This window comes from Podarcis filfolensis (genome assembly GCF_964270895.1).
Source record: "Podarcis filfolensis genome assembly, chromosome: 14".
Lineage (NCBI taxonomy): Eukaryota > Metazoa > Chordata > Lepidosauria > Squamata > Lacertidae > Podarcis > Podarcis filfolensis.
This window is the reverse complement of record NC_139616.1, coordinates 41376503-41664860: the sequence shown is the minus strand read 5'-3', so window position 1 is coordinate 41664860 and position 288358 is coordinate 41376503. Positions and strand designations below refer to the sequence as shown.

The 288358-nt window shown below is 44.9% G+C and overlaps 2 protein-coding genes and 1 long non-coding RNA gene across 7 annotated transcripts; 1 reads left to right on the top strand and 2 right to left on the bottom strand.

The window, feature by feature from the left end:
• Positions 1 to 51207: 51207 nt before the first annotated feature.
• On the bottom strand, positions 51208 to 68871 carry TMEM130 (transmembrane protein 130). Of its 3 annotated transcripts, none has more exons than XR_014541417.1 (9): positions 68583 to 68871; positions 64347 to 64646; positions 63246 to 63408; positions 61967 to 62139; positions 60451 to 60535; positions 58053 to 58255; positions 56505 to 56617; positions 54861 to 55139; positions 51208 to 51384 (listed from the first exon to the last, which is right to left on the bottom strand). XR_014541417.1 is itself a non-coding variant. In XM_083585299.1 (8 exons), exons 1-8 carry the CDS (start codon positions 68662 to 68664, stop codon positions 54957 to 54959), a joined length of 1302 nt encoding a protein of 433 aa, XP_083441425.1. In that variant the 5' UTR covers positions 68665 to 68871; the 3' UTR covers positions 54049 to 54956. The 3 variants fall into 3 exon arrangements, 1 of the variants encoding a protein (XP_083441425.1); XR_014541418.1 differs by having other exon boundaries at positions 51208 to 51367; XM_083585299.1 differs by lacking the exon at positions 51208 to 51384 and having other exon boundaries at positions 54049 to 55139.
• Positions 68872 to 74859: 5988 nt separating this feature from the next.
• On the top strand, positions 74860 to 228350 carry TRRAP (transformation/transcription domain associated protein). Of its 3 annotated transcripts, XM_083584839.1 has the most exons (72): positions 74860 to 74990; positions 75777 to 75826; positions 76754 to 76864; positions 77086 to 77190; positions 78424 to 78507; positions 80771 to 80827; positions 81589 to 81714; positions 82705 to 82782; positions 83013 to 83101; positions 83261 to 83357; positions 83993 to 84131; positions 85446 to 85524; positions 86847 to 87081; positions 87701 to 88028; positions 89526 to 89623; positions 89803 to 89997; positions 90510 to 90701; positions 93337 to 93502; positions 93605 to 93861; positions 95421 to 95621; positions 100183 to 100334; positions 102005 to 102204; positions 103317 to 103534; positions 103639 to 103836; positions 105545 to 105805; positions 107401 to 107562; positions 108625 to 108721; positions 109959 to 110080; positions 112154 to 112324; positions 113803 to 113871; positions 118811 to 118864; positions 119005 to 119025; positions 120425 to 120544; positions 121162 to 121281; positions 122693 to 122857; positions 123742 to 123923; positions 124839 to 125037; positions 125949 to 126077; positions 126462 to 126728; positions 128955 to 129161; positions 131624 to 131782; positions 131903 to 132037; positions 132215 to 132325; positions 133795 to 133941; positions 142718 to 142931; positions 143891 to 144016; positions 148266 to 148412; positions 148628 to 148830; positions 152046 to 152167; positions 153504 to 153717; positions 156460 to 156639; positions 157528 to 157674; positions 157941 to 158060; positions 158707 to 158994; positions 160187 to 160324; positions 161836 to 161948; positions 163636 to 163771; positions 171696 to 171887; positions 174460 to 174655; positions 176208 to 176473; positions 177865 to 177965; positions 181266 to 181467; positions 184309 to 184473; positions 188289 to 188379; positions 190303 to 190502; positions 192763 to 193024; positions 207901 to 208126; positions 214094 to 214311; positions 219402 to 219586; positions 223443 to 223646; positions 224688 to 224882; positions 227077 to 228350. In XM_083584839.1, exons 1-72 carry the CDS (start codon positions 74891 to 74893, stop codon positions 227359 to 227361), a joined length of 11589 nt encoding a protein of 3862 aa, XP_083440965.1. In that variant the 5' UTR covers positions 74860 to 74890; the 3' UTR covers positions 227362 to 228350. The 3 variants fall into 3 exon arrangements, with proteins under 3 accessions (XP_083440965.1, XP_083440966.1, XP_083440967.1); XM_083584840.1 differs by lacking the exon at positions 119005 to 119025; XM_083584841.1 differs by lacking the exons at positions 118811 to 118864; positions 119005 to 119025.
• Positions 171814 to 179604, bottom strand: LOC310749046. Its single transcript, XR_014541457.1, has 3 exons — positions 178951 to 179604; positions 173795 to 173915; positions 171814 to 171922 (listed from the first exon to the last, which is right to left on the bottom strand). It is a non-coding gene; the product is annotated as an uncharacterized lncRNA (long non-coding RNA).
• Positions 228351 to 288358: the final 60008 nt, after the last annotated feature.

Genomic DNA, 288358 nt, shown 5'->3' with positions numbered 1-288358 from the left:
TTCAGATGCAAAATCCTCTTATCATCCCCAAGTACACTTGTTTGGGTCTGCAGCCCTAAGACTGCAATAGCTGCCAGATTACAAGGGGAAAGAACCAGATAAAATGTGTCCACGTTTGGCATGCTACATAACCTGGTCAAATACTCAGGGCAATTCATTGCAATGAAACTATAATTGAATGAGGCTTTGTTTCCGTGAATGGAACAATGGTTTTGCAAATATTTAGAGCTGTTCGGCATCGTGAGCATTCACCGCATAGCAACCAGCTTCGGACCAGATACTTTTGTCTTGTAAATTGACCTGTTCTTTTTAGCTCAAGCGCTTTTGCAATAACCTTTTTCCAGGCTTAGTAACATGCATTAAACTAGGGAAGATAACTGCTGATTGGCATTGCTTGAGTTGTATGTGCGTAAGCCAAGCTCTAGGTGCTTTTAACCCGAGGCAGAGTGGATTTGCTGACACCATGAGAGCCAGCGCACAGTGTGGCATGTGAGTCAGCGAAATCCAATTGTTTGAGCCGAGTCACATATTCAAGGGCATCCCTTGATGTCTCATCACACACTGACTCATTGATGGATGTGTCAAGTGCCTTCAAGAAGCAGAAGCGTGGAAAGGAGCCACTGGTTTTAGAACTCATAATTTTGGGGCAGCAAGAATATTATTGGCACAAAAATGGAAGCAAGAAGAATCACCGACGAGAGAAGAATGGCAAATGAAATTAATGGACTACGCAGAATTAGGTAAATTAACAGGAAGGATTCAAAACCTGCGGGATCAGAGATTCTTAGGAGACTGGAGTAAATATTTGAACTATTTGAAAAGCAGTTGTGATAAACAGATTACGCTAGTAGGGTTACAAGAAGTTCTGTAAGGAGGACTTTGTTAAATATTGCAAGGAGGACTTTGAAAGGAATTATTAGTTAACAACAATTAAAAGTAATAGAGAAATTAAGAAATGCAGAATAAGTGATAAAGAATGGAAAATCTTCAGAGGTTGTTGACGGAAGTCTAAAATATTGTATAAGATAAGAAGTTATGTTAAACGATTGTTGGAAATTATATATATATATATATATATATATATATATATATAATCTCATAACTTTTGGTTCTCTGTGCCTTTGGTAGTGAGGAGTCAGGATTCTAGTTTGGAGCATCTTCCGGAGAGTGAAGAATTCTCTGCCTCTGGGAGGACTGCCCCCCCTTACCCAGGCTGGTCCCTGGTCACTGATAAACAGGAAGGGCTATAATAAACTTCCTGCCAGTGTGGTGTAGTGGTTAAGAGCGGTAGTCTCGTAATCTGGGGAACCGGGTTCATGTCTCCGCTCCTCCACATGCAGCTGCTGGGTGACCTTGGGCAAGTCACACTTCTTTGAAGTCTCTCAGCCCCACTCACCTCACAGAGTGTTTGTTGTGGGGGAGGAAGGGAAAGGAGAATGTTAGCCGCTTTGAGACTCCTTAAAGGGAGTGAAAGGTGGGATATCAAATCCAAACTCTTCTTCTTCTTCTTCTGTCTGGGGCGGGACTAGCCAATGATGGACAATTCAATGCAGTCCATATTTAACAAAGAACCCACCTAATTTGCACTTTCTGAAATAATATGCAGACTGAAACACAGTCATCCTTCAAAAATCACACTTCTCTGAATTTTGCAAGGCCATGTAATGTGCACAGCAAAGCACATACTAGGGCATGAGTAGGCAAACTAAGGCCTGGGGGCTGGATACGGCCCAATCACCTTCTAAATCCAGCCCGCGGACGGTTTGGGAATCAGTGTGTTTTTACATGAGTAGAATGTGTCCTTTTTATTTAAAATGTGTCTCTGGGTTATTTGTGGGGCATAAGAATTCGTTCATATTTTTTTTTTCAAAATATAGTCCGGCCCCCACAAGGTCTGAGGGACAGTGGACTGGACCCCTGCTGAAAAAGTTTGCTGACCCCTGTACTAGGGCAAAGCGTATTAGTGAAAACAACACAAAAAATGTATCGCAGAATCAGAAGCGTAGAGTTGGAAGGGAGCACGTCCAGATCTAAATTCCAGTCTTGTTACTATGTCTTTTTGTGGAAGGGTGGGGGGAAGCTAATGTTAAATGACAACTCTTGCCATTTCTATTGTTGTGAATCCACCTCCCAGGGCACAATCCAATAATGTGCATGCATGTGGATCCATCAATACACATACAAGAAAGAAGCGAATGTTCAGAAGCAGACAAGCTCCCCTCCCCCATTTTCTTTTGCCAAGGATGTGTCAGGAGAATTGCTGGATCTGTGTGCAGCTCCCCCATGTGGCAAATCACTGAATTGCAGAGGAAACTCAGGGAAGAACCTTCTGCACCGACTCCACCCATAAAGGATGGCTATGGGACGCCTCTTTTCAATTATACTTTTGGCTTTGTGGAAAATTCAGTTTTGGATATCAAAATGGTAGCCCACCTTCTGGCAGCTGTTCAGATGTTGGTTTTTCACAAATTGGAAGGAAACAAGAACTCCAGCTATGGAAGAATGGATGCAGTATATATGGTTAACTTAAGCAAAGTACTGTATTAAGGATTAGAGAGGGTAGGAGATAGAATAACTTGTTTATGCAAAAGTTGAGTAGGTTTGCTGTATGCTGGAGCAATGAAGTACAAGGAGATATACAGCCTTTTATGTTATTGGGCTTATTGTAATACAGTGGTACCTCGGGTTAAGAACTTAATTCGTTCTGGAGGTCTGTTCTTAACCTGAAACTGTTCTTAACCTGAGGTACCACTTTAGCTAATGGGGCCTCCCACTGCCACCGCACAATTTCTGTTCTCTTCCTGAGGTAAATTTCTTAACCTGAGGTACTATTTCTGGGTTAGCGGAGTCTGTAACCTGAAGTGCCTGTAACCTGAAGCATCTGTAACTCGAGGTACCACTGTATATATTACTTCAAACCAGGGCTTTTTCCCCCAGGGGGAACTCACCAGAACTCAGTTCCAGCACCTCTCAGGTGGGTGCCATTGCCATTCTAACAGAAAAAGGGAGGAGGTGTTCACGGAGAGTTCTGGCACCTCTTTCTCTAGAAAAACAGCTGTGCTTCAGACTCATGTATTTTATTGCTTCAGAACTTGTATGTTGTACAGTGGTACCTTGGTTTACAACCATAATCCGTTCTGAAGGTCCAGTTGTAAACCGAAACAGGTTGTAACCCAAAGCACGCTTTCGCCAGTGGGGCCTCAAAAAAAGAAAAGAAAAAAAGAGTTGTGGAAGGATTGTCTAAACAGGAGCGTCTTCACAAGCCGGCGGCATGCCAATACTGATGGGGCCCATTCTTATTTCAGCAAGGAGAATGTTCCTTTTATTGTTGCATTTCAGTTGTGGGTAAAATAAACACATTAACTGAAAATAAAAAGAAAAGAAAAGAAAAAAAGAGTTGTAACCCCCCCCCCCAAAATGGGTTGTAATCCAAAAAAAGGGACACGCACTTCCGGGTTTGACATGGCTGTAATCCAAAACAGTTGCAAACCAAGGTACCACTGTATATGTAAATGATGCTTAATCAACTTTTTTTTTTAAAAAAAAATCCATTCTGAACACACAGATGCCTACAAAGAAAAAGAAATCGGCTCAACTATTTTATTTATGAACTGCCAATTCAATTTTTAAAAATGACAGTATACAATGAAGCCACAAAAACATAAAATTGTAAGATCATAAAGTATAGAACAGATGATGAACACTATGTGTTTAGTAGCAGAGAGACAATGACTCTTCTGTCTAAATGTGAGTGGTGGATTTATGGAGGAAAAGGTCAAGTTATACCTCTGCGGTTGGAGGCGACCATACTTCTGAATACCAGGTGCTGGGAATTGCAAGGAGCTAGAATGTGCTTATGTTCTGCTTGCAGGCTTCCCGTGGGCGGGGTTGCCATATTCCCCAAAGTGGAAATCAGGACAAAGAAAACCCGGCCGTATGGCAGCCCTGTTAGGAGCTCGTCCCACACTCGAGTACGGCCCTGGCAGAGACACATGCCCAACTGGCATGTTCTCTCCCTCCTGGTCGATCGTTCAGGAGATTCAAAAACTTTCTTCTGCCTGAGCATCACAGCAACTGATGCCAACAGACATTGGCACACTTAGGGATCCGCAGTGTCTTCGCAGTTTGCGTAACAGAACTCAGCAACTCCGCATTTTGGCTAATCTACTTTATTTACATATAAACACACATGGAGCACTGCAACATGGCTCCCTCTCTCTCCAGCATCAGGCAGTAAACAGAAAGAACAAAGGACAATAGCCTCACTTCACGGAACAGAGTAACACAAACATCCTGTCTCTGTCACATCCCACGCTGTGGAGTCAAAATATACACCGTCGTGTGATAAACAAAAATCCCATGACTGCAATCATGGAGCAGGAATTCCCTACCTATGGGCAACTGGCTGGCTAATGTGAGAACAGGATGCTGGGCTGGAAGGGCTTTTGGGCCTGATCCAGCTGAACTCATGTTTTTAAAGGCAAAAAAAAGTGGTAGCTTCCACAAAATGGCCTTAACTATGGCCTGCCATATATCACACACCTATATGCCACTCTGGGGATTAGGACCCGAACCAATGGATTCAAATTGCAAGAAAGGAGATTCCAGCTAAACATCAGGAAGAACTTTCTGACGACAAAAGCTATTTAAGAGTGGAATAACCTCCCTCAGGAAGTGGTGGCCTCTCCCTCCTTGGAAGTTTTTTAAGCAGAACTGGATGGCCATCTGCCATGGATGCTTTAGTTGAGATTCCTGCATTCCAGGGGGTTGGACTAGATGACCCTTGGGGTCCCTTCTAATGGTACAAATCTATGATTCTATATATTGATGAGAAAGTTTTGCTTTCATCCATACCTAGCTCAGGAATAGGGAATCTGTTGACCCCCAGATATTGTTGGACTGCATCAACCATTATTATTATTTGGATGCCAACAGGTTCCCCATCCTTGCTTTGAATATATCAAGACCTTGAACACATATGGAGGAGGAGGAGGTGGAGGAGGAAGAGGAGAAGAAGAAGTTTGGATTTGAAATCCCGCTTTATCACTACCCAAAGGAGTCTCAAAGCGGCCAAGAATCTCCTTTCCCTTCCTCCCGCACAACAAACACTCTGTGAGGTGAGTGAGGCTGAGAGACTTCAAAGAAGTGTGACTAGCCCAGGGAAGTGAACCTGGTTCACCAGATTATGAGTCCACCGCTCTTAACCACTACACCACACTGGCTTTAGGAGATATCTCCTAAAGCAAACTTGCCTATCTTTTGAAAACCAGCCCTTCCTCAATATAGTGTTATGAAACAACATACTACAATGAGCAGCCCCCTGTTTCCCCCCCCCACCCTATTACAGGAGGCTAGTTGAATGCAGGAACTATTTGAAATATGCCTCTGTCAATTGAAGACTTGAACTTTAAAAGCTTCCTAAGTGGCCAGAGGGACAAGCCTGCATGCGGAGAGTTGAGATCAAAGCTTGCAGCTGGGAATCCACACAGGACCCAGCAGAAAGCCGAAGTTGGGGTTGGGCATGTGGTAAGCACGCATTCTGTGACATGGCCCAAACATAAGTAGCTTTAGAATGTGTCCTGCAAATGTGTCAGACACTCTGTCAAGAGTGAATTAGAAAAGAGGATGGTGATCAGGTCAAGAGATGTGACTGGGCTACACAGAGGAGAAAAGTAACACTTGAGGCCAAAGGCATATCAGGGAACAGGCTGCATGTATAGTGTGGTTCTGAAATGGTTTCTGTAGTTGTTTAAAATGAAAAAAAGAAAAAACACAACTGCATGCAGTCTCAGACTGCCAGGCATTCCATTTCCTTGCCAAGTATTTATTTGCCCATAGTGATTTCTCTCTAGTTGCTTTTTCATCTTCTGAAGAAACGATTCAAAGATGTTTGGGGAGAAAAGCATCTTGGAGGACACTTTTTTGAGATGACAAGTGTGAATCAGGAGAGGGATGCCAAATGGGCCTCAAAGATCCCATAGAAGTGAACCAAGCCAACTGACACTTCTTTACACTAATAACTTTCCTTGCATTCATTTTCATAAGTTCTTTCAAAAATCCTATTTCTGTATCAATTTTCTTTTTGTAAAAAAACAAAACTGCATGAAAATGCACATTGTATGTCTTTCCCCATAAAATATGCCTTTCCCTCTAAACTAATACTTGCTTGTACACATATGGGGTTATTTTTCTGAGCCAAGGAATTTCATCTCAGAGCTGGGAGAAGTGCAAAAACTGAAGGGTCACAGGTTTGCTTCATCTTCTGTGTGAAAGCCCTTCAAATATTTGAAGGTTGCTGCCTTGTCTTCTGTCCTTAATCTTCTGTCCACTGGGGGTGGAAATATCCAGCTCTTTTAACTGTTCCTCATAAGTTTTGGTTTCCAGACACCTCACTATTCTGGTCACTATTCTCTGGGCACACTCCAGTTTATCAATGCCTTTCTTAAAATGTTTCACTCATAACTCAGCACCGTGTTCCAGAGGCAGGCTTATACTTTTTTACTTTCCATGATTTGGACACTGTGATTATCTTCATGCAGTCTAAGAACAATTTCACCTTGCACTGCTGGCATATGTTAAACAACTTCAGGCTTGTTCAATACTTGGATGAGGCAGCACCTGGGAGACCCATTTCAGGGATGGACAAAAAGGACTCCAATATTTTTTAATGCACGCTTTCCCCATATATTTTCAGTTTCAGTTCCTTGCAGTTTCTAATCCCCCCCCCCCCCGTTCTTAAACTCAATTCACATCTCTGGAACAGTTTTTGATCTTTATTTTAAAGTCCTGAGGCAAGAGAACAGCATCACAATATGCGGAGAAGTGAAAATTCCGAAGGACAGCTGTGTTTCAGTTCACATGTTGTTTTGGGACGTGCAAATATAATATAACATTAAGTTTTGATCTGAACTGCTTCTCTATCTCTACCCCACGTATATCACCTTGACTGGGATTCTTCAGTTTCTCTCAGTATCTCTCATTATCTCTCAGTTTCTCTCATTATCCTGATCTTAAGCTCACCCTTTTCTGTATCAGTTTGTGATTTTTTAATTATTAAAAAGCCATCATGAAATTTCATACACACTTTTGTGGTTCACTTCTTCAAATATACGGTACACAGTTCCTGATGCAATATTACCTCATGAATACACATTTTGAAAGCGATTTCCCCCAATATTTTTTGTACAGTGGTATCTTGGGTTACATACGCTTCAGGTTACAGACTCTGCTAACCCAGAAATAGTACCTCGTGTTAAGAACTTTGCTTCAGGATGAGAACAGAAATCGTGCTCCGGCAGCGCGGCAGCAGCAGGAGGCCCCATTAGCTAAAGTGGTGCTTCAGGTTAAGAATGGACCTCCGGAACAAATTAAGTTCTTAACCCGAGGTACCACTGTACTCTGTTTTCACTACTATAAGAATATTTGTGTGCCCTATTCACTGACATACACATTTTGGGTTGGAGAACTAACAGCTTTCAGAGAAGTGCAACTTTTGAAGGACAGCTCAGTTCACATATATGCCCTTCCCAACTATCCAGCTAGGATAGTTTTGCATTAAAATGCAAACCAGGCGACGCTCTCTCACTCCCCATAAGCAAAGCTGGGGTGTAAATGTAATAAATAAATGCACATCTGTTCCATTCTCTCCTCTCTCCTCCACTTGGCCAGTGCCTTGTTTCCATAAAAAATCAGGCCAAGCTCTTCAGGTCCTCCCCGAAGGATGCTAACAGCTCTCTCTGCATCTCAAAGCTATCCTTGCATATCAGTGTCAAGGTTTGCTTTATGCTGGCTGTGCCATCTTAGCTGAGTACCGTGTGCCATTTTCTTGACAAATTCTCCCAGGCCGCCGCAACCGTGATCACTCCCCAGCCTCAAAAGCCGCCCCGGTCTTTCGCTCTTGCTCCCCAGCTGCAAATTCTCAGATCCTGAGGTTTTGTGAGATTGTTTCTGATCTCCCCGTAGGGAATTTGCGGCTGCTCTGTCTCTAGGCTCTTTCCCCCTCTACTTTGTTCCATATTCATGATGGGAACATGAGAAGGTTAAAAAAAATAATAAATCTGCTAGAGATTCTTCCTTTCTCTTTTCTTCTCTCCCTTCATCTTCATTTCTCCAATAAACTCATTATTATTTTGCCAGAGCAGTTTCTTTCCCTCCCCTAAAACTTCCTACTTTTCTATTGGCCTGGGAATAATAATAATAAAACCCCACACTTTTATCGAGAACAAAAGAAAGAGCATGTGTGTCATTCTGACAGTCCTTTCTTGAAATGTGTAAGAAGTTCTCTGTGGGGGGTGGGGAACGATCAACAAATTATTTGAGGCAATATGGAGAAGAAAGGAGGCCAAAGTTGCAGTTGCAGGTTGGGGAAATCTCATGCCATTACATAAGTTCTGGGGCTTATGCTTTTCCCAATACCATGTCTTCCAGTCTAAAAGCTCTTTCTTCCTAGTCATTGATGGGAGGAGAGGATTGTGGCTATTGCATGCCGAACAGCACCCTGCACACGATCCAGAGACACATCCTCAGAGGCATTCCTCTTTGCTCTGCCTATCTATGCTAAAAGGCACTCTGCACATGCTCCAAAGGAGATCCTCAGTGGCATTGTTGATGGCTTTCAGTTTATTTAACGAAATTTTTACACCACTTAACCGTACATTAAATATCTAACCAGTCTTACCAAAAAGATGCGCATTGAAATTCTCAGTGAAAAATCAACATTTAAAGCAGGTTTATATAAAAAAAGTAAAATCCATAAAACCAACAACTGAAGTATGTGTTAAAGCTAAAATTACAGATTTAAATGCACTGCAACTTCATCTGTATTGGTAAGGTTTGCCTAAACCAAAAAGCTTCAGGCAGATACCAAAAAGAATACATTGACTATCGTATGTACATCTTGCTTTTCCTCTGAGAAGGAAATAAATCATTTCATTCTCACAACAAACCTCTGCGGCGGGGCAGGCCAATGGCATGTTTCTCAAAAACACCCAGTAAAATTGAGCTCATTTTCTCCACCAGGCTCCATGATGTTGTGGTTATGACTGGGAAGGCTTGGGTTCAAATCCCCACTCAGCACAATCATTGCAGGTCTGCTTTTCCATTTTTGAGTATAAATTGTATATGGTTCCACTTGTGCAGTGTCCCCATGTGAACTCTACTTTGGAGCAGCGAAGGTGGGTCCATTAGGATGAATGGGGTGCTCCCCCACCAACCTCAACCTGCTCTCAGCCAGTCCCCATCTGCCTGTCTTCCTACCTACAACCTGTCCAGCGGTTGTCATTGCCAGTCAGCTTCTTCCTCCTTAAGCCTAATAATGCCTTCATAGAACCAAGTGAAGAGACATGGGTGGCGCTGTGGGTTAAACCACAGAGCCTAGGACTTGCCGATCCAAAGGTTGGCGGTTCGAATCCCCGCGACGGAGTGAGCTCCCCTTGCTCAGTCCCTGCTCCTGCCAACCTAGCAGTTCGAAAGCACGTCAAAGTGCAAGTAGATAAATAGGTACTGCTCCGGCGGGAAGGTAAACGGCGTTTCTGTGCGCTGCTCTGGTTTGCCAGAAGCGGCTTAGTCATGCTGGCCACATGACCTGGAAACTGTACACCGGCTCCCTCAGCCAATAAAGCGAGATGAGCGCTGCAGCCTCAGAGTCGGCCACGACTGGACCTAATGGTCAGGAGTCCCTTTACCTTTTAACACTGAGCTTGCTGCCTTCCGTCCTACCTGTCTCAGTGAGCACCAGCTCCCACTGCTTGTGAGGAAGAACAGTGACCATATAGGTTTGGTCTGCATCAGAGGCCCATTAGTATTCTACACACCTAGGCTGAGAGTTTCTTGGTTGGGGTCAGTGTGGTGTAGTGGTTAAGAGCGGTGGACTTATAATCTGGTGAACCGGGTTCGCTTCCCTGCTCCTCCACATGCAGCTGCTGGGTGACCTTGGGCCAGTCACACTCCTCTGAAGTCTCTCAGCCTCACTCACCTCACAGAGTGTTTGTTGTGGAGGAGGAAGGGAAAGGAGATTGTTAGCCACTTTGAGACTCCTTAAGGGGAGTGAAAGGTGGGATATCAAGTCCAAACTCCTCCTCCTCTTCTTCTTCTTCTTGGTTGGTGCCTGGAAGCTGCTGGTGCAACAGCTTGCTCTCAGTCAAGGTGCCTTCTGCCTCTTGTCAACCGCTCCTCAGCACTACGGTTATACCTCATGTTACGTTTGTTGGGATACTGCCAGGGAGACAAAGGCCATCACTGCCTCCACGTCGACTCGGGACGTCCACCGATCTCCCGTAGATACGCAGTTTCAGCTATTAGCGACACGAGCTCCAGAAAAATAGCTTCCCACATTCCTGGGCTCATGCACACTCTGTCAGCAGATAATGCACACAGCGAAAGATGCACAGCAGGAGAGCATATTTACAAGTTTAATTCAGCGTTGATCAGAACAAAAAAACATGACTGCCTGCTTCAGTGTCTTCGACACCAAGAGAGAAAACGAAAGCAACAGAAAACATAAACATCCTGTGAACAGTTACAGATAGGTAGCCGTGTTGGTCTGCCATAGTCAAAACAAAAAATTTTTTTTCCTTCCAGTAGCACCTTAAAGACCAACTAAGTTAGTTCTTGGTATGAGCTTTTTGTATCTGAAGAAGTGTGCATGCACACGAAAGCTCATACCAAGAACTAACTTAGTTGGTCTTTAAGGTGCTACTGGAAGGAAAAATTTTTTTTTGTTTATCCTGTGAACAGGAAATGCGCAGGCTGTGACACAAACATCCTGCTCCCTTTTAAGGTGGAACGGAAATATCCTAACAACGTTTGCTTCATGATACGTTTTTTCAGGTTGCGTCCTGCGGTGACCCAGAAGTGCCAGGAAGGGTTACTTCTGGGTTTTGCCGCTCGCGCATGCGCAGACGCGCAAAATGATGTCACGCACATGCACAGAAGCGGCGAATCGCAATCCGCACATGCGCAGACGCACCGCTACGGGTTGCGTTCTATTCATGTTGTGAACGCGCCTCTGGAATGGATCCCGTTCACAACCAGATGTACCACTGTATTTCCTGAGACTGCTGGCCTGCTGGACAGCTCCGCTGCTGGGCTTGGGAGACAGGAATACCTGCTGCTTTCTTAGCTCATCCTCTGGAGGTTTACTCTTAAAATATTGCTTGCATGTCAACGCTGGAGAGACCACCCGGTGACTCAGTGTGCTGGAGAGACTTACCTGCCTACAACTTCTGCCGCAAAATGTTTCCGGGGCCCACGAGGCATTATAATTAATTAGCTAGTGGGCTGTGCTACTTGCAAAGCCACCACGAGCCACAATCTGTTCCGTTTGGGATTGTCGGTAGCGGTTACATTTGCACAGACTTCCTCAGATCCGGCCATGTGGAGAAAGCATGGGTGCCGCTGAACTTTCGAGGGGAGAGGCGCATTTAAAAATGGAAGCTGAGGGAAGCATATTTCGCTCCGTGGCATCTTTAGATCCAGTAGGTAAGATAGCTGTGGGCTGAAGCACACTGCCTCCCTCAAGCATATGGCTGAGTGTGGGGTTTGCGCTCTCCAAAGGCAACATTGGGCATGAATACTCCTCCCTTCTCCACTCCAGAGCATGATGTGCATGGTTGTTCCAATTTAAAAATAACAATGACTCATGCCCACTCAAGGGATGACTAATTTGATGTAAAGTTTTCAATGTAACGAACAAGCCAAATTACAAGAGGTGCATGTGTGTGCAATCAGACAGGATGAGTGTTGGTTGGGGGTGTATGGTGGTCAGGGCTGGATTTAGGTTTGATGAGGCCCTAAGCTACTGAAGGTAATGGGGCCCTTTATATGTCCAGCTGTCCTTCGTCAACAGCAAATTGCCGCTGTTTTTGTGTGTTGAATATATGGTAATTTATGCACCTAATAGGTATCCAAAGCCATTTGCGCATAACAAAATATGTATTTTATCAAAGTAATTGTTTTTATCTTATATTTTGGAAATGTACATCCAGTTTTTTCCCCCTTTAATTTTTTTGGGGGGCCCCAAGAGAGTGGGGCCCTAAGCTATAGCTTGTTTAGCTTATACGTAAATCCGGCACTGATGGTGGGCCTTTCTGAGATACAGTGGTACCTTGGGTTAAGTACTTAATTCGTTCTGGAGGTCCGTTCTTAACCTGAAACTGTTCTTAACCTGAAGCACCACTTTAGCTAATGGGGCCTCCTGCTGCCGCCGCACCGCCACCACGTGATTTCTGTTCTCATCCTGAAGCAAAGTTCTTAACCTGAGGTAATATTTCTGGGTTAGCGGAGTCTGTAACCTGAAGCGTATGTAACCCGAGGTACCACTGTATCTGGTTCAGGCTTCCACAGTCAACGATTGATTAATCAGTCAATGGCCGATTGATTACTTAATTGCAATCCATTTCTTTTTGCCTGCCACCTCTGCACAAGATTTATGCCCCAGGTATAATCTGATTTCAACCGATCAGAAGAGAACGAAACAAGACAAGGCGAAGGAATCATAGCCAAGAAACTGAACCGCAACGTCTTATTTATTTAGACATTTCGAAAGTATAAAGCAAATGTTTCCTTAGCAATAATTCATCTCAATGATATTGCAGAACAGAGTGCTCAACAAGATGTCCCAAGTAGAGGCACTTACTTGAACACCAGGTGTAAAGCAGTAGGGACGGGGAGGGGGGACCTGTAGATAAATTGTAGATGTATCAAACCCTGCTATCACAGCAGCCATGAAGAAAGGAATCACCAAAATCTTCCCCCTGCCCCCCAGGTGGAATCTCAGGGTATTTACTCTGTCAGGGCTGGGCTGAGGGCAGCAGTCTGGAGTGAGTCAGGACTGAAGAGCAATTCGGATCACAGCCAGGCAGGAGCAAGGGCAGTGAAGAAGTCAGGACCAAAGAACATAGTCAGAGGCACAAGACGCATCAGGATTCAGGTAGACTTGAAAGACCCTTTGAGACAGGAAGCCCTCTTATAATCCTTCCTGCCCAGGGGTAGCCAATGGCTAGCCCTGGTAGGCAGAGCCAGGTGTTGTTGGACTACAACTCCCCTCATCCCTGACCACTGGTCCTGCTAGTTAGGGATGATGGGAGTTGTAGTCCAACAACAGCTGGAGACCCAGGTTTGAGAAACTCTGGAGAATGCTGAACTAGACGAACCAATAACATCTGGTTCTGTATAAAGACGCTTCCTAGGTTTACCTCCGTGGATTTTAGCTGCTAGTCCATTCCACATGCAGGGACAGGTGACTCAGTTCTGAGCTAGAAGACAACAACCCTTTTAGAGAAAGCACAAGGCTGTAGCTCTTAGACTCTCTCGCCGTTGGGTAAACAATGAAGTTAAAAGGTGGCAGTGTTGTTTCTGAAAGATCCCTCTAGCAGGTCGTCGGTGGAACGGATGACAAAGAAAGTGCCCGCTCGTGCTTAAAAAGAAGGCCAGGATTGACGTGCGTCACCCTGAACAACAGCAGCGGCTTCTTTCATGCTTCCAGCATCCTACTCTCCACTTTGCCGAGGTTTGGATAGCTAGGAATCAATGTCTGCACCACTCATCTAATAGCATGTATGGCCTTTTAATAAGAGAGTTGAAACAGAAGGCAGCGCAGTATGAGCTGCTGCTTGAGTCACGGTTATTGAATTTGTCCAGGGTACAAAGGTTCTGTTTGCGGCAAGATGCAGCAAAGTGATGAAAGGGATGCCTGCAAAGAACAAAGAGGTGGGAGAGTGGCGTTCATCTTGTCCTGCTCTCAGCCAGCTTTTACTGCTCTGTATACCTTGCCGACAAAGGTCTGTATAGTTAAAGCTATGGTTTTCCCAGTAGTGATGTATGGAAGTGAGAGCCGGACCATAAAGAAGGCTGATCGCCGAAGAATAGATGCTTTTGAATTATGGTGCTGGAGGAGACTCTTGAGAGTCCCATGGACTGCAAGAAGATCAAACGTATCCATTCTTAAGGAAATCAGCCCTGAGTGCTCACTGGAAGGACAGATCCTGAAGCTGAGGCTCCAATACTTTGGCCACCTCATGAGAAGAGAAGACTCCCTGGAAAAGACCCTGATGTTGGGAAAGATGGAGGGCACAAGGAGAAGGGGACGACAGAGGACGAGATGGTTGGACAGTGTTCTCGAAGCTACCAGCATGAGTTTGACCAAACTGCAGGAGGCAGTGGAAGACAGGAGTGCCTGGTTTGCTCTGGTCCATGGGGTCACGAAGAGTCGGAGATGATTAAACGACTAAACAACAACAACAACAACAACAACAACAACAACAACAACAACAACAACAAATAGTTTTACAGCTGCCCATCACTGCTTGACAGATGCAGGCTATGGGCAGGGCTAGTGGTGAGCACCCCAAAACTGCTCCAAGCATGGTGGCTACCCTTTGGCCCTCCTCTTGTTGGGCTACAGTTCCCACCATTCCTGACCACTGGCTATGCTGGCTGGGGCTGATGGGAGTTGGAGTCCAGCAACATCTGGCCACAAGTTCCCCATCCCTATTTTAACCTGCTGCTTGTCATGTGATGCAGGAGAACAGAAGTCAGTGGACTCTGTGAGAAATGGCAGAGCAATCCAATGGCATGGAAACCTGCCATTTGGCATGGCCATTGGCTATTCACTAGCAGGGAAAAATACTGCATCCAAACCTCATGTGGTAAGAACATAAGAAGAGCTTTCTGGGTTAGGGCAACGGCCAATCTAGCCCAACATCCTGCTCTCATCATGAACAGCACCTTCCAAGTGTCCTGATTTTCCTGGGACAGTCCTGGAATTCTGGAGCCAGTCTGGCTTTAATTTGATCCTAGAATGTCCCTGTTTCCCCTGCCAGTTCTGCCACCCCCAAGCTCAGGGAAGAGGATGAGCCAGCATGTGTTCTGAGCATCCCGTTGCTTCTTCAGGGCCGCTGTGCTGGTCCCGGGGGGAAGGTTACCGTTGGCGTGGTCAAAGTCCGGTCCTGGGTCATGAGTCTGGAAACAGTTCACAAAGAGCGAGGCGGGGTCTGAAGCAGGAAGCCGGGCGGGGACGGGAACTCTGGAAGGACAGGTCTGGGTCCGGGCAAAAGCAGGTATTCAACGACGTTGCTCCCGCAACCTGGGACCGGGCTGACTGGCATTTATCTTCTCTGAGGCCAGGGGCGGTCCCGGCCCCCAGGAGACCTGCCTCTCCTGGCCTTAAGGCAAGCACTCCTCCTGGGAGAAACCAGTTCCCTCCGCCTCTCTGCCCTGAGCCTCTGCAGCTCAGGAGAGGCTGGAGGGTTACTGGACCCAGGGGGAGACTCACCTTCCCCTGACAGGGCTGGGAGAGGCGCACCTGTAGGCACTGTGTCCTCAATCACCTCCGGAGCCAGAGTGGAATCACCTGGTGCCTGCTCCTGAGGATCCGGCACAGGTGCAGGCGCTTCAGATCCAAGGCCCTGCCCCAGCTCAGCCGGCCCTGGAGGCGGGGACTCCTGTGCAGGCTGGGGTTCCTCCGGTTCAGCCTCTGAATCGGATTCCCAGGCCATCACAGCCGCTGCTGTGTCAGGATGCTGTCAGTGGCTCCCGGCTGGTTGCCCAGGAAAGTATAAAGACAAGGAAAAGTTTCTTACCATCCTTTTTTATTTCAATATTTACAGAGAGAGGCTATAGAACCCAGCCTCTTGGGTGATGGCGTTGTCCCGTGTGACTCTCCACTCCCCGTCTATCCCACTTCCTCACTTCTACAGGTGCTGCTTACGTGCCCTCTGTCTTTGAGCTCTTTGCTCTCCTACTTTTAATGCTCGCTGGGTTCTGGGAGATGGAGGGTCTGGAATGCTTTCTAGTGACAACGTGTCAGCCAGGTGCTCTGCCTGCTCCTCCTCTCCCAGTGTGGTGTGGTGGTTAAGAGTGGTAGACTCATAATCTGGTGAACCGGGTTCGCTTTCCCGCTCCTCCACATCCAGCTGCTGGGTGACCTTGGGCCAGTCACACTTCTTTGAAGTCTCTCAGCCCCACTCACCTCACAGAGTGTTGGTTGTGGGGGAGGAAGGGAAAGGAGAATGTTAGCCGCTTTGAGACTCCTTAAAGGGAATGAAAGGCGGGATATCAAATCCAAACTCTTCTTCTTCTTCTTCCCATTATTTCCCAACTTTCCCCCTCATCTGCCTCTGAGCTGTGACCTCCCGCAAACCACTGTTGATAACCTATACTGTCTTCCTCTTCCTCTTCCCCAGGATGGGGAGGCGGTCTCCACCATTCCTCCTCTGCCCAGTCCCTGACATGCTGCCAGCTTTTTCCCTTGGACAGCTCATAGCGGCTGCTGGAGAGCAGGCAAGGAAGAGAGGCCACTGCCGCTGAGGTATTCCACAGATATCTGATTGGCCACTGTGACAACAGGATGCTGGACTAGCTGTGCCAATGGCCTGACCCAGCTCTCCTTCCATTCTCACCAGGTGTGTTGTCAATTCATTAGCTTCTCTGTGTGAGGAAGAGCTGGAATCTCTACTCAGCTGCTCCATGTGGTGAACGGCAGGGTGGTGTCCTTCTTAGGGAAGAACCTTCCAAACTGACTTTGCCTATCCAGGCTTGCTATTGGACCTTTCTTGGCAGGAAGGCATACAAAGAAGGTCTTGCTCCAGCTGAGCCCTTACTTGAGCTACAAAGTGTTCCTGAACTCTCCTGTCTTCCCATGTTCTGATTTGGTCTTTAGCCCTTTGTAAGTCCGGGTTGCATCCAAAGTTTGCCCCTATTCAGATAAGCATATTGAAATCAATGGGCATGATTAACAGGTCTATTAATTTCAACAGGTCTACTCTTGAGTAAAAATTAGTTGGAGGCAACCCCACTAAAAGGAAAGGCCAGGCAATGATTAAACTTCCTTAGGTCTCTCAACAGATCAATAAACCATCAGAAAGGAACGGTACCAACGAAGAGCAGAGATTAAGAACAATTACCTTTTTGTCTCTTGTAGAATCCCCCTTTGTGGCCAGAGTTGTCATCTCTCATTAAGGCACAGGTGGCTGCCTTGCTGCGCTTCCAGCCCTCTGTTGCCAAGGCTACATAATGGGATCCCATGCCTTTGAATGAAGGAAGGATAATATTTTTGTGGCCTGCTATTTAAGAGTCACTTTGGCTTATCGCTTCTCCCGTAGCTGCCAAATCCTATTTCCACCTTTGCTGTATTGTCTCTGATCACAAAAGCCCTCTCAGAAGTCCCAATCAGCTGGCCGTCAAATGGCGCTCAAGATTCATTCCATGAACAGAGAGTGACGGCAAGGATAGGAGGAGGGAGGTTCTGGGGATTAGCAGCAGGATCCTTGTAGGGATGTGGGCCCTGGCAGGTGCCTGGTGATGCCCAACCTGTAGCAGAATCCCTGGCAAGAACAGAACATGCACTGAATGCTTCAATTGATAGACCACTAAGAGAGAAAGAAAAATCCTCCAAGTGGAGAGTTCTTATTAGCAGAACTGCCCACTGTCTCTGGTTGGGTCCCTCAGCAGTTGCATATGGTGTGGTGAAAAGGTATACAGTGGTACCTCAGGTTAAGTACTTAATTCGTTCTGGAGGTCCGTACTTAACCTGAAACTGTTCTTAACCTGAAGCACCACTTTAGCTAACGGGGCCTCCTGCTGCTGTCATGCCGCCGGAGCCCAATTTCTGTTCTCATCCTGAAGCAAAGTTCTTAACCTGAAGCACTATTTCTGGGTTAGCGGAGTCTGTAACCTGAAGTGTATGCAACCTGAAGCGTCTGTAACCTGAAGCATATGTAACCTGAGATACCACTGTATTAACAAACACAATTAACCCTTGCACTGTGCTGGTAGCATCAGAGTTTCTTCCTGCATAGGATCATAGGAAGCTGTCGGTTTGTTTCTGGGTCCAATTCAAGTTTGCTCATGCCAAGATTTAAAGCCCTAAATGACTAAGACCCCAAATACCCGAGAGACTTCCTCCTTCCCTATAGACACTCCTGGGTGTTAATATAAGGAGAGGGGGCCGTCTGGGTAGTTGCTCCGACTTCAGAAGTTCAGAGTGCTGGTGACCCAGGAGAGGACATTGTCTGTGGCAACCCCTAAGTCATGAAATTCAATAAATTCAATAAATTTTCTTCATCAACATCTGACTTCCCATTCATTGTACAGCTTTCATTGTATTCTGAAGACATGTCTCTTTACCCTTCAAGAGACCCTCTATTCCCATGAATGTAATTTGTTTTAACTGGTTTTAATTTCTGGGTTTTATACTGTTGTAATCCATCCTGGGATCTGCTGGTGAAGGGAGGGAAGGAAATTATAAATGATGATAGCAAGCCAGACCAGTATCATCTACCCTGACTGGCAGTGGCAAGGGTCTCTTTCAGCCCCACCTGGAGATACCAGGGACTGGAACTGGGACTGTCTACATATACAGAGCCCTTCTTATGTCTCTGCATTGCCACACTAGTGCAAGAAGTCCCTGGGCGCATGTGAGGAGCTCTTCCCTACAGAGAAGGGTGACTAAGATAGGATGGGGGATCTGGAAACCAAGTCCTAGGAGGAATGCCTGAGGGAGCTGCATATGTTTAAGCCTGGAGTAGAGAAGATTAGGGGGAGGTATGCTAACGCTCATCAAATATCTGAAGGGCTGTCCTGCAGGCGACGGAGCAGACTAGTTCTCTGTTGCTCCAGAGGGCATGACTGGAACCAGTGGGTGGATGATGCAAGGAAGCAGATTTTGACTCAGCACGAGGAGGGACGTCTTAATGGAAAGAGCTGTTTAGCAATCAAAGGAGGTGGTCGCCATGAGCCCTGTATCCAGCATTGAGCTGGACACAAAGTCAGATGGAGAGCTGGGTCTGGGTTAGGCCTCAGATCTAACAACAGAAGATAGACAGACATTTGCACCTCAGGCAGTTGGACAAGAAGTCCTGGAGGAACCACCAGAGCCTATAGGGTTAGATGCTGGACCCTCATGGGCAACTGAGCCTGAAGAACCAGATGCCTCTCACCAAATATCACCAGCCCAGCAGTGCTGGGTATGCACCAAGAGGTTGGCTATGGAATGAAGGAGAAGCACTCATCCTCAGGCCAGAGGGTTAGCCTTTCCAGGTTCTGAAGTTCTGTCAAGGGGGAGTTATGCCTGGAGGAGGAAATCTGGAGGCACAAATGGCCTCAATCTGCTTCCAGCCTTTGTTGAAGCATGTTTCTCACTCGGAGCTGTCCATGGTCCTGCAACCTTTTACTAGCCTTGCTGTTTCCCACATGAGTTCTGGCATTGGACCAGAACACAGCAGTGGTGGGCACACATAGCTGTAATGGGCACTGGAGGTGCTTAAACAGAGATTCAGCAGCCATTTGTCAGCCATTTGCTGTAGATGCAAGGTTCATACACTGAGTCGCGGTTGGTTAGGATGACACCCAAGGTTCTCTTCCAGTGCTAAAGTTCTATGAGTCTAAATCAGTACAGTAAGCCTGCAACTTACATAGGGATTACAACCCAAGGACAGTGGCTAAAGCCAGTGTCGTTCCCCCCTCAGACACCCATCCCCTTTCTGCTCCCTTTTTAATTTATTTTATTTTTTGCCAATCACTTAAAGCTGAACGTGCACAAGTTAAATGCACGTAAATTTGTGAGTGTACTCTTTCATCCTTCTGGAAAGCAGGGTAATAATATTCCTGTGTAGGGGAAATGTAACACGAGACCCTTCACTGTGATCAGGGGCTTCTTTGTGCCACCCTGGTGACATGGAGAAATGTTGTGTTGCAATAGCTGATTAAACAAAGCCATTTGTGGATGTTGTTCATGTAGGATAGATGCCAGAAAGTTCCTTGCCCTCATTACTGAAAGCTAGTTGTTGGAATTGTAGTAGCTTGCAGTCACATTTTAATTCTTGTAAACTTAAGGCATTGAGCTGCTGTAAGAGCGCATAGAGGCAGAAGTGTGACATATATATTTTTTGGTTTAAATAATATATATATATTTTAAATGATGCTAGCATCCTTTGTGAAAGCAGGCTAAGATCCGGCATACTTCTGGGGAGTGCCCATAGCACAGCAGGAGATCCATGCATGGCGCATGGAGAAGGCAAGTCTCAATGGCTACCAGCCTCCACTTTCAGATGCAGTATATCTGTGAATGAAAGTTTCTGAGAATCACAAATAGGGAGATCGCTGTTGGCCTCTGTGAGAATAGGATACTGAACTAGATGGCCTGACCCAGCAGCCTTTTCTTATGTTCTTAATGCTCCCAGCCTGCTCAGTGGAAGAGCGCATGCTCTCCGTTTTAGCAGTCCTACTGAATGTTGAGCAAAGATCTAAAAATTAAGTGAATTCCCCCCACTCAAGACTGATGGCCGATCATTTATTTGGGGTTTTGAATGCCTTTGCTGTGAAATAGTTGGAGAGTGGGATTTTTTTTTTTTACAGCTGCATTAGGGAGTTAATAAGTCTATTACTCACGGAAGATTTAATTTGCCTCAATAATCCCATCTGTAACCATATTTATGTGCAGTTTCTACGTAATTGCTTCTCCCAGAGACTGATGTCGTCCTGAGCAACTTGTCTGGGCAGTGAACACTTGGTTAACACAATCGGAGGTGCCAGAGTGGGATTTCACGTTTACTCTTCTAAGTAATGATGGGTGAGCTTGCTCATGTGGGATTTGGAAGAGACTCAGTTGAAACAAGCTGAAACAGGATAGGATTGGCTTGCTTTAAATATTGCATTTTAAAACAAGGGGAAGGACTGCAACTCTTAAATGCAGGATGTCCCACATTCAAATGCCAGAACCTTCAAGTAGGATTTAGGAATGCCCTTAGTCTGAAATCCTGGAGTGCCCCTGCCAGGCAGTGTGGATAACACTGAGCCAGATGGTCCTGATTTGGGGAAAACTGCAGACAGTGAAGCAGATTAGATGACTTCAAAAGCATTTATAGTGAAAATAGTGCCCATCTGGCAGAACTGTGCCAAGTGGGTACCGGAGTTGTTAACAAACATATCCACTAATGGATGATTTGAGTTACGTAGTGTCAGGAGTGAGCTGGCAATACATCACGTGCAGTAAGTGAAGTAAACTCTTTATTAGAAGAAATAGAATCTGCTTGGGAGTGTCAGGTCTAATGAGCACAGCAGCTATTCTTTGGTTGGCCTTGCCCCTAGGTGACTAAAGGTGTGGAGACTGAAGGTCCCCACCTTCCCACAGCTGCCTATCTCCTCTCTGGGGGTTTTCCTAAGCAATCTGAGACTATGCTGCCGTGCCTGCCTTTGCTCCTCTCACTTCATGCCTCTCCTGGTCCTGGGAGACCAGATGGGAGGGGAAGCTTGTCATAGCAGGGGGATGAGACACCCACGCTTCTTCATTAACCTGACTCATCTCTGCTCCTTGGCTTCCCTCCTCTCCTGCTTTAGCTTCTGATTCTGGGCTTCTCTCTGCCACAGGCTCTCCCTGCTCACTAAACCCGGTTATTTCTTCCATTTCCAACATCTCCTCTTCCCAGTCTTCTCCTGCTGACCACTCATTGCCATTCCACCGCCATCCCCCAGGCTCTGAGCCTTCTTCCCTTGGGGGTTCCCCAGCTGCTTCCTCCCACCATTCCTCTGTTTCCAACCAGTCCATGACATATAGCTGAAGTGGTGCCACCTGAACATAGGAGGGAACTTAGCAGGAACCCCAATATTTGAAAATGCAGCCCTGCTTCTGCATTCGGAAGTGGTATACAGTGGAACCTCGGGTTAAGTACTTAATTCGTTCCGGAGGTCTGTTCTTAACCTGAAACTGTTCTGAACCTGAAGCACCACTTTAGCTAATGGGGCCTCCTGCTGCCGACGCACCTCCGGAGCCCGATTTCTGTTCTTATCCTGAAGCAAAGTTCTTAACCTGAAGCACTATTTCTGGGTTAGTGGAGTGTGTAACCTGAAGCGTACGTAACCCGAGGTACCACTGTACTACTACTACTAATAAATTTTTATTTATACCCCACCCTCCCCAGCCAGAGCCAGGCTCAGGGCGGCTAACACCAGTAAAATTACAATAAAAACATAATTGGGGGGGGGAACACCCCAATTTAAAATATGGGTTAAAATACGATTTAAAATGCGGCCTCGTTTTAATGGTAGCCCATAGATCAAAACCATAAGGGGAGGGAAACAAAAAGATCAGACTGTGTCCAAACCAAAGGCCAGGCAGAACAGCTCTGTCTTGCAGGCCCTGTGGAAAGATGTCAAGTCCCGCAGGGCCCTGGTCTCTTGTGACAGAGCGTTCCACCAAGTTGGGGCAAGTACTGAAAAGGCCCTGGGCCTAGTTGAGACCAATCTAACCACCTTGCGACTTGGGATCTCCAAAATGTTGTCATTTGTGACCTTAAGGTCCTCCGCGGGGCATACCAGGAGAGGCGGTCCCATAGGTCCTGTCAGTGGCGTAGCGTGGGGGGTGCAGGGGGGGCCGGCCGCACCGGGCGCAACACCTGGGGTTAGGGCAAATCCATGGGTTAGGGGGCGCAAATCCACGGGTTAGGGGGCGCAAATCCATGGGTTAGGGGGCGCAAATTACTTGCCTTGCCCCGGGTGCTGACAACCCATGCTACGCCACTGGGTCCTGTAGGTAGTCCTGTCTGGAGGACTGTGCCACACACTTCCCCTGGAAAACTTTGAACGGGTTCCTGGGGTGAGAGGCTAGAGTTCCTGCTCTGGAAAGAAACCCTGGTTTGAGGTCACATGGCTTGGATAGAAACTTTATCAAGAGCAATACAGCCGCACCGCTGTGTGTGTGGTTTCCTCTCATTACTATTCACAGGAGAATCTCACATTCCTCCTTCCATTGCCTCACGGCAGGTGTCTCCCTTCCATTTTTATCCAGGAGGATTTTCCATTCAAGATGAAAGCGTCTTTATCACTCGGTGCAATGTGTGGAGCCTGCCAACATTTTAATTAGAGCATTCATTGTAGTGTTAACCAGCTTTCCAAGGAGGCATTTAACAGCTTTAAAAAAGAGAAGAAGAAGAAAGAAAAGCTGCTCACTTTCGCCTTAATTGTATTAGCTGGGCCGGCTGATTAAAGTTAAATTAGCTCATATCTCCAGAGGCAAGTAACCCTTTTTGAAAGAATGATCCTGGAAGGTGCTTTTATTCCCTACTCACCCGCCCATAAGCTCAGTCGCCTTGGCAAGGCACAGGCAATCTCACACTGCCATCTCAGATAGTTAATATTGCATAGAGGCGGGAAAGCAAGTTCACAAAAAGCTGGCTTCCGAGGTTCTGAGCCAGTTTGGTGTAGGGGTTAGAGTGTTGGACTAGGACCTGGGAGACCAGGGTTCAAATCCCCGCTCAGCCATGAAGCTCACTGGGTGATATTGGGTAGGACACTGCCTCTTAGCCTAATCTACCTCACAGGGTTATTGTGGGGATTAATTGAGGAAGGGGAGAACTATGTATACTACCTTGAGCTCCTAAAAAGGTGGGGTAGAAATGGGATAACTAAATAAATAGCACTGCTGAGCACACAAAGGGTAGGACGCAGGAAATAGCGTACAGTAGGTCTGTCCCCTTGCTGATGTTTTTGTCACCTGACTTGGAAGGTGACTTTGTCTCCTTCTGGGGAGCCTCCTATTTTAGAACCCTGGAAAATCAAGGTTCTAGGATGTGGGTGGAGCCTTGAGGACGCTCCCCATACATTCTTGGGGCACAGGTGGCACTGTGGTCTAAACCATTGAGCCTCTTGGGCTTGCCAGTCACAAGGTCGGCAGTTTGAATCCCCACAACGGGGTGAGCTGCCGTTGCTTTGTCCCAGCTCCTGCCAACCTAGCATCTGCAAAGCATACTAGTGCAAGTAGATAAATAGGTACCACTGTGGCGGGAAGGTAAATGGCGTTTCCGTGCATTCTGGCAGTCGCCATGGTCCTCTGTGGGCCAGTAGTGGTTTAGTCATGCTGGCCACATGACCCGGGAAGCTGTCTGCGCACAAATGGCGGTTCCCTTGACCTGAAAGTAGAAATGAACACCTCACCCAATAGTCGAATTCGACTGGACTTAACTGTCTAGAGGTCCTTTACCTTTATCCACACATTCTAGAACTCTGGTATTTCCAGGGTTCTAGAATGTGGGCACAACCTTGGCAAGTAACAGGAGGCTCCCACACCTTCTAGAACTCTGATCCTTGAGGGTTCTGGAATGTGGATGGAGCAATGCATATACTGTGAATGTTACCTTTACACAGTAGGCTAGCTTTACAAATGCACTCTCTCTCTCTCTCCTCCATCTAGGCAAGTCCCATGGGCCACAACAGAGAGTATTCGGCTTTGCTTGGCTTCTGGAATTTGCTGAAGGATATTTTCCTACGTGCATATTTTCAGGGCATTGAACCACTTGAAAAGAACTTCCAGATTTATTGCATTGTATCAACATTGATGTGGTTTTTATTATAATGGGTGGTATCCAACGCACACATTGCATTATCACAAGGACTTTGGACTATTCAACAGGACTTCTTCCCCTCCCTCTTCTTCCCCTGCATGCTCCTATAACCTCTGTGTGAGTTCCCCTAATTCTCCATAGCAGATTTGGGGAGGGCATGTGGTGTGCATGCGGAAAGGAAAGGGGAGAGTTTTGTTGTGCAAACTGAAATTCTTGCAGCAATGGAACGAGTGCATTGGACACATCCCCATGTATTTTATAAATATTATTATCATTTATTAAATTTGCATATCATCTGCATATCTCAGGGCAGCTCACAACACATTTTACTCATCCTTATGTTCTTCAACATGTTGCAAGTCAGCTAGAGATCCTTTTGAGTAACAAGTGGCCAACCAAATCATGACGATAGAAGAATGTGTTTCAGAATTGTTGGATGCTGGCATACAGAAGACCACTTCTCTTTTTCCTTTTCTCCACCCTTGAGGTGCCCCCTGACACACATGCCCTTTTCTACAGAGAAACTAAATTAGAAGCAGAGATGTTACAAAACTCCAGCAACTGGATGATTTATTTGACCCTGAATTTCTCTCTCTGTGTGTGTTTGTTTTGAAAAACATTGTCTCTGTTTGAACTCAAGATGCTAGACTTTGTATAGATTGGAGTATGTTGCCCTCCTTTTTCCCCAAGGGGAGGCAAAAGCATTGCCAGGAAAGAGAAAACCCAATTTGTTGATCTCTGCTGCAGGGAGAGGAATGTGAATTGGTTCCTTCGCCACTTTTCCCTGTGTCCTGGAATTAAATGCACTGCTCTCACTGCCAGCTGAGAAAGACCCCCTGATTCAAAATTTCTGCAAACAGGGATGTGTTCTTCTGTGTGGAGAACAACTTGCTGGATCTCTGCTGCAGAAGTGACGCACTTGTTCGGGGGGGGTGTAATAGATCCCTCCTTTTTCTCCAATAACTTCAAGGCGGCATATATGAACCATACCCTCCTCATTTAATCCCCGTAACAATCCTGTGAGGTAGGCTAGGGTGCCAATTTTTGGCCTTGCACAAGGTGCTGCTGAAATTTCAAAGACCAAAGTCCACCTTGATCCTGTTTCATGGGTCGGTGGGATGGGGGCAGATTGAGTTAGGTTACATTTTGCAGGTAAGATTGCAGCCCTAAACACATTTATTAGGTTGGTAGCCACATCGAAGACAGTAGGAGTTACTGCTGAGTAAACTTGCCTAAGATTACTACTGTAAATGCATTTATATGTTTTAAATTATTTTCTTTCCCCTTGTTGTGAGGTGCAGACTTGTTCCTTTTCCTTGAGCCTGGCAGGCTAGAACAGGTCATAAATAATAAGAATAATAAAAAGGAGCTATAAATAGATATTCTGCTCTGAATATTTGGCCCAGTATGCAAACACCTGTCTATGCAAAAACTGCCACAATGGCTGTTCCAGCCGGAAGCAATAAAAGTTTGGGAGGATCAAAATACATCTTTATTTCAGCAATGAAATGTGCTGCATTGCCCCTGGTCTCTTTCATCTGAAAAAGTCCAAACTACTTGCTGTAAAAACACTAATTAAATGCTGTAACATCCTTGCAGTGATTCATAAATATGGTCAACAGATGGCCACACTGAAATACCGCAGGCCAAAAAATTATTCGGCTGGGTTTCACCAAAATCACATCAGGGCCATTCAAATGTTACATTCAGTGAATGTACAAGCTGTGTATGCAAATATACCTGGGCTGTACACTCATTCAGTTCTTCACATGCGGTGTTCAATGAGCGCACAATTCCTGAGCTGTACCAATCGATGAGTGCAACCTCTTTCACACAAACACACTTGTGCGTGTGCAGAGACTGCTTGTATCTGTATTCGGTGTAATGCGTGAAGAAGCATATTGCATGTTGCAAGGGGGCTGCTGCTAGATATTTAAAAGCCTGTAACGCAAATTTGCATACGGTAATTGATATGAATGTATTGATTAATTAATTCATTCCTAAAATGCATATAGCGCTTGACTGTTAAAAAACCCCAAAACTGCTTAAAGCAGTTTTTTGTTTTCAGGGCTTACTCTGTGCTATGTGCGCCAGCAGGATTTTACACTCTGGGTTGTATCCAATGTTAGTTACATTCAGGAGTAGACCCATTGAAATTAATGGGCATGGCTTACTTTGGTTCATTAATTTCAGTTGGATCTGCATGGAGTAAAACAAAGTTGGTGGCAACCCTGAGAGTGGATTGGGCCCTCTGCCCCACCTGCCAGCTGCTGGCAGGAGCTGCAGCTTATGCACATTTTAAAACTAGCACAAGTCTTGCCCAACATCTGGAATGGCCTCTCCCTCCCTCTCTTTAGTATAGTATATTTTAAAATGGGGTTTTAGAGTTTTTAGGGGTTTTTGAATGTTTTATGTAGTTTTGTAGTAGTTTTATGCCGTTTTTATGTAGTTTTATGTAGTTTTGTGGTAGTTTTATGTAGTTTTTCAATTTCATTGTTCTGCAAGGGACAATGACAATAAAGATATCGTAATCGTAATCGTAATCGTAATCGTATCTTTCTCCTATACACAAACATGTCCTTCCTCACACAATAACATTTACCTCTAAGCATATTAAAGATAGCAGCTGGGTGGCTTTCACTGCACTGTGTGTGTGTGTATATTTTTTTTATTTATTTTCCATTTAATATTATGCATTCACAACATCATTATCCACTTTACCATTTTGGCTCCTTAGAGCCTATCGACTTCCTCCCCGTCCCCCGCCGCCTGCCTCATGGCTTTCAAAATTAACCTTTATATCATTGCATTGTGTACGCTTTCCAATTCTACTTACACTCATTACAAAATAGCTCAAAATTTAAATAAATATAGAAATATAGAAAATTTCTCATCACAAGTCTTCAGACAACCCTGCCAGTGATGTTAATTGCTTACAATAATCTTTCAGATATCGTATAAATTTACTCCAGTCCTTTTGGAATGCTTGATCTTGCTGGTTTCAGATTTTTCCTGTCAGCTTCGCCAATTCTGCAAAGTCCATCATCTTCATCTGCCACTCTTCTTTCATTGGTACTTCTTGTTGTTTCCATTTTGGGGCTAAAAGAGTTCTTGCTGCTGTTGTTGCATACATGAACAGGCTTTTATCTTCCCTTGGTATCTCTTCACCCACTACACCCAGTAAAAAGGCTTCTGGTTTTTGTGTTTTTAAGTTTTAAAACAGGGAGCAGGATGGTCCCGGTGTGAAAGACTTGTGGTTCAGTCCCCACAGCCCCACCCGCTTAAAAACACTCCTTTGTTTGGGAACTGTTATAAGAATTTTAAGGTCAAAGTGGGAAACCTCCCCATTGTTTCCTTCCTCACAAATCCTGTCTTAAGGGCACATTCAAGATATGAACAGGGTGTGAGCCTGTGACCTAGATTCAGGAATTAAGTAGTTATAATAACAAAAGAGTGGCCAAAACCCAGATAATGCAATCAGGTAACTTGCTGGACCAGGAGATAAACAACACACTCAGATTTCTGTTGTAGACCACCTCTTCTGTGATGTAGGCATGATTTATTGGGGGAGGTGGTCCTGGGCTACTACACCCCTTCTGTGATGTATGTATGATGTTTCTGGGGGGTGGTCTGGAGTTTGAGTGTGGGCAATTCCAAAAGTCTATATAAGAGTGGGCACCCCTTTGTTTTGGGCCCTCCTCCTCTCTCCTGCGGGTGAGGGGAGCACCCTGTTGCAACAGTTAATAAAGATTAGGCTTACTAGCTGCTTTGCTTCTCAATACAGTGGTACCTCAGGATCCGTTCCAGAGCCCCATTCGCATCCTGAAGGGAATGTAACCTACGACTGCGCGTCTGCGCATGGCGCTATTCACCGCTTCCGCGCATGCACGTGACGTCATTTTGAGCATCTGCACAAGTGGCAAAACCTGGAAGTAATGCACTTCATTACTTCCAGGTCGCCACGGGGCGCAACCCGAAAAGGCTTAACTTGAAGCGACTTCAACCCGAGGTATGACTGTATTCTCTGATTGGTCTCTGTTATTTCCTCCAACTGATAGAGAACCTAAAAAGAAGACTCTATCTGGGCTCTTGGCTATCTCCATAAGGGAAAAATAGCAGTTCCCCCCCCTTATATCAGAAACTAGAAACTACAATGTCCTCCTTTGCTAAAGCGTTCAGTCACTGACCTCTGCGTGACCTTGCGTAGCTCTTTGGTTCTCCTCCTTTTGGTCCTCTACATCAGTGTTTTTCAACCTTTTTTGGGCAAAGGCACACTTGTTTCATGAAAAAAATCACGAGGCACACCACCATTAGAAAATGTTAAAAAAATTAACTCTGTGCCTATATTGACTATATATAAAGTAATTCTCTTGAATAGGAATCAAATAAACACAAAGAAAGTATTTTATAATTACTTTATTATGAAATAGTAAGTAAACAGAAATATGAAAAATTATAAAATACTTTATTCAGTGCGCAACCTGGGCCTGTTTGACTGAACACAAAGCTGATATTCTGGCTGGAATCGAAGAAAGACACACACGTAGCTCTTCGTCAACAGCTCTCAGTCTCTCTCTGTATTTAGTTTTTATAGCAATCATGATTGAAAAGCTCATCTCACACAGATATGTAGTGGAAAATGGGAGCAATGTCAAAATAGCTTTGTTTGCCAGAAGGAGGAACTCCTTGGCAGTATCCAACCAAAAACTGTCCAAAGGTAGATCAGCAAATCTTAGCTTGAAACCACGATTTTGTCTCAGTTCAGTTAGTTCCCCCTGCTCCTGTAAAGTCATGTCCTTTCCACCAACTGATGCTGAGCTATAAGGGTCCCTAACCCAGTCAAGGCATTCAGTGGAGACTAAAGAGAAATAAAATGACAACTTCTCCGGTCCTCCTGGTGACTCGAGTCGCGACGACTTCTTCTCTCCGCTGCTGCGCACACTGTGCTCGGGCGGGAAGGAAGTCGGAAGATGATGTCCTACTGTGATAGGTCCAGGCTGGAGTCTGGACCAATCACAGCCCGGACATCAGAAAAGTGGAGGGTGTCCCCCTGAGGAGCGCCAATCGGCGCCCCTGCTGGCCGAGGGTGGGGTCAAAACCCCCCCCATACCCAGGACACAGTCTGGCGCCCACCTAGTGGGCGAAAATCTATTTTTAAAAAAAAAAAAAATCTTTCAAATTTTCCAATTTTTCCCACGGCACACCAGGCAACATCTCGCGGCACACTAGTGTGCCACGGAACAGTGGTTGAAAAACACTGCTCTACATTACACCCCACGTCAAAGCAGCCTTTCTGGATCAGACAAAAGACTGGTTTTAATGCTACCTTGCTGTTTGGAGCTCCCAGGTGAATTAGGGAACAGGGGAGACGGGTAAAGGTTAGCGGCAGAGACCCCAATGTGGATGAGAGCTACAATATTGGTTTGGGCAGACGGTCTTTCCCCCATGCTGCAACAGAGTAAGGGCTATAATTCAGTGGCACAGAATCTGATTTGCATGCAGGAGGCCCCAGCTTCAATCGACAGCATATCCAGGGAACTTCTGCCAGTGTAAATACGGAGCGAAATGGCCCAACGGTCTGGCTAAGGTAGCTTCCTACGTCCTGTGTCTTCATGCATTCATCCTCCGGGCTTGAGATTCCTCATCCCTGCCTTAAATGCAGCTTCCAATCCCCTCCTTCGCCCCCCAAAATCCAGGGCTTTAAATAGCTGCTACACTACAGTTCGGCCCACTATCGCTGGCATCTTGACAGTTGCTGCTGTACAAACAACAACAGGAAATTAAAAGGAGGAGGAGATGACATTGAGCAAAACTGGCAAGAGGGGCAGAATCCAGCATAAAAAGCCCTCCAAAATGCCTCGTTTTCTGTTTTTCTGAGCAGCGTCGAAAGTTGCCAGCAGCTCTCTCTGTGCTCCCTGTTTCAGCCAAGGCTGAAATGGCAACTCCAGGCGCAGGGAAGTCTCCCTGGGACTCATTAACGTGGTGCGGCTGTTGCTGTAGCTAACGGTGGTGTCAGCCACCGGGGTGAGGAAGTGTCACCTGTGTGCAGCTAGCGACAATATCCATGCAGCAGCAGACCCTTGAAACAAACAAACAAACAAAAACCTGCAGCTTTGTATATGTATATGTGTGTGTAGGGGGGGTCTAATCAGCAGCAAATGAGCCTTGTGAAGCCAAAGAACCCAATTTGGGTGCTGAGCGGTGGTTTCTTATAAAACGCCATTCAAACGCCCCTCGGGGAGTGTTATGATATTGAAGAGCAGTTGAAGAGGTGGAGGTTGGTCACATTTTCTAATAACCCTTAATGTCATTACAAGGCAGAGCGTTTCAAGGCAATTACATCTCTAATCCCTGGAATAAATGGATTAGGCAGAAGCTGTCTGCATGCAGGATTTGTCTGTTGCCAGAAATGCAAGTAATGTTCTTGGTTGTGTATATACACACACACACACACACACACACAGAGAGAGAGAGAGAGAGAGACAGACAGACAGACAGACAGACAGACAGACAGACATGTGTTCCCTTCTTAAGCATTATCGACATTTCTTACAGCTGTCTTACCCAATCTGGAGGTCTGGGGTTTCCTTTGCTTTCTATTTGATTACAGTTTAATTGTCGTTTATTATACTTCAGCACATTTGTATTCTTAGCTGCTTTTGTGCACCGTTTAGTGAAGAGAGGTGATTTTATTTATTTGGAGAATTTTATCCTTCCTTTTGCGCCCCCTGCCCCCTGTCTCCCAGAGTGGCTTATTTACATTCAAATCAGCCTCAGACAGCAGGTGAACAACCAAGAAGACATGACGAAAAGATTCCTGCATTGCAGGGGGTTGGACTAGATAACCCTCGTGTGTCTACAATTCTGTGATTCTATGGCACAAAAGGAAAAAGGGATGAGGAGAGGAGAGAAGCTTACCCAGTGTTATGTACTGAAGTTCTCACCCTGGGCCAGCAGGGGGATACTGTAGATAGTTATGCAAATAAGGGATAGAAAGTGACGTTCAGTGATTGGATAGTTTTAGAAAATTGTTACAGTTGCGTTGTAGTGGAGCTCTATATAAGCAGGCTGACTGAACTCTTCAGTTCAGTTCTGTTCTGGCCTCTGAATAAATAAGAGCTGTTTGAAGAATCGCTGTGTCGTCTGATATGTTCACCCACAACTTAACACCCAGGTGTCCCTCCTCAAAGTTAAAGGATAGTTCTTACAATGACCAGCATGAATGATGAGAGGAGAAGCCTGATGGAGCTGGCCTTTCACCACTGGTGAGGGGCTGATTCGAACCTCCTTTCCCTCCACAGCAGCAGTGGGAGGAGAAGGAACCAGCCACTGGAGCCACCATGTGCTCAGCTCCTTGCTTTACCTTTGTGGACATTGGGGGGGCACACCTACCCCAAAATATTCAGGGCCCCCAAAAGGGCTTTGGCCCCAGGAGCTAGTGCCCTGGTCTCATGAGATTCTTCGCCACTCCTTGAGTTCCTGCTATGCTGGGCAACATGTACCCTGCCCAGAGGGAGCTCAGAGCTGGGCTTGAGCTAGATAAGTTATAGTGACTTTTTAGTATTGGATCAGATTGTTGCTATTAATGTTAAATGTTTTATTATGTTTTTATATGTGTTGGAAGCTGCCCAGAGAGGCTGGGGCAACCCAGCCAGATGGGCAGAGTATAAATAAAAAAGTATTATCATTATTATTAGAGTCGTACCTTGGATCCCAAATGCCTTGGTACTCGGACGTTTTGGCTCCCGAACACCGCAAATCCGGTTTCGTGACCATTCTTTGGAATCTGAATGTCTGATGGGGTTCCGTTTGACTTCCAAGGTAAAGGTAAAGGGACCCCTGACCATTAGGTCCAGTCGCGGACAACTCTGGGGTTGCGGTGCTCATCTCGCTTTATTGGCTGAGGGAGCCGGCATACAGCTTCCGGGTCATGTGGCCAGCATGACTAAGCCGCTTCTGGCGAACCAGAGCAGCACATGGAAACACTGTTTACCTTCCCACCGGAGTGGTACCTATTTATCTACTTGCACTGGTGTGCTTTCTAACTGCTAGGTGGGCAGGAGCTGGGACAGAGCAACGGGAGCTCACCCCGTTGTGGGGATTCGATCAGCAAGCCCTAGGCTCTGTGGTTTAATCCACAGTGCCACCCGAGTCGCTAGGTACAACTGTATTATTATTAGCCCTGCACCCTATGCTAACAACTATTTATGCTAGGCCCTCTTTTCCTGTCAATGGGGGTGTGTCTCAGGGTATGTGGACATATTCTAGCAAGGATTGTGCTTACAGAAAAAATGGAACTGCCAGCTCTTCAGATGTCGAATTCACTTGACAGTCAAGTCTTGGTGCTGGCAGTGATTACATTTTCTTTTGATCACATACACACATCTTCTTTGTGCTTGAGTGTCATCGAGGGTCAGACTCAGACTCTTGTAACTAATGTGAGTTTTTCTAGCTAATAAGCAAAATGTTAGATGTCTTCTCTGGGTTTTTTCTTGGTGCTCTTTGAAGTATTCCCTCCCCACCCCTGAGTCTGACTTGCTTTCTAATGGCTTGGGAACTTAGGAGCTGCCCCCACCCCATCAATAAATTGGTCTGCAAATCCATCCCTGGGGGGCACTGGACCCACCCACAGCTGGCCTTGACACCAGACTTCTGGGTCGGGTGGGGAGGTTAAATGGGAAAAATTGTTGATTCAATGTGAATGACTTTTGGACTAAGGGGCGGTTGAGGTTTTGTTTATTTTGATCAATTAGTGGTTCAGAGCATTGCTTCGTTTATTACTTGAGTATTGTTCATGATGTTACATTATATGAAATATTAATGTATTATATAAGTATATTTGAGTACAGTCGTACCTTGGAAGTCGAACGAAATCCGTTCCAGAACAGCCAATCAGAAGCTGCGGAAGCACCGTCAGACGTTCAGGTTCCAACAATAGTTTGCAGGCCGGAACAGTTTGCAGCGTTCGGGAGCCAAAACGTTTGAGAACTAGGCTGTTCAAAAACCAAGGTACAGTGGTACCTTGGGTTAAGAACTTAATTCGTTCTGGAGGTCCGTTCTTAACCCGAAACTGTTCTTAATCTGAGGTACTAGTTTAGTTAATGGGGCCTCCTGCTGCCACCGCGTGAATTCTGTTCTCATCCTGAAGCAAAGTTCTTAACCTGAGGTACTATTTCTGGGTTAGCGGAGTCTGTAACCTGAAGCGTCTGTAACCTGAAGCATCTGTAACCCGAGGTACCACTGAATATGGCTGGTATGTTCCTTTCCTCCCCCACCCCAAGGGTTTTATGTCTTGCATATTTTCCTTTGCTGTAAGTCACCTGGAGACCTTAGATGAGACAAGCAACTAAGAAGTTAAATATATAAATACTAAACAATAAACCAGTCTTCACTTTGGAAAGCACCGAAGCAGCTCAACATCCCCAGCTTTCATGGGGATGCTACCAAACGCAGATACTCTACCACTCTCCATCTCCAGTACAGTGGTACCTTGGTTGTCAAACTTAATCCGTTCAACTTCCAGAATGGTTCAAAAACCAAGACGCAGCTTCCGATTGGCTGCAGGAGCTTCCTGCACTCAATCGGAAGCCACCTCGGACTTTAGCTTCCCCAAAAACATTCGCAAAGAGGAACACTCAATTCTGGTTTTGCGGCCTTTGGGAGCTGATTTGTTTGGGAGCCAAGCTGTTCGACAACCAAGGTACCACTGTACAGTGGTACCTCGGGTTACAAACTCCGCTAACCCAGAAATAGTACCTCGGGTTAAGAACTTTGCTTCAGGATGAGAACAGAAATCGTGTGGCGGTGGCAGCGGCTGCAGCAGGAGACCCCATTAGCTAAAGTGTGCTTCAGGTTAAGAACATTTCAGGTTAAGAACGAACCTCCGGAACGAATTAAGTACGTAACCAGAGGTACCACTGTATATGGGAGTTGTGGAGCAGGGACAAACGGAGAAAGAGATCAAGAGTTAAGCAAAGGACTATGGTTCAGTGGTAGAGTATCTGCCATTCAGATGCCCTTGGACTGCTACTTCCGTCCTCTCTCACCACTGGAGCTCATGGGAGATGGAGCCAAAAACATCTGAAGGGCTGCAAGTTCTGCCATCCCTCATATTACAGGCGCTGGCTTGGGCCCAAGATTGCAGGGAGGAGGCAATGTTGCATACCTGCGATGTCACATGTGCAATGCGTGTGCATCTTTGGGAAGAGTCCAGGCAAGGAGCCCAGCGCCACACTGCTTCAATGGCCACAGCTCTTGCACTCTGGAGGAGCGTGTGACTGATGCTGCACACAATCAGCTCTGCACTTGGCCACCCCCCCCCCCAATATTGGGTGAGCTGAGCCCCCTGCCAAAAGGTATTGAGGGAGCTAAAGACACATCTGCCCTGGCGGACTTTTAAAAGGGTAAAAGAATACAGTGGTACCTCTGGTTGCGAACAGGATCTGTTCTGGAGCCCCATTTGTATCATGAGCAGAACGCAACCCGCATCTGTGCATGTGTGGGTCACGATTTGCCGCTTCTGCGCATGCGCGTGACATCATTCTGAGCGTCTGTGCATGCATGAGCAGCGAAACCCAAAAGTAACCTGTTCCGTTACTTCCTGGTTGCTGGGGACACAACCTGAAAAGACGTAACCTGAACCGAATGTAACAAGAGGTATGACTGTATTGGAAAATGATCCACAATGAACAGGGGAAAAAAATGTTTAAAAGTACTTTCCCAAAAAACCCAGAGTCCTTTCTGTTGAGGATAATTAGACTGAAATTCCCAGGTGTCAAAAAAGGTTACTTATGTATGCCACTACTGCGGCCCATGTTTTGTTAGCCTGAAAATGGAAAACGAGTGAGGTCCCAACCAAAGAAGAATGGCAACTTAAGTTGACATAATATGCGCAGCTTGCAGACTTGGCATATAGAATGAGAGAACAATGAGAACATACGTTTAAAGAAGATTGGAAAACGTTTATTGAATATATGGGAAATAATTGTGTACAGCTGAAAACGCTGGCAGCATTAAGATAAATTCAACAGTGTAAATGAGTTTTGATGGATGCAATAGTCGAATGTTGAATGATATATGGTAGTTTTTTTTAAAAAATATGAAGGGATATATGATATGCAAAATGAACCATGGAAAGATAAGAAGGGAAGTCATTGATATCTTAAGGATGTAAAAATGAGTACCGTACTTTAAACTGTAAAACAGAAAATTTAATAAACATTATATACAAAGAGAGAGAGAGAGAGACCTCTGCCCCAGGAGTTGGCGCCTATGCCTCATCTATGGTATTAGGTCTTTAAAAGTGGATTTAATGTTCTCTATTGGAAAACCAAACACCCTGAGCTACCCTTCTCCCCAAATGTCTGCTGATTATACAAATTTGGGGGCTCCAATATGTGTAGGAGATACACACACACACAGAGTGATCTATTATTGATTGCAATCCTGATCCGTTCTCTTCCCACACCCTGCAATGCGATTACCATCCCCCCTGCCTCGCCCCACTGTTCGCTCCCTGCTCTTTTAATAGAGTAGCATCTTAAAGTGTGCAAACACCCCATTAAACATGCATAAGATTGAATCAAATTGAAAACGCTTCCCTTCGAGCCGGGGCCTGCCTGATAAGCATAAAAACAGTGTTGCTCACCAGGCTTTGGCACATTAACACGACACATCATGAAAGATGCATTTTCTTCCCCCAAAATAAGGCTAAGCACTAATTAATGAACGTTTTTGAAACTTCCTTGCGTCTTCTTGCCGCTATTGCTGCCCTCAAAGCTGCTGTTGTCTGGAGTGACAGGCGAGGGGGATTCTCCTTCGGCAGCAGCAGGCTGCCATAGGCTGCCTCAAAGTCTGCAAACAGAGCCATTCCCTGTCTAGGGTGACATTTGCCAGCGAAGGAGAGTCTCTGGTTGGCCGTGGCTGGCTGCATTCAAAATGCCAGCCAGGCAGGGATGCATTTGTCAATTACATCTGCATGTGAAATGAGCACAGGAAAAGGACCTGTCGAAAGCGTATTTTAGCTAAATATCTCAGAGCTGACTAGGGGAAGCGCGCGATATGCACGCACAAGGTCCCAGAGGGAAATCTCCAGCTAAAAAGGATCAGATCAGGCCCCTGGGGAGAAGGGAGAAAGGGTTAAAGTGCCTTACCTCCCACAGGTAGGGGGTGTGCCAAATTTTAGTGTTGCACAGGGCACCCCTGAAATATGAGAGCCCAATGTCTACCACTGCAATACTGCTGGGCTGAAGCTTGCAAGCTGCACACCAAGTCTTGTTAACAACAACACCATGTTAGTTAGTTAGTTAGTTAGTTAGTTAGTTAGTTAGTTAGTTAGTTAGTTTGTACATACCCTGCCCATCTGGCTGGGTTTCCCCAGCCACTCTGGGTGGCTCCTAAGAGAAGATTAAAAACATGATAAAACAACAAACATTAGAAACTTCCCTAAACAGGGTTGCCTTCAGATGTCTTCTAAAAGTCAGATAGTTGTTTATTTCCTTGACATCTGATGGGAGGGCATTCCACAGGGCGGGCGCCACCACCAAGAAGGCCCTCTGCCTGGCTCCCTGTAAACCTACTTCTCGCAGGGAGGGAACTGCCAGAAGACCCTCGGAGCTGGACCTCAGTGTCCGGGCAGAATGATGGGGGTGGAGATGCTCCTTCAATTATACTGGGCCGAGGCGATTTAGGGCTTTAGAGGTCAATATCAACACTTTGAATTGTTCTTGGAAACGTACTGGGAGCCAATGTAGGTCTTTCAGGACCGGTGTTGTATGGTCCCAGTCACCAGTTTATCTGCCGCATTCTGGATTAATTGTAGTTTCAGATCACCTTCAAAGGTAGCCCCACGTACAGGGCATCTTAAAAATTAAAATTAAAGGGATTCTTGCCCACATTCAAGCCAACTTAGAGCCTTAAGGTCTGTCTTGGAGGTCTGGCTGCCCTAGGCCAAAGGATGAGGATCACAGTGGGGCACCAACCCTTTTGAGCCAATGGGCACATTCAGAATTTTGAGAGTACTGAGGGCACTGGCCACAAAATGGTGGCCATAGGTGTGCGGCCTAACCCAAAATGGCCGCTACCTATGTAAAAGAGACAGAACCATGGACAGAACCATGCCCCAAATTAACCTCCCATTTATGTGAGGGGAGACACCTACTGTGCTTGCTCACAGAGGGAAGATTATTGTGCCCCTCCTCAAAATAAAAGTGATAGGGGTGTCCATTCCTAACATCCCATGAAATGTGGGCATGTTGAAGGGGATCTGTTCAGTGTAGGAGAGGCTGAACCAGTGCAAACAGGAATGGAGCAGCAAGAATCGTAGAATCGTAGAATCGTAGAGCTGGAAGGGACAACGAGGATCATCTAGTCCAACCCCCTGTAAAGCAGGAATCTCTTGTCCAGTGTGGGACTTGAACCCACAACCCTGAGATTAAGATAGTCTCCTGATAGTAGAAGTTGATCAAGAAAACTCTCTGCATGAGCCCCTGGATTGCTGCTGCCAGTCAGAACAGGCACCACTGGGTTAAATAGATAAGCGATCTGTTTAGGTTTACGGCAGGTCTTTCTATTTCATATCCACCTGTCCCCTTTTGCTTTAAAGCATGGAGCTCTTTATACATAATTGGGTAAGATTCAGGCTTCAACAAATCAGGCTGATGCTGTTACATCTGCTTTCAGCCTTGCAGAAGTTGTTGATGGTTGCTATTTTCTAGACAGCATTTGTAAAATTCCTTGAAAAGCCGTTCATTCGCTCGGTGCGCGGAATCATTACTATGGTAACAAATGCAGAAATCTACTCAGAAGTGGCTGCCGTATGTGTAAGCCCGTGTGTGTGTTTGTGTCTCTCACATTACATCACGTGATGTTATCACAGGGAAAAAAGTGGGTCATACATGACAAGCGCATATCAGGTAGGCTTGCAAAAGAATAAACAATGCAATAAAACCTTGGCACGCTGACTGCAGCTGACTTAGCATAGAAGGAAAACAGAAGGCAGCAATTAATGGAGGGCAAACTCTTGCAAACAAAATGCAAAAGCTTTTCATTTCATAGTGGAATCCCCCCCCCCCGTTACTGGCAATGCCAGTCTAAGATTTGCCTGAAGACTGCAATCCTATGCCCCCTTACTTAGGAGTAGAGATGGGGGACAGATTCAACTTGGATTGCATTTGAAGATGAACCTCCTGAATTTAAACTTTCATGCTGTGAAAATGCTTTATATTAAAACATTTTGAAAAATAACATTGAATTTTGCATAGCTCACTATAGCCATCCAGCGTCACATTTCTTTATTGCACTTTACAGCACTTTTGAAATAGCTCAATCCCAAAACAAATGAGTCCTTTAAAATTCACACTTCTCTAAATTTTGCAATGCAGTTCTTCAGCTTAGTGATAGGTGCAAAAATGCAAAAAAATATATGCAAAAATGCAAATATTGGGATATAGTGAATACACATATTTGTGAAAATAACATAGAAAAATATTTTGGAAAGTTGTTTCTTTGCTACACACTTGAACACCTCTTAATATAATGTAACCAAATTCCACATGAAGGTTTTAATACATAACACAAATTAAATCACTATCACAAAAAAATTGAAATAAAGCAGTAATACATAAGCAGTAAGTAATACATAAGTGGCAGTGACAAGTCAGGAATACCCAAGAAATGGGGTGGGGGATCAAAGGCCCAGGAGATAGATGTGGCCCTTCAGACCTCACCACCTGGCCCTCAGATCTTCTTCATGCTGCACCCCTTACTGGCCCAGATTTCAGCCTAAGTATTTTGGCCTAGGGACGCGGGTGGCGCTGTGGGTTAAACCACAGAGCCTAGGACTTGCCAATCAGACGGTCAGCAGTTCGAATCCCCACGATGGGGTGAGCTCCCGTTCCTCGGTCCCTGCTCCTGCCAACCTAGCAGTTCGAAAGCACATCAAAGTGCAAGTAGATAAATAGGTACCGCTCCAGCGGGAAGGCAAACGGCGTTTCCATGCGCTGCTCTGGTTCGCCAGAAGCGGCTTACTTGCTGGCCACATGACCCGGGAGCTGTACGCCAGCTCCCTCGGCCAATAAAGCGAGATGAGTGCTGCAACCCCAGAGTCGGCCACGACTGGACCTAATGGTCAGGGGTCCCTTTACCTTTTTATTTTGGCCTGGCTGGAATGTGACCTTGAACTCTGATCATTCCTCTTTGCTTGGATGGATGGAGGATAGAGAGGGGTGTTGTTTGCATGTGGAAACTACCTTACTGGACAAAGCTAGATTTTGCACTTGTTCCTCTGTCCACTTCTGCCACTGGCTCCGCCCACCTCTGGCGTGTGGACCCTGAGAGACTGCTCAGAAGGGAATGCTACCCTCAGACCAGGCAATGTTCCCCACCCCTGAACCTTATGCTAGCTAGCTTCTCGGCAGGTAGGTCACTTTTGCTTATCAGGAGAGAGAGGGGAGAGGCAGCAGGGAGACTGGCCCAGATTTTGTTGGGCTTCAGGAAATGAACAGTTAATTCAAGTTAGTATATTACAGGGTTGTTGTTTTCAATGACCGCAGAGGTGAATAGTCAATACAACGGTACCTCGGGTCTCAAACATCTCCATTGATGAACGTTTCGGACCCTGAATGCCGAAAACCTGGAAGTAAATGCTTCCGTTTTTGAACACGCCTCAGGTGTCAAACAGCAGCTGCTGCATTTTTTTTCAATTTTCTCAATTGATTTTGCAGACAGCCCTTGCGTTCGAGAACCAAGGTACCACTGTAACTGTTTTGTTTATGAGCAGTTGGTTGTCTCTGTGAAGATTCAGATATACAGTGGTACCTCGGGTTACATGCGCTTCAGGTTACATACGCTTCAGGTTACAGACTCCACTAACCCAGAAATAGTACCTCAGGTTAAGAACTTTGCTTCAGGATGAGAACAGAAATCGTGCTCCAACGGCGCGGCGGCAGCGGGAGGCCCCATTAGCTAAAGTGGTGCTTCAGGTTAAGAACAGTTTCAGGTTAAGAACAGACCTCCGGAACGAATTAAGTTCTTAACCCGAGGTACCACTGTATATCTATACTAGGGGCTCGCCATCCCTGCCTATCCACTTACAGCTATCCCCAAGCGCCACCCCCTTTTAAAGGAGCCTGGGAGGAGCTTCAGAGGGCAGTTTGGTAAAACACTCTCCGAAGCACCTCTCCCCTCTATAAAACAGCTCACCAGGGTTGCCTGCCACTCACGCTGCTTGCCTGCTTGCCTGCCTCAAAGCCACCTGTTGGCAGCCACACAAACTGCAGCATGCCGACAACCTTACATTTTTATGTATATAGGAAGATGCACTAAAAATGTTGGCTCTGTAAGAATTTTACAAGAATAGGGGTTTTACAAGAATAGGCATATTATGGTATTTTCCATGGAGGCTTGTTGACAGATATGTAATATTTTTTTATTGAGATAAAATATACAACAATCTTTTTAAAAGACGTATTTCTGGTAATTTCAAGTGTTATTTCACATGGGGTTTTTTTTTAAGCACCAATAGCTATTTTGTGCTGGAAGCATTATCATTGCTTTAGTTATGTTTTGTCAATAGCTCCTGAAGGAGATTTCTCCAAAACGCATTGAGCCTAATAAGCTGTGAATTACTGGAAGCACTGAAGCCTGCCTACTTTTTGGTTCTGTTTCCTCTGCCTACCGTGGTGCAGATGATGATTTATATGTATTAGTCACTGTACTCATGAAAACGACTCAAAGTGACTTAGCAACAGATGTCACGACAGGAGCACCAGATTGGCTCTGCTGCTGTGTTTGCACCGCACCAACCATCGTGCTGCCCCCTCTCTTCTCCCTCCCAATAAGGAGCCACAATGCATCTGCTGGAAAGCTGGTGGGAGGTATCTGCCCCACCCAGATAGCTGCTTCTGCCTAAAATACACTTTCCTCCCTGAAGTTCTGAAAAAAGTATTGCATACCTATTCTCTTCTGGGTCCCCAAAGGAGACAGGAAGTGCTGAAATGACTCTTAAAATTCTCAGTCGGTTTTGCAGGCTCATGACAATGTTCTGATAGATCCCACAAGCACCGAGGCAGCACCTGAACTTTGAGCCTTGCTTTTTTCGCAGAAATTCTGAATCCTTTGTGTATTACCCATCAGGGTTTGATCTTTCGTAACTAGCCCCTGAAGGGGGAGGAGAGGAAGTTATAGATTTTATTCAGCAGGGGAATTCAGACAGAGTGGCAAACTTTTCTCTGCTGTAGTATTTTAGGATGCTCTTTTGTCTCTTTGACGTGCCCAAATGGCCTAATGTGAAGACTGAATCCTTTTGTCAGTGCTGGGCAGTGGGCAGCAGATGGAGGTGAATTGGGAACAAAGCCAGCAGCCAGGGCCAAAGACCAAGGGCTGTATCCAGGTAAGTTTGACTCAGAGTAAACACACTGAAATAAACAGACCAGATTTAGTCATGTCCATTCATTTCAATACTGGTACTCTGAGTAAAACTAATAAAACATTTCCAAGCACAATTCAAAGTGTTGGTGCTGACCTTTAAAGCCCTAAACAGCCTCAGTCCAGTGTACCTGAAGGAGCGTCTCCACCCCCATCGTTCTGCTCGGACACTGAGGTCCAGTGCCGAGGGCCTTCTGGCGGTTCCCTCATTGCGAGAAATGAGGTTACAGGGATCCAGGCAGAAGGCCTTCTCGGTAGTGGCACCCGCCTGTGGAATGCCCTCCCGTCTGATATCAAGGAAACAAACAAGTATCTGACTTTTAGAAGACATCTGAAGGCAGCCCTGTATAGAGAAGTTTTTAATGTTTGACATTTTATTGTGTTTTTAATCTTCTGTTGGGAGCCGTGCAGAGTGGCTGGGGAAACCCAGCCAGATGGACGGTGTGTGTGTGTGTGTGTGTGTGTGTGTGTTATGTGTGTGTGTGTGTGTTACTGGTTACAACTCTAGCGTACAAATCCATAAATAGCTTGGGACCCAAGTATCTAAAGGAGCAACTCCTCCAGTATCTACCAGCCTAGGCACTACAATCAGAAGTAGAGGCCCTGTTCTTGGTGCCACACCTGGCTGTTGCCCAGCTGGTGTTGACCTATGACAGGGCCTTCTCAGTGGTAGTCCCCTGTTTGTGGCATGCCCTCTCTGGTGAGGCGCCTCTATCTTCCTCACTATTGACTTGAAGGAGAAATGTACAGGCATTCCTCTTTACCCAGTTATTTGATTGCTGAGAAATACTGGCCACGGCAAAGTTGAAATTAGTAATGCTGTGGGTATGCTATTGCTTGAATATGTTTTTAGATATTGTTTTGTTGTTAAATATGTTTTTATTTTATTTTAAATTGTGTTGTTCTAAGATCTTGAAGTTTGCCCCCCTGGGCTCCTTTGGGAGAAAGGGCTGGTAACAAACTTAATAAATAACCCCAAGAATAGAGCTCAGAAAGACCACGTTGCTTCAGCAAGGCTCAACTGAAACAGGAAGACTGCCCCCACTTTTTCCCAATGCCTTTCTGCTCAGGAAGATCTAATGGCAAGTCTGTGTGGTTGGAGTCAGTCCAGGTCCTTAGGATTCTATACTGAGAGGCTGCTACCTGCAGTTCAGCAGATCAACACACGGGGCAGCAGTCCACATAACTGAGCAGCAGCATGGCACCTTTCTAGGAACACCACCAATTGGCCGCAGATCAGCTTCTGTTGGGCTAAACTAGATCATAGAATTGTGGTGTTGGAAGGGACCACGAGGGTCATCTTGTCCAACCCTCTGCAATGCAGGAATCTTTTGCCCAATGTGGGGTTCAAACCCATGAATCTGAGATTAAGAGCCTCATGCTCTAACCAGCGAGTTGTGAGACAATGACACTTCACAACTGAAGCTTCTAACATTGTAGGAAAATACAACAGGATATGGATTGGAGCTGTGGTACCAGGGAGGTGGAGTGTTGACTTCATCTGCATCAACAGACTGGGTTTTCAAGATCTAATCAGCTTTTAGGCGTGCATTTGGCAGCGAACTGCACACAATGCAAAACTACCGACAGAGTTGCACCTTGGAATGAGGTGGTGTCAAGCTTCAGGGACTCAGCTACCTCCCCCGCCCCCTTTGGTAGTAGATAAGCAGACCAAAGCAAAAGGAGTCTCTTACCAGTTAGAGATTTTAATGATCACAGAGAGACAACAAAGAATCCATTCCTCATGACATACAAACTGTGGGACAAGGACAACTGTGACTTCAAGGAAGAATGGGAGCTTTTTACAAATTATCTAAAAAGACAACAAAATGAACTGGACTCCTTGGCAGGTTTTGAATAAACATACACAAATTTATTGGTTGGTAACATGATAGATAGACAAGGCAAGGATATGAATAATTTTATAACATGCAGAGAATAATAAGTGCAGAGAAATCAGAGAGAGGAGCTGAGGGAAGTCCCGGGGGGGGGGGGGAGGATGGAAGGGGGTGAAATAATGTATGTGATTATATGGTTTGATAATTTGTTATGATGAAATTGTTTAATAACATTTTTTTTAAAAAAAGAATCCATTCCTCAGAATGAAGGTGCTCCCAGTTAAGGGTTCCACCCACTTCCTCCCTAGCCACCCACATTATTACTACATCTTGTAACCTGATCTCGCAATCACTGTGCTTTCTGTGCCGCCACCTTATCTGCCCTCCTTGACCTTGGGCTGATCCAGCGAAATCGAGTCTGTTAGCTCTCTCTCTCTCCTAGTTCTTCTCCTAACTGTTCACCCCCCAGTTCTTCCCAACTTCTGTCTTCTGAACTATGTCCCTCTGCAACCATTGTTCCAAATCTATGCTGCCCCACTGCTCCTGGGAAGATTCAGGATCCTGATTAGGAGCAGGGGGAGGCAGAGGCGGAGGCTCCCACCCTTCCTCCTCAGTGCTGCCCTCCCTCCGCACGGTCCCTGACAGGTGGACACAAACGCACACGCTTTGGTTCTGTGCAATAGTTTAGTTTGCTTGTCCCTGCCAATTGGAGTTGTGACCTTCTTCCCCACTGACAGTGCTGTGTGATGCTGCTTCAGCGCTTGGATTCCCGTTGTGCCCTTCCCTGCCTGTTAACTGGGATGCTTCTAAAGGAAGTGGCAGATGTTGTTTGGAGAGGGTTCCAAAGCCTCGTAATCCTTCAAGGCTCTCTGCTCCATTTCCCCAAAGAGATCCATCACGATTCTGCTTTTGGCAGCCTCTGCTTCTCATTATAGCCATCCTCTTTGATTATTTAAAGCTTTGTTTCTGAGCAGCTTCTCTTTCCGATAGTTCTTCCTGGGAAGATTTTGGCTGGGGTGTGGGGGGTGGAGAGATGTGAAACATCTCAAAGCAATTTCACAATAAAATAAGTACCGTGTGCACAACAATGGCACCTCTGTGTGTGTGTGTGTTGTTGTTGTTGTTTAAATTAAAAATAAATAAATATAGACACACACTGGGGTGGAAATCTGCATTTAGAAGGCAAGTTGAAAGAGAGACATCTTCAACAGGTGCCGAAAGGGCAGTAAAGGTGATGCATGTTTGATAGAGCTGGTGTAGCGGTTTGCGTGTCAGACCAGGACCCAGGAGACCAGAGTTCAAATCCCCACTTAGCCATGAAGCTCACTGGGTGACATTCAGTCAATCTAACCTACGTCACAGGGCTGTAAAGGTAAAGGCAAAGGGTAAAGGGACCCCTGACCATTAGGTCCAGTCGTGGCCGACTCTGGGGTTGCGGTGCTCATCTCGCTTTATTGGCCGAGGGAGCCAGCGTACAGCTTCCGGGTCATGTGGCCAGCATGACTAAGCCGCTTCTGGTGAACCAGAGCAGTGCACGGAAATGCCGTTTACCTTCCTGCTGGAGCGGTACCTATTTATCTACTTGCACTTTTGTGCTTTCGAACTGCTAGGTTGGCAGGAGCTGGGACCGAACAACGGGAGCTCATCCCGTCACCTGGGATTCGAACTACCAACCTTCTGATCGGCAAGTCCTAGGCTCTGTGGTTTAACCCACAGCGCCACCCGCGTCCCTGTAGTAGGGATTAAATGAGGCGGGGTTAAATAAGGAGGGGGGAGAACCATGTAATGCCACCTTGAGTTCTGGGGGGGGGGGATATTAATGCAATAAATTAAAAACAGGAGTGAGCCATCAGTCAGTCACACGAAGCAAGTGGAATCAACTCTTTATTGGGGGGGCAGGATCTGCACAGGTAACTCATCTTCAGTAGGTCTTGCCCCCTATGACACAGTTGCAGAGACTAAAAGCCCCTGCCTTCGCATAATTGCCTAAGTCCCCTCCTCTCCAGGGTTTTCTCCAAGCAATCTGAAACTGCACCTGTGTGGTGCTCATTCTTCCTGTGCCCACTTCATGCCTCTCCTGGTTCTGGGTGAGCGGGGCGGGGAGAGAAATTTGTTGCAGCAGGATGGAGAGACACCTGTACCTCTTCACTAGCTAGACTTAGATTTAGATAATTTATTACGGTCAAAGACCAGCTCGCATAACACAATAAAAACAGCGTTCATAAAGATAAAATATACAGTCAGAGCAGATTGCAGCAATAGCTCATGAGTTAAAATTGTGATATATATACATACACCTGTACAACTGAGATTTGGGCTACCATAAAAAGTGAACCTGAGGCACCCCAAAGGGCGACTTCAGCATTTCCCCAGTAAGCTATTTTATTCTAGAGGATGATCTGTGCCTACAAATCTGGGCGCAGAATCTGGCTACCAGCCAGGTTGTCTTGTGATCTTTGCCTAAGAGGAGAGAATTAAGTTTAGACTTGTCTGAAAGATTGGTGAGCCTCTTCAGCAAAGGATCAGTAGTGTCTCTACGAATCTCAACATAAAAAGGACATCTAAAAAATATATGTCCGGGGCTTCCTATTTCCCCTATGGACAGGCGCAAAGTCTCTGTGCGTATGGGACTCTTTTATAGGAGCCTTCCAGAACTGGTGAGGGCAAGGCTGAGCTTCTAGCAAGAGTGAAAGCCCTTCTTGCATAGGTAGACTTGTTTTTGTCTCTTGACTCCCCTCCTCTCCTGCCTTGGCTCCAGCTCCAGCTTCTGAACTTCCCTCTAGCACAGACTCTCCCTGCTCACAAAGCCCTGTTACCTCCTCAGCTTTCGCCACCTCCTCTTCCCAGTCTTCTCCCTCTGACCACTCATTGTCATTCTCCCCCCCCCCAATCCTACCAAAAAGGCTCCCTTTGCTGCTCTTAATACCATGGGTGGTTTGCAGGGAAGGAGATGGTCTTCCAGGTATTTGAGTTATTTGAGACTTTAAACTAACATGAGCACTTCGAACTGGGCCCAGAAACTAACTGGTAGCCAATGCAGCCATTTTAGAACAAGGCGTTACATGATTTCTGAAGGTAAGCCCCGCCAGCAATCTGACTGCTGCATTTTGCACCAGCTGAAGTTTCCAAGTTGTTTCCAAGGGCATTGCAATAATCCAATCTGGAAGTACAATGGGCAAGTCATCTCTCTCCAGTGACTGTTGAATCTAAGAGCACCCCCAAAGTACCCTGCAACTGACAGACATAACAGGACATTGAAGCAGCAGTGCATCAAAGCACACCTGTAATTAACATGTTGCAACATATGCTCAATAGACCTGCATAGCAGCTGGGGGAAAAACCCTACATAAGCTGGAAACCATGAAGTGAATGGGACCTATTTAATTTCTTGATTCATTTCAATGGATATACGCTGGGTAAGATTGAGGCTGGATATGGTCTATTGTGTATTCATGTGTTTTGATATTTCTTAAATAAATCACACCTATGAATGTTGATTTTATGTATTTGGATAGGATCCTGTTAAAAGCTTTTTTGAGATCTGTTGAATAGCAATGGACTGACTGACTGGATAATGTTCCCCCCAGAAGGCGGTCCAAAACACCGCTAGAAGCGTCCGTGGAGATGGAACCCCATCAAAAGGAAGGAAAAATGAAACACATACATCGTGTTCCTTAGCACAAGTGTCAAGGCAATGCAATGAATGGAGACAAATGGAGCTCCCATTCATTGAAAAGTGGGCCGTGTCTATCGCTGACTCATTCTGTGATGCATTCTTAAGCAAGGGAGACATCTAGTGCTCAAAGGGTAGAGCGCGCACACAAGAAGAATGGAAGAATGGAGCCCAAAGATGCATGGTGTGGCAGGGAAAACTTGTGAACAATTTCTCCTGTCATTCATGTTCTTTTGTGAATGTGTAAATATCTACCATTCTGTTCTCTTAGTCTGCCTTATGCTTGTTCATCTTTCCCATAGGCTCTGGCTTGGCAGGTCACATTGTTATCTGGCTCCACCCCACAGGCCAACTTTAACTGATTGCTGGGGCGACCCACTGCCTGTCAATCACCCAGTGTCCGGTGGGTAGGTAGTCCCACCCACTTGTCAAATCCCATCGCACAGCAATGCCCAAGCGCCTGGCAGCCAGCCGCTGAGATTGATGCATGCCCAGAGGTGTGTGCTTAGCTTGCATTGGAAACTGGGCTTTTAGTGTTGCGGCTCTGGCCCTCTGGAATAAGTTGCCAGCTCAAATGACCAGCCTACTGAAGTTTTTGTTAAGAAGGCTTTCCCAGAAATGTGACCCGGTCATATAGGGAATGTTAATTACACAAACTGTGCCCGCTAGCATATTGGCAGCCAATCCAGCTCTCTCAACAAAGGTGTCACATGGTGTTGATGTGATGTCCCAGTCAACAACTGTTGCATTCTGTGACAAGCTGCAGCTTCCCAGTTAAGCCCAAGGGAAGCACTACATATAGCACGTTGCAGTAGTCCAGCCTGTTAGAATTTCTGCTCCATGATTGCAGTCATGGGATTTTTGTCTATCACATGACGGTATATGTTTTGACTCCACAAAGTGATGGAGACAGGATATTTATGTTACTGTGTTCCGTGAAGTAGGACTATTGTCCTTTGTTCTTTTTCTCATTGCTGTCTGATGCTAGAGAGAGAGGGAGCCATGTTGCAGTGCTCCATGTGTGTTTATATGTAAATAAAGTAGATTAGCCAAAATGCTGAGTTCCTGAGGTCTGTTACGCATCTGCACAGACTCTGTGGATCCCTAAGTGTGCCAGTGTTGGTTGGCATCGGTTGCTGTGATGTTTGGGCTAAAGAAAGCTTTTGAGGCTCCCAAACAATTGACCAGGAGGGAGAGAACATGCCAGTCAGGCATGTGTTTCTACCAGGGTCCTACTCAAGTGTAGGCTGAGGTTTCCAACTGGCCCACAACGGCCCAAATAAATTTTTCCAGGACAGCAAAACCCACTGGTGACCCTCTGAGGCAAGCGAGAGGGGCTGAACAGCTGCAATTTACTCAGCCAGTGATGGCACATCTGGGAATTTATATATTTGCTCTGCATGCAAGATGTTTTGTGGAAGGATCAGGCCTATGACAGTCTTTTGTCTATCTGGTTCCCTTTGTGTAGGCCTGAAAAGAAGACTATCCACATTGAGAGACTTCCTAGCCAAGGATTGCAAAGATACGGCTTTCCTCTTATTTCATTAAACATTCCTCCTGGCAAGAGTGTTTGTTTGTTTCTGGGTTTGTTTCAGGGAAAGGCGGAAATTAAATGGGTAGCTGTCATCTGACATTTTGTCAACTGTACAAACAAGATCCAAATAGCTCCTTGTTGATTTGTGAGACTGATAACAAAGATGTTGTGGCCAGCTTCCAGCTTCGGGAGGCCTGATGTTGTTGACCTTGAAAGAACAGGAGCTGTTTTGACAGTTTCTTTTTATGCATTGTAAAGAGACCTTCACAGAGGCTAGATCGGCAGGGCTAAGTTTGCAAACTCCTGCAAACACCCCATCGTTCCCATGATGGTGGACCCGGGTTGCACAATGTGCCAATTAATTTAGAGATCAAATGGGGCAACCCCTAAAATATGGTTCTGACACATTCGTGGGACTCCGTAGCTATGCAGTCAACTATGTAAACGGAAAGAGAGAGACAGAGACAGAGACATGAGATCCTCAAAACATATTCTTACAAAGACCTGTGATCTTCCAAGCCCAAGCCCCTAATGGCCTTCAGAAAGCATCCTAGAAGGAGTTGGGGGCAGGGGAGATTCCTGACCCTTTAATATGCAGGGATATTCCCTGGAAGGGATTCACTGCAAAGTTTTGTAAAATTTCAGCTCAGTGATTTAATCTTAATGGTAAAGGTAAAGGGACCCCTGACCGTTAGGTCCAGTCGCGGATGACTCTGGGGTTGCGTGCTCATCTCGCTCTATAGGCCAAGGGAGCCGGCGTTGGTCCACAGACAGCTTCCGGGTCATGTGGCCAGCATGACTAAGCCACTTCTGGTGAACCAGAGCAGCGCACAGAAACGCCGTTTACCTTCCTGCCAGAGTGGTACCTATTTATCTACTTTGATATGCTTTCGAACTGCTAGGTTGGCAGGAGCTGGGACCGAGCAATGGGAGCTCACCCCGTCGCGGGGATTCGAACCGCCAACCTTCCAATCGGCAAGTCCTAGGCTCCGTGGTTTAGACCACAGCGCCACCCGTGTCCCTAATCTTAATGGTAAATACCTGCTAATTGTGATGAAGTATTTCAGCTATTTTTCTTAACAACCATTGTGCACTGCTCTGCTGTTTTTACGCCATGTCCTTGGAATATAGGCTTCCGTCCTAAGACTTGTTTCCTCATAACTTTGCTCAGAGAGTTGCATAATAAAGCACTTATCTTTATACTTGGTGCTTATTATTTTGACTGAATTGCTCTCTTGCCTGTACTCCTGCAACCCTTGGTTCCAAATCAGCAAGTTTCATCTTTTCTTTCTTTCTTTTTTAGCAGTGAATGTTCCTTTTTTCCAGGTCATTGATCTGTAAGGTTAAAAAAAAAACAGTTCTCTGAATGACTTTCTTCCTCCTTTATCTTTTCTGGGCACAACCACTGCTCGCTTTGCCTTGCCTCCTCTGTTGCTAGATTGTCCTTTGCTTTCAAAAGGTAGAATGTCAAGAGTCTTCAACTGCAAATTAATGAATCCACAGATTAATTCGTGGAGGGTTTTTTTTTTTAATGTCAGAGCAGGAAATAGCTACTTGGGCCACATTCAGAATGACACTCTTACATTTTCTTTGACGTCCATAAGGTGGATTTTCGAGGCAATCATTCCCTCTATATAATAGCTAACTAGGGCAGTTGAGTGCCTATCAAATTGGCAGCAAAATGAGGTTCTCAGGCCTTGTGAAATGAACAGATATATACAGATCTGAAATAGAAAACTGCCCTATGCAGTGTTGAGCACAGAAAGAGAACCAAACTCATGGTCATACAATGGAGATGAATGCTGGAAGAGTCAAGATAGATAAAAGATAGTACTTCTGCATTTAGTGTAAATCACATGGTCTACCATGGAGTGATGGTTCATCTCTAGATAGTTATCCAAAAATATGGCCCTCTTCCCCGATTGCATGGGCTTGTCTGGGAAACGAACCCTACATTCAGAGCCAGAATCCCCAACCTTTTAAGGCCATGGGCACATCTGGATTTTGAAGCAAGTCCCACTGCTTATCGCCACTTCTCACCGACTTCTCAAAATCAGCCCGCCCACCCCAAAAGAGAGAAAGAATACACACATAAACACACTTTGCTTATCCAAGGAATCCGGGTACAAGTCGGATTCAGTAAGCCGGACCTGGGCTTTGAAAAGAAGCAAAGAAGCCAAAATGGAAGTGGGAAAAGAACATCCTCCTAACTTCCTCTTTAGGCTCTATGGTTTCAGCTCAAGGGAGGAGAAGGTAACAGCCCCATCTACCACATGATGAAGGAGGTCCAAAGGCTTCAGAGGCATCAGGGTAGACCTCAAGGACATCAAGCCCTAAACTAAGAAGTTAAAAGTGGTATTCCCCCTTCTGGTATCCTCTTTCTGCCAAAAAGTAACTTGCACACAATTTTTTAAGGGCACCAGAACTTGCTTTATTGAGGCAGTGAGTGGTAAAACAGAGGTGGCAGAGCCTATTCTGTTTTTGTTTGTGACGGGCGTCAGAGGGAATCTCTGGTGGTTGCCTTCCTTGCTGGAAATGCACATCCCAGAATGCACTTCAAGGTCTTCTTTTGAAATGTGACATCTTTATGTTAAGTATAAACAACATTTCTACAGCTTGCAGGCTTGACAGCCATATAACATCCTCAACACAGCCCTTGTTTCCTGCTACAAGGAAGTAAGTTACCAGATGGCAGCTTTCCCCCTCGGCTCTGGTACCATTTCCTTTTCTTTCTTTCTTTCTTTCTTTCTTTCTTTCTTTCTTTCTTTCTTTCGCAATGGACCTCCTATCCCTATTCTGATTGCAGCAGTACAAACGGACGCCTGCCAATATGCCTGAGGAGAGGCGCAGTAGACCGGCAGAGCTGGTGGTAGAAGTTACCTCTTCATTGAAGTGCCTTCTGATTTTGTGCCATTATCAAAGCAGTGTCTGGAAGTGCCCTTCTTTTAAAGTGAGATCTACCAGTGAAATTGTAGTTGCTAGATGCCTTTTATGAATATAATTAATATAACTGAGGCAAAAGGCAAGTTAAGAAGCAGGATGTCTGGTTTGTTGGGAAGAGGAAAATGAGGCTATCACCTTGCTCAAGCTACGCAGGTCTGGGTCTGGTCAGTCCCTGGACAGCTGACCATCCAGGAACCAAGCCACCTTGGGTTCCATGACAGAAGGAAGGAGGGAAATAGAAGTTTCCTTCAGATACATAGCATATTGATTGGCAATCCAAAGGCACACATGTAGAAAGGCAGAGGGAGTGGACACGGTCCCCCTTTAAGATTTTGGCTGAAAATGGAAAAACCAAAACAAAACATGATGGTCAAGTATATCTCATGGGTTGCAGAGGAACACATGCAATAGGGATGGATGGATCTGTCAGTTTTTGTTTCCTTCTGTTTCTCAGTATTCCAGTCATACATTCAGTTCATATCTGCAGCCATTTGCTAACAACAACAACAAAAAAATCCTCATGAAAATTCAGCAGCATTTTACGTGCGATTTTACCCTAATAAACACATCCTTGTACGCAACTGTCAGAGCTACCCTAGGTCCCAGCTCACAAAGGACCAACGCTGCTTCGTTGTTAAGTATAAAAGTCTTTATTGAAGTTCAGTTTCACTTCCAGAGCCGCAGCGCGCAGCCCCACGTCCAAAGTCTCAGACCACTGATGCTCCGTCTGAGTCTCCTCCCCCTTGACACCAATTTAAGATTCTAGCCTTGCTCCACCTTCTCCGCTGCTCCTTCCTCCTCTGGGTCTGCCTGCCCGCCGGGGTTCCGCCCTTTCTAGCCTCTTCTCCCGCTGATTCCCCTGAGCCTTCTCCCTCCCTCCGGCGGGCTTTAGGAGCTGGTTCCCCATCCGGGTCTCCTGCTGTTCCGCGCGCCTGCACATTTGAACTTGGCGCGCGCGCCCAGCCAGCAGCTTTCCTCCTGACCGTTCCACTGCTGCTGTCACTGCTTCCCCCATCGGGGGGGCTAGCTGCAACTGACCTCCCCTCCGTTGGAGGCGTGGTCAGCCCTGACTCCCTCTCTGGAGGAGACACTGCTTCTGACACATGTGACTCCTCCCCCCCACTACGCTCTGGTGGGGAAACTGGTCCTGATCCTCCACTGCTGCTTTGGGGTTCCCCTCTGGCTCCTTGTTTCTGGTGCGTCCCCCCTGGGACCCCTCTTGCCCTGACCATCGGCGCCCCCTTCTGGGAATCTTCTGATTTGCTGGAGAAGCTCATGGAATCTCTCGGGCCACTGTCATACTCCCCTACGCTGCCCTCGGATTCTTCCCCTTCGCTCTCCCAATCCTCTCTCCCCAGTGCTCCTGCTCCTGATTCCCTGACAGCAACTTTGATTAAGCCGCACTTCTTCTTTTTTGCAAACAACTCCCTAACAGAATGCATTTCTGTATGCCGTTTTCACTGCTGTACACACTTCTTTGTTGCAGAACAGAGCTGCAAGATTTGGAGACACGCAAATTCCAAAGGGTAGCTGTGTTTTAGCTGGCTTCTCCATTCAAAAAAGTGCAAATTAAAATGCCAGCAAAATCACATTCCTCACCCCTCCCAATCCTACAAATAAAATCATTCAAAGTTCTGACTAAAGTGTGAAACTTACACAATATGAGTGCCATATATATGTGTGAGATAGATAGAGCGTACATTTATTTTCTTTAAAAACAAACAAAAACAAAACCTGCCATTTTAGACTACAATCCTGAAAGCACCTCCTGTGGAGTATGTCTTACTCAGCTCAGTTGAACTTGCTTCTCAGTAAGCCTGCATATTAGCAGTGGGTAGGACTGGGCGATATCCGGTTTTCAACATCGTGATATATTGCCAGCCAAACATCACAATGTATACCGATATATCATGAGGTCTGAAATAAGGATGGAGCTACATTGAGGCATTGGTTGGCTTCACAGTTTTCCCCACATTGTGATTTTTGCATAACACACACACACACACACATCATGTTTCGCGATAGATTGCCAACCCAAAAGTTATGAAACCGGTTTTGGACACTACAGTGGTACTTTGGTTCTCAAACGCCTTGGTACTCAAACAAATTGGAACCCAAACACTGCAAACCCGGAAGTAAGTGTTTTGGTTTGCGTACTCCGTTTTGAGTGTTACACTTCTGATCTGAGTGCCACACTTCTGTTTTGTGTGGCACACTTCTGTTTTGAGTGTTATGCTTCCATTTTCAGTGCTACACTGAGGTCTGTCTGTTTTTGCTATTTCTTTTGCGTTTTTGTTTGCCTCACCATCCCCACTACTGACTCCCTGTTGCTACTCAGCTTCAAAAAAAAAAAAAAAAAAAAGAAAAGAAAAGAAAAAGAAAGAAAGAAAGAAAGAAAGAAAGAAAAGAAAAATGTGTCCCCGGATTCATTGAAAAAAATCTGGTGACCATACGTTAGATAGCAAAATTCATGTTAAAGTGCTGTTTTAGGGGTTGTTTTTAAAAGTCTGGAACAGATTAATCCATTTTGCATTACTTTCTATAGGAAAGCGTGCCTTGGTTTTGGAACGCTTTGGTTTTGGAACGGACTTCCGGAATGGATTAAGTTTGAGAACCAAGGTACCACTGTATGTCGATACATCGCCCAGCCCTAGTGGGGAACCTTTTTCAGCTGCAGGGACACAGTCCCTGGGGACAGCCTTTCCAGAGTCTGCATGTCTGAGGTAGCTGTGGCCAGCGGCAAAAGTGGGCATGAGCAGAGGTGGAGCAGCACAATGGCTCTTACCATCTGGCAACAGGTGCATTTCAGGCATGCTTCACACACGCAAGCACATCTCTTCATCTAGGCAAGCAAGAGGCATTGTGGAAGTTCTAGGGCAAAATCCAGCAAGGCAAAAGCACTTAAGGAAGGTGCGGAGCAGTTCCAAGGGCCAGACAGAGGAGATACCTGCAGGGCCACATTTGGCCCAAAGGGCTGAGGCTCCCCCATCCCTGCTGCATAGGAATGCATTCATAGTGCAGATCCAAGTCTGCTCTTTTTGGGTGACCTGGTGAAATAATCTGCAACCCAGGGCCCTAGCACAGATGTCAACTTTTCATGCACCAGCAAAAGATACGGATTGTCCATGCAGCACCCCTGCATGGAGATGAGAGGAGGCGGACAGGAGAAGGCCAAGCCAGCAGCAGTATATGACAAACAAAGCTCCTGTTCTTCACATGGTGTACATTTTCACTGGCTCACGCAAAGGGCGCAGGAGGCGGTGATGCTCTCGGATCGTCTCGCAAGACTCCTGAGATGGCCAGAGGCAGCAGGTTTCACAACACATTTGACGGCAGTTCCACTTGGAGCCAGAAGGTGAGGTGTCGGACGTTGGGGAGAAGTCAAAATCGGCAACCTGTGCGTTTCAACAACGGGGAAGACAAAAGCTGGTTCCAATAATGTCTCAGGTGACAAACCAACCCTCCCCATAAAGGCTTAGAGAAGTTTAAGTATACTTGTAAGTTTGCATTTTTGGAAAACAGCCAGATGCATTCAGCAATGCATCTAATTCTGTGAAGAATTATGTAGGGTGGCGGCTACTGTGCTGGATTCGAAACCTGGGAGACCAGGGTTCAAATCCCAACTCGGCCATGAAGCTCACTGGTGACCTTGGTCCAGTCACTGCCTCTCAGCCTGGCCTGACTCACTGTTGGTGGGGAGCGTTAGGATTCTTGCTCTGTGTTTGCAGTCATGAGATTGTTGTCTATCACATGACGGTGTATGTTTTCATTCCACAGAGTGGGAAGTGACGGAGACAGGAAGTTTTGCACTACTGTGTTCTGGAATGTAGGACTATTGTCCTTTGTTCTTTCTCTCTTTGCTCTCTGATGAGAAAGAGGAAGGAGCTAAGTCAGAATGCTCCGAGTTTATTATATGTAAGTAAAAGTAGATTAGCCAAAATGCTGCGATGCTGAGTTCTGTTACGCAAACTGCCAATACTCTGCAGGATCGTAAGTGTGCCGATGTCTGTTGGCATTGGTTGCTGTGATGTTTGGGCTGAAGAAAGCTTTTGAAGCTCCCGAACGACTGACCAGGAGGGAGAGAATATGCCAGTCAGGCATGTGTCTCTGCCAGGGTCCTACATGAGAGTAGGACGATCCTAACAGGGGGAACATCCAGGAACATGGGGTGTCAGGACCACAGGATCTAGCAGCGATCAAGGGTCAGAGTCAGGGGCTGCAGAGTCTCCAGTTATGGAGTCATACCCAAGAGACCACTGAGCCTGGGACTGATAAACAGGAGCCCATGGGAGCAAGCTCTCATGCCTGAGCCAGGACCTTTGAGGGTGTGTTTCCCCAAGCTTGAGAAGCCACATGCCTCCCGGCGCACATCACCAGTCGGGTGGCGCAGCTGAGAGTGCACTAGAAGGCTATGGAGTGAAGGAGGAATGACCTGCCTTCAGGCCAGAGAGTTGGCCTCTTTAAGACACTAATGTCATGCACAAGAGGGTGGAGCCTAGAGGAGGTGGTTTGTGGGGCAGATGCTTTAAAAGGCTCAGTCTCCTCTCAGGTAGCCTAGGGTCATACAGAGTGTGACCTGGCTGCCTGCTCTGTGGGATCTGGCCTCGGACCCAAACATGATTTGAGGAATGGAACAGAGTGGCAGCTGTGCTCAACGAAGCAACATTTCATTGCAGGCCCTGCTTGTGATGCAAGTAAGATTAAATTTGGCTTGGGTTCCTCGGCCTCCAGTGTGAGCATAGCATCCTTTACGGAAGTACCTCCACAAGATCCTTTTGCTGTGCGCTGCTCCGGAACGTCACGTAGGCAGCTAATCCCAGCATGGCTGATAAGAGGGTGATGCAAGGCAGCGCTAAGAAAGCTGGGTGGATGCCTGGAGAAGAGAGAAGGAGGGTGCTTATAACAGGAAACATCTCAACGCCTTTGTTCGAATCTAAGGTGTATGACCACATTTGGGCTTCTATGTCCAGCTCCTGTTGCCACAACTCAAAAAGGAGCAGTGTGAATTCCCCCCCCCCCAGCCCGAGGGCCGCATTGCCTTCTGGGAACCTTCTGAGGGCCACGTGCCAGTGGTGGGGGGCGGGGCCAGATGCCAGAGTGGGTGGAGCAACCTATGCACATTTGACTTTGGTACAGCAGGGTGAGTTTCCACACACATTCACACGCCCTTCTCTAGCTGCCGTCCAGAGAAGTGTAATCAGAATTCAGTGAGGAATTCCAGGTAGACAAAAATGCTCAGGGTATGCAGCAGGGCTCGTGGGAAGAGTTCTGAGGGCTCATGTAGAGAGGCATGGAGGCCACATTGGCTCCTGGGCCAGAGGGTTCCTTGCACTCCTGTTGTAGATCTGGGAAAGGTGTAGGAAAGGGGAACCAAAATGGTTGGGCGGTTAGAGCAACTCCCTCCCTAGAGAAGCTTATGGAATTACAGTGGAACCTCGGGTTGTGGACATAATCCATGACGGAGGCACGTCCGCAACCCGCAGCTTTCGCATCCTAAAGCACCACGTCTGCGCAGGCGTGATTTGGCGCTTCTGCGCATGTGCGAGCAGCAAAACCCGGAAGTAGCCTGTTCCGGTACTTCCGGGTTTCCCGCAGTCCGCAACCCGCAAACATGTAACCTGAAGCGGCCGTAACATGAGGTATGACTGTAGTGGCTTTGCACTTGAGAAAAAAAGGGGAAAGTGTGTGTGAGAGAGAGAGGGGGGAGGGAGAGAGGGAGAGAGAGAGGTGTGTAGGATTACGCAAGGGGTGGAAGAAGTGGATAAACCTAAGCCCCTTTTCTCATAATATTGGAACCCAATGGGGTCACCTAATTACGCTGAACAATCCTGTGCAGGAGGAGAAAAGGTGAAGGAATGTAAAGGGCCCAGTCGAAATGGAGCAAGGAGCACTGGTGCACACACCAAAACTTATACAGCAGAAAATACTATTTATAATCTATCAGACTCCTTATCTAATGTAGCTCTTTGTTGGAGATGTAATATGGACAATGCTTCCTTGAAACACATGCTTTTAGTGTGTCCCACACTAAGTTTGGGGAGAAAGTGCTGGTCAACATAAACAAGACACTACAGGAAAATTTAAGATTTTCAGAAGTGAATAGGCTCTTGAACTATATACCGATTGTATGGAAATTGACAACAATTGACAGCGAAAACGGATTCTAGGCACCCTAATGGTGTCCAAGAGACTTTTTATAAATGACATTCTCCCCATATATATATATATATATATATATATATATATATATATATATATATATAGCACCTGCTTTCCAACTGTGGAGTAGCTTTTCTCCTAACTCTCACCTGACGGCCTCACTTGAATCTCCTGGTACGACTGCAACATGTTGACCCCATTCTCCACTCGCACGCTAAGGCAGTACTGCCCAGCGTCCCTGAAGACGTGGCTCAGATTGTAGTGCGTAGCATTCATCGCCACCAGGTGGCAGTGGTCCCTGTCGAGCGGAACGCATTCGGTCTTGATTAACCAGCACAAGTGGAGAGGCAGGCTGGGAAGAAAGAAGGACAAAAGCTCTATTCTGCTTTAGGTGGCTGGCGCTGCAATTTTCTGCGTGCCAACTCAGAATCAAGCTGAAATGGGACTTACTCCCAGGTAGGGATAAAGGATAAATTTGATTCCTCTCCCATTTCAAGACAAGGCTACCAAACGGGGAGTTTCCAAAACAATGTGTGCACCGAAACACTGGGATCTTTTGACATGTGCTGACTCAATTTTCCAATGCAGCTCTCCAGCCAAGTAAAATGTGTACAGAAAAGATCACAATATATAAAATCAAAATCAAAACAATAACCTAAATAACACCCCCCCCAAAAAAAGAGCCACATTTTAAAAGGGTAAAAGGTAAAGGTAAAGGTACCCCTGCCCGTACGGGCCAGTCGTGTCCGACTCTAGGGTTGCGCGCTCATCTCGCTCAAGAGGCCGGGAGCTGGCGCCGACCGAAGACACTTCCGGGTCACGTGGCCAGCGTGACGAAGCTGCTCTGGCGAGCCAGCACCAGCGCAGCACACGGAAACGCCGTTTACCTTCCCGCTATAAAGCGGTACCTATTTATCTACTTGCACTTAGGGGTGCTTTCGAACTGCTAGGTGGGCAGGAGCTGGGACCGAACAACAGGAGCTCACCCCGCCGCAGAGATTCGAACCGCTGACCATACAATCGGCAAGTCCTAGGCACTGAGGTTTTACCCACAGCGCCACCCGCGTGGGTAAAAGGGTATAGGATGTCAGTCAGGTCAACCAAAGGCCTGGTTAAAAAGGAACATTTTTGCCTGGCACCTAAAGGTGTACAATGAAGACGCCAGGTGAACTTCCCTGGGGAGAGCATTCCACAGATGGGGAGCCACTGCAGAGAAGGCCCCGTTCTCGCGTTGCCACCCTCCGGACCTCTCACGGAGGGGGCACACGAAGGAGGGAGTCAGAAGATGATCTCACCTGGTTGGCCACTGTGAGAACAGGATCCTGGACTAGATGGGCCATTGGCTTGATCCAGCAGAGCTCTTGTTATGTTCCCCTACGCACACATTCTACTACGTATTTTCTTGCCTCTGCCAAAGCAGAAGCGTAACAACCCGGCTGGCAGTGCAAATGGATAAGAGAGCCAAAAACAGCCGCCGCTCCAGATTCATTAGCTCAGCGACTGTTTTTAGAGTTGATGTGGCAGATTTTGGCCGGCAATGTGACTGTTGTGTCTTGAAGAAGAGTCAACAACAGACCTTTGTCCTGCTGCGTTTCGGGACAGATTCCTGCTCTTTGGACATCCGTACAGACAGCAAACACCAGCTATCTCATCCTTCAGAGGTTAGCTGCTTGCTTCCCGGGGCGTAGTCTACCCAGTGAAAGCAATGCACTTGGCCGTGTTTACTTCTGATCTAATAATCCCTTGATTTCATAGAGATGAAAGGGACCTCTGAGGGCCATCCAGTCCAACCCCCTTGCAATGCAAGAATCTCAGCTAAATCATCCATGACAAATGTCCATGCAACCTCTGCTTAATAACCTCCAAAGAAGGAGAGTCCACCACCTCTCGAGGGAGACTGTTCCACTGTTGGACAGCTCTAACTCTCAGAAAGTTCCTCCTGGCGTTTAGTCAGAACACCCATCGTTCTACCCGGACACTGAGGTCCAGCGCTGAGGGCCTTCTGGCAGTTCCCTCACTGCGAGAAGCCAAGTTACAGGGAACCAGGCAGAGGGCCTTCTCGGTGGTGGCGCCTGCCCTGTGGAATGCCCTCCCACCAGATGTCAAAGAGAACAACAACTACCAGACTTTTAGAAGACATCTGAAGGCAGCCCTGTTTAGGGAAGCTTTTAATGTTTGATGCATTACTGTATTTTAATATTTTGTTGGAAGCTGCCCAGAGTGGCTGGGGAAGCCCAGCCAGATGGGCGGGGTATAAATAATCAATTATTATTATTATAATCGGAAACTCCTTTCTTGTAACTTGAATCCTCGGGCCCAGGCACCAAATCCAGCCTCCCAAATCCAGCGCTTGGGATGCTCCTCAAACCACACACTCGCCAGACAATTCCTTAAGATGCAACTGATACACATTTCAGTTCCTGTTTCCTATGCCTTCAGGAGGTGCCTGTTGTCCTAGGAAACCCCAGAGGAGAATGCAAATAGCAGATCAGAAGGGAAAGCAGAATGATTGTTATAGGGTTTTTTGTTTTTTTGTTGGCTGCTTACCTGCCTTGGATATGCAGCGATAAATTTAAGTTTTCCATCACATGAGCCTCTGTGGATCCGACAATGTTAATACCTCTGACAGCATCTGAGGTAGAGAGGTTAAGAACCGTAAGTTTGTGCTTTGAAGGAAGAGCATTCGTTGCTGGTGTTAATGTAATTAATATTCTGGGCAAATCTGAGAGGGATAAGATTGGAAGCACAACAGCGGGGATCATTCGGCTGGCAACTTAAGGGTTAATTCTGTTGCCAACAGAATTTGGTTCAAGCTGTGCACAGCCACCTATGCACAACCTGTGTATCTGCAAACAAATGCAAATACTCCAAAATGTGCCATAGACCTCCTAACAAAGGGAACCCAACCTCCCCGCTCAGCAAAGTGAGCACAGTTAAGCATTTGCAAAGTGCTTTTCTCACATCTCAGCCAGATCCTCTCAGCTGAGATGAGGGGAAGAATGCCCAGGCTAAAGAATGCTTTTTTCCTTCCCGGTGGGCCTGAGCTTAGACACGCTTTATTTTAGCGATGGGCAGAGATAACTGGAATCCAGCAAGTGAGAACATCTGAGGCCAGTTTGGGAAGGACACACACAAACATTGTGTCTTTCGATCTCTGCCAAGCTAGACTGGTGACTGGGAGCAGCCGCCGAGACCATATAACACCGGTCCTGAAAGACCTACATTGGCTCCTGGTATGTTTCGAGCACAATTTAAAGTGTTGGTGCTGACCTTGAAAGCCCTAAACGGCCTCAGTCCAGTATACCTGAAGGAGTGTCTCCACCCCCATCGTTCACTGAGGTCCAGCGCCGAGGGCCTTCTGGGGGTTCCCTCACTGCAAGAAGTGAAGTTACAGGGAACCAGCGCAGAGGGCCTTTTCGGTAGTGGCTCCCGCCCTGTGGAATGCCCTCCCATCAGATGTCAAGGAAATAAACAACTATCTGACTTTTAGAAGACATCTGAAGGCAGCCCTGTTTAGGGAAGTTTTTAATCCTTGATCTTTTATCATGTTTTTATTGTTCTGTTGGGAGCTGCCCAGAGTGGCTGGGGAAACCCAGCCAGATGGGCGGGGTATAAATAAAAATATATGATGATGATGATTTCTGAACCAACCCGGCATTACACTGAATGCTGTGGACTATTCCTGTTCCATAGCCTACTCAAGAGTCTGTAGCTGCCCCACCAATTTCAGGCTGCCCTTGGCCAGCTCCTCTTGTCTGACCTCTTACAACAGTGGTCCTACCTGCCACCTTCCTCCTCTGCCTCAGTGTCGCCCTTGTAGAACTCCGCAGGGAGGAGGGGGATGGGGAGAAAAATAGAATTTGTTGGCTCTGGCTCTGCTCACTGTTGTTTTCCCTGCCTTTTGCCCTGCCAGTCCCAATAGGAGTCAGTGATCACTGATCTGTAGGAAAGGAGACCAAGCTGACTCGGGTGACGTTTTTGTGCGGATCAGATCTCCTGACCTTGTGTTCCTCACAGACCAAAAGGGATGCTGAGTATAGCACTAGCTTTTCCCTGCCATTACCCATCAATTCCAACGCAGCAGAAAAATGCCCTGTTTTCTGGACCATCTTCCTTCGTTGCTCCATCCTGGTCCCATCTTGTCTCCATTCTGCTGCCACCTCCAGGTGCACGGTGCAAACCCCAACAGTAGGGTAATTGTGGTAGACGGTGGGGTGTTCTGTTGTCATCTCGGTTCTGCAGGTGATGGGGAAACAGTAGAAATCATATTTTTGTCACACAGTGTGTGGGCATATTGTTTGATGGTTTCATTCATGAATTGCTTCCTATGCATCTTTAACATTTGAGTGAGAAGAGACTATGCGCCATCTGGACTGTTGCATGGATTCAGTGGTGGACTGGATCAGGGCCAATAAACTGTGTTTGAACCCTAAGGATACGAGATGAGCCTCCTGGATCAAGCCAATGGCTCATCTAGTCCAGCATCTTCTTCTCCCAGTGGCCAACCAGATGCCTGTGAGAAACCCTCAAGCAGGATCTGAGCATACAAGGACCCTCCCATCCTCTGGCCTCCAGCAGCTGGTATTCAGAAGCATTAGGGTCTCTAGCTGTGGAGGCTGAGCATAGCCAGCATGGCTAGTGGTCAGAGGCACTGTGGTTAAGTGGCTCTTACGTCAAATAAATTGGCCAGCTGTCTATTCTAGACATGTTCCAATCCCTCTGAAATGAAGATCTAGGGCTAGGGCTGGGAGATATATCGATATATCATCCAAAACTGTTTTGAAGTCCATATTGTGCTATCGGTTTCATAATTTTTGACCTGGCAATATATTGCGAATCATGATGTGTGTGTGTGTGCTATGCAAAAATCACGATACGGGAAAAACCGTGAAGCCAGCCAAAGCCTCTTCATAGCCATATTCTTATTTCAGATATCGTGATATATCAGTATAGCGTAATGTTTAGCTGGTGATATATCGCAATGTTGAAAACCATATATCACTCAGCCCACGGTGTGCCTGGATCCCTCTCTGTCACTGCAAGCTAAGGGCTTTGGAGTGCCTTTTAAAAGCTACGATTGGTACACCAGTTACGACTATTCTTGGATAGGGATAGTCTAGTCACAGTGATTCATGCCTGGTAATTTCAATTCTCAATAACTGCAATGCGCTCTATGTGTGGTTATCATTCAGTGTGATCTCAGAGGTCCACCTTGTGAGAAATGATGTTTGTGGTGGTGGTGGGGGTCTGTTGGTAAGGATATATTAGTGCAGGCATATAAATAATGGTCTCTGCTAAAATCTGTATAAATAAAGGGAGGGAAAGAAAAAATAGGGACATACCCATCTCCAAAATCCCATTTGTAAGTGAATGAAGCTGACTCGAAATAATTACTTGGGTCATGAAGTAAGAATGATACCCGGGTCAGGGCGCCTGTTGGAGATCGGGAGTCAAGTTTGTCATGGTCCTCTGTTTGGGTAATGGACAGATTCCCTACTATAAACTCTGTCGGGGGGGAAAATACAAAGAATATATTTAGTCATCTGAAGCTCTCTCAAAGACCTTCCCATCTAATGAGAAAATCTCTCATTTATTCTTTTTGAGGATAGGCAAATACTGGGATTTCCCCAGCTTTGATCAAGTTTAATTGGTACATGGTATCAACTAAAACTTTAAGTTGCTCATCAGGGGGAAGTACATTTTATAGGAGAAAAAAAAGATCTGAGTATTGGCTGAGACTAAAAAGTGGCAGAATGGAAGCCAACCGCAATAAGTAGCTGGACAGACCAATTCTATATCTCTGTCCACCCTTCCTCTTAGACAGGAAGGAATATAAGAGGACTTCCTGTTCCAGCTGAGCGTTGCTTATGCAACAGCGTCATCCTTAGCTCGGCTGTGTCTCCCAAACTTCACTATACAGTACTTTAGTCCTGACTTATGGCTTGCTGTTTCTTTGTTCACCCTGTGGTTCTTGTGTGGTCCTTACCACTGGTTGGTCCCATGGCTCACCCCAGCCAAGAACTGGCAATGGCAGAGGGCTCTCATCAATTATGTGGGTGAGCAACAGAGATGAGCTTTGGAGTTGTATTGAGAAAGTATTTTTTTTGAAAAGGCAATGGTCACAGGGGAAGGCTGTCCCAGAGTCAGGAAGGATTGAGAGGTGTCTGAGAAGTGATGCGCCTAGGAGAACCAGCATTGTAACGTTCTTGGACATAGTGGGAGTTCAACATGGCCAGTGGCTTCCCAGGTCCAGCTACTGCCATCAAGGAAACCCTAGTCAGGTGAGTCATGGACAGGTAGACAAGGTCACAGGCAAGGGTGGAGAGTCCACCACAGATACTGCCTCCCTTCAACCTAGACCTGGCCCTGTAGGACATCTTCAGAAGCACTGTATGAGACCCCCTTCTCTTACAGGAAAACATAATAAAATATGCACATTTTACCTGACACCTCTAACACCGTTAGGTTTCTTGCAATGGTCTGACAGAGCCAGCAGTCTGTGTGCGTCACCTGAACGGAAACAGGAAAGACTCCAGGAAATGGGCTGGTCACTATAACTGTGGAGTCCGCACCATGCCCGGAGCTCTCTACCAAAGTCAAAGGGGCATAAACCCAGTTGAAATGGTACTTCCGGTCACTAACGGGTGAGTTGCCTCCATCCTTCATACGCAACGTGGAATGAATCGTAGCCTGTGCTTCTGTCGTGATGGGGCCGTCACTGGTAATGTCCAAGTCATACAGGACTGAAGAAATAAAATCAATGTATACGATAATTCACAGTGCAATCCTAACCATACTGACTTCGACGTAAATTTAAGCCCTGTTGAATTCAGTGGAATCCAGGTAAGACTGCAGCCTTAGCTATGGCAATAACAAAGCAAGGACCACTATCTGTTTTCATTTCCTAGACACACCATAGAGGAGCTCATAGTTGCTGTTTGTGGTCCCCTGTGGCTCAGATGCACAGCTCATATCTACAAGGAGCTGTGAACACAGCATTGCAGGCCCAGTTTTGCAAAACTTCCGCCCTGCAGCAAACAAATAGGACCCCTCCCTGTTGAACTCCCAGGGCTTGGGGAAGACTTCATGATTTATTATTATTTCAGCAGGCATTTCAAGTTTTTATTTCTCCTAGTTTTACTTTTAAGTGAATTTTATGATGCATGCTTTATCCCTACTGAATGCTGCTTATGCAATATGACATTAAGCTGTGCATGTACTACAGTCATACCTTGGTTCTCGAATGCCTTGGTACTTGGACGCTTTGGCTCCCAAACACTGAAAACCAGGAAGTAAGCGTTCCAGTTTTCAAACGTTTTTCGGAAGCTGAACGTCCGACACGGCTTCCGCTCAAGTGCAGGAAGCTCCCACAGCCAATCAGAAGCTGCGCCTTGGTTTTCGAATGGTTTCAGGGAGTCGAACGGACTCCAGGAATGGATTAAGTTTGAGAACCAAGGTTCCGCTGTATTTAAATAAATGAATGGTAGATTTTTCTTCTGAACCCAAAATATTTTCTGGGCAGGCGACAACTTGAGAATGAGCAACACTGGTTAGACATTAGTTGGATGGATTCATCTTGCTTTAAAACTGCAAATGATAAATGCGACTTATACTTCAAGCCTGGTGTTAATTTTGTGTTGATACTGATCTGGACATCTGGAGGGCTTTTATTAACTTAGAGGTTAACCTTAAGACATATGTGCTGATGACTATTTTATCTGTAATGTGAATGAATGGTGGGGGGGTTTTTTTGGTTGCTATGGGTATTATTTATATATTATTTCTGTTTTTTATTGCCTTTAATTCTCCCCCCCCCTTCCTGCCTTCCTTTTCTTTGTTAAACGTTAATAATAAAAAATGATAAATGGGATCCTTGAGCTTACAAGACCTTCCACAAAATGTTCTTCTGGAGACCAGCAGGCCAGTTCTTTGACTCAGCAGAGTTTTCTCTCTCACCTAAGGATAAATACACTGTACCACATTGCCTGGATTCCTAATGTTCCTTTACCATGCCATAACTGATGACAAATATTAACACACCAGTGTGATGAACAAATCCAGGAGTGTGATAAATCGCAAGCTATTTAAAGCCAGCTCTTCAAGAAACTGTACTCTCTCCTGCCACTTGGTTCCAAACCTTGGAGGGTGAAAAATGGGCAGGGAACGTAACATATTGGTATATGGTATATGGATGCTGCTTTTTGCTGCTTTTATTATTACCGTATTTTTCTGTGTATAACACACCCCTGTATATAAGACACCCACTTTTTTGGGGGGGACTCCAAATTAAGAAAATGGGGGGGATACACTATCCATGTATAAGACGCCCCCAATTTTTAACATAACTTTAAAAAAATAATAATCCTAGTCTTATACACGGGAAAGTACGGTATATTTTTTATACTGCCTTGACATAATTTGAAGATGGGAATTATAATATCTACATGGTGCCTAGGGAACAACTTGCACCTTAATATCAGCAAGACAAAGGAGATGGTGTTGGGCTTTCGGAGGAAGAGAGGAGAACTAGCTCCACTGTACATCAGGGAGGGCTGTGTGGAGAGAGTCTCTTCCTTTAAATTCCTAGGAGTTTATCTCAGTGAAGACCTTACTTGGAGAATCAATACAACCCAGCTGGTTAGGAAAGCCCAACAGAGACTCCATCTCCTCAGAGTATTGTGGAAGAACGATGTCAATCAACATCTGATGATCTCCTTCTACCGGTCCACAATAGAAAGTGTCCTTTCATACTGCATCACGGTGTGGTACGCTGTTTTGACATCAACTGATAGGAAGTGCCTACAGAGGGTGGTGAATACAGCACAATATATTATGGGCTGTCCCGTGAATCCGCTGGATGAAATAGCGGAAGAATGTTGCCTCAGGAGAGTGAGGAAAATTCTCAGGGATGATTCACACCCTGGCCGGCACTTTCTGGATCTCCTGCCCTTGGGCAGAAGATATAGAAGCATGATTAGTCGCACCAACAGGGTAAAGAACAGCTTCTATCCATGGGCTGTTAGGCTGCTGAATGAAAAGATAACAGCAGAGAAATTGACTTTCGGGTTTGGTGGGTGTGCGTCAGTAAACGAGGGGAATTAAGACTAAGAGAGCTGAGTGGGGGGTGCTCGTGTAATCTCGCTGTATACAAGTTGTACAAGTGACAATAAAGTATTTCAATTTCAATAAACACATGAATAAATAAAATGAATATTGGACCACTATTTCCCCTGTCCTCTGTGCATCGGGGGCGGGGCACACATTTTCCAGCCTGAGGGCCACATTCCCCCATACATAACCATGTGGGGGCCACACGTCAATGGTGGACGGGGCCAGATGCCAACATGAGCAGAGCAAATTGATGTGATAGTCACCTTTGTACAATAGATTACATACCAGCCATGCAAAAGCCAGAGGTGTTTTCCCTCTCTCTCTCTCTCTCTCTCTCTCACACACACACACACACCACACACACACACAGCCTCTCTTTGGCTTCGTTCCAGGCAAGTGAGAGCCACCACAGTTCAACGGACACAGTCCAGCCAGGTGAAAACATTTAAGGGGTGTAGGGCCTGTTGGAGTGGGTGTAGCCCATGAAGAATTCCAAGGGCCACGGAGAGAGGCTTCAAGGGCCGTATTTGAGCCCAGAGCTTTATCAGAGCAATATCTTGCTGACCTTAATAGTGATGACTTTGGAAAAGAAAGGCGACATCTGCCCTCTGTACGTAAAGCAAATTTTGTAACTGTAGAGTTAAAGCCATTAGATCTGTTCAGCGTGTTAACAGAGTACGGACTCGGTGACCGGGCTGTTTCCAAATGTTTGCGTTAGCTTAAGAATGCTATTAACAATTCCAGCAGCAGCAGCAGCTTCTGGAAAGAGGTCATTTAACAAAAAGCAAGCTAATAAAGAGTTACAATCAGGAACATCTTGTGGATTTGGCCAGGCTACTGAACCAAACAAACATTGCCAGGACAATCAATTTTCACGTGGTGATTGGAATTTTTTTCCACAAAAAGGCCAGAAAAGCATTTTTAAAAAAGTGAATAGTAAGTTTATCTACCTTTCTAAAACTAATACTAATGTATTCTGATGGCCTGAACTGCATTGCAATATAAAATAATGTTTCAATGTGAATTCTTTCTCCTCATCTGTATTGCAGCGTAAACAAAGATGTTCAAATCAAACGTTCAAAATTCCTCTCAGAGGCCCTGTCCCTAGGATTAAAGTTTCTGATGTAGAACTGCTGTTTTCCGCTCTTTTCCCCCAATGGGGAAATGTCCTGGGTGAGAGAAGCTCCTGCCACGCCTTCTTCCATCTTGCACAGAAGCAGACCATAGAGCCATCAACCTCAGAGCTGTGAAAAGCCAGCTCTTCACACAGTCACTGTCCACCAACTCAGGTGCCATTTATTATCTTTTAACCCCACCGGACCCTGAGATGTAAGGCAATTCTTGCCTGCCCTTCTTCTAGAGGTCTGGAATATAATTGAAATGAACGGTGCAATGTGGAACGCTAGATTTTAATGCAGCCCCTTGAATGCCAGCCAAAACACCTTGATATTTATAGCCATGCTCTTGTGCTGGGATGCTGGCAGAATAAAATCTCCGGTGCATGTATGCATCTCAGAGTATACAAATCACATTGCTTCCCTTAGACATAAAGAGCTGACCAGTCTTACCTGATGCTGATCTGACATGACAAAGGAGCAGCACACTGCAAACTACCTTGAGGAGGCTCAGAGAGGCAAGTGTCTGAGCCATTTAGAAAACAGCTTCCAAAGGAAATGTCATCGGCTTGGCTCCGGCAATTGCTTAGCTCCGGCAATCAGGCTTCATCTTCAATTGTGCTAGCTCGCCTTAAGGAGGAGACGGCCAAGTATCAATGGCAAGTGCTGCCCCCTAAGGGCAAGCTGGTTGTACTGCACCTTGCACATTGTTCCTGCGCTGCAGATGCGGGTCGCATCCTATCCCTGCAGAAATGTTATTCCTAGGTTTGTTTGTTTTTGTTTTAGATTAAAAGCAAAACAAATATATTATACAGAAACGGCAACCCCAAGAATATTGTGGCTGGGGAAAACTGCTGTTCTTTCTTTCTTTTAAATAAATTATGTTTATTGAGTTTTAGAGGGACGCGGGTGGTGCTGTGGGTTAAACCACAGAGCCTGGGACTTGCCAATCAGAAGGTCGGCGGTTTGAATCCCTGCAACAGGGTGAGGTCCCGTTGCTCTGTCCCTGCTCCTGCCAACCTAGCAGTTCAAAAGCATGTCAAAGTGCAAGTAGATAAATAGGTACCGCTCCGGAACGACGTTTCCGTGCGCTGCTCTGGTTCGCCAGAAGTGGCTTAGTCATGCTGGCCACATGACTTGGAAGCTGTACGCTGGCTCCCTCGGCCAATAAAGCGGGATGAGCGCTGCAACCCCAGAGTAGGTCATGACTGGACCTAAAGTAAAGGACCTTTACCTTTACTTTATTGAGTTTTAGAGAACATACAGGAAGCACAGAATATAGGCAAAATCTGAAATCAACAGATTCACCTGTCCCTAAAATTAGGGGTAGGAAGGAGGAGGAATGACAAACTGGATGGCAAAGGCGATGGAATGGAAGAGGGCAGGGCTGACTGAGTAGAACATTGAACTGCTCCGCTACACTGCAACATTTTGTTGCAGGTCACATCTTTATTTCCAGTATGATGCAGAATGCAGGTTGCTAGCACTCCATCCTTAGGAAATGAACTAAATACCAAACATTCAAAAATAAAAAATTCACATTCCTATACATATTCCTTTTCTAATTGATTTTGGTTTTCTGTATTTTTTTCATTTATTCTGCCACACAAGGACCTTATTTGATACAATTATGAATGATGACTAAATATGAAAGTTAAATAATATTCTAATGCTTTAGGACAGATGTTTTGGATTACCCATCAGCCCCAGCCAGTCAGATTTGCAGTCCTGCTCTGGGTTGCTGAAAGTATCACATACAGTAGCTTTACAGTCATCCACACAACAACCCTGTAAGGCTTGTCAATATTAATATCTCCACATCACAGGTGTTAGATTGAGGGTGACTGAGCATGGCGTGCCTAAAATGATCTTATTCAAGGAAAGCAGTGAAATTAAAATTTATTGTACTGTAGAATTATAATCTCTACTCTTCCTTTCTCCATGTATCGCTAGTGTCATATACACATCTACTTAGAAGTATGGCATATTGAATTCAATGGGGCTTACTGCTCAGTACGAGATGTTAGGATCGCAGCCTTATTTTTCTTGAAAATTAAGGAACTAATAACACTATTGCTTGTGGCAGCTGGACAACTGATTGCACAAAACTGGAAAAATTGAGGGTACTTACAACTTTCCATACGGAGACAAAATGTATGGACAGTGACGGCATTAATGGAGAAATTTAGAAAATATATGTAAGCTCCAAATGGAACTCAAGACTCCCAACAATTGTATGGAATTATGGTTTCCTTTCATTACTTTCCTGTCTGACAATCTATAAAACTGGCATCTTTCATCTACGCATGGACCATAGTTATTTAATGTACTTCATTAAATTCACGGGTGAGAGGTGGGGGGGAGTTTTGTTGTTGTTGTTAAGTTTATTGATGTATAGGTATGATTTTGATGCTTAAAATTGAGGGGGAAAAGGAAGATAAGGTCTACACAACCACTTTGCACACCCTTATTACAGAGCACGCCCTACCGAACATAGAAGCACTTCCCAGTAAAGATATATACAGTATAGGATTGCCCTGCGCGCCCCACTGTTTGCATAGGATTGCCCTGCGCGCCAACGGAAGCGAGGGGGGGGGAGACAGCAGCGCGCTGATTGGTGGCAGAAGAGGGACGGACATAAATATAGGAAAAGGTGTAGAGTGACCTTGCAACCTAAACTTCCGGTGAACAATTGGAGGCTCCGAATCTCTATGGCGTGAAGCGGCGCCGCTCTGGCTCTCAGCCGCTCATGATGAACCCCGCCCCTTTTTCTGACATTCCTTTTGCCCTGAGAGAGCGGAAAGCCAGTTTTCGACGGGAGGCCGGAAGTGGTAGGAGCGCTTCGCTCTGTCCTTTCGTATCTCTATATCGAGGAGAGCGCACCGGAAGTGGCGCTTGGTGTGCTTCCGCCTTGGGGTGGGCAAGCAGCAGGGGGAGGCAGGCAGGCGGGCAGGCGAGGAGAGGCGCCCATGCGCCGCTGGTGCCGCCGTCGCTGCTCCGGCCTCAGCTGCTGCGCGGAGGCAACAAAGGAAGGCATGAAGGAGCCGGCGCGGCCTGGGCTGGTGAGGGGAAAGTGTGGGGGAAACGGAGAGGAAACGGGGCGAGGGGAAAGGGGAGGGGGGACAAGAAAGGAGGGCGAGGCGAGTCCCCCTCCCGTTCTGAGAGGAAAGTGGGCGTGGCTACGGAGGTTCTGAGGGAGGCCGGAGGAGGCGGGGTTTCTGTAGTGGAGGGAAGAAAGGGGCGGGGCCGAGCGCAGGGGGGTCGGGGATTGGTCCGCCGCTGCGCGCGTGGCCTGCGAGGGGGAGGAGTCAAAGGCGCTGAGGGGCCCCTGACGCCTCGTAGTGGTTAGAGCGGCTTTTCCCTCACCAGCGCTCCCGCCTGTTGGGTGGCTGCTGGACTACAGCTCCCATCATGCCTCGCCGCTGCTCACGCTGGCTGAGGCTGATGGGAGATTGAGTCCTCACGGCATCTGGAGGGGGGCAGGAAGTTGAGGGACTGAGCGCCGAGGATCTGCCAGTTCGAATCCCCACTTGCCCGTGACCCGCTGCCACTCGGCCTAACCTACCTCACAGGGGGGTTGTTGTGCAGATGACGTAGTACGTGCGTCTTATGTGAAAGGAGAACGGGGTGGGGGTAAGGATGGAAGGATCCGGCGTAGCAGACTTGGTGGCCCTCACTGCCTCCTGTGGGAGCCAGTTCAACTAAAATTGTGAAGATCTGGGTTCAGGTCTGCACTGGTTGACTTTTAGGCAAGCAGCTGCTGCTCTGCCTAACTTCCTTACAGGGTTGTTGTGAGGATAAATTGTGGGCTTGTGCGTGCGCATGGGTGGTGGTAGAACCATGCATACTCACTTGGGAGTTCAAGGAAGTCCAACCAGCTGTGTTTCCTTTTAAGACCGGGCACATTGTGGTTGCAAGATTCCGTAGGTATGATCTAGTTGAGATTCCTGCATTGCAGGGGGTTGGACTGGATGACCCTTGGGGTCCCAGATGGGTTGCTCCTTTAGAGAAGTGTAGTGAGAGCAGTTTAGGGGGACTAAGAACATAAGAAGTGCTCTGCTGGATCAGGCCAGGGGCTCATCTAGTCCAGCATCCTATTCGTATAGTGGGGCTGGTGGGAAGCCTGTAAGCCGAACCTGAGCTTGACAGCACTTTTATCATCCTGCCAGTTTCCAGCAACTGATACTTAGAGGCATACTGGCTCTGACAGCGGAGGTTTTGTAGATTGTATACGGGCAGAGGATCTGTTTGGGTGAGAGGCACGGCAAACAGTCCAAAACAGAGGCAAGCTTTCATGTGGAAGGGGTTTGTTTGTTTGTTTATATACCACCCTTCAACATAAGATCTCATATTGAATTGGAACGGAGCAGGAGAGAGGAAGCATTTATATCTTTACTTGTCAAAATTTGTATCCTGGTGAACAGGGGATGTGTCTTTCTCCATTTATCCTCCTTACAGCAGTAAGGTTTGCCTTAGACCAGACATGTTACTTTTTGAATTTCAGTGTGTAAATTTCAGTGGCAAAAAGTTGGCCCAGTGCTGAAACGTATTTGTTTAAATGGCAGGATTTCTCCTGCATTAACAACAGCGATTGCAGTCATGCTCCCATGCTACTGCATATTGTTTAAAACCCAGCTATTTTAATGCATGTGAATGGTTACCAATTGAAAACATCACGTTTGCCCAGGTTGTGTTGTGGCCAGTGACTGATATTGGGGAATTGAACCATTACAAGTTTTCCAGTAGTCTTTGAAGTTTTTAAGGTCTTCAAGGTTTTTAACAACAACAACAACAACTGGTTTAGCTCCAATAATATTTTGCATGATGGGTTGTACCCAACAAAGTTCTACTCAGTGTAGACACAACTGAAATTAATGGACTCAAGTTAGTCATCATGTCCATCAATTTCAGTGGATTGATTCTGAGTAGGACTAACATTGGCTACAGCCTTAATATATTTTAAATAGAACGATTACCCTGTCACCTAATTAAATAAACATTGATTGAGCAATTGCATGGAAATGTTTCTAAGTGTAATTAGTTTTCAAGTAAAGAATCCCACTGGCTTTAGTTCTAGAGATGATACACAAATGCACCATAGCAAGCACTTTAGAACAGAAGTGGGCATCCTTTGTGGCACTTGTGTGTTCCTGGGTCTAAGCCCGTGTGTTTTTAAAGCAGCCTTTCCCAACCTAGTGCCCTCCAGACATTACAACTGCCGTAATCCTTGACCACTAGCCATTACTTGGTCAAGGATGATGGGAATTGTAGTTCACAGCACCTGGAGGGCGTCATGTTGGCTGACCGTCTTGTCTGGCCAAACACTGTATCCCTAAGAATGATTAATGAAGGACTTCCAACTACTGCAGTGGAATGCCTACAAAATAAATATATGGCAAACTGAAGTCATTTCCTTGCAAACAAGCCTTTGCTTTTGTTGTTGCTTAATTTGATATGTTTATTATTAGTTTTGGCTTCTTGTGTCTTTATTCCTTTGCTGCTGCTTTTAGGCCGGTGATGGAGTTTTTAAATAATTGATCATTGCTATTTTTGTGCTTCTTTTTATCTCTCCAAAACTGCTTCAAGCAACTTCTTTTTGGAAGAGAGAACTGGGATAGGAGTTTTTGATATAAATAATAATTTATATAACAAATATTTTGAGAGGAAAATTAAAACATCTTATTCGGATGCACATATGCCCCACCCTCAAAACTTTTGTCAGTCGTATTTGACAACAGAGTGGGCAGAATTCATTTCAGTCCCCAAATAATTATTTCAATGTCACACATGCAAGGAAGGAAAACGTTAGCTCATTCTAAGGTAATTCTGTTTCCCCCGCCATAAGCCGAAGCGCAGGAAGTATAGTGCCATTATGTCAGTCTGTTCTGCAGTCACATTTTGGCTACTGCTTACTCTCAGAAAATTACAGAAAAGGCACTTTTACATCTGGATCCTAAGCATGTTAGCTTAGAAGTCAGTCCACTTTCTACAGTGGTTCTTACACCTAAGTCAGTGTTCATAGGCTTGAAGTACCTTCTTAGGAAATCTGACTATGGTTCAACATGCCATGGTCACATCCAGGTTAGATTACTGCAGTGTGTGGGGTTGGTTGTCTTTGAAAAGTGTTTGGACATTTCAGCTGGTTGCAAAATGTTGCAGTGGGAGCTTTGGGTCCTTATACGACAAAATTTGAGTTATTTAGATAGTGTGCCAGAGGCCTGCTCATGTTTGGACCTAGATGAGCAGTTCCTTATGCAAAGGTGAAATTCAATGCATGAAGGGCAATTGAAGCATCCTATGTGGATGGTTGAGGTGATCCTGGTATCCCACTATGTGTGTGTTGACACCAGGCTCCAGTATAGCAGAAGGAGCTTCTGTATACCTGATGAAGCGTCTCCACCCCCGTCTTAAAGCCTGCACACTGAGGTCCACCTCTTGAGGACCTTCTCGGCGGTAGCGCCCTCCCTGTGGAACACCCTCCCATCATATGCCAAGGAGATAAAGAATTACAAAACTTTTAGAAGACATCTGAAGGCAGCCATGTATCAGGAAGTTTTTAATGTTTGTGAAATTTTATTATTTTTTATATTTTGCTGGAAGCTGCCCAGAGTGGCTGGGGATACCCAGCCAGATGGGTGGGGTATAAATTATTATTGCTGTTTGATAAAGTAGCCTTGCATTTTGTTTTTAACAGGCTGACTGATCCTTGAGGTCTTTAACTCTTCTTTGTAAGTGATAACTTACATTCAAACGAGGGGAAAATGGCATTTGTTTCAACTCAAGGACCCACTGTGGTTGACCAAACCACTTTAATGAAAAAATACCTCCAGTTTGTGGCAGCTCTAACAGATGTCAATACACGTAAGTTTATTTTCAGGTTTTTTCTTCTATTTTTGCTTCATCTGCTAGACGAGTTATTCACACTGGCCTAGTGCAGGTGTATCACTGGCTCTTGCAAATTGCAGCCGGCAAATCGGAACCTAAATTTGGGAATGTGCTCAACCTTCATCTTTCCTGTCATATGTGAATTCTTATTGGCCTTAAGCATGATTTTGAATTTTATCTGTACCAATCCTGAGCATTCTTGATGCTAGCAGGAGTCCCCATCTTTACCGCAGTGTGAAATCTTAAGTTTGAAGTGGGTTTGCAAACCTTGGGTGAAGAGCGAACCTGGTTAGCATTCACTTTAGGTAGTAGCATTGCTGTAGAGTGAATGCTAGACTGTGATTAAGGTCCTCAGGGAGAAATGGAAATTGTTTTGGAGAGTGAAGGGAATATGGGCCTGAGGTTGGTTCCTGACCAAGAAATCAGGATTTGGAGTGAGCCAGAGTTGTGTCTGCACCGGGCCATGGTTCAGTAAACTCCGCCGTCACCTTAAGCTTTGCTTTAATGAAGAAGCAAAATGATGAAAAATAATTTCTTGAACCCTGAAAAAGTAACCTTGTGTGTGACTGCGTGGAGATGGACGAGTGCAGGTGTGTTTGAGTGAGAGTTGTGATTTGTGGAATTCACAATTTGGGTCATGAGAGCCAAACTGATAAGATCTGACTGCTTCTTGGCGCGCGGTCAAAGAGCATTTATTCAATATCTGTCAAACATGTAATTTAAATTTTTTCCCCTTTTTATTATTCCATTCTTGATTTGTAGCGGATGAAACAAAGCTGAAGATGATGCAAGAAGTCAGCGAAAACTTTGAGGTAACGAAAACCAGATGGCTGTCTTACTGATCTAAACATTGTAGACCTTTGTGGAGAGATTTCCAACAATAATTATGTAAGGTGGCTTCTCTACTAGAGACCCACCCAACTGAAATATGATCAGGACAGTTAAAATTGTCCCACGCCCCCAAATCTACTTAGGCTTGGTGCAGAGACACAAATCAAGCCATACTTGAGTATAACACGTTTGCTGTGAGCCATAGCCCACCAGGGGTTGGACTTGATGGCCCTTGTGGTCTCTTCCAACTCTATGATTCTATGATTCTAGGTATACCATACAGGTGAGTTTTGATCTGGTGGAGGAGGGACAGATTGTTCCATCTCTCCTTCAGCAGTCTGCTTGGTTTCTGTACTGGCCACAGAGGAAGGAAAATTTCTTCCTCCTTAACCAACCCAGAACCACAGTGAACTGGTGGAGCACGGCTGCTATACTGCTTGGTAGGTTTTGTTTTTGTTTTAAAAAACGATTCTGCTAAGAGGCCAGTAATCTGCATTTCCAAGCTGGCCACAGTGGTGGGGGCTTCTGTTTTTTTGCAGCCAGCATTGCAAGGCAAATCACAAGTATGCTAGTAAATTTTCTTTTGTAAGGGGAGCAGGCTACTAACTTTTGTGGGCTTGCTGAAACACACTGAAGTTCAAGTATTGGGAAGGAGGCAATGGGATTGCAAGTTAGTTGGCCGTTTGCACAGCCCTCTATTCTAGCTTGGCAATATGTATGCATTCTCCTCAAAATGAGCGAAATAGCAGCTTGAAGAATTTTTTGGCTTGTTTTGTTTTAGTAGCTGCAGCAGCTTGAAGTGGTTGGCTATGAAACCTTTGACTGCCATGCTTTCACTAAAATACTTAATTCCACATCGTGTACATGTTTGAAATAAGGATCCTTAAAACGTTGTTTTCTCCTACTAGAATGTGACGTCATCCCAGCAGTATTCCACGTTCCTGGAACACATCATTCCTCGCTTCCTTACTTTTCTCCAGGACGGAGAGGTTCAATTTCTGCAGGAAAAGCCAGCACAGGTATATTTTGAAACGAACTCTTCTCTTTCTCTCAGGCTTTGTCTTTCAGTGAGTCCTGTTGACAAACCAGAAGGAAGCTTTGTTATTTATGCATATTGGGATTTTATTTGTGTGTTTTTCTTTGACGTGTTCCTCAAGCTGTTAGGGCTTTACCATATGACTTTTCACTGAGTTATACATTTTGAGTTGATGACCCTCTTTCTTCTTTGATCCCTCGACAGCAACTGAGAAAATTAGTTCTGGAAATAATCCATAGAATACCAACAAATGAACATCTTCGACCACACACCAAAAATATCTTATCTGTCATGTTCAGATTTCTAGAGGTACTGTACTTTAAAAATACAATCTTAGCAACATTTTTTTTTAAAGAATTACTCCTGTTGTGGATTTACCTACCTTTGAAACTTCATAACTGGAAAGATAACTAGAAGTGATGGAATACTATTTAAAATGTCACGTGTTGTTCTGTTACTCCAATGTGCTTGTATATGAGAAACAATGCAGTGAATGAGAGCCCTTAGGGGCAAGTTAAAAATATACCGTTTTCATTTTATGTGGCATTAAAAAAAAAATCATTTGTCAACTGAGATGCAAAATGCACCAAACCTCCAATTTTCCAGGTTACTTGTGTGGAGAGGTTTTGTAGAAGATTAACCTACTTTCTTATTCCTCTCTATGATCGCTGTGTAAAGCTGCATTGCATGTTTTTGCTACATCCTGGTTTTCCCCTCCTCCTTTCCTAATTTATTATGCTTTATTGTTGTCCCCATTGTTGTGAAAAGTCTCTATGTTTTTTATAATTTTATTTATAGTTTTTGTTTATATACATTTCAATAGTTTAACAATAGTTCTAACATTTCAAACCTCGACTTCCTTCCTTCCTCTTTCTGCAGTTCCTTAAATTTATTTTATCATTTCCTGCATATTCTAAATTAACAACTTAATCTTTTATTCATCTATTTTGATTATATGTTCTTTTGAAACTGCAGGTTATTACAGTAATTCTGCCAGTGTCTTTATCTGTTTACAATTTGTTTGTAAATATTCAATAAACCATTTCCCATCTTTTATACATAAATAAATTTCTGTACTGTTTGGGTAGTTCTACACCTATAATTCCCAAGAGAAAAGCTTCTTCTTCTTCTTCTTCTTTATATTACAAATGTTACCTTGAACATCTTTTCCAGTTCATTATATATCATTTCCCAGTAAGCTTTAACTTTACTACAACACCACATATGATAAAAAGTACCTTCTTTTTCTTTGTATTTCCAACACTTATTCGATTTTGATTTATGCGTTTTTGGCAATCTTCTAGGTGTTAGATACCATCTATATAACATTTTCATGTAATTTGTGAAAAGTCTCTATGTACCTTGGGCTTCTTCTCTCATAACAAAATGACAATAAAGATTATTTTTAAGGAATTACTGTTTCACAGAAGCAAATACACTTTTCTGAATAATTCAGAAACTATGACAACTGTAACATTATTTTAAAAGTTCAGGAATTCAGTCATGAAATAATAAATCTGTTCTCTTTCCCCCTACACTTAGACTGAAAATGAAGAAAATGTACTTATTTGTTTGAGGATAATCATTGAATTGCACAAACAGTTCCGGCCACCAATCACACAAGAGGTAAATTACTTCCTCCTGTACTATTAAAGTTTTATTTTTGTATTACTGCTTTGATATATTTGATTTGTGACTCTTGCATTGCAGAGGGTTGGACTAGATGAACCTTGGTGTCCTTTCCATGTCTACAGTTCTATGATTCTGTGCTTTGTTATATTAGAAACATAATATAATAATATTTGAAAATACAATGGAAAAGAATTGGACCAGTGCTGCTGTCTCCTTATGAAATCTCTGGGAGGTTTCAGAAACCTTAGAATATTGTAATTAAGTACTTAGGCTTCAAGTTATGAGAAAAAGTGCATACAGTTGTGGATTTTATGGATAGATTTCATAAATTATTAGAATAGTTGTAAAGGAATCATTTGCTTTCTGTTTTACTGTTACAGTACACACTATCTTATTGGATGTGTAAACTTAGGCTGCAATCGTGTACTCAGTAAGAAGCCCTATTGAACTCATTGGGACTTCCTTCTCAGTAGATGTATATAGAATTGTGCTGTTAAGTTCACATAAGGAAGGGTCTTGTCCCCTCCTTTTGCCTATGCTCCCCTCTGCCTCTCTGGAGTGTTGGGTGTGTGTTATTCAGCAGGGGTGGCCAACTCCCAAGAGACTGCGATCTACTCGCAGAGTTAACAACTGGCAGTGATCTACCCCCTTTTGGGGGGTTCAGGTCAAAGTTGCTGAGCTTTTTTGGGGGGTGCAGGGCAAAAATGTTGAGCTTCTTTAAGAGGAGCTTAAGAGGAGCTTTAAGTTGAGCTCCTTTGGGGGGAGCCAGTGATCTACTGGTGATCTACAGCAGACGTCCAGTGATCTACCGGTAGATGATGATCTACCTGTTGGACGTGCCTGTGTTATTGGATGTATAATGGACCAGGTCCCTTAGGTGATGCTCTACATGGTGTCCAGGCTCTCTCCTAACTCAGTGGGGTGGGTGGGTGGTGGTGGGTGCTCCTGAACAATGCGGAATGGGGCATAGGGAGGGGCTACTTGGGGAGGAAATAAATATTCAAAAACTGGCTTCTTCCAACCATTTACAATTAAGGCTGTTATGAAGGTGATAACTCTGAATCTTAACTACCACTTGAGGCTGCAAGTGGGAGAACATATAGAATCACAGAATTGTTAAGTTGGAAGGGATCCTGAGAGCCTTCAAGTCCAACAGCCTGCTATGCAGGAGTCTCAACTAAAGCATCCATGACAGATGGCCATCTCAGCTCTGCTTAAAAACCTCCAATGAAGGAGAATCCACCACCTTCCAGGGAGTCTGTTCCACTGTCAAACAGCTCTTACTCTCAGAAAGTTCTTCCTTTCTTGTAATTTGAACCTATTGGATTGAGTCCTATCCTCCAGAGCAGGAGAAAGCAAGGTTGCTCCATCTTCCATGTGACAGCCCTTTAGATATTTGAAGATGGCTATCATATCTCCTCTTATCCACCCTTACTAGTGGTCTGTTGCTTTTGAGCAGGTTATGCCCCTCTAATTCTTTCTATTTATGAGTCTCCTCCTACCAGGTTTCAGTAATGCCTATTAGGTCATATTTGCCACCCTGCATTAAGGGCTCAAATTCATCTTGCTTGTTTCCCATACTGTGCATTAGTATGGAGGCAATTCAGATCACTAGTTGGAATTCTAAGTTCCCAAATTAAACTTAGGCATGGCGAATGCATAAAATAATTGAGCAATGGGTTCTGCATCCCCAAGGGACTTGGGTGTGGGTTTCTTAAACAGCTCCATCCTACATATCCAGGAATACTGTTGTATCCGTGTAAGTTGGCAAGAGAGTGGTAATCCTACTGGGCATGCTAAATCATTGGATGCCCTAAAACTAGTTACCGTATCTTTCACCCTATAGGGCGCACCGGCCCATAGGACGCACCTCGGTTTTTGGGGGGACACCTGCGCGAAGCACGGGGCGCCCTCCGGAGGGTGCCCTGTGCTTCGGGCTGCAGGCTGCTGCTCGCTAGGCTTGCGGATAGCTTCCTGAAGCCTGGAGAGCGAGAGGGGTCGGTGCGCACCGACGCCTCTCGCTCTCCAGGCTTCAGTGAAAGCCTGCATTCGCCCCATAGGACACACGCACATTTCCCCTTCATTTTTGGAGGGGAAAAAGTGTGTCCTATAGGGCGAAAAATACGGTACTTAGAACCTGCCCAGTTCACTTCCTTTGTTTCTAAAGTTGTTCAGTGTGAATACCTAGAAATAGAATGGCTTAAAAAAAAGTTTTTTAGAACATAGACTCATACTTTTTTTCTCTCCCTTTCCACAGATACATCATTTTTTGGATTTTGTGAAACAGATTTACAAGGAGCTTCCAAAAGTAGTGGTAGGTCTTAATTAATTTTTTTCAACTTCTGAAATCCACATTCTTGACCCATCATGGATAAAATACCCCAACCTGGTGTCTTTTCCTTTATGCCGTCTGGAACACTTTTGATTATTATTATTTTGCCTTGCAAAATTGGCAGGAGCTTGCAGGTCTGGTAATCGCCCACCCACCAGCTCCATAAGATCTCAATCTTGTCAGGATTCACTTGGAGATTCAAAGGCCGGGACAACAACAACAACCACCACCTTTACACCACCTTTTTGTATAGTGCTTTCAAGTGTTCAAAGTACCTTATGGTCCTTGCAAGGGGCTGTATTAGAAAGATGGGATTGTAATAGCCCTGAATGTATATTGAGAGGGATGTTGAAATGCTTGGTGTGGGCATTGTAAATGCCATATTATAAGAAAAGATGTTGGGAGCAAACATTTAATCATAGACGATCAGCAGTGCCCATTATTGCAGCAGTATAATCATGTGATAATTGTATCCAGAGATAGCTAATAGTTTATTGAACTATTCTTAGTACGATATTCACAGTTCTGTATTAATTATCAACGATGAGTTTTTCCAAAGTTGCCTGTTGTCAGAGCTTCCTCCTTTCCTCCCACCCCATCCCTCTGCAATCACGGAGTCTGGTAGAAGTGGCTTTCCCCTGCTTTATTCGTGCTTCACCTCCGTAAGCTTATCAGCGCTTGTGAAGTCGGCGAGATCTGCAGCTATGGTTAATGCTTCAAAATCTCTTTGCTTCTTGCCGTAGAATCGTTACTTTGAGAATCCTCAGGTTATCCCCGACAACACTGTTCCTACTCCAGAAATGGTGGGTATGATCACGACAATCGTAGTGAAAGTAAATCCAGAACGGGACGACAGCGAAACGAGAACGGTATGTATAATACATGACTCCAGCTCGTAATAGAACCCTGTGGTTTACGGTGCATCTGTGTTGGCATGAATTGAATATGAACCTTGGCAGTGCCAAGATGGGAGACAGTGGAGAGCCCCACCTGAGCAATACATCTATAAGCAATAAATATATGTCACCTCCTGTCTGCCACCTGGTGGAGGCTTCATTCCAAGAGTTTGGTTACCTCTTTTCATTACTGGACACCACTCCTTTTGTTTTTATTTAGCATTTCTGACCCATTCAGTCTCTCGCTCCCCTATACAGCATCGGTTTCTGTCCTTTCTGCCTCTCCTTTCTCTCTCACTGACTTCCCACGGGCGTTGTGAGTCCTCCTAGAATCATAGAGTTGGAAGGGACCCTGAGGATCATCTGGTCCAGCCCCCTGCAATGCAGGAATATTCAGCTGTCCCTTATGGGGATTGAACCTCCGACCTTGGCATTATCAGCACCATGCTCTAACTGACCAAGCTATCTCTGGTGCCTCGAATCCCTCCCCACTCTGCTGCCCTGGCCAGGCACGCTCTTTGTTGCAGCCCTACTTTCCTTCATAGTTTGTCCTATTCCCTTCTGTCTCTTCCTTTGTGCTGCTTCATGTCTCTCTGCTCTGTCTTTCCCCTTGTCTTCCTTCATTCTTGCTTCCCCCGCCCGCCTTCTGTTTCCCGTTGGGACTGACAGCCAACAGTCTGGTGCTGCTCTTTCATCTGAAGGACGTTCTCTGCATCCTCTGCTTGCCCAGCATCATTAAGCTGTTTGTCGGGTCTTCATGGGTCACGTGGACCAAGTTGGAGCTTGAGAAAGAAAAAAACATGTTGGTTAAAGCTTGCAAGCTATATTGAAACAAACAGATCCAAGAAAGCAGATGTTAAACTGTGTTTCATGCTAACAGCTTTAATTTTTTTTTTAAATCCCATTTTAAAAGAGACATTTGTGGAAATGTTTGCCCTTTGCTTCTGTTTTTTTTTTTTCCAGCATTCAATAATTCCTCGAGGCTCTCTCTCCTTGAAGGTGTTAGCTGAGCTGCCCATTATTGTTGTCCTTATGTATCAGGTTAGTACTGGAACGCTTCATATAAATAACTAGGTTGTGTGTAAATTTCTGCCCTGTATTCTAGCCAAACTTTAGTGCTTCCCCCTCCCCATATCTGGCATATGAATGAAGGGCCACTGTAACTTTTGGGGCATCGAGCTGCGAACTTACTTGGGTTGCAGTTTTGTTCAAAAACTGCCTTGTAAGCAACAATCATATGTCTCTCATCACAAACTCTTTTCTTTCTTTAGCTGTACAAACTGAACATCCATAACGTGGTGGCTGAATTTGTACCCTTGATCATGAATACAATTATTATTCAGGTGTCCACACAAGCAAGGTAAGGTTACATAACAAAATCTCCTGGCGAAGCCTTTTTACATTAGCCATGTATATGGTAACGTTTAAGCTTTAAAAAAAGAAGAAACACCATTCATGAGGTAATTTTTTTAAAAAAGGAAAGGCAAGACTAAATCACTGTTTGACGTTCAATTTTCAGGCAGCATAAACTTTACAACAAGGAACTGTATGCGGACTTCATTGCTGCACAGATAAAAACGTTGTCGTTCTTGGCCTACATAATAAGAATTTATCAGGTAAGTTACATTCAAGAGGTTTGAGCATTCTTGGACAGGTGGAGGCAGAGAGTCATGCATTCCACTAGTTAACAGAACTTTTTTCGATGGGTGCATAGGCTGTATCAAAAGAGAACAAAATAGGAAACCTTTAAACTCCATGTAAAAGGGAAATACTTTTGAAACCCCACCCAAAAAGTATGTGTAAAACAACGTTTTGTATAACACAGGGGGTGGGGAAAACTTTACTGAACTACAACTCCCATCAGCCCTAGTAAGCATGGCCAATGACCAGGGATTATGGGAGTTTTTGTTCAGCAGCACCTGGAGGACAAATGATTCCCCACAAAGCCATATAACTGAGGATTTCTGAGGATTCATAGGAGGTAGAAGAAAGCAGGAATTCCCTCTCCTTGCTTTCCTTCTCACCCACTCCCCAATTTTGGGTTTTGTTTGTGTTTTTGGTTGGATTCCTATCCCCTTCTCAGCTTAATACAAAACCACTCCACCACCTCTGTAGATGGGGCCTCTGTATACACAGTGGAAAGTAAGCCTTATTGATGCCTCTACCAGGGTGTGATTCAGTTGAGATTTTAAACCTATATATGCCATAAATATAGCTGGAATATATGCATCTATATTTTTACTTTTATCAGGAATTGGTGGCCAAGTATTCTCAGCAAATGGTAAAAGGCATGTTGCAGTTGCTGTCAAACTGTCCTGCAGAAACAGCTCACCTGAGAAAGGAGCTTCTCATCGCAGCCAAGCATATTCTGACCACGGACCTGAGGAGCCGTATGTCCTTTTTGCATATTTTAAATAGTTGGAATATGTTGGTGGGAAAATGGTGAGAGGTGGGTCACAAGGTATGGTTCTGTGTTCTCAGTGTTACGAGTCCTCTCTTGTTAAGGTTGCTTTATGATTGCTGCCAGAGTCAAGTGGGTGCAATTAGCACAGCAGTTTCAGAGCTAGTTTGAGTTCGCTTCACTTGGCGTGAAGTGGATAGAAAATCAGCCATGCCTATGAACTGGAACCGGTCAAACAGGTCAAATCAGACTGCTGGTACCTGGGAATTTAATATCTTACATTGGTAAATGTAAAATCAACTGGAATCTGCCAAGTTAAATGCAAAGTCCTCGCCCCCCATAAAGTGCTGGTGAGCCTATAGAGTGGAAAAACAAAATTTTTGAGTTTACACTACTCTTCCACAGCTACTTTGTACAGCAGAAATATGGGATTGTATACAATGAAGTCATTCTTTGTTCTCCACCCATTTTCTTATGGTGTGTGCTGGATGAAACTTGTTTTTGGATTGTCTAAATAGATCTATAAAATCGTGATTTGACAAAGGTATAGCTTAGCTTAATTCTGCACATGGGATCCAGCTCTACAGACCTCCTAATCTTGCACTTCCCTTTAAGGATTGCAGTCTTGATTGTAACTTAATTGCTAATTAAGTGTGTTTATCTCATTAACAAAAGCATAATGATATGGAAAGTAACATCTATGTTTGACTCTTGAAAGGGGCATGTTAATCTCCTTATGTTTCTTGCTTTCATGTTCTCAGTCAAATCTAGCCGACCTCACAAGGCTGTTGTGAAGCAAAATGACATAAAGTAAAATGGCATGTACACCACCCTCAGCTCTTTAAACCAATGAGAGAAATTAATGGTGTAGAAATACACAGTTTCAGAAGCACATCTTGGTCAGATCTTTCCATACTAGTGTTCCTTAATACATTTAACATAATTTCTTAGGGGAGTATTTCTGCTGATCTGCAGAGGAATGAGAAGGCTCTAAATGTTTGTATCACTCCAGTAAACTTGGGCAGGGAGCTCAGAATCAGTTTAAGGAAACAAATATTTGAAAGCTAAGTAAATACCTGCGACATTTTGTCTTCATTGAAGAGAGCAGCATGTTAAATTCACTTTTGGCAGAACTGCCACTTCCCGAGGATTAAAAGTCATGCTTGGTAGGCTAAATTTTGCAGGAAATGTTTGATTGGTGGCCCAGAGGTTGGACTGCCTTCTGCATTAATTAAAGCTGCTTAATAATTCTTGTTTTGTTGCCTCCATCATGACAGCGTTCTCTTGTCACTTTTCACTACAGAATTTATTCCGTGCATGGACAAATTGTTCGATGAATCCATACTAATAGGCTCTGGGTACACAGCCCGTGAAACCCTGAGGTACGTAATGAAGCTTGTTCTCTATCTGTTAACGCTGCCAGCGCATGGAATGTTTTAGTGGGTGCACAAGATCATAACCAGGTCTTTGTCCTATCTGCGCTCCCATTTATTGGCTGAAGAAGGAAAAAAGGCAAAAGGGCTGCTCACTCATTATCCCTCCGTGTGTACATTATACCCAAGGAGACTGTAGGAGGACCACACCTATAGACCCTACCCATGACAGGCTCCTGGCATCCCAGTCCCCTGGTGTCCATACATTAAGGGAACTGTTAGAAAGGAGAGTCTACAGCTCTGTGCATTTTGAGATCCCCAATCATGTCTGTGCTTATGCTCTACTTCTCAATTGTCCCTGAATGTGCAGATGGTTTGGCATTGCTGGCAGGTGCAGTCCCTCTCTTCTCTCCACTGTGTCTTCTCTACGGGTGGTCGGCTAATAAGTTAACGGTTGTACAAGGCATCTTTTCTTGCATGTGCCATGATGGCTGTTTTCTACTCTAATAAGTTTAGTCCCCAAGACGGTTGGATGGCGCCTTTTATGCCTTCTTCGGCAACTCCTGCAGCCAAGATGGTGCCAAACATATTGCTCTGCTTTCCTTTGGACGACATCAGTGGTGTCCAAACTTTTTTCAAATAGGGCCAGATTTGATGCAGTGAAGGGCCGTGGGGGCCGACCAAAGGGCCAACGAAAGTTGACTTTTTTTAGGATTGAAGTTTTTGATCTTTTTTTAAGGGTTGAAGGTGTTGAGGTTTTTTTTAGGATTTTACCTTAGGAAATAAACTACCACAGTTTATTAGGCCCCCGAAACGGACTTTGGGCATGTCTGGACTACATCAGTGAGGCCAGGAGTGGGGCCTTGCCATCTGGGCAGCCCAGGACCTCCATGCACACTGCCCGGGTTTGCTCCCTAGAGAGGTCACTTTGGTGCTTCTAACAGCGGTTTGACTCTATCTCCAGAGGTGTACTCCATTGTCTCTCTAGACAGATGGATGCCAACAACAACCTCCACCATTGGAGGCAGGATCCGTCTGAATACTAGTTGCTGAGAATCACATGAGTGGAGAGAGTTGCTCTTGCACTCAGGTCATGTGTGCATCCTTCTCCTAGGCTGGCCACCTTGAGAACAGGATCCTAGACTGGGTGGCCCATTGGCCTGTTTATTAATTGCAATAGGTCTTCTGTGAGTAGGACTAGCATTGGTTACCACCATTTCACTCCTCATCACTGTGTGTTGGACGTCTATGTTCACACATATCGGCTCAACACACAAACTGGAGATATTACACTAAAGTAACTAGTATATTTGTTCTTTGTGCGTTCCCAGGCCCCTTGCATACAGCACTTTAGCGGATCTGGTTCATCATGTCCGACAGCATTTGCCGCTCAACGACCTCTCCCTTGCTGTCCAGTTATTTGCTAAGAATATTGATGACGAATCATTGCCCAGCAGTATCCAGACCATGTCATGCAAACTTCTGCTAAATCTCGTGGACTGCATTCGATCCAAGAGCGAACAGGAAAATGGAAATGGCAGAGACATCCTCATGAGGATGTTGGAGGTACTGTGGCATTTAAAGTAGGGGTGCTGGAATGAAAATATTCATTAAAATCACATAGCTGCTCAGAAACGAGGCCTCTGTGCTGAGGAGGTGGGATTAAATATATAACTAAATGGAAAAGGTAGATTGACCTAATTGGGACCGGAGGTGCTATTCAACAAAGTTTTACTTGGAGCAGACCCATTGAAATGAATGAATGTTTAAGTTAGCTCCGTTCATTTTAATGGATCTACTCTGAATTAAAACCTGAGTTGAAAATCACCCTTGGGCTCCTGCATTCGCTGCTTCTATTTTGTGCTGCCTCCTGTTTAGGGGGAAACCACCAGTTATCACTGCATCTGAATGGACAAAACTATGGCTTACACTTGCCCTTCATACTGGGAATGGCAAAGCATAGTTCGAAGCTGCTTTGTGATCCCAGTTTGGAGGGCAAGTTCAAACCATAGTTTGTTTGTCCGGCTCTAATGGCAAGTGATGGTTTGCCTTCTAGCAGAGGGAGGTGTGTGTGTGTGAACGCCAGTATCATTCCGGCCTCTTTCACTGGTTGCTGGATTTGGCGTTACACCTAGATTCAGATGATGAGTCTTACTTTGTTGTGACAGTGCTTCTTGTCCTCCAGGTTTTCGTCCTTAAATTCCACACCATTGCCCGCTATCAGCTCTCCGTGATCTTTAAAAAGTGCAAGCCGCAGTCTGAACTTGGGGCAGGAGAAGCCGCTTTGCCCAGCGTGCCGGCTGGAGGAAATGCCGCTCCGGTTCCTGTTCCGTCCCCTGCTCCCACCACTCCCGTGGCCCCTGCCCCGGGGCCTGTCTTTGAGAAGCAAGGGGAGAAGGAGAAGGAAGACAAGCAAACATTCCAAGTCACGGATTGCCGAAGCTTGGTGAAAACCTTGGTCTGCGGTGTCAAGACAATTACCTGGGGTATCACTTCTTGCAAAGCTCCTGGTGGTAAGGCGGCATGATTCAAATTTTACCTGGGCTTCTTTCCTAGGGTGGTGCAACTTTTATTTTTAAAAAGCAATTTATCATACGGGTTTTAGTTACCCATTTATTTAAAATATGCATATGAGTATATCAGTTGCTGGAAACCTCAAGAGAGGAGAGTGTTCCTGTGCTTGGGTGGTGGTTGCAGGTTTTCCTGTAGGCATTAGGTTGGCCACTGTGAGACCAAGATGCTGGACTAGATGGGACACTGACCTAATCTAGCAGGACGTTCTGGGTTATTATTTCTGAAACAAGAAACACACATTGCGCTTTGGTGATGCATGCATGTGCTGTAGGTGAAATTCCTCCTCTAAGGCGATGTGGGAGAAGGGAGAATTGGCTAAGATTCTGTTTGCTGTCTGCAGTTTTTATTGCATTAGCCTTTCTTTGTGTACTGATGAAAGGTGTGAGAGATGTGTGCTGCCAAAGCCGGCATAGATAAAACTCCAGGCTCGCTGCCAGTTACAATCTTTTTGATTTATTTACAAAGTTCAAAAGAACGTTTCCAGAGCTTCAAAGCAATGTCCGACCCTGTCGGCAAAGATGCCTCGTCTGGTTTCTTTTTACGTTTTCTTGCCCAACATGCAAGTCGGCGGAAACCCCGTGTAATGGGAATTGGGGTTGCTTGTGCGTAAATTCCAAACTGCTCCCAGCTGTTGGGGTAGCTAAACCTTTCCCTGATTTGACAGCCCTTACAAGGCGACTGTCTCAGTCACTGGCAGAATCCATCAGTGGGCGTTCCCTGAACTTCTTCCAACATAAAAGCTGTTTGACGCCAAGTCTCCGCCTAGCCTCCCTGCGCGGAAGTCTCCTGCGCAGAGTGGGCGTGGCCAGTGGAGGTCCTGGGCTCTCCCCGCTGGACCCTGTGGAAGAGTCTTGGAGCCCTCTCTCCGAAGACCTTCCCTGCTCCCCTTCCTTCCTGGTGTCACGCCGATTTCCTTCCCCAAGGGAAGTGTTCTTCCTCTCCCTGCTGGTCCCTTCTCCTGCATCGTTGGAGAGCCCTACCTCCACTCTTGGCTCCGATGTCAGTTCCCTGACACCCCGCCTCTGATTTCCTCTGTTCAAAGAATAACTAGTTCCGGGCTCAGCCTCCCCCCTCCCTGCCCCCTCTTCGCTGTCAGACGACAGACTACTAATTATCTCTTTCGGCTCTCTATAAGTGCTGGTCTCTTCCCTTAGGTCTTTCGCCGTTTGCCTCTCCCTGACAAAAGGCCCCCAAAGCTGTGAACAGCGTATTAATACAGAAATACAAGCACCCATTTTAAAATTAATCATATGCATATTTAAATGTGATGTCTGATTAATTGGGGGTACCTTTTAGATTCAAAGTTTTGAAGCAGATTAAACTGTGGGATCGATTAATTGTTGTGAGCAGCTCTAGTTTTTCCCATTTTGTTGCACAGGTGCACACTTTTCAGTAGTAAAAAGTAATTTCTCTTTCAATTCCTTTTCTTTTTTCAGAAGCTCAGTTCATTCCCAATAAACAGCTGCAACCTAAAGAGACACAGATATACATCAAGCTGGTCAAATATGCAATGCAAGCTTTGGATATTTATCAGGCACGTATCCTAGCTGTTGTTTAATTGCTTTGTAATTTTAATCTCCGTGGCTTATTTCAAATCATTTTTAAATTTGCGGCTTTTCAATTGCTTTGGATATTTTGAGACGGAAAGCCAGTACAAATGATGGTGGGGAAGCATGTTGACTTGAATCCCGTCTCGTGTCTCCATTGCAAAAGGTTCAAATAGCTGGAAATGGGCAGACGTACATCCGAGTTGCAAATTGCCAGACCGTCAGGATGAAAGAGGAGAAGGAGGTCCTGGAGCATTTTGCCGGCGTCTTCACAATGATGAATGCTCTGACTTTTAAGGAAATCTTCCAGACGACAGTTCCGTACATGGTTGAAAGAATCTCTAAGAACTATGCCCTTCAGGTAGTATGTTTTGCGTACTTGATAGTAGTGTGAGCCCTGACAAACATGCCACTGTGTTGTCATTCTATCGCCTTTATGGCTGATCCAGCCTTTGCCAACCCGGTGCTCTCCAAATGTTTTGGACTTCAGTTCCCATCAGCCCCAGCCAGCATGGCTGGGCTTATTGGGGCTGATGGGAATTGTAGTCCAAATCATCTGGAGGGCAGCAGCTTGGCAAATGCTGGGTTAAGCAATAAACTACACTAAATTGAACTGACAATAGCTCTTGTCCTCATTGGAAATGGACAGTGGTTTGGAGGAGCTGTTATTTGATGCATAGCTTGCTACCCTTGTTTCCTTCTTGTGGAATCACAAGATGGGATGTCAGTGAAATGAAATCTGTAAAAAGACAAGCTACTTGAAAACAATTTGAAATCAACTCAGTGACTGATAATGTTAAGCAAATATTTTTTTAAAAAAATAAATCATTGCTGGTGGTTATTCCTAATTGTTTCATGCTCTCCTTTTGACAGATTGTTGCCAATTCTTTCTTGGCCAACCCAACTACCTCAGCTCTGTTTGCCACAATACTGGTGGAGTATCTCTTGGATCGGTTGCCTGAGATGGGCTCCAACGTGGAGCTCTCCAACCTGTATCTCAAACTTTTCAAGTTAGTCTTTGGCTCCGTTTCACTTTTTGCGGCGGAAAATGAACAGATGCTTAAGGTAAATGTTGCAAACAGGTAAAAATGTTGAGTTCTCTTAGTGCGCCCAGGCTTGACTTCTGAAATGTATGTGTGTAAGAGATTTTGAACGTTAGGCTGCAAGCCCATATACACTTAACTTGTAAGTCCTGCTGAATTCGGTGTGATGTATTTCTGAATAGATTTGTGGATTGCATTATAAAGGAGGTGCACTCTCTGTAAAACATGACATCTTAAGATTGCCATGGTGGCTTCTTTGTGCCTTCGAGGCTTCTTTCGTTCAGGCATCAGGCTATACAGCAAACCTCTTTTGAAACAGAGGGCCATTCTGAAAGCAGTTTTGAGTTCAATTTCATTGTTTTAGCCATTGTCTAACATACAGCGTAGCGCAAAGCGATGACCATGTGCCAGCCAGTTGCTGCTTTAAAAAGATTTTTAAAAAATACATCTCTGTAACCCAGTTTATGTCATGATAATGAGAAAACACTGCCTGAGAGTTCTTTAAAGCCAGAATAAGTAAAGCCACTGTCTAGGCTCTCGATGTTACTGTTAGTAGATTTTATATACAGTCAAACCTCTTCTTATGTCCGCCTCTGCTTGCATCCATTTCGCCCAACGTCCGCAGCAAACCCGGAACTAACCGGTGGGTTTGCTGCTGGTCGCGCATGCGCAGGAGCAGTGATCGCCGCCTGTGCACAACGGTGCCTCTTCCAGCGACCTGTTTTGACCTCTGGACGGACCTCCGGAATGGATTATGGTCGCAGGTAGAGGTTCCACTGTATACATATGTATGTGAATTAAGGGGTAAACCAATCAAAAGCAGTTTGTGACATGAGATAGGAAAGTTTGCTATTCAAAGTGGGGGGAATAGAATTCATCCAGACTTACATTTGGATGAATGTAAGTTGTTATTCGGTTCCTGAGCAATGTTTACAAAGCTGCTTTGCTTCCAGTGAGAGTTTATTGGCACTGTTCATTCCTTACTGGACTTTGACGGCTTGCTGTTTTAAATATATAGTGCACTATTTTGTTCCTCTGCCAGGAAGTCGTGATTATTCGCGGATTAATAATTGAACTCAAGCACTTCCTGTCTTGCAAAGGAGCCCCAAATGTGTAAGGCATCCTGCCTCTGATGCATTGTGTTCCCTTATTCTGCTGCCAGAACCAAGGTCACTTTCATTTTATAAACGGCAAATCCAATTTAAATGGTGTGATATACTGCCGTCGCCACTCCATGCCTGTTAAATTATTTGATTCTCAAGAATTGATGGTGTGGCCTTGAGTAGACAATTTAATTTGAGTGATGAAAGCTATTCGCAGCAATTGTGAAGCAAGGTCTAGGGCCTTTAGATGTTAATAAAACCCATAATTATTTCAGAGTTTGTACCTGGGCCGAGTCTTGTCGATCTGTCGTCTTCTTTTTTTTGTAATAGCTTGCACAAGGCTTTTAATTTCTTCTGTATTTCTAAGGGTGCATTAATCCAAATTGTACTGTGCTAATCATGTTGGTCCCTTTGTGCATTGTGTGTTCGCTTGGTGCAGCTCTGTGTGAGAGAATAAGGAAATATGATGACAAATGGTACGGCATGCTTCAGAAACTGGGGCAGAGCTCATTGGCTCAGTCCAATGATCCCCAGGACTTGGATTTTTTGGCTTCCCCTTCCTTTTATAATAAGCAGATCTCCACTTTCTTTCACACTCATACGCCTTCTGGAAGTCCACAAGTAGTAACAGCTCTCCTCCATTGTTTGTCCCCTAGGGAGTGGCATTCAGTGGCACTGTTGCCTCTGGTTCCATGTAGTCATTGATAGCCTTATCTGCCTCCATGGATGCATCCTTTGGTACCTTTTTATAGTTGGCCTTCCTTTCACGATAGAATTTTATGCCATGTCCCTACAGTTCGTAGGCTGCCTTCCATCCAGACACAGACCAAACACAAACTCACTTGCTTTCAGCCACGTTACTTCGCAAGCTTTCAGCGGAACTCTTCTTCACATTGGATATTAAGTAAAAAACAAAAATGGGGAGGGGGGGGAAATACCCAAAATCTGCTCACTTGATTTCCCAAAGTGCCATGGTGATGTGCGGGTATGCTTCCCGTTGCTTGCAGGAGAATCAAATGTCCTAGTTATGTATTTACTTTAACTTCCTTAAGCTTAGTAAGCTTAGTAAGAGTCAGTGTGGTGTAGTGGTTAAGAGCGGTGGACTCATAATCTGGGGAACCGGGTTCAAGTCTCCGCTCCTCCACCTGCAGCTGCTGGGTGACCTTGGGCTAGTCACACTTCTTTGAAGTCTCTCAGCCCCACTTACCTCACAGAGTGTTTGTTGTGGGGGAGGAAGGGAAAGGAGAATGTTAGCCGCTTTGAGACTCCTGAAGGGGAGTGGAAGGCGGGATATCAAATCCAAACTCTTCTTCTTCTTCTTCTTCATCCACCGCAGAATGATAGAGTTGGGAGGGATCCCGAGGGTCATTTCATCCAACCCCCTTCATCCAACTTCTGGTTAAAAACCGCAAATGAAGGATGTTCCAGTGACCCAGGAAAGAGCCTTCGTCCCTGGGAAATATTTTGCTGATTTCTTTTTAAACCGGCAGTGTGAGTGCACCTTAAGAAAAACCTCTGTTCTTCCGTTTTTCGATTTTTAAATTTTTTTTGCAGCCACACCTTCACAAGATTGTGAACAGCTCCATGGAACTTGCACAGACAGCCAAGGAGCCCTACAACTATTTCTTGCTGCTCAGAGCTCTCTTCCGATCGATTGGAGGAGGGAGCCACGATCTCCTGTATCAGGAATTCTTGCCCTTGCTACCAAACCTACTGCAAGGTCAGAGCAGATGCCCGGCGGGGGGGTATACATCTCCTTTTTATGTCCATGATTGTTGGTAGCAAATCTGGGATGTTATTGACGCCACCTGTCACATTTCAGGACTTAACATGCTACAAAGCGGCCTGCATAAGCAGCACATGAAGGATTTGTTTGTAGAGCTCTGCCTCACCGTGCCAGTCCGACTGAGTTCCCTCCTTCCTTATTTGCCAATGTTGATGGATCCCTTGGTGTCTGCCTTGAATGGATCCCAGACGCTGGTCAGCCAGGGCCTGCGGACTTTGGAGCTGTGTGTGGATAACCTACAGCCAGACTTCCTGTATGATCACATCCAACCTGTGCGGGCAGAGCTTATGCAGGTAAAGATGCAGTTATCAGAAGGGACCTTTAGAGGTCAGTGTTTGCTCAATTATCTGGGCTGCTTTGCTTTAGCCTTGGCCATCTCTTTGACAGTGATAGAACGCGGGAAGAAACTTTCCTATTAAATGGGGGTTGTGTCCTCTTTTCGACTTTTGTTTTATGTAATAGCAAAATGGCCAGCTAATGCAGGTATGTGTAAAATATAGGGGTTTTAATTCATCTCTTCGGCTAGCTGTGCTACTTTGTGAGGTCCTGAACCTACTGTGATACAGTCAAACCTCGGCTCCCAAACACCTCCGTTTTGGAGCATTTTGGCTCCCGAAAACCTGGAAGTAAATGTTCCAGTTTTCTAACGTTTTTCGGAAGCCAAACATCTTAGACGGCTTCTGCTAGAGTGCAGGAGGCTCTTGCAGCCAATCGGAAGACGCATCTCAGTAGTCAAACGTTTTGAATGCCAAATGGGCTTCCGGAACAGATTACGTTCGACAACCGAGGTTTGACTGTATTGAACTATGTCTTTGAGGTGGTTTGTCGGGAGTTTCACTTGTATTTTGAACTTTTCAAAGGCTTTCTGCACATTTTTCCTCTTACTATTTGTTGCTAAGTTCTGCCCCCCCCTTCAAAGAATGAAAATGTAGGTTGTTGTACCCTAGAAAAACGTTAACATGAAATACTAATATTTGTCTTTTGGCCAAGGGTGGGAGACTAGAGAAAATCCTGAATTGTTTAGTCATGTTGATGTATAACAGGGATTATCTTTCTCTGTTTTTGTGTGTCTTCCCTCACTTTGCTGTGAAACGGATTTGAAAGTGTTCATGTTTATTTTTATTTGTTTTAATTGGGACCATAAGAAGCTGCCTTGGGAAGTTTTAATTGGGACCATAAGAAGTCAGATTGTTGGTCCATCGAGCTCAGTATTCTCCATTCTGACTAGCCATGGATCTCCAGGGTTAAAGACTAGTGATATTCCCAGCGCAGCCTGGAAATGTTGAGAATTGAATCCTTTTTGCATGCAAAGCAGATGCTCTGCCACTCAGCTGCGGCTCTTCCCCAAATTAATTAACAGTTAATTTAAAATATTTTTGTACTTTTGAGCAAATCTGAGTCCAGGGTGGCTTACAAAACATGTATACATCACAATTTTCCATAGTTCAAGGTGGCTTACAACATGAAAAAGATTCATAATTGCAACATAATGAAAGTAATCAGAAGCAATGAATAAAGCGTGAAAAAGATACACAACCAAATTGAACAATTTCCACACAAAGTATAAACTAAAGATACAAAGAATTAATAACAGAAAATACCCCCCCCCCGGTCACCGCCACAAAGCCCCCTAAACAATATCCCAACTCTAGAGTCTGTTCAGCAGACGCAGCTTTTGCAGCTGATTCAGCCAGCCCCCCCCCCCCCCCCCGGCAGGTGGGGAAAGGCCTGCAAGGCAGGGAGTAGGTCTTCCAGGATTCACTGTCAAAATTAAAAAAGTACAGCATATGGCATTCTTTTGAACCAACATTGTTCTGAACTACACGTGGGTGTTTTAAAACTTTTTTCCAAGGCTTTGTGGCGGACACTGCGCAATCCAGCAGAGAACATTTCCCACGTTGCTTATCGGGTGCTTGGCAAGTTCGGTGGAAGCAACAGAAAAATGCTGAAGGAGTCTCAGAAGTTGCAGTATGTCGTGACGGAGATTCAAGGCCCCAGTATTACGGCGGAGTTCTCCGACTGCAAAGCATCGATCCAGCTCCCAATGGAGAAGGTAAGGTTTAATATTTATGCCAATAGCAAAATAATTTCCTTTCCACAAATATTCTAGAAGGGCTTCTGCTGCAGCCTTTTCCAAATTGGTGCTTTCCCAATGTTTTCCGGTTGCAATTCCTATCATCCCAGACCTTTGACCCTACTGGGAGCGGTATTCCAAAGCATCAGGAAGGCTCCATCTTGAGGAAGTCTGTTCCATCGGCTGCCGACAACAGACTACTTATGCTAGAGAAATTCCTTAAGATTCTGTTGATGTCTGTTGCAACTTTTGTGAAACATGAAGGTGTTAAATGGAGCTTGCTTCTTAGAAAGCATGTTTAGAATTGTTGTATTAAGTCTGTGTGGGCTGCATGATGATTCCATTATACTTGAGACCCATCTAAAATCCATTCTTGCACAGGTGTGGAGCTTGTGTCTGTAGCTCATCGCTTTCTGCCATCATAGTGAAAACTTGGTTCACAAATGATCATCTCAGAAGGGCATTGTCATGGCGGTGAGAGGAGAATCATGCTGTGGCCTATAAAATTTCTGAGTCTGTATTTAGGACATAGTAGACGTAAGGCATGGGTGGGACGTGGGTGGCGCTGTGGTCTAAACCACAGAGCTTAGGACTTGCCGATCAGAAGGTCGGCGGTTCGAATCCCCGCGACGGGGTGAGCTCCCGTTGCTCGGTCCCTGCTCCTGCCAACCTAGCAGCTCGATAGCACGTCAAAGTGCAAGTAGATAAATAGGTACCGCTCCGGCGGGAAGGTAAACAGCGTTTCCGTGCGCTGCTCTGGTTCACCAGAAGCGGTTTAGTCATGCTGGCCACATGACCCGGAAGCTGTACGCCCGCTCCCTCGGCCAGTAAAGCGAGATGAGCGCCGCAACCCCAGAGTTGGCCACGACTGGACCTAATGGTCAGGGGTCTCTTTACCTTAGACTAAGGCAAACAATTTCGTATTTGTGTGTGTAGTGTTAGTTGTTAAATACTTGGTTTGAGCTTTCTTGCAAATTAATCCAACAGAACCTGCCACTTACATGATGGCTATATTTTAGTTTGCATATTTTTGTTGTTGGGCTCGCATCCCGGCTGTGAACTCTTGAATCACTTAACAGCATTTGGCAGGTCACAATGTCTAAGCTTTAATCCAATTTGGCCTCTTCTCTTCCTCGCCATTAATGCTTTTTATAAATAGGACTAATTATCCTGTTGCGCCAAGACAGGATCTTTTCACCTCATTGTTGCCAGACAGTAAGTGAAACCTTTCTGGCTAATTTTTTCTCCCCCTTAGCATTACGTCTCTGCAGTTTCTGAATTCAACTACGCCATTATTTTACTTTGAATATAGACTAGAAATCTGTCTTTGCATAGACAGCCATAAAACAAAAAGTGCTGTAGATATGCCCATACTAAATAAAATTCCTGCCAGCTTTTTCGGGTTGAGTAGGAAGCAATCTCTGTTTACACTGTGCATTCACAGAGCTGGGAGTAAAAACAGTTGACCTCTCAAGAATTGGAATGAAGTGCCAACAGAAGAAATCCATCTTTCGTGTTAGCCTTGTATAGTGAGAGAAGTTCCACCTCAGTAGTCTGTGGAAAACTCATTGTGTTTTTTATTGAAAACTTGAGAAAGGTTGTGTAGGAGAGGCAAGCAACCAGTTTCATTCATGACTGGAAATACTATTTCCCCCCTGCAAACAAGAGTGGCTCTGTTGTTTGGGGGGGTGGTGAGTCCTTAGCATTCAAAGGTCACTTTTATCTACATAATTTTATCTCCAGCATTTAAGCATGGATGATTGGATTTCCTTTCACAATCAGTTAGGCAATGAAATTTCTTATTTCATGGCTCTCAGATGAATTTTTCAGCTGGATTACATTTGATCAATGTCCTATTCTGGGCGCCTGCTTGCTTCATCTTGGAGCAAAAACATACTTGTGTGTGCATGTGTATTAAATCAGAGAGTAAGTCGAGATGATAACTTTTATTGGGTTGCCTTGGGTCGGCAAAACCATGAGCCCTGGAGCTTCACAGAGTGGTTGCCGTGAAAAGACTCCTATAAATTGTCATTAAGTTGGTCTCAGACTCCAAGATGCCTTTCCTGAGTCTCATTTATAGAGTGCTTTTTTGCTGTCGCGCAAGGTTTTTTGTACGAAAGTTTGATTTTCCTTATGAGATGCTCAAAGTAGCATTTTGCCATTTACAGTGTGTGCAAAGTGCTTGGCTCCCTTTCTCTTTAACTCTTCTGAGAAGGCTTGTAAGGGAACCATTTTGGAGAGCAAACCTTTGCCACACCGCAAGGAAGAGCGTGAAGCAATTGCAGCTGAAGTCGGTGCAGAGCAGGAGGAAGGAGCAAATGTTCCTAAGCTTCTAGATTCCTTAGTGGACCTTTCTGTACCTAAATAGAGAAAACAGCATTGTACATTTTGTGTGTGTATCTCAGTGACTTCAGATTTCAGATTTATGTTTAGTATTGCTGGATCAGATCAAAGGTCCTTCCAGGTATTTATGGGACAGACAAAAGGAAGCAGAGCTCCCACAAAGTTGTGCTGTAACCCTGGATGCCTTTAAAAGAGGATTAGACAAATTCATAGATGATAAGGCTATCAGTAGCTACCAGCCTGAGGACCGGGACATTTGCAGGGAAACCAAAATGCTTGTTTACCAAGCTATTGTACTACCAACCTTACTATATGCTTGTGAAACATGGACCACTTATAAACGCCATCTCCAACTCCTTGAAAGATTCCATAAATGGTGTCTCCGAAAAATTTTACACATCACTTGGGAAGACAGGCGAACTAATATCAGTGCACTGGAAGAAGCAAAGATCACCAGTGTTGAAGCAATGATTCTTCAACATCAACTTCGTTGGACTGGTCATGTTGTGCAGATGCCTGATGATCGTCTTCCAAAGCAACTACTCTATTCCGAACTTAAAAATGGAAAGTGTAATGCTGGTGATCAACAAAAGAGGTTTAAAGACTGTCTCAAGGCAAATCTTTAAAAATGTAGTATAAACACTGACAACTGGGAAACACTGGCCTGTGAGCGCTCCAGTTGGAGAACAGCCTTTACCAAAGGTGTCATGGGCTTTGAAGACACTCAGACTCAGGACACAAGGGAGAAACGTGCTAAGAGGAAGGCACGCTTGGCAAATCCACACCGTGATCAACTCCCACCCGGAAACCAATGTCCCCACTGTGGAAGGATGTGTGGACCCAGAACTGGTCTCCACAGTCGCTTACGGACTCATTGTTAAAACTGTGTTTATGGAAGACAATCTTATTCGGCTAGGAGTGATCGCCAAAGAAGAAGAACCAGCCACCATGTTGATGCTCTTATCTCCACAGTCGGAGGCAGTAATGCTTCTGAATACCAGTTGCTGGAAACCGCAGGATTGGGAAGAGTGATCTTGCACTCAGGTCTTGCTTGAGGGTTTTCCATCATGCATCTGGTTGGTTACCGTGAGAGCAGGATGCTGGATGGGCCATTGGCCTGCATCAGCAGGGTTTTTGTTACACTCTTAGGCAATCTACACTCAAAGCATGAAGGTGATGCCCCTCATGCAATGTTGCTCTGTAGCAGCTGATATTCAAGCCATATATACATCTTCTAAACTTGGGAATTCCATTTGCTTGTCAAATCTGCTGATAGTCTTCTAATTTGTCTAATCCTCTTTTAAACAAACAAACAAACAAGCAAACAAACAAACAATGCTGAAGGGCATATGACTGTGACCAACAAGAAATTGATAATGAGAAGAGTTTACAATAAAGTAGACAAAATATCATTACACTTGCAAAATGTACGTCCCAGCAAGGCTTACAGCGAGCTCTACAGTACAAAACATACTTCATTATTACATTATAATTATTGGTGCTATTTTTATTATCGTTGTGCCAAAGAAAGCTCTAAGCAGCTGAAACGTCAGCTGCTTAGAACATTCTTCAGTGCAAGAATAATTCTTGTGCAGTACGGTTTGTCACTGTGAAATGTATACTTTGCAAGTGTAATTGTATTTGTCAGTTGCTTAGAGCATCCTTCAGTAATTTTTGTGCTTTGTGGTTCACTGTAAGCCTTGCAAATGTATTCATTATTTTGTCTATTTTATTGTGAACTCTTCTCATTATCAATACATTGTAGTTCATAGTGCTGTGCTCCTCACCATTTTTTGTGGTCGCTGCCTAGATGGGTGCCCTTGCATGTGACTTTGTAATGTAATCCCCTCTTAAAGATACTAAAGTCAGGGGTTCCCAGACTGTGGTCTGCAGACCCTTCAGAATTCAAATTGTAATACAATAAAATTCAATGTTCAAAACAAAGACGCAATAAAAATACAGTTAAAAATAATAAACACTGGCGCAGCACATTGTAGTTTCTAGAACTGGCAGGGGGGAAAGAAAAGACGGTCAGCAATTTTCAAATGGTCTGGGGGAGAAAATGTTTGGGGACCACTGATCTAAGCCAGCGGGCATCACAGAAGCTTGTGCAATTTTTTAGCTAGGCAGCTTCTAAAATGCATCACTTTTTTTTGTTCTTATGGTTTACTGAAGCAAATTCCTTCCATTGTTTTAGGCCATCGAGACTGCCTTGGACTGCTTGAAGAGTGCGAACACAGAGCCATACTACCGGAGGCAGGCCTGGGAGGTGATCAAATGCTTCTTGGTGGCCATGATGAGCCTGGATGATAACAAGCATGCCTTGTATCAGCTTCTTGCCCATCCGAAGTAAGATGATTTTATGATGGCTTGCAAAATTAAGCTTGGCAGGCTGCGCCTAGTTCTTGGGGGTTGCATTCTACAGAGGGTCGTCTCTTAAGTGAGTGTTACTTGGAGTAGACCCTTTGAAATTAATGGGCCAACATGCTCATTAATTTCAGTGAGTCTGTTCTGAGTTGGAATAACATTGTACACAACCAAACATTGTTTGGTGGTTTGGGTGATTTGTAGTGTAACTGCGCAGCGTTAAGAAAGAAGGAAATAAATAGATGACAAACCTGGATGCAGAAAGCACACGGGTTGCTGGTCAGACACACTGATCAGGGGGCAATACCCTGGTCCTTCTCAGGTTCATGGCTGGGTGTCGTGTGATGCTTGCCAGAGGGTGGTAAATGGATCCCTGGTATTTAGCTTGAATCACTGTTAAAAGGAAAGAATAGACCCCCTAATTCCCTGGAATTGATAACACTTGCCCATGGAGGACTTAAATGGCAGCCAGGGACAATGAACATCTTGCAGTACATAGGAATAATAATAATAATAATTTATTATTTACACCCCACTCATCTGGCTGGGCTTCCTAAGCCACTGGGCGGCTTCCCAAAAAATATTAAAATACTGTAATACATCAAACATTAAAAGCTTTCCTAAACAGGGCTGCCTTCAGCTGTCTTCTAAATGTTTTCTAAAAGTCTGGTAGTTGTTGTTCTCTTTGACATCTGGTGGGAGGGCATTCCACAGGGAGGGCGCCACTACCGAGAAGGCCCTCTGCCTGGTTCCCATACCTTGTACTGTCTTCACTGACTGGCAGCAGCATTCCAGGGATTCAGGAAGTCTTTTCTCCTAACCCTACCTGGAGATGCCAGGGAATGAACCTGAGGCCATCTGCATGCGAAACAGATGATCTCTAACTGAACTATGTTACTGAACGCTTTTCTTGCATTTTAGAACATTCAGAATGCTTCATATGCATTATTAGTTCAGTATTCCTTACAACAGCCTTATAGAAAGCTCAACAACGCTGTCCCGTTATTATTATAAATAAGGGACTGAGGCTGAGATCTATTCCTTTGCCCAAGGCCATTTGTTGAGTTTGTGGTGGAGGCAAGATTTGGATGGGGGATTTCCTGGTTCAAAGCTCATTCTGTTAGGCACTGAGCTTGCACTATTAGTAAACAGATTGATGTTTTTTATTGCAAAACTTGAGTTACTCAGGGAATTACTGTTCCTATTTAAAACCAGTTTCAGGCATTTAGATGATGCAGTAGACATTTTGATAGTAAATCCTCAGGATGAAATTAGCCTATCATGTAAGCTTGGTGCTCCCGTTAACCCTTTTGAGCTCTGGGTAAGTGAACACAAACTCTCTTGGCTGTATCCATACTATTTGGTTGTAAGCCTTGACACGTTTGCCATGGTTTTGAGAATCAGATTCAGATGGCTAGCATCAGCTGTGGCCTAATCCTGATCCTAAGCTACAGTTCTACAGTTCTCCTGATGCTGAGCTACAGTTCTACAATTCTGCGATTCTATGAGCTGCATTTCCTCAGTCCGACCTTGTGGCACAGGTCACATTGGATGCGGTTTCAGACGAACTGCTCATCCCTCGATCAGAACAAAATGTTCTCTCTCAGTTAAAGTAGATCTGTAAAACTGTTGATTTGTTTTGCTTTTTGCAGCTTTACTGAGAAGTCGATTCCCAGTGTAATCATTTCCCATCGGTACAAAGCCCAGGACACACCTGCCCGTAAGACGTTTGAGCAGGCGTTGACAGGGGCGTTCATGTCGGCGGTGATCAAAGACTTGCGTCCTAGTGCTCTTCCATTTGTAGCCAGCTTAATTCGGCATTACACCATGGTGGCAGTTGCCCAGCAGTGTGGTAAGTAAATGTTGGGCCAGCCATCACCAGCCTGGTGCCCACCCGGTTGTTGGTGGACTACAGTTCCCATCAGCCCTAGCCAGAACAACTTCTGGAGGGCAGCAGGTTGGTGACTCTTTAACAAGAAGCCAGGAGTAAAAGCACTGCAGTTTTGTTTTCAGGCGAAGATATCATTCTTTTTCAGGTTATTAAGTGCATGTTGTTGATACCCGGTTTTAATTAGTTTCTGTGAATGGTGCCATTCACACTATTGTATGCTGCCTGAAATTGTCATGATAAATGGCAGTTAAGAGGAATACAGTGGTACCTCCGGTTACGAGCAGGATCCGTTCTGGAGGCCCGGCCGTATCCCGAAAACTTCGTAACCAGAGGTGCCCTTCTGCGCATGCACGGGGTGCAATTGAGCGCTTCTGCACATGTGCGGGGCGCATTTGAGTGCTTCTGTGCATGCGCGGCACACAGAGCACTTTTGCACATGCACGTGTGGCAAAAACTGGAAGTATACACTTCTGGGTTTGCCGTGGCCGTAACCCGAAGATTCTGTAACCTGGAGGTTACACAACACAAAGTATCACTGTACATAATTTTTTGGGGTGGGTGGGGAGGTCTATGACAGTAACAGTTTATGATATTTAGGTATGGTGTGGAGGAAGTAGATGGAGCGGACTCCTTCCCCACTTCTTTGCCATCAAAGAACTTGGGCTCACGCAATGAAATGGACTGCAGATTTGGGATGGGCAAGAAAAAGGGCTTTTTTGCACCATGTGGGGTTGGTTTGTGGAATCCACTGCCACAAGATATGGCAGAGGCCAATGGCATCAATGGCTTTAAAAGGTATTTACCCAGCCTGGCAACAACTCTTGGCCACAATGGCTAAGTTGGGCCTCCATGGTCATATGCAGTATACCTCCGGGCAGCAGTCGCCAATGCCTTCACTCATTCCTTGTGGGCTTCCTGGAAGCATTTGGTTATACCCGTAGTCCGGGGAGATCAGGACACTGAACCAGGTGGACCTTTGTTCTGACCCAGCAGGGCTGCTCTTTCCTTCTCACCTAATTGAAGCCTCCTTGTTTTCTGCTTCCTCCTCTTCCCCGCCTTACTATAAATCCCAGGTCCATTCTTGCTTCAGTGTTACCAGGTTGGAAGCCAGCCCAGCACGGCCATGTTCCACAGTGAAGAAAACGGATCCAAAGGCATGGATCCCTTGGTGCTTATTGATGCCATCGCCATCTGCATGGCGTACGAGGAGAAAGAGCTCTGCAAAATTGGAGAGGTGGCGCTAGCCGTGATATTTGATGTTGCCAGCATCATCCTGGGATCGAAGGAAAGGGTAATGAAGCTCGCTTCCAACTTTGCAGATGCGATCTTGCTTTGAACAGCCCAGCCCCTTGCTGACTGATGCACATTTGCTTGGTTCTTTCCTTAACCCTCTAGGCTTGCCAGCTTCCCTTGTTCTCCTACATCGTGGAGCGGCTGTGCGCTTGTTGCTATGAACAAGCCTGGTACGCGAAGCTCGGGGGAGTGGTGTCCATCAAATTTCTCATGGAGCGGCTGCCTCTCATTTGGGTTCTCCAGAATCAACAGACTTTCCTCAAGGCGCTGCTGTTTGTCATGATGGACCTAACAGGAGAGGTATTTAAGACTCATATCAATTATAGGAAGCTGCTTGGTTCATCTAGTCCACTGTTGACTGCATTGACTGGTAGTAGCTCTCCATAGTATCTTTTCCCGGTTTATTTCCCGGTGGTGCTGGGGGTTGAGCCCTGGACCTTCAGCATGTAGAGCTCTATGACTGAGTTTTGGACCCTGTCCAGACAGCTTATCACCTGCTTTTTTTCACCATTGCATTGAGCTTCTGTAATGATACTTCTCACTGAAAACTGGTGGAGAACTTGGAGGTTCTTACACAGATGCTTAATAGTTGTATGATTTTTACCATGAAGGACAGGGTAGATTCATCTGGCTGATTCTCAGTAGGCATTCACCGTGAGTGAAGTCAGCATCATTCCTGTTTCACAGGTGTGTTGTTGGGCCTGAGATTGCTTGACCAGCACTAAGCAGGGATATGATACTAGCCCCCATTTAACCACAGTTAAGATATCAGACACGGGCACTTTCTTCTGTCTTGGGCTCACATTTCTGTCTCTTACCTTCACCATTGTTAAGGGGTTTATTGCATTATTGTTAACCATGCTTAAAGGCTAAAAAGGAGTTGAAGTCAGCCTTAACCCGTGCCTTCAAAATCTGGTTAAATGGAAAGGTTGGTCAGCCTTTCTGTCCCTCATCAGGGTTCAAAGAAGGCGAGAGGGAATGGTACTCCTGCGAGGAAAGAGATTTTAGGAATCCAGATTAAAACTGGAGCACAGAATCTGCTGCATGCGGACCTGCCTTTTTCTCTTTCAACTTTGTATGTGTAATTACTGTTTTTGGTTGCGTGGAAAACTAGGGAAGCATTCAGTTGCTAAATAGCAGTGTTTCAGTGTGACTAAACGTGGGGAAGAAAAACAGCATGGAATTGGATAAGCAAGACTTTTAAAGATAACTGAACTTCACTGAGTGAGGTTTTGTCATGTGCTCTGCATCCAGACACTTCCACTTTACTGATTAGGTGTGGTTTGACATCTCACCTTGGAAACATTAAACCACCAATTCATTCTGGCTTTGGAAATGTATCTGTGTAGCCAGCACAAGCTGCTATCATTGGCCGTCTGTCCAGCGCCAGTCTGATTCCCCTGCCTGGTGCTACTGCTGCCTGCCTGGCATGGCTGATTCCTGCTTCTTTTGTCACTGCCTCCTCCTCCTTATGTGTTTATCCAGCAGCAGTGGGCAGTGGTGCTTATTAGTGGAGCCAGATTGGTGCTTGGCTCCGTTCTGCAGGAGTGGCTGCCATGTTAAGATTTCCAAGACGTAGTGCAGATGTTGGGTATTGCATCTTGGTGAACTTAACATGGTAGTGTGGCATATAGCTGAGTACCAGCTTGGCTCCCGTAATAATAGCATCATGGACACAATCTCCCATCATGATACGATGCCCACAACAAATAGCAGATGCTGGGCAAACACAACTTCAGGCAGGAGGGGAACTGGGATTAATTGACTGGTGATGGCAGCAAACAGCTGCGCTGCACCTTGGCTCTGACAGAGTCAGGGATGGTGGTCCTGATGGCGATGGGCCCTTTGAGAAAGTGGGTGACCACACTGGCTCTCTGTGTAAAGTTTCCAATCCACGATCAAGCAGGAATGTTCTTGCAAGCTGGTCACTTCACTGTTGAATTTGGTACTCCAGCGTTGCTCATTAGTTTGTGTTGGCAACACACTGACACTTCTGCAACCTGTATAGGTTTCAAACGGAGCAGTTGCTATGGCCAAAACCACCCTGGAACAGCTCCTGATCAGGTGCGCGACTCCTCTGAAAGATGAAGAGAAAACAGAAGACATCCTCTCGGCCCAGGAAAAGTCTTTCCATCACGTGACCCATGACCTGGTGCGAGAGGTGACCTCTCCAAACTCCACTGTAAGGAAGCAAGCGATGCACTCCTTGCAGGTGCTTGCCCAAGTCACGGGGAAAAGCGTCACTGTGATCATGGAGCCGCATAAAGAGGTGAGACAGCCTGTTAATGTTTAATTGTCTGTGACCTGATTGACACATGCAGCAGGCTGAGATAGCAGTGTGAACTGTACCACCGCAATGTGCTGGTGAGGAGTCACATTTCACAACACTTACTTATTGAAGAAAAAAAGCTCTCTGGAAATAGAAAACTAGCACATTTATAATTTGTAAATAGTAAATCATGACCACCAGAGTGGGGGCGGGGATTGGCTTGGCTAGAATCTGTCTCTTGGATGTTCTCGGTGTTTTGCTTTCAGGGACTTTACACAAGAGAGAGCATTCAAACATGAAATCCCCACGTTGCAGCTTTAAGGGTTGCAGTCTACTCTTCCAGTTCAGAATGCTGCCGCCTCATTCTGCTGTATTTTATTAAATATATTTATTTTTTAACATTTACATACCACCTTTTCCTCCAAAGAGCTCATTTTGTCCTTTTAACAATCCTGGGAGGATTGTTGGGCTGAGAGGCTGTAATCGTTTCACATCACAGGTTGTACATATGCAATGTTAAAACCCTTTCATTACTGATCCTGTATTAATCTGTGTGATAACTCCCTGGAAAAGGTGATACGAGAACTCCAGCTGGGTAAGCATAGCTCCCGAGTTCCCCAGCAAGCCCTTGGCTGAGTCATGTTTTGCATTCAGGTTTCCCGAGTCCCATCTCCTTAGCCATGCTTGCCCATGAACTAAATATTCTCCATTGGGTGCTTATCTGAGCCTTGAATGAGCATTTGGCAGCACACATCATTTTTCCTTCCATATTTTATCCTCGCAACAACCTTGTGTGATAAGTAGGTTGAGAGATACCTATTGGCTCGATATTTCCAATTGAGCTCAATGTTTTAAATGGTTTTTAGATGTTTGTATTAGGTTTTATTTTTACTTGTGTTCTTTATATTCACTGATGTGTTTGCTGCCCTAGGTGCCCTAGGAAGGAAGAGGGATATAAATGTCCTAAGTGTCTGTAGGGGTTTGAATGGCTCATCCACGGACACCTCTGGATGTTGTTGGTCTCAAACTCCCATCTGCCCCAGCCAGCGTTGTTGGGGATGATGGAAGTTGTTAGTCAAACAGCACCTGGAGGTGTACAGGTTCTCTAGCCCTGCTCTAACCACTCTGGCTTATTTTATTTTCTTGAGGTTTACATGGAATTTCTCTTTGCACTGCACGTTCTGGGAATCCTCCCATGCGATTACTTTTCAGGCCTTGTTTTTCTTTGGACCAGTGTTCCATTCTGCATATACTTTGCTATATCCACTTTTGTGCTGTGTCTGATGATCTTGTGATAACAGGAATTTTAAAAGATTAAAATACTATGATTAGTGCACAAAGGATTAGTCATGATTTTGACCTTGTATGTCATGGAAGCAGCACAGAGGTTATCTAATGATAGCAACCAGTGAGAGACTTTGCGGGTTTAATTGTGGATGGTTGTATTGAGGGAGTGATGTTTACTGTGTGTCCTGAATTTGGGTTTGATAATCCTGCATATAAGAAGAGTATGCGATGATTGAGGGAAAGAGAAAGGTGGCATTTAGACCACACAAACTAAGACCCCTTTTCTGATGCTCTCTGCTATTTTCTAGGTCCTCCAAGACATGGTTCCTCCGAAAAAGCACTTACTTAGGCATCAACCTGCAAATGCCCAGATTGGTTTGATGGAGGGGAACACATTCTGCACCACACTTCAACCCAGACTTTTCACCATGGATCTAAATGTTGTAGAACACAAAGTGTTCTATACAGAGGTACTTCCCTTTGGTCTTTATGTTCACAAATTTTAAAACTAGTCTCCATGGGTTTATCCACGATGCAGTTTTGGGCTACCACCCTATATACATACACTTGAGAGTAGCAGGATTATTTTTTTGGGGGGGGGGAACCATAGTTCTTAAACAGTGCAAAACTGATAGAAGTGAGAAGTGTAAGTATGCTTAGTAAATCTGTCATTCACCAGCTGTAATTAATTAATGTTACTATATTTAGACATTCATAATGTGCCCTTGCAAGAATGCCTTGGCTTTTCTTCCTGATGCCGCTATACTTGTTTATTTTGCAAAGTTTAAGTTGGGTTTTTTAAAAAAATTCCTTTACGATAACCTCTTGTAAGGTGAAATGCATTTTTTAATGGGCAGACATTGTATATACCACATAGTTTTAAAAGAATTACGATGAGCAGCTCTGATCTGCTTTTTATATGGGTTAGATGCAGATAATTGAAATACCTTCACTGTGTTCTTTTTGATACCTGCTGAAGACATTCCTATTTAGACAAGGGCTACCCAGATGTTTAGAAAGGTTTTTTTTAGGAGTGTTGATTTGTTTTAGTCTATTTTATTGCGGTTTGAACCTCCCGTGTGTTTTAAATTATAGTTGTAGATGTTTTAGTGATAATTTTGTTTTATATTTTCTCTAAACTGCTTTGACATTTTGCTGCAATCAAGCAGTATATACATTTTATAAAATAATAAATAATTAAAATTGGGACTATCAGACTGATCCATTGTTCATAATGATGATTCAAAATGGACAAAAAGGTAATGGGATACAATATTTAAGTAAACAATTTGGAGCAGTTATGCAATTACAAGGCAGGGTGTATCAGTCTAGTCACATTAAAACAGTAAACAATGATGGGAAAAACCTTCCAAAATGCAACACCTGGTATTTTTTTGTTAATGAAATGTGAATGGTTGTGTTTGGCTTCAAAGTTCCTTGTTAAAATGACAGATAAACAATTTAAAGTGTGTTTAGAGCCCCACTCCCTGGCTCAAAACAAGAAGTCAACTCTTTTCCATCTCCACTTCCAGCTGTTGAATTTATGTGAGGCTGAAGACTGTGCTTTGATGAAATTGCCCTGCTACAAGAGTCTTCCGTCATTGGTACCTCTTCGGATTGCAGCACTGAGTAAGTTTAATAAGACTTTGAATATAGGTGCTATATGCTGCATTGTATAGAAAGCACTAGGGTTGATGCTGTAGTGGGAAAAGGATGGGGCCCTGTAGATATAAGGATGTCTGCAGTCTGCAGTAGCATCTGTAGCATAGTAGTAGGCTGAGCACCAACTTAACTATATAAACATACGTGGCTCCCTTAAACCGCGTCACACTGTTGGTTCACCTAGCTCAGAATTGTCTCCTCTGACTTTGTTTCTCGCTGATACACTTTTAAAAACTGGTGCCATGGAGCAAATCCAGGAACTTGTGCAGGAGTGGGGAGCCTTTGGCTTTCCAGTTGTTGCTGAACCACAATTCCCATCATCCTGGGTCATTGGCCATGCTTGCTAAGGCTGTTGGGACCTGTAGCTCGCTTTTGGAGAGTATTGGGAAACCTTAGTTGGTCCAGAATGCGGCATCAAGGATGTTGGTGGCTGCTCATTCAAGAAGACTATATTATACTTTTCCTGAAACAACAGCACTGGTTGGCAGTTTGTTTTTGGGCGCCTTTAAAAGTGCTGGTGATGGGCTTTTATGTCCTGGATAACTTGGGTCTAGGATATCTTGGGGATTGCCTCATCTTCCATCAAGCTGCTCACTGCTCAAAGTCTAGTAGAGAGACCCTTCTGTGCCATGACTATAGTGGAAGCGCAGTTGGGTGAGGCCTTTTCGGTGGCTGCACCCAATTGTGGAATACCTTTCCTGGTGATATTCATTGCATCTCCCTTGCCTTCTGCTGCTATTTGCTGAAGACTTCACTGTGCTAGCAAGCCTTTGTGTTGCAGGGCAGGTATTTTATTTATTTTTTTGTATCGAAGTTTGGCTAAGTAAATTAGCATGCAATACTAATTCCAGTTCATTGGCAGAGCCAGGGGCCATGTTCACCTGCCAGGAACGGGTCACAGCCTGTTTCTCTTCACCGCTTGTCATTCACGTTCTCTTCTCTTCTGGAACATTTTCCCTCTCTTCACACATGGTGAATGGTCCAGAATTCTAAATGTGCTTTGGAAATTGGCTACTTGTAAAACTACAAATGATTGCCACCACCCCCTCTTCTGAAGCCTGTTGCTGTTGGCAAAGCATGTTAAGCCGTCTGTAATTTGGGAAGAAATCAAAGAAGTGTTATAGAAATAAAAACAAAAGAGTTGTTTCTTAACCTTTTGAATTTCCAGTTAATAAGGAAGCTCAATTTCCTTTGATTTTTGCAGATGCCTTAGCTGCCTGCAATTATTTGCCGCAGTCGAGAGAGAAAATCATTGCTGCGCTTTTCAAGGCACTTAACTCAACAAACAATGAACTCCAGGAGGCAGGAGAGGCTTGCATGAGAAAGGTTTGTGGCACTGAAACAAAGCTGCTTTGTACTGACTTTTTTTCTCTGCTCAAGAGCTGAGTAACAAGGAAGCTGTTTTGCCATTGGGATTAATGGCTGCTCTGTTTATATCTCTGTTTGCATGATGCCAGTGTAATTGGGGCGCCATGAAGTAGGTTATTTTTTAAATGGCTTGATCTTGGGCATAGAAGTTCTTTGCTGCCTCTCAAATGTGTACAACCACTTTTCAAAGAAAGAACAACGTTGTTCTGGGGCACTTTATTGATGTCTTGCTGTTACGGGCCCCATAATCTTGGGAGTGGGCTGTTGATGTCATATCTATAATGCAACTGAGCGTTTTTAATTATGGTACCTAAATAGCTAATGTAGCTATTGATTGCTGCTTAAAACCTGCACCGTACTCGTATTGAACGGCAGGGCTGAAAATGCATTAAAACAGTAAGCAGGTGCTGGGTCCCTGCAGACTTTTATAGACAAAATATTGAAGCGGAAGTCTTTTCAAAAGATTTGGAAAATTGAGTTAACTGTCCTACATCTTGATGACAGGGTTTACGTGGCCCAAGAGGCCACTGTAACTAGTCTTGCCATTAACCAGATACATTGTGACACCCACCACCAAGGGGTGATAATGACCCATGCAAGATGGAGTCCAGTATGTCTAGGCTTCTGGAATAAACTGTAAATGCAGGCCAGGTAAGGGCCTTGGGCAAAGACTAAGGTGCTGGGTTGGGACCATAATGTGCAGTCCTGCATGTTGGGATACTGCCAGGGAGATAAAGCCCATCATGGCCCCCACGTCGCCTCCGGACGATCCATCGATCTCCCGTAGATACAGTATCAGCAATTAGCGACACGAGCTCCAGAAAATAGCTTGCCACATTCCAGAGCTGATGCACGCTCTATCAGCAGAATTCGCACAGCGAAAGATGCACGCAGGAGAGCATTATTTAGAAGTTTATTCAGCGTTGGTCAGAACAAAGGAAAAAACATGACTGCCTGCTTGCGTGTTCAGGCACAGGGAGAGAGAAACGAAAGCAAAGACACAACAGAAACATCCTGTGAACAGGAAATACGCAGGCTGTGACACAAACATCCTGCTCCCTTTTAAGGTGGAACGGAAATATCCTAACACTGCAGTTGTGGCACATTGTTTCAGCAGAACTCTATAGTCTGGGCATCTGACCTGGTGCCTATTTCTGCAGCTGTTGGCTTCTTCTAGGCAGTGAGGTTTCAGGATTTGGGGACTCTTTTGAATAGGTCTTTCCTGATCCTCCAAAAAGTTTGGCCCAGTCACCAGAGTCCAGATGGCACAGTTACCTTTCTGGGAAGGACTAGGGATTCCTGGGCTGGGACCACGGCAGACATGTAAATGGAGCAGGCTGGTTTGTTTTTGCGTATGTCCTATGTGGTTTTGTTTGTATTCTGCCTTCCTATTAAACTCAGGGTGGCACACACAAGATTTCCAGGTGGGCTTCTATCCAAGGACTGTCCACACCCAGACTTGCTTAGCTCCAACAAGCTCTGACACAAGTGCACAGCTCTGTGATATCAGAAGTTTGTCCTGTTGGAAATATGGGTCTCTAAAGTTGCTTATTGCTTTATTGGAGGAATCTTCCTTCCACGTGGAGAATGTAATTGCCAGTGTGAAACTTTTTCATCTGTGACCCAATCCAAATGTATCACAAGCCATGGTTTGCTTTTCTTAACCACAGATAAGTTTTTTTTAAAAAACCCAAACCTGAGGCTAACGGTTTGATTCCCCAGCCATTGCATTCTTTCTGCTTGCAGGTGGTTTCTCTGGTTATCTGCTGCTACATGCATTCTGGAATCAGCCTTTGTTTAACAATTTCAGTCATGGGGTTTCACTCTGTTTGGGATCTTTACTAACATTAAGGCAAGTTATGTCTGCACTGGGCCTGTGTACTTTATTTCTCAAAAGTCACAATTATTTCAGTGGGGGTTTTTTTCCTTTCCACTCTAAGGATGCTTTAAACTTGCAGTCAAACATAACAGCTCACGTAAATGCTTGCATGGAAATACTTTTATGATGTTGCTTCTGTTACTTCCTGTCAGTTTTTGGAAGGTGCTACAATTGAAGTTGACCAGATTCACACGCACATGAGGCCTCTGCTTATGATGTTGGGTGATTACCGAAGTTTGACGCTAAATGTGGTGAACCGCCTAACTTCAGTGACTCGACTGTTCCCTAACTCCTTTAATGACAAGTTCTGCGATCAAATGATGGTAAGAACATGGAACCGCTTGAATGATTTTTAAGCAAATGTCACTCTGAAATCGAAAGTTTCAAAGAGGAGGCTTAAAAGCTATTTAATAGATTTGTACAAAGAATCTTCTTCTCTCTTTAACTGTGGATTAATTGGGTGTCGGATGTGGGGTAGGAGGAGGAATCTGGAGTACGTGAATCTTCAGTTGGAAGCTGAATGTGAACTAGTTGGCTTTAAAAAAGTGCTGCTAAATTGAAATGAAAGCATGCCCCCCCCTTTAAAAACAACAAACCACAAAATGTCAGGCTACTTTGGCAAACATTCATAGACTTGGCAACTTTATTTCTAATGCTATAATAAACATCCAGTATGCATGAACAAGAACGTGTCTTTAACCATTAGAATCTGCTCCACCTTGTTATTTATGTTTGATGCTGTTGTCCAGTTGTGCCAAATAAAATAACATCCAAGGGTTTAACAGCCACTAGCAACCCAAAAACTGGAACTGGGAACTTGCAGCTAGGCTCCTAAAGAGAATCGACAAGCCAGTCTCTCTGACCTCACCCCCACCTCCAAATTTGGTCTGTTATGTGTAGGATGTTACCGCTGCCACCTCTTGCTCAATTTTTGCAGCTCAAATGACCTCTTCCAGCAGAGCTTGAATACTGGAATGTCAAGGGTAGCTGGAGGTGGATTAGTAGCAGAGGTAAAATCCTGGCCAGGGACTCTTCCAGTTGAGGTTCTAGTCATAGGGGCTAGAAGCACAAACAGAATATTCCAACTGGAACGGAATCCCTGTTCCTTGCTGTTCTGCTTAGGCGTCTGTCTTTCCCTTCAACCTTGGAAAAACTTTGCTGGCTTTAGATGTGTGTGTGTAAAATTACTGGTGTGAGCCTTTTGCAGTATTACAAGAACTTAATGCTAAGCTGAAGCTGATTGGTCTGAGATTTGTGGCCCCTAAGTAGTGGCATGGCCGGGTGGCAGGCACTGAACTGAATGCTTCCTCTCGCCTCCACCGCTGCTGCCCTTGCCACCCACCCTCATTCCTTCTTGCACCAGGCACAATGGGGAACTTAGATGTGACCTTGTTCACATGGCATGGCACAGCTGGAGACAACATGTGTTTGTCATCAAGCTGGGAGTTTCTTCATGGCTTTAGGATGTAGGTCTTGAGGTGAGCTAAGGCCACTTATTAGAATGAGTTCCTCATCAGGGAGCATGCAGCAATCTTCTCATAGATTCCGACTGGACAAAAGATCTCATTGACTTCTTCTACCTGGGCAAAAATGAAAAATGTCTTGGCTGCAAAGCCCTCAGTGTCTGTAGATAGCAGTCTTGCCTCCTCACTTAACCCCCCCCCCCCAATGAATACAATTTCAGCTTGCTCCAAAGTATTATGCAAAGTTTCTTTATTGTAAATAATTGCATGGGCCATGCTTAGCTAACAGAGGCTGTAAGAAAGCAGGGAATAACTCTCGATATTGGATTCCCCCACAGCAACACCTGCGTAAATGGATGGAAGTGGTAGTTATTACACACAAAGGAGGACAGAGGAGTGATGGAAATGTAAGTTGATTCCGTTCTTTTTCTGGGGCATGAAAAGCCAAAGCAAATGGGATGAAAGGTTGGGGAGACTGTAAACGCTAGCTGCTTCCTTTCAGCGAACTACATACCTGCTTAACGAATGTCTTCGTGTGTGTGTGTGAGATAGACAAATTCTTAATGCTTTTACAGAATTGTTATGGATGATGCTTGATGTTCACCTACTCTATGGTAGCCACGCTCAATCTTGTGGGATGCTAGCTGCTGAATTTTAAGTGTGGAGGAAGACCTTAAGAGTGCACCCTGTTGTAGGGTGAATTGAGGTTGTGCTTTATATGAAAACTGTTGGTTGCACCCCTAGTGATTTCACTGGCAATCCATCCCAGTTCATTGGATTCAGCAAGAAGCACAAACACTGTCATTAACAGAAATCCATCCTTAAGAAAAACACCTTGACCTGTTAAAGATTTCCCCCCGCTCCAAATCAATGTTACTGGATGTTCCACGTCTCTTGCAAATGAGCAGCATGTACCATTCTCCCATCCCTTTTTGCAGGCTAAATCTTTGGGGGTGTGTGTGTGTGTGTATATATATATATATATATATATATATATATATATATGCGCAATACATGAAATAATTGTTGGAAATGAAAGCAAGACTGCTATTGGAATGAGATTGTGAAGAAAGCTGGGGAAATAATGCTTAAAAGGCCGAGGCTTGTTCAGTGTTGTACCATCAGTTTTCTTAGGTATTATCAGCCTATTTGTGTTGGATGTTAGGGTTCCTCAGGTTACAATCCCTAGTAAGTACTAGCTTACTGGTACTTGAAAGTTTTCAGGCATTGTTAATTTCTTGATTTTTCGTGTGCATGTGTTTAATTCACCCAGGAGCTTCATTGGCACAAGACTCGGTGAATGAGAAGGAGTTGGGCCAACCCCCCCACCCCTAACCCCCCCACCCCTCTAATGGTGGACTTTTGCAGCCTCTTTTGACTAGTAGTAGTTGTGCAGTAGCAGCAACTCACTCTGAACTACGTGTGCTCTTTCATGTAAACAAAAAAGTTCTGTTGCAGACTCTTAATATTTGAATATACATATTTATCTATAATTCATTCTTTAAAAGGGGGGAAAGAGTGAAGAGGCTTGACAAGGCAGTGTCCGAATATGGTTTCAGTCTGAGTGTGAACATTTGGCTGTTGTTAAAAGCATTGTATGTGGTGATGTGGGAATACAGGCGTGGTAAAACACCATTAGTTAATAAACACTTAGAAAGGATGCACCACCTTTTGAAGCGTTGCCGCATTATGCGCTAGGCTTGGAATCTGCCCAGTCCCTTCGAGGCTCCTGTGCTTCAACTGCTAAGTATGGCACAGTCTATTAAGCACTGTTCCACTTTAGCAAATTCTGCCCACCCCTGCCCAAATATACCTGCAAGGCTTTAGGAAGACAGAAGCTTGGTAATTTGCCCCAACAGAGTCCAAAGGGTGCTGCTGGATGAGGCTAAAGGCCCATATATTCTAGCATCCTGTTTCTCATGGTGGCCAGCCAGTTGCTTCCAGAGAGCCCACAAAGAGGATACGAAGGCAGTAGCCCTCCTACATTATTCCTCCCTAGCAATTGATATTTCCAAATCTGTTTCCTCTGAACCTGGTATCCTGTATAGCTAGCATGGTTGATACCTGCTTTTCTGGTGGTGACACTTGCCTGCAAACCTGGCATGTTTTGATTTGGCTGTTCACTTTGTGCCAGGGGTGGCCCACATCGTCCTCTGCAGATGTTGCCAACTCACCATATGTGACCATTGCTAGATTTTGCTGGGGCTGATGGGAGTTGTAGTCCAAAACATCTAGTGTGCAACCACTTAAAAAACACACTCTTTCCATACATCGCAGTAGGTGCAACTGCTGCTAACAGCCAGGCATTAACAGATCCACTTGCCATGATGAGGGTGGCACAACACTCTGGGGAGCGTGACACGCAGCCAGCCGCCCAGGGTGGAACAGGAAGCACTCTTAACCAACCTTCTGACTCTGGAGCAGGAAAGGCAGAGGAGGGAAACTGGATGCTCCTTCTTGGTCCTCTGTCCAGTGGTGTCCAGGCAACCCTTCTCCTGCCAGATGTCCTGTTGGGAAAGGCCAATGGTGGGAAAGAAGAGTTGGGCAGTGCTGCTCAGGGCACTTCTTACCAGCGTTGCCCAGTCGGCTACTCTTCTAAACAGGAAAACCCAGCAGTGTGTGTAGTGTGTGTGTTTGTGTCAGGTGACATTACCTGGGGTGACTTTGAGAAGCTTTGCCCAACCTGGTGTGCTTCCCCCACATTTCTGTTTGGTAGGGGGAAAAGGGGATGCTGGTGCCTACAGCCTTGACCAGCAAGGCCACTCAGAAATTGCAGATCCCTGTTAACAGCTGGGGCTTTAATCCTGTAAGCACTTGCCACTGGAGTTAGTCTGGCCCAACAGCAGTCTCAACTACTGTTAAAATGTGGATCTAGGCATTATCATTTGCATCGCTCATGGTGAATTCCTGCCCTAACAGCTATTGGGAATCAACTGTGGCTATCATAGTAAGTTCCCCTTCCTTCTGCTGCCACTAGTGTTGACTCTGGGGAAGGAGTAACCATTCAGAGAGGGGGAGCGGGGGACTGGGCACTGGATATGGGGGTGCTCCCCTTGCTCCCCCCCCCATGAGGTGAAACGCAAGTATATTTTAAGTGCTGCTCCGCCGTGTCCCTCCTGTTTTTGTGTGCAAAATACGGCTCCATGCTGTGGACAGCGAAGATGTGACTTGGGGTTGCTTCATTGTCGTGAGAAGTCTAGCAGGTGCTTTCCCTAGCCTTTCCCTTTCAGCCTTTCCACTAGCTCTTCAAGTGGAGCATCCCTCTGGGAGTTCCCCCAAAGTCTCAACATCTGAAGCAAAGCCACCCTGTTTGCAAAGCAATAGAAATACTGCGCTTTCAGGAAAACGTAACTTGAAATTTTAAGAATGCTGTTCTCTCTCCCACCCCCACCCCCCGTGTGTGTGTTTTTGTGTGTTGGGGCAGACTTTACCCAAATCCTTAATCTCCTTTCATACCAATTAAAAACAACAACAACAAGGTTCTTTATTGCTTTAATATGTATCTGCCTGCAAGAGGTTTGCATTCCCCGTGCTAATTAAGCCGTGCTTCATGGCTTCATGGATTATAAAGCTGGCACTGCTGTATTGGATACTGTTGACAGCATGATCATATGCATGCAGCCATTGTATTTAGCTGCAGGCATGCATTAAGAGTGTCTCCTTCAAATCGGCTAAAAATGGATTGTTTTATTTGTCACTTTTTCTCCAAGGAGCTCAAGGCAGATCCCCATTCTCCCTATATTGTTCTCACAGCGATCCTCTGATGTAGGTTAGGCTTGTGGCTGTGCTTGAGCAATCACACCTGAGCTTCATAAGATGTGATGTGAACAAGCTTTGTTCTATGCTATGGCTTCCTTCCTTCCTTCCTTTGTGCAAGCCAGGGATTCACCACCTTACTAGAGTCTTCTGCTATACCGAAACCAAGAAACTATGGTTAATGGTTTCCAAACAGGACAAGGTATTTAGTGAATTGTACCATGACTTCATAGGGACGTGGGTGGCGCTGTGGTCTAAACCACAGAGCCTAGGGCTTGTCGATCAGAAGGTCGGCGGTTCGAATCCCCGCGACAGGGTGAGCTCCCATTGCTCAGTTCCTTCTTCTGCCAACCTAGCAGTTCGAAAGCACGTCAAGTGCAAGTAGATAAATAGGTACTGCTCCGGCGGGAAGGTAAACGGCGTTTCCGTGCGCTGCTCTGGTTCGCCAGAAGCGGCTTAGTCATGCTGGCCACATGACCTGGAAGCTGTATACTGGCTCCCTCGGCCAGTAAAGCGAGATGAGCGCCGCAACCCCAGAGTTCGCCACGACTGGACTTAATGGTCGGGGCTCCCTTTACCTTTACCTTTACCTTTACCTTTACCTTTACCATGGCTTCATATCTTGGCTTACTGGGAAGTCTTTAACTATGATTTCCTGGTTTGGATGTAACAAGAAACTAAAGTAAACTAAAGACTTCCTGGCTTATGCAAAGAGAAGAATGAAGCAACTGTATGTAGCAATCTTATCTTGTCTAATTCAGCCAATATAGCATCATCCAAACTTAGTCAGAGACTAATGTGCATTTTGAGAGTCCCCTCCTCTTCAGGCTGTTTGATAAGCTGCCTACAAATCTCAGAAGATCCTGCTTCCATCCTCTAACCATTCACAGGCATTTTATGACCTTGCCATGACTTCTGTTGAGTGGTGGTAAAAACGTGTGCCTGTTCTCTCCCCGGTGGAAATTCTACTAAGCGCTGTTGTTAATTATTATGACGCACATCAGTTTTACTAGGTTAGCCCCAAAACACCTCTTAAAGTTTCATTTTAATTTTCATTAAAATGGTTTGTGAGAGTAATCAAACAGCAAAATACAATAATACAGTATGATGTAAAACTGTGGTTCCACTCGCTCAGTTGCTCACACATTTTCCACCTGCTCAAACACACCCGTAGCTCAGTCAGTCTGCATGAACTCCCATTTGCTCACACTTCCACTCAAAACACACTTTTCCTCACTCTCAACAATTACCTTTCCTCAGCACTCCTCTGGGTACATACATTATATAGAAATGCCATACTACGACCTTTTTTGCCAAGGGTATTGTTTGTGATTCCGGTTTGTTCTGTTCTACTCTATTGAGCGTCGAAAGGTGGTTTGTTTTTCTGTTGTCTCTGTGGACATTGCCTGTCTCCCAAGATAATCTGAATGCCGCCTTCACTGTCCTGTTCATCCCTTAATATCCTTCCTCTTACTCCTTGTGTGCAAGCTTTAAATATATATATAGATATATATATGGGAAGTTGTATGTATTCAGTGTGTGTACAAACAGCCAAAACAAAAAAAAGATGCTTTTCCTCCCCATTCTCAGGAGAGTATTTCCGAGTGCGGGAGATGTTCCTTGTCTCCATTCTGTCAGTTTGAGGTGAGAATCTAACCCTACTAAAGTCAGTTTCTGACTCTGCTCTGAAGCATAGCATATACACTTTTCTTTTGCATTTACGTTTTTGTGGTTGTCGTTGTTGTTCACGCTGTGAATTTTTGTTTTGTTTTGTTTCGGTTCAGCCTGCCATGGAAGGGGTAGAGGTGAGAACTTTCAGTGGAGGTGCCAGGAGGTTCCTTGTTTGGGTTTCGTTCCGTTCCTTTGTCTCTTTCTTTCTCTCCTCCCTCTCTCTCTCTCTCTCTCTGTTTATGGTTTGTTTTGCTATGGTTTGTTAGCTGTATTTGTTATGTACTGGGCGGAGTGCATTGTGCCTTGAGTGCAGTGCTGTGACTTGTCCTCTGTTGTTTGTCTGTGGCGGAGTTGTATCAGTAGCATTTGCTGTGACCTGTGGAAGGACTTATAAAGCATGTTTTCTTTTTTTTAAATGAATAAATTAGGAAGTTTTTGGTGCAGTTTCCCTCCCTCCCTGTACATATGTTGAGCGGAAGCCTTCTTGAGTTGCTAACATCTAAAAGGAACAGATTTCAATGCAAAAACTGAGGCCCCACTCCTAATTCTAACGTCTGGCGGCTGTGCAGGCCTCTCTGTTCAAGTGGGGAGACTTTTGCTTCATTCAGTTCAGGAAATGCAACCACCTTGCTAGACCTAATGTACTGTGTGTATGCATGCACAATTTCTTGCCCCTTTTCCTTCTATGGTGTTTGTCATAACCCTACGTAAGAAACTACCCAAATGGTCAACAGGAGGTTTGCTGCGTTGGGGTCTGTGGAAGAGCTCGGAGGTCAGTGGCTGATGACCTTTGGGACTGGTGAGGCAGAATGCAGGGAGTCCGAACCGTAGGTGGAACAGAGCCAATGGGAAGTAGAGCCAGATCATTCTAGTTTTGTCCCCATCCTCCTCCCTGCTAACTTCAGCAAGGGCAACATGGAGGCTAAGGAAGAGGAAGCTGGCAGGATTTCCGTGATCTCCTGGACTGTTTGTAACTTAGAAGGCAGATAGGTCGAGGCTGGAGGAAGGCAAGCTGAGGTTTGTGTGGCAGTGCCCTGCTTGCCCCAATGGACCGGCCTCTGCTGTAGGAGGATAGAGTTGAATTTTGAAGTTGCTAGCCCATATGAATTGAACTCTGATGCAGGCCAAACAGAACTCTTCCTTTATAGTTTTGTACAAGCCAGCTTTTAGCAGCAGCTTTTGCCTTTGGGAGAGAGTCACGCAGTTAGTGTGCCCAACATTGGACATTCACAAACCTCCATACCGCTGTTGTCATACCATTTTTTTTAAAAAATAAAACCCCAAAGTTTTAAAGTTGCACTGTTGAAGCAAACTGAACCATGTAGCCACCCATTGCCCCCCTCCCCCCAAACAAAACAGCTATCTTACATGCCCTGGGTAAGTAGTTGTTGTTTTAACTCCTTGCTTTGGTTTGCCAGCCATGCTAACACCTAGAAAGGGGAATAGAGTTCCCATTAGGATCCGTTGTGTGTTGCATTCGAACGCTGCCTTAAAGTAAATGGATGCTTGCTAATGTTTCCATTTTGTCTGTAGGAAATGAAGATTTGCTCAGCAATTATAAACCTATTTCATCTGATCCCAGCTGCTCCTCAGACACTCGTTAAACCCTTACTGGAAGTTGTGATGAAAACAGAACGGGCTATGTTGATAGAGGTAAAATGGCACTTAATTTCCTTAATTGCTTCTGCTCTTCCATTTGTAATACTTGCTTTAATTGTGTTTTGAATTGTTTCAACTCCCCTGTGGAATCCATTTGATTTAAAACATTGATTTGTGGACACCCCTCTTGTACTCTACTCCATTCCATTTTTAAAAGAGTTTGGAACTAGTTCTAATGGATTTTCAAGGTCCAAATGAGAATTTAACTGTGTGTGTGTGTGTGTGTGTGTGTGGGCGCGCGCGCGCGCACACACACACACACACACACAGGTACATAACATACATACATACATAAAGTGGAGGGAGATCAAACTTGTGGTCCGATTAGAATTACATGTAGAAATACAATGTTCCGCTGTAGCTATATAGAAACGTTTTGCTTAGTTTGCCCTTGAGAGAAAGGGCCAGATAATGTGACATTTCAAACATTTCCCCACTGAAAACACTGAAGGTTCAGATGTGCTGGAGAGAAAACCATAATTCTAGGCTTGGGCGTTGCTGGCATGTTTGCAGTCCTTAGAAAAACATAACCCAAGAGTGCAACCCTAGCTGCCTTGAACTTGTCCACATGCTAAATGAAGCTTCTTTTTCTCTGGGATTTGTTTTCGCAGGCTGGCAGTCCGTTCAGGGAACCATTAATAAAGTTTCTGACGCGTCATCCATCACAGACGGTTGAGTTGTTCATGATGGAAGCAACCTTAAATGATCCACAGTGGAGCAGGATGTTCATGGTAACTCATGGTGTTTTGCTTTGTTTGATTGACTTTCAATGCTGGTGGATGATCAAGGTGCTTGCAAGTGTAAGATCTTTCTCCGCTGTCACCTAGCAGCAGCCATTGGGCTGCAGCAGAGGAAAAGAAGGGAGGTTTTTTGTTGGCATCCATCTGTCTTGAGAAACAATGGAGTGTACCTCTGGGGGTGAAGTCACACTGCTGAATTAGCAGCACCGAAGTGACCTTCTCAGGGAGCAAGCTTGGGCTGTGTGTATGGAGGTCCTGGGCTGCCCAGACCCCCCTCTTGGCCTCATTGATGTGGTCCAAAGGAAAGCAGAGCAATGTACCAGCTTGGCTGCAGGAGTTGCCGGAAGGAGGTGTACAAGGCACCAACCCAACCGTCTTAGGGCCTCCACTCCAGATATGTGCAGAGTTTACTCCTTAGGCTTTTATTCTCCTGAAGATATCCCGAAAGGCACTAGAGGTTTAGGATCGGAGTTTTCCTTCTCTTAGGCGCACAACCTTCCCAGGCTGTTGAGCCCCATGCAACAGCAGCCAAACTCCAGGAAAGTGCTTTGATTGGTCAGCTATTCCATCAACTCTGCTGATAGTCTATTTTGTTTTGTAGCTCACTTGGCCAAACTGTGCTCCTCACTTTACAGCGTTGCCAAAACACTGCCTATGCAAGCCACAGATGTCTGGGGCGTCTCCCCAGTAACCATTCTTTCCTACTTTGCCTTGTCTCCTCCTTGGCCTCCTACAGTGCTAAGGCAGAAACTTCATCATTGGCTGTCACGGTGCACCTCATATAAGAGCAAGACAGTTGCTGGGGAACTGTCTTGGCCTGGCTCTTCCTCTGCAGCTAGTCTGGACTGTCCACTTTCTCTCTTGCCTGCTGGGCAACAGTCTGTTGTTTTGTCACCACGCTGCCGTTCTCATGGCTGCCTATTGGAGGCTATGCAAACTGCAGTGTGAAAACATCCTTAAAATTTTATTATATAGTAAGAAATATAATTACCAGCTTGAAGAAAGGAGGGAGCTGCATAAAGGAGGAGACGTAGGGAAGGGAGTGTACAGGTGAAGAATTAGAACAGTTCTTTCATCTTTATTTGCTCCATTAGCGTAGCTCAGTCTTCATAATCTGGTGCCCTCTAGATATTGTTGGATTCTGGCATCCATCAGCCACAGCTGGCATGGCCAGTGTTTTAATGATGGCTGTTGTAGCCCATTGTTTTCTGAAGGGCACCAAGTTTGAGATGACTGATCTAAATAATGTATGATATTTAAGTAGGCAATTTTAAGCGTAAGATTGCTCAGATATAGCTGACACTGCACCCATGTGTAAAACTGCACAATGTATGTTGCTGGCAGACTTCTGAAACAATTCCTTGCCTTCATCAAGATTTTTCTTTTATCGTTTCAAAACCAGAGCTTTTTAAAACATAAAGATGCGAAGCCACTGCGTGATGTTCTGGCAGCTAATCCAAATCGCTTCATCACATTGTTGATACCCGTCGGTACTCAAGCAGCTGTTCGCCCTGGCTCTCCCAGCACCAGCACAATGCGCCTTGATCTCCAGTTTCAGGCTATCAAGGTATGGCATTCCACCTACCAAATTGCACTAAATAGTTCACACCTGCACCTTCTGTTTTGGTTTGAGATTTGTGGAATCTGTCCAAGAACACTTCTTGGTGTAATTCAATGGTAGTTCTCCCCCCACTCCTCTGTTTGTCCCATCAGTCTATTCCTAATCCTTTGTTGTTGTATTTACTAGCAAGGAGTGCCCGGTGCTGCCCAGGAACTTTTAGAAACCAGAAATTAATGTGATTTTTTTTAAAAAATAGATAATGTAATTTGTGCGTTTGGACCCGTCATGAAAAAAATTGAGTGAAGTCACAGGTATGCCATTTTTTTGGTCCACCATCTTGGTTCAAAATGACACCTGGCCCCCAAATGACTATGAAGACACCCTCCTCCAGAACTCTCATGCTGAGTTTGGTGATGATATATTGAGAGGGAGCTGAACATGTACCAGAAGCCACCAAAGTCACATTTTGGTCCACCATCTTGAATTAAAATTGTGCCTGGCATCCAGACATTGATGAAGTCCGCTGCTGCCTCCTCAGGAACCCTCATGCCGGGTTTGGCAATGATATCTCAAGAGGCATCTGAATACATAGAAAACAAATAGACAAACCGCTTTCCAAAGTATATAGTAGATTGGCAGCACTGTGTGTGTGTGTGTGTATCTGACCTCCTTTTGAAATTCTTCTAAACTGGATGCGCTCCTGTATTGCTCCCTCCCTCTCCCCCACCTTCCTGCTTTGATCCCATTTCCCTTATGGTTTGAAGAGATGAGAGCAGTTCTTAATGTCTTTCTCCAGAACTACTGGAAAGGAAACATTAAATGGACATAACTAATAACCCGCTTAGGGCTATTTAAGTACCGCGTACATGTCCTTGCTTTTGTTTTGACAGATCATAAGTATTATAGTGAAGAATGATGAGTGCTGGCTGGCGAACCAGCATTCCTTGGTGAGCCAGCTCAGGCGAGTGTGGGTCAGCGAAGCTTTTCAGGAAAGGCACCGCAAGGAGAACATGGCAGCCACAAACTGGAAGGAACCAAAGCTTCTGGCGTACTGCTTATTGAATTACTGCAAGTATGTCGATCTGCGAATGCTGCTGTGTAGGCCAGGGATGGAGAACCTTTCATGGCCAAGAGCGCTGCATCCCCTTCTGGACAACCTTCCAAAGGCCACATGGCAGTGGTGGGCGGGGCAGAGGCAAAAGTGGGTGGAACAATTGATGCAAATGTTACAAGCGGCTCATTTCTATAGATGCTCATCCTTCCCCTCTCTGTCCTCAACCGAGACAAGCAAGAAGCATTGCCAGAGTTCAAGGACACATTCCAATCAGGCAAAAACACTCAGGGCACGAAGCAGGGCTAGCAAAAGCTTCGAGAGAGAGTGCTGGAAGGCTGTGCTTGGCCCCCAGGCCTGCAGTTACTGATCTAGGCTAATAGCAATTCTCCAATTCTCCCAAGTGCCAGTCCTTATGCAGCCAAAATGGTGCCATCATTGTTCCCTGGACCACTGGCCAAGCTGTCTGGGGCCGATGAAGGTTGGAATCCAAAATCTGGAAGGCCGCAGGTTCCTCATCCTTCCCCTAATGTGTGCTCTGGTTAAACAGAGGCCTCTTGGGTAGTTGGGAAGCTAAGCTGACTTCACTTTAGCTCAGGTGTGGGGAAACCTTTTGTCCTTGAGAAGTTGTTGAGCTGCAGCTCCTATCAATTCTTGACCATTGACCATGCTTCCTGGATCTGATGGGAGTTGTAGTTCAGCAACAGCTTGAGAGCCAAGGTTCCCCACACCTGAGTTAACAAGTGATGGGAAAATATTTCTTGCTGGTGAGAAAGGAGAATGCTGGGTTAGCTGGGCAGCTGGTAGGAGCTAGCTTTCTTTGTAAGGTGTCCACTGGAAATTTGGGTGCTTCAGCGTTATACAGAGCACGTCTTTTTCAGAACTCCTTTCTTAGCTTGAAGTTGCTTAGCTTTGTATAATTTACTTTTTCCTTAGGCGGAATTATGGTGACATAGAGCTGCTCTTCCAGCTTCTCCGGGCCTTTACCGGCCGTTTCCTCTGCAACATGACTTTCTTAAAAGAATACATGGAAGAGGAGATTCCCAAAAATTACACCATTGCCCAAAAACGGGCACTCTTCTTCCGCTTTGTTGACTTCAGTGATCCCAACTTTGGAGATGAGCTTAAAGCCAAGGTAAAGCAAATCATTTAAATGAAAACGGGTTGGTATTTTTAGGTTCCATTTCCGTGGGCAATGCAAGTTGCTTGCTTAAATGTCAACAAGGGTTTGATAATTGGCAGAACTACTTCTGTGAAAATGCCAAGCCTAAAGAAGAGCAATAATGGGTGAAGTCAACAATTATTCAACTTCCGTTTGATTGCCCCGATTCTTGAATATTGACATACCTGTTTGCCTGCAGCCTTTCTCTTTTTGGCGGAAGAAGCTTAATTTCCAGAGGGATCCACAGTGACTCTTGGTCCTAATCAGTCATAGTCCTGCCTGCTAAGTTTGCAATTATCTGGCACTTTAGAAGAGGACATGCAAGCTTCCTGCTTGCATTGTTATGCATTAAAAAAAACCTTATCACTGAAATTTTAAGATAATTTAAAATTAATTGCCCTGGTTGTTAGTGTAGTATATCTTGCTGTAAGCATAGTTGCTGTGTTTCTGTATATTTACTCTGAAGCAGAGGCAACAGCTTGTTCAGTGCCAAAGACCACAATAAAAGCATAGAAAGCATAAGAGATCTGCAGCTGGTTTGCTAATTTGGTGGCACATAATTAACCTCTCTTGCACATAATTTGATCGAAGAAAGTGGATATCAAGGAGTTAAGCCTTAGTTGGCAGAAGCCTGATACACTTGGAGAGTTTTCTCCATAGTAGTTGAGGTTCTTAGTTATCGGTTAGCATCAGTCATCAATTGCTTTTAAAAGCACTATTGTAACTTAGAATTGTGGGGGGGGGGGGAGAGAAGAGACCTTGATTGTTACATTTTATTGATTTTTAAATTCCTTTTATTGTGAAGCACTTTAATCTTTTCAGGACAGAAATCATTCAAAATAAATAAATAAATAAATGATTTCTTTTTCCCCCCTGATCTGCAGGTTCTGCAACACATTCTGAATCCGGCTTTCTTGCACAGCTTTGAAAAGGGAGAAGGAGAACAGCTTCTGGGGCCCCCCAACCCAGAAGGAGATAACCCCGAAAGCATCACCAGTGTATTTATAACAAAGGTAGTTCAGCCTAAGGAGGGGAAAAAAGCAAACAAACCCAACCTGGGTGTTGGGGTGGTGGTCAAGTTGAGATCAGTAAGCACTGTTGTTTGTTTCCAAGTCAAGGTCCTAGCTTGAAGCCTTTGTGGCATTTCCTGGTGCGAAGATTCTCTATGGCCAGCCTTGGGTGGCTGGAGACATTCCATTACCTGGCAAACCTTTGCTGCCTTAAGAAATTCTCCAGCCCTTTGGGGTCTTAAGACATGGAACAGCCATGCACAAAGCTGCAGGTTCCCAGTTCTAGCCTTGGTAGCTCCTAGCAGTAGCTCCTGGTGAATTGAGCCCCTTGCGCTTTGTTTGGCGATGCATCCTGAAATTCCTTTCCTTTTCCTGTTTTGGGGTCAGGTACTTGATCCAGAAAAGCAAGCTGACATGCTCGATTCGCTCAGGATTTACCTCTTGCAGTTTGCCACTCTTCTCGTGGAACATGCGCCGCACCACATTCACGACAACAACAAGAACCGGAACAGCAAGCTGCGGCGCCTCATGACCTTTGCCTGGCCCTGCCTGCTCTCGAAGGCATGTGTGGACCCAGCCTGCAAATACAGCGGACACTTGCTCCTAGCGCACATCATCGCCAAGTTCGCCATTCACAAGAAGATAGTCTTACAGGTAATATGTGTGTGTAGATTCATATTTAAAACATGCCCCCCCCATATTCTTTGAAACTGGACATTGGTTAAGTAGCCATGTTAAGTGGATATCATAAGAGCCTGTGGTGTCAGGCCAAAGGTCCAGTTAGCCCAGCATCCTGTTCTTACAATGGCCACTCAGATGCCCGTGCGAAACCCTCAGGCAGGAGCTGAACACAAGAGCATCTCACCTCCTGTGGTTTCTAAAACTAGCATTCAGAAGCACTGCCACCTGCAACCATGGATTGTGGCCATGGATAACCTTGTCCTCCATGATTTTTTCCCACCCTGTTTTGAATTCATCCAAGTTGGGGCCGTATATATGGCTACATATGTACCAAATACATTATAACAATCATAATTTTTTTATGTGCCAGCCATCTGGCTGGGTTGCCCCAGCCACTCTAGGCGTCTCCCAACAAAATATTGAAAGCACAGTAAACACTCCAACATTAGAACTTCCCATTGCAAGGCAGCCTTCAGATGTCTTCTAAAATCATATAGTTGTTTATCTCTTTGACACCTGACGGGAGGGCGTTGCACAGGGCAGGGGCCACTACCGAGAAGGTCTTCTTCCTGGTTCCTTGTAACTTCACTTCTCGCAGTGGGGGAAGGCCCTCAGAGATAGACATTTTTTGAATGTTTCATTTATAGACCACCCTTCACCTAAGGTGGGGAAGAGTGTTAGCTACAAACATAAAGTTTGGTGGGGTTTGAGATATTCACGATGATGAGAATGGTGGTCAGGTTATACTGTTTGTGCAGCTTTCAAATGAGTGGGTCAAAGATAATGTTGTGATGATGACAACTCTGTGGACAAATCCATTCTTCCTATTGTCTAACCCTCCTGGACAAGTGTGTTTTGAAAATCATAGTACTTGTGGTTGGAGGAAGATTCCAGGGAGCTGGAAAGATCTTGGAGCAGACACTCCAATACATGGGAGGATAGAAATAAAATGACTGTTCCTCCATTATGTTGTCCACCTGGTGGTTTTACAAAAAGCGCCAAATTATCAATTATACGCAGTGATCTTTAACTGGTTTGGATCCAAAACCCATCTCTGACTTACAATCTACCACATGGGTTCCACTTTCAGATTTGCACTTTTTATTTATACTTAATAATACACATTGTTAACCATAAAATGTCAGTTCACAGAGCAGTGTAGCTTAGCATTACTACTAAATGAAAAGTGGTGGGTTTTTTTGTTTACACTTAACCTTAGCCGAAAGGCTGAGAAGCTATTGATTTTGCTTGCTGGGAGAAGTTTTTAGAAAGCTACAGAAATAGACTGGAAAGTGAACAGGATGTCCCCGCTACATACAGAGCTCTCTCAGGATAGATATAGGAAGGTGGCCATGTAATTGGCCAGAAATATGTATCTTATTAAAAAAATGGTATGTTGCAGCACTCATGTAAATTGATAAAACAAGTGTTTTTATTATTATTATTATTATTATTATTATTATTATTATTACCCTGTTCATCTGGCTGGGTTTCCACTCTGGGCGACTTACAACATATATAAAAAATAAGAGAGTCTGTGTACTGGTCCAGTAAACGCTTCTGCTGCGCCACCAGCAACAGTTCTCTTTGCAGAGCATTAATTAAGTCCAGTGCAGAGATTCTTGTTGCAGTACAAGCTTCAAAGTCTCAGCAGCAAAGAAATAATGACACAGGGAAGCCTGTCTTTCCAAAGACAGGTTTATTGCAGAAAGATAACAGAAACACCTCCGGAGCTTTCAGACATTTTTGCTTCACGCCCCACAGGCAGAGAAAACAAACACTCTTTCTATACTGAGCAACTTAACAACTTAACGAGCTTGACTACTTAAAGTCACATGACATTGCTAACTTGCCAGCATCTTAGGTTTCACACCTTAACAGAAAAAACATTTAAAACTTCCCTAAACAGGGTTGCCTTCAGATGTCTTCTAAAATTTATGTAATTCTTTATCTCCTTGACATCTGAAGGGAGGGCGTTGCACAGGGAGGGTGCCACTACTGAGAAGACCTTATTTGGTCTAGATAGGCTTAGTTGGAATCCAACATGGCAGCATCAACATTGGCGCACTTCACCTGGTGTAGCCTCTCGACTCAGCTGTGGGTCCAGACCCACTGGTTGAAAACCTATGGATTATAGTACCTTTATTTCCTTTTCTGGGTTTTATTTTATACAGTTGTTTGTGTTCTCCTCCTCTTCAGGTGTTTCACAGCCTCCTGAAGGCTCATGCGATGGAGGCGCGAGCCATTGTCCGGCAAGCCATGGCTATTCTGACGCCAGCAGTGCCTGCTCGGATGGAAGATGGCCACCAGATGCTGACCCACTGGACAAGGAAAATCATAGTGGAAGAAGGTCACACCGTTCCCCAGCTGGTCCATATTTTGCATTTAATAGTCCAGCACTTCAAGGTATTTATCTTTATTATTTATTAAAATTCTCTACAGCCCTCTCCATCTGAAGATCACAGGGCGGCTTACAGCATAGGAACACAAAAATACCTACGAAAACAATACCCCCCACCAGCACAGTTTAAAAGGCCATGGATGGTTTAATTAATCAAAGGCCCAGGAGAAGAGGAATGTTTTTTCCTGGTCCCTAAAGATATGAAAGGAAGGTGCCAGGGCGAGCCTCCCTGTGGAGAGCATTACACCAAAGAAATCCTGCTCACCAGGGGACAAGGTTGAAAATTGCACCTCTCCTGCCCCACCAGTTCTCTTTCCCCTCCATCTGCCATCACTGGGCTCCTCCCCTCTGAGGGTTATAAGGCATTGATTGACTGGGAGCTTGCACCCTTTCATCTGGTCTGATTACTGGTTGAGCTCCTTCTGAGCAAGTGGCCAGTCTAAAAGCTTCTTCCTCACACATTATTCCATAAAATGGATTAACAGTGTAATGAATGGATACGATGCCGGCCATAATGTTCTCTCTGTCTCTTACTAGGCATTAAGATGCGTGTCTCCCCACCCCCACCCCAATATGCCATAAAGTGGTCATGCAAAGGGTTGGCCTTGACCCAAATAACCTCATCAGTGGTGTTTGCATGGCATAAATTTTCAGTGCACACAGAAACCCTCTGAGATGTTCTTAAATGCCAGAGAACACAAATCAAATTTGGAGTGGCTTGTTTCAGCACAGAACACTTTGTAAGGGTACTTTGTGTTGATTTTCAGGCCGGATTGCCTCTGAGGGCCCAGGAGAGTAATTTTAGTGCAGGACGAGAACTGTTGTGCTCTTGGTCCAGTGAATACTCCCTCTCCCAACGTTTCTGGTCATTTGGAGCTACTGCGAGAGCACTTTTGCCACTTTAGAATAATACCCCAAAGATTTGCTCTCTTTGTGGGCTCAAGAGAGAATCGCAAACCTGAGATGAAAGTGGTCTGTAATCCATCGGCCAGAGGCACTTAAAATACAGTATACAAACTAGAAAGCTTGGCTTTTCTCTTCTGTGTAATGCTTTGACCCTGCTAGGTTTCAAAGGCACTGGCAGAATCAGTGTGTCCCTAGGCCTGCTTTGCACAGCTTGAATTGAGGAGGAAGAGTTAGATGGCTCCCAGCTTCATAACCTGTAAAGCATATTTATCAGCTCGGTTAGAAAAACCTGAGGCTCCTGGACTGAAAAACAACATTGCCCCACACCTGATGAATACCTAGCTGCCAATGCTGTTTAGCGCAGGAGTGGGGAACTTTGTACACTCCAAGCACAACTTTGCCTCCTGTGCAACCTACCTTCCAGGAGATACCAGGGCCAGAGGCAAAAGTGGGCAGAAGGATGGCTGTCTCTCTTACCTTTACACAGTATGCTACATTACAGCCATGCAAAATCCATGAACTCCTCCCCCTGCCTGCAAGCAAGAAGCATTATCAAATTTCAAGGGTACATTCCAGCCATTCAGAAGGTGTGGTGCAGGGTTATTCAGAGATTTGCTCGGATGGGCGTCCCAAGGCTTGGAAGTTACTGAAATGTGTTGTTGGTTTTTTGTAACTTGGAAAATATCTGGTATTATTTCTGAACGTATATTGGATTCCTGTATCTCCTGATGTCATTGGAAGCACGATGATGGGGTCCATTCCTAATTCCTTCACCCTCCCGGGAACATATAGATTACATCTTTTTCTCAGCCCCTGTACTTAACATTAATTTTGCTCCAGTGGCAGGAGAATGGAGGAAGGGAGAGAGAACTCTCTTCCTTCTTAATTCTGAAGGATAAGTCATATTTGCAGAAGGTGTGAACATTGTATAGGGAGATAACCATTGTGACATGCTCTGTGTGGGGCTGCCTTTGAAAAGTGTTTAGAAACTTGAATGGGCTCAAAGAGCCGCAGACAGATTGTGGACTAGGGCTGGTTCTAGGGAACGTACGACTCCCTTGTTACGGCATCTCTACTACTGGTCTGTTTCTGGGCACAATTCAAAGTGCTGGTTATGTCCTAGAAAGCCCTGTGCAAACTGTTTAGGTCCAAGCTGTCTGACTGGGTTCTGAGATCTTTGGTGGAGGCCTTTCTCTCGGTCCTGCCACCCTCACAGGCATGCTTGGTAGGATGCAGGAGAGGGCCTTCTCGGTGGCTGCTCCCTTTGGCACTCCCTACCTAGAGAAATTGGATTGGCTCCATCCTTGCGGTCCTTCCGCTGGCAGGTTAAGTCCTCCTTATTCTAGGAGGCATTTGCAAACTGACTGCTTTTAATGAAATGACTGGTGCCATGCTGTTTTCATTGTAATTATGTGTGTTTAATTGTGTTTAATGATTGGTTTTTTCCTATGTTTTTACCTGTTCTTAATTTATCTGCAAGCCGCTTTGAGTCCCTGTCAGGTAAAAGGCAGGGTATAAATATATATGTTTATATCAATAATTGTGGGGGAAATTTCCACAGGTTTACTATCCAGTGAGGCACCATTTAGTGCAGCACATGGTGAGCGCCATGCAGAGGCTGGGCTTCACTCCCAGTGTTACTATCGAGCAAAGGAAACTGGCTGTGGACCTGGCAGAAGTGGTCATCAAATGGGAATTGCAAAGAATCAAAGATCAGCAGGTAAGAGGACTTCAGCTGTTTCGTGGTCTGGTATGGAATCCTTGGCCTTTGTATAGAAATCCCATATTGAGTTCAATTTCTTTGGCTCTTCTTTCCCCTCTCTCTCCACCTCCCCAAAAGCCGGATTCCGATATGGATCAGGGTGCCAGTAGCGAAGGAGCCAGTTCCACCTCATCTGCTGTGAAGAGGGGGCTTTCGGTCGATTCAGGCCAAGAAGTGAAGCGGTTCAGGACTGCGACGGGCGCAATAAGTGCAGTAAGGATCACCCCCCCCCCATTTCCTTGCAGACAAAATTCAAATGTACCTGTACTTTTTTTCATACCTTCTTGGTGAACTGTGCATGTTTCAAGAAGGATGCAGCAAATTGCTGTCCCTTTTTCAAGTCAAATGTACTTTCAGATGTGCTGCTTTATTAATATTCTTCTTCTTCAGGTATTCGGACGCAGCCAGTCACTGCCTGGAGCTGATGCGCTCCTTTCAAAGCCAATTGACAAGCAACACACCGATACGGTCATCAACTTCCTCATTAGAATTGCTTGCCAGGTAGTGTGCACTTCTCTTCAGTATGATTTGCTTGATTGGTGTGAAAAAGACAGCATCACTGTTCCATTCAAGGGAGATCTTTAGTGTTCCATTTGCTCTTCTCCTTCCTTGGACTTTTCATGGGCAGTGTGGAGTACTTTGCGGGCTATGGAATGCATTGCTTCTCATCCCCACTGGGATGCCTAGCATAGGAAGGAGGTGATGAGAAGACTAGGCTGGGGAACTGTGTGTTAGCATTTCACTCCTCCGTTGCTGATGTGTGACTGTTACATCACATGTCTGTGTTTACTTTCTAGGCTTGGAAAGCCCGAGAACGGAAGCTAGCCTCATCACTTCCGCTCTGTTGTGTTTTTGTACTTTTTACTTTGTGTTCTCTCTCGGAGCTGAAGTGATTGGACGCCATGATCACTTCGTCCTGTATATACTGCTTTATAAAAGCTTAGAATGAGCACACCAATCTCTACTTTGTTTCTGCTAATCTCGTATTCCGACACTGTGCTCTGTAATTAAACTGTAACCAGAGCAGCTGCAATTAAAAGAGTGCTTTCTCCGGTACCAGCCATCTTGGACCGTACAGTGAGGCCTTCTTGGTGGTGGTGCCACTGGGGGCTGCCCTGTGGGAGACGATTTATCCAAAAGGAGGTCCAGGGAGCTATTTCCTTCTATGCATCATAGGGGTTGCTCCCTGGTCAGGAGAAAACACAAAATGCATAAGAAGCATCCCAGGGCCCAGAAATGGAGGATATTTCACAAACCTTGGAGTAGGTTTGGGAGATCTCCTTCCACCCCCACCTCTAAGAGATCTTCTCCTACTTTGCCCCTTCTGTCCAAACAGGCACATCCTTCCACCTCCTGTATCCTTTGGGCCACCACTGAAGCAGGCGTTGTGGGGTGAATCTGCTCTTCTTCTGGGCCCTGGAGTGCTTTTTATACATTTTGTGCCTTCTAGTTGGGGAGCAACCCCTTTAGTGCACAGAAGCAGGAATAATAGCTCGCTGGGCCTCCTTTTAGAGAAGTGTCCTCTGTTCATATCCACAAACGATAATTCATAGTAACAATTCCCTTTTTGTTTGCATTTGCTAAATGATGGGCTTGTCTGCAGGGGGAGTCTACTTCAGCATGCAAGTCTGTCTTGTCATCTTCTGGCCCTCTCTATACAGCAGGGATGGGCAGCCTAGGGCCCTGCAGTGGTTGGGTTCCAATGCCCATCAGTGCTAACCAATATGGCCAGTGGGATGATGGGAGTTATAGTCCAGCAACTTCTGCAGAGCCTTTTAAACTCTCTGTGTTGGGGGGGGTATTGTTTTGTTTGTTACCACGGTATTTTTTGTGTTTATGTGTTCTTATATTGTAAATTGCCCTGTGATCCTTAGAGGAAGCGTGGTATAGAAATTATTGTTGTTGTTAGAATATTGACAACAACAATAATAGTATTTGCTGCTTAGTATTTTTTCTTGTTAAATTTCTAGGTAAATGACAACTCAAACACGGCTGGCTCTCCAGGAGAACTCCTCTCTCGACGTTGTGTCAACCTTCTGAAGACAGCTTTACGACCAGACATGTGGCCGAAATCAGAGCTCAAACTGCAGTGGTTTGATAAGCTTCTAATGACTGTGGTAAGTTAATGTTCCAGCCTTAAACAACTTTGAGAGGCATCAGTAAGAAACAATATAATTAAATGCTTAATAAAGTACCCTGTGTGTGTTACAAGTTGTCATGTTGCACCCAATGTATTGATTCATTTAAAAATATATATATATATGAAGATCCTGAGAATGTGTTGAGGTAAACAGTGTGGTGCTCGCTGTAGAGAACTTGAAATGTCATGTTAGCCTATTTAATTGCCAATTTAATTTGATGTCATGACTTGGTAAATGTTCAGCTTAATGGAATTGATTTATAGTCTCAAATAATTACTCTTGTCTTTGTTCTTGACACCAGGATTAGGATAAAAAGTCAACCGCTGAGAATTGGAAATGAATGCTAGTTTTTGCATTGTAACACTGATGAGATGTTAGTATTTTACGCAAGTATTTCTTTTTTTAATGTTGAGCTCCCGGAGAATTTTCCTCATCACTACTGTGAGAATAAGAGGAAGATGATTCTACTACCCTTGTATTCCCTTTCCAACCATCTGTCCTTATTGCTTACCCAGCCTTGCATTTAACAACTTCCTAGGCAATAAGGAAATAAAATACAGTACGAGTGAGCGAGTGGGATGCAACACTCTTTGTGTCCTCTCTCTTGGTGGAAGGAAAGTCAGTCCTTCACCTCTGACCCTCCTCTGTTAGCATACTTCCTAGAATAAAATCATTATTATTTATCTCTGCTTAGTGACTGGTATCCCAGGTTTCTATGCTGGACACAGAAAAGATGGTTCCCCTCTTTTCTGTGTCCAACATGGTAGTGCAGTAATCTAATCTAGCCTCTTAGCAGGCCTGTAACTTTGTGGCTTATTTACAAGCCTGCATTAATCTCACTGCCATGCAGTTGTCTGTTGCTGAGGTGGGGTGAAGGCTTGCTGGTTGCAAGTTCTCCATGGACTGGGCAAGAGTTAGCATATCTGTAGTAACTTAAAAAAGTAAATGGAGACATGCACAACATATACTTTTCAGCAAGTGTGGAGGCTCTCAGCTGATGGTATAGTCTCTAGGTAGTCTTGCCCAACCTCCCAAAGAACCTCTTTAGGCATTCACAGTTGGTTTGAAAATTCACTTTGTCTGGTATAGTTTGGAAATAGGCTACTTGAAGGACCACTTGCTCCCATGTGAATTTTCCTGCCTGTTAAGGACTATTGCTGTGGAGGGGAGGCACTTGCGCATGCATCTGTCTTCTGAATTAAGGTTGGTGGAGATGCAGAAAATGGCTTCTCTGTGGCACCACCTTCAAATTCTGGTTCCATTTCTTCCTTTCGATTTATTTCAAAGTTCTTCCTTTCTGACATGTACAATGCCATTGTCGCTTTTTCAACTGGCTTTTGGCTTTGCTTCTGTTCAGATTATTTTGGCTTTTAAAAGTTGTTTTGGGGTTTTATCCAGTGCTAGCCCTACTTGGAGTAGACCCACTGAAATCAAACAACATGTCCATCTCAGGTCCCTTAATTTTGATAGGTCTGCTCTGAGTAGGACTTAATTGGATACACATTTATTTACTGCATTTTATATATTGGATCTTCGTTAGCCGCTGGTGAGCAGTATTGCCTAGACAGGAGACAAGACGCTATAGATTTTATGAATGAATGAGTGAATGTGTCAAGAAAGGCGGCCTGGAGCCCTTGTGTTTCCTACAGGGATGTTGTTGCAGCTTTGTTCCCTTGGCTCTTTTTCTGTATCCTTGAGGTCAGCCTTGCCAAACACCTAATGGCAACAACAACAACATTGACACTGCTGCTGCGTGTATGTGTGTAGAAAGGAGCTGGAAAATGGGAGAATTGGTTTGGGAACTAGGCTGTGCGACTGTGGTGGGATGTGTGTGTCTGAAGCAAGCGAAAGTAATCTGAAAATGTGGACAGCTGCAGGAGAGGGAAGCTCCTATCTTTAAACATCTATCCACACCAGTAATGTGTTCCATTAAACATGTTCTGCATCCAAATTGACCCTTAACAGCTGCCTAATGAATACCAGTGGTATGAGCAATAGCCTTACCCGTTGCTGTGTTTGGATGCTAATTGCCACATTTTGCGTTATAAGCACCAGTCTGGAATATTTATTTTATTCATTAGCTGGTGTGTATAGCATAGAGCTTATACTATACATGTCTATTTAATGAATAAAATAAATATCTCTTGACTGCGGCTTGCATTGCAAAATGTGGCAATTAGGCTATAGATGAGTTCATAGTTTATTTTCAGACTGCATAGACATCTGAGTCCTGAAAACGCTACGAATCCGTTGACACAATGGTCTCTTTCACAGCGTACCAGCTATGGGTCTTGATATGCAAGGTAGGACTCCCTAGAGAGGTAAAAGGAGCAGCCAGAGAGAGAATAAGCTCTTCTACTTTGCTCTCATTAGCTATGTTTTAGGAAGGCGGAAGGCTCATTGAGAACTTGTCCGAGGTCCGGGGATGGGAGTCTTGTTAAAATAATGTTGAAACTCAACAAACAAACAAACAAACAAACAGCCAGTCACTGGCACTCCCCTGCTGTTGCCCAACTTAGCCTTCCAAGGCCCAGAGCAAGTGTACAGTGGAACCTGGGTTTTCGAACGTCTCAGCTGCTGAACATTTCGGAAGCCGAACGCCAAAAACCCGGAAGTGAATGCTTCTGTTTTCGAACACGCCTCGGAAGTTTAATGGTTTCCAAAGCGCGTTTCTCAATTTTCTCCATTCACTTTGCCGACAGCCCTTTGATCCTCAGTTTTCGAACATTTCGGAAGTCGAAACGGACTTCTGGAATGGATTATGGATTCGAAAACGGAGGTTCTACCATACTTGGCTGCCCCTCTTCCAGTCTGCATGGGACTGATTTTAGGTAAGTGGATCAAAAGTGGAGGCCTTGCTCTCCCACCTGTCTCCCTTTACTCAACAAATTGTAGTTGGACATTAAAAACCTACTTTTTTGGGAGTCATTTGTGACATAAGGGATCTGTGGGGCATTCACCTTGGTACTTTTCATGTGTTTTCCTCCCTCTTGGGCCTTCAGGGCTCTAATAATTTAACAACATTTTATATCTTTATTACATTTTTGTCCCGCTCTTCCTCTTGTGAGCGCTCAGAGTAATGTTCAAGATTATTCTCACAACAACATTGTGAGGTAGGTGAGCAGGAGAATGACTAACTCAGGCTAACCAAATGAGCTTCATGACTGAGTGGATTATGGGCCAAGGTCTCCTCAGTTATAATCCATCACTCTTAACGGGGTTGGGGAGTCTGAGGTCCTCCAATTGTTGCTGGACTAAACTCTCAACTTTGACCACTAGCGGTTCTGGTTGGGACACAGGCGAGAGAGATCCTGCACTCTTCTCATTAAGTGGAGGGTAGTTGCCATTTCCCTTGCTTCTATTTTTGGGATGGTGGTGGTTGCTCAGTGCTTGGAAGACAACCTGCAAATGTTTCTTCAGCAGTGAAATTGGGTCACTCAAACAAACAACCATATCACAGTTCTCTTCTTGGATATGTTTGTTAGACACTTTGTAAAGAAAGCAATTTTCATAGCAGGAGACGCATTCACATTTCCAGGTTGCAGTTGAGGTGGTTTTTTGAGCTACGATTCATTGTCCTGTGATGGATGCTTAACTTTTCAGCTTCTTCGTCTTACAGCAGCTGAACTGCTGGTTAACCTTTTCTTGCAGGTCACTGTGGCTGTGAGGTTTTTGTTTTTTTGTTTTTTTTTGGTACACTGGCTTTTGAGTTCAGCCGTTTCCCCTATGGTGACTTTAGAAGAAAACCTACAGCTTTTTTACATGCCATCCTCTGATCGCTCTATAAGTCAACTGGAGAGCATTCCCATTAAAATTCAGCGCTTAGTAACGAATGTTAGTTGCGCTGGGGAAGATCAAACTGAATTACTTAACAGCTACTCTGCACATTGTCTTCCTTCTTACAAATGAAACAGTATTACACAGCGCCGTAAGAATTATCTTTGGCCTACCTTCCCCGCTCTGAATAATTGAATGCATATCTATTATTCTAGCACTTGTCAGAAGCTCTTGTGTCGTGCAACAAAGACAGCACACATTGGGAGCCAAATAAAAAGGGAGTCTTGCTTTCCTCTCCTCTGCTCGAAGGGAGATCGTTTTGACTGGAGGCCTGTTTGGTATCAGGCAAATGGAATTGATTTGAAGAATGATCAGCAAGCTTGCTGAATAGAAGACGTCTGGGTTCAGTCATTCGATTGTTGGACACAGAGGACATAAAGATGCAGCGTGAATGCGCAGCAGCTATACAAATTTTCTTCACTCTCAGACTCAATGATACATTGCCCAGTGTGGGTTGTACAGCCTGCTCCACTGTGGTTGACAAATGTTGACACTGAATTCTGTGTCTAAAGATGAGGAGATGAGGAAAAACATCGGAAGCTGTTTTATACCAGGCCAGGCTCTTTGTCCAGATTCACAACTATAAGATGAGGAACAACTGGCTTACTAGTAGTACATGTGAAAAGGATCTAGGGGTCTTGGTGGACCACATGAGTCAACAGTATGATGCAGCAGCAGAAAAAGCTAAAGCTATTCTAGGCTTCATCAACAGGAGTATAATGTCCAGATCATGGAAAGCAGTAGTCATGCTCTGTTTTGCCTTGGTCAGACCCCACCTGGAGTCTTGTGTCTAGTTCTGGGCACCACAATTTAGGAAGGATATTGGCAGACTGGAACATGCGCAGAGGAAGGCAAGCAAGATGATCAAAGGTCTGGAAACCAAGCCTTGTGAGGAATGGTTGAAGGAGTTGGGTATGTTTAGCCTGGAAAAGAGGAGACTGAGAGGAGATACAATAGCTGTCTTCAAATATCTTAAGGGCTGCCACATGCAAGATGGAGCAAGCTTGTTTTCTCCTGCTCCGGAGGGTCAGACTCGAACCAATGGCTTCACGTTACAAGAAAGGCGATATGGACTAAATATTCGGTAAATAACTTTCTGACCGTGAGAGCTGTTAGACAGTGGAACGGACTCTCTTGGGAGGTTGTGGTCTCTCCTTCCTTAGAAGTTTGAAAGCAGAGGTTGGATGGCCATCTGCCATGGATGCTTTAGGTGAGGTTCCTGCATTGCAGGGGGCTTGGACTAGACGACTTTTGGGGGTCCCTTCCCATTCTATGATTCCATCTAGTCCAGTATGTTCTGCTCTGACTGGCAGCCGTTCTCCAGGATCTTGGGTCTTTTCCATCACCTGCTACTTGATTCTTTTGCCTAGAAATACCAGAGAATGAACCTGGGTGCAAACTGACTGAGCAATGGCCCCTCTGATAAAATCCCAATTGAACGGGACCAATGTGCCAGTCTCCTTAAGGGCACATCAGAGGTACCATTTCATATATTGTTAAGGGGTGAAGAGATTTCACCCCTGTGTGGGGGGAGAGGACATAATTTCTCATCTGGGAGAAAGAAAAGCAGCAGAATATTTAGTATGGTTACTTCTTACATCTCACGTTATCATAACAATGTCATCAACACGCGCTGAACAATTGCCACCCCCGCCGCTTTTTTAAGCGAAATGGATAGGTGCCGATTTAATAGTTGCTCAAATTACGGAGTTAGCCAGGAAGGGGCACCTGAAGAGCAATTGCTCGTAACCTGTGAAATAGTGGTCCTCTGCAAATTGTGCCTTAGCACACCCTGGTGTAAAGGTAGGGATTAGAAATGATTACGAATCATTTCACCCTGTCAAAGCAGGATCGCTGAAACCCTCAGTTTGGAAAAAAAATTGCAATAAATTGTTCCATCAATGGTATTTAGCACCAGCCCAGCTTAACGCGACAGTCTTCCTTAATACATTTAAATGTTGGAAAGGTGGAGCCCTTATGGCAGATCTTTTTACAGATGTGGTAAGAATGTCAGCTTCCATAGAATAATTGGAATATACATAGATCACAAGTAATTGAGTGTCCTCTGAATGTAGAGCCTTTATTTATTGTGTTACAGGCCACCCCAATCTCTGCTGAGGGGTAGCAAGGGATTCCAGGGGTTTTGGCACTTAACCAGGGGTTGTGTTGTGGCGCCCGCCCTATGGAATGCCCTCCCACCAGATAAACAACTATACAACTTTTAGAAGACATCTGAAGGCAGTCCTGCATAGATTTTTTTTTTTAATATTTGACATTTTATTGTGTTTTTTAAACAATTCTGGAAGCTGACCAGAGTGGCTGGGGCAACCCAGTAAGATGGGTAGAATAATAATAATCATACTAATACTAATAATAATAATATTTATTGCTTTGGAAAGAGGAACATCAGATAGTGGCGTCTTTAGAAGTATGGCTTATTTTACATATATTTATACCTGAAGTCTTCAGTGGCGGGGGCTCAGAACATTAAACCCCAAAAGTGTATCTCATTGCTTCTCTCATAGCTTCAGCAAGCTTCGGTCCAAAGCGGCAGCCGGTCATGGGCCTGTCTTTTGGTGCAGCCTCTTCCAACCAGTGCACATTGAGTTCCATTTCCTCCATCTTCTTCCCAGAAGCCTTTGCAGAAAAGCAACACTTCCCCTTCTGCTTCCAGTATCCCCCTCCCCCATCACCCTGGCAACTTCCATTTCAAAGGCCGCCTGCTAAAGGCACTTTCTCCTGTGGTGACACCAAGCCCCTTGTAAACCTGGTGCTCTCCCTTTCTTGTCTGATGCTGAAAGTCTCATGTTTTGTCAGGGTAATGACTGTGTAATCACCTACCTTTGTCCTTTGATGACAGCTCTCTAAACCAAGCTCCTGAGGAAGCTGGCTTGACTTGTTTTTTAAGGTAGAAGGTAAAGGGACCCCTGACCATTAGGTTCAGTCGCGGACAACTTTGGGGTTGTGGTGCTTATCTCGCTTTATTGGCTGAGGAAGCTGGCGTACAGCTTGTGGGTCATGCGGCCAGCATGACTAAGCCGCTTCTGGCAAACCAGAGCAGTGCACGAAAACGCCATTTACCTTCCCGCTGGAGCAGTACCTGTTTATCTACTTGCACTTTTGTGCTTTTGAACTGCTAGGTTGGCAGGAGCAGGGACCGAGCAACAGGAGCTCACTCCACCGTGGGAATTTGAACCGCCGACCTTCTGATTGGCAAGCCCTAGGCTCTGTGGGTTTTATTAAGGACTTTTTTTTATTATTAAGGACTACAACTCCCACCATCCCTAGTTAGCAGGACCAGTGGTCAGGGATGGTGGGAGTTGTAATCCAACAACAGCTGGAGTCCCAGGTTTGAGGAACACTGTCTTAACGCCTTGCTGCATTCGATGATCAAACCCCACATTTACAAATTTCAGAGATTATGGGGAGAACCTGGCACCCAGGAATTTTAGGGGATCCTTGTCCCTTGCAAACCTGTAACAAAATTATTTAAGATGACTTGACCAGCATAGTGAAATCATCTACCTGTGAGGGTCTCCCCTGCCTCTCAAATCAGCTTGCACAGTTCAGGCCATGAAAAGTCACAAGCAGAGAGGAGTTGCAGAGGAAATAGCTCCAGATGGCTCATATAGGAGATTCCAGCTGCACACTGCAGTTGAAGACAAAACATGGACAAGGTCACTCTTAAGCTACTGACCCAGAGAAATTTTCATTTGATTCCTTTCTAAATTGTGGTAAATGGCCAGCTTCCATTCAGAGAGTATCGTCAAGGGGAATTTGACTTGGATACTGGTACTGACTATCCTGTTTCCTTTTGTAACAATCTCTTGATGTCCAAATGGAGGTAGTGGAGATAAAAATTAGGGCAGGCATACATGCAAGAAAGAAAACAAACCTTTCTTACCCAAGAAGTATACCTATTTACATGTTTTAATTAAGACTGTTACTGAAAAATCTTAAAAGTCATGAATTTTAGCCAGGTTTGTCAGTACATTTGCAGAAGCAAGAAGTATACTGACCACATGTGCCTGTGTTGCAACTGGCATCTTAAATCAAGGGTTGTCTATCCAGATGTTGTTGTACTACAACACTCATCAGCCCAATCCAGCATGGCCAATGATCAAGGATGTTGGGAGTTGTATCACAACTTCTTCTGGAAGGCATCACACTGGCTACTGTAGAGGCATTCTGTCTTACATGGGGGGAAAAGCCAGGAAGCTCTCTTTAAATGGTGCTTTCTATCAGCAGTTACTAATACGTTTGTGAATTGAGAAAAGGGTAGTCTTTGCTTTTGCTTTAAATCTGCTTCCTAACATCTTTTCAGTGAATCGTTAAAAAATAAATAAATCAAGTGAACAATATAACCCTACTTTTAATAGTGTATTATTCTTTAATATTAAGGACAAAAAACGAAAGTAGAATACTTTTGGTTTTCCTATGTGGTTCAGTGGAACGACAGCTTCTTTTCAGAGAGTTTGATCGACCATAGAGAAAATGTGTTGGTTAGTCGGAAGAGATGTGTAGGGAGTGTGATTACAAAGTGAGCTCTCCATCTCTGATCTCCAGGTGTGTCTCTACCTGGATGAAGACTGCAGTGTCTCAGACCATGTGACCACAACCGACAAATGTAAAGAGGTTGGAAATGGAGATCGTGGCGCAATCCCACTCTCCTCCCTACTATGTGTGTATTCTAACTGTGATTCTGACCATGTTCAAAGAGCATATTCTGTTCAGGAATAGAGTGTATTTTGCCGCACAGCCCTGAAGTGACATGATTGATGCAAGAATTAAAACCCTCACATTAAATCCTGAAGTCCCTTTCTTGTGGATTTCTTGTATGTGGGGTTTGTGTGCATGTATGTGAGTGTGGGAGAGACTGCTAATCTTTTATCTGTCTTTTGATGTCTTATTCCAGGAACAGCCCAACCAGGCCAACTTTGCCAATATCTGTACTGGATTGGAGGTTCTCAGCTTTCTCCTTACCGTACTCCAGTCTCCAGCTATTCTGAGTAGCTTCAAACCTCTGCAGCGTGGGATTGCCTCTTGCATGACATGTGGGAACACCAAAGTTCTAAGAGCTGTCCACAGCCTCCTTTCTCGCTTAATGAGCAACTTTCCTACAGAACCAAGTATGTTGGGGAGGGGCAGCCCCCTGCCCCCTGCTTTATTTATTTAGAAAAAACCTTGTGTGATCAGGGGAAAAGGGCGAAACATCTCCAAATGTGTGATCCTCTCATTTGTGCCGGTTTTTATGGACTGGTTTTTTTAAATATTTGCACTTTCAACCCCAATTAAAAGAAAAAGTTGAAATAAGTAATCATGAGAAATACATCATTATCCAGTGGCATAAAAACTTAATAACCTGTGGCAGTTATTACTTTGGCTCAAGAAATGCATGTCATAAATTTAATGTCTTTTGCAATTACCATTTTTCTGCTTTGAAGGTGCAGTTTTTCAGTTGTTAAACATGGCTATTTTAATAAGACAAGAAAGGGAAATTGGGTGTAAAGCTAGACTTTAGCTAACGGGATGAGAGGGAAGAGGAAGTAAGAAGTCTTAAAATTGCAGCTGGGAGAAATGTATAACAGTGGAGGACACCCCCCCCCCCCCCGGCTTGAGAGGTTGTGAACTCTTCACATTAAGGAAATGTGAAGAGAAGTCCTCAGTCCGCTGCAGAAACTCACTAACAGAGAATTCCAAGTCCCACAAGAGGGCAATATCTTTATTAGGCCCATCAAAATGCCACAAAGCAGTGGACAAGCTTTCAGGTTCTCCAGAAAGTCTTCAGCAGGCTTCCTCAACCTCGGCCCTCCAGATATTTTAAGACTACAATTCCCATCATCCCTAGCTAAGGATCATGGGATTTGTAGGCCAAAAACATCTGGAGGGCCAAGGTTGAGGAAACTTGGTCTTCAGCAAGCTTCATCAGGGATGGGAAACTTCAGGCCAGGGGTTGAATTTGCTAGTAGCAGTGTAAAATCCAGGTATGGGCATTTGTGTCCATGTGCTTACTGCTTGAATGAAAGTCAGCAGAAATAAATACATATGAATCTATCTTGTGTTCGGTTTATTGTTAACTGTGGCGTAGGTACTTCAAGTGTTGCCTCAAAGTATGAAGAACTGGAGTGTCTCTATGCAGCTGTTGGGAAAGTTATTTATGAAGGACTTACTAATTATGAAAAAGCTACAAATGCCAATCCATCTCAACTCTTTGGTAAGTTCCTGGTGCGTTACCTTATTTGTTGTTGTTTAGTCGTGTCTGACTCTTCGTGACCCCATGGACCAGAGCATGCCAGGCACTCCTGTCTTCCACTGCCTCCCGCAGTTTGGTGAAACTCATGCTGGTAGCTTCAAGAACACTGTCCAACCATCTCGTCCTCTGTCATCCCCTTCTCCTTGTGCCCTCAATCCTTCCCAACATCAGGGTCTAGGGCTGGGCATTTGGCTGGTCAAAACAGATTTGGCCAGTTGACTGAGCATATATTGTTAAATATTTTTAAAGCTTGAGCGTTATGAAAGCAGCAAAGAAGATATTCAACTAAACTGTTCTAGTGTAAGTGCTTTTGGCTGTGTAACAGAACTTCGCTTCCTCCTTTTCTTTCTGCACATGCCCTAAATCTGCTCCAGAGAGTTAGGAAAAATTCAGGTGTGCTTGCGCTAGCAGAACACTGCCCATAATCTTTAAGAGATTTGATACTTACATTAATTACAAGAGCCAAATTTGATATCACTTGTAAAAACTGACAGATTTTGTTTTGAACACGGGTTTTTTTAACATTCATCTTACATTTTTTAAAAAAATTTCCTGCAAGGAGCTCAGGGTAGTTTACCTAGTACTCCTCCATTTTTATCATCACAGAAACAATCTGTGGTAGGTTAGATGGAATGTGTGTGTGTCACAAAATTGCCTGATGCGTTTCATGGCTGAGTGAGGATTTGAATGTGGATCTGGCCCTAGCATGGCACTCTGACCCTCAGGGTTGGTAAATGCTGCCCTCCAGATGTTGCTGGACTCCAGAGCCCATCAACTTAATCCAGTATGGCCATTGATCAGGGGCCAATGTTGTAGTCCAGTAATATCTGGGGAGTACCCTGCTGCTCTGCCCAGTAGGCAGCGCTTTTGGTCACTGTTTTCCTGTTTGGAGATGCCTGCAGTTTCAGCAGATAGCCAGTGTTGGTTAGAGCGTGGTGTTGATAATGCCAAGGTCTCGGGTTTGATCCCCATATGGCTTGTCTGCATGTTCCTGCATTGCAGGGGGTTGGACTAGAGATTATACTTGAGGTACCTTCCAACTCTATAATTCTATGATTCTTAGATTCATTTTGCTTCTAGGGCTGTCTCTGGGTTCTACAAAGATGGGGGACAGGTTGCCCTCACGTCTGCCTTTACGAACAAATGGCGCCATAATAAGATAAACTGAAAAGGAAGAGATAAGCTGCCGTCTACACATTGAATATTGCAATCTGACACTTAATGGATCATAAGTGGCTATTGAAATGTGGCTTGAGCATTCATGATCCTCTAGCAGATGGCTCAAGAAAAATAACGAAAGCAGATGTTGTTTGTAAAATAGGCTTCTCCTTGGGAATCTGTTTTTTTCCCTGAATGAAGCCATCAAGTGTTAATGAATAAAATATTTATTTATTCTGTCCAGCTGCTTAATAGCTTCAAATATATTCATGTCAAAGACAGTTTAAGCTTTTCGACCTGCTTTATGTTCCTTTTGAACTGTTCAAACCTGCCCCCTCCAGAGCCTCTCCACCAAGGCCACCCCTGCTTTTAAAAATGAATTCTTTCCAATATCCTTATCTTGCCTTGGCATGGCTGACAAGATCCATTTTCTCTCGTAGGAGTGTGGTCTCCTTCTTCAGTTCCCCGCCCCCAAGACATTTGGTCAATAATTGCATCACTTCTACAATGTATTTACAAAACCCATGATTGATAAGCCAGGACAATGGTTTGAGTGTAATGTACCTCTTGTAGTGAGGTCTCTGGCAACGATTGGCTGAGCTTCTCTCGCTGCCATTGGTTGAGCAGCTCTGATGCTTTACAGGGACAGGGCAGGCAGAAGGACCAAGAGGTGGATGGACCAAGAGCCTTGGGCAGGGATAGCCAACCTGATGCCCTCTAGGTTCTAGGACCACCACTCCCTTACCATCTGCCATGCTGGCCATTGGAGTCTTACGACCTCTGAAGGGCACTAGGTTGTTTAATTCTGGCATCATGGAAGAGCAGACTTTAGAAGGCAGCTGGCCAGTAGATGCAGGATAGCTAGGAGAATGGAGCTGGAAAGGTTATAGTGGTTCCAGAGCCCAGATGAATGATGAGAAGAGGAGAAGACTAGGTTAGCTGGAGGAGTCACAAAGGAGGAGATCCTATTGGAGAGTGAATGCTTCATGTGACCAAGAGCTACAAAAGTAATAAAGGCTAAAATCCACCCATTGGGTCAAAATAACCAACACGATCTTTAGCTTCACCCCTCTCTTTTGTTTCAAAAGCACTATTTAAACTAATAAGCTTATATGTTGGCCGCACGTTGCACATGATCGCCAGACCTATTCTGTTTCTTTGTTTTCCAAAACAATAGACTCGTTTCAGAGACAATGCTGAATGTATTCTGTTCATCCTTTGCATCCGCAATAAGCTTCTCCTCTTTCATTCCCATATTAACTTTTTGATTAAACAAGCAGGGGGTGGGTTTCTCTTTTATCCCTTGTCAAAGTGCCTGAGCGGGCAGCACGGATGTGTTGAAATGATTAAACAATTTGGCAAGTTGGGTCTATCCTCAGCTTGCCACAGAATTGCTTCTGTCAATAACGCGGGCCTGGAATTGCAATGGCTGGGAGAGCTGGCTGCTTTAAATGGCAAATGTCCTTCACTATCCTAGCCTGTGATCTGGGTAGACAGATGTAATTTCACTTTGGGAATTGCCTATTTGTCAGGTGTCAGGTTGTGCTGTAGAACACACTAACCAAGAAAGATACTTCTTATCATTTGTCCAGAACACTCCAAGGTTACAGAGCCTAGTGTTGTTGTCCCCACTCCACCCCCAAGGTAGTACACAATGTTACTGAGGACACCTCTCCCCCCCCCCGAAAAAATCCCCCAGCAAGTCCATAAGCAAAGTGCAGATCCTTATAAGATGCAAAATGACAAGCATGTTTTATTGAGAGGGAGGCAGGAGCCTGAGGCATAAGGGGAAATAAGTAGAATAAGTTATTTAATCTCTTGGCTACCAAAATTGGAGTGTCTAAATCATTTGGGGGGGATTTCTGCAGAATTACTGAGTTATGGCTTGATAGCAAGAGCCTTGGAGATTAAGTGGCTGGGTTTTGACAGCGGAAGCGTTTGACCTGCCGCAGGTGTGAAGGCAGAAGGTGCCCTGTAGATAGCAGTCTGGCTGTTTTGCATTCAGTAGAGCCTCGTCAGTTGTCAAATGCAAGAGCTACCCTGGGAAATGTTCAGAAGTCATTTGAACATTCACAGAGAGCGCTTGGCTTGTTTCTACTGGTGATTTCTTGGTCCAACATTTTGCTGTATACTGTAGCGAACAATCTGCCACCATTCATTGGGCTGGAGGATCTTGTTATATACCGGCCTACAGGTTGGGTTGTATCCAACCAAGTTCTACTTCGAGCAGACTCCATGAAATTAATGGACCTGTGTTAGTCAGGGATGTTAATTTCAGCCAGTGGACTCTTGAGTAGGACCAGGATTGATTACAATCAGATGAAAATGACTTGACTAAGCATTTGGCTTAATAAACTGTGGTTAAAAGAGCAGGAATGGGCAAGTGAGATTTGCACTAGCCAGGGGAATGGGATGTGGAGCCATGGGAAAGATGGCATCTCATGAAGAGATGGGATGCTCGGATGGGAGCAGTCATCCAGTGCAAGGGAGATCCAATCCCTATATTAGACTGCCTACAGACTAGGCAGTAGTTGTTGGGTTGAGTGGAGTGGGAAGAAATGAATTTAGCGAGGATAGAGGAATATATGTTTTTATAGTATAACACCAGTTGAAGTTGGGGTGTGGGTGAAGTAGACAGTGGAGGAGACTTTGGAAAGGAGCTGAACCCATATTGAGCCATTTGACTGTCCAGACTGTAACTCTGTTAGAGAGGAGTCACTCACTGGAAGGAAAGATGGTTGCCAGAACTCACCCACCCGGTTAAAAGTTTATATCAGGCATAAGCAAACTTGGCCCTCCAGATGTTTTGGGACTATAACTCCCATGATCCCTAGCTAACAGGACCAGTGGTCAGGGATGATGGGAGTTGTAGTCCCAAAACATCTGGAGGGCCGAGTTTGCCTATGCCTGGTTTATATCTTTGAACTGCTCCTCCACAGTAAAAAGTAATGCTTGGTTGCCTTGTTCAAAGTAGGACAGCAACAAATGTTTCCCCCCTCTAATTATTATTATCTTCATTAATGTATGGGTTTTGTGTGTGTACGTGTTTCAGGTACTTTAATGATTTTGAAGTCTGCATGCAGCAACAATCCCAGCTACATAGACAGATTGATTTCGGTCTTCATGCGATCTCTCCAGAAGATGGTGAGGGAACACTTAAACCAACAGTCCCAGGCAGGGGCAGCAGAAGCAAACACAGGTAATAGCTTGCAACTCCCTGTTGGCAAGGCTAAGCTGAGTGTTACAGTAATGTTATTCCTTGATATAGGGATTGGACTGTGTTTTGAAGGCTTTCCATTTCAAAGTGTGCCCAAAATTAGGGAAGATTCAGACATGGTTTTCAATCGAAAAACCCTAAATCGTCATGTACATGATCAAATAATGTGTGTGGCTCAATTCTGATTTTGTCTGCAGCTGGTACAAGTGAATTGGTCATGCTGAGCTTGGACTTGGTGAAAACCCGCCTTGCTGTGATGAGCATGGAAATGAGGAAAAACTTCATCCAAGCTATTCTGACATCCCTCATTGAGAAGTCAAACGATGCCAAAATCCTCCGCGCTGTGGTCAAAATTGTGGAAGAATGGGTGAAGAACAACTCTCCAATGGCTGCCAACCAGGTAATCTAAAGAGAGTTTCCTGTAGAGAAAACAAAAGAAACTTCCTACTGTAGCTTTGTCTTGTTAGATGTTGGCTCACCTCATTTGACAGTCAACATGTTGTAGTAGTTGAAGTTCCAGATGAGGGTTCAAATACCACGCCGGACACAAAACTCACTTGGTGTCTTCAGTCCAATTAACTTCACCAGCTTGTTGTGGGTGGGGAACCGTGTATGCTATTCCAAGCTCTTTGGAGAAAGGGAAGCATAAAAATGTAACACATTTTATTTATTTAAGGTATTTATATGTAGCTTTTCAGGCAGACCTACCCAAGCAGTTTGCTGAAGAATATTACAACAATAGGCACCAATATTTTTTTTTTAAATGTTACAATAAAAGGAAAATACAGCATGTTTGTTTAGAAGAAGCTATTGTTTCTGCTTCTCCAGTCCCCTCAGGGCAAGGTGGTCCTTTAGACACCCTTGTGGTGGCAATTCCCCAATTTTCTTTATTCTCCCCTCCCCCTGAGGGCCTAGTGGTGGGAGTTAAAAGAAAAATTGAAAGTTGAATGAGCACAGTTCCTTACTGGGCGGGGTAGGGAACCTTTGGCCCTCCAGATGTTGCTAGATTACAGCACCCATCATCCCTGACCATTGGCCTGACTGGCAAAGAGTGATGGGAGTTGTGATCCAAGGCACCCCTTGTAATAGCATTTGCTTTTAATTGCATTTTCCTATTGAAAGACATGTTCCAAAAGTAAACATTGATCCTACGATAACGTGTCAATGCTTCTTTAATGCTGCGTTTTACAGTATTTATTTGGAAGAGGGATAGATAGCATAATGGAACCCAGTAGCCACTACTTGTGCTCTTCCTGTTTGGGTTTTCTCTGTTTAGGTCCAGGGAGTGCTCCAAAGTGATGGCATCAAGGGGTTACAAACACACACACACATACACACACGTGTTGTGACATTGCTCACATTCTCTTTCTTGTGTGTGCACAAGGGGAATTTTGTATCAAATATCACACCCGTTTTTGCGTGACTCCACAAGCAAAGCAGTTCTGAGATTTTGTGGCTGTCAAGGACGGCTCAAAGCCAATCCTACTGTAGAATTCTCCCTGTAACGATTTGGCTGACGTTTTACATTAATCCTGCAGTTGATAAGCAGGCAAGAACATAGTTATCCACACATTTTGCAGTATGTAAGCCCTGTGGTTTTTCACTCTTAAAAAATTCAAACTCCCATAAAACCTCTAAATCTTGCTGTAGCTTTTGAACCATACTCTTTGCTGCTTTGTTCATATCCTTTGCTCTTTGCATTTTGGACTTAAATTGTAGTGGTTTTAATGCTTCACTCTTATTTATTGTATTACATATTTTACTTTTTTAAAAAAAACCTGTTTTGTGGTGTGTTTCCCTTTAAACTTTTTGCTGCAGGGCAAAATGTAAATAAGTGTGAAAGCAGTGTTTTATGTAGTCTGAAGGGATGTGGGTGGCGCTGTGGGTTAAACCACAGAGCCTAGGACTTGCCAATCAGAAGGTCAGCGGTTCGAATCCCTGCAATGGGGTGAGCTCCCATTGCTCGGTCCCAGCTCCTACCAACCTAGCAGTTTGAAAGCACGTCAAAGTGCAAGTAGATAAATAGGTACCGCTCCGGTGGGAAGGTAAACGGCATTTCTGTGCGCTGCTCTGGTTCGCCAGAAGCGGCTTACTCATGCTGGCCACATGACCCGGAAGCTGTACGCCGGCTCCCTCGGCCAATAAAGCGAGTGAGTGCTGCAACCCCAGAGTTGGTCACAACTGGACCTAATGGTCAGGGGTCCCTTTACCTTTACCTTTACCTTTACCTTTACCTTTACCTAAGGTTTATTGACATAGTGCATGGCTGTTTGGCCGAAGTCATAGGTAAATTAGTTGTATACTCAGTGATGTCTTGACAGGAGAAGGGAATAAAGAAACCAACGAGGGTGAAGCAGAACAACATTTTAGTCCACACAATAGGCACCCCAGTGCACACCTAACCCTGCAGTACAGAGCCTCCAGTCTCTATCTGATGGAATCAATCTAAGAGGATACAATGGTCAGTGGCATCAAAAAGCCACAGAGATATTGGAAAGATGGATAACTTTTAATTGCACTCATTGGATGTCAGGCGTAGGTCAGCGATTTAAACAATAAAGCACCCAGTGTCCATGAAGTAACCCATTATTCAAAGAAACGAAACAGCTCAGTCGTAGTGGTCACACAATCCTTCTCAGTAGGTCTTGCCCCTATGAAGCAGTTGCGAGGCCTGAAGGTCCCCACCTTCCCACCACTCTCTAAGGCTCCTCTCTGGGTTCTCCTTCCCCAGCAGCCTATGGCTCCATCATTGAGTTTCTCGTTGCTCCACCCTCTTCAGTTCTTTCTGTGTTCTGGGAGACCAGAGGGGAGGGGAACTGGTCGCAGCAGGATGGGGAGACTTCCTGGCTTCTTCAGCACCCAGCCTCCACTCTGCCTCTTGCCTCTCCCTCCTCCCTTCTCTCCTTCTTCTGAGTCCGGACTTCTCTCTGCCACCATCTCTTCCTGCTCCCTAGACCCTGTTGCCTCTTCAGCTTCCAACACCTCCTCCCATTCTGCTCCCTCTGGCCACTCAGCATCATCCCACCACCAATCCCCTGGCTCTGAGCCTTCTTCCCCTGGGGGGTTCCCCGGCTGGTGCCTCCCACCACTCCCTCTTTATCCAGCTAGTTCGTGACATTGGATTGCTGGTGGGTATCCCATAAGTTCCCTCCTCCCATAATTTTCTTTTGCACCTGCAAAACCTGGGGTACCCTTGTGCTTGCTGGTCCCTGCCAGCAGAGTGTAAATAGTGCCGTTTTGGCTATGTAAGCAATGGTATGCACAGTCTGAATATCGGAAATAGGGGAAGGGCTGTAGCTCAGTGGTAGAGCATCTACTTTGCATCTGAAATGTCCCAGATTCAACCCCCAGCATCTCCAGGTAAAGCTGGGGGAAACTGCCTGAAATCGTAGATAGCTGCTGCCAGTCAGGGTAGACAATACTGATCTGAATCAGTGTAAGGTAGCTTCCTATGTTTCTAAAGAGAGGAAAAGATGTAATTGCAACTATGTCTGCATGCTAGGACCAACACATGGAAATCACATATAGTCCATAGTGTTTTGAGGATGCCAGTGCTCCACAATTTCAAAGGCAAAGTGAAAAACTAATTGCTGTCTTCTTTTTCTTTTCAAACAGACACCTACGCTCCGAGAGAAGTCCATTTTGCTAGTAAAAATGATGACCTACATTGAAAAACGTTTTCCAGAAGACCTTGAATTAAATGCCCAGTTTTTGGACCTTGTTAACTATGTCTATAGGTAATTATAGCAATTAATCAACTGGTTCAGCTTACTGGTTCATAATTTGGGCCATGTATGACCTTAATAACATACCATCAATCTCTTAAAGCTAATCTAGATGAGTTTTTAGATGGCAGGGGCGGGTTAAAGTAACTATTCTTCAAGGTTTCATAAAATTTCCTTGTTTATACCTTCAAATCCTAGGTCAGTCTGCATTTTCTTTGCTAGGTGAAATCAATATATACCATGGCACATGTTAAATGCACTAATCACGTGCCAAATTACACAGTGCTCCACAAATAATCAGGGATTGCAAGAGTTTAGAATTTTTTATTTTATAACAAAGTATAATTAAATTGAGGGGTTTTTTTGCAATTTGTTAAATCCTAAACTCTTCCCTATAAAACATGTGAACATACTTATTATTAGATTGATATTCCACCTTTTCTCCAAGGAGCTCTAGATCCATTTACATGCAAAGCATATCCTCTACCAGCAAGCTATTACCCACCCATATTCCTATATTCTTGTTTGTCCATGTGTATATTAAAGAAGCAAGACCTAGGAAGTTCTCCCTAGGGTGTGTCTTCACCTCTGAGAGCACAGTCTCTGTAGGTCAGAGCTTTCCAAACTGTTCATGTTGGTGACACACTTCTTAGACATGCGTCATTTTGCCACACAGTACTTCAGCTTTGCATCATTTCACGACACAGCAATTCAGTTCTACTAGCAAACCGGAGGTTAAGCTAACCCCTTTTCAGCTCCAAAAACAGCGTTCGTGTGACACACCTACACGCTGCAGCTGACACACTAATGTGTTGCAACACATAGTTTGGAAAGCTCTGCTCTAGGTATTTGCAGGTTCTGCTGTGATTGACCCTGCAAGTGCCGAGTACAAACTTTCATATGTTTAAAAGGGCATTGGGTCATTCAGAGGCTTCTGAGCAGGTTCAGCTGCAAGTGCATAGAAATCCCTTTCAGATCTTTTTGCTCAGTGAGTTAAGTCCTGAGACAAGCCCTGACACTTCACCTGTGGGGACATAGGGGTGGACAGGGCTTAGCCCTGTACCGCTTTAAACCTTGCATGTTCAGGAGAATGGTTGAAGAAGGGTTTTGTCTACCTGCAGTGTTAGAAATAGGGCTGAGAAGTATTCTGGGATTCCCCCAGTGCCTTCCAATGTATGTCGGCAACACAGAAGCAAAGCGCACACTCCAGAAAAAGATGGATCCTCCTACCGTCTGATTTCCTTCTTGCAAACTCATCCAGTGATTCATGCCCCTCTACCTTTTGTCACAACACCCGCCCCTCTCTGCTTTGCAGGTTCTGTGTTTTTAAATGCTGCTTTTTCCCTAGGGACGAGAACCTTTCGGGGAGCGAGCTGACCGCTAAACTTGAACCAGCCTTCCTTTCGGGACTCCGTTGTGCTCAGCCGCTCATCAGAGCCAAATTTTTCGAGGTTTTTGACAACTCCATGAAGCGCCGTGTCTATGAGCGCCTGCTTTATATCACCTGTTCTCAAAACTGGGAAGCCATGGGGAACCACTTTTGGATCAAGCAGTGCATTGAGGTGGGAGTGTGTGTGGTGTGAATGTTTGTAGCATGAGAAATGCATGTGGTCTGCCTAACCTCTTGAATATCATTAGAATTAAAACCAAAAAAAAATATTTTTTTTTTCCTTCCAGTAGCACCTTAAAGACCAACTAAGTTAGTTCTTGGTATGAGCTTTCGTGTGCATGCACACTTCTTCAGATACACACGAAAGCTCATACCAAGAACTAACTTAGTTGGTCTTTAAGGTGCTACTGGAAGGAAAAAAAATTTTTGTTTGTTTGTTTTGACTATGACAGACCAACACGGCTACCTATCTGTAATTAGAATTAAATTTACACATTTTCAGTAGGAAATTGTACATAGCCTACTAAGGTCCCAAAGGCGACCTTACAATCAAAGTAAAGAATACAGTAAAAACCACAAAATTATAATCAGAATTTAAAATTATAGTATCAGTATCGTATCACTGGTGCCGCCCAAAGGCCTGGGAAAACAAAAACAAAAATGTATTTGCCTTGTGCTGAAACAGTGTTGTTGTTTTTTGCAATTCACTTTGATTTTTTCTTGTAATCAAACCGTATATAAATTTTATGAAAAGAAAAAACGAAACAACAAATACATCCTATTTGCTTCCTATCCCTGAACTGCTAAGATTCTGTATGAACTTCAGTAAATGTTGATAAGTTGACGAATGGGCGTATGGCAGCACAAATGAAAGCGGGCAGTCACCTGCTAGTCATTTGTCATTGTTCATGAGTGTAACCTGAAAATCTTTGAGATTATGTAGATGCACGTAGGATCGTCCTTGTTCTCTTGCGATAGTTGACAACCTCCACCTTTCGTATATTCACTGTAATATATGCATCTGTGTTGAACAATGAAGTATAAATCAAGTTAATAAGGCGAAAGCTCAGAAGCTAAGAGGAATGCAAAGCACTTTCTGATTGAAGATGAAATAATGTGGATTCAATACATAACCTAAATGCTTGCTGTGTGAATACTAAACAATTACTTAAACACTAAACAAGAGAACTGAATGGGAAGCAATTACTTTAATGTAGCAAGCTACCCCCTACCCCTCAAAATAATTAGTGCTCATAACCGCAGGGGGGTTAGGCGGGGAATAGCCAGGCACGTAAAAGAATTATGTGTTTTAGCTTTTCATTCCAGCTGCTGTTCAGCTACTTTTTTGGGGGAAAGAAAAAAAAGAAGTATGGTTGCGTTTTAGGTGCGAGAGAGAACTGATCTAGGCATCCTGACTATAATATCCTCCTTTCGTTGGTTCAGTCATTTTTATATTCTGCCCTTCCTCTCATAGGGAGCACAGGGTAGCTTACAATAAAAATAATCCAAGGACTCTTTTAAAGAGGCCTTAACATCCCTTAAGGCCAGAGTTTTCCTTCTCCTAGAACTTCCTTAAACCTCCGCTGCCTTGTGGGTATACTCATTGGTGAGAGAGGCTTTGAGACTAACGCTTGAGAAATAATCTTTTATCTGCTGCCTTGTGGGACAACTCCGGGAAAAGTAAAGGCCAATGAATAAACCCTACACGGATCCAGAGTGGAATCCCTAACACAGTTGGACGGCGCCTTGTACGCCTCCTCCTGGCAACTCCTGAAGCCAAGCTGGTGCCAAATGTACTGTTCTGCTTCCCTTTGGACCACATCAGCAAGGACAAGAGAAGGGTCTTGTTGTCTGGGCAGCCCAGGGCTTCCCCATATACTAGCTTTGCTTTTTAATCGTGCGTTTGAGCTGCCCTAGATATTTTGAGTGCCGTGTTACCGACTATTGCTTTCTACTGCCATCTTGTGCTCTTTTGTACTGATCTCCTTAAGGAGGAAGAACAGGATATAAATGATTTCAAACAACCAAAAATAAACAACTGCCTAAGCGAGTGAATTAAAAAATGGAAGCAGATGCTTCCAATCCCCTCCTCGCAGCTGCACCAGGGGAGGAGAGGGTCACAAACATCATTTTTAGCATTGCATCTGAACTAGTCCAGTAAGTTTCCCTGCTCCCCAGTGGAATCTGCTTCCAGGAATAGGTGGGATTCATGCGACGAGTTCTGCTGATAGCAAGAACATAAGAGCCCTGCTCAAATCAGGCCAGCATTCTGTTCTCAAAGTGGCAAACTAGATACCTGTGGAATGCTTGCAAGCAGGACCTAAGTATAACAGCCCCCTCCCCACTTGTGATTCCCAGCAGATGTTATTCATTGACCTAATGCCTCCAGTAGCATAGCTTTGCCCTCCATGAGTTTATCTAATAGTCTTTTAAAGCCATTCTGGTCAGTGGCCGTTGTTCCCTCTAGTTCCATCCTTTAACTAATGCATTTTGTGATTTCCCTTTTTTTTTTGGTCCTAAATGTTCCCTAAACTCAAGTGGTCTAGCCAAGGAATGTGAAACTCCCCTCCTGGATATGGGTTTCCTAGACTGGCATGGAATGTCCTGGGAGAGGCAAACGCCTGATTGGTTCTTAGCCAGGACTTGCAAACCTTGGGCCAGATGGGAAATGTAGTTCATCATTCCTGCAGATGTGTCACTAAACCGTGACTAAAGCCAACAAAGGAAAGGGAGACTTTGGCCCAGAGGGAATGGGAGGTTGCCTGTAGCTTAGTCCCAGTCATCTTGGCCATGAGAAGAGTTCTGCACAAGGGCGCTTACTTACAAGTGGTAATAAAATAAACATGCAGGAGTTCTTTGGTGTGTTAGTCTCAAAAACCAAATAGTTTCATGACCGCTTTTAAAACATGTTTAGCTCTTGCTGGCTGTATGCGAAAGAAACACCACAATTGGGACCAGCTGCCAAGGTGCCATGCTGCCATCCATCACAAATGTCATCAACCTAGCTGACAGCCACGACCGGGCAGCATTTGCTATGGTGACCCACGTCAAGCAGGAGCCTCGCGAAAGAGAAAACAGTGAATCTAAGGAAGAGGTAACTCGGTTTTCATATTGCAATATGCCTTTTTTGCCTTCGTTTAAGAATATTCCATTTAACATGTGAGCCCGTCTCATTCCAAGTTTATTTTGCTCAGTACTGCTCAGACTGGCAGTCACTCTAATAGTCTTGGGCAGGAATCTTTTTTGAGCCCTGGTCATTTTCATTAGGGATTGAATCTGGAACCTTCTGCATGCAAAACAGGTTTTTTACCCTCTGAGCTATTACCGCCTCCCCTGAAGGAACAGCCCTTTCCCACCTAGAGCAAAAGTCATGACCCCATCAGCCCTACACCAATTCCTATCTACTCTGACTGACCTCTGCTCTCCAAGGTCTCGGGCAATTACTTTTCCCCCAGCCCTGGCACTTGAGATCCTTTTACCCAGAAATGACAATTGAACCGGGGGATCTACTGCTTATAAAGCCTCTGCTTATCACTTAGCTATGGGCATTCCCAAAATAAATGTCAAAATATTTATTTCAAAGAAAGGAGGGGGGCCTGTGCAGGAGGAGGAAAGGGAAGTTTGCTGTGGGTCAGCTGTGTAATTTTAGGTCTGTGGCTTTCCAAAAGTCATTGGATTCAAACCCTTATCAGCCCCAGCCAACATTGCCAGTGGATCGGGATGGTAGGAGCTGTTGTCCTGTAGCATCAGTTGGACCACAGGTTAGCCAGCCTTTCTCTAAACCATGGTTTAAAGTTTACATTCCTGCCCAAATTGCTCTCTTTGAAATTCACTTCAAAAGAGGTTTTGTCCTGCAGCATCATTGCTCAGCCAACAGAGGTCTGAAGTCATGCATTTGTTCCACATGTTGAGATCTTTGCACTTTAGTGTCTCTTTATATCATCTCAGACCTCATGTCCTTTTTCTTTTTTCTTCTTTTTAGGATGTGGAGATAGACATTGAGTTGGCTCCAGGTGATCAGACTAGTACACCCAAAACCAAAGAGCTTTCTGAAAAGGACATTGGCAACCAGTTGCACATGCTAACCAACCGACATGATAAATTTCTCGACTCTCTTCGAGAAGTGAAGGTTCGTCCTTTGCTAGATGCCTTGGGTTGTTCCTTAGGAATGGCGGTGTATACCCATTTAAAATTAGTTAATAACCATGCATAGGATTACGTGGTGTTCGTCATAGTATTGCTGCAGCTGTTCCATAGCTGTGCTGCGGAATAAGACTATGAGGGATGAATTGCTGGTCTTTATGTATAGAGTCATGGCCTGTGGGGGGCGGGGAGGCAGGCGAAGGAAGCTCCTTCATCATTCAATATGCCTAACCGTATTGATTTTATTTCAAGACTGGAGCCCTGCTAAGTGCCTTTGTGCAGCTGTGCCATATTTCCACGCCCTTAGCTGAAAGGACCTGGATCCAGCTGTTCTCCAGATTGTGGAAAATCCTGTCGGATAGACAGCAACATGTGAGTGTGACTTTTTATTATTACAACAAAGCACATTTTGAGAAAAGGTGTGGAAAAAATCCGAAACATTTTTATATTACTATTTTTTTGTTGCCTCTCATGCTGTATATTGCAACTGCAGAAAGCATGTAAAACTTTGGAGGAATTATGTGCAGTCGGTGAAAGAGAGACATTCAAACTTTCTTGGGAATAATACATTAGAGAAATCACTAGTTCAGCGTTTCCCAAACTTGGGTCTCCTGCTGTATTTGGACTATAACTCCCATCATTCCTAGCTAGCAGGACCAGTGGTCACAGGTGATGCTTGCTGCATATTCGGGGAACCATTTCAAGCTGGCCAGGACTTGTATTTTATAAATGTAGGCAATTAAGAAAACTTCCTTCAGTAATAGTTGATGATCTCCAATTTTACTTGGTTTTGTTGTATATAGCAAACTGCTTGTTTTTTCCACAATACAGGCAGTATGTAAGCACTTTTATAAATAGTATTTCTGAGACTAGAAGTACACATTTCAGCATCTTTGCTATTTGAGATCATTGCATGAGAACTGTCCCAATATATTGATGTTTCTGTGTTGAAATGACTTGATTGCTTTAACACGAAGATTCAGCAGTTTTTCCTACCCTCCTATCTCTTCTCTCTCAGGCCCTTGCAGGAGAAATCAGCCCGTTCTTGTGTAGCGGGAGCCATCAAGTGCAGCGGGACTGCCAGCCTAGTGCACTGAACTGTTTCGTGGAGGCCATGTCTCAGTGTGTCCCTCCCATTCCAATCAGGCCCTGTGTGCTGAAGTACCTGGGTAAAACACACAACCTCTGGTTCCGTTCGACTCTGATGCTGGAGCACCAAGCCTTTGAGAAAGGACTGAGTCTCCAGATTAAGCCTAAGCACTGCACTGAGTTTTATGAGCAGGAAAGCATAACTCCGCCTCAACAGGTAGGAAGCAACGTTTGCAGTTTGCAGGGCTCAGAAGCGATAGTGGTCAAATCCACTATTTCTTTCAAATTTCACCGGTTTTCCTTACCTCAGGATCTGCAGCCCAGAGTGGCTTCAGATCTTGGCTAAGAGAAACCTTGGTTGCTTCAGCTGTGATTAAAGCTAGCGGATTGTTTTAACTGTATTTGTGTGCTGGGAGGGAAGAATTTGCGTTAAGAAATGACTCTGGTGAGGAGAACCCTGTTCCCAAGCTTGGCTGTACAGTGGTACCTCGGGTTACATATGTTTCAGGTTACATACTCCGCTAACCCAGAAATAGTACCTCGGGTTAAGAACTTTGCTTCAGGATGAGAACAGAAATCGTGCTCCGGCGCCATGGCAGCAGCAGGAGGCCCCATTAGCTAAAGGGGTGCTTCAGGTTAAGAACAGTTTCAGGTTAAGAACGGACCTCTGGAACGAATTAAGTACTTAACCCAAGGTACCACTGTATAAGTTTGTGAACCAAGGTTAGCAGTACGTCTTTCTTGGCCCTTGGTGGCTGAAATTTTCCTGCACACTCCATTGTTCAAAGTTGAAACAGCTGATCTCACCCCCCCCAAAAAAAAATTAGCTTATTTTTCAGTATGTGCTTGAGCTTGGCAGGATGTGGGGGAGAGAGAAAGAGAGAGGCAGAGTAGGATGGCCATGCCCACCACCGTCATGTGACTTCTGGAAGTTTGGCCAAGGGTGTATGTATATGACCCACGAGGTAAAAACGTCCACCTCCCTTTGGTGTAAGCGATTGTTTTCTGTGGGAGTGCTGGCAGTCTTCTGTGAAGGTGGATCCTGGCCTGCCAGCCTCCAGCATTTCCTCAACATGGCTCTCCCAACAAAGCTAGTTCCAGAACGGGACAGTAGCGTATCTTCAGTCAGCTGAGAAAATGTTCTTAGCTTTGATGGAATCAGGCACTCATCATATTGTGAACTGCAAAAGTATAGGCCTATTCCAGAAGTTCTTTTAACTGAGTAAGCTCAAGACACCAGAGTTGCCCGTGTTTGTTTGGCCAGCTGCCTGATTATTCCAGTTCCCGGCTCATAGCTTTATTGCAGAAAATGTCTGCTTCATAATGGGTCGGTCATAAACTTTGCGCCATAGCAGCAACATTTATTATATTGTTATTGTTGTTCTTTTTGCTTTTCCTCTCCCTCTAAGGAAATACTCGATTCCCTTGCGGAGCTGTACTGTCTATTACAAGAGGAGGACATGTGGGCTGGATTGTGGCAGAAACGCTGTAAATTTCCGGAGACGGCAACTGCTATTGCTTACGAGCAACACGGCTTCTTTGAGCAGGTAGTATATTAGATTAAAAATTGACCATATAAATATGGCAAGCACACAGAGTGCAGGTGCGTGATTGTACTGGAAGCATTATATAATGTCCCTGTATTGAAGAACGGGGGCTGCCGACAACCTTGATATAGCATGTCTTACAAGCAGAGCTACAGTCAGGCAGCGCATGAGCGAATTTAATTGAAGGGCTTTTTCACGCCTCTTCAGAAAAGCATTCCCCTGAACTTGACCTTTCTGATCTAATTGTTTTAGTTGTTCAACTTTTAATTGTTATGCTTTTTAACAGGCTTGCTTCAACACATGTTCCAATTGTAGATGTTTTTAACCTTTTGATGGAGTTTGTTTTATTGTATATTTTAAAGACATGTGGATATTTTATACTTGTAAACCACTTGGAAGCCCATTTTGTGCATGTAAGTGGTATAATCACTATGCGCTGTAGAGGGAAGTGAGGGGCAGAGGGGCTGACTGTAAACAAGCTCTGCCTTGTGGGACATCTTCGGGAGAAGAAAAGGCTAAGGGGAAAACCTTACACAAATCCCGAGTGGAGTCCCCAAGGCACAAAAATGCACAGCTAAATGTAGTATGAGAGACATGATTGTCCTGGCTGTGACAAGCTAATAATAATAATAATAATAATAATAATAATAATAATAATAATAATAATAATAGATTACATTGATGCCCCACCCTTCTTCTCAAACACATTTGTGATCAAGCAATGCCATTAAAAGGGATGCGGGTGGGTTAAACCACAGAGCCTAGGGCTTGCCGATCAGAAGGTCGGCAGTTTGAATCCCCGCAATGGGGTGAGCTCCCGTTGCTTGGTCCCAGCTCCTGCCAACCTAGCAGTTCAAAAGCACGTCAAAGTGCAAGTAGATAAATAGGTACCAGTCCAGCGGGAAGGTAAACGGCGTTTCCGTGCGCTGCTCTGGTTCGCCAGAAGCGGCTTAGTCAAGCTGGCCACATGACCCGGAAGCTGTACGCCGGCTCCCTTGGCCAGTAAAGTGAGATGAGCGCTGCAACCCCAGAGTTGGCCACGACTGGACCTAACGGTCAGGGGTCCCTTTACCTTTACCTAATGCCGTTAAAAATAAAATGCAAATATATTTTAAGCGCAGGGAGTGGGGATCGCAATTAAAACAAATTCAGAAAGAGATGTCACCAAATCACGTGCTTGGATAGCCTGATGAAATGGAGGGGTTTTCAACAGGCATCTAAAACAGCAGTACAGTGAAGGTACTTGCAATTAATGCAGATGGGTGATATACACATTTCCCTCCCACCATATCCAGGAGCAAGGGCCATACATGCACATCAGTGGCACCAGTCTTCTGCATGAGGAAAGAGAAGCTTTACTGAATGCAACTGTGGATCTTATTGACTACAGTCTGTTGCATAGCCTTAATTCTGGCTTTTCAGATCAGGAAACAGTGATGCAGCATCTGTTTGAGAGTGTGCCGCCTCCTGTAGGATCCTGTGAAGAAATAAGCTTCTTCAATTTCTTCTAGGCACAGGAAACCTATGAGAAAGCAATGGAGAAAGCGAAGAAAGAACATGAAAGAAGCAATGCTTCCCCTGCCATTTTCCCAGAGTATCAGCTCTGGGAGGACCACTGGATTCGGTATGTTAATTGAATTTGTTCTACTGCTCGGTTTTGATGTATCTTAAAAGGTTTGATGTGAGGCTGAACATAAAATTCAGAAGAGGAATGGGCAAATTTAGTTGAATCTCCTGTTGTTTAACTGATGCCTCAAGCCCATCAGTGGCACCGTTTGCTATTGGCTGAACAAATCTCATCATACTTATTCCAGATCAAAACTGCTATACAGGAAAAAAACACCTTGCTTTTTTTAAAAAAAACAACCTTTAATTTGCCATAGTTAAAGCCTCTTTTTAACCATGCATTTTAGCAAATGTTTTGGCAATAAAAACTAAAAAACAATTTGGAAGCTTAAAAATTCGGCCCAAAAGCAGGAAAACCTGCCTGGGTTGTGTGTGCTCAGATGTGCAAGTATGGTTCAGCCAGGAACATCTGGGTACAACTACCGTATTTTTCCATCTATCAGGCGAGGTTTTTTGACTCAAAAATCATGTCAAAAAACTGGGGGCTTCGTATACACGGATAGTGGCATGTGAGGGGAGCTGGTTGGTGGCCCACACTCTAGGGAGCTTCCTGCCCACAGTGGCATGGGGGGAGTGGCTGCCCACTTTGCCAGCCCCCAACAATGGTCCTGCTGGAGTGATCGCTCGTGTGCAATTCCCCCTTTAAAAAGCTCAAAAACTTTGGGCCATCTCCCCTCATTTTCTTTAAATTTAGTCCCCCCAAATAGGGGATGTCTTATACATGGGGGCATCTTATACACTGAAAAATATGGTACAGTGCTACCTCGAGTTACAAACGCCTCAGGTTACAAACACTTCAGGTTACAAACTCCGCTAACCTGGAAGAGTTACCTCGAGTTGAGAACTTTGCCCCAGGATGAGAACGGAAATCGTGTGCTGGCGGCGCAGCAGCAGCAAGAGGCCCATTAGCGAAAGCACGCCTCTAGTTAAGAACAGTTTCAGGTTAAGAATGGACCTCCAGAACGAATTAAGTTCATAACTAGAGGTACCACTGTACTAGCTTTTTAAAAAGCTTTAGTAATTTGGACCATCAACACCATCGCATCCATTTGTTGAGACTAGCTGGCCTAGCACGTGGAATCAGTAGCGATGCAGAGAAAGCTCCCTTGGAAAGCGTGGCTTTCAGAAGCCTGAATTTTGCTTCCAGGACCTCATCACTACATTTCCCCATGTAATTGGTGGCAGGCAGTGTGAACCACAACCACTCTCTCCTCCCCAGCACTATTTACCAAGCGACGGGCATTTCCAGTCAGCTTGGATTTAATTTTGGGGTTGCATTTGCCTTTTTGAAGAAACTTAAGGCACCAGTGCTACTCAGGAGGTAGGAGACTCCCTGATCCACTTAAACAAGTCTTGCTAATGGCACCGTCTGACTCAGGAATGTGAAAATCTGCTTCAAATCACCCTGATTTGCCTCATTGTTTGGGGTGCTCACAGAGCTGATGCATACCCCTAGTATTTATAAATTTGGAGGGGTGTTCTTCCTTTGTAACGGTTGTATGCTTGACTTTGCATTTCGGTTGTGTTTTACATATTTATTGTAAGCCGCCCAGGGGAGTTTGTTTGGTTGGGCAGCATTTTAAGCATCACAAATAAGTTCATAAAATAAACTCCCTCTATTAACTATTTGAAATGGGCAAAGGTACTCTTAACCAGTGAGCTCAACCTTGTGTTCCTTTTTCAAGGTGCTCCAAAGAGTTGAACCAGTGGGAAGCTCTGACAGAGTACGGCCAATCGAAGGGTCATATAAACCCCTACCTAGTCCTGGAATGTGCGTGGCGCATCTCCAACTGGACCGCCATGAAGGAGGCGCTGGTGCAGGTGGGTGTGTCCTTCCCCTTTGTCCCAGAGGATCCGGTTTAATTCATGATTGTACAAAGAGCAACTGTTGGAAGGTGGGCCTGCAGCTCCTATCAATGGAAGCTGCACCCTATGGAGTGGTGGTGCGCTTCCTTGTGATGGAGTGAGCAGCCAGCGAAGCTCGTGCTCTGCGTGCAGGCTTCCCAGATTTTTGTCCTAATTATTTCTTCAAGGGAAGAAGATGCTGATTGAGCATCTGCAAACGTAACACGGACAACTGGCTTCTGCTTCCAATCATTCTTGCCCTGTGTCTGGGGAGCTTTTTTAGCAGACGAGAGGAAAAGGGAGGCAAGTGAAGTGCGCAGGTATGCACACTGCAGTCCCCTGGTTCTCAAGAAACATCTGTCAGTAGGACAAGATGAAGAGAGTCAGGCTACTTTCCCTGGCTGCAGTGAAGACAAATACCTAAGGAGGAGCTAGATGCACTCCTGCCTTCGCAATCTTGTTTATAGGAAGGTCCATTCCAAGTACAGTGGAGCTAAATGTGAATACTGCTAAGAGTTTTTGTTGTTGTTGTTTAGTCGTGTCCGACTCTTCATGACCCCATGGACCAGAGCACGTCCGGCACTCCTGTCTTCCACTGCCTCCCACCGTTTCGTCAAACTCATGCTGGTAGCTTCGAGAACACTGTCCAGCCATCTCGTCCTCTGTTGTCCCCTTCTCCTTGTGCCCTCCATCTTTCCCAACATCAGGGTCTTTTCCAGGGAGTCTTCTCTTCTCATGAGGTGGCCAAAGTATTGGAGCCTCAGCTTCAAGATCTGTCCTTCCAGTGAGCACCCAGGGCTGATTTCCTTAAGAATGGATAGGTGTGATCTTCTTGCAGTCCATGGGGCTCTCAAGAGTCTCCTCCAGCAGCATAATTCAAAAGCATCAATCCTTCGGCGATCGGCCTTCTTTATGGTCCAGCTCTCACTTCCATACATCACTACTGGGAAAACCATAGCTTTAACTATACGGACCTTTGTTGGCAAGGTGATGTCTCTGCTAAGAGCCAGTGTGGTGTAGTGGTTAAGAGCGGTAATCTCGTAATCTGGGGAACCGGGTTCGCGTCTCCGTTCCTCCACATGCAGCTGCTGGGTGACCTTGGGCCAGTCACACTTCTTTGAAGTCTCTCAGCCCCACTCACCTCACAGAGTGTTTGTTGTGGGGGAGGAAGGGAAAGGAGAATGTTAGCCGCTTTGAGACTCCTTAAAGGGAGTGAAAGGCGGGATATCAAATCTAAACTCCTCCTCCTCCTCCTCCTCCTCTTCTTCTTCTTTGAGTTATGGGCAGCCTATTTAGTTTGGGATGGCTCTTTGCCTTACTTTTGTGTTTGAGCCTCCTCACACCAGGTGACCTCCGGCAAATCCCTTCTCTTCCCTGTTTATGCTTTTAGTCACAGCAAACCAGTGAGGACTATTTCTTCCCTTCCTTGGATGATTGTGCTCCTCTTCGTTCTTTGTTAAAACAGGGATGGCGAACCTGTGGCCTTCAAGATGGTATTGGACTGCAGCTCCCTTAACCTCAGCCAACGTCACCAGGGATAATGGGAGTTGGTCACGGGTTCCCCATCTCTGATGTCAAACCTAAATAGAAAACTACAAGTTATGAGCTTGTTCTGATGTAAAGGGTTTTTTTTTTTTTATCATTTACCTGTGGTTGAGCAGTTTAGAGTGGGCTTTGAGATCACTTCCCCACCCCCTTCAGGAACACCAATTCCCCTACTAAGTAGCTACATTAGCATTTATGTTAATTGATTTAACCAGGGTTCCTGCTTATGCAATAATCTGAAATAGTCTCGCATTGTGATTTCAGATACCAGGTTATAGGTCCGGTTGAGGCTTCTGTACATCAATATTGCCCTTGGCCTCAGGTAGCAAAATGCCTTGGGCTGGTGCTAGTTCACTTGGTATCCTGGTTAGCTCTAAAGTCACTGCTGATACGCCTGATAACTTAGGCACAATGGAGAAATGCATGTTTCAGGAAGGTGACAATGGTGGGACGGAGCATGTGAATTGTCAGCCAGTGTCCTATAGGAATAGCTGCCAAAATATGCACATGCAAGAAATACTAAGAAGAGAGCAGAGTCGTTGTCTCTTTCCTGACAGGGCATGGTTCTTTCAATAGTTCTGAGCTTTCATTTGTTTCATTTTGGCTCCAGAATTTGTGCAATAAGCTAAGTGCAGCATAGTCTGATGTACTTCTTCCTCCCCGTGAGTCTCTCTGTTTACTTTCTTAAAGCCAGCATTGGGAACGAAGGCATAAAACACTCCTGATGGCTAATTGAGATGTATTTCAGTTTGGGTGGCATAATTTCAAATAAAAAATGCGTTAGCGATAGATCATCCACTGCTTTATTCAAAGGCAAGATGTCCTGCGTTAGTCCTTAATGGCACTGCCTTGCAGAACTTGCACGGCATAGCTCAGCAACCGAAAGGACAAGAAATCAATAAAACATGTTTTGAGGCTTTAGTTAGCAAATGGCAGAAGTGGAATGGCTCAGACTGCTCATCGTTCAAAGTTCTTAGTCAAAATAATTGCAGCCTGGGCCTCCAGCAATTAATATTGCAGCTGGGCATGTTAAAATAGTACAGGTGATGCACCTGTTTTTTTTTAGTTTAAAATCACGCCTTAACACTTTTTCTGTTAATGAGTTTATTTTTCATTTTAATTCAGAGGGGTAAAAATAAACATAATATGGATGCAACAGAAGACATGTGAGAAAAACTGCAGTTAGGAGGAATGGTTCCAATACTGTGCTTGACTCTTAGTTGAGCATGTGTTTCACTGGCCCCAATTCAAATGTTATGGTTAAACCATGTCTTGTTCATTGGCATTGTGCCTTGAGCTTGTGTGCTACCTTCCTCATTTTCTGTTTTGCAATAAATATAGTTTGTTGGGATGTCCAAATCAGGCAAACTGTGATGATGAACAGGCTGGTACAGACATAATACGTAAGCCATGGTTCTTGCTAATCATACTTCAGACTCCAAAGCATGGTTTATGTTCCTGATGCACAGGCAACTTATAGTTTGTATGATTTCCCTCTGCCTCTTCCTTCCCTGAAAGTCCCTAGATGCTAAACCATGGTTCATCAGATTGCCTTGGTTTAGGCATCAGAGCAGAGCATGACTTGATTTTACACCTGAATTACATCGCAGCCTTGGGATTTCTTCTTAATAAGTCAAGGTGCAGAATAGGTTAAATGCCTAAATGTATTTTGAGCTGCAATTTTGTCTCCTCTATTGGAGTAAAGAGAGTTGGAGGATGTAGTTGTTCTAATGTAGTAGCTGAAAAACAACAGTTTTCAAATAGGTGAGCTTTGCCCTTTATGACACACCATGTAGTTACCGTATTTTTCGTCCCATAAGACGCTCCTTCCCATAGGACACACCTAATTTTTTTGGGGGGGGGGAGAAAGGAAATTTTCCCCCCTTTATTTCCCCCCCAAAACCAGATCGGAGAACAGCGGGATGACGGCGCTGTGCCTCCCCGCTGTCCCCCGAGCTTGTGGGGCTGGCCGATGTCTGCCTGGCGCACGGGGCACTCTGCTTCAGGGCGCCCTACACGCCGGGCGGCAGGCTGCTATCCGCAGCGTGGGGAGCCCTGCGGGAACTCCCACGCTGCGGATGTCTGCCCGGCATGCGGGGCGCTCTGCTTCAGGGCATTCCGCGCACCGGGCGGCAGGCTGCTATCCGCAGCGTGGGGAGCCCCATGGGAACTCCCACAGGGCTCCCCAGGCTGCGGATATCTGCCCGGCGCGCGGGGAGCTCTGCTTCAGGGCACCCTACACGCCGGGCGGCAGGCTGCTATCCGTAGCGTGGGGAGCCCCGCAGGAACTCCCACAGGGCTCCCCAGGCTGCGGATGTCTGCCCGGCGCGCGGGGCGCTCTGCTTCAGGGCGCCCCACGCGCTGGGCAGCAGGCTGCTATCCGCAGCCTAGGGAGTCCTGCGGGCTCCCCAGGCTTGCTTATAGCTTCCTGAAGCCTGGAGAGCGAGAGGGTTCGGTGCGCACCGACACCTCTCACTCTCCAAGCTTCAGCGAAAGCCTGTATTCGCCCCAATAGGACGCACACAGATTTCCCCTTCATTTTTGGAGGGGAAAAAGTGCGTCCTATAGGGTGAAAAATACGGTACACCCTGTCTCCTTTGCCATCTCTACTGAGCAATGTGGATTTGTATTCTGATCATCCTTGTCCTTTCATAGGAACCACTTGAGAATATATGAGCTAGAACCACATACGTGTGTGTGTGTGTGTGTACCTGATGAGTTAGTCCTTCATAAAACCGGGGCTGCTGTAGAGCATTCAAAATCTAGTAGATTGCTTCAGGGCACTCTGTTTTTCATGTCTAAAATATCTTGAGTGTGTGTTCGGGTTGAGTGAAATTCATGCTGTATTAAACATTTATAAAGCTAAGTGGCTGCAAAGAAGGGAGGACTGGTTTCAATATATAGCTCCTTCTTGTCTCACTGGTTAATCCATAATTCAGGCATGTGGGGGGATATTTAAGAACTTTTCTACCTTGATGCGATTTATTTCTTTAAAGAAATAAAAAAAAGGCTCAGTAAAGCTTACTCAAGTATCAGCATCATCCACATAGTAACTTGTCTCTGATTGAAGCTTTCCCAAGAATCCCAGCATGAATCCCAGTGAAGTTCATATTTAAGTCAAACGACAGCTCCTTGCTCAGAATTCTGTGTTCTGCCTTAATCTGGTGTGCTGAACTCAGCTGTACTCTCCCCCACCCTTTTGTGTTTGCGTAAGCTTTCAGTTCTTTGCTGGGTTTTAATGCAAAGCTACGGGGTGTGTATAACTAGGAAGGTTAGTGGTTACAGCATGAGGAAAGAGATGAGCTGTGTATGAGCACTCCTAGACGGGAGCTTTCAAATGTAGCGAGAGACCAGTCAAAATCTAACCTGAATGTGAACTGTAGACCAGCTGTATTCTGCAGCATTGTACCCTTTGAGCTTCCCAACTACATCATCATCATCATCACCATCATATTTTTTTATTTATACCCCGCCCATCTGGCTGGGTTTCCCCAGCCACTCTGGGCAGCTCCCAACGAAACAATAAAAACACAATAAAAGATCAAACATTAAAAACTTCCCTAAACAGGGCTGCTTTCAGATATCTTCTAAAAATCAGATAATTGTTTATTTCCTTGATATCTGATAGGAGGACGTTCCACAGGGCAGGCGCCACTACCAAGAAGGCCCTCCTACTGGTTCCTTGTAACCTCACTTCTCACAGTGAGGAAACTGCCAGAAGGCCCTCGGCACTGGACTTAAATGTCTGGGCTGAACGATGGGGGTGGAGATGCTCCTTCAGGTATACTGGGCGGAGGCTATTTAGGGCTTTAAAGGTCAGCACTAACACTTTGAATTGTGCTCAGAAATGTACTGGAAGCCAATGTACGTCTTTCAGGACCGGTGTCGGCAGCCACTCCCAGTCACCTGTTTAGCTTCCGCATTCTGGATTAGTTGCAGTTTCCAGGTCACCTTCGAAGGTAGCCCCATGTAGAGCACATTGCAGTAGTCCAAGCGGGAGATAACCAGAGCATGCACCACTCTGGTGAGACAGTGCGCAAGCAGGTAGGGTCTCAGCCTGTGTACCAGATGGAGCTGGTAGACCGCTGCCGTGGACACAGAATTGACCTGCGCCTCCATGGACAGCTATGAGTCCAAAATGGCGTAGTTGCATTGTATCTTGGAGTGGTGGGTGCTGGAGTTGCCACATGACCTCAGCACTATAGTTCACCATCCTCCCAGCCTGCCACACGCTCCCATTTCTGATGGTTTATGCTTCTTGACATGTGTGGGAGCAGGCAAAGGCTAGAGTTTACCCCGAGATGGAAATGCAGTAAATAAACAAATTCAAGGGCTATGTAGAGTGAATCCGTTCCTTTCAAATCAATAGCAACATTTTCATGGAATTTGAGATTTGGATTATCTGGAGACATCAGTACTAGGGTGGATGCTAGTGGAAAATATGACTCTGTGGGGCATCCTCATGCCCAGGAAAGCCGTGTTGCTTCCTGTGAAATATTAGCCAGAAGCTTTGCTCTCAGTGTCCAAGTGCTGCTATATATTGTTTCATAACTGTGGATTATGTTTGAGGTAAAGGTCCAGAATACTCTGTACTTTTAGCATTGGTTAAGGCCCTGAAGGACAATTTGGGAAATATATACAGACACAGACACACATAATATCGAGGAATTTAGCATAGGAAGGAAACGGGCTATGTATTATCTCACTCAGCTGTGAAATAGGGAGTTGAAATAAACATGTCTTTATAAAGATTGCTTCCAGGATGAAGGAGGCCTTTTATCTTTGAAGGGGTGTCCACAACTTGAGTGCAGCCATAGGAAACATAAAGTTTTCTGCATTATTAAGAAAGGAGGTCGGGCGCTCTGAGTACAGATACCTGCTGCAGTCCTCTCTCCTGAAAACTCTACTTTACTCAGCTGTTGGGTATTCACTTTCAAATCCCTGTTGGTTTAAAGTTTTAACAGAACCACAGTCCCATTCATGGAAGCCCAATCCCTTCAATAATTATGGAATCATTTCATAATAATGATCATCATCATATTTTGGTGCTGTTTCCACGTCCCCCCTCCCCCTGCAGCTGTGCAATACTGAATAGATTGCAGGGTAGAATTGAAGCCTTGAATTGCGGCCAAGTGAATTGATCATGTCTGACAGCTTCGCGTTGTGAAGGCTTGCAGGCTGAATCGACGTGACAGCCACCAGCAACTGCGGACATGCCATAGCTGGAGCTTGGATTGAAAGAGAGATTTTCAGTAATGAGGCCTGTACTAATGAACTAAAGAGAAAATAAGTGAAGCTGTAAATTGAGCTGCTCTGGATTTATTTATTTTAAGCCAGAAAACATGTTTTTCATAAATACAAGGATGTTGAGGCCTAATTGCCTCCATGCTGCTTCTACATTTATGCTTACTGTCCACTTTCCACTGGAGGTAAATGGCGCTGGTGTTGCTTAATGCGACAATTTTGAGCCACCTATATAAACTCAGTGCAAAGAACTGGAGATCTTGACAATGGAAAACTGTGTTAAGTTCTATAACAAGTGTGTCTCTGGACCTCAAATTGAGACTCATACAAGCAAAAATAATATTTAGAACGTACTGGACTCCATTATGCTGGTCATTGACAAATTTAACAATACTTGGAATTCATTTTTATAAATGCCGTATTAGGTTACGGTCTGGTTAACCGCAGTAACAACTTTTTGTAATGTCTACAAGTTTTTTTGTTTGGTTTTGTTTTCTGTATGGGTGCTATTTCTTCTTCTTTGCATCTTATCTTACTCTGTGCACTTGTAATTATGTACTTTTTATCTTTCAGTAAAGAATATAAAATAAGAAACTCCCACCTGCTCCCACCAACATGGTAAATCATCAGGCATGATGGGAGCAATGTAGTATGGAGGGCCACAGCTTTCCCTCCCTTATTTTAATGTCCACCCAATTTTTTAAGCTAAGACACATTTTGTTTTAATGCATGTGTGTCTGCCAACAGACCTTGGTTTGTTTGGAGCTCACTGAGTCAGGCCTTGAAACCATAAGTTGATAACTAGTTTGCAGTCACAGTTTTCTAAATGTAGTTAACTGTTATGAATCTTGCAAACTATTGTCAAGCAACAGTTTGGACCCCTGCATCACAAGGGCAGCATCATGGAGACAGGTGTGAACTTAGGAACTTGAATCCTGGACAGATGGAAAACGAAAGTGGGCGAGCAATTTTGCAAACCGTGGTGTGAGTTTTTAACCACGGTTAGCAGAAAGCACGGTTTTGCGTTGTGTCTGAAAACCCAGCCGCTCATTTTTTCTTTTGCAGTGTTTTCGCCTACAAAAAGCATTGTAATGTCTTGTTTTGCCCCAAGGTGGAGTTGAGTTGCCCCAAAGAGATGGCATGGAAAGTCAACATGTATCGTGGATACCTGGCAATCTGCCATCCCGAGGAACAACAGCTCAACTACATAGAGCGTCTGGTTGAAATGGCCAGTGGCCTGGCTATCCGGGAATGGCGAAGACTTCCTCAGGTGGTTTCACACGTTCACACGCCCCTTCTTCAGGTGAGCCAGAGATTGCTGTGAGTTGTCAGACCCTCCTTTTGGGTGAGGGGGGGTATTGTTTTGCTGATTTGTTTTTAATCATAGGCTTGTTTTTATCCTGTATTTTATTCTGCAAACTGCCCTGAGAACTTATGATGAAGTATATAAAACTAATAAGTAAATCTAGGACTCTCCTAAGCACAGAGAACTTTTTTGTCGTTGCCGCAAGAGGTGCTTCTGAGAAAGCTGGTCTTTAAAATCAACAGGCAGGCTCTCTACGGAAGTTTGTTCCTAGGTTTCCTGTAAGGAACCGTGCAAAGAGCAAGGTGTATACACACGCATGCACACTCATCTTGATATGCCATGCCTGTTTTTACCCCCATGGCACTCAGCGAACAAAAAATATTGCAGGACATGTTATTCTATTTGTTTATTAGTTCTGTTACCTGTCCTTTACTGTAAGGCCCCAGGGTGGGTTGCAGCAATAAAATATACAATTATTAAACAATTGCAATCATAAAAGAAGCAAAGTTTTGAAACAGTTCCATACATAAAACCATTTAAAATAACCTCACGAATGCAATACAATATCTATCTATATAAATAGTTCAAATAGAGATGCAGACTGGGATAATACTGGAGGTTGTCTATGCATCCTTGCATCCCTTTTGTGGCATTTTCTGCCTTTTTGTTTTAATGACTTGATAACAAACTTCAGCCTTTCCACATATTAAGATGAGAGCATGTCTGAAAGAGTTAAGATGAATAATAGGCAAAGTGCTGCATCGACCTCTTTCAGTAAGTAGGAGCTACCATTTCAGTTTGCCACACGCGCACGGCTGTAAGAATTAATAGTGATAAATACATTCTCAACACTTCCATGCGCATTGCGTGGCGTGTCGAAAACCTTCGTATACATTCTCATTGTCAAATTGCTAAAATAGGCAGTGAATGACAAAGTTGCCAGCATGGCAATGAAGCTACTCAGCAGTAATTACTTTTTCCTGCATCAGATAGTGAGTGATTAAATACCTGCTAGAAAATTAAATTTGCATGATGAATGGGAGTAGGATGAAGGTTAAGCTATTGTGAGCGCTGAAATTCTGGTGATTGTGTGTGTGTGTGTATGCCTATGTGTTTGCAGGTGCTGGTGGTGTTTCTCTCCTTAATTTATTTTGTTCCCAGAGATTTGTGTGTACGTGTAGACAGATTTTTTTGGGGGGGTGGGAGGCAGTTATCTTAGTTGATTAATAGCTAAGACAAGTGTTCATCTCTCAAGAAGCTGCTTTGTAAATGGTTACATCTCTACAAAGGATTTGAATTCCAGTAAAGTTTATAGGCCTGCCCAGAGCTTATCTAACTCTGTGCCACTTTTTGGTGGCTGTCAAAGTGCTGCTGCATTGCATTTGTCCTGCATAAGGTGAGTACATATTGGATTTGCAGAGTATGTTTGAAGGAAGGGCTGTTTGAAGTAAGCCAGAGTGGGGTGACCAGGTGTCGCCAACCCTTTTGGATCCATAGGTACATTTGAAAACTTGAGAGTGTGCTATGGGCACCATCATAACGGGTTGGTTCTCTTACCCCTCCCCAGTCACACACAAAAAGTTTATGCACTCCTCTCCATCCTCTTTTCCAAAGCGTCTGCATAAGTCATATCCAGTAGAATTAAAAAGGGTCCTCTTGGATTTGCATGATTTCACACACACACACACACACACACACACACACACACACCTCAAATAACCCCTAAAACAAATTAAAGTTTACAGTGGCAGACTGAAAAATTAAAAAAAATATGTATCAGATGCTTACTAGCACCACAGAAACATTGATCTAAGGCAGCTGGAGGGCACCACGTCCGCTGCCTGTATCCTAGGCTGTCCTATTTTACACATGCTATTGCATCTAGTGCATCTGTAAGCTCTCACCCATTTGTAAGCTGAGTTGTCCCAGAGTAGAGAGGAACAGTACTCAGTCTAGAAGCCAAGAACCCGGTTCTGAGTCCCTGTGATGGTCAGTTTAGCTTCCTGGCCTTTGCAGTACTATTTCCTGGAGAAAATAAAATAATTTAATCAGCTTTTTCTTAGCTATGAACAAAACTTTCATAGACCCGCCATTTTACTCTTCTCCAAAGCAATTCAGAGACATGTCACCGTCTGTATAATGCCATATGGCCAGTGAGTGGCACTTAAAAAACAGCATGTTATATGCCGTTGGAGACAACAGCTGTTTGGTGTTGGTGTTGGGTTAGCAAGACCCCTGCCATGATCTTAAAGCAGTTTTTCTGTCCCAGGGAATGTGTGTTGTTTTGCATTAATGGTTATTCATGGCCCTGTTTGTTTCCTTAGAAGAGGGTGGATAATGAACCTTGATAATCTGATCAACAGCATTCAAAGAAATCAACCAACTATATTGTGACGTTGATTTCAACATTCTTCATTGTAATGTGCGAATGGTCTTCAGTGGGCAAAACAAATCATTCAGCTGTTGGTGCTGCATGTGGTTAAGACAGTCCCCCTCCCTTCCCCCCCCCCTTCCTGATGAGGAACCAATGACACATGTGCTATAACTTTTACAACCTTCATCCTCCTAGGCAGCACAGCAAATAATTGAACTTCAGGAAGCAGCTCAAATAAATGCAGGGTTACAGCCGGCCAATCTTGGGAGGAATAACAGCCTGCATGACATGAAGACTGTTGTGAAAACTTGGAGGAACAGGTTGCCAATTGTGTCGGACGACTTGTCCCACTGGAGCAGCATTTTCATGTGGAGGCAACATCATTACCAAGGTAAAAACACCCCAGTCCCATTATATCCTATTTCAGGGAAGATACCCTCCCCTTTCCACCCCTCACATAAAAGGTATGATTTTTTGCCTTTCAAAAACACATAAGGAATTGTGATCTAATTCTTGGTTGGCAAGGTGATTTTATTATTCCAGCCTTTTAGAAAACTATTTCCTAAAACTGTTGCATCTGAGACCTGTTCCTGGGACAGAAATAAAATGCAAAAAATTGAGGGTGAGTTTAAATTTCCATTTTCATAAGCAGGTCTGGGGAGAAAAATCTCCAGGCACCAAAACAGTTGATGCTGGTTGATTTAAACTTCAGGCTCTTTATAAGGCTGGGGCTTAGGTGTATGAAATGTTTTTCCACTCCGTTGATGAGGCACAATCATGTATATTTGACAATGTGCATCAATCTGGGCATTGAAGCATTCAGAGCCAAGACTGGGTAGGTGGGTGAGTGAGTTCATATGTATTTTTATCCAGCTTTTTAATCAAAATATTTTCTGAGCAGCTTACCAATAGATCAAGTTGCATAGTACAATACAGACAACAACAAAACACAATAAAAACAACAAGACAAAGCAAGTGGAACTAGCATTGCACAGGCCAGCAAGATAAGGAAAGCCTGGGTACATAAAACGATAGTCACCTGGTGACTGAAAGCTGATGGATTTGGTGCCAGGCACATTTCCACTGATGCAGGACATCTGAAAAAAGTCATTTTCCTGGTGTTCACCTATTTAATTGCTGGTGGCTAGGAGCACCCAAGGAAGGGTCTAGAATAATTAAGATAATCTGACAAGTTTGCATGGGAAGACAGGTCCTTCAGATGCCTAGTTCCCAAGCAGCATGAGGTTTTAGATGCTTAAAACCAGCACCTGGGGTTGTGTTCAGAAGTTGCCCAGGATCAGTAACATAGCTGCTGTTTTGGGACCAGCTTAATTTTCTGAGTAGCATTTAGATGTCTGACTCTGGCGGGAGGAACAGAATACATTAGCCGCTCTTGCTGTGATACGAGTCACTTCAAGACATGAAGCATTGGGTCACTGGTGCCGGGAGAAAGCAACTGCTTGTGGAACTCATGCTGTGTTATAGGTTTAGTGAGATACGACCAAGCCAAATCTCCTCCCAGGCTGACAAGTCCCACCCCCTCCTATGATGTGACTGAGAGAAGGTGTTTCAAAGCTTCTCCTTTATTTTAAACAAGCCCATGTCAGAAATTTCCAGCTGTGGGGAAGGGGGAACATGTGAGCCTTGGAGGAGCCTGGGTTCATTCATGTCCTTCCAGGGATGTCCAAACTGACACAGGGGCTGGATTAGGCCCCTGGGCCAGACTTTGGACATGCCTGTTCCAAGCCATAGCTTGCTTGATTTCTCAGTGAGCCATAAGGTATTGAAGAGATGGCTTTGTGGACTGAGGCGATCCAGTGATCTTGCCGAACCCTCTGCAAGATCCCACCTTAAGGATACAAACGTAATGATGAATGAAAAATAAACATGTGTAAATTCATTTAACGTAATTTAAAAAGTTTTGCGCTCTCGGGTTTTCCTAGCCATTGTCAGTGCATACGAGAACAGCACTCAACACGATCCTAGCTCCAATAATGCCATGCTGGGTGTCCACGCTTCAGCCTCTGCCATTATCCAGTATGGGAAGATCGCTCGGAAGCAAGGGCTGGTCAACGTGGCTCTGGACATCTTGAGTCGCATTCACACTATTCCAACGGTGCCAATTGTGGATTGCTTCCAGAAGATCCGACAGCAAGTCAAATGCTACCTCCAGCTGGCTGGAGTCATGGGCAAAAACGAGTGCATGCAGGTATAGCAACATCACATGTTACTATGGGGCGTCATAACGCAGTGGAATGTTGATGGTGTTAGGACTCCAGTTATGTAAGCACTGTTAAATGGGATCAAGGAGTTTAGTGTGTGTTCTGTTTTGGGTGTGCTTCCATTGAATGATTAGGTTGCCAGGAGTATGTGTGTGAGAGAGAGGGGAGGGGAGGAGAGGAGAGGAGAGAGAGATGCTAGAGCAGGGGTAGTCAACCTTTTTATACCTACCGCCCACTAATACATCTTTCTTGATGTTAAAATTTCCTTACCGCCCACCTTTGCTCGATGGAAGGAGGATTCAGCTTGTGCCCTTCCAGCCCACCTAGAATCCTGAAACACCCATTAGTGGGCGGTAGGGACCAGGTTGACAACCCCTGTGCTAGAGGCCTAGTTCGCCATTGTGACACAGATTGCTTTCTACCAGTTTTGGCTGGATCGCCAGCTTCAAACACTTCTCATTGGATTGCTGTCATGCATTATATGCAGGGCTTCCCTTGAAAACACATCTGATATAGAATACGGCCACCGAGAATTTGATTGGCGTGCCCGTTTTATTATGCACATTGTGCTGGTTTTCAAAGACTTCCGCTGGCTCTTTATTCACTTCTTTAACTTAATTGTCTTTAAAACTTACCTTTGAAAGCCGTAAACAACTTGGTTACCCAGATAACTGCAGGAACTATAAGGCTGCGCACAGACTCCCGGATTCACCCCATGGCCCTGATCTGGGAGCCCTTGATCAGTCCACACCACGCCAACCAGGGGACCAACCAGCCTTTATCAGGCCTTGGATCAATTTGCATCACTCCCCACAATTCGTCTTGTGGGGGACTGCTTGCTTGCAAGCACCTTCCCTTCAGGGAAGCCCCCTGCAAAGGAGTCGCAGCCTGCAGTATCACACCCTCCATCCTGCATGGAGGAGCAGGGCATTGGTGGGAAGAAGGAAAGGCCAGGCCTGAAGCCTGCCAGGCAGGAACTCCTCCCTTCTTTTGAAAAGATGCACCTGGCCATTTAGGGCCCTCCTACTCTTAAGTCATTTCATGATTTTTCTCCTTTCCCCCACCCAGTGCCCATCCAATGCCTGCATTTCCTTCCTGCTTGATCCCCCTGCCCCTTGACAGTGCAAAAGGGTAAAATATCAATGCACAAATTGCAACAGTGCTAGTATGGATATTATTGCCAGCTCTGGGTTCCTGATTCAGAACAAGAAAAATGGTTACATTTAGGTATGGACGGCGTGACTCTTCACCATTTGGAAGCTCATGAAATATCCTTTTAAAAGTTTCGATACTTCGTTTTCTTCTTCTTCATATGCTTCAATTTGCCTTGTGATATATATTTTACAGTTTTTGCTGTGTAAAAAAATCTATTGAACAGGGCCTTGAGGTTATTGAATCAACAAATCTGAAGTATTTTACCAAGGAGATGACTGCAGAGTTCTACGCGCTGAAGGGGATGTTTTTGGCTCAGATTAACAAGTACGTATGACTGGGTTAGGTGTTGAGCACACATCTGGGAATGTATATGCCAGAACACAGTGATTCAGAGGCTAAGTAAAAAGCCACAGTTGAAAAAGTCACAGCTTCAGTGTGGGTGGCAGTAATTACGCTCATTATCTGTACCCCACACTGCATGGAAGAAAGATTGACTGCAGCTGCCCACCTGTGTGCTGAGTTTTCCAGTGGCGATATAATTATTTTTTAAGAGTAAGCCCGGATAGTGAGGGATCATTTTTCTTATTATTTGTTTTAGTTCATAAAATTTATACACCGCTTGATCATTTAAAAAAACCCTCAAAGCGGTGTACAAAAAGATAACAGTAAAGTCAAGGAAAATTCACAAACCTACTTTAAAACATATCAAAAGTTAAAACACTTAAGCAATAAAATCACCTCAACCTTCTAAGCATCTAGGTGGCAGGTGTTTTTAGCAAGGAGCTGAAAAGAGTACAGTGAAGGCTCCGGCTTGATCTCAATAGGCAGGGATTTCCATAGTGTACACATTAAATGATTGAGTTCTTACAAATGTGGAACATGTATTATGTGGCACCTGTAGCAGTGTCTATGGAAGCGGGCTCATGTGGGATGAGATGATCTAAAATAAATGGTAAATGCTAAAATAAATGGTAAATGGGGGTTCTCTGCCCTCTCTCTTTGGCAGCCCCCACCAGGCCTATAATCTGATAGAGATGGAAGAGATCGCAACTGGAAGTTAAAGTGAGGTATTCACTTTTGAGAGAGGGGCTTAGGACCATCCTTTTGCACTGGAAACCCCAGGACCAGTCAGCCTCTTTAAACCCATTCCAAACAACATAGTCCTAGATATCTGTTCAGTTCGAAGCAAGTCTCATTGAATTCAGTGCGTCTTACTCCCATACTCTCCAAACCCCACATTTCTTTTAAGGTTTAGCACCAAATGACCCACCCCAGACAGCAAAAGCAAAGAAAAGGGATAAAAACTCACTCAGAGACATGACCCTTCATGGGGCTTTTCACATTGCTTCACTCTATTGGCAGTTGTTTCCCCAATGCCATTAATCAATGGCACTTGGCGTCACCACGGCAACCAGACGAGCAGGACCCAGCTAGCGTCCATTATGTTCATTTCAACATGAAGGGGGGAGGGCAAAGAGAGGGAAGGAGGGAGGGGAAAAGTGAAAGCGTCTCTGAAATTCCAATATAAAATATGGAAGCCTGTAGAACATTGGCAAAGCTTGTGACAACGATTTAGTGGTGGCGCTGTGGGTTAAACCACAGAGCCTAGGACTTGCCGATCAGAAGGTCGGCGGTTCGAATCCCCGCGACGGGGTGAGCTCCTGTTGCTCGGACCCTGCTCCTGCCAACCTAGCAGTTTGAAAGCACATCAAAGTGCAAGTAGATAAATAGGTACCGCTCCGTCAGGAAGGTAAACGGCGTTTCCGTGCGGTGCTCTGGTTCGCCAGAAGTGGCTTAGTCATGCTGGCCACATGACCCGGAAGCTGTATGCCGGCTCCCTCGGCCAATAAAGCGAGATGAGCGCCGCAACCCCAGAGTCAGCCACGACTGGACCTAATGGTCAGGGGTCCCTTTACCTTTATAGTAGAGAGAGATAGACTACCAGTCTTCAGCTGGTGGATCGGGGCCCACAAGTGGCTCACAGTCTGACCCAAGATGGGTCACACCAGTTGTACAACTCTTGCTTTTCAAAACTATTCTAAACGGGGGAGAAGGAGAGAGTAGGTTTAGGGTACCTCTACATCTGTTCAGCAGTAGTTTGACTGTCAGCCGTTCCGTGCAAACAGATTTTCAGATTCCCTCCAGATTGAACTTGATGCACTGCGCCACTTCGCATGCTGAGAATGCAGGAGAAGCTGTTCGTTGGCACTCTGCTGTAGCCACTTCAGAGGCGGAAAATCAATGTGCTTTTGAAATGTATACCGCCTAGCTTCACAATCGCTTACGGCAGAAGGAATCACTGTCCTCTCTCCGGAGGAAATCTAGAGAGAATTTTAAATAGGGGAAAGGTAATTAATTTAGCAAGGAAGCACAATGTGCTCCTTTTGAACAGCTGCAAGTGCGCCTTTAGAAGGTTTCTCCATCAAGACGGCCGGGCTGAATAATTTACACTGCTTATCTGCCATCAAGGACTTTCAAGTGCCAACTTTACCTATCCTCTTGTCAAAAACGTGGTTCCTGTACAGTGTCGGAACTTGCGCTCCCAGTTTCATGTTTTCAAGCTACGTGCCAAAAATCATTCTTTATTACCCTTTCCCAGCTATTGACTGAATTGGGACCCAAAGGTCACTTGCGCAGTCCCTCTTCTTCCCACTTGGCCTGCAAGGCAAAAGGAATAAAAGAGAGTCATCAGGGGTGTCAGTGATAGATAACCTGAGAGGCGAGGGAGAAAGGAAGTCTAAAGACAAATCCTGTTGTTAGCAGTAGAAAGCCGTAATAAGGCAAGCCATTTATCAGCCTTTTCCTTCAGTAATAAGTTGCCGCGCCGCACAGCCTAGGACACGAAAAGCTGTTAGCAAAAAATAAAGTGGCTGAGTAATACCCAGGCTAATTAGCTGTTTAATAAGCTATTTGACAGATAAGGTTATTTTCCATTTGCCATGTTTTTCTCCTGGTCCCATCAATTTTTTTATTGCTGCAGGCTGTTACTCCAGGTTATGTGGTCCAAACTTAAGTAAAACTGAGAGCAGCTTCTGACACTTATGCTGATGCAAAGGAACAGGAAGTGCTGACGCCTTGTGCTTCCTGTTTCTTTGCATTGTCATAATGTCTGAAATAGGTTTCTTGTGTCTTCCCCAGAAGGGAACTGTGGATTTGTGCAGTTTCTCAGCGGAGGGGGGAGTTGCAATAGATCTATGTTGGGCTTTAGGCTGAGGAATAGGAGGAATGAATTTATCCAGCAGACACATAATTTGGGTGGGGAATTGGCACTGGCTTCCTCTCGCCTCTAGGATATAAAGTACAGCTACTTCCTTTCCCCACATTATTATAAAGCAGCCTTTGCCAACCCGGTGCCCTCCAGATGTTTGGACTATAGCTGCTATTCACTGGCTGGGGCTGATGGCAGCTGTCATCCAAAACATCCGGTGGGGAGCAGGTTGGTAAAACCTGTTACAAAGGAACACAGGGATATTTTTATTTTTAGTATGGAAAACTCCAGACATTTCTAAGAACCGCCTTGATTGTTTGATTTACGGATTCTGCTGTTGCATTCCATTCTCTCTTTGTTGTTCCTTGCGCTTGTTAAACTTCAGCAAATATCCTGCCCCATCATGTTTCCCCCAGGTCCGAGGAAGCAAACAAAGCCTTCTCTGCAGCTGTGCAGATGCACGACGTTCTAGTGAAGGCCTGGGCGATGTGGGGAGACTACTTGGAAAATATATTTGTGAAGGAGCGTCAGCTGCATCTCGGGGTCTCGGCCATCACTTGCTACCTGCATGCCTGTCGCCATCAGAATGAGAGCAAGTCCAGGAAGTACTTGGCAAAGGTGAGGCCCTTTCCGTCTGGCCTAGGGGGCAAGGCCCAGACTCACCAGCCTTTCTATGTTAAATATGTATTCTGCAGTTGACCTCCTTTGTAATGTCTCATTTTGAAATCTTTAAAATAATATTTTAGTTTTCTGTTGTGTTGCTTTGACTATACAGTGGTACCTCGGGTTACATACGCTTCAGGTTACATACGCTTCAGGTTACAGACTCCGCAAATGCGGAAATAGTACCTCGGGTTAAGAACGTTGCTTCAGGATGAGAACAGAAATCGTGCTCCGGCGGCGCAGCAGCAGGAGGAGGCCCCATTAACTAAAGTGGTGTTTCAGGTTAAGAACAGTTTCAGGTTAAGAATGGACCTCCGGAACGAATTAAGTACTTAACCCGAGGTACCACTGTATACTCTATATTTGACTTACTTCAGATGGTTTTATTTATGTTTTATTGATTTAATATGCTGTAAACTGCTTTGAGATTTTTCTTAAAAAGATAAAGCAGTATAGAAATTTTAAAAATAAAATAAATACCGTGAATGCAGAGGTGTTAGTGTATGTGGCTTATAAGAGGAGCTCCGGCGTTTCTGCCTGACATACAAATTATACCGTTGGGAATGGGCTGTTGTGACAAGGATGCTGATATGGCGCACGATTCATACGTTTTAAACACAGACTCAGGGCTTCAGCAGATGTTGGTGAACATAAGCATTAAACGGCAGACACGTTGTTGGAGGAAGTCAACATGCATGCTAGCTGTGTGGACAGCAGCCTTTTGCATTCTAGCACAGTTCACCAGAGTTTAGGGAAACGAAAGATTGGGTGTTCTCTTGCCTTCTTTTTTTCATTTTGAGGATAGTCATCCTTGAAGACGGGTGCACAACAGGCATTGTCAGCTTTCCTGATCCTTTACCAAAGCCATCTGTCATGGCAAAGAAATGGTCTCCACAACCAACTGGCAATTAGCCAGAGCTACCCAGATGCTCCTGAGGCCACACTCCCCTTCCTCCATTACTATATCCCTACTTTAAGAACCCTGGATGTGTACATCCAAATGACTTCAAACCTGGAACAGATTCAGATTCAGTTTGTGGGGTTCCCTGGTTCCCAGTGCTTTTATTTTTATTTGAGGTCACTTCAGTGCTGCTTAATGTAGCGCTTGGACTTCACCTCCAGGGACCTTCTCCATTGTCTCCAGAGACAGTCGGATGCCAACATCAACAGCAATGTGTGTGTATATGAAGTTCAAACATGTGGTGTGCTCCAGTTTGAGGAAAGCTGAGTTACTGGGGTAGAGAAAGACTATATCAATTAGGAAAAGCTGGAGTAAGCAGCTGCTAAAGCAGGCCAATAGAAGGGTGTCTTTCTTTCTCAGTTCCCTCTAGAGCAGGGGTGGGCAGTGGGGTGGTCTCCAGATGTTGGACTCAGTTGTGGATAATGGGGGTCCGACAGTGTATAGAAGGCACGGTGTTGACTGCTGTTGGAATTTACTGGGAAAGGGGCCTAGTGGAAGTTGGGCTAGGTAGACGAAGAGCCTTGCTTTCTCCCTGCTATATATTATAATATAGCAGTTGAATATCTTGACATATCCAAACTGGCCGTATATCACAATCGTCACTGTGGCCCCGGTTTCAAAAAATCTAAAGTGTACCCCAGAACATACCCAGTTCTATCTGCTGAAATGGAAGTTTAATAATGGATTATAGCTTCTAGCACCTGAGCTTCAGTTGAACTTTGGTTTAATCCAAAAGGTTCTAAAATGGATTTCTCCCCTAATCTTTGACAAATGACTACTATTGTGCCCTGTATTTAAAAGAGAGAGAGAAAGAGAGAGATTTGTTTGGGCAAGTTGCCAAACTAATTCAAATGTGAGTTCCTAAATGGCTCTTGCAGTCTTTCAATACGGCTTTCGTTTTAAATGTAAAGTGTGCATAAACGTGACCTGCTGGTTATCTAAAAATAAAGAAAATGTACTGTTTTTACCAAACTAGATTTGCATTTGTGTATTAATGGGCATTTTGGGGTAAACACATAACACTACACACTTTTAGCTGTGAAGCAGAACAGAGCTGATTTTAATCTTGCAGCTGTTGCACATTACATTTAATTCTGCCAGCTTACTTCTTTCCAAATATTACTATTTAGGGGATTTGACTTCATATTTTGATTCTTTTTTGCATTTGTTAGTCACCTAATAACAATTCTCCAGCTTACAAAAGTACCTTACAGATCTGACATTTATTGTCTCCAGTATAGTTTGGAAGCTATCCCGTTGTTTGTTTGTTTATTATTTTTATAGCCAAAGGTGGATTTCCCTGCCAGCATTTGGCATAATAATCATGACCTCATTAACCCTTTTTTGGACCTGTTTTACATCTTTCTGGACTGGAGCAAGATACAAAGAGCTTATCTCACAATAGTATTCAAGTTATTCCAGTGAAGATAGTCATATCACACTTTCTCTGATACCTGTTGCTCACTAGAGTGGTTTCCTGTTGAATGGAAAGGTCTTTCCCTTCATTTAGAACCTTGGAGACTGTTTACCGGGCTGCTGAAATAAAGTTTTAAGTTATGGCAACTTAGAGGCATTGGATAGCTGAGATTCCTGCATTGCAGGGAGTTGGACTAGACAACCCTTGGGGTGCCTTCCAACTATTATTGCATCTAGCGTTAGTCCTACTCAGAGTAGACCCATTGAAATTAATGGACGTGACAAAGGTGAGGGGGGGTGGCAGCATGCAAAAACCAGAACTTAGCCTTTGCCCAAACTCTCTTTCCACGTGGGGGATATTGAAATGTCATCTACCCATTCTCCTATGAAAGGACTTCATTTTTGCTCTTTTCTTTTAGGTCCTTTGGTTACTGAGCTTTGACGATGACAAGAACACGCTAGCAGATGCTGTTGACAAGTACTGCATTGGAGTCCCCCCTATCCAATGGCTGGCTTGGATTCCACAGTTGTTGACCTGTCTGGTTGGGTCAGAAGGGAAACTTCTGTTAAACCTTATTAGTCAGGTAGGAGAGTTTGCAATAATGCCTGATTCGTTGTTTCTCATACTTTAGAAGTATAAGCCTTTTATTTATCCATTTTTTAAAGGTAAAACTGAAGGCAATATAATTGTGTTACACTGTGTGTTGTGTATTTTCATATGTGGTGTTTAATGGGTTTAGTAAGGATAAAATGGCATTGAATACCATGATTCCAGAAGGGATGCATATCTGTGAAAGAAATCACTACTTCAACTGCAGTCTTTAAATAGGGATATTTTTAATTGCGCATGAAGTCACTTGCAGATGATGAACCACACAAAATAGTTCTGAAACCTCAGATCAAACGACAGATAACATGTAAGATTATTTATTTATTTTACTTACTTAAAATATTTGTATATCACAGTGTCCTTGAAACAAATACTGATGTGGTTTACAGCAATCATAAATATATACATACAGTATGTGCATAAAAATAATCTCACATAAAAAAATCTAAAATTGCAGATCATCAGCTGATTACAGGATAAAGTTTTTCTTTTTTATTTATGATGTCCCATCTTTGGCAAAAGACTGAAAATGGTTTGCCCAGAATTGGCTTTGTTAAATCCTTTTGTTTTGTTTTTTTTGCGGGCAAAATGCAGATGCATGCTTTAAATCACTGTTAATTGCACCAAGACTTATTGTAACTAGGTATTGGAAATGCATGGAAGGAGCCTCTTTGATGAATTGGTATAACTAAGCTCTGGAAATTTAAGAAACTCTCCAATAAATTTAGAATGGCACAAGATATAAAACAAAAGGACTGCTTTACAATTGAGCAGCCTTCCTTCATTGTGTACACAGGGAAGTATGACCATAAAAGACTTCATATATGCATTTTTGGTTGCTTTGATTATTTTTTATGTTATCCTTACTTTGCCAAACCTTTATTAGGCATTGCAGATATAGGCTACCATAAAACATCCATATATAAAAATTTAAAATATATGCAAATAAACAGCCATGTAAAAATACTTAATAATGGGGGTTTTCATTGGCATTTTTTCCTGCTAAATAGTGCCGCTCACCACTCTGAGAGATAGATACCTTTGATTAAAAACTCAGCCACTCGGCTTCCAAATTATATTGCAGTTACTTCCGGGTTAATGTCAGACAGATAGAATCTGATATTTTCATTTTGTCATGATGTTAGACTACCCATAGGGACGCGGGTGGCGCTGTAGGTTAAACCACAGAGCCTAGGACTTGCCGATCAGAAGGTCGGCGGTTCGAATCCCCACAACGGGGTGAGCTCCCGTTGTTCGGTCCCTGCTCCTGCCAACCTAGCAGTTCGAAAGCACCTCAAAGTGCAAGTAGATAAATAGGTACCGCTCCTGTGGGAAGGTAAACGGCGTTTCCGTGCGCTGCTCTGGTTTGCCAAAAGCAGCTTAGTCATGCTGGCCACATGACCCGGAAGCTGTACGCCGGCTCCCTTGGCCAATAAAGCGAGATGAGCGCCGCAACCCCAGGGTCGGTCACGACTGGACCTAATGGTCAGGGGTCCCTTTACTTTACTTTTAGACTACCCAAAAAAGGGGATAGCGTGTGTTTGTGTAGCTGGGGGGTGAACGAATTCCCATGCCCCACAAATAATCCAGAGATGCATTTTAAATAAAAGCACACATTCCACTCATGTACAAACACGCTGATTCCCGGACCATCCGCAGGCCGGATTGAGAAGGTGATTGGGCCGGATCCAGCCCCTGGGCCTTAGTTTGCCTACCCATGGTGTAGGAGTAACAGACACCCACATACACACTGCAAAAAAGGAGGAGCAAAGTGTTTGGGAGCTCCTCACGCGTGTGCAGACCTGCTCATTTGTGCAATCCTGGCAAGCTATAGTATGGCTTTCCATGCTGTGCAAATGGAGTCAAAGAGTGATTTGCTTTTGCAGACCGTAATCTCTGGTGCCGCTATAACAGCAATGGTGTTGGTATAGCACAAGCTAGGCTTTTATTTATCAGGAGTCTTTAAATATGTGAAATACAGAAACGAAATCCTCGCCATGATCAGACTGTTCCAGCTGTCATTACTGTACATTTTATGCTGATCTCAAATGGGCCATTACAGGCGGGAGTTAATTCATTGCAGACGTTTTAAAGTGACATTTCAGTTCCTTTGGAAGCCGGTGCGGTATATTTTTTGATAAAAAGGATGGCAAGAGGAACCTCCCGCCATATCTTATCGTCTGCCTTGCCTCATAGAATCTGGTCAGATATATTGTTCCTATCATTTAATAGATACCAAGACGTATAGATTTAAAGGCAAAAATGGCACATTAATGTGTGTTCACCGTTTCCCTCCCTCCTCTCCCCGGAGGAGTCATGAAACCTCTGCTTGGTGAAAGTGGTATCCCTTTACATTAAGTGGCTATTTTTCACCCAGTAGAGCAGCAATTTTGTGAGATAAGGTTACGCTCTAATGGGCCCAGCTAACACATCGTGCTGGGTTCATTGGGAATTGTGGTCTTATTTAAAGACTAAATGCTGTCTTTCTGTGCCTCTCTCTTTTTATCTGCATCAGTAAGATCTTTTTAGTGCTCTGTATGCTATCTCATTATGCAGATGTCTGGCTTACAAAGTAATATGATAGAATCCTTGTCAGCTTCCCTTTATAACCCTTTTGGAGCGGCTTTTATATCAGATTGGGTGATGCCTCTTTCAGGATCCGATCCCTACGTTTAGTTAGTTAGTTTTCTTACGTGTCCCTTTCACCTTAAAGGTCCCAGGGCGCGTTATAGCAATAAGACAGACAATTTATAAAACAGTTAAGGTCTATAAACCAAAAAAAGATAAAAAGCAGTTGCGTATACAATGGTAGCTCTGGTTACGAACTTAATTCGTTCTGGAGGTCCGTTCTTAACCTGAAACTGTTCTTAACCTGAGGTACCACTTTAGCTAATGGGGCCTCCCACTGCCGCTGTGCCACCACCGCACGATTTCTGTTCTCATCCTGAGGTAAAGTTTTTAACCCGAGGTACTACTTCCAGGTTAGCGGAGTCTATAACCTGAAGCGTTTGTAACCCAAGGTGTTTGTAACCCAAGGTACCACTGTATAAAGCACTTAAGATGGTTCCATATATGAAAATGCAAACATTTAAAAACAAGTGTCCACATATAGAAACCCTTTCAAATAGTTCCCTGGGATAATAGCAGCCTGGGATAAAGATCTCCCCTCAAGAGGATGATTTGCATAGACGAAGGACTTCAATATATAATTAAGAACAAAAACCCTGAGAGAGAGAAAGAGAGAGAGAGAGAGAGAGAGAGAGAGAGAGAGAGAGAGAGAGAAAATGAAGCACAAAATGTCAAATTGTGCAGAGTGGACACCAGGTGGGCAAGGGGGTAAGATATGCTATTGCTGGTTTTAAATAACTCTTGCAATGATTTATAGACCCTGGACACAATGGAGGATTATAAATTAGATGGACTTATGATCTGCAGTTTAAAAGGTTACCCAAAGAACCCACGGAGGGGAGGAGGGAAGCCTTGAGATTCAGAAGAATCTTGCGTAGTCTTTATTATTTGTGAATATGAATGTGAATGAATTTGTAAAATCAAATAAAAGCTGTATAAAAAGAATGCTATTGCTCCCCACCATGTTCAGGACTTGCGTTGAAATGTTGCCCAGACGGGCCCTTTATTTGTACTTTCACCTGTTGTATATATCATTATTTTAAAAATTATTTTTGTGTAGTTATGCTTAGGCATCAATCGGTTGGCAGATCTGTTTGGATCACAGTATTTTTCATGAGGCCGTTGAGAATTCACATGTATTTTTTTTTAATGGCAAAATAGGTTGGGCGAGTCTATCCCCAGGCAGTCTACTTTCCTATTCGGACCCTCTACTTGACACTGAAGATAGAACAGCGGGAGCGCTACAAAAGTGGTAAGCAGCAGGCATACCGTGATGTCCTTGGTCCTTTCTCAAGTTGGGCAATTTGCCTCAACTTTGCTTCTAGAGTTGGCTGATAGGCAGCTTCTTTGTTCAACCTCCTTATGCTTACAAAACATGTGTCAATAACCTAATAATAAAATGGATCCCAGTTAAGTCAGAGGGGGGTTTTATTGGGGGGAGGCAGGGGTTAAACAAATATATACATACATACTTACTGATGATCAAGGGATGCACATGGCGCTGTGGTCTAAACCACTGAGCCTCTTGGACCTGCTGATCAGAAGGTCAGCAGTTCGAATCCCTGCAACGGGGTAAGCTCCCGTTGCTCGGTCCCAGCTCCTGCCAACCTAGCAGTTTGAAAGCATGCCAGTGCAAGTAGATAAATAGGTACCGCTGTGACGGGAAGGTAAACAGCATTTCCGTGTGCTCTGGCTTCCGTCAGCGGTGTTCCATTGAGCCAGAAGCGGTTTAGTCATGCTGGCCACACGACTGGGAAAGCTGTTTGTGGACAAACGCCAGCTCCCTCAGCCTGAAAGCGAGATGGGCACCACAACCCCATAGTCGCCTTTGACTGGACTTAACCATCCAGGGGTCCTTTACCTTTACTGATGATCACTTGAATTCAATATTTTAAAGTGTAATTGTATTGTGGATTGTTATTACTATACAAGGATAGCATCTGAGGTCTGTAATCCCTCCTACCCCATTGTTAATTCATATCAGATCTCACAGATCCCAAATTCATTTTCCTTCCATTCAAAATGTCCTGGAGGTATAATAATAAAAGGCGCTCCAGATGCCTGTGGTTTTTATATATATAAAAAATTGCACCAACATGACAGCAGTGGCTGTGTTAAATTAGAGTGTAAGTATATTGGGGTCATCTACACCCCTGGTATCTAAGGCTACAATACTGTTGAATAGTGGCTCCCAAGGGGTCTGTGTCACCCTTCGCATAACAAACATACAGATATTAAAACTTTCAAAAGTAAGGGGTACACGGCTTGGCTTTTGAAAAACGGGGGTCCGCAATACTTAGCTAATTGGGAACCACTGCTATAGAATGATTGACAAACGCACACCCCTACTGTAGGGGAACATGTGGATTGTGCAGTGGCATGAATTAGACTTAAAAACATTTCATAACTGACCCTTTAGGTCATTTCCATAACTCACCCCTTTATATTGTAAACTGCTCTGTTGTCCTCAGATGAAGGGCTGTATAGTAGTAGTAGTAGTAGTAGTAGTAGTAGTAGTAATAATAATAATAATAATAATAATAATAATAATAATAATATAGGAGCATGAAAATATCCTAAATGCGTAACAGGGTTAAAACAAATTGCTTCTAAGTGTTAGAGTCTGATAGAAATGATCAGAAATGCATAGCTTGTTTTTAAGTTTTGGGCTTTCTCCCCTTTTGCTAGACAGCATTTGGTTGCTGTTTAAAACAGATTATGATATTACAGTATTCTCTCTGGACAGTCTTTCTCGGAAATGACTTGTTTCCTTGTGGCTAATGGTGACTTTGGAGCCCAGACATGTTGTGGGATTTTATGAATGGAAAGGCTACTCTGAACGTCTATTCTAGAAATATGTTTTAGCAGTTCCTGGCACACCAAAACCAAGCAGTTGGAGGGGAAGAAAGTTGAGGACCATAAAGCTATTTCTGTTTTCCAGTGTGGGTCTTCTATGAAATATTTTCTTTTTGTCAGCTTTATTGAAGTGGAAACAGGAAGTATTTGTTTGTAGCAGAAATTCTTGTAAACGTTTTGTGTTAATAATGTGCCTGTCGATGTAGCGGGATTGCAATTTCTTTTCTAATTTACAGAGAAATTGCAACTTATTTTTAAGGTTCTGGGGTGCTTTGTAGTGCTAATGGTGTTTTCTGGGAATTTTTCCATCCCCTGTAAGATTCCGGACAGCAGCAGCCAAGTTCAGTCGGAAACCAATCCCATTCGGCTTCGGACCCTGGGCCAATCAGAGCCACAGCTCCCATGTGGCGTTGCAGCCGAATTATGCATATGCAGAGAGAATTGCACCCCACACTCCTCTCCTCTCTGGAAGGGATTGTGGATCAGATGGTCTGGTTCAGAGAAAACTGGCATGAAGAGGTATGTTTCTTCCATTTAGAACTGGAATTTTTAAAATGTGTACAGGGGTCTCCCCACTTATGCCGGGGTTATGTTCCCAGGAACCCCTTGAAAAACTGTTTAAAAAACAAGTAGCACTGACCAGACAGGTGTCATTGGTGGCTCTTATTTTTTCCCCCAATTTTTTTTTTATTTTTTTATTTATTTATTTATAAATTTTCCAAATTTATAACAAACATAAACAAACATAAATCCTAACTGTAATAGTTCCACTTTTGTTAACATTGTTAGTCGACTTCCTCGAATCCCCATGGCTGAGTTTCAATGTATATCATTGTAACAGTTTTCCAAAACTAATTTCTCATAAAATTTACTTAGTCAATTAACATATTTCTTTCTTTTCATATTACATTTAAACATATTATTCTATAACATGTTCATATTTAAATCCTAAGCCAGTCTGGTACTTGCAAGTATTTCTATTTAAGTTATCTTAGCATGTTTAGCCAAATAGTCTTTAAATTTCATCCATTCCTCCTGGTATTCCTCCTCCTTCTGGTCATGGACTCTTCCGGTCAGATCGGCCAGCTCCCAAAAGTCCATCATCTTCATCTGCCATTCCTCCACTGTTGGCACTTTTTGTGTTTTCCAGTTTTTAGCCAACAAAATCCTAGCAGCAGTTGTGGCATACAAAAACAATCTAACATCTTTCTTGGGCAATTCCAAACCTATTATTCCCAGAAGAAAGGCCTCTGATTTCTTAATAAATGTATATTTCAACATTTTTCCCCCAATTCATTATAAATCTTCTCCCAGAAGTCTTTCACCTTGGGGCAGGTCCACCACATATGATAAAAAGTACCTTCTTTTTCTTTACATTTCCAACATAGATTATCACTCTTGTGATAAATCTTTGCTAGTTTTACAGGGGTTAAGTACCATCTATACATCATTTTCACAATATTTTCCTTTAACACCGTGCATGCAGTGAACTTGTCAGGTGTCATTGATGGCTCTTAGTCTTCCTCATCGATGGAGGGTGATATGCAAAAGCTGCTGGGATTGCAGTTGCAAAGGCTCCTGGGATTGCTAGCCGTTTTCCTGCTCTTTTCGGGCAATTTTTGCTCTTTCTGCGGTTTGAAATGGATTTATGTAATTATTTCCCGGGTTCCATATTAGATTGGGTGCTACGTGGTCACGTGCGAGCAAAACGCACGTAGGTGGGAAGAGGCCTGTATGTCACCATCCTGCTTCCCCCTGCTCCTGGTATTGAGATTGTTTCAAGCTTTTGCACCTTGCACACTGATTCAAGGGAGCTTGCATTTCTTGGAACGGACTTGGTGCTCTAGGTCTTTGCCCAGCCTGGGCTCAGACACAGCCAAGGTGGCTTGTTGGGCAGAAGGCAGGGAGCCCAACAGCAAGTGTAGTCAGACCAAATGGGAAGCAGAGCCAGCTAATTTTAGCTTTGTCTCCATCTCCACCCTCTTGAGTTCTGCAAGTGGCAACACTGGGACTCAGCAGGAGGAGGAGGAACCTGACAGGTCGTGCTACCACCTAGACTGGTTGTGAGTAGGAAGGCAGATGTGTGGACTTAATAATTATAATAATATTTTTTTATTTATACCTTATCCACTTGGCTGGGTTTCCCCAGCCACTCTTGGAAGAATAAAGGTTGAGGTTGGTGGGGCGGTGCCCCATTTGACTTAACAGACAAGCCATCCCCGCCTCCCATTGACTTCTTCCTACCTTACTTCCCATTTTTTATTTAAGTATGTATATAGCACTTTGCGAGTAAAGCAGAGCTTTCAAAGTTGTTTACCAGATGCTGAAAAGCGACAGCAGTTTCCGTGAAGGATTCATGCAACCAAAGGGTGGAATATAGAACATTTCGGAAATAAATGTGTGTCTAAAATTGCTTTGTGGACTTCCTGACAAGCAAAAAGCAGTGCAGGAAAGTTGGCTATATGCAGACAGGTTTGCGTCCAAAAAGCTAGGAATTGCAACACGCTGGTAATATGTCACATGTGTATTGATTTATTTTAAAGGGTTTTTATCTCACTTTTCAGGCAAAAGGGCTCCTGGAGCATTTTTTACATATAAACTGACAAAATAACCCCAAGTCAGTCCCTGATCTCAGGATTGCAGATTAGAATACATGACAGAAAAACAAAACCGGCTGGGGAGAGCACTGCTTTCTGTAACTCCATCTCAGAATGTTGCTGTATGGTGCCAAATGTTTACTTCATTATTTCCATTCTGTTTTTGTGTTTGATGGCGTTAGGTCCTTCGACAGCTTCAGCAAGGCCTGGCCAAGTGCTACTCTGTCGCCTTTGAGAAGAGTGGAGCAGTTTCAGATGCCAAAATCACCCCCCACACTCTGAATTTTGTCAAGAAGTTGGTCAGCACCTTTGGTGTCGGTCTGGAGAACGTCTCCAATGTCTCCACCATGTTTTCCAGTGCTGCTTCGGAGTCGCTAGCGAGGAGAGCCCAGGCTACGGCTCAAGACCCTGTCTTCCAGAAACTGAAAGGGCAGTTCACAACAGGTATGTGATTTTTATATTGTTTGAGGTTAACTTTCACCCTTCAGGTTGTGATCCAGACACTGAATGTTTTCTGCTCAGACTCATCTGGGAATAGTACTTTGGAAGTTTTTAAGCAGAGGTTGGATAATAATGATGATAATGATTTATTTATACCCCGTCCATCTGGCTGGGCTTCCCCAGCCACTCTGGGCGGCTTCCAACAAAATATTAAAATACACTAATGCATCAAACATTAAAAGCTTCCCTAAACAGGGCTGCCTTCAGATGTCTTCTAAAAGTCTGGTAGTTGTTGGTCTCTTTGACATCTGGTGGCCTGAGGTCGTTCCACAGGGCGGGTGCCACTACTGAGAAGGCCCTCTCCCTAGTTCCTTGTAACTTGGGTTCTTGCAGTGCGGGAACTGGCTGAAGGCCCTCGGTGCTGGACCTCAGTGTCTGGGTAGAATGATGGGGGTGGAGACGCTCCTTCAGATATACTGGACCGATGGATGTCCATCAGTAAGGGATTCTTTAGTAGCCGTGATTGCTGCGGCTTGGGCTAGATGACCCTTGATATCTCTTCAGTTCTACAATGGCTACGATTCCTTTTCTATCCAAAATTTGCATCAGAAATAATGATGCTTGCTACTCCTTCAAGAAAAGGTTTTTCTCCCCATCCCACCCCTTCTAAATCAAAGCAAGTTTCAGATGTAATGGGAAACTGTGCTATGAGAATGAGCCACAATGAACTTCATCAATGCATGTAGCCCCCCTCGCTGAGACCCAGCAGAGGCTGGAGCACGTCCTGGAGGACAAATGGCTTGACGGGGAGAGGAAGCAAAAGCAAGAAGGGGACAGAAGGCACAGGAGGAGATGCTTTTCCAACTCATCCAAACTAGGATCGGATAGGCTCTTGCAGATCATTGGTTCTCTGCTCCTAGGCAAGGAACCACAGTGAAGGAATCACTGCCTTTCCAGCGTTGCTGTCTCAATATCTTGTATTAATATTGCCTGCTGTTTTAATTAAAGCACTTACCATGGAATCAACCCCATGGTGGGACCCTCTCTCATCTCATTCCCTTTTATATCTACAAGGAGATTGAAATCTTCTTCTGTTTTCAAACTAGCCACAGTTCCCTGTGGCATCCAAACTTGGGGCACTATGGTTTGTTTAAACAATGGTTAGTGAGAACAATTGCATTTGGCTTGTTCTCACTAATCATTGTTTAAGCAACAACAGTTTCCAGAATTCAGACATCACAGGGATAGTGGAAGTAGGAGCTTTTGCAATCCATGTGAATATGAAAAATGAGGGAGAAAGGAAGTGTTTAGCCCAAAGTTGGCCACTGTCCATTACTGTTCTGGTAAACCAAGGTTTTCTGTTATGTCTGAACTCAACCTATTTTCTCTGTTGCCCTTTGGAATAGTATATGAGCATTTAGAAAGAATTAGGGAGCAGCCTAGTGAGTGAAAGAGAGTTGGGTAATTTCCTTTATCTGCTATAAATGTCACAGAATTATGTTAAGAATCCTTTTGTGGCATTTAATCCAGTAAAATACCTAATTCATTAACTGAGTAGGAAAACAATTATATCAAACCATTTAGATAAGAAAACAAATCTCAAAGTAGTCCAGGTTTACACCTAAAATGCACAATGTGCTTGTTGGAAGAGTTATATGTTTATTTTCCCTAAATTAGAAGCATCTGTGTAAGTGATGTGATTTAAATTTTGGTGTGTCTGGTACTCATGAAATTATTAAATTTTTTTGTCATTTGAGTTTGATAATTTAAATCAATTGCTATAATTGGCCTTTAAGGGGGCAATTTGGGAAGTATTTTGCTACTGTTATTCGTTTTCTGTTAACCAGCTTTGCTTTCTATTATTTATAGATCAGCACTACATGAAAACTATTATTTGTAAGGAGCATCTGTTCTTTGCCATTTTAGATTCTAGCCTTCCTCTGGCACAAGGTGTATTTTATGAAAGGGAAATTCTGCAAGCTGAATCTGGGCATTCCTTGCTCTGCACACTCATGAAATGCTAAGCCAATGGGAGTTGGAATTAAGCCCCATTGAGCTTGATGCAATTTATGTCTTGAGTAAGCATGCTTGGGACTGCAGAATAAATGCAGCTGAGTCTCTGAACTGACTACTTTGATCCCCCAGCCAGTGAAAAGGGCAGCAGGCAGAATGTTTTGTTTTGTTTTTCAATTCCTACCACCCTCTTTTACTGACATCAAAGAGGCCAACCTTGAAGGATGTGCGTGCTTGCCAAGTCATTGGCCCTAGCCTAGAGCCACCTTTCCACCTCATTTCAAATGTGTTTGCTCTACTGGAGAATTTGTGGTCCTGGGAGATGCTGTGCAGTGGGGGCTCAAGAATATGCTAGGATCTTTAGACTCTCATTCCCAAGGTCTGAAGCTCTGTAAGTTAGCCTTCCTTTTATGTGGCTGGAATGATTACAGTACCCCTATAACGTTTTTTAAAAAATGTTCATTTCCTCTTCTAGTAGATCTATGGGATCTATATATTTCATGAACTAAGTACGATTTGTTCTCTCTCTCTCTCTCTCTCTCTCTCTCTCACTCATACACACACACACACACACACACACACACACACAAAGCAAACCTAAATGTGTAAATCAAAGTGTGTGTTTTTGAAATCTCTAGGTGGCATTTAAGTTGTGGAAGTGTGAGGATCAGCCCTGGTACTAAACATTTGCATTGACCATTATTTATTTTCTTTACTCAATATATTTATATCCCTCCTGTCTCCCAAGTTGGGATTCAAGGCAGCTTGCATTTAAATGCAACATGAAGCAATAAAAACAAATTTGTTAAAAACAATACTTAAAACACATCAAAACACATTTAAAACCAGTAATTAAAATAGCTTGCCCTGATAGCAGCCCTGTGATCAGCATCATTTGTCTGCTCCTTAGTTTTCAAAGGCCTCTCCAAACAGGAAGGTCTTAGCTAGCTGGCAAAAGGGGAGCAGAGAGGGAGCCAGTCTCACCTCTCTTGGGAGGGAGTTCCACAATATGGGAGCAGCCACAGAAAAGGCTCCCTCTTGCGTCACCAGCAGCCGTGCTTCTGATGTTGATGGGAGCAAGATAAGGTGCTCACTTGAGGGTCTTAGCACCTGGGCAGGTTCATATAGGGGGACACAATCCTTTCAGGTAGCCTGAGTCGAACCCATATGCCAAAGCACTTGGGGCAATTTACAGTTTGAAATAGTAGCTTGCATTCTTATGAAAAATGGTAGGAAAGGAGACAGGGAAGGGGAAGATGGGGATGAGCAAATTCACATCCCCTCTGTAGTTATATTGTTACACGATGGCCAGTTGGAATAGTCATTTAGGAGGTTGTTCCGGCAGGGAAAGAGCCAAGTAGCAGCTGGGCTCAGCTGAGCCAACGGAGGAGTCTTTGCTTTTCCACCTCCTCCTCCAATGCTGTCAGGTGAAATGCTGCTACAGAAAATCGAGCCAAATGGGTCGGTCACAAATGAGCCAGTGGAGAGGACCTTGCTGTCTCATCCCTCCTTTGCACCTAGGTGGGATGACAGTAGCAGTTGAGAGACAGTCGGGATACAGTGGTACCTCAGGTTAAGTACTTAATCGTTCCGGAGGTCCGTACTTAACCTGAAACTGTTCTTAACCTGAAGCACCACTTTAGCTAATGGGGCCTCCCGCTGCCACCGCACCGCCGGAGCACGATTTCTGTTCTCATCCTGAAGCAAAGTTCTTAACCCGAGGTACTATTTCTGGGTTAGCGGAATCTGTAACCTGAAGCGTCTGTAACCTGAAGCGTCTGTAACCCGAGGTACAACTGTATTTAAGTACAGTGGTACCTTGGGGTACAGACGCTTCAGGTTACAGACTCCAGTAACCCAGAAACAGTACCTTGGGTTAAGAACTTTGCTTCAGGATGAGAATAGAAATTGTGCAGCAGGAGGCCCCTTTAGCTAAAGTGGTACCTCAGGTTAAGAACAGTTTCAGGTTAAGAACGGACCTCCAGAACGAACTGAGTTCTTAACCCAAGGTACCACTGTAGTTTTATCACACTTATCCATCAAATATGCTCAAGATAACTTCAAAAATAAAGGTTGTTTTTTTTTAAAGTCATAATAAAAAGGATTGTTCTGATGAAAATATTAAGCATGATGAACAACACCATCAAAACCCGCAGCATTAATAGGAAGGGATCTTTATATCTTAGATGAAAAACCTTATGGGAAGTGAAACAGTTTTCACATGAAACCTAAAAGGTGAAAGGGTGAAGGCGTATCTGAGAAGGGTGTTCCGTAGATGGAGTGCCACCACAGAAAATGCCCTAGCCAAGTTACCACCCGCCCCTCAGAAACAGGAGGATATTCAGAGGAGGGTCTCTGATGACAGCTTTGTGCAGAGGAAGGTGATCCTTTGAGATATCTGGATGTCTTGAGCATTCAAGTTCAGTCAGGGTCATAGCATTGCATGGTGTACAGCCACAATCTGAAAGAATGATGCAACTCGTCTGTATTTCTTGAGCAACAACACACAATAAACTGGTTTTGAAACTGAGGGAAATTCTAAGGTAATTTGGGATGCTGGCATTCTGAATTTGCAACAGGGAAATTGAGATAGTTCCTCAGAACCTCGCTTTAATGAGCATGGGGAAAGTGGCCTTACGGGATTCTTGTGTGTCACATCTATGCCCTGCACATTAGAGAGCATGTTAAGCTCTGCATGAAGTAATCTTTGCAGCACAACAGTCGCATGACAGTAGATAATGGAAGCCTTGAACCATATGATCAAATTTAATGCGTGGCAGCTACTAGGGAAGAAGAGAGTTGCCAGCATATTGTGCTGCTTCTGGGTTTTCTGATAAGTCAAAGGGATGCAGCTGCAGTTAATACATATGTGTTGTTTCTCCATGCTTAGAAAGAATAGACAATTTTTCCTGTATGCGATGGTACTTCAAAAACTCATATCCGTATTAAAATTGGTATATAGATAAAAAGTGTTTGTTTGTTTTGTGTTTGTTTATTTCAGAGTAGGGGAAAATTGAAGAGGAAAAATGTTCCCTTTTAGCATATAAACTAAACAGAAGGAGTTGAAGTATTTTCTCATTCTAAACTGAGGCCGTGTGTGTGTGTGTATGTGTGTGTTCTCCTGAGTAGTTTACTCCTCCCGCTGACTCCAGATAGAGGCAGGGTCATGTGAATCCAACAAAGTAGATATGTGGAGTCGATGGCCTCCAGTGCTGCTGGATTGCCTCTCCCATCTTCCCTGACTGCTGGACATGCTGGCTGGGGCTGATGGGAGCTGGAGTCCAGCAACATCTGGGTGATACCAGGTTCCCTGCTTTAGAGAGCGCCTCCTTCATTCTCTGCCTTTCTGCTCTGCAGAGTTAAAGCACTCTTGCAACTCCAGCTCCAGCTTTTTGTCAGTCGCAGCACAGGCTGAGCAGCTGTGCTCTCCCTCCTTTTGGAGGGCTGGTTCTACCTTCTCCATGCTTGCGGCAAAAAGTGGCCAAACCTGGGTCAGCCGTAAGGTGAACAGCTGAACAGAGGAGGCAGGAAAGCATGTGGAAAGGTGCTTTGCACTGCCTCTGTTGAAGCATAATGGATGATACAACTTCACTCTTGCCGTTTCTGCACCAAATTTGAAATTAAATTTTGCTCAGCTCTTTTTTTAATGCATTTGTTGATGTTTGTTTTTTCAGTTCTTCAAATGCCAAATGCAGAGTTTTGGCTTTTTTGACTAAGTTCCACTTTTTATTTTGTGTGTGTGTGTGTTTGTGTGTGTGCATATATATATATATATTCAAACAAAGGATGAGATTTTCCCTCGACTTCCAAGATAAAGTAATAGAAGCAATCAGGATACAAAAGGGATTTGCTGCTTTCTAGAAGAATGAAAACTTTTCTGATATCTTCTATAGATTTGGAACATTTTATTTTTCAATTATGATTAAGCATGAGTAGTCACAGGATTACAACAGCACTTTTAGTTAGCGCAAGATGAGATTACTTTAATCTGTTAAACTTGGAGTTTGAATTAAAGTTGAAGGGTGGAGGGGGAAATGGCTGCAATTAGATTGGTCAGTACGCTTGCCTTTTGGAGTTTGGGGGATTCAATTCATTTTGCAGAAAATAAGTTTTTGATTAATTTGCAGCAGTAATAGAATTTATGCTTCTGAATTAATGGCGAGTTAATTACCATACCAGTCCTTAGCCGAGAATGAATCACCAATTTGTGCTGTCTTGGTCTTGACTGTAGTCTTATTTTAACATGCTTTGAATCCTTTTTTTCTTGAGTTCATGGTCCTTTGGCCCTTGCAAGGGTTTAAAGCTTTCTGAAAGTCTCACAAGTTTTCTCTACTAGCATATACAATTACTATTGTCCAAGCCTTTAGGTTCCCAAGGCATGATGGATTCAATATCTTCTAAATATTCTTGTATTTTCCAGCTTCAGGCTTACTTGCAAAAACTCAATGTTTTTGTAACCAGGTTTCCTTTCCTTTAGCCCGGATTGAATATAACAGTTGAATAACAGCATCCAGTTAAATATTGGGCTGTAGCCCCATTTAAGGACTGAGTTTGCCAAGAGGTGTTAAATCTAAAAGAGTTGCTAATCCTGGCTCCCTCAAGCCAGTTTTCCACACCCAAATCAATGTAACTGTTTGAATGTGATAGCAGCTTACCTTCCCTGAACAGAGAAATGGGCAGGTTCTCCTCTTCCCAATTGATCAAGGAAGAGCAACCACTGGAGTGAATAAGAGAGAGAACCAATTCAGCAGTGTTCTCCTTCTCAAAACAATTTCATATTATTACCAAGGATAGGAAAACAGTGGTGATTGTGGGCTCCTTTCTTGGTTAGACTTGACAGGCAAAGGAAGACATGGGAGCTTCAAGAGGGATCTCCAGCCATCACCATTTCAGGGATGTAGAGAGTAATATACTATGAGGAAAAGCATGAGATTAGGGTTTTACCAGTCAGTGTAATATCTTTTTCTCCCCTCATCTTTCTCCGGTCCATATGTCCTAAATAGATACCTGGTCAATAAATGATAAAAGATGATTCCAGAACTTTTAGACTGGTTACCAAGGTTGCCTGTATCATTAGGCAAGGTGATTCATGTAGCAGATGTTTGGATAGAGCAGCGAATTGTCAATTATTTAGGTAGTGACTTTTATTTTCATCACAAGCATACACCTTTTTTTAATTATTTCCTGCCCTGAGCCATATTTGCTAACTTGTGTTAGTCAAGGTTCTGTAAAGAACTTTTTACATTTGAGTTCATGGTCTATAACGCATGGTTATTAGGCTTCCTATCCCACTTTAGAAGACAGGAGTGCCTGGCGTGCTCTGGTCCATGGCGTCACGAAGAGTCGGACACGACTAAACGACTAAACAACAACATCCCACTTTATCTTACCCTTCAGTATTCTTATTCCTTCTGTCCAATAAAAGAATCTCAGTCCGTATTATTGCAATTTCCAAAGGAATTTCCGTGTGGAGTCCAGAATTCTAAAAGTGGACTGCCATCCTCTCGTTCAGTCTCTGGTGCTTAAACTAACGGAGGTAATAAGTGTTGGGTTTTAGTTAGGATCGGTATCGCAAAGAGATTTCCTTTCTGCCTAATTAAGCTGTCTGCAAAGCAGGGGAGCAGCTCCAGAATGCCACATAGCTGGTAATTCTTTGGATGTACTTAGACAGGCTCTGTATGGAGCCCCTGTGACACGAAGAAAGAAAGCTAATTAATCGAGTGCTCTCTGTCATTCCCATCTGCTACCAAGAAGCAAAACAACGAAGGAGAAAGGGAAGTCTAAAATAGGTATTTTCAACAAACTGGAGTGATTCCTACGGTGAAGTGAATGGCTTGGTGTGTTTTATTTTAATTAACACTGCTGAATATTTTTGCTTCAGCTATTTGCATATCATTAGCAAGAATATTGTGCTTGCCGTTTGGTGACATTTCCCTGCACTTTGGGGAGCCGATGAGCGGCAAACAATGCCGTATTTCATGTTTCTCTTTCTCACCCAGCGATTTGCTCAGATTGTGCACTAGAGGGTAGGCTTGGAATTATAATGAGATTTTTTACAAGTACGTTCACAGAAGATGCAAGAGGTGCTGGACTGGCTGCATAGAAATTAAAAGACAGCTGCCAAGAAGGGCGGCAGTCCTTTTTCATCTTCTTGCTAACACCTTTATGACCTGGAGAGCACTTTCTACAAATAAAGTTCCATACAGTAAATACATTGCAAAGTGAATATTAATTGTCCTACTGACAACTAGCCTCATGGCAAAAAACAAGCTTGTCTCCTCTGGTGGTATGATGCATCTGTCATTGGTCTTGGGGTGTTGGTCCAGTAAGAGAGGTTAAGTTGTCATCCTTTGAGCACAGGATAATGAAAGAGAACATTTCACAAGGCTTCACTTGTTTGCAGTGTGTTTTAACGGCTCCTTCCGGATTCAGGTGCCAGTGGACCCTCATACCTACGGGACCGCCTCTCCTGGTATGCCCCACAAAGAAACCTACGGTCTGCAAATAAAAACATCCTGAAGGTCCCAGGCCTCAGAGAGGTTAGGCTGGCCTCAACTAGAGCCAGGGCCTTCTCGGCTGCAGCTCCAATCTGGTGGAACGCTCTGTCACAAGAGACTAGGGCCCTGCGGGACCTGACATCTTTCCGCAGGGCCTGCAAGACAGAGTTGTTCCACCAGGCCTTTGGTCAGGGCACAGCCTGACTCCCTCCTCTGGCAACCTGCACAGAGTTTTGCTTAATGGTTGCCATCAACTTGATTTTAATTAATTTTTATAATGAAATATTTTTAGAATGTTGGTTTATTTGATTGTTTGATTATTTGATTGTTGTTAGCCGCCCTGAGCCCGGCTTCGGCTGGGGAGGGCGGGATATAAATAAAATTTATTATTATTATTATTATTAGTGTGCCTCTGGTTTATGGACTGATTTAGCACGGCTCCCTGTAACGTTCGTAAGTGTGACTTGCAACTGGTACAAAAATACAAAATAAGTTGGGAAGAGGGGGTGTGAATGGCGAGGAGAGAGCCCTCCTTGAAAATGTAAAAAGAGAGAGTGCCTGACTCCTAAGACTCAAAGAAGCAATGCGTCCAGCTTTAAGCAATTTCGATAGGTTGACACCTTTACAACCTGGACACCAGAGAGTTTAAAGCATGTGGACAAGGCAGCTGGGACTCCCCCTGCCACCCACACTTGTCACTTCTCTCGTCTGCTGCCCCCTCAGCTGCCCTGGGCATGCAGAACACCAGGTGTATCCAGTAGCATGTGAAGGAGGAGGCAAGTGGCAGCAGGACTGGGCTGGAAAAGTCTTGTACGTGTCCCACTTAAGTGAGAGTTACAAAGAGTTTTGGTGTCTGTTTTGCACTACTGAGGAGAATTTCAAACCAGTGCTTGATGCTACTTGGGTCAGGGTCCTTGCATTCAAAGCAAATTAGCCTTTAAATTGTGCCTCAGGTAGCTTTTCAGAGTTTGGTCCGCTACTTGCCTTTGTAATTCCCTGCTTGTACACTTGGAAACAGTTGGCTTTTGTCGTTTTAAAAGAGTACACGTAAGCCGTTTTTGCTTTTTTACTTTAATGATACTTGATTTCTAAGTCACACGGGTAGCCTTCTTTGGCTGAAGAGTGGGGAAAATAAATAAATAAGAGCGAGTGGAGCCTTGTAGTTCCTCTCCCCCCCCCCAAATTAGGCATGCTTATTTCACCATATAAGATCTACATTTAAAGGCCTCTATCTTATTGCTTTGCCTAATTGGGCCCTGCATTTAAATATTCTGTTTGCCTGTGTTAGCCTTCCCCAATCTGTTGCCCTCCATATTTTGCTGTGATACAAGTCCCATCGTCCTTTGCTGGCTGGGGTTCATGGGAATTGTAGTTCAACAACATCTGGAGGCTACCGGACCAGGTTAGGAGGCTCAAATGTAGCCACAATCCAGCGCTGTGCTAGTTTAAGAGAAGACCCTTTTGCTTGGGTGCAGCCCTCAGTTTTTTGATGCCAGTTTTTTATATCCCAATTCCTCCTTGCTATTGAACTCAGTGGACCGTGCTTGCTTTTGCTCGCTTCTGTCTAATAGATATTTTAAAGGTTGTTTTGAAGATTTAAATTGAAACGTGTTCATTGACATCAGTCTATGCACATTCCGCACCCCCTGGTCATATGAAAAGATTCCTGCGCAGATTTATAGGGAGTATGTAAATTGCTCTACTTTAATTTTAGGAAAGTACTTGAAAATGGCAGGCATCATTGTTCCGTGTCAAGTGTGATAGAACAGTTTTTTATTGAAACTGCTAGGGAATTTTTGAGCACAGTTGAGCATTAAATCGGTCTCAAAGTTTTGAGCCCTGTAGTGCTGTTCAATATGTGTTATGTGCAGATAACCACCTCTAAATTATTTTCATGTTTAGCATATGAAAGCCGGTATGTCTTAGTACTACCTTTCTAATGAGCTAGCATGACTTGGGATGTACTTTAAATTTGAGGGAAGGGGCTGGCTTTTTTTAATAGTGAATTCCAATGGAGCCTGCAACAAAATTTTGCAGTCCATACAGAACTCCCTGTTCAAGATTCCAGTCACTCCATTCCATTGCCCCTCCCCTTTTCTGCCCTCAGACCCCCAACTGATCAGCATTCCATTGTCATTGAGCATGCTCAGTCCTCATTGGGCTGTTTGTGATTTTTTGCCCTCCCTCCGTGTGGGTTTTCCCCTTCACCAATTTCTTGTAGCTCTGAGAACCTCAGCATTCGTCAAAACCAGTTGATCATTCTTTGTGGATGGTGCTATTTTGGCTACATAAGAATTCACACTCAGAGAATAAAGATTGCTGTTGTCAAATATCAGGAGCAGCCGACATGGTGTCCTACAGATATTGTTGGACTCCAACTCCTATCAGCCAGCATGGATAGTGTTCAGGATTGATGGGAGTCATAGTCGAGTAACAACTTGAGGGCTCCCTGTTGCCTCCACCTGGTATATATTTTGATATGGACTTAGTGGTTTGCCACAGTTTCTGGATCCATCAGGAACACTCACAAGCTTGAACTCAGCCTGGCAGAAGCTTCTCCATAACATCTTCAAACAATTTGATTATAATCATGGTACTTTTGAGGTATCTAAATAATCTTACAGGGCTTGATTCAGGTTGATACATTTTCATCACCTGGCTTCTGTCTTAGGTGTATTCCTCATGACATGTTGACAGAGCTTGATATGGAACCCAAAATGGCCCTGTGTAGATGGGAGCTGGCTTGGTTCTTTATGGCAGAATGCCCTAAGATGTCCCCTTCCAGCCCCCAAAAGGGACCCTGCAGTTCCTAGAGCTAACATGTCCTACAAGACGCAGTCAGGGTATATATAGGACAGGCATAGGCAAACTCGGCCCTCCAGATGTTTTGGAACGACAACTCTCATCATCCCTGACCACTGGTCCTGTTAGCTAGGGATGATGGGAGTTGTAGTCCCAAAACATCTGGAGGGCCGAGTTTGCCTGTGCCTGGTATAGGGCAATAAGAGGTTCATACTGGACACAAGGCAAGGCGGGGAAAGGTTCAGGTTTGAGAGTTGTTAGGAAACCCCCTATTGCCCACACAGAGCTATAATTCATAGTGCGGTTTTAGTGTCAATCCCTCTTCCCAGGGCACTCTGGGAGCTGTAGCTCTGTGGGGGAATTGGGGTCTCCTAACAACTCTCAGCGCCCTTAACAAACTGCACATCTCATAATTCATGACAAAGTGGTATGATCCTGCTTTAAATGCATAGTGAAGATAGGGCCTTACTCGCAAGGCTAATGTTTGTGCTGCTTAAATGGAATTATGCTGTCTGCAACATTGTTCTTCGGTAGAGATTTAATTTATTTAGCACATTTGTGTCTATTTGAAACATTTCTACCCTGCCTTTTCTTCAGACAGAATCCACGTAAGCCCGCCCCCCCAATTTCAGGTTTATGCAACGTTCTCAAAGTGAGTACCAGTAAAGACAATTTCTAAACAATAATACTATAAATCATAATAAATACCAGGATGAAAGGAGGGGAAATCTAAAAAATGCAGAGATGGCCTGGAAGCCAATACTACATAGAACAGCAGATTAAAACCATTCATTGTGAAAGTAAGTTAGTCACTGTTTGGTAAAAGCCATTATTAAAATGCCTGGATGAATTGAGCAGTTTCTACTACATGATGCCTGACTCTTAGAAATGGGCATATCTGTGATTGCGTTTAGACATATCTTGCCTTAATATGCTGATATATGAACGATCCTTTTTTCCTGTGCACAAAGCCCCTTAGCTCCTCTTTTCCCACAAGGCAAACCAAGAAGTCTTCCATGTAGTTCTCCATCTCATCCAAAAAGGAAACATTAATAGCTTCTAAAGAAACCAGGCTATTAAATCATGGTTTGAAGTTGGGTTGCTGTTACGGCTTTTTCTGAAATTATTAACCATTGTTTCCTGGCTTGGATGAAACGGAAAACTATAGTTAATTGAAAACTTTCCAGTTTGCCAGCCTACGCAAAGAGAGGAGACAGTTGTTTTTGTGGACAAAAGGTTTGTTCATATCTGAGATTATTAATGTGATAGGTTCATTTAAACTCTCCTTATGGAGATCATTCGACAAAGGGTGTCATGCTCTCTCTGGTTGTGGGCCCAGTTGTAGTATGACAGAGTTCATCAGGGTTCCTGTTGCATAGGAAGCAATAAATGACATGAAAACCTTTTTGGGATCAAAATGGCCACAACTTTATTGATTGCAGATGCAAGAAGGCTTTGGCTTAGGCACTGGATATGTATCCTGGTTGCTGGATGACAACTTCATCAGGGTCAGTCTTGGGTTAAGCATCCCCACGTGACACATATCAAATACAGGTGACCCATGTTGTTGTTGTTTAGTCATGTCCGACTCTTCCTGACCCCATGCACCAGAGCACACCAGGCACTCCTGTCTTCCGCTCCCTCCCGCAGTTTGGTCACTCATGTTAGTAGCTTCGAAAACACTGTCCAACCATCTCGTCCTCTGTCGTCCCCTTCTCCTTGTGCCCTCAATCTTTCCCAACATCAGGGTCTTTTCCAGAGAGTCTTCTCTTCTCACGAGGTGGCCAAAATATTGGAGGCTCAGCTTCAAGATCTGTCCTTCCAGTGAGCACTCAGGGCTGATTTCCTTCAGAATGGATAGGTTTGATAATCTTGCAGTCCATGGGACTCTCAAGATTCCCCTCCAGCACCATAATTCAGCAGCATAAATTCTTTGGCGATCAGCCTTCTTTATACAGGTGACCCATACAGAATGCCAAATGGGGAGTTCTGTGTCCTGTTAGCCCTTGTCTGGACATACAGACAAACCCCTTTACTGCGGGGTACCCTGATGCTTTGGTCCTGGGGACAGAGGGTAAGTTTCCTCCCCCCACCACCTGATTAGACTAAAGATGCAACCCAACTGCTTTTCCCGCCAACAAGCTGTGACAGTTGCATGGAGGTAGGCAAAACCTCCAAACCAGCCCAATTGGTCTGCAGGCAAATTCCTCCCTGACCCTGAATAAGGCGACGAAGCCACTCCACAGCAAGGTCACACACCTGCTTACCTTTAGGTGAGGACAAAATTATACAAGGCCGGAGGGTGGGATGTCTGATGCTGCTTGGAGGCTATGCAGTCAGTTTTTATGATTTGGAGACGGACCTGAGTGGAAGCAGGCTTACCGAGGTCTTGTCTCCAAATTTCCACCCAGCAGCCTGGGCTCTAATTGGCCAGTTTAAATTCAAAAGAGGTAGAGGATTCCTATCACTCCCTGCGGCTAGCTGGGGTTGATGATGCCAGCGAGCCAGCCTACCACACAGGAACTTTTCCCTTGCCCACAGCCATACTGGGCCACAGCTACCACTGCTGTCAAGAACGATTATTGGTCTTTCTCACTTGCCTTGCTTCCAAGAATTTCCTCAGGCACAAATCTTAATCCTTAAGTAGATTTGTATGTGAATTAAGATATAAGACGGTTTCTATGAGAATTAAAACACATATGTGACTTGATAACTTTTGTTGTTGTATTTTTGAAGGTGTTGATTCCGACCGATAGGTGGGTGAACTGCCCGACCAATGCTATGCGGTTAATTGTGCCAGTGTGGTGTAGTGGTTAAGAGCGGTGGACTCGTAATCTGGTGAACCGGGTTCGCTTCCCCGCTCCTCCACATGCAGCTGCTGGGTGACCTTGGGCTAGTCACACTTCTCTGAGGTCTCTCAGCCTCACTCACCTCACAGAGTGTTTGTTGTGGGGGAGGAAAGGAAAGGAGAATGTTAGCCACTTTGAGACTCCTTCGGGTAGTGATAAAGCGGGATATCAAATCCAAACTCCTCCTCCTCTTCTTCTTCTTCTTCTTCTTCTTCTTCTTCTTCTTCTTCTTCTTCTTCTTCTTCTTTCTCTGTTGCACTGGTACAGAGAGAGGTGCTCAGGGACATTTTTAAAAAGGCAGTTTTAGACATAGCCCAACAAGAAACAGCATCCACATAATGGGAAAACAGATGACAGAAACAAGTATGTTTAATGTGTAATCTCTGCCAGTGTAAATTGGAACAGATGAGCTTGAATCGCTTTTGCTAACAGCTCATCTATTTTATACATGGATTTCCTTGGCAATAATGTGTGTTAGGCTAAAAGTGACTACTATAATAATTTCTGTTGTATGCGATAATAATCTTTCCTGCTTTCCTTCATTTTACTATTGTGCAAATAGTAAAGAAAAACAGTAGCAGTTCCCTGGGGTAAGGCTCCAAAGCCCAGATACCTTAACTATGCAAGGTGTTTACACCAAGCAGAGTTTTGATTAAATACCTGCATCACATTTCTAACAAGCAATTTTCTGTTGGATTTATTTTGTTTTATCTGCTAGATTTCGACTTCAGCGTGCCAGGCTCCATGAAGCTCCACAATCTTATTTCTAAGCTGAAGAAATGGATCAAAATTCTCGAGGCAAAAACAAAGCAGCTTCCCAAGTTCTTCCTCATAGAGGAAAAGTGCCGATTCCTGAGCAACTTCTCGGCCCAAACAGCCGAAGTGGAAATTCCTGGAGAGTTCCTTATGCCAAAGCCGACACATTATTACATCAAGATTGCACGGTAAATCCAGGGTTGAAAGCTAAGGCTGGGAAGTGCACTAGTTATACGTACCAGAACTTCTTGGGTTAGTTCCAGGCTAAGGTAGCTGAACGTAGGTCACTAGTAGGTCACTGGCTCCCGGTGGAGCACAAGGTCAGATTTAAGGTGCTGGTTTTGACCTTTAAAGCCCTTCACGGCCTAGGACCCTCATATCTACGGGACCGCCTCTCCCGGTATGCCCCGCGGAGGACCTTAAGGTCCATAAATAGCAACACCCTAGAGGTCCCGGGCCCTAAGGAAGTCAGATTAGCCTCAACCAGAGCCAGGACTTTTTCAACACTGGCTCCGGCCTGGTGGAACGCTCTGCCTCATGAGACCAGGACCCTGCAGGATCTGATTTCTTTCCGCAGGGCCTGTAAGACAGAGTTGTTCCGCCTGGCCTTTGGCTTGGAGTCAATTTGATTCCCTCCCCCTCTTTCTTTTTTCCTTTCTCCTCCTGTGATGAGGCTGCATTTTAATGTTTTTAATGTTTTAATGTTGTATTTTAATCTTGTTTTTAAGTTGTACTCATTCAACTTTTTTTATTATTGGTTGTTAGCCGCCCTGAGCCCGGCCTTGGCTGGGGAGGGCGGGGTATAAATAAAATTTATTATTATTATTATTAGGAGGAAGACTAGTTAGTCATAAATTAACTTCAGTGATTCCCTGGGAACCTAAGTTCAACTAACTTTGTCTGGATCCAACCCAAAATTAACCTCTCCATTTTCCTGGGTTTCTCTGTTCTCCAGACACAATCATCTGGGGCCTGAAACAGTTTCTGCCACCATATTTGGTCGGGTTTACAGACGAATTAATGGAAGACGAGCAGGAGAGCCACGCCACACATCTAAAGCACACGACTTCCCCCAGAGAATCCTGGGAATTGTAGTTTCCTTCTCACAGATCTACAGTTCCCAACACCTTTAACAAATCACAGCAATGTGTGCTGCACAGGAATTTAAAGTGACACAGGCTGTACTCAAAGGCTTGTGATCTAAAGATAGATTACAAAAGAAAGTAAAAGGATAGCACCACACATCATATCTCCTGTTGCCAGGCTCCTAAGGGTGTGCTAACATTGTTTTACCCTAGTTTTTAGCTGATATTTTTACCAAGAAGTTTAACTGCAGCCTTAAGTGTCGGTTTTGTTTAGATGTGTTGTTTTTTGTTGCATTTATAAATATACACTCTTTCCCTATCCTGCTCTGAGAGATTTTAGGTTGAAAGGTAGAATACAAATCCCATAAATAAATAGAAAATGCAGTGTAAACAAATAGCTACAGTTAACAGATCTGGGGGAAAAAGTACGATTTTGCCTTATGCTCCATGAGAAGTGTAATATTTCGGTTTTGGAGCATTTCTGTTTCCTGACAATTTCTTTTCCTTAGGAGGCAAAATTGCAGACTAACCTTTTTTCCTCCATGCATTGATTAAAATTTGGTGGACGCACCAAGGGTTGAACAAAATTGGCCTTCCCTGTCTTGAGCCATTAGTTTCCTACTTTTTTTCTTTTTTCTTTTCATTTCAAGGCCTGATTATCTACTTTGGTGTCTTGCCAGGGATTAGTCAGATGTTCCCAAGGGCTCCCAACAGCAGTGTGCATCTGCATGGTTGATTCTTTCCAAGGCGAGAGAAACTAAGCCTGCCAACAGGAAGGCATTCTGTCCTTTATAGAGTCCTGACTAACAAGCAACTACTTTTTAGTGTGTGGGAGCCGATATGTTGTTTTTAAAATCCCTCCTACACAGTCATGAAAGCTGAGCTCGGCCATTTCCTGCAGGGGCAAAGACAGAGACCGCAGAGAGAGCACCTTTACGAAAGTTTACGGACCAAGGGTTCAGAGCTGTTGATTTTAAGTGGCTGGTACCACGCTCTCAAACCCTGTGCTAGATGTATCTCTTTGTCATTCTAGAATAGCACTTGTGAGATCTGGGTGCAAACCTATGGTTTGCTGGGGAAGGGCCATAGCTCAGTGATAGAGCATCTGCCTTGCCAGCTGAAGGTGCCAGCTTTGACCCCTGGCATCTCCAGGTAGAGCTGAGAAAGGCTCCTGTTCATAATCCTGACAGCCACTGCCAGTCAGCGTAGGCGATACTGAGCTACATTGACCAATGGTCTGACTTCCTAGATTGACCAATAGGCAGCTTCCTGTATTCCTATGTTGGGAGTCACAACGGCGATCTAAAGGACCCTTTGCATAAATTGAAGCCACTTTATTTCCCCACTTGTATGCTGCCTTTCCATGATGCAGTCAATCTTAAAAGGGGGCTTACAAATAAAAATAGCAAAAGAATCCCAACAGTAAAACAAAAGAATCCCAACAGTAAAACAAAATAGTAGTGAAAGTAGCATTAACAGCAGCAGTATCAATCATAATTTTGCGTTTTGTCCTGGGTTTTCTTCCCTGCCAAAATTTCGAATATCATTAACTATAGGTATTGTCTGAAATAGAAATAGCATCTTTGGAAGTACATTTTTTTTTATAGCAGAAATTTTGCCCAACAGTGACAATTGCATTCTGCTCCAAATTTGCATATCTTTTTTGATTTCTTTCCAAACCTTTACACAGTTATCATTAAAGATATTATTATTATTATTATTCGCCGTTAACCATATCTCCAGGTATTTCACTTCCTTTTCACTCTTTATACTACTGAGTCTTTCTAGGTCTTTCATGAGTTAACCATCCATATTTTTGACTAACATTGTTTTTTGAATAGCAAGGACCCAGTATTATCTCTCTTGGCTCTTGAAAGAGATTTAAATCCCACCCTTGTTCCCAAGGAGCTGTTAGCTCTGCTGCTTGCAGCAGCCAGACTCAAAATTGCCTTACGCTGGACATCTGCATCAATTCCCTCTAGTGGAATTGTTTGGGAGAGTATGGGACACAGCCTTGGCCGAGCATTTAAACCATCACAGGAGGGTTTTTAAAACAAGACCATTTTGATGTGAGATGGTGACCATTCATATGCTTTATAAATAAAAATAGTGCACTGCATAGGCCCACAACAATACACATCTCTCCGTGGCAAGGCCACCTTACCAGTATGTGGCTCTTGCTTCCAAACTGTCCCATTGCAGAATCTTATTTTATTATGATGTCTGCAGAAGTATGCTGAGATTTCTGTTTATTTTATTTCCAGCTGCAGTAATGTGCTCCATACATTTTTTGTTTCCTTGTTGTTCTTGAAAACTTAAAAAAGCACTTTTTTAAAAGAAGAAGAAAAGCAGCAACAACGAAGTAAAAAGTAAATAAATACTCACCTGAATGAAGCAATCTTGCTTAAAAGTGAGATAAACGATCTTCCAGCCATACAGGATGGAAGGGGAGGAGAGGTCTTTGCCAGTTCCTCCCAGCTGCTGCCCATCACACGACAGCGCACACCATTCGGGAGGGTTCCCCCAGGCTGTTGAGAGCAGCCGGGGTGAGGGAGGGAGCAGGAAGGCTCTCTTTTTTTCAGCAGAACTTTGCCTGCGGTTTTTGAGGTTGAGAGCCTAAGAATTTTATTTTTGGCGTGAGCCAAGATCTAAAACAGGCCTACCCATCAGTCCAAACGTACAGGAAGCTGCCTTGAACCAGGTTAGATGACAGCTGCTTTCATGGGCCCTGACTCCTCGGGCGCTCAGGCAGAGGTACCTGCTGCCACCTCCTGCTCCCTGGTCCCCTATCTGGAGATGCCAGGGATTGACCTGGGAACCCTTCTTCTCGCAAAACAGGTGCTCAGCCGCTGAGTTGGCTCCACCTCCACCACTGCTCAGTGCTCATATGGAGCAATGGATTGTAAAAAGTGCTCGGAGTGGGCGTGACTAGCGTAGGTTCATTAATTTAGCGCATCTGTTGTTGCGTGGAATGTAGTTAGATGCAGTCTTCAGTTCTGTGTGCTGCAGGTAGATAAATTGACAGGTTGGAAAAGGTTCAGAGAAGATGGTTCAGAGGGTATGGAAGGTGTATCCTGTGAGGAATGGTTCAATGGATTATTCAGGCTTGAAGAAGACAAGGCCGAGTGAGGCCATGCACAGGTACCACCAAATTGGAATAACTTGGAGCATGAGACTCTTAATATCAGGGTTGTGGGTTTGGCCCTGTATATCTGAAGGAGTGTCTCCACCCCCATTGTTCAGCCGAGACATAGAAGGCACCAAGGGCCTTCTGGCTGTTACCTCGCTGTGAGAAGTGAAGTTACAGGGAACCAGGCAGAGGGCCTTTTCAATAGTAGTAAGAAGAAGAAAAAGAAGAATAATTTATTATTTGTACCCCGTCCATCTGGCTGGGTTTCCCTAGCCACTCTGGGCGGCTTCCAACAAAAGATTAAAAATACATTAAAACATCAGTTGTTAAAAACTTCCCTAAACAGGGCTGCCTTCAGATGTCTTCTAAAAGTCATATAGTTGTTTATTTCCTTGACATCTGATGGGAGGGCGTTCTACAGGGCAGGCACCACTACCGAGAAGGCCCTCTACCTGGGTCCCTGTAACTTCGCTTCTCTCAGTGAGGGAACTGTCAGAAGGCCCTCGGCGCTGGACCTCAGTGTCTGGGAGATGAGTAACTGTATAACCTTTAGAAGACATCTGAAGGCAGCCATGTGTAGGAAAGCTTTCGGTGTTATGTTTTATTATGTTTTTATATATGTTGGAAGCCACCTAGAGTAGCTGGAGCAACCCAATCAGATGTGCGGGGTACAAATAATAGAATTATTATTATTATTAAGCCCCATGTTGGGCAAAGGATTCCTGCATTGGAGGTGGTTGGACTAATTGATCCACATGGTCCCTTCCAATTCTGTGGTTCTTTGATTCTACAGTACCTGTAGGGCTGTCACGCAGAGGGCAAAGACTGGTGGTAGAGCAACTGCTTTTATTGTGAAAGGTCCCAGGATAGCATTTTCTGGTTGGGCTGGGAGGGAGACATCTGTCTGTGACCCTGGAGAGACACTGCCAGTCAGTGTAGACAGTATGGAGCTAGATGGACCAGTGATTTAAGGCTCCCAGGGCAGGGCTATATTTAATGGCTAAAATGTTAGAGAAACGTCTTAATGGTAAGATCAGTACACCAGTGGAACCAATTGCCATAGATTTTCCTGTGCTGGAGGTTTTGTAAGCAGATGTTGGGCAGCCATCTGTTAGGGTTTCTCTCTCTCTGGATTTTCCTACATCAAGCATGTGGTTAGATTAGATGGCTTGCAAGACACACACATACACACACACACACACACACACACACACACACACACACACACTGCAGCTGTGTGATTTTTCTGTCGGCCTTGTTGAGTATATGTTGGGCTGCAAGTAATGGGCCGGATTCAGCTTGGTGGGTTGAGAAGTTGTGCAGAATTAGAATTAAGCCATTTTAAAAAGAGAATGGATTTATTTTCTGCCTTTCAAGACCACTTTGGATACATTTCAGTTTAGCTCCTCCATGTGTACTTGAGAGAGATTTTGGGGAAGGGTGTGTGTGTGGCAGTATCAGCAGCAGTGGATGACCTTTAAACTTCTGTAACTGCTCTCAAATCTGAAGCATCCCATTGCATGCTCAGTCTTCTGCTCTCGTCGTGGTTTCACTGACAGTAATATGGAAATCAGAACCAAGCTACACCAAGCGACTTGGTTTTGTTGTTTCTGTCTATTGAAAAAATCATTTCTCAGTCAATTTGGAGAAGACAAAAGATGCTGGAAGCTTTTCATACATAATACCAGTCTTGGCTGAGCTGCGTAATAGAAAATGTAGCAGCATCATTATAAAAATTCATAATGAGAATGTTAGTTTTACAAAAACTCAGCCGCTAATATGCTTCATTTTGTTAGCTTTAAGTATGGCATTTCAGGGTCTCCCCCCCTTTTTAAAAAAATCTTAGCTTTCATCTTGGAGGAACGAAATGAAGCTTTAGACTTTGAAAGCTCAGGTGCTTTTATCTCTTTCTCTTTCTCTCTTCCCCACCCCCTTGATAGGTTTATGCCCAGAGTGGAGATAGTACAAAAGCATAACACTGCAGCCAGAAGACTCTATATCCGAGGTCATAATGGAAAGATTTACCCGTATCTCGTAATGAACGACGCTTGCCTGACAGAGTCACGCAGAGAGGAACGAGTATTACAGCTCCTTCGCCTCCTCAACCCCTGTTTGGAGAAGAGGAAAGAAACCACAAAGAGGCATCTCTTTTTCACAGGTAGGTATGGGTGCAGCGAGCTGTTCCTAGGATTTCAAACAAGGAGCTCTAAAGGATCATACGCCTTCAAGTGCCTTGAATAACTTTTTGTTATGCGCAACCTCAAGATGTGTTGAGAAGACAAGTCCTGAGTTCCGAAGGGTCCCCTGGTACGCCAGCTGTCAGTCCTCTGGCTGGAAGGATGCAAGGAATCCTTTCCCAGACTCTGGTTCACGCTGAGGTTTGAATACAAAAAGAAGCAGCGGGAGTTTCTCCTGCTCTTTCTTAATGGCGCAGAGAAGAGAAGACTTCAACATCCCAAGCCCTTTGCACTCGTCAGAGGGCTTGCTCAAAGGAGAAGTGGAGTCTTCTTCCACTTGCTCTGCAGTTTGGAGCAGGAAAGAAACAGCAGGAGCCTTTCCTGCTATTTTTCTCCATCCCTCCGTGCAGCTAAGAAGTCTTGCGCTCTCCAAAGCCCTCTGCAACTGCCCACAGACCAGGGTGGGCGTTGCTTGTGAAAACGAGTAAGAGCTGGCTTGTAAGCCAAGCCAACATTTGTGCACCGTTGCTCATTCACCTTGATCCCTCTACTACATAGCAGAGAGGCTCCCTCAGTGGCAGGAGTGGGGGACCTGTGGCCTACCAGATATTGCAGGACTACGGCTGCTATCATCTCTGACCTTTGTCCTATGCTGTCTGAGGCAACCACGCAAAGCCACAGTCATGTAGCTCGAATGGCAGAGCATGAGACTCTTAATCTCAAAGTTGTGGGTTCAAGCCCCATGTTGGACAAAAGATTCCTCCATTGTAGGGGGTTAGACTAGATTATCCTAGGAGTTCCAACAGTTCTATGATTCTAATTAAAGGAGCGTATGATGCGACTTACCTGTACTACTGTTACTAATTATTGTAAAAAAGATAAAGGTCCCCTGGATGGTTAAGCCCAGTCAAAGGGGACTATGGGGTTGCGGCACTCATTTTGCTTCAGGCCAAGGGAGCCGGTGTTTGTCCGCAGACAGCTTTCCGAGTCATGTGGCCAGCATGAATAAACTGCTTCTGGCACAATGGGACACCATGACGAGTGCCAGAGAGCACAGAAATGCCGTTTACCTTCCTGCCGCAGTGGTACCTATTTATCTACTTGCACTGGTGTGCTTTTGAACTGCTAGGTTGGCAGAAGCTAGGATAGAGCAACTGGAGCTCACCCCGTCACGGGGATTTGAACTTCCGACCTTCTGATTGGCAAGCCCAAGAGGCTTAGACCACAGCACCACCCGCGTCCCACTAATTATTGTATCCAATGTTAGTCATACTCGGGAGTCAACCCATCTGACTGAACGGACATGATGGTGAACATTGGTCCATTAATTTCATTGGGTTTTCCCTGAGTACGACTTGGTTGTATATAAGAACAGAATGAGAGCCTTTGGCTGGTGACGCATCAGGTATAAAGCGGAGCTAAAGGCACCCCGGCAGAGCCTTAGTGAAGCGGGAATAACCTTGTCGCTGAAAGTCGCTTCCTCTCTGCTTGCCAGGCCTTTCCTCTCTAGTTGCTGCCGTTCTCCCGAGCCTCCCATAGTTTTGAGCCAGGGTTGGGCTTTCTTCTTTCGGAACGAAAAATTGTGCTTCACGGCATAATCGGATAAAGCGAGCGTGTCAGCAGTAGGTGGATTTTTATCTGAGCAGAAATTATCCTTGTCTCTGACATAAAAGTGAGCAGAGTAGCCCACGACTCTCCAGATTTGCAGCTGGCGTGGTGTAGCAATGGGAGGCTTGAAATCCTGTTCAGGGTAATACAGCTCTTCATTGAGAAATGCCTTTGTGGGGCCTGGCGTCTAGTACAAACAAATGGTTCTTTCTTGTGAGTTCTCTTTCATAGCAGAGCTCTTGAGTGTGCCGAGAGTGGACGACGAGTGCCACTTGACACACTTCAGGCCGAACATCACGGCAGTGGGAGAACTGATGTCTACATACTTTGCCAGTCCCAAATCTGCTTCGATGTAGAAGGCTTCTTCTTCTTGCAAACCCTTTTCTCCTTGCGCTTGTTGCTCATGAGGCACCATAAGTGAACAGGGTATTTCAGTCCTGTGGTGGAGCCCAAGCTCAGGTTTCTTATAATTATTATTATTTATTTATTTGATTTATATACCCCTAGGGTGGAGTACAACATAAAAAACCCTATTTTATGGAGCATAATAATAGTATCCTCATAAAATAATAATAATAGTCATCATCGTCCCCACATTTAGCAGGTCATAGATTATTTAAGGGCCAAAGGCCTGGGTAAAGAGGAATGTTTTTGCCTAGCACCTAAAGACATGTAATGATGGCACCAGGCAAGCCTCTCTGGGGAGAGCATTCCACAGTCGGGGAGCCACCACAGAAAAGGCTCGTTCTCATGCCACCACCCTCCAATCCTCTCAGGAAGGGAGGACATAGAGGAGGGTCTTGGATGACAAACGAAGGGTCCGTGTCAGTTCATATGGGGAGAGGCAGTCCTTAAGATATTGAGGTCCTGACCCGTGTAAAGTTGTAACATCCCCCTTTGTAGAATGGTTTGCAGCAAAGAGAAGTTTTAACAGGGATTCCTCTGCCTAGATAGGGCCTGGTGTGCATCTTAATGTATGGCTGGGAAAGACTTGTGTCTGAGACCCTTGAGAGAGCCACCGCCAGGCTGCAAAGACAGTACAGTCATACCTCATGTTACGTTTGCTTCTGGTTGTGCGTTTTCAGGTTGTATCCCATGGCAACCCGGAAGTAACGGAACGGGTTACTTCCAGGTTTCGCCGCTCATGCATGCGTAGACGCGCAAAATAACATTATGCGCATGCGCAGAAGCAACGAATCATGACCCACGTGTGCGCAGACGTGGGTTGCGTTCTTTTCAGGTTGCAAACAGGCCTCCAGAACGGATCCCGTTTGTAACCAGAGGTACCACTGTAGTCAGCTAGATGGACTGATGATTTGACTCTGCATAAGACAGCTTCCAATAGTCCAGCAATGGGTGGGGAACCTTTATGGCCAGATCCTATAACTAGATAACTGGTGGGGAATCCAGCAGGCCAGATATTTATTGTTACCCACCGCCGTTAGCCAATTTTGACAACCCACCAGTCAATCCACTGCTGTTATCTGCTGGCACAGGGCTGGCAAAGCTTCTTTCTCCAGGGATCAGTTCCACAACTGAGCTCCCCAGGGAAATCTCAGTCACATAACCAATCCAGCAGGCTTGGTTGGCCTTGCCTTTAAAACTGCTATCTGCAGGATCGGGGTCATGATCAAGTTCCCCACAGGGAACCTGGTTGTGCAGTTGATCCAGCCACATCTCTGCTTGCCCCGCACCTGACACCATGTATGACATTGGGTGTGGGGCAGCTGCAAGTGGTTTGGGGAAAACAGCTTGTGGGCCAAATTGAGACCTTTGCTGGGCCAGATTTGGCCTGCGAGTGAGAGGTTCCTAACCCCTGTCCTATGGCAAGATTGAGGAACACGTGAGCCAACTCCTACTAGCCCTAGCCAGGGATTTTACCATGGCAGCATCTGGGGGACTATTTGAACATCTGGATTTTTGACCTTGGCAAAGACAACAAAGGACAAGCAAGGATAACAAGGGACTAATGTGAAATGCAGTTATTTTATGCAGTTAGGCTTGAGTTTCAGCTAGCCAAAAGGGTTACACAAAGGTTTCACAGGGAAGGTTTAAGTTTTGGGTTAATCTCTTACTCAATTAAATGGTTGGTTGGTTGATTATTAAATCTGCAGACATTTGCATATGAGGAAAAAAGCCCAAAAGTTCTTTTAAAAAGGTGTCCCTCCCTCCAAACCTGTAACTCCAGGTGTTGTTCAACTACAGCGGCCATCATCTATGGCCATTGGGAACGTTGACTGGGACTGATAAGAGTTGGAATCCAACAACAACTGGAGGGACAGAGGTTTCCTCACCCTTGCGCTTAGCATCGCATGCATGTGTTGCAGCTTTTGTCCTCTTAGAGGCACACCCCCCCTTACACACAGAAGAGAGTGTCTTTTTGTATTAAATCATTTTAAATGCTTTAAACTCTGCTGACTGGTTTTAATGAGGGGAGCTTTTATAGGTCTGTTGAAATGTTTCCAGTCAATTTAATCGAACCGATTAATCAACTTAATATTGCGGCCAAAGTTTTGAGGAGGGACGATGTCAGTTTCCGCAGTTCAGGAAGGCTTGAAGCTCTGAGGGAGCTTTCGCTGCAGCTGTAAAGCATCTCATTAGCCTTTGGGAAACTTATATAGAAAGTGGAGGCTCCATCCCTTCCAGGCTCTCAGTCAAGTCCCAAAACATGTAGGTGCTTGATCTACTTTACTCTCCTGCAAAGTAGCCTCACGTCTAGCTAGCCAGGTGCTTTGACAAGAGGTCTTGCTGGCCATTTTCTCTGCTGCTGCAGCTCGGGGGGTGATGGGCATGTATGTGTGAGAGAGAGCTGGCCAGGACCCAGCCAACTGGTGTGGAGACCCCTGGTCTTAGGGTGGGGATGCCTGGATTCAGTGCCACCTCTGCCAGTGCAGGTCTCTCTCCAGGGAGGGGTCCTGCTCCCCCCACTCTTCTTCCAAAGAGACACAAGAATCATAGAGTTTTAGAGCTGGAAGGGACCCTGAGGATCGCCCCCCCCCCCGATATGCAGGAATATGCAGCTGTCCCATATGGGGACCAAACATGCAACTTTGGCGTTAGCACCATGCTGAATGGGCGATGTCTTCAAAGAACATAAGAAAAGCCCTGCTGGATCAATCTAATGTCTGCTCCAGTCCAGCATCCTCTTCTCGCAGTGGCCATCCAGGTGCCTCTGGGAGGCTTACAACCAGTACCTGACTGCAGCAGCATGTTCCCGAGGAACAAGCAAGCCTTTGAGAAGCTGAGGATGGTAGGAAAAGCAAAGAGGTTATGGATTTGCATGTCTCGGGAGAGAAGAGCAGACATGGAGGCTGGGAAGGCCTCAGGAGAGCTTTAAAAGCAAGGACGAGGCCTGATGGTTACGGCTGTCCTGGGGAAAGGAGGAAAAATAATGTGTTGGGCTTGTTTGCTGTGATCCTTCAGGACATTAAGTTTACATTTTCCCCTTTCTCCCTGTCTCCAGTCCCCCGAGTCGTGGCCGTCTCTCCACAGATGCGCCTGGTCGAAGACAATCCTTCATCTCTCTCCCTCGTGGAGATCTACAAGCAGCGCTGCGCCAAGAAGGGGATTGAGCACGACAGCCCGATTTCTCGCTACTATGACAGACTGGCAACCGTCCAAGCACGAGGGACCCAGGCCAGCCATCAGGTATTGTAATCTGTGACGAATGCGTTAAGACGCTCTCTGCGCCAGGCCTGCTCTTCGCCTCCCTTTGCTTCCCTTGCCTCGTATTTGATGCATCAATCTCATCTTTTCACTCTCTTGCTCTCTCTCCCATCCCCTTCTTTTTATCGGCAAAACAATCTTTCAAAGTAGATCTGCCAGAGGACTGAGCGGGCACCTGCATCGCATTAATATTGTGGCAAAGCTCCGAAAACATAAACCCTCAAAAGAGCCTTGTTACCTCTCCACCTTGTATGATTAATAGAGCGTAATTATGACCGGAAAAAGACAAGACATGCAACAAAGAAGTTTTGTTAGGCAGCTGTGGGTTGTTGGGTGTTTGGCATGGGTTGTTTTGCTTGTCGGAGCCATGAGTCCCACAAGAGGCAGTGATGGCCATCAACTTGGATGGGCTTAAAAGAGGATTAAACATATTTCTGGAAAGATAAGGCTCTCCATGACTGCTAACCATGACGACCATGTTCCATCTCCACGGTCAATGGCATTCTTCTTCCTTGTACCAGCTGCTGAAAACCATAGGAGGGGGAGAGTGTGGGTGTGCTCAGGTCCTGCTTCCAGGCTTTCTGTGGCCATCTGGCTGACCAATGTGAAAACAAGATGCTGGACTGGATGGGCCATTGGCTTGATCCAGCACATTTGAACCAAGGGAACCCATAGTGCTGCAGATGCTTTTAGACTACAGATCCCATCCCTTCTCACCATTGGTTATCCTGGCTAGGGGTGATGGGAGCCGGAGTCTTAACAGCATTCAGAGGACCACAGGATCCCCATCCCTAATGCAAACAGTACTTCAAGAGAAACTTGCTTCATTGAGAAGTTCTTCCATGAACTCACCATGTCACCTTGGGCCACTGTTCCTCCACTTTGGTTCTGTGATGGAGAGGAATCATAGCTCACTTGTAGAGCGTATGTGTTGCCCACAGGAGGTCCCAGATTCAATCCTTTATATCTCCCTTTAAAAAAGGGGGGGTAAGGTAGCAGATGATAGGGAAGCCCCTTTATATGAGATCCTTGGTCACCCCTGCCTTTCAATGCAGACAGTCCTGGACCAGCTTCCTCATAATACAGCTTAACAATACAAAGCTGTTAAGGATGACTATAGTAATGTGTATTAGTTGCTCCAGACACCCAGAAAGCCCTGCCCAAATGCTCTCCCTGTTTTGTGTTTCAGTCCATAGACTGGTCTCTCCACCATTCTCTTTTCAAAAACAAAAACAAAAAAGGAAGCTTTTTTCCATTTGGCGTTAAAAAAACCTGTCCGATATCTGCCATTTTTCCCCCCTAGGCCAACTAAGACACAGTTTGAATCCCCCTGAAGTGGTGTAATTAAGGCTTAGTATTCCATTATCACCCTTGCCCATTTATAATAATAAATAGTTACTTTAAAAGCCTTAACACATATAATTAAGCATTGTGCTGTCCTCTTTCTTCCCATTGAAATTGATGCAGTTCCAGGTGTGTTGTGTCTTGAAAGTTGTGTCTGTAATAAACAACCTTTCATTCCTTGCACAGCATAAAATAAAATTAAGTGACATGGAACATCTGTCTTTCTCTCCCATTTTCTTTTTTGAGGCTCTTCCCTTCTGGTTGTGGAAATTTAGTCCCTCTCTCTCTGAGTAATTTAATTTAAGCAAGTGTGATTATCATTCTTTTCTAGTGCAGTGGAGCAGGTCCCCACTTTATTTTCTCCTTCTAATTAATTAGGCCAGTCCACGCTATAGGTAATTAAATATGGAGGTAGTTCACAGATGTTTACATGGGAGGCACAACTTGGCTGCGGAAAGTGTGGTAACATTAATACTCAGATGCTTGAAGCGGATCTTGATTGCAGCCCGAGCATACCAGGCCCTGTGCAGACTGCGGAAAGATAGTATTGCCTCTCAGTGCTTGAACATGCATCACGACATCTGTGCCATGCAGCCATGCAGGGAGGCGTAAGAGGTTCAGAGGGTGCTTGTGGAAACCACAGCCCAAAGCCCACACTTTAGTAGCCGGGCCTGCAGTTTAGGTTTGGGGAGCCTCTGGCCCTTCAGCTGTTGCTGAGCTCCCATCAGCCCCACCCAACACGGCTACCGGTGAGGGATTGTGAATGTTGTAGCCTGGCAACCTCTGGAAGACCACAGGTTCCTTGCCACTGCTTTAGTTACAAAGCTGGATGCAGCCATGCTAGATGGATAAAGTTTGGTTTGACGTGGTTATGGGTGCACCAGTCTCCTATCATCCTACTCACTTCTGCTTGTTTGTTTGTTCTTAAATCTCTCCTACATTGCATGATATAATTCCATCACATGGGTGAGCTATACAGCACAATTTGAATAAAATGAACAGTAATGCAGTATCATTCAGTTGCTGTTACACCTTCCTTCTGCTGGGATAAAGGCCTCATGGGTGGGCAGCCCAGTCTGATGTCATGGGTGATACTTCCTTTTGTCTAGGAACAAGCTAGACCTCCTTAGCTTCAGCAAGGTTTCTTCATATTGCACCCCTGGACAGTGTCCCAGACTCCACAGTTTTAACTGCTGGCTGATTGAGCTCCTACAGTACACTCTCCCTTTCCCGAAACCCAGCGGCATCTATTGCCACTAATGCAATATTGCCTAAATAATAATAATAATAATAATAATAATAATAATAATAATAATAATACATTTTTATTTATATCCAGCCCTCCCCAACCGAAGCTGGGCTCAGAGCAGCTGACAACAGTAAAAATAACACAGTTTACATAAAATCACAATCAATTAATTGAAATACATTCTAAAATCAATTAATTCTAAAATCAATTCAGAGTCAAATTAATGGCAACCATTGGGCTAGAGTTCTATGAGGATTGCAGAAGGAGAGAGGGAGTCAGACTGAGCCTTGGCCAAAGGCCTGGTGGAACAGCTCTGTCTTGTAGGCCCTGCGGAAAGATGTCAAGTCCCGCAGGGCCCTAATTTCTTGTGACAGAGTGTTCCACCAGATCAGGGCCACGGCTGAAAAAGCCCTGGCTCTGGTTGAGGCCAGCCTAACCTCCCTGTGGCCTGGGATCTCCAAGATGTTTTTATTTGGGTTACCATTTTATCTTTTCATTTCTATAACAGAAGACCTGCAATATATTTTACCTCCCAAGTCCTGTGCATTCTAAAGTACATTTCAGTCAGGCTTGCCTCTTCACCACGGGCAGTAAGGAATTCCATGGAGGTAAAAAGAGCAGGTTGGCAAGGGAAGGACTCGTTTGATTTCCACGCTGGAAGAAAATCCAGAGGAAGGAAAGCGCAGAAGCACAGAGGACTGATAGAGAAGGGATCCTTCCTTCACTTGCTGGAAGACAGGTCTTTGGTACTTTTAAGTTTTGTTTCCACGACAGACGAGGCAGCCAGCTTAGAAATGCAGGCTGCTGCTCTCGAACCAGGCTAGTTAAAAAGAAAAAAACCCTGCAGACTATAACTTTTGTGGGCTTACTTAAAAGCCTGATTTTAAAATAAAATAAAATAATGTGCTAAAATATTCAAAGGACTTATCATTTTGCTTTCAGCTTTCATTAAATGAAGGTGTTGCTTTTTTAAAAAAAAAAAACCCACCCCAAAATGGTTAAAGGGAGCTTCTTCTTGAAGTAGCTTCGCTTGCAAGTGTAACATGACACAACTCTAAGGATTTAAATCAACCTGGAATAAATAAATACATAATGTGTTTCTGTTGTCAACCGATGTAAATCTGTCCATCCCAATAGCTGCAGTCTTAAGTGCTTAATTATAGTTGCAAAGGCCCCTTTGAAGTTGTTTAAAACCTTATAGAAATACATGATCCTGATGGCTTTCCTCTCCCTCCCCCGTTTTAGGTTCTCCGTGATATTCTGAAAGAGGTGCAGGGCAACATGGTGCCTCGGAGCATGCTGAAAGAGTGGGCTTTGCACACCTTCCCAAATGCCACCGATTACTGGACCTTCCGGAAGATGTTCACCATCCAGTTGGCACTGATCGGGTTCGCAGAATTTGTCTTCCATTTGAACAGGCTTAACCCTGAGATGCTGCAGATTGCTCAGGTATGCACTGGGACTAGTTTGCGGGTTGCATAATCATCACGTGGTGCCCTTCAGCATCCGGGGGCAACTTGCATAATAAATATGACAACACAAATAGAAGTTTGTTTATAGCATTTGTGTCTTTTCATCCGTATGGGTTACTAAGGCATCTCACAATTGTTGTTTTGTTTGTTTCGTTTAGTAGATTTATATCCCACTTTATATTTATGGCCTCATCTGCACTGTGCACTTAAAGCAGTATCATACCACTTTAGGCAGCCATGGCTTCCCCCAGAGAATGTTGGGAAGTGTAGTTTGTTAAAGCTGCTGATAGGAGACCCCTGTTCCCCTCTATGCAATACATTATAGGAACAATATTTTCCCCTGCCCCTGATCCTCTACTAGCCCTTTATTCAAGATTGATACTTTATTGAGGATGTTTTTGTCTGTCATATTTACACCCCTGCTAATAGGAGATAGTGTAAGGTAAAGGTAAAGGGACCCCTGACCATTAGGTCCAGTCATGGCTGACTCTGGGGTTGCGGCGCTCATCTCGCTTTATTGGCCGAGGAAGCCGGCGTACAGCTTCCGGGTCATGTGGCCAGCAAGACTAAGCCGCTTCTGGCGAACCAGAGCAGCACACGGAAACACCATTTACCTTCCCGCCGGAGCGATACCTATTTATCTACTGCTAGGTTGGCAGGAGCAGGGACCAAGCAACGGGAGCTCACCTCGTCGTGGGGATTCGAACCGCCGACCTTCTGATCAGCAAGTCCTAGGCTCTGTGGTTTAACTCACAGCGCCACCCGCGTCCCCAAGGAATAGTGTACATGTCTGCAATTCTTGTTAACTGTTGTCTGTGCTCATAGTGCCTGAGCAGGAGTCTGTTAACATAAACATGCCTTTGGAAGAGCTTGTTTTTATTCTTTCCCCCATTTACAATTTGAATGCAAGGGAAGTCTTTCAGATTTGCATGGATAAAATCAGTTTTGGATAGCTTTTTGTTTTTCTTCTGATTTCCATACTTATGGTTTATATGTGTGTCTTTAAAAAAATCTCTAGGATACCGGCAAACTGAACGTGGCCTACTTCCGTTTTGATATCAATGATGCTACCGGGGATCTTGACGCCAACCGCCCCGTCCCATTCCGACTCACACCAAACATTTCTGAGTTCCTCACTACCATTGGCGTTTCTGGTCCACTCACTGCATCTATGATTGCAGTGGCTCGCTGTTTCGCACAACCAAACTTTAAGGTATGTACAGGTGTGGGTGGGAGTTTGTTTAGTACCAAAGAATTGAATTGGACTCCTTAGCTTTCATCCTATGTGAAAGCCATCCGATCTTCCTACCTGGCTCTTCTTCTTTGCTTTCTCTCTCCCCTGCCTCTTTGCAGGGGCGGAGGAAGGGGGGTGCAGGCCGCCCCGGGTGTCACCACTGGGGGGGGGGTGACAAAATGCTAGGCATCACTCACCGTGGGGCCTGCAGCACACCCGAGCCACGCGTCTCTCCTGGGAGAGACATGGCTTGGGCGCACGCAGGCTCTGCGTTGCTCAAATGGTCTGCCCGCTGCCTCCCCCACACCTGTAGGGCAGCGGAGTGGGAGGAGGCAGGCAGACTCTGGAGGCCCCGCTGTGCACCCCGCCCCTATGGGCGCCTTGCTCTGCCCCTGCGCGCGCCACCCTAGGCACCCAAGCGACTTCCTCCACCGCTGCCTCTTTGGCATAGAAACCATAAATAAACCTATCAAAGGGAGGGTGTGTGTATGAGGGTAGGGGAGAACCGACTGGTGGGGAAAGAGTTTATCACCCACTGCCACTGCTCTTCTGATAATGCTCTCCTATAGGCAGGTTTCCTTTTCACCGAGAAACAAAAATATTCTCTAGTTTAACATGTACCTCCACGCTAGCCTTTCCTCCTTCGGGCAGAAATCTCATATAAGCATAATATGAGCTTTTTATAAATAAATAATAGCCCTGGCTTTGCAGTCCTCTACGGAATTGGCCCCACTTCCGCAGCAGTACATTATAGCGAAAATGACTGCGCTCCTAGTAACTGTTCCCCCCACTTTTTATAGAGTAGCTAGCTACTTACGATCAGTTTGAAAATGTAACTTGCAGGTATATGAGCTTGATCCTACGATGTCCCTAGAATTCGGCTCACAGATGAGCGTGTCCGTCCCCCCACCTGCCCTTCCTGAATCACCACAGTAGATTGTACACTGAGCTGAAGCACATCTGAAAATAGCTCTGCTGGTTTGACCCTATTCGGGGGGGGGGGGGATTTTCCAGACAATTAGAGAATGAATTAACTTTCCCATGTCTTACAGCAGATCCGTAAAAAGTCTAGCAGTCCTGTTTTTTCAGCAGAACGCTGCAAAGCGGACAGTAATTCTGCTCTCAGCTTGGCCTGTTGGGTTGAAATTAACGTGCCTCAGCAGTTGCCACAGCATTCCATCAACAATGCTGGTGTCTGCAAGCCTGAGAACGGTGGCGCGGGTTGCAAATCAGCAGCATCGTTTAGGTTTCCCCACGAATCATGTCGCAAATAGGAATCTGTCTTGGCGGCTTGTTAAGTGGAAAAGGAAGCTCATGATATATAGTGGTTTTGATGGAGTTTGGCTCTTGGCAGGGTACAGTTTGCTCAAGGAATGGGCTTAATTCCTTTTTTAAATTCTGACGCTTCGCCAAGGTGAAGCATCTCCTCGCAGCTGGTGGCAAATTTGCAATTTTACACCAAACACGCCACGTGACACACGAAGAACGCAGGTGGTATGCCTGTGTGATTTTCCTAATTAGGCATCTAAAGACTCAACCTGCAGTTGTGCTAAATCCTCTCTTAACTTCTTAAATGCAAGGGGGCAGGGGGCCAAACAGCCAAAAACAAAAGTGGGGAGGATCAAAATTACAGAAGCGTTGGGTTTTTCTGAAGTTGAAGGCTCGGGTTTTTCGGATCGATCGGAGCATTTATATTCTGCCTCTTCTGTTCAGGGCTTGCTTACAAAACACAGAAATTGCAGTTTTGCAGAACGAGTACGAAACAACTACAAAAGAGACAAGGGACAGAAGTGAGGGTTTTTCTAAGTAGAGGTATTGTCTGCCTGATCAAATACAAGCTTCCTGAGTTGAAAAGGGCTTCAATAAACGAGGAAAATACAATGAGGGAGAAAGATAGCCACGCATCATGGGGCAAAGGGGTTCCATAAGGTGGGCACAGCCAAAAGTAAACTGTCACAAATGGTTCTAGAAGGAAACATCAAATGCAGAGCCTTTAATAACGCAGCTCACTCTAGGCTGCAGTGGTCTGAACACGCCACCGTAAAGAGTTTTGTTGTTGTTGCTAAGGTTTATTGCAGGAAGACCAAAGCACTTGCAGTTTGGCTAAGTCCCTTGACAGTCCCTCCTAGTTAAACATAATTATTTTCCCTTCCTCCCTCCCCGCTCCTCATAGGTTGATGGCATCCTGAAGACGGTGTTGCGGGACGAAATAATTGCTTGGCACAAGAAGACCCAAGAGGATACTTCCTCCCCGCTTTCGGCAGCAGGGCAGCCGGAGAACATGGACAGCCAGCAGCTCGTTTCGCTGGTTCAGAAAGCCGTGACCGCCATCATGACACGCCTGCATAACCTGGCTCAGTTCGAAGGGGGGGAGAGCAAAGTCAACACCCTGGTTGCTGCAGCAAACAGCCTGGACAACCTCTGCCGCATGGATCCCGCCTGGCACCCCTGGCTCTGACTTGGCGCCGTGAAGTTCTTACGGCCTGTAGTTGCGGTGGGGAGAAGGGTGGGGAAATGTGAACACTTCTTTGTGAACTATGCCTTGCTTTGCCGCTACATCTCCACCCGTCCTGACCCCACCTTTTCATCAGTCTTCGGTGTGATCATGTTTACAGAAGTACCGCTGCCTCTATGCCCCTCAAAGTCATTTTTGCATGCTTATCGTCCAAGGATCACTCCTTTGAAGTGGCTTAGGGAGAGGAGAAAGTGAACCATCTCTTCCTTCGCGCCGCCGCGAGGATGTGCTTGCGGCTCGGAAGCTGCAGGCCTACTCGTTCAAACTTTTTGTTTTATTTCAAGAACACTTTTAAGGAATTCGTATCCCCCACGTTGTGGGTCTTCCTGCGTGACGTTCCTGTTTTTCATTTTCTAAAAAGTGTTTTCTTTGTTGTTTACCTTCCGATTGGTGCAAAGACTGCTGGAATGAATGCCATTTTAATCCAGTCACATGTGCATCGCAGTGGGTTTGTACAGTGGTTTTGTAACAAAATGTATAGAGAAGGGGGGGGGTTGCCCTTTTTGGGTCACTACTGGGTGAGAAATGATCAAATTGTGCTAGTTTTCTCCCTAACTGTTGCAGTGCATTGTACAGATGGACCCATTGCTGAAACCTAGTTTAGAGGCTCACTTCTGTGTCGGAGGAGCACTGTAAAAGTGAATTTGTCATCCCTTAAGTTGCATATTTTGATGGAACCAGTGCAACACAAGTCAGAAAGTATATGATAAGCTGGTTATGTCTTGAGTTTTGCCATCTTTAAATGTGTATCATTCAGTAGGAAACGTTTTTAGTTTTTACCTTTGTAATTTAAAAGAAGGGGGGAAAAGAAATGGCTTTTATTTGGGCCCATGTTAGCATTTTTTTATAAAACTTGCAGTGTTCAGAATGTTACAGTTCCAATTTGTACAGAGTGAACTTTTTCAAAATAAATATTTTCTAAAATGCTTTAACGGTGCTTGTTTTCCTGAAGTGGCAGTGAATTAAAATAAGCAGTGGCAACATGAGGCTCCCAAAGTAGAGAGGGTTGATGGCATTAAAAAACTGTTCCCAACGCAAATACACAGTGTGCAGATAATCATGTCACTTCTTGGTAATGCAGATATTAAATCAGCCCAAGAACAAGACCCATACATAACAAGAGTCTGGTGCAGTAATGAATTTGCTAGCCATTTGTGCCATTTTAAACAGGGCCTAGGACACCCAGCACCTACTTGAATAATTAGCATTTGAATAATTAGTCCAGAGAGGTTGGCAGCAATCCTTCCTGTGGCTACGTTTTTTAGTATGGCATTAGGTGAGTTCTTGAATGGTGAACAGCTCTCAGTTCATAATGGCGTGTTCCAAGAACCTGCATCCGGCTTCTAAAAAATTTAAAACTCCTGGCTTGGTACAAGCTTATGAGGAAGTATGTTTGGTTTGGGACTTGCATCAGTATCTCTGCTGAGAAGGCTCTTCTGTTTGCTGTGTTGCAGCAGTAGCAGCTAAAGGGAGTGTTTCCTTTCATATATATTGCTGATTGTATTACCAAAATGCAGAACACTGTGCATTATATATATTTAAACACACATATTGTAAACATAAATGCTAAATATGGAGAGGGAACTCTTATAAACATTCATTTAGCACCTATTAGTCTAACAATTATATATAAATTAAAAAATTGTCCAGTAGCACCTTAGAGACCAACTAAGTTTGTTCTGAGTATAAGCTTTCGCATGCACACTTCTTCAGATACCTGATATTTATTTTGACTGTTTTAGACCAACACAGCTACCTACCTGAATTATATATAAATACACCTTCTGTTAAATTACTTCGACCACCACAGCACATTAGATTTAGAAAGCTCGAACAGGTAGCAATAATAAAATGACATGATAAATATTCTGTCACGGGTCGGCAGCTTTCACATAATTGTTTATAGTAGACCTTTTGAAAAATAGTCCCATCTCACAAGTGACCATAAATTGCAAACCTTAATAACCCTGGGTGATCTCCAAAAAAGTCATAGGCAAGAGTAGAACTATTGGGTTGTAGCCAGCAAATTTCTACACAGGAGTAGACCAATTGAAGTTAATGCACCTGTCAGTCACATCCATCGATTTCAATCGGTCAGCTCTTGAGTAGGACCAACATGGATACCAGAGTGGTCACTTTGGTGCTGCTACCACAGTGGTTTGACTTCACCTCCCAAGGTGCACTCCATTGTCTCTTGAGAGACACACAGTTGCCAACAACAGACTAACGTTCCGTGTCACCATAGGCTGCTTTTTGGAGGGACTGTTTCTGAATTTTCACCAGCATAATTCTAGTAAAGGTAAAGGGACCTGACCATTAGGTCCAGTCATGGCTGACTCTGGGGTTGTGGCGCTCATCTCGCTTTATTGGCCAAGGGAGCTGGCATACAGCTTCCGGGTCATGTGGCCAGCATGACTAAGCCGCTTCTGGTGAACCAGAGCAGCACACGGAAAGGCCGTTTACCTTCCCGCCAGAGCGGTACCTATTTATCTACTTGCACTTTGACGTGCTTTCGAACTGCTAGGTTGGCAGGAGCAGGGACTGAGCAACGGGAGCTCACCCTGTCGTGGGGATTCGAACCGCTGACCTTCTGATCAGCAAGTCCTAGACTCTGTGGTTTAACCCACAGTGCCACCCGCATCCCATAATTCTAGTAATCATGAGCAAATACATACTGTACATTTCCGCGTATAAGACTATGTTTGTTTCTTTAAAAATAACGCTAAAAAATGGAGGTCGTATTATACATGGGTAGTGCATAGGCTGTACTTGATTTGTTGCTGCTGTGGCTGTTAGTGGCTATTGTGCATGTTATTGGTTGCTACCCCCTAAAAAAGCTCATCAACCCTGGGTAACCCCCCAAAAAAGCTCAGCAACTCTGTGCCATCTCCCCCCATTGTTTTAAATTTGAGTACCCCAAAATAGGGGGCATCTTATACATGGAAAAGTACAGTAATTGACCCAGTGCATTGTTAAAATATGGACCTTGCTGCCACAGGAGATAGTGATGGCCACCAATCCAGATGGCTTTAAGAGAGAATTAAATTCCTGGAGGAGAGGGGCCATCAGTGGCTACTAGCTGTTATGGCTATGCTCTGCCTCCACGGTGGAGGCAGAAATGATTCTGAATACCAATTGCTGGAAACCAAAGATGGCGGGAAGAGCACTCTTGTGCTCAGATTCTGCTTGCAGGTTTCCCAGAAGTAGCATCTGAATGGCCACTGTGAGAACATGTTACTGGACTAGTGGACCTTTGGCTTGATCCAGCAGGCTGTTCTTATTGTGTTCCTACCCACCCCTGGTTTAAAAATAACGCTTGCCATACTTCCGTTTGAAGTGTGTGAAACATCTCCCAAAGCTTTGCTTTTCTATCGCCCCACACAATTTAGCCTGTACATGTGTTTATGAGAGAACATGCCTGATGGAAAGTACTTTTAATTTTATCAGCTTGCATTTCTGGTCCACGCCCATCCTAAAATGGGTTAAGTAACGGCACATTAAAAACATAACGTATCATTTAAATCCCATCTCCGTGTTAACAAGCTGTTTCTCCCCCCTCCCTATGCTATTCCTGCTAATGAGTCTTAATTCTTCGTAAGCCCCACTTCAAATACTTTCAAGTTCCTTTCTTGTTAAGACATCTCTTGGAGGATTTCTCCATTGCTGTTCATATATTTATTTACAACGAGCCATTTCTTGAAACGTCCCTTTTGTTGCCTGCCTCGGAAATGGTGTCTTACGGCTGAAGGCAGCCATCCTGTGCACAGTTACTTTGGAGTAAGCCCTACTGAGTACAGTGTCCATTAAAAAGGTAAAGGGACCCCTTAAGTCCAGTCGTGACCGACTGGGGTTGTGGCGCTCATCTCGCTTTACTGGCTGAGGGAGCTGGTGTACAGCTTCTGGGTCATGTGGCCAGCATGACTAAGCCGCTTCTGGTGAACCAGAGCAGCGGACGGAAACACCGTTTACCTTCCCACTGGAGTGGTACCTATTTATCTACTTGCACTTTGACGTGCTTTCAAACTGCTGGGTTGGCAGGAGCAGGGACCGAGCAACGGGAGCTCACCCCATCACGGGGATTCGAACTGCCGACCTTCTGATCGGCAAGTCCTAGGCTCTGTGGTTTAACCCACAGCGCCACCTGCCTCCCTACAGTGTCCATTACTTCTGTGCTATAATAAACCTCTGGCTAAGTTTTTCTCAAGAGTAGACTCACTAGAACTAATAGACCTAATTAATTTCCAACAGTTTTAGTGGGTATACTCTTGAGTATGTCTAACATTGGGTACAGCCCTTCTTGGTTATGCAAGCCCCCATGCATTCATTTTCAATAAGCCAATCCCAAGCATAGATACCAGAATCTGTAGGGGCACATATTTCAAATATACACGTAAGGGTCCAGTCTAGACCTGATTCCTGATTCTTTGAAGTCTTTTTTGAGTCCTTCTCTTTGACCCATCATTATTTAAGATAAGTTTGGTTGCAATTCTGTAATTATCTACCTTGAGCTACATGTAGGGCTGCAGGAGAAAATGGATTTTGCTACCATTTTAATCAGAAAGTACCTAATTTGCATTTCTCAAACCAATATGCACACCAAAGCACGGCTAACCTTTGAAACGATTACTGCAGTTTTCCATCCATCCAATATGTACCAAAAAATGCATCTGTTGTGAGGAAAATTGCATAAAAATGCATATGAGAGTGGAAATGATATCGAAAACTGCACTGCATTAGGGGAAATTACAAAAATGTCTGAGTCAAAAAAGAATACAAGATGAATGTGTGTGTTAGGGGAAAGTCACACTCCCTGCTGGTGAATTTTCTTAAGATTATTATCATTATTTAATGCAAATTGTTATGTAAATGTGGAAAACTAAAGGGAAAATGAGAAATTTGTAGAACCCAAGCTGGAAGATTTGTCTACAATTCAGGCATGGGTAAAGGAGACCAACCTTTGGAGGAAATGGAAAGGATCAGATCCTCAGTTCTCAAACATCACAGCTGGCAAATGGAAGACTTTGCAAAACAACACATTTTCGGGCAGTGGTAAAGTGATACTGGGATGGGGTAGGGGAGCTAAAATGTTGCTCTCATTCAGAGAACAGCCTTTTGGATTAAATATCATTGTCCCCCAAGTGAAATCGTGTAGCACTATCAGAGTGTTTTCAGTCGTCTTTTAAGACTGGTGCCTTGCTCTCCGTTTGCCACCCCTCCCCCTCCCCCCGGTAATTGGGCTCTTTGTGAATTGTCAGATATAAAGAGAGAGAGAGAGAGAAATTAGTCTGTAGGTACTGGGGAAAGATGACTCAGAATCTGTCTGTAGCAATGAAAGATTTGTTTTTCTGATGGCAGCAAAGCGGGAGGGTGTTGCTCTCAAAACTATAATTGTTTCAACCCGATGGATGATGTGTGTATGTTTTAAAAAGGAACAGCAGCTTATTTCTCTGGTAGTCCCGTTGGAGACAGGGCTGTCTCAAGATATTTTACTGCTCTGGGAGAAAAGAAATGTGTCCTGCAGAGTCAAACTGAGAAAGGGCCAGCTGTCCATTTAGATACCAGTCCCTGCCATTACCTTTTCCTGAGGCAACCCTCCCTTGTCTCCCAAATTTACCTTGGTGGGGTAGATGTGGGGAGGCAGACAGGACTGGGTACTGGTGCTTGAGTAATTCACCCCTTGCAAATTCAGATAGGAACTGACTGATCAGGTCTGGCCCTACCGTTTGGCAGAGTGATGCAGCTGCCTCAGGCAGCAAATGCTGGTGACAGCATGGAGCTGGAAGTCAGAGAGGTGTATGCCTGGCAGCCTGCTCTACACCCCTTCAGCAGCTCTGCTACCCTCAGATACAGTGGAGGCTTTCGACCCATCATCCGTGTTGAAGGAAGAGTCAGCTGCCAGTCTGGCCAGCTTTTATATGGAATTTGGGGAGAAGGTGAGACTCTTGCCCTTAGACTCAGGCGGAAAAATGACTTGGGTGAGTGTGAGTCCTCAGAGGATGAACCAAACACCCTAAAGGACCCAGGCCCTTGACGAACAGGCAGAGCCACCTGGATGCAATGCTGAGGATCTCCTTGGGAGGTCCTCAACCTGATGAAGAACCCCTGGAACTGTCAGAGGAGGGAGCCAGAACCATTCAATCCTGAAGAGTGTTGGTGCCAAAAGCTTCAGGTCCAAGCTGAAAAACAATGGCACTATACTTATCTACGAATCCATTCTCATTGGCCTACTCCTAAATAAGAGGTCTATGTGTGAGTAAGAAATTCCTGATATTCTTTCACTGCCTGCAGTTGTAGTTTAAGAGGACATTTTTTTATAAGGCCTCCCTCTTGGGAGTAGTACCTTTTGGCAGTAGGCACACGGGTGGCGTTGTGGTCTAAACCACTGAGCCTTGTGGGCTTGCTGATCAGAAGGTCGGCAGTTCAAATCCCCATGATGGGGTGAGCTCCTGTTGCTCTGTCCCAGCTTCTGCCAACCTAGCAGTTCGAAAGCATGCCAGTGCAAGTAGATAAATAGGTACCGTTGCGGTGGGAAGGTAAATGGCATTTCCATGCTCTCTGGCACTCATCACAGTCCTCCATGCACCAGTAGCGGTTTAGTCATCCTGGCCACATGACCCGGAAAGCTGTCTGTGGACAAATGCCGGCTCCCTCAGCCTGAAAAGCGAATGCCACACCCCATAGTCAACTGGACTTAACCCTTCAGGGGTCCTTTACCTTTTACCTAGTAAACATGAGAAGGGTCTCAGGGTTGTATCTGTTCACAAGCTGAACATGAGCCGGTAGCATGATGCAGCTGCAAAAAAGGCTAATGCAGTTTTAGAATCACAGTTTCCCGTTCGTAGGAAGGAGAGAAGGCTGAGAAGGGCATGCAATAGCATGGCTCCGATCTCATTTGAAAAAGGGAGCAGAAACTTGGCTTTCTGTTGCTCCAGAGGGCAGGACTACCTTTACCAATGGGCATCGGTGACAGGGAATTAGGTTTCAGTTGAAGGTTGGGAGAAAGTGTTTGATAGCAAGAGCAGCTTGATGATAAGAGAATCGCCTAGAGGGGCTGTGGGTTCTTCCTTGCCAGAGATCTTCATGAAGAGTGTGGACGGCCATCTGTTGAGCTTGGGTCATAGCATATTTTTCATGCAGAAGGTCCCCGTTTTAATCTCCAGGTAGAGTGGGCCACATTCCCACCTGAGACCATGAAGAGCTGCTGCCAGTCAAGGTACACAGCACCAGGCTAGTTGATCCAAATGGTCGTATGGAGAGCCAGTGCAGTGTAGTGGTTAAGAGCGGTAGACTCATACTCTGGAGCGCATCTCCGCTCCTCCACATGCAGCTGCTGGGTGACCTTGGGCTAGTTACACTTCTCTGAATTCTCTCAGCCCCACTCACCTCAGAGAGTGTTTGTTGTGGGGGAGGAAGGGAAAGGAGATTGTTAGCCACTTTGAGACTCCTTCGGGTAGTGATAAAGTGGGATATCAAATCTAAACGCTTCTTCTCTTCTTCTATGCTTTGGCTCTGGATTTCCTTCTTTGAGTAAGGAGGGGGTTAGGCTATGTCATGGGCCAGCAAACTAAGGTCCACAGACCAGAACAAGCCCAATTGCCTTCTGGATCCAGCCCGTGGACGGTCCAGGAATCGCCGTGTGGATCGCCAGCACACACGTTCTTTCCCTCTCCCTCCCTCCTTCTGACTTCTCCCTGCCCTGCCTAAAGGAGGAAGGGGGCTGGGCTTTGTTGGACCCAGAAGCAGCAGCGATTGAGCGGCCGCCATTTTAAGCAGCCCCTCTCCAGAGCCCTTTCGCGTGACTCTCATTGTCCCTCTGCCGCCGCCAGCCCCTGGCACTTGCAAGACGCAGCTAAGCAGCCACTGGGGCTCGTGGTGCTCTTGCATCATTTTTCCCCCAAAATATACTCTGCCGCCCCACAAGGTCTGAGGGACAGTGGACCGGCCCCCTGCTGGAAAAGTTTGCCGACCCCTGGGCTATGTGGTCTCCAAAGCCTCCTTGATCCCTGTGATCCTGACTCTATATACATAAATTAAGAGGAGGGCACAAGACCCAACCCCACCTGCTATTCGAGTTTCTTGTTAGAATCCCCAGCGGAGCAGTCCATTTAACCCAGGGTTAGGTGATCTGCTATCATAAGCAGCTGGCAAGGAAACTAGGTCTGTACATTCCTTCCCCGGAGAGGGGGTCAGGTGGTGCGGAGACGGGTCAAGGTGCCCGCATTTATTATTTTTAGAGGTGACATTAGCTTTATACAGCCAGCAAGGCAAGGGCTCGAACAATCAAGCCATGCTTCATGGCGGCTTTTCCTTTGAGAGAGAGAGAGAGGTGATATTTATCCTCAGCTGCAAAGGCACTCTGTCAGGATCTGTCCGTCATCAATCAATCAAGGCCTGCCCTCGTTCCAGCCCCAATCTGCTTAGACTTTGTGGGTTATATTATTATTATTATTAAGAGAAAGCTTCAGTCTGTTATCTCGGAAGGGCAGGGGGGCCTTGGCAAGTGTTCTGCTTCTCTAAGGCACATTAATTCCTGTCTCCCTACGCTGCCCAGTGGTATTTATAAGACTTTGGCATTAATGGATCAAATCGCCTCGTTCAGCAAGATCTTTTGATCAGTTGCAGTTGCTCAATCGGGAACTTGAGGGTAGGGTCAAGATCACACAGAAAACCTTGGTGTCTCTCAACGTACCGCTGCAGCCGGTTTTTAAATTGAGGTCTGCGTGTGTCACAGACGTTGCAGGCCTCTCTTAATATCGAAGCGAGGCCCCTCTCCCACCTGCGTTCCTTTCAACAAAGGAGAGCAATTATTCCATAAAACAGAGCCAGGAGATGATAGATGTATTATTTAAAAGGCATAAGCTGTGTGGGTGTGTATGCTTTTATTTTTTCTTACGGTAACTTTAATGCGTATTACTATATAGTTTTTTAAAGCAATCATCTCATTTTCTTCATTTCAGAAAAGCAGCTTGTGAAATAATGACACACACACACACCAAATTCCAAAACAAAACAGTAAGTTAGCAGTCATGGTCTCCGAGCAGGGCTCAAGCTGTGTAAATATTTATATGTGCATTGCGTTTCTATCCCATCATTTTACTCCAAAGGAGCTCAAAGTGGTGTAAGTGGTTACCCTCCACTCATTTATTCCCCACACCAAGCCTACAAAGTAAACTAGGCTGAGAGACAGTGACTAGCCCAAGGTCACCCAGTGAGTCTCATGGCTGAGTGGGAATTTGAACCATGGTTTCCCAGGTCCTATTCTGACACCCTGGCTCTTTGGGATATTCTATGCCCTGCCTGGAATGTTCCGATTGCTTGAGTTGCTAGTCTTTTCGTTTCTAGAGATAGAAGGGAAAGTGTGAAGGCAAGATTTTGTCCAGTTGCTCAAAACAACAACCATGAGCTTGATCTCTGGTTCCAATCCCCTCCTGGCCAGTAAAAGCACTGATATAATGCAAATCAACACTTACCGTATTTTTCACTCTATAGGACGCGCCAGACCATAAGACGCGCCTAGTTTTTGGAGGAGGAGAACAAGAAAAAAAATATTTTGAATCCCAGAAGCCAGAACAGCAAGAGGGATCGCTGCGCAGTGAAAGCAGCAATCCCTCTTGCTGTTTTGGCTTCTGGGATAGCTGCGCAGCCTGCATTCGCTCCATAAGACACACACACATTTCCCCTTACTTTTTAGGAGGGAAAAGGTGTGTCTTACAGAGCAAAAAATACGGTATTTTAAAATGTTATAATGCATGTGGGGACCTTGGAGTTGCCTGCCTGCTCTATGATTCAGGGGTCACCAATGTAGTGCCAGTGTATATTATTATTTGTATCTGAATGTTTCGGCTGCCCCTTTCTGAACCATTATTTTTCAACCCTACAGTATCCTTTTGGAAGTAAGGAGACCAGAACTGCGCACAGTCAGTAGTGAACTGACTAGGATAAATGTGCATAAAATAGCATAGAAGAGCATGTAAGGGTTGTGTGCATTAGGTAAAATGTGCTTTTTGGTGGGGTGGGGGATATCATACTAAAATGCTGACGAGTGTTCATGTCAGCTTTCTAAAATAAAGAAATAATTCACACGCGGTTGTGGAACGCTGGAGAAACTGAAACATTTATTTATTTATTCCCTGCCTTTCCCCGAGAACTGGGATTCAAACCCGTTCACACATATTGAAACAAACACAGATAGCCAAAAAAGCTATTACAGAAAATAGCCAACAAGTAATTAAACTAGAAGGGAAGCAAAATGATGCAAAAACAGATCTATTAAAATGCAGGTAGTAAAAACAGCACAGGGCTATTAAAAGCCCTTTCCTTAAAAGCAATCTGTCCCCAAAAGGCTGTCGGAATAAACCAGCCATCACCTCCTTGGCTGAAGGACAACAAGGAGGGAGACAGCCTCTCTAAGGAAGGGAGTCCCAAAGCCTGGGGGCAGATGACAATAAAGTCTTCTCCTGTATCCCCACCAAACTTGCCTGTTAGGATGGTGTGACTGAGAGAAGGGTCTCTCCCAAAGATCCCACAGCTTGGGCAGGTTCATATAGGAGAACCTGGTCCTTCTGATAGCTTGAGCCTAAGCCACTGAACATTGATGGGACCCCTGAGCTGAAATGTATAGGAGTGTGCCTTAAGTCTAGATCCAATCCTTGGTTTGCTTGGAGGGTTTTTTTGGATATCTATGCACCAAATTAATGTGTAATTCCAGAGCTGGATAAATGAAGGGATGATCCTACAATAGCTGGAGACAATGTAAGGGTTTTTATTTATTTATTTTTAGGAAGAAGAAACCTTCTGTTGAAGGATATGGAATTGCATTTCAGGAACATTGAAAGAAATTCTACTCGTAACGCCAAAGATGAGCTGAGAGGGAACCAGGAAGGGAAGATCAGAGGGGGGCGGGCAGGACCTGTGCTTGAGCTTTGGTTTGAAAGGATGTGGATTTGAAGAAAGCATGGGGGAGAGACATCTGTCAAGGAGAAAGTAGCCTAGCTGCCTACCATGTCAGCAAGAGATGGATTAAGGGAGGCATATATTGTGCAATGGGCACAGTTTATTGGACAAATCTCCCACAGGCGAGACTGAAATCAGTTAGTGCACAAACACACTTGTTCTTTAAATAAAAGCTTGGATGGAAAACAAAGTTATATGCCATTTGCTGCATTGGAGGGGGGACACCGTCTTTCTGTTGGGAGGGAATGGGACAAAACTAGGGGCGGGGGAAGGAGATAAAAATAAGAGCATTGTGTCAATCACCAAATATCAAGCTGCCTTATACTAAGTCTCATCATTCTTCTGTCAAACCCAGCAAACATCTCTTGCAACTGGCACTCTTAACATCTTTCCCACTGGTGCTTTCTAAAAACCTTTCAGCCAACGACACTAGGGGTTGAATTTTTGACCTTTCTATTTATTATTCATCTACTGCATTTGTGTCCCAAGGACTGCAAGAAGATCAAACCTCTCCATTCTGAAGGAAATCAGCCCAGAGTGCTCACTGGAAGGACAGATCCTGAAGCTGAGGCTCCAATACTTTGGCCACCTCATGAGAAGAGAAGACTACCTGGAAAAGACCCTGATGTTGGGAAAGATGGAGGGCACAAGGAGAAGGGGACGACAGAGGACGAGATGGTTGGAAAGTGTTCTCGAAGCTACGAACATGAGTTTGACCAAAGTGCGGGAGGCAGTGGAAGACAGGAGTGCCTGGTGTGCTCTGGTCCAGGGGGTCACGAAGAGTCGGACACGACTAAACAACAACAACTGCATTTGTACCCCACCTTTTCCTCCAAGGGGCTCAAGGTGGTGTACATATTTGTCCACTTCCTCACAACAACCCTGTGAGGCAAGGGAGGCTGAAAGGCAATGACTAGTCCAAGGTTGCCCTGTGAGCTTCATGAACGAGTGGGGATTCGAACTGTGGTCTCCCAGATCCTGGTCCGACATTCTAACTACGACGCCCCCCCCCCCGGCTTCACAGGTCACTTTCATAACTCATTTTCCCACCACGTCTCCCTTGTTGGCTACCACCAGATTGCCAAACAGTTTGACTCCATCCCCTCGCCCAGCCAGGTATCTGTGCAGTAGCTAGTAGCCACCAGCCACCAAGCGCCATTAGCAAGCACATTCAGCTTGCAAGCTGTCCTAAAGGTTATTTTGCAATCTTTTAAACAGGAGGAGGTGCTTAAGGAGAACTCCCTGGATTCTTGGGCTTAGCAAGCTGATTTTTTTCTGTCGGAGCTAAACTTACTGAGAATTAACACTTGCTGACAGGCTCTGCTAACCCTGTCAATTTGTTTTGCTCAATGATGCATTTTATGTTTTGATCTGGATAAAAACGAAAAAAGAAAGAAAAGAAAACCACATTAACAACACGCACACACACATCTCCCTCCCAGCCAAGAAATTTTCTTTTATATTATTGTAAATTTGAAGTATAAGGTACCCCCTCCAGCTTCTTTCACCCCACCCCACCCCACCCTTCACCTCCCAATTATATGGAACCATTTAGGTAGAAACGTCTAATGCCTTCCTGAAACAGGGGGGGAAACCGACGCGGTGAATATCTGAAGTTGCCCATTGATACGGGCATAATTAGATTTTTATCAGTTTCAGCTAGCTGTAACTGTTTCATTACCATTGACCCGGATTACTTTCCAGCGTGTCTCCCTCATTAAAATCTACAGCACCTATGCTAATAGGTTTTGTTTCCATCAAGATATAATGAGGGCTGGCAGATCTGCATATTCTCCAAGCGAACCCAGAAGAGAGACAAATATTCCGTTTTATTACCACCTGACAGAGACATAATGATTTCTGAGAATCTCATTACCATCATATTATGCAATGATTTAACTGGAAAAGTCTTCGCCTTGCCGCAGCCTGGCAGCAGTAGACTTCTTTCGGAAAGCGACTGGGCTAAAAGAGAAGCGATCCATGCCTCTGCGTGGCGGCTCTGTTCCCTCTTTCTAAATGACGTTCATGTTTCTGCCTTTACAGTTGCAGATAGCTCTTTGGGAAGGCCGGAGTGCGTGTCACAGCACAGAGGCGTGATTTTGGGAACTGCCTCCCCGCAGCATGATTTAATCTGTGCACACCTTGTCAAGCGCTTGTGAAACGGGGAGTTGTTGTTGTTTAGTCGTTTAGTCGTGTCCGACTCTTCGTGACCCCCTGGACCAGAGCACGCCAGGCACTCCTGTCTTCCACTGCCTCCCACACTTTGGTCAAACTCATGCTGGTAGCTTCGAGAGCACTGTCCAACCATCTCGTCCTCTGTCGTCCCCGTCTCCTTGTGCCCTCCATCTTTCCCAACATTAGGGTCTTTTCCAGGGAGTCTTCTCTTCTCATGAGGTGGCCAAAGTATTGGAGCCTCAGCTTCAGGATCTGTCCTTCCAGTGAGCACTCAGGGCTGATTTCCTTCAGAATGGAGAGGTTTGATCTTCTTGCAGTCCATGGGACTCTCAAGAGTCTCCTCCAGCACCAGAATTCAAAAGCATCAATTCTTCGGCGATCAACCTTCTTGATGGTCCAGCTCTCACTTCCATACATCACTACTGGGAAAACCATAGCTTTAACTATACGGACCTTTGTTGGCAAGGTGATGTCTCTGCTTTTTAAGATAGATTAGTCAGGGACAAATTCTGAACCTGCTCTCAGGGACTCCAGTGATGGAACTGAGAATTTCAGGATCAGAGAAGAGGCCTTAGCCTTGTTTAGTGGTCATCAACTGCCTCGGCTAAAGTTTCTTTTCTTGACAAGGAAGCAGTGCCATGGTTAGATAGTTTTAGGGCCAGAGGAGGCTGGTCCATTAGGACATATGAGATACTGGCCAACCAACTTGTACCTGCTCTCAGCCCATCCTTACCTGCTCCACTTTCTTAGAGCACTTTCCCCGCCTGCTGTTTCCAGCAACTGGTATTCAGAAGCATGTTGCCTCCAGCAATGAAGACAGAACGTAAGCACCAGGGTTAGCAGTCACTGATAGACTTTTCGTCCATGAAATAGGGAGTCTCCTAACAACTCCCAGCACCTTAGGAAACGGCAGCCTCCAGAATTCTTGTGGGGAAGCCATGACTATTTAAAGAGGTACCCTAAAGGCAGATGGGAGCACATTGTTGTAAACAAAGTCTGCCCTTTTCTCCTTATGGGACCCCTTATAGAGTCCTTACATAGGTTCCCTATTGGTAGGAGAAAATAACAGAGGCCAACCAGAGAATATTGAGAAGCAAAGCAGCTAGTAAGCCTGATCTTTATTGATCTGCTGCAACAGGGTGCTCCCCTCACACACAGGAAAGGAGGAACCCAGAACAATGGTGTGCAAGCCCTTATATAGACTTTTGAAATTGCCACCCTGTAGATCAAGACCACCCCCACATACATCATACATACATCACAGAAGGGGTGTAACCTAAGACCACCCCCCAGATACATCATACCTACATCACAGAAAAGGCGGTCTAAAACAGAAATTTGAAATCTTGTTTTTCCTGTTTGCCAGGTTATCTGATTGCCTTTCCTGATAGTCTGTCACCCATTAAAATGCTGATTACTCAATTCCTGAGACAATGGGAAGGCTCCCTGAAGGCTCCCTGACCCCTCCCTCCTTGCAGAGAAAACATTTGGTCAGTAGACAATGGGAATAAAAAATGGCTTCAGGTCGGTCTTCCTGTGCTGATCTGTGTACGTGCTTGGTTGGTACACTTATGAACATTTAACATATATCTAAGACCTCAAAATTCCTATCACAACATCAACCTGGGAGGGAAAGAAGGAAAACTCTGATCTGAAATCTCTGCTACCTTGTGGAATATCTTTGAGGGAGGAAAGGGCTAAGGAGTAAGCCCTACTACACAAATTCAGAGTGGAGTCCCTAAGATGGTTGGATGGTGCCTTGCACGCCTCCTTCCGGCAACTCCTACAGCCAAGCTGGTGCCAAAAGTATTGATCTGCTTTCCTTTGGACCACACCAGAGAGGCCGAGGTGGAGGGGGGTCTTGTCATCTGGGCAGCCCAGGACCTCCAGACACACTGCCCAGGCTTGCACCCCATGGAGGTCATTTGGGTGCTGCTGACGTTGCGGTTTGGCTTTGCCCCCGGAGATGCCCTCCATTCTCTCTTGAGACAGACAGGTGCCCACACCAAGTGCTTTTAAATGCATGGTGTGGGTGCCACCTCTTTGTTTGATGGAGGTATGAATGCTACGGAATTATTGCGAGCATTTGGTGGGGTCAAAATTGATTGAAGGATCATGATATACCCGTAAGAGAACGCCCACCGCCACCCTCAGTCCCTGCACTCCAAATCATTTACTGTTTGTTACTTGGCTGGCATGTAATTTCCTCTGATTATGTCACCAAATTGTAAACACAGTATTTCACCTGGGAGTGCTATTGTTCGTTTTATGGAGCATGCTTCCCAGTTGGAAAATGAACCATATGGTCTGTATGTCAAGAGACAAGGGGAAGGGAGTGAACCTCTCTCCACATGGAGAGTTAACAGATTGGCTCCTAATTAAGATCAGATGGCCTTAACAATGAATCAGGCACTCCGCAAACCTTGTTTGTTTAGCTTTACATCTGAAATGAAGGTATCTTCGGAGACCACACACGGGGAGCTGTGCTGTTGGGAGTAGGGAAATGTGAATTGGACAATGCCAGTTTCTTGAGAAGATCAGATGGAGTGGTGATATGATAGCACCTTCAAATATCTGAAGGGTTGCCACGTGGAAGATGGAGCAAAGCTTGTTTTCTGCTGCTCCAGATGGTAGGACCTGAAACAATAGATTCAAATGGCAAGGACAGAGATTTTGACTAAATGTTAGCAAGAAGCTTCTGACAGTAAGAGCTGTTTCACAGGAGAAATGACTACTTTGGAAGATGGTGGTCTCTTCTTCCATTTGAGGTTTTAAAGAAGAAGAAGAAGAAGAAGAGTTTGGATTTGATATCCCGTTTTATCACTACCCGAAGGAGTCTCAAAGCGGCTAACATTCTCCTTTCCCTTCCTCCCCCACAACAAACACTCTGTGAGATGAGTGGGGCTGAGAGACTTCAGAGAAGTGTGACTGGCCCAAGGTCACCCAGCAGCTGCATGTGGAGGAGCGGAGACGCGAACCCGGTTCCCCAGATTACGAGACTACCGCTCTTACCACTACACCACACTGGCTCTCTTGAAACCCTTGAAACTTTGACTGGTCCAAAATGAAGCGGTCAGAAGACTGGCTGGGATGGCCTTTAGAACTCATAGAATCCGCTTTCTAAAACAGTGGCATTGGCTACCAGTTCATTTCAGGACCTAATTCAAGGTGTTTCTCTCACCCCTGTTGATTTTAATAATATTTTAATATTTTGAATACAGTGGTACCTCAGGTTAAGTACGTATTTTTTGCTGTATAACATGCACCTGACCATAACACGCATGTAGTTTTTAGAGGAGGAAAACAAGAAAAAAAATACTCTAAACGAAACAGTGGATGTATGATTTTTGTGGTTCATGCTGTGGCCACAGACATGTGATCTGATGGTGAGTTTGGGGTAGCCCAATGCAAAAATCCTGAGCATCTATGTGGATCCGTGCTTTGTAACCACGTTTTAAGTGGGGAGGGAAGGAAAAGCACTCAAGGGACAAGGAGCACGCGTGGGGTGTGTGGAGAAGGATGCTGCTAATAATGCAGGAGAGGGGTATAAGGGAAGAAGGCTCCTCTCCTCTCCTGCTTTGCTCCTTTAAAACAAGCAGGCTCTGCTTCTCTCCCTCCTCCCCGGCTTGGCTCGCTGAAAAGCTTTGCTGCTATTTAGCGAGCTAAGTGGGGAGGAGAGAGGGACAGAGAGCACGGTTGCTTTAAAGCAGCCAATCAGACAGGAGCCGCTTACACCTGTGTAAGCGGCTCCTCTCCCGCTTTGCTGTTTCAAAGTGAGCCACAGAGGAGGGAAGGAAGGGGAACCATGGATCCTCTGCTCATGACTGCAGCAGATCCCCCCGCCATCCGTAGGCATTCGCTCCATAACACACACAGACATTTCCCCTTACTTTCTAGGAGAAAAAAAGCGAGTGTTATGGAGAGAAAAATACGGTACTTAATTCGTTCCGGAGGTCCGTTCTTAACCTGAAGCACCACTTTAGCTAATGGGACCTCCCGCTGCCGCCGCTCCTCCGGAGCACAATTTCTGTTCTCATCCTGAAGCAAAGTTCTTAACCTGAAGCACTATTTCTGGGTTAGCGGAGTCTGTAATCTGAAGCGTATGTAACCTGAAGCATATGTAACCCGAGGTACCACTGTACTTGTTTTTAATTTTTTTTTAAAAGACCCTGGTAGTTGTATTGTTCTATTCAGTTTGTAAAGTACTTTTAGGCTTTATTACAATCAAGCAATTTACAAATCTTGTGAAATAAATTTAAAAAGCAGGTTCCCTAGGGTTATGCCCCACTCCAGGCCAATTCCCTCACTTGCACCATTCTCTGGTTTTATAAATTTTTATTAAGCTTTTCCTTTACAAATAAATCCGTACAACCATGTTTACAAATTTCCTGTTTTTGAACTTCCACCAGCACATCCCTCAATCATCCATTTTTCTTATCTTCACGCATTTTCTGTTTGATATTGCCAATTTAATATTATCTTTCCATCTCTATTTCTTTTTTACAATATACCTTATACTATCACAAAGCCTCCTTAAAACCCACTAGCGTTGTCTGTTCATCACAGATAGTTTTCAGATAATCCGTGAACTTTCCCCAGTCCTTGATGAATTTGTGATCTTTCTGATATCTGATTTTTCCAGTCATTTTATCCAATTCTGCATAGTCCATAAGTTTCATTCTCCACTCATTCAAGGTCAGTAGTTCCTCTTGTTTCCATTTTTCGGCCAATCACTTGCACCATTCTCAAGCGCTCTTGCCTGGTAGCATAGGCACCAACTCCTGGGGGCCTCCTTCAGCCCCCCAATAAAACATCTGAGGGCGCTGAGGACCCCCCAAAGTTGATGGCCGTTGCTGCCTTTCTTTCTTCTCCACATCTGGACTTCATTTCCCAACTAGCCCTGTAAAGGAACTTGTAAAAGGGTTGCTGGATGGCAAGGAAGCTGGGATTGGGCAAGAACCTCTGACGTCGTTTCTTATGGCCTTTGTGATTGGAGCCAGAAGGGGTGTGTACACAGGAGGACAGGACGGGGACGGAGCGAGCCGAGGAAAACACGGCACCTCAGCTTCAAAACAAGAAGAGGAAACTGAGATCCTCCATCCTGTACAGTGGTACCTCGGGTTAAGTACTTAATTTGTTCCGGAGGTCCGTTCTTAACCTGAAGCACCACTTTAGCTAATGGGGCCTCCCGCTGCCGCAGTGCCGTGATTTCTGTTCTCATCCTGAAGCAAAGTTCTTAACCCGAGGTACTATTTCTGGGTTAGCAGAGTCTGTAACCTGAAGCGTCTGTAACCCAAGGTACCACTGTATTACCATTCTTGTCTGGGCCATCCAAATATTTTTCTTCATATGGCACTTCTGCCTGGTAGGAGTGTGTCCTTGATGTATCATAATGCCTCTTGCTTGCCTAGATGAAGAAGAAGAAGAAGAAGAAGAAGAAGAAGAGAGAGGGCGAATTTATGTGTGGGAAACTAGTTTTTGTGTGGCTGGAATGCGGCTTACTGAAGAAAAGTTAAGAGAAACAAAGGCTGCTCCATCCATCTGTCGCCTCTGGCCTCATCCACCACTGGCTTGAGGCCCCCAGAAGACTACTTAAGAGGGAATGTGGCCCTCAGGCTTTAATTCTCCACACACCCCCCCCGGTGCCAATTTCCCCCCCTAGTAAAACAACCACCTTTCTCCTTCCTTTCTGCATATATTTAAGATGATGGCATATGGGGTGGGGAGGGGGGAGGCAAGGAGAAGCTTACACACTAATAGTTTATCTGAGTAATGAGGCAGTAAATGCTATGGAACTCAAATGCCATCCCATAAACTATGAGGCTGCTATTGCAATGCTCGTCTCTGGGATGCAAATATCATCTGCTAGAGGTTGGGGTTCTTTCTTTTTCTCTCTCCCTTCCTCTTTCATAATTCTTGCATATAAAAGGAACATTATGTTGATTGTATTGACTAGGAAGAAATAAGGTCACTGCACAACGATGCTTTGAAGTGGAACTCGATTACAGATGCTGCAGAGGATTGTGTTTTAAATAAACTCGGGGAAACCTTATGGCGAGAAATATTCAATCCCATTTGTTTCCAAGCAGACTGTCAGTTGTGTAACTTAGTTAAAAAACACAAAAGATCTCTCTCTGTGTGTCTCTCTCTCAAATTGGAGGTATTGTAAGGCTTCAGCAATGACCAGGTTCTAAGTAGGGAACTTGTGGCCCACCTCATGTCTTTGGACTCCAAATCCCATCAGTTCCAACTGGCATGGCCAATGTTTAGGCATGATGAGAGTTGGAGTCCAACAACAACCACTACAGGCAGTCAAGGGACATCAAGGGGAATGGACTTGCATTGCACATGGAACCAAATCAAAGGTCCAAACAGAGAGAGGTTGAGGTCCAGAGCAGCATTTTAAAAATCTGGTTATATTATTATTATTATTATTATTATTATTATTATTATTATTAATATCGTAAGCTACTTTTAATTCCCAGATATGAAGGTGTCAAGTAGGATACTGTAGCTTATTTCAGAAATGTTTTTGATATTCTTGATATGTTATTTCATATATGTATTATAACCCACTTTGATGCACTTTTGCTCAGGTCTATGACCACATAATAACAAGACCAGTGCTGGATTTAGGTATAAGCTAAACAAGCTATAGCTGAGGTCCCCACTCTCTTGCCCCCCCCAATATACTTCTTTTTAATTGTATTTCACTATTAATATGCTTCTTAATTGTATTTCAGTTCAACAATTACTTTGATAAAATACATACAGTGGTACCTCAGGTTACATACACTTCAGGTTATATACGCTTCAGGTTACAGACTCTGCTAGCCCAGAAATAGTGCTTCAGGTTAAGAACTTTGCTTCAGGATGAGAACAGAAATCGTGTTCCGGCAGCGTGGCAACAGCAGCAGGCCCCATTAGCTAAAGTGGTGCTTCAGGTTAAGAACAGTTTCAGGTTAAGAACAGACCTCCGGAACGAATTAAGTACTTAACCTGAGGTACCACTGTATTTTGTTATGTGCTAATGGCTTGAGATACCTATTAGGTCCATAAATTACCATATAGCATATATCTAACACAAAAAACAGTGTCAATTTGCTGTTGACAAAGGACAGCTGGACTTACAAAGGGTCCCATTACCTTCAGTAGCTTAGGGCATCATCAAACCTAAGCCCGGCCCTGAACAAGACTGATTGATTGATCACTTTAAGCATGCCTTAACTGTGGCTGCCCTAGCTCTACTCATGGGGCCACCCAGCTTCCCCAGTAAGTCCTGACTTTAAAATGCAGTGGGTCTCATTTCTTATCGCAAAACTCATCTGCTCTCCATCCCGTTTCCACCACAGCCAAGCTAAAAAGGACACTGTGAAATCTGTGCGCCCAGGCAGCGACTTGTGCACCTTCAGCCATCTGTAATGCATGGACTACTCATGGCGGCGATAGATGTTGGAACATCTGTTCATTGCTTCTTAACTCTTCAGCAACTGTTTCCTAGATGCAAAATTGGCTAGATTCTCTGCAGTTTCTGCCTCGGCATTAGTGAAGGGCCTAAGAGGATGCTGTGAAACCAGGAAGGAACAGTGGTTGTAGTGGAAATGCGGAAGACAATTGTATTTCGAGGAGTTAGGTGGCATGTCCCTTTCCCTTTAACACCCCCAGTTTGAGTTCTGCTGGATTCTTGTGTTTCACACACCTGTCAAGAGTTTCTTGGGTTCTTCTGTGTTGCAAGTGCTGGCTGGATGCCGGGTGCAGGTGTAGCACCCTGCTTGTGGTTAACGCTTAGCTGGAATGAAATATTCAATGCGGCAATAGAGAAATTAAAATAATAATTTATTTGTCAGACAAATAAATGATAGGCACAGTGATATATGGTTACCAAAGCTCTGCCCACTCCAGCCCTGATGGTCAGCACTTATATTTCCTCAGCCCAGCCCCCTTGCTCCTCCTTTGGCTGCCTCTGTCCAATCAGCCTGGTTGAAATTCCTATTGGCTGTTTGCTATAACCAATCATAAAAGATACACCCATTTCCTATTACCTTTTATGGGAGACAAAGAGCTATATTTCCTTCTATCCATAAATGGCAGACAAGTAGCCATAAACAGAATATTATTCTTCACAGCTCTGTGCCCCCTCCACACCTTAAGCCATACTTTTGGCTGTTAAATTGAAACCGCAGTCCACCGCCCTTAAGAAACAGGGCACAAACACTCGTGGAAAATAGTTCTTTGTTTTCTTTTTTTAAAAGGCAACAGGCTGCAGAATTGCTTCTTCTTTTTTCCTTTTTTAAAGCCCCCCCCCCCCAGTCAACGTTTGTGAGGAGCTGCCTTCCCCCCACGAAATAAAACAGTCGCTTGTTCTCGCCTTGGCTTGGTGGCAGCAATTAACAATCAAACGCAGTCTTCAAAGCTCTCCCAGCACCTCTGATAATGGTGTGCAAACAAGGCAGCGCATACAAAAGCCCAAGTTCATTTCCAGCTCCATGAGGAGCATGAGGGAAAAAGGTTGCCAGCTGGGCGAAAAAGGAGGGAAGAAAGCATAAAAGGGAAAAGGTTTGCTTCCATTATTTTTTTATTTTTTAAAAAGGCTATTCCAAAGGAAATAAAAAAGGAAACAATAAATTATAATAAACTAAGGAGAAACTTTAAAGCCACACACACACACACATACCCCCCACCGAACTGTGGAGAACCAACATATATTCCTGTTACAACAACATTCCCTCACTTGCTTTCTCTCCTGTACATGGAAGCTGTGGTCCATCAACATGGTGCTGATTTGCATTTATATCCCACCCGTTTTCTCCAAGAAGCTCAAAGTGGCGTACATAGTTCTTCCCCTCCTCCTTTAATCCCCCCAAAAACCCTGTGAGGTAAGGTGGGCTGAGCAGCAATGATTGGCCAAAGGTCGCTTCATGGCCGAGCAGGGATTCGAACCCAGCTCTCTCAAGTTCCCCTCAACATTCCATGCCTGGCCCTTCCCCCTCAACATGGCCTTGTGGCATTTGGATCAATGGCAACCAATTACCCCGCTGCACGTTTCTGTAATTTCCGGCAGCGGATGCCGTTATCTGCTAGGTAAAGTATGCAGGATTTTTTATATGTGTTTTAATTGTGCAGTAACACTCACAAGCCTATAAAACAGCTCTTTTGCCACAGGAAACTAATAAGCGGAATAAAAACACGCAAATATTTTAATTAACTTCATGTCAGAGTGAACTGGAAGATACAGGCGGCGTTAAATTAACTCAGCCACATGGCCCAGCCGATTTGAGAGGGAACCTATTATATAGCTCAGGCTTCTAAGACGACTACTTTGGGAACAAAAAAGTCTTCTTTCCTTAATCCATCAAAACAGTAGAGAAAATATTGTGCCACAAAGGATGGGGAAGGGGGGGTGTCATTGGAGAGGAAGAATTCCTGCTTTTTCTACTAAACTGTCCCTCTTCTTGCCCACCCCAACAAGGAAGGTATTCTGCATAAGGGATCTTCAAACCTGAGGAGAATGCATTCATTGGTTTTATTTTTATCCCAGCCTTCATTCAAGGAATTCATGATGGTTTGCATAACTCCCCTCCCCCATTTTATCCTCACAAGCACCCACAGTGCCCATCTGCCCCAAGGTCACCAAGTGAGCTTTTCTGGACGAATTAGGACTTGAGCCCAGTCTTCCGAATCCTAGTCCAACAAAATAACCACGAGCCAGAAATAGGCAGATGTAGAAACATAGACTTGTCGAGCTGAAAGGACCTCAAAGATGTAGAAACATAGACTTGTCGAGCTGAAAGGACTACCCAACAGGTTAATAATAATAATAATAATAATAATACAGTCATACCTCTTGTTACGTTTGCTTCAGGTTACATCTTTTCAGGTTGTGTTCTGCGGCTACCCGGAAGTACTGGAAAAGGCTCATGCATGCCCAGACGCTCAAAATGACATCACGCGCATGCGCAGAAGTGGTGAATCGTGACCCGTGCACGCGCAGACACGGGTTGCGTTCTGCTCATGTTGCGAACGGGGCTCCGGAACGGATCCCGTTCGCAACCAGAGGTACCATTGTAATAATAATATATTATTTATACCCCGCCCACTCTAGGCAGCTCCCAACAGAATATTAAAAACACGACAAAACATCAAACATTAAATGCTTCCCTAAACAGGGCTGCCTTCAGATGTCTTCTAAAAGTCAGATAGTTGTTTATTTCCTTGACATCTGATGGAAGGGTGTTCCACAGGGCGGGTGCCACTACTGCACAGATCCTCTGGTTCCCTGTAACCTCACTTCTCGCAGTGAGGGAACCACCAGAAGGCCCTTGGAGCTGGACCTCAGTGTCTGGGCAGAACGATGGGGGTGGAGGTGTACAGGTATACAGGGCTGAGGCCAGTGCAAGAAATCCATTGATGTGGCCATTCAGCCACTATTCCAGAACCTCTGATAGGAACCCACTACCTTCTGAGATGTCTATTCCACCATCAGGTAGTTTCTACCACCAAGGAGTTCTTCCTAACAACTTCTTCCTAACAACAACTTCCTAACAACTTCAAGCTCCTTTTTTGTTGATTGGTCTAGGTCTAGTCCTGTAGAGCTGTCATGGGACCTATGGTTCCATCAGAATCCGGAATGGTTCGGCAGCCCAAGGTGGAAGAGAAGTGGTAGGAAGCAGCAGCAGCACTGGAAGGCTGTTTACCTAGGGATGGAAGATGGAGGGCCTCCCCCTTTGACTCCAGAGAGGTCAGAGAGGAGGAAGTTGATCTGTTGGGTCTCTCAAACACCCTCTCCTGCAAAAGGCAGACCTCATAAAATTGCCCAAAGTTGTTGTTCTCTTTGACATCTGGTAGGAGGGCGTTCCACAGGGTGGGTGCCACTATTGAGAAGGCCCTCTGCCTGGTTCTCTGTAACTTGGCCTCTTGCAGTGAGGGATCCACCAGAAGGCCCTCAGCGCTGGACCTCAGTGTCCAGGTAGACCAATGGGGGTGGAGACGCTCCTTCAGATATACTGGACCGAGTACATCTAAAATGCACTAAACCTTACTTATGAAACTGAAAAGATCCAAATGCAGGTGAAAGGCCAATGTCTCTACAGAGAGCATTGAATAACCAGGGTGCCACCACCCAGAAGGCTGTCTCGCGAGTTAGCACCATCTCCCTTCACTGGGTGAGGGAACCTGCAGAAGGACCTCTGATCAGATCTTAAGATCCAGCTGCAGTTGGACTACAACTCCCAACAACCTCAGCCAGCATCGCCAGAGGTCAAGGGTGATGGCACTTATAGTTCAGCAACAGCAGGAGAGCCACAGGTTTTCCTTCCCTGCTTTAAAACCTGTCTCAGGCAAGATTTGAATGTTTCACTTTCTGGTGGGATAACCAGGCTGCAGGCCTAACTGTGTCTCCAGAGAAGTAAGTCCCATGGAATGCAGTAGGGCTTACTTCCAAGTAAGTAGCATTAGACTTGCCGCCTCAGTCTCTCTCTTAATAACTCAGAGCGAGAGCAAGTAACGTTCCTCCTATTCAGTGCAGCGAGAAGCAACATGATGAGGGGAGACCACATTGGAGTCTTCCACTCTCTGTTCCTCTTGCCTTCCTGTGAGCGAATTACTATAAAGCGTCTCCATGGAGACAGGCATTATGATAATGAGCACTGTCGAGGGCTTCCCGTTGAGGGAATAATTACCAACCCCTGCAAAGAATATGAAGCTCTAAGGGAGAAGGCAACCCTTTCACAACGGTGAGCTGAAAACAATAGTGGCAAAAGGGGAGGTCTTTATGTAGCGAGGCAAGAAAACAACAGGGTCAGGGATGCTGGGAACATGCCAAGACCCACACCCTTGAAGGGACTGCAGCGGCAACCTCCTGGACCCTCCTAGTACCTCCTCTTTCTCCTTCCTGCCTCTATCTAAAATAAAATAAAAAATAAAAAAATTCCTTCCAGTAGCACCTGAAGTGGCCTGAGCAGGGGGCGAGCAGCAAGGTCACGTGTGGCACTGGCGAGAACGTTTGGCCCTCCAGATGTTGCTGGACTACAACTTCCATCAGCACAAGCAAGCATGTATAATGGGCCAGGGATGATGGGAGTTGTAGTTCAGCAACACTGAATGTCTTTACAGGCTACACCTCCAGCAAACCCATGTGTGCCTCCAAATATCTGAAATATCTGAAATGCCTTTTTAATTTAAAAAAATATGTGATTAAAAATGTAAAGCAAGCATTATTGCCAACTCTGTAATGAATGGGGGAAAGTGGTTGATAAGGGGGGAATATGCACTCTCTATTACTTTAGATTTTCCTTCTGAAAAAGATACTCTGGTTTCACTGATTAAAATTCCTCTTTATTTCATCCCCCACCCCACCCCCGGTCAATTAAACTTTGCTAACATGAAGTGAACATGGGGAGAGGAGCGAAGCAACAATGCAAAAAATTAATTACCTAGCCAAGGAACAAGATAATGATTAGCCACGAAAATTTTTTAGCTGGTACAAAATAATTTGGAATGAAGGTGCATTCGGATTGGCTCTAACAGCATTTTGCCGCTTCGTGTTAGACTACATTAATTTAGGCTTGGTTCCCCATGCTGGTGAATGATGTTATAATCATATTTCTCAAGGAATGTCTCGACTGTCATCTATCATCAGCCATTTCATCGGGCTGGAACAGAGGGAGAGAAGAGAAACAGGACTCTTCCACAGACTGAGATGGTGATGATGATGATTCGCCTTCTACACACACGTGTCAAGGCAATGTACAAAATGCAACACAAACACTTGAAAACAACACAGAAAACAACAACAGATAAATTTACAAGCAGTACCAAGTATAAAACCATGGCGGAGATCAATTCATCCAGCTGGGAAGGATTGTTGGCACAGAAATGACTTCTGTTGTTTCCTGGACAATGCAGATAGTGGCGGCCAATAATAACTCAAAAGGAACATCATTCCACAGCCACACTAAAAGCCCTGCTCCAAATTACTGCAGAGCAGGCTTCTGAGATATTTGGGACTTGAAGGAGAAGCTCTCACACAGACTGCAGCGACATACCCTCCAACACTTCAAAGGCAAAAACCGGGACGCCGTCTTCCCATTTTCTTCTCTTTGGGAAAGGGATGGCAGGCATTTGGGACCCCATGATCTCACGTGATTTTGTGCCACAATTTCCCATAAAAAAAGCTCCTTTTGGGGGCACAGCATTGCTGCATGAGATCATGCCTCCCCCCCCAAAGTGCTTTTTTTCACGGGGGGAATTGTGGCACCAAATTGCTCACGATCACCAAAATGGCCGCCATCCTCTCATGAGAAAAAAAAAATGAGATGTCCCTGTTTTTCCAGGACACTTGCATGATATGCAGTGACCTACTGGGTATATAAGGTATATACCCATTTTCCCCCATCTTAAATTTAGTTCTGCAGCAATTTGCAATTCCACCCTTAAAAAAAAATCATCATGAAAATTCTTCGGCATTTTATTGTGAATTTCTCCTGATACAGTTTTCCTTGATGTCCACAGGGTTGTTGTTGTTTTGGTCAGCAATTTATCCTAATATAATGTGTTTCGGTATGCTATTTGGTATGTTATTTTCACTTGTATACACACTTTTACATAACATATACTTTTTTCGGGGTAAACCAGTGTTTGGTTGGAGAACTGCACTGTAAAATTCAGAGGAGTGGGCATTTTGAAGGATGGGTGTGTTTGGGTTTTCATATTCCCCACCACCACCCCAGAAGTGAGGAATTCCTTATTTGATAGCTCAGCTTCAAATGCAAACTGAATGGGGACCCCCCCCAACTCCATTGAGGAATAAGGCAGTTTCTTGAGTGTGATGGCTTGTGAATGCTCTTCGCAAGAAATGCCTCTGCTCACTCAGAGATACATATATACAGTCTTTATTTTACATATGTACAAGCAGCACGTTACAATCATGTATCCGAATCCTCCAGCTCAGATTCTGGGAGTGCCTTATGCCTGCCCCATCTCCAACAGAAAAGGCATGGAAGTTTCACGTGATGTCTCTGTCCCCTCCTCTTTAACACTCTCCTTTCTTTGGCAGACGGAATAGGCATTGTTTCACTGTCTGTGCCAGAACTTCCTGTGCGGTGTTGAGGCCCTGGTTCAACATCTGTGAGCCGTTCCTCCTCCTGGCTTTCCCTTCTTTCCTCCATTGCCACTTCCTGCCCCCCTTCCTCTGCCTGTCTCTGCTCCTCCCCTTCATTCTCCAGCAATACCATGACATCGATTAATGTGGTTTAGAGTTTAGAGACTGGCAACTTTCAAACTTGAACCAGAATGAACTCCTTTTTCAAATGAACTCTCCAAGCCCAGCCTTCTGTATACAGGATATACAGGGCTGACACTGCTGTCCTGCTGCTCTCAAAACACAATAGGTAATGGCTAGGGAACTCTTCTTGCCAGATGGTTTCTCTAAGCTTTGCCCCTGGTTCTGAAATGACGAATATGTCCTTGTGTCTTTTTTTTTTTTTTGCTCACCCAGCAGGCAAAGGAGAACACAGGAGGCAACCACACACACACACAGAGAGAGAGAGCTATATAGAGAAGACATATTTACAGTTCCACATAATTATATTTTATGATAACCCAATGCTAATGCGTACACCAAATTGAACATAAGGAACTAATTGTATATTTCCTGTTGAATAATGCATGGCAATAACAGTCATTAGCCTTGTACTGTCTGGGAGTTTTAGAATGGCTTCATCATTTAAAGCCCATAAATGCTTAGCGGATAAAAGCAGGGCGTGGAGGTGGGGGGAGGGGGGGAATCAATGCACAAAGATTGTCGTTGTCTTGCTCCCAAATCCAAACAGAGGACAAAAGGACTTGCAGTGCTGAAAGGAAGCAAACTCTCTCATATTTGATAGTGCATGGATGGAGGGTTCTGTTTGTGTGATCAGCAAGCCGAGCAGTGGACTCGTACTCTGGTGAACCAGGTTCGCTTCCCTGCTCCTCCACATGCAGCTGCTGGGTGACCTTGGGCTAGTCACACTTCTCTGAGGTCTCTCAGTCTCACTCACCTCACAGAGTGTTTGTTGTGGGGGAGGAAAGGAAAAGGAGATTGTTAGCCGTTTTGAGACTCCTTAAGGGGAGTGAAAGGCAGGATATCAAATCCAAACTCCTCCTCCTCCTCCTCCTCCTCCTCCTCCTCCTCCTCCTCCTCCTCCTCCTCCTCCTCTTATGGCCCAGTCTGGTGCTGGTCCTGGCTGTGTGCCTGGTAAGTGATGGCAAAGCTTAGTATCTGCCTGGGCTGATATTCCAGGTTGAGCGTATTTCTCCTGATGGAGTAGCCTGGCAGTGGCTGGGAGCCTCTGAAGATACATGAGTTGCCCCATGAATACTTTGCCACTCCGAATGGGTGCATCATGATTCCTCCCTCTCCCTCTCTATGGGCATCAGTAGAATCTGGTCGCCGACATATCAGGGCAAGAAGGCTATGAGTCACTCGTGTTTTCCCACGCCTGCCAAATACAATATTTGCAATCAGTCCTGGGAGGCTAATTATGACGAGGAACTGCTACTTCGTTGCACACTGGCAATGCGTGTGGGCTGCTGTTGTGGAACATGGCAAACCTTTTTGCCCTTCTTCTCCTTGTCTTTGTGGGAGGTGGGTTGTCACCCTTGGAATGGATGGGAGAGAAACAAATCTCTCACACACGTGAACACACACATGAACACACATTCTCTTTTCTGTTGCACACATGTACACACCAAGACTCTTTCTGTTTCTCATGCATTTGCGCTCTCTCTCTCTCTCACACACACACACACTCACACTCACTCACTTCCTTGGTGTTGTTTGCCTACCTCCTGCCAAGCAAGATGTAGGTCTTGCACTCTATTCTGAAGGAAAAGCAAGAAGCAGACAGGACAGGAAGAAGCTGCCCTTCCTCCTCCTCTCTCTGCTTCCTCACTTAGGGAGGGCAGGCAAACATCTGCGACAGCAGCTGTGCTTAAATACCACCCCCCAATCCAGCCATGTCACCTCACTCCTGCCTGACCCCGGAGGTAGAGCACAGCCTTCATGGCTAGTAGCCCTTGATAGCTTTGTCCTCCACAAATTTGTCTAATCTTTTAAAGCCATCTAAATCGGATGGGTCCCAACACTGATTCTTGCGAGGTGAGTGGGGTGTCCAGTGCATCCTTCCACTGGGAGAACTGCTCATTTATTTTTACTCTCTGCTACCTGCTATCTAACCAGTTCCCGAGCCTCTCCTCTTATTCCACAATTGCTAAGCTTAGTCTTAGGAGAGGTACTTTGTAAAAAGCTTTTTGGTCATCTGGATCACCTGTATCATTATGATTTTTGACACTTCAGTAGGTAACTTGCCACATTCCTTATAACTGCAGTGGTTCTTCCTTGGCAATCAAAGAGTGTATTTAATAATCTACAACAACCCCCCAAAGTAGTGTCCTTCAGGGTTTTTTTTGGACTACGGCTCCCATCAGCCTCACTCAGTACGACCAGTGGTCAAGGATTATGGGAGCTGTAGTTCGACAACATTTGGAGGGCACCATTTTGGGAAAGACTGATTTATAACCAGTTTGCATTGCAGGGGGTTGGGCTAGATAACCCTTGCTGTCCCTTCCAACTCTTCAGTTCTCTGATTCTTTTATTCTTGGATACACCTCCCAAGTTGATGGTTTTAACTGGCTATCCACTTTCTTGTGTGCTGGTTTTACCCTCCCTGATCCTCAGACCTCCCAGGTACCAAGGGATTGGTTCTGAACGAGAGGCTCTTTGCCAAGAGAAACTGTAGGCTGAAAAAAGACTCCACTGTCTATGACCTTTTGCAGCCTTCAGTGTGAATTAACAGACTGTTCTTTTCACGAGGACCAGGTTGAAGGAATGCATGAACCAGCCTTTGATCTTAGTACATGTCACATATAATCTTAGTCTTGTATGGGGCTTCAAGGGAACTGAAGATGACCTCTGTTGCCTTGAGCTGAAGCACAATCAACTCCAGACAAGTTCTTCTAGGGTTAACATAATGGAGAAAGAGAATCTCTCTCTCTCTCTCTCCCTCTCATATATAGACATCCAATGAAGCTAAATGTTGGAAGGTTCAGGAGAGATTTTTTTAAAAACCCTCCTTCGTCACAGAGTGCAGTGGTGTAATGGTTAGAGTGTTTGACCTAGGACCTTGGGAGAGCAGGGTTCGAATCCCCACTCAGCCATGGGCCAGTCACCATCTCCTAGCCTAACCTACCTCACAGGGTTGTTGTGAAGATGGAGGGGGAAGAACCATGTATACCACCCTGAGATCCTTGGGAGGAAAAGGTGATATATAAATGTAATAAATGAATAAAATAAATAATAAACAAAATAAGTAAAATAAACTATGGAACTCGCCCTCACAGGTGGCAGTGATGTCCACCAACTTGGATGGATTTAAAAGACAAATTCGTGGAGAATACGTCTCTCCGCAGCAGCTAGACACGTAACTGGGAGCGGCCGCCGAGACCATATAACACCAGTCTTGAAAGACCTACACTGGCTCCCAGTACGTTTCCAAACACAATTCAAAATACTGGGCTGACCTTTAAAGTGCTAAATGGCTTCAGCCCAGTATACCTGAAGGAGTGTCTCCACCCACCCACCACAGTGTTCAGCCTGGACACTGAGATCCAGCGCCAAGGACCTTCTGGCGGTTCCCTCGTTGCGAAAAGCCAAGTTACAGGGAACCAGGCAGAGGGCCTTCTCAGTAGTGGCACCCGCCCTGTGGAACGCCCTCTCACCAAATGTCAAAGAGAAAAACAACTACCAGATTTTTAGAAGACATCTGAAGGCAGCCCTGTTTAGGGAAGCTTTTCATGTTTAATAGGTTATTTTATTTTAATATTCCATTGGAAGCCACCCAGAGTGGCTGGAGAAACCCAGCCAGATGGGTGGGGAATAAATTAGCCATGATGGCTGTGCTCAGCCTCTACAGTTGGAGGCAGTATTGCTTCTGAATACCAGTTGTGGGAAACCGCAGGAGGGGCGGAGCTTCCTGTGCTCAGGTCCTGCTTCCTACAGGCACCTGGGCGGCCACTGTGACAGCAGGATGGTTGTCCAGTATGTCCTTTAGTTTGACCCATCAGGCTTGTACAGTCTTATCATAGGAACACAGAGAGCTACCATGTACCCAGGCAGGGGGAGCCAATATGATGCTCTCCAGAAATTGTTGGATTCCATTTCCCACCAGCCCCTGGTGTTCCTTGGTAATGGTGTAACATGTATAAAGGTAAAGGTAAAGGGATCCCTGACCATTAGGTCCAGTCGTGGCCGACTCTGGGGTTGAGGCGCTCATCTCGCTTTATTGGCCAAGGGAGCTGGCGTACAGCTTCTGGGTCATGTGGCCAGCATGACTAAGCCGCTTCTGGCGAACCAGAACAGCGCACGGAAACGCCATTTACCTTCCCGTCGGAGCGGTATCTATTTATCTACTTGCACTTTGACGTGCTAGGTTGGCAGGAGCAAGGACCAAGCAACGGGAGCTCACCCCGTCGCAGGGATTCGAACTGCTGACCTTCTGATCGGAAAGCCCTAGGCTCTGTGGTTTAACCCACAGTGCATGTGTAGTTCCCGTCAAATATGATGGTTCTATGCTCTGTTCCAAATTTAGAGGATTTGGAGACTGAGGCTTGTTAAATATAAGCAGAGAAACACCACCATATATCGTAGAAGCTCATGTCCCCATTGAGACCCTTCGTATGTTTTAGCTGATATGTCTGCCATCAGAATATTTCACATTCTGGAATACCATCTGTCCATCGCTAAATGTTCCCACATTGCTTTTGCTTACAGATATGCCATTTTTTGTGGTTGTGTGTGGCTTTTGAAAATATGATTGTATTGATGGCAGTATCATTTTTAAGCTGTTAATGCTTAGTTATGAATGTGAGAAAGTATGGATAAGGCAGTTTGGCACTTGGGTGCAGTTCCCAAAGCAGGGTTCTCTCCCCCCTCAAAAAATACACATGAAATAAGGTACCACAAAATAAGTTTTGTGGGATCTCAAAAGGGGAAAACAGCTTTTTAGGACTCCAGGGAATCTTCTAGTTTGGTGCTGGGGAAAAATCCCTCACTCATCAATTGTAGCTCCGATGTCACTAATAAGCTAAAAACACGGAAAGGCAGGAGTAGCTGGGCTGACTCATGTCACAGAAATCACTTAAAGTAGTGCCTGAACATTTTGCTTCATAACTTTCCTTCTCAGAAGGCTACATAGTTGCTTTTTAAAGTGAGAACTCAGATTCTGACCCCTCTTGCAGGCATGAACTCTTGTGCAATTGTATTGTTATAACCCAGCCATGGTGGTGAGCTGCCTTTGATCTTAACTTTAAAGTTGGAAAAGTGGGCTTGTGGCTAATCTCTCTCCTTGCTAACCAGAGAGGAGGGGAAATGACATCACGCAGAGCCATCTCTAGCAGCTGTATTTCTGTGGCCTGAGTATCTGCCCATCAGCAATGCAGCTCTGTGGTATTAACCCCTCCTTGTGCTAACTAGCAAGAATAAGGAATTGTTATGCTTGGGTGCTAATCTCTCGCAGGTAAGACCCCCAACTGCTCCTGTTACGGCATTGGATGGACTCTGTCAGGAGCTGTCAGGACTACAATGGAGACCTGGAGTGACTACCCATTCAGGCTGGCCACTGGCTATCTGCAACCCAATAGCTTCCCACATCCAGCTGGGTTCTGTAGAGGTGGCAGACCTGGGGCTCTCCAGACGTTGCTGGACTATCAGCCCAAGCCAGCATAGCCAACGGTGAGGGATGATGGAGACCAGAGATGAAAAATATTTTCCATCCTGAGAGCCACATTTCTTCAAGGACAACCTTCCGGAGGCCACACGTCAGTGATGGGAGTGGACAGAGGCAAAAGTGGGCATGGAAGAGCAGGTGTGACTCTTACCTTTGGAAGAGGGTGTGTGTCTTGGGAAGGAGTGAGGGCTGGGAAGAGTCCCCAGGGCCAGAGAAAGAGACTTTGAGGGCCAGATTCTGCCCTCAGCTCCTGCTGTAGGCCAACAAAATCTAGAGAGTCACAGGTCCTCCCCACCTCTTGTGGTAGAGTCTCTCTCTCTCTCTCTCTCTCTCTCTCTCTCTCTCACTCACACACACACACACACACACACACACACACACACACATATGCACTTGTAAGACATATGAGGATCTGGGAGTACCTGAAGGAGATTATTATGAAACGAGAGGGAGGGGGGAAAGGGCTTAAATTTTCAATAACAGAAACAACGATGTGAAAGAATGGATTCAGCAGAGCACGACTCAATGTGCCCGAGAAAAATAGGGCTGGCGCGATGTAGCCTCATTGCGACGCTCTCTAATCCCCTCTTAATCCCCTGCAAAGCAACAAGAGGAACCGGCGCTCTCCGGCTGCCGCCCTCCCCACCCCTCTTACGGTTTGGTGACTTCGACCACAATAAATGCATATTCAGGTCTCGAGAAAATATTCTTGGAAAGGGACTCAGTCGGAACGGGAATCCTCGTCAAAAGCCACGGAGAGTGGCTTTGGGAGCAACGTTCAGCCGGGGCACCATTTTTGAACGGTCACTGCTAATAGGGCTGAGGCTCCGGGGTGGAGCACCTGCTTGGCAGGCAGATTAAAATCTCTGGCATCCCCAGGTGGGACAGGGAAAGACCACCGGCTGATACCCTGAAGAGCCACTTCTACCAATCTGTATGGAGAACATTGAGCTACATGAACCAATGGTCTGACTCAGCAGAAGATAGCTGTGTTTATTGCTTATTTGTATATTGCATTTATATCCCACCTTCTCCCCCAAGGAGCTGAAGGTAGTGTATGTGGTTCTCCCCCTCCTCATTTAATCCCCACAATGACCCTGTGGGGTAGGTTCTGACTGGCCCATGTTCTCAGGATTCTTTGAGGGGTATGTGTGTCACACACACACACACACACACACACACACACACTGTTTTACAATTTAAAATACTCATTTTACGTCCTTAAGGTATCAATGACTTCCCTTCTTCTCTTTCCATGGTTCATTTTACATACCATAAATCCCTGCATATTTTACAAAAACTATACCATTCAGTATTCCATTATTACATCCATCAAAACTTATTTACACTGTTGGATTTATCTTAATGCTGCCAGCGTTTTTAGCTATACACGATTATTTCCCATATATTCAATAAACATTTTCCAATCTTCTTTAAACGTATGTTCTTCTTGTTCTCTCATTCTATACGTTAAGGCTGCAAGCTGCGCATATTATGTCAACTTAAGTTGCCATTCTTCTTTGTTTGGGACCTCACTCGTTTTCCATTTTTGGGCTAACAAGACATGGGCTGCAGTAGTAGCATACATAAATAACATTTTTTGACACCTGGGAATTTCAGCCTGAATTATCCCCAACAGAAAGGACTCTGGGGTTTTTTGGGGGGGAAAGTACTTTTAAACATTTTTTTCAATTCATTGTGGATCATTTCCCCATACTCTTTTACCCTTTTACAGGTCCACCACATATGAAAGAACGTTCCCTCTGGGTGGGTGTGTCTTTTAAATGCACATGTATGCAGTAAGTGTTGACTGCATCATAATTCTTTTTGTGCCATATTTTACAATACAAATGCACACTTTTAAAATTAAGTGAGCCTGCTCTGCCTCTTTTGCTTGGGCCTGTCTCAGTCTCCCTCCCTCCCTCCCTGTGCTGTTCTGCTGTTTTTTTGATTTGCAACTCTGAGTTATTCCTTCTCTCTCTCTCTCTCTCTCTCTCTCTCTCTCTCTCTCTCTCTCTCTCTCATTCCACTAAATGCACACACTAAAAAAAGGCAACAATTAAAATGTCTTCAAATATCTTTATTCCCCCTCTCTATTTTGAACTAAACTTTAATCTGTGCTCTTCTGTGATCAGGAGATTCCGCAAGTCTGGGCAGATGGGATAAAGAGCCTCTGGCGGCGCTGACATTGCCTCAGGCAGATGGTGACAGGTCAGTTTCCCTGCAAAGTGGCCTTCTGACCAATAATGCAATTGCATCTAAATTCACATCCGTCCTTAGCAATATTTATACATGGCTTCATCGACAAAAACCTAAAGTGCTTGACATAATATAAAACACGTATAAGAAATAGGCAAATATGAATTAGCACATGCAAATCTGTGCCTTCTTATGGCCCAGGCAACAAGACTGACTGCAATTTCGGGTGCTGGCAGGAATAATGAAGAAGGGTGGGACACCACACCATTGCCCTCACAATGATTCATGGTGGCGTCATGTGATGTGGCACAGCCGTGAAGCCAATTCCAAGTGAGGCCTATTCTTCCTGCCCTTGCTCTGATGCCTTCTGGGAAATAAGGAAGGTGTCCATCAGCAATAGGCAGTGTGGTTGAGTGCCAAGTAACTGTTGGCTTTGCTTCATTGATATGGTAAAAGGTAAAGGACACCTGGACGGTTAAGTCCAGTCAAAGGCAATTATGGGATTGTGGCGCTCATCTTGCTTTCAAGCCGAGGGAGCTGGCGTTTGTCCACAGACAGCTTTCCGGGTCATGTGGCCAGCAAGACTAAACCGCTTCCGGCGCAACGGGACACCATGATGGAAACCAGAGTGCATGGAAACACTGTTTACTTCCCACCGCAGTGGTACCTATTTATCTACTCGCACTGGCATGCTTTCAAACTGCTAGGTTGGCAGGAGCTGGGACAGAGCGACGGGAGCTCACCCCGTCGCAGGGATTCGAACCACCGACCTTCTGATCAGGAAGCCCAAGAAGCTCAGTGGTTTAGACCACAGCACCACCCATGCCCCTTATATGTATCCCCCTCACAGAGCTTCATATCCCAGAGTTCCCGGAAACAGGGCTTGATACAGTGAGAATCGTAGCTCTGCGTGGGGAGTCAGAGGGTCTTCAACCCTACAGCTCCCAGAATCCTTTGCAGCATGCCACAGTTGCAGAAGTGGCATCATAGCACTTGAAATGTCTGTTGCGGCCAGGTGGGGCCTTAATCAGACAAATGTTTCCAACATAACTTTTGATCGCCTACTCGAGGAGGTAACCCCATAATAGCGAGCAATTTTCATCTCCGTTTGCACCTGGTATAGAAACTTAACAGACAGGAGAACATCCCCTTTCATTAGCTGTTATATAAAATGACACTCAGGCGTGCTGACAGACATGGGGAATGTCTCTCAGAGGAATTGACTATTGTGATTTCTGCCAAGGGATTACCCACCACCTTCTCACCGCATCTGCCTCAGCTGTTAATGTGCCATTTTGAGGGTGGGTTTTATTTTACTTTGAAAGAAAAGAAAAGAAAATCAGTGCTTTTATTTTCCTCGTGTTGCTTGTTTCTCCACACCAGTAGCTCCCTGGTATATTATTCCTGTAATAGAAATTTTGTTCTCCCCACCCCACCCCCACCCCGAATCAAATAACTGTGTAGGAGGTAGAATTACCTGTTGCATTTCCTATGAGACAAGCTTGCTCTCCCGTAAAACTCAATGGGGAAAATATGCAGAGGCTTCCATTGCTTTTCTGGAGTAGCAACAAGGTTGCACCTCCCTTTAGAGTTGTCTTCTTTTAGGTAATGTATTGCACACCGCTTTATATTTTCAAGCAGGCCAAGTTCTGTGTTCCTCTGAATTAGGAAGGGCCTATAATCACAGGCTACCTTTCTTGCAGCATTAAGAACGTGGTGGTGTCTCCATTTGCTTGTTTTCCTCTTTCCTCACCATCCCTTTTTCCTTTCATGTCGAGACTTTTAAAGACTGAAAACAAAAGAGTGGGATGTGGTGTTTGTTTGTTTGCTTGCTTGTTATTTTCCAAGCTGCTCCGGTAGCTTTCTGGCCAAAAACAAGGGTATAAATTATGGGTCAGCAACCTTTTTCAGCTGTGGGCCAGTCCACCGTCCCTCAAACCATGTGATGGGCTTGACTGTATTTTGAAAAAAATAAAAAATGAATGAATTCCTATGCCCCAGAAATAACCTAGAGATGCATTTTAAATAAAAGGACACATTCTACTCATGTAAAAACATGCTGATTGGTCCGGATTGAGAAGGCGATAGGGCCGCATCTGGCCCCCGGGGCTTAGGTTGCCTACCCGTGGTATAAATACTTTGAGAAAATAAATACCTTTAGAGTATAAAGCAGTGGCATGCTACAATTCTTAGTCTTTAGGGCTAAGCTAGACAAGCGACTGAATTCCCACATCTTTAGTTCAAATTATCTCTCTTTGTGAGGGCAGGGAGAGTGGTGCTAAATTATTATAAATTATTGCTACTAGAGAGTGGTATCCAACCTTTCTGCTCAAGGCTTTTGCCCCATCTAAAGCAACTTCTCCTCCCAAACAATTGCTTATCAGCCTTATTGCTGAAAATATATACCGGTGCATCCTTTCTCCTTGATTCCTTCAATGTTGTCCCCTACCCTCAACCCATGTCTATTTTTAACCTTATTAAAAATAAAATAAAAAAATGGCCAGATCTCCCCTTATGTATCTCACTTATTCTGGAATACTGTTTGGAGGGTCCCTATGCAACCTGAGTCAGATATAATATGTCACGTGAGTGTTTCGGGGACGCGGGTGGCGCTGTGGGTTAAAAAACAGAGCCTAGGACTTGCCGATCAGAAGGTTGGCGGTTCGAATCCCCGCGACGGGGTGAGCTTCCGTTGCTCGCTCCCTGCTCCTGCCAACCTAGCAGTTCGAAAGCACGTCAAAGTGCAAGTAGATAAATAGGTACCGCTCCAGCGGGAAGGTAAACGGTGTTTCCGTGCGCTGTTCTGGTTCGCCAGAAGCGGCTTAGTCATGCTGGCCACATGACCCGGAAGCTGTACGCCAGCTCCCTCGGCCAATAAAGCGAGATGAGCGCCGCAACCCCAGAGTCGGTCACGACTGGACCTAATGGTCAGGGGTCCCTTTACCTTTACCTTTACCTATGCAACCTGAGTCAGATATAATATTCCAAGTGAGTGTTTCAGGGGGTGCAGGTATGGAAAAGTAGCTTAGGGGGCACCTATTGGCTAGCACCTGTGACCATTAGCATGACACCCACTCCCAATTTCCAGACAGTGTAAGTCATTGTTGAGACAAAGCATAACTGTGTTTTAAGATGCACACATATAAGGATATGTACACGATGAAAAAATGGACAGCTGGTCTGAGCCTCAGAGCTGACTCAGCCTTTGACTCTCAAGACAAGCACACCCGCAGGGCAAGTTGTGAAATCATGGTTTTGCGCAGCAGGTGAGGAACCCACTGTGACCGAAGTGAAGAGTACAGCACCTGCCTTTACGCTTTGGAGGGAGTGGGGAACATTTAGTCCTTCAGATGCTGCTGAACTACAAACTCCTATCAGGCAAAGCACACAGTGCTAACGACCAGGGATGGCAGGAATTGTGGTTCGGCAACATCTGCAGAGCCAAAGGCTCCTCGCCCCAATCTATGGGCTTTCTTTGCACACACCTGGTGCCTCCCCCTCAGAGCAAGCTGAAACGTGGATCAGATTGTCCAGGCTACGAGCTAAATTATATCAGGCTTTCAAAGTCGCCTTGTTAAGATAAATGAAAGAGGGTAAGGATTTGCTGAATTGATTAGGTAAATGGGAATACAAAAAGGGAAGGTGTGAGGAGGTCAAGGAAACAAGCAAACGAGCTTAAGGATACCAAAAAACGGATTTGTTTTTTTAATTTTTTCTTGTCTATTTGTTTTTTGTATTTTGTATTTCTCTTTTTTCTCTTTTTTTTCTATGTATTTTTGTATTTTTTGTGATTTTTTATTTTTCTCTGTTTTCTTTTTATTCTGTAAATCTCTGTTTTTTTGTAAAACCCTAATAAATATCTTTATAAAAAAAAAAATCAAAGTCGCCTTGTTGGCAGGAATGCCATAGTCTAATCAAACTCTCTAAAAGCAAGCAAGGCGAATTTTTTCTGCCATCCCTCTTTCTGGGAGATATAGCTACCAGTGCCTTTATTGTTATATGCAATCTCTAAGTTCAGAGGCTATATTACCAGTTTCTGGGGGTCACAAGTTGAAAAGGGCTAGTTTGCTTATGTCTTCCTCATGGGCTTCCCAAGGGGGAATCTGGCTGGCCATCATGGGAAAGAGGATGCTGAACTAGCCAGGCCTTTGGTCTGATCCAACATGACTCTCCTTATGCTGGCATTCTTTTTGGGTGCAAAGGGCTCTGTAACCCCCCCACACACTTTCTCTCTCTCCTGAAAACTTTCCTAGGAGGTTAGGATAGGTCCCAACCCACATATGCAGTTTATGGCATACAAGTGATTTGAAAACACAACCGTGTGAAGCCCATTCCACATGGAACTCAGAAAGTTTTGCCACCTCCTAGCTTGTGTTGACACAGAGATTGGCTTTGCCACTGTTGGCACCACTATTGTGGAATACACTTCCTGCTGAAATGCCAGAGGCTTCATCTGTATTGGCATTCTGTTGGCTTCTGAAGGTGGGCTGTTTTTGCACAGGGGTTCCCTTGGTCTCTTAACCTGATGTCAGGGACTGTACTGAGGAAGGCTGCACTGAGGAAGAGTGTTGGGAGCCACCCCTCTCCCTGATTCTGAATCTTCCCAGGAGCGGGAGGACAGTCACTGGCAAAGGAAGAGGGTGGGTGGGGGAGCGCACCGCCCCCAGACCACAATCCCAGTGGGGTGCCATTGTGGCTGCCCCTCCTGTGCTGGGTGCCACGCCCCCGCAGGCGGTGCGCCACGCCCCCAGGACATGTGCCACACCCCTGGGACGTGCGCCACCCCCCCACTTGCTTTCCACTCCCGGTGCCAGAGCATGAAGCTCCGCCACTGTGGACAATATAGATTTGGAACAGTGGCTTGCAGAGGGGCATAGTTCAGAAGGCAGAAGCTGGGAAATACTGGATGGGGAACAGCTAGGAGACGAAACACTGGAAGAGAGAGAGTTAACAGATTCACAGTCTCTGGACAGCATTCAACCCCCCCCTTCCCCCAAAGACACAGAGAGCTCTGAAAGTGTGAGAACAGACAGCGCAGAGGGTACAAACTCAGATTACAAGACGCAGGAGTGACGTAGATTAATAGGGACGCAGAGGGGGTTAGCGAGCCTTAATTGGGAGCACTGCTATTTCTAGGGAGACGTGTTCTTTCTCTCTCTCACTGTGAATCTAACTGGTAAGATGTTCCTTTCATTTGATCTTCTTATTTACTGCCATGGAGGAGGAAGCTGATTCCCTGAAGCGTGACACCTGAGCCCTGTTTTAATGACTGTGCTGGTTTAATGGGATTGCTTTATTGCATATTGGACCTTGGAATGCTTATGTTTTTATGTTTTAAACAGCGTTGTAAGAATTTCCTTCTACACCACTTGTTCTTCCCCAAGTGTTTGGTGTGTATAATCATAGAACCATGGAACTGCAGAGTTGGAAGGGACCCCAAGGGCCATCTAGACCAACCCACTGCAATGCAGGAATCACAGCTCAATAAATCGCTATCAGATGGCCATCCGACCTCCGTTCAAAAGCCCCACCAGCTTCCGAGGTACTCTGCTGCACTGCCAAACAACTCTCGCCATCAGAAAGTTCTTCCTAATGTCGAGGTGAACTTGATTATATGTACTGAAATAGGAGCAGAACTACCATACGAAAATCATGACAACAAGAAAAGCATTTCAGCCACGGAAATTTAAAGGCAATGCCACATTATTGTATTTAAATGTGCATACAACTAGTTCTTATGCTTGAAAATTCCTTAGAATCCTATTTTACAATAATAATTAATCATAATAATTAATAATAATTACTAATAGTGATTAACAACAACAACATTCAGCCCTCTTACGTCTGATCACTCCCCACGTGGTTCCAAGCAAGATCTTCTAAGTTTGCCTTCACTTTAGGATGCACCTTGATGGTGCTCTAAATTACAAGCTGTGCCGGCAATACAGTTTATTTTAGATAGCTTATAAGTTTTCACGGCTCTTTGTAAGTAGTTGTCTTATTCTCACAAATCTGACAAATGGTGAAAAATTGTTTTTAAACAAGAACATTAATTGTGTGAATAATTGTCGCCTAGGTGCTGTCCGGGTTGCACAGGAAATACAGTTTCTGGCTGAAGTTTGCTTCCAAGAATATGCTGGGAGGGAAAATATGTGGTAGAGGAAAAGGGAGCCCGTGACAGCCCGGTCTCTGTAGTTCTTGTTTTCGCCTCTCCTTCATCTTAGCCAGACATGTTCTGACCTGTGGTTTTTCTTTTCTTCCAGAGATGATTAAGCTGCAGAACTCGCTGTTCCCCGCACACCTATTCACACAGCTGTGGCTGCTGCCTGCGCCTGTTCCCTTCGCTTTATTTCCTCTTCCTGCGCTACCTATAGCCATGCACGGCAGCCAACGGTATTGCCTGAGGTTTCTTTTTAATCATAAAGGCAGGGCTGCTCCGCGGAGGTTAATTTCCTTGTTTCTCTTTATAAATCTTCTCCTAAAATGTCAGGCTCTTTCAGCGCCGAGGAACAGATGGAAAGCACAGGGCGTACGTTGCGGTGAAACAGCTCGAGGGCGCTGGCCGGCTTTCCTGTTGAACTCTGCACAGTGCCCTGATTTGCAAACTAGGCCAGTGGAAGCGAGGAGGTGATGGCTTTGATTCGAGGGACAGGCTTTGTCAGAGATGGATGAGGCTGGGGAAGGGATGGAGCTTGTGGGTAGAGCATCAGCGCTGAATGCAGAAGGTCTCAGGTTCAATCTCTGGCATTTCCAGGTAGGGCTGAGGGAAACTCACTGCGTTTGAAGCCCCGGAGAGCCCCTGACAGTCAGTGCAGACAGTACAGAAGTAAACAACAACAACAATTTACTATTATTTATACCCCACCCATCTGGCTGGGTTTCCCCAGCCACTCTGGGCAGCTTCCAACAGAATATTAAAAACATGATAAAACATCAAACATTAAAAACTTCCCTAAACAGGGCTGCCTTCAGATGTCTTCTAAAAGTCAGATTGTTTATTTCCTTGACATCTGGTGGGAGGGTGTTCCACAGGGAGGGTGCCACTACCAAGAAGGCCCTCTGCCTGGTTCCCTGTAACCTCACTTCTCAGAGTGAGGTAACCACTTGAAGGCCCTTGGCGCTGGACCTCAATGTCCGGGCTGAACGATGGGGGTGGAGCCACTCCTTCAGGTATACTGGGCCGAGGCCATTTAGGGCTTTAAAAGTCAGCACTAAAACTTTGAATTGTGCTCGGAAACATACTGGGAGCCAATGTAGGTCTTTCAGGACCGGTGTTATGTGGTCTCGGTGGCCACATGGTCCGATAAGCCTGAGCCTCTATAGGGCAACTTCCTATTTTGTTGTTGTTGTTGTTGTTAAGCAAGATGGACAGATTCAATTAGGGATGACGGAGCAATTCAATTCAGATCACATTTACAGGTCAATCTCTCTCATGTGCACTTTCTGAAACGATACAAGAACCAAAACGCAGCCTTCCTTTGAAATTTGCACTTCTCTGAGTTTTGCATTGCTGTTCTCCAGTCAACTAATGCATACAAAACTACATTTATTGGGGTAAATGGTCCAGAATGATGCATATATTAGTGTGAATAACATATAAAATTCCTTACATTAGGGGGAAAATAAATATTAGGGGAAATGCGGTTTTGAAAAAAATGTGCATATTAGGCAGTTGCTTACAAGGGTATGTATATTAGGAGAAATTCACAACAAAAGGCTAGTGGGGTTTCATGACAGCTTTTAGTTTTAAAAAGTTGCAAGCTGATGCAGAAATGCACTTGAGGCCTTGGAGTGGGGGGAAATGGAAAAACAGAGAGGAACTGAAAATGACAGATTCACCTACCCTTATGTGTCCTTATGTCAGTCCAAATGAAGAGCTGAGTTTTGATCCAGACGAGTTCCATAGGCACCTACAAGCAGTGCTTCATATCTGGATGGGGGAAGTGGACACCTGCTTGGCATACAGAAGGTCCCAGGTTCAACCCCTGCCCACCTCTGCTTCAAAGGATCAGGCAAAAGGCTCATCAATTGAAATTAATGTATATATATATAACTTTATTACGTTCACAGACCAGCATAAAATAGCAACTATCTGACTTTTGGGAGGCATCTGAAGGCAGCCCTGTTTAGGGAAGTTTTTAATGTTTGATGTTTTATCACGTTTTTAATATTCGGTTGGGAGCTGCCCAGAGTGGCTGGGGAAACCCAGCTAGATGGGCGGGGTATAAACAATAAATTACAATTCTTATTATTACAGTAGAACCTCTACTTACGACCGCCTCTACTTGGGCCCAATCCAAGTCGCGACCAGGGCAAACCCGGAAGTAAATACTGGGTTTGCCGCAATATGCGCAGGAGCAGCTGCTGCTGTCTGCACACGTGCACAACGGCGCTTCTACCAGCAACTCATTTCGCCTAAAGGACAGGCCGCCAGAATGGATTATGGTGGTAAGTAGAGGTTCCACTGTATCATCATCATCATCATCATCATCTCCTGATCTCCAGCAGTAGAGCCCAGAACCTGGTCCATCTCCTTATCTGGCGACCTTGCACCCTCTGATTCTGAGTCTTGATCACTGCTAGACTCTGGGGTCATGGCACCTCATGGGAAATTATCCTTCAGCACCTTAAGTCCCTAAAAGTTTGTTTCACAGAGAATACATCATATATCCCTAGATGGTGTTAAGGAAATCTTCTGTGGCACTGAACCACAGGACAGGATTGATGAAAGTGGACTTTTTATAAATGAATGAATGAATAAATAAATTTCAAAGCAAGAAAGTCTAGTGATGGCCAGTACAGCAAATAAGGCACAATGAGCACTAAGTGTTTTATAATATGAAAAAAAGCCAACAGGATTAAAGGATCACGAGAGAGCTCTTTTTTAAAAACAACGAACGCCCAAGTGCTCCAGAGTTTAGGCTTGACAGCAGATATCCTGATGTGAACTCATTAAGCAGGAGCATGGAGGATTTCGTAGGTTCAGATAAACATGCAAATTACTGACTCGTGTGTGGAGATTGCAAGCAAATAAATAAACTATCCCAGCTGGCTACCTGGGCCAGGCTGAAAGGATGCAGAGATACTGAACATTATTTCCTTTTAAAGTGTGTACCAATTTGTACCAATGTTTTCCAGGTTGCAATTTTCGTAACAGGATTGCTCTGAGAAGCAATTGGGAGAATAGCAACTCCCCCTCACACCTTTAATCCCCTCCATCTAAGAACATGGCTCAGCTGTCCCAACAGCTGTGACGTGATCATAAGGGACCAGGAAGGCCATCTAGCCCAACCCCTTTCCATGCAGGGATTTTTGCCCAGCTTGGGGCTCAAACCCACAACCCTGAGATTAAGAGGCTCATGGCCTACCGGCTGAGCTATCCCAGCTGTATGTGATGTCATTGTTTCAGGGAAAATGTCGCCCACTGACTTGTATATATGAGAAATGGCATTGGCTGCGATGTGTCCTGCTTGTGGGCTTAGCAGAGGCATCTGACTGAGAATGGGGTGCTGGACTAGATATGATTTGGGTCAGATCAAGCTCTTATTACAGGGGTGGGGAACTGCAGGCCCAAGAGCAGAATCTGGCCCAGCAAACCTCTCTGTCTGACCCTCAAAACCCTCCCCAGTTCACCCCTTCCCTCCCGAAACCCAACCCCTCACTGGCTTTTCTTTGCACCCCAATCATTTTTGCTTATCTGAGCTATGTCCTTGAATTCTGATAATGCCATTTAGCACTGTATAGACACACCAGCAAGATCACCAGTTTAGATCCACCCAATCTCAACTTCCCAGCTGCTTTTCCTCTCCTGTATGCAGCAGTGACGCTGCTGCTGATCGACTATTGTTTCGGATCCCTCCACCAGGTTTTTAAATTTCCCTCTATTTTCTGATTCAAACCGTGCTGGTTTCTTATTTTGCATGGATTAGTTTTGAATTGTCCCGTCCAATTTTAAACTGTATGTCTGTATTGCAGCAACCCACCCTGGGACCTTAATGGTACTAAATAAAATAGCAATACGATGACATAAACATGGAGGTATGAGGCTCGTGCATCTCTCAATAAGCCAAGATACCTTCGAACGGCTGAACTGGGCCTTTTTCTCAAGTTAGAGAGCTTGTTTGCTCACATCACTAGGGTTGCTGATCTTCCAGGTCTGCCTGCACTCTCCAGGTGGCAGGTAGATGGCTTGAATCCCAGGTGGGTGAGAGTAATAATAATAATAATAATAATAATAATAATAATAATAATAATGATAATAATAATTATTTAAGAAAATTGTGCATGCAGCTTGCAAGGTTCAGCCCAGCAAGAGACGGTTGCAAAATATAGCACAGATATTTGGATGGAGAGCTGTCTGCCCTCCTCAGTCCCCCTCTCCCAATTAACCTCCATCTCCAGGGCCTACTCTATGATATCAGCAGGGAGCGCTCCTGGGTCTCAGATTTGGGCCCTGAATTCTCAGGGTCTGGGATGTTCCTGACCTGGCAACCCTACTCATCACTTTAGAACCATCTTGCTGCTGCCCTGCAGTTCATAGCTGTTGTTGGTTTTTTTTTGCTTTTTGGAGCAACAATGCAGCCATGGAACTACAATGAACTTATTGTGGTAGGATCTTATTTTAGAAGCTAAGAGGGAGCGTTCCTTTCCTGTTTTTGCACGGCTTTTTATTTTGGCACTTCCTCCCTCCTCTTCTCAGTCCTTACTTAGACATTTTACTCAAACAAGGCACTCTGGGTAGAGAAGAGCCTTGGCAGCTATCCTACCGGCACTTCCTCGCCCCGCAATGTGAAGTGTCTATCCGTCTTCCCTCGCCTACAGTGTCAGAGAGCCACGACCCTCAAAATCCATCTGCCAGCAAAGACTGTTTCTCTTTCTAAAGTCTGCCCGACTGAAGGACTTTTGAAGTACTACCTCTTAGCACCAGGGAACTGACACTCTACTGCTATACACTGTCAAAGAGTGCTCACATTATTCATGCTACAGCATGGCGTTCGGATTTATATATATTCCAATCTCCCCATTCATTCTTTTACCAAGCCAGATATAAAACTGTCCCCGTTTTCTGGTTTCTGACCTAGTCTGTAGAGGACATTCCTCTATTTGCAGCGCTGTTAAGATGACAGTCCCCTGAAACCATCTTCTGCTTGAAGAACTGTCTGGTCCAAATCTGATTTATAGACAAAGGACTTTAAAACATGAGAGCAGGAGGGGCTTTGGAGAGCTCCTCTGGGTGACCTCTACATCAACATACCCTCCAACATTCCTCGGATCAAAATAGGGACATTTCTCACTCCCCCACAACTGATCCTCCTTGACCCCCATTTTTTGTCCCCGGGCATTTCCTGTCAGAAGAAGGGCAAGTGCCGCCACCACTGCAATAATGGGACACAGCACACACACCCTCCACTGTCCTGAGAAAACCCCTAATTCCTGGTTTTATTTTATTTTCTTTGATAGATTTACAAAAAGCAAAACACACACCAATAAATAAATTTTAGAAAGGAGCAAGAATAGATGCAGATGCACAAAGCAATTCTTTTTTTTTTTACAGTCAAGACTCCTGGTGCTCCCCCTTTCTTCCCACCCAAGGTGGCCTTGCCCTCTGTCTGCCCCTCAGAGCTGGCATGTCATGTGGGGCTGGGCCCTGGCAGTGGCAGCCTCCCCTCTTCCTCACCCACTCTCCAGCAGCCCCTACAAGCTGCCCAAGGGAGGAGGCCAGCAGCGGCAGCCATGCTCCCTTGCAGCCACCACTGCCACCATCACCTCTCAGGACAAGCGCTGGCTCATCTTCTTCCCCAAGTTTTACTTCACTTGTGGAGAAAACAGGGACATTCCAAATCAAATCAGAAGCCAGGATGGCTTGTGTAATTTTGGCACTGTTCCTGGAAAATAGGGAGACTTGGAGGGTATGCACCAAGAGTTCATCCAGATTTGCTGGTGTAAGCCAGTGGTGTAGCATGGGTTGCTGGTGCCCGGGGCAGGGTAAGTGTTTTGCCCTCCAGGTAGACCAGGCAACTGGGGTGGGGGCACGGGTGGGGAACCTGTGTGGATGGTGAACAGAACCCACCTCCAACAAGCTCCTCACCCTCTGCCTTGATCCACCAGCCTGCTAGACCAACCCACCTGCCTCAGCTGCCAGGGCTCCATACCTGCCATGGGGGCACCTGGTTGCGTCCCCTCAAAAATGTGCACCCGGGGCCACGGTCCCTCTGCCCTCCCCCAGCTACACTTTCTTGCAAGTCACTGCTGTATATTCCTTTATGAAGTCTGCACATGCCCAGTGGGAGAGTTGAGGCAGGGAGCAGCCACCATTGTGAGCAACTAGCTGATTACCTCAGAACAGCTCAGTTGATGCCTCTCGTCTCTTTTCTGCAAAGGCCCTGAAACCTTAAGAACCCTTAGAAGAGAGGTTTCCCTGAAGTTTTTAAATGAGTGTGTTCCTTCTAAAGCATGATTGCTGTTAAGTTGTGGGCGAACATAGCAGACGACACAGCGATTTCTCCAGAGCAGCTCTTTATTTGTAAGCTGGACAGAACTGAACAGCAAACAGCTCAGCCGGCCTGCTTTTATAGGCAGCCGGCTGTCAACATTGTAGCAACAACAATCCAGGGTTTCCCGCCTAAAATAACTGATGTGGACCTGAGTGAAAACTATCTACAGTATCCCCCTGCTGGCCTAGGGTGAGAACTTCAGTACATAACAATTGCCACCTTTCATTAAATTCGCCTGCTTTTTGGGGGGGTTGGTGGGAAAGTTCCCTGCTTCACAAGCCTTAATTTCTTGCCATACTATAGCATTTCCCCACTGAGAGAGGACAGATCAGAGGTCACCTCTATTGCCCAATCTCTACTCATTTATTTAATGGCATTGCGGACTGTTCTTTATGACATATAATCCATTGGATGTCTAGGATAGCAGGCTACAAAATAGATAGACTCTATCTATGGGGATGTTCTGTGTGGTGGCAGATTGTAATCTAGTTGAAAAAGCAGAACCATCTAATCTGATCTTTATTAATGTTCTGGCCTGGATACATCCAGTAAATCTTATTTGCCCAGGGAAAAAAACGCACACCAAACCGCATACACACACACCCTGTTCATCAAAGACTGTGTTCATAAATCAACAATTATCAGACTGACGACCTCTGGAGCAGTTGGCCTCTGTGTCTGGTGTATAAAATTTTGAAGATTAATGAAATAATTTCAGCCCAGAAATCCAATGAGACATCTCTTGCTGTGCTGAAATCTATTTTTTTTTTAAAGTCATTTCATACTTATTGACTCTGATCTTCTTTTGCCAAAGGAACTCACGTTCTCTTAACTTTTCCGCAATCAAATTACCCGGCCTTAAGTATTGTTTTCTCCAGGGGTGGGGGAATGTGACTATTCCCCCAGGGCCAGCCCTACTATTAGACAGAATGGGGTGGCCATCTCAGGTGGCAGATATTTTTGGTCCGGGGGACAGCATAAAACTCAATGGTGGCTGATGCCCTTTGACCACAAAACACTGAATTAAGCGCCACGCCTTCCAGAAAGGTCCTTTTGCAAAGCCCATTTCCATTGCGCTGGTGTTCTTCTTCAAAGACACCCCTTTTCGCATTAACTTGATTTTTATTTTTATTTTTAGTATGCTGGTGCTTCTCCCTCAATGCTTTATTGCAGTACTTTGTGCGTCGGGATCTTCTTTTTTTTGGTCCGCGTTAAGAAAAAGAACCCTTTATTGAGCTGACATTTATTGTTGCTCTGAGCCAAACATCCCTCATAAATCTGCTCTCTTCTAACTTTTATCTGAACAAAATGTTGTAAATTTTATTAAACATTTTATCATTGCACTCTCTGAGCTGCTTTCTTTCAAAAGACATCCGAGTCTCACCTGACCAGCAGAAAAAATTCATTAGAAAGAAAAACCAAGTGTTGTTTTTTTTTAAAAAAAATGCAGGATATATCACCTAAATATTTAATCATGTTTGGGGATTAAATGACAAGGAGGTGTGGTTTGTTTTTATTATGTGGGCTACAAGAATGAGAGGTTAACGAGCTAAAATCAAACATTTGGATAACTGAAGTACAAATCATTTTTTGTAGACTAGGGCAGAGGAGCTGAACTTCAGGTCCAAGGGCCAAATGTGGCCTGTGGGTCTCTCTCTTTGGCCCTCAGGATTCTCCCCAGCCACACATCAGCTCATTGCCCTTGCTGTGCCACCGGAGTGCTCTTACCTGGCTGGAATGTTTCCTTGAAACCTGGTAATACCTCTTGCTTGTCTGGATGTAGGACAGAGAATAATGTGTGTAGAAATGGCTCCACCCACTTTTGCCTCTGGCCCCACCCACCAATGGCGTGTGGCCCTCAGAAAGCTCCCCAGAAGGGAATGTGGGCCTTGGATTGAAAAGGACTTTGTATCCCTGCTTTTACTCTTGCCCCCTTTCCTTTCATAACAGACAACCTATCTAGCATGTTGTTAGAGGAAATACATAATAATAATAATAATATTTATTCACCATTAACCCTAAAGTCCCAGGGCAGGTTTCCACATTGAAACACAGCATTACAGCACAATATTAAAAACAGTTTTCAACAACTTATAATTACAAAAATAAGTTGGATCCTAAAAACACGCACTTTGAGCATCAAAAGCCAGGGCAGAGAGGTCATATTTCCCTTGATGAGTTGAGAAGGATGGCGACTTTTGAGCCAATCAACCTTTTGCAAGGCACGGGGCGTGCATCTTTTAAATGCCCTTCTTGTCTGCAAATCTTTAGATAACTTAAAAACAACAACCCTACACAAATGTGCAGCTGTTTCTCCCCTTCTCGCGGCCCAAGGACAGGCTTTCAAAAATACATTTGCAAGTCATGACACAAGAGCTCCTGTGATAGGATCGAGGAGGAGGAATGGAGGTTTTCACTGGCAAGAGGGGGTGCGGGATGGGACGGCTGAGGCAGCGAATATTCCACATCTGCAGGAAGAACTTGTTGTGACCATCAGGGAGAGCATGAAGACCACTCATTCGAACAGGGAGAGGAGCCTGTGGCCCTCTCAATGGTGGACTCCATTTCCCAGAAGCCATGAATGAATTGGGGCACATCATTAGAACTGGGGTGGAATTATTAGGTTGTCCTTGTTTTTATATTTATTATGTATTCTGCGTTTTTATATTGTGATTTTATGTTGTGAGCCGCCCTGAGACCTGTGAGTATAGGGTAGTATACAAATAATAATAATAATAATAATAATAATAATAATAATAATAAACATTGGCTCTAACTGAAGTCTGGTGAGGCCTGGGCTGCATCCAGACCCCAAATTTAAAGCACTACAATGCCAGTTTTAACTAGTCATGGCTTCCCCCAAAGAATTATGGAGCTGCATTATGTTAAGGGTGCTGAAGGTTGCTAGGAGGCCCCCACTTCCCTCACAGAACTACAATTCCCAGAGTTCCCTGGGGTTGATAGTTAAACCACTCTGCCAATTGTAGCACCAAGGGGGTCATCTATAGGGGGGCCCTGTGGGGGCCAGGCCCCTCACAATATTTTCAAGAAGGGGACTGGGCCCCCCCAAATTTCCACCACAGTCCTCAAAAGGACACGCCAGGATGAAGATGCTTGGCGCTGCCACATTCCTTTGACGATCGCCAGGGACGTGGCAGGGAGGGCAAAGGGCCTTCACCCCACACATCCCTTTGACGATCGCCAGAGCGCCGTCCTAGAAGGCATTCTGGCATGCCCTACCAGGCAAGTGTGGATACAAGCATCTGCGCCTCGCAGCTTCATAAGGCATCTGTGGGGAAGATGATGGGCCGAGTCAGCCTGGGACATGCACATTGTGCGTGTGACATCATGCACAAGCGACGCCCCCCCCAATGTTGGGCACAACTCAGCGCCTCTGCCGCTATGATGTTGCTGCGTGACATCATGATGTCACACCGCACTGCCATGACATGGGGTGGGGGTGCTGGGCACCCAGAGTGCTGGGCCCCAGGTTGGCACCCCGTGTAGCACAGTGAGGGGGTTAGGGGCCTCCCAGCAACCCTCAGCGCCCTTAACAAAATGCAACTCCCAGAATTCTGTTGAAAGTGGGGCCATGCTGCTTTAACCTGATCTAAGCCCACCTGAGGGACGTGGGTGGCACTGTGGTCCAAACCACTGAGCCTAGGGCTTGCCGATCAGAAGGTCAGTGGTTCGAATCCCCGCAATGGGGTGAGCTCCCATTGTTTGGTTCCAGCTCCTGCCAACCCAGCAGTTCAAAAGCACGTCAAAGTGCAAGTAGATAAATAGGTACTGCTCCAGCGGGAAGATAAATGGTGTTTCTGTGCACTGCTCTGGTTTCGCCAGAAGCCGCTTAGTCATGCTGGCCACATGACCCGGAAAAGCTGTCTGCGGACAAACGTTGGCTCCCTTGGCCAGTAAAGCGAGATGAGCACTGCAACCCTGGAGTCGCTCGTGACTGGACTTAACTGTCAGGGGTCCTTTACCTTAAAGCCCACCTGAAAATAGCGATTGCCCAGAAGCACCTGGGAAAAGACGCTTCCAAAGCGCTTGCAAATGGCAGCCATAATGTTTGCTGCATTCTACTTCAGATTTCATCAGGCAGCCCCTCCCCCACCTCCACACATACTTCCACCTAGATAGCAATAAGGGTATTAAAATCGACTCATCAAACAGCTTTAGCAATAAAAAGTTTCCTGCCTTTGTCTAGAGAGACAATGAAGGAAGGGAGGGGCGGCGGCAGAGGGGAGGGCATAATGTCGAAAGCCTTGCGATACGGAGTATTTATGGAAGGTTGTTCTTTTTTGCAAGTCATATCAAAGATAAAGGACTAATTTTCCTAGACTTTTTTTTTCTTTTTTTGGATCCTTTAATTTGTTTTGTTTGCTAGGTGATTTAAATGACTTGCAAGTGAGAGATACCTTGGGGACAAAAACGTAGAGTTATGCTGTATATTATGCAGACTGTAAAGCTCAAAGTAATTGAATCTCTGTTCATTGCAATGAAGACTGAGTGTTCTTATTTTAAATTTAAGTGTCTATATAAACATGACGCCTTAGGGCGCTGCTGATTTATAATATATATGCTTGAAATGGCGCCTTAGCGGCTTTGTCTGAACCCTTTTCATTATGTTATTCTTGGAAGGGAGGGGAGGAAACACACCTTACTGCCGATAATTCTTTTGTGCCCCCCCTTTATATTGCTAATGCTCTTTTCCCCCTGCCGTGATCCTTTATAATGCTATTAGCAAAGAGCTGCTGTTCTATACCCCAGACGCAGGGCAAACCTCCATAGAATATTTGTTTGCCTACATTGCTAACAAAATGTGGAATACTGTGGGTCTCCTTCAACTTGCTTCTGTTTCTCCTTCCCCTCATGTCACAACCTGGTGCCAGACACTGTGAGTCCTCTGAGGACAAAGAAGGCACTCTGCAGTTCCTTGAGGAGCAGGCAGTCCCCTGGGGCAAATGGCGAGTATGCCCTTGAGGGGCCTTCTGGTGGGAGACGTGCTGGAGAACCTCTGGAGGAGGTGGGGCCACGTCCTTGAGAACGTCAGCACCGAAAGGCTTGGGACCAGGCCAAAGAGTGACAACATGACTCAGAGTTGTCACATGGCTTGTGTGTAGAAGAAGAAGAGTTTGGATTTGATATCCCGCTTTATCACTACCCGAAGGAGTCTCAAAGCAGCTAACATTCTCCTTTCCCTTCCTCCCCCACAACAAACACTCTGTGAGGTGAGTGGGGCTGAGAGACTTCAGAGAAGTGTGACTAGCCCAAGGTCACCCAGCAGCTGCATGTGGAGGAGCAGGGAAGCGAACCCAGTTCACCAGATTACAAGTCTACCGTTCTTAACCACTACACCACACTGTTTGCTGGATCAGGTATATGGCCAGTCTAGTCCAGCATTCTGTTCTGGATTTAAGCAGAAGAGTACTTTCTCCTCTTGTGGTCCTCAACAACTGGTATTCAGAAGTATTACTGCCTCCAGCTGTGGAGGTTAGCATAGACATAATGGATAGTAGCCATCAATAGCCCTCTCCTCTATGAGTTTGGCTAATCCATTCTTAGAGGCATCTAAGGTGTTAGCCATCACAACCTCCGGTCAAAGCAAATTCAGCTTCACTGAATTTTCATAAGTTCTAATGTTATGAGAGAAGCCATTCAGGCTGGTGGCCACCACAGCTTCCACATTTAAGTAAGGGGTCCACACATGAGTAAGCAAGCCCCAGAACCCCTTAAGACCAACAGCAGATATTAGGTAAAAAGGTAAAGGACCCCTGGATGGTTAAGTCCAGTCAAAGGCGAATATGGGGTGCGGAGCTCATCTTCGCTTCAGGCTGAGGGAGCTGGTGTTTGTCTATAGACAGCTTTCCAGGTCATGTGGCCAGTATGACTAAACCGCAACAGAACACTGCCCGAAACTAGAGTGCACGGAAACGCCATTTATCTTCCTGCTGCAGAGGTAATAATAATAATAATAATAATAATAATAATAATAATTTATTTGTACCCCACCCTCCCTGGCCGGAGCCGGGCTCAGGGCAGCTAACATCATAAAACTAACACAGTATACAAAGAACATAAGAACACTGCAGTTTATTTATCTACTTGCTAGGGTGGCAGAAGCTGGGACAGAGCAACAGGAGTTCACCCCGTTGCACGGATTTGAACTGCCGACCTTCCGATCAGGTATTAGAATACGGTCTATAAGGTCACCCTCTTGAGCCTCCCCTTTGCTGGAGACAATACAGTTTTCTTAATCCCAATTAACCCTCCTTGTACCTTGTCTAAACCCTCTGTGCTATTTACTGTGGACTATTGCCTGACCATGCCTCTGGATAACATTTTGGACCTAGGCTGATTTCGCCCACTTGACCTTAGCCTGTTGAAGACTACACAGCAAATTGCACTCTGCTTTCTTGAGTAGGTGTTTTGCTAAAAGGGTTTTACCTTATGGGACTGAGACCCTAGCTCCTGAACACACACAGAGAGAGCAGGGTCCATCCTATTCCAAAGGAGGGTGTCTGTTGTATCCTATATTACAGTGCACCTCCTTCTAGTTAAAGGACTGCCTGGTTGGTCCACACCGAGGATAAAGATGAAGAACCCTAAGAAGAAAGAGCAGGAGAAGCCTTGAAGGTGCCCATCAATGAACATCACTTGGATAGCAGATTTAGCTGGCCGCTTGCTCACACTCTTTCCCCACTATGGTGAAATGCACTGCATTTCTAATAAGGACTGAGGATTGCTTATAAAGACATACATAATGGATAATGGTGACATGTCCTATTCTAGACAGGTTTTTGTTCAGGCAAGCCTTCAGGGGGATATCGATGCTGCCTTTTCCTTCTGATTTAGGAGGTCGTTTTATCACTGTTCCTTTAGACTTTGTGAGCATGGGCTCACTGGTGGAGGAAGAGAAGTGTGGGGGGAGTGCACCGCCCCGGCAGCGCGATCCCAGTGGGGTGCCATTGTGGCTGCCCCCCGCCCCTGCTGGGTGCCATGCCCCCGCAGGTGGCGCGCCATGCCCCCAGGACACACACCACGCCCCCAAGACATGTGCCATGCCCCCGGGACATGCGCCTGTCCTGCCCCCACCTGCTCTCCGCCCCCCAATGCCGTAGCATGAAGCTCTGCCACTGCATGGGCAGTGACTGCAGAGAAGGGTGAGCCTATCGTAAGACTTGGTGGGGAAAGGTACCCCACTTATGAGAAGGATTGAACAATACACCACTCTGGAAATAGTAGCTCTATGAGGGGCTAGGGGGTCTCCTAACAACTCTCGGCACCGGGGCTTTTTTTTCAGCTGGAACTCACCGGAACTCAATTCTGGCATCTCTCAGGTGTTCATGGTGAGTTCCGACACCCTCTTTTTCTAGAAGAATAGCTCTGCTCAGCACCCTTTACAAATGACCATGCCACCAAGATCAGAACAGGGGCTACTTCTTGCCCTCTCTTTGGCAAATTAAAAGAGAAACCTATTGAACAGTGGGTACTCCTAGCTGAGAGAGAGAAGACATATTTTGTGTAGAAGACTCTAGACAGTGTTTCATCCTGTACGTGACTCAAAAATTGGTCTCAAAATTGCTCATATTATGAGTGGACGATGCCTGTATCTCTGGGTTTTGGATATCACTGTGAAAAGAACCTCAAAGAGGTGGGGTAGGAATGGAGAAGCTGGAGATGGAGTGGTGTTAGGGCTTCTGTAGTCCCCGGTAATGATAAAGGTTTAAAACATCTTACATTCAAAGCGGCGTTTCTGGGGGACATGCATTTCTGGAGCCAGTTTGCATTCTTATTCTTCATGTTTGTTTCACCTGCATAGGTTATTCTGCCTACACTTTGCAGGTGCAAGTCTGACCTCTCCTTCTCCCAGCTAACTGGGGATAAATAATCATTACAAGGTTTAAGAAGCCGATATTAACCCGCAGAGGCAGGAATAGCAAGGCCAAAGATAGGTTTCAGAATGATTGTATTTATATTTCTAATCCCACCCTTCCTCTCAGGAGCTCAGAGGTGGTGAATGTTGATCTTATTTCGGTTCTGTGTTGGAAATGCCCTCCTTGTTTTTCCTCAGCTATTTCCCCAAAGAAATGGTTGAAAGAAATGGCGATTGAAAATAATCCAAGGAGAAAGGAAACTTTGACAAACTCCTCAAGGGTGTGGTGATGGGGAAGAAATCTGGTTTGGTTTGCATATTTATTTATTTATTTATTTATGGCAATATCAGGAAAGTTCCTAGATAATTAAGCAGTCAGTCTATGAGCACTTAAAAAAGGATGCTGCGATTACTAATAGCCAGCATGGGTTTCTCAAAAGTAAGACATGCCAGACAAATCTCATTTCTTTTTTGATAGCATTACAAGCTTGGTGGATCAGGGGAATGCTGTGGACATAGTCCATCTTGATTTCAGTAAGGCTTTTGACAAAGACTCCCACTGTATTCTTTCAGAGAAGATGGTAAAATGTGGGCTGGATGAGGTAACTGTTAGTTGGATTCGTAGCTGGTTGACTGACCAAACCCAAAGAGTGCTCAGTAATTGTTCCTCATCATCCTGGGGGGGGGGGGGGAGACAAGTAGGATTTTTCAGGGTTCTGTCCTGGGCCTGCTGTTGTTTAACCCCTTCATAAATGATTTGGATAGAGGAATTGAGGAGATGCTCATCAAATTTGCAGATGATACCAAACTCGGAGGCGTAGCTAATGCTGCAGAAGGTAGTATTGAGATACAAAATGACCTTAACAGACCCTAACAGCTGCACACTTATAAGATGTGGGACATCTGGCTTGCCAGTAGTACATATGAAAAGAATCTAGGGGTCTTAGTAGACCACAAGCTTAGCATTAGTCACCAGTGTGGACTTTCTGGTGGCAAGGGCTGTTTGACTCTCTCAAAAGGTGGTGGCCTCAACTTCCTTGAGCAGAATTTGGATGGCCATCTGTCATGGATGCTTTAGTTGAGATTCCTGCATTGCAGGGGGTTGGACTAGATAACCCTCAGGAACCGAATCTACAATTCTATGGTTCTATGCAGGGCTTTTTTCCCCCAGCCAGAACTCGCTGGAACTCTGTTCTGGCATTTGTCAGGTTGGTGCCATTGCCATTATAAGAGAACAAGGGAGATGTTCATGGTGAGTTCTGGAACCTCTTTTTTTCAAAGAAAAATAGCACTGATTCTATGACTATAGCACCCAACAATGTATGATTTCACCAGGCTGGCTAAATTTGTGGTGTGCTATTAATGCACACTGGGACACGGGTGGCGCTGTGGGTTAAACCACAGAGCCTAGGACTTGCCGATCAGAAGGTCGGCGGTTCAAATCCTCGTGACAGGATGAGCTCCCATTGCTTGGTCCCTGCTCCTGCCAACCTAGCAGTTTGAAAGCAGGTCAAAGTGCAAGTAGATAAATAGGTACCACTCTGGTGGGAAGGTAAATGGCGTTTCAGTGCACTGCTTTGGTTTTGGCGTTCTGTTGCGCCAGAAGCAGCTTAGTCATGCTGGCCACATAACCCGGAAGCTGTACGCCGCCTCCCTTGGCCAATAAAGCGAGATGAGCACCGCAACCCCAGAGTCGGCCATGACTGGACCTAATGGTCAGGGGTCCCTTTACCTTTACCTTTATTAATGCACACAAGTATGGCTCTGTATTGTGCAATACAGCACAAAAAGAATGATGATGTGCTCACACTAAGGCCGCTTATTTGCAGTATTTTCTTGAAAAAAATAAATAAATGTGCATATACTGTACATGTGACAAATATCTGTGCAAGTATGCATGGAGGGATGCAAATAAACTGAAGGACCTGACAACTGCAAGTAAACTCTCAATGGGCAGTGCTTTGCATAAAATCCAGAAATCCCAACTGTAATGATAAGCAGAGAATTCCAAACACAGAGGGTCTTCTTTAGAACTGCACCAAGTCATTCGGAACCCCAAAATCCTAGGAGAAAAATGGATGAGGAACTATGGAGTCACTGAAAGAAGGCAAGTCACACCAACCCATTTGCTGAATCCACTGATGATGGCGAGCTCAGAGCCTTCTCCTGATGGTGTCGGCAAACTCGATGACTTTTAACTGAGGCCGTTTCCTAACACTGCGATGTTTTGCTGACTCCCGTGGTGATGCCAAGATGGAAATAGACATGCTGGAATGTGTACTCATTTTCATTCAACATCTGGCCATCCTGTAGAAAACAAGGTAATTACAGAGACATGGGGATTGGTGAACCTTCTGAACTTGGCTGTGTGTTCTGTAAACACTCTGCTGTTGAGAGCTGTCCCACCACATGTCTGGAAACAGACAGGCCTTTCTGATGCAGCCGAGAAGCAGGGCATATTTCTGTGGCTTGTTTTCTGCTTTTACTTAAGGCAGTGGGAACTAAGGGTCATGGATGGCTGGGAGATGCTTGACGCATGAAACCGAGGGTGGCTTTGGACATTACTCCAGAGGGGTGAGAACAGATGTGCAGGTGACTGGCTTGTAGGGTGTGTGTGTCAGAAGAAACCATGATTTTCAACAGTGCTTATGAGCACCTTCTGAATCGAGCCACGTTCTTAGTTTGGGCTCAGTTGGGATGGGGATTATATGCAGATAAGCACTTGCCTGATATGGATTCAGAACTCTGGTCTTGTCAGGACTTGCAGGATCTGTGCGCAGTTCCCCTTGTGTGGTGAGCCTTCAAACGTCAGGATGGAGCCTTCTCAGTGGAGAACCTTCATTTTTTTTTTTTTAAATACATATTTATTAAGGTTTTACAAAACAAAGAATTTCATCATTTCAAAATGCATCATTTCCATACATAAAGCTCAAGAAAAACAAAAATATATGACAGAAAAAAAAGAAAAGAAGAAAAATAGAAAAACAGAAAAAAGAAAAACACTCTTTCTTAAATTTATAAAGTTCCATGCCCCTCTGTCTTGACCTCCTCACATCCCCCTTTTTTGTGTTCCACTTTACTCCAATCAGATTCAGCAAATTCAAAACCTTGTTTCAACCATACTTAATGTTATATTCTAATTATTATGTCCCCATTTTCCATTTTTTTAATCCGTACCTCATCTTATAAAATATGACATAATATTGTTCTGTTCAAAACCCCTTATCCTTTTTTTCTTAGATTCTTCTTTTCACACACCTTTGACCAAAGTCACACAAACCCTGTTACTTTTACTTCCCACATCCTATTGACACTCAAAGATTTTACAGTATTTTTGTAGATAGTCCTTAAACTTTTTCCAGTCCTGTTCCATCGATTCTTCTCCCTGGTCACGGATTCTGCCAGTCATTTCAGCCATCTCCATGTAGTCTATCACTTGCGTCTGCCATTCCTCCACGGTGGGTAGATCCTGTGTCTTCCAATATTTAGCTAGAAGTATTCTTGCTGCTGTTGTTGCATACTCTCAGTGGAGAACCTTCAGACCCTGGTCTGACTTCTCCCACCCAAAACAGCCCTTGCACCCCCAGGACAGGTAGGAGTATGAGAGGACTTCACAGCCAAAATCTTCCTAATCCCTGCCACATTCTGGCTTCTGGTTTGCTCCTCGACCCTGCTCTCCTCACACAGCTGCCCACAGTCCACCCCAGACACTGCCAGTGACTCTCCAACATGATGTACAGATCAAAGCAAGGATGGGGAGCATCTATGGGCCTCCCAGTTCCCAGAGTTCCCTGATCGTTAAACCACTCTGGGAATCGTAGCTCTTGGAGTGAAATAGGGGTCTCCTAGCAACTCTCAGCATTCTTAACAAACTACAACTGCCATAATTCTTTAAGGGAAGCCATGCCTGTTTAAAGTGGAATCATTGTGATTTGAATATATGGTTGGACTCCAGTTTCCATCAGCCCCAGAAGGCATAACCAGAGGCCATGGATGATGTATAGTCCAACAAATATCTGGGGAGTCAAGGTTGGGGAAGAAGAAGAAGAAGAAGAAGAAGAAGAAGAAGAAGAAGAGGAGGAAGAAGAAGAAGTGGTTTTTGGATTTGATATCCTGCTTTATCACTACCCGAAGGAGTCTCAAAGCGGCTAACATTTTCCTTCCCCTTCCTCCCCCACAACAAACACTCTGTGAGGTGAGTGGGGCTGAGAGACTTCAGAGAAGTGTGACTGGCCCAAGGTCACCCAGCAGCTGCATGTGGAGGAGCGGGGAATCGAACCCGGTTCACCAGATTACGAGGCTACTGCTCTTAACCACTACACCACACTGGCTCCTGGAAGACAGCACTACAGTCATGGATGGGAGAATGAGAGAGTTTTGTAGGAAGGAATGAGGCCAGTAGCTTGGGAGCCAAGGTTGACTGCCTTGGTGTATGCATAAAGGTAAAGGACCCCTGACAGTTAAGTCCAGTCGTGAACGACTCTGGGGTTGTGGCACTGATCTCACTTTACTGGCCGAGGGAGCCGACGTTTGTCTGCAGACAGTTTTTCCGGGTCATGTGGCCAGCATGACTAAGCCGCTTATGGCGAAACCAGATACATGGAGACAATTTCCAAAAGTTGTTTTTGCCAACCGGGTCTCCTGTTTCCCTTTGCATGGGGGTTCTGCAAATGGCCTCCGCCACCAGCTCAGTAGCGCATTCGCAGGGAGCCAAGACATTTTCTCTTCAGGTGTATCAAGGAATCATAATCTAATTTAGATAAATGAAGAGAAATGAAAACACACAGCGTTAACCGTGGCCTTAATTGCTTCATTTTGTGCGGGGTGGGGTGGGGTGCGGAATAATAAAATAAAATAAAATATAAGCAGAAGGCAAGACAGTGGGATAGGCAATTAGCTCCATGTTGAGGAGCGGCCGTGGGAGAAAACGCCGTGTAATTTACTCATCACTTTTGTCACTTCTGACTTAAGCGACGTGGTGAGGATGTGAAATGCTCAGTGCAGATCTAAATAGGGGGCAAACATTATCTTCCTGCAGCTGTTTACCGTGGCAATTTGTTTCTCTGGAAAAAAGAAAAGAGGAATGAAATAAATTGGTTAGTTTTTCCACGCCTCTCTTTAGAGGATGCCCAACCTACAGGGCCTAGTATTTATAATTTTAAAAGGACTGCATGTTGTGGAGCCAGGAAGAGGCAGGGAGGTGCCCAGGGGATAAATGCAGCCCTCTGAGCCTCTCTATCTGACTCTGCTTTCCTTTGGACCACATCAGGAAGGCCAAGAGGGGAGTCTTGTCATCTGGGCAGCCCAGGACCTCCAGACACACTGTAGGTCACTTTGACATCATCATCATCACTGTCATCATCATCATTATTAGGGTTTTTTACAGTTATCTCCCCCTTTTTATCATTCTTTTATTTATATATTATACATTTATTTACATTTTATACATTCTCCTTTTTTGGGACAAAATAATAATCATAAAT

Excerpts from the sequence above, each read along its gene's own strand:
- TRRAP (XM_083584839.1), top strand. The coding sequence starts at position 74,891 with ATGGCATTTGTTTCAACTCAAGGACCCACTGTGGTTGACCAAACCACT. Across the intron at positions 76,865-77,085 it reads TGCAGGAAAAGCCAGCACAG|CAACTGAGAAAATTAGTTCT; the intron begins GTATATTTTGAA and ends ATCCCTCGACAG. Across the intron at positions 152,168-153,503 it reads CTTGTTAACTATGTCTATAG|GGACGAGAACCTTTCGGGGA; the intron begins GTAATTATAGCA and ends CTTTTTCCCTAG.
- TMEM130 (XM_083585299.1), bottom strand. The coding sequence starts at position 68,664 with ATGGCTCAGACACTTGCCTCTCTGAGCCTCCTCAAGGTAGTTTGCAGT. Across the intron at positions 60,536-61,966 it reads TGCTGCGTTGGAATTGATGG|ATGCTGTCAGAGGTATTAAC; the intron begins GTAATGGCAGGG and ends TCTCTACCTCAG. Across the intron at positions 56,618-58,052 it reads GATTCAAGTGAGGCCGTCAG|GCATCCACCCAGCTTTCTTA; the intron begins GTGAGAGTTAGG and ends TCTCTTCTCCAG.